The 288,358-nt window shown below is 35.4% G+C and overlaps 2 protein-coding genes across 2 annotated transcripts; one reads left to right on the plus strand and one right to left on the minus strand.

Annotated features, from left to right (window-relative positions):
• Positions 1-1,970: 1,970 nt before the first annotated feature.
• PHF14 (PHD finger protein 14) lies at positions 1,971-152,475 on the minus strand (the record flags this gene model as incomplete). The annotated part of the gene is given in 20 exon segments (XM_015853571.3): positions 1,971-2,152; positions 35,363-35,476; positions 54,620-54,737; positions 91,740-91,861; positions 92,035-92,085; positions 104,476-104,644; positions 110,339-110,470; positions 111,622-111,725; positions 113,256-113,351; positions 114,479-114,585; positions 115,164-115,434; positions 119,242-119,388; positions 121,179-121,316; positions 123,396-123,507; positions 129,660-129,819; positions 137,615-137,759; positions 142,284-142,930; positions 151,622-151,732; positions 152,185-152,209; positions 152,212-152,475. Coding segments are annotated over 20 exon segments (3,108 nt in total), but the record flags the coding sequence as incomplete, so codon positions are not given.
• Positions 152,476-170,982: 18,507 nt separating this feature from the next.
• On the plus strand, positions 170,983-174,188 carry COXFA4 (cytochrome c oxidase associated subunit FA4). Its single transcript, XM_015853651.2, has 4 exons — positions 170,983-171,116; positions 171,525-171,613; positions 171,953-172,013; positions 173,968-174,188. Exons 1-4 carry the CDS (start codon positions 171,075-171,077, stop codon positions 174,022-174,024), a joined length of 249 nt encoding a protein of 82 aa, XP_015709137.1. The 5' UTR covers positions 170,983-171,074; the 3' UTR covers positions 174,025-174,188.
• The last annotated feature ends 114,170 nt before the right edge of the window (positions 174,189-288,358 follow it).

Raw genomic sequence — 288,358 nt, forward strand, 5'->3', positions numbered from 1 at the left:
ACAAGATAAGACTGCTTTTGGTGTCCAAGTTGGCTTCTGAATGCAGCATGGACATGCCTTTAATAAAAGGCACAATATTCTGTACTAGCTTTTCAACTTTGTTCTCCTGGGGCACAACGCTGAATGTCATCATGTTGTAACTGTGTAGGCTAGCTGCAACTATTTACACAGTGCTTTGTGCGCAAAACACTTTAAGATAATGAGTAAAAAAATGCATGATGAAATTCATACCATTAGACTAAAAAATGCAAGAATATACAAAAAATACAAAGCTCTTTAGAGAAATTGGCTATAGACAAGTCAGCAAATCTCAGTTTTTCTAGAAGGGACAAATTTAGGTCTGCATTTTGACTCAGTCATTTGTTTTGCTTAATCTCAAATCCACCTGATTATGATAACATAATATTGATAATTATTATTATTTTGCAGTTGAATGGCTTTTTGAATTAAATAACTTAACCTAGGGACAGGTTTCTATTTTTCAGCCCAGAATGTAGACTTTGGGTGACATACACTGGATGTTTGTAGAAGTATGATTTATGGGATTGCACTTTCATGTGAAATTTTTAAGAGTGTAGGAAAGATACAGTAATACTTCTCTTAAGATCTTCAGCATTATACAACAAATAGAACTTTTTTTAACATCTGTACTGCCTTTCTCATGCAAGTGTTTGAAGATCAACAATGCATTTTCAAAATAATATTGAAAAGCAAATATCTACCTTTTTCATCTCAGGCTACTATATAGTCTAGAGAAAGTAGCCATCATGAAGTGAACGAAAATAGACCATTTTGCAAGACTGAGAATATATTTGCTGATTTTGTATGACAATTTGTGTGGATAAACCCAAATTCGAACTTTGTTAAAGAAACATGCGTAATTGAAGCTCATGAATCAGAAAGGAATTTATAAAAGATATTGCTTGAGCATAGGTATGTTCCTTTTAACTATAAAACTATAATTTATATAGATGTGAGAAAACTTAAGATTGATACTATTTACAATCTGATTTACCAGTCAATATACAGAAATAGCAGTAATAATTTGGAAGACTGAGAAAAAGACATAAAGATCTTCAGTGGAAGGAAGATACAACCCTCCTAGAGCAAGGGACATGGGCAAATGTGGCTTCAATTCTGAAACAGAATAATATTCTTATTTTCTTCACTATATCAAGTGAAAGTATTAAGCTATAAACCTATATCTGAGTTTCTTGTGCTCATGTTCCCACAGATTTATAAATAGAAGTAAATAAAAAAAGATTTTTTTTAGGAAGTTTTTTTTTTTTGTTTTTTTTTTTTTTTTAATTTTAGATTTTCAGTATTCACTTCAGATCTGATGATGTAGAAAGAAATTATTTTATGCTGTTTAAATGCAAAGATTGCTACAAAGAAATTAGAACTGGGTGGGATGGCCCAATCAAGACAAAAATGTGGCATTCATTAAAAAACTAAGATTGTGTGAAGACGGAAAAATTTTACAAGGAGGAAAATGATGATACCATATGAAATAACTTAGAAGTCACAGACGGCAAAAGCACGTAAAACTAATTATATATGAAAACATATTGTATAAACCACAAAATCATTGCCTTCATCCAATCCCCAGCCATGCTTATTTTAACCACTGTTCAGAAGAAATTTCAGAACTTCAGCACATAACATAGATCTGACTTATCAGTATCAAAGCTTTTGCTCAGAAATACCAAAATGTGTCTCACTTATAACTATCCAGTAATAATAATATTACATGGTGTAATTAAAAAAAAAAAAAAAAAGTAAAATAATAATGTACTGTTTGCTCACTACGTGTTTTTAGTGATGTTTTCAGTGATCCATCAGCTTTCTTTACCATGTTCAAAAAGCTTTTAGAATTCATTGGTATGGTGCTCAGTTCTGATAATTCAGCTTTTAATATAATCACAAACATCACCAGGAGCTACGTAATTAATTTCCCAGTGTAAAATGAATTTAAATTTCAGTGACTTTATTGAGAACTTTATTGTTAATTTTACAATGAGAAACTATAATCACTGTTACACAACTTGCAAATATTTAAAACAAGAACAGCAATCCCCTATTTTTTTGATTTTTTCTGTTCCAAATTCAGTTCCTGAGATGGATTTTCAGCCTCAGCTTCATTTTCATCTTCCTGTAAAAGAAAATGAAAACCCAAACATTAATCAATTTACTGAAGCACACTTTTAATACTTATGCATATGCATAGGGTTCTGTACATACTTCTGCCATCCTTCTCTTCACCAACAAGTATAAAAATAAGCAAATAACATCATGTATTCAATCATTTGTTTCTGCTCAATAGCTGAAATAAAAACACTCAAAATATAAATAAGACTAATCATCTACATTCACAGTAGAAGAATAATTTAAGAAGTAAAAGTCTCAGTTATAGCCATGACCAATCTGCAGGTTGGTTACACAAAGAAATTACTAAAACCCACACAGTTTGCAGCAGACAGTACTTCACACCTTTCCTTTGTTCTTGACAAGAGGTTTCCACTAAATTATTTTCAAATGCAAGAACTTTCATCATTGTTCTAAAAATTACTTTTGAAAAGCATCTGCCATTGAAAAATGTTTCATTTTTTTGAGACCAGATACGTTTAGTTCACCCTTTGATAAAAGACAGTAAATTTCACTTCAGCGACACTTTATGTGCTGCAGCATCGTATTTTTGTCCCATCTAGCATATTTTCTTGACAGGTCTGCCAATTTTCCAATTACTTGTACCACCATATGTTATCTGAAGATCAGTCAGGTCTAAAATAGGAAACATGAGCATGTCAGGCAGCAGCATGCTTACAATATTCTACAGCTTCAACTCCAAGAGTTGGGCTCATAATTCATGATGGGTTTAGCTGGATCATGCTGAAAAAATGAAGTGACATCATAAAGACCATTTCCATAGGAACTCGTATTATTTTGTGTCCAGTACAAAACTGTGACTTCCAAAATATAAATTAAAGAAGTCTGAGAAAATTATTTCATAGGGCAACTTGCAAGCCATCATCACATCAAAAACAGCCATTGTCATACATTCAAAGTATGGCCAGTTTTCCTGCCTCTATTTAATTCACAATAACATACAGAGAACTTTTCTCACTTTGGAAACTTTAAAAAAAAGCAAACAAACAGATGTTTGGGAGTGAAAAAATATTCTGATTGCTGTAACACCAGTCTTCAATAGTCAATATTTGAGAAAGAGATATGTCAGGGATGTTGGATGGGACCCAGGATCCAAGGGTGTAGTTTCCTGCATTAAATCAGCAACTTCATTCTTCTATGCAAATCTTGAATCCTAGTGTTCCTTTCATTACATCAAAGAGTGTTTTGTAAGGATAATTATAATAAAGATTCAGAGATACAAAACATAGAGGAAGATCACATGAACTTCACAAAATAGAATAGGACCAGAAAATCTTATTAAAAAACATTGTGTCATAATATGTTACACAACATTAGAGTAAAATTGAATAGCTCATTGTTCTATTAAAGAAAGGTATGCCCCTAATCATTTTAGTTTGGTAAGGTATTGCAACAGGCTGCCCAGAGAGCTTGTGGATGCCCCATCCCTGGAAGTGTTCAAGGCTAGGTTGGATGGGGCCCTGGGTAGCCTGGTCCAGCATTAAATATGGAGGTTGGTGTCTCTGCCTGTGGCAGGGGGGTTGGAGACTCAAGATCCTTGAGGTTCCTTGCAACCCAGGCCATTCTGTGATTCTGTGATAGTTCCAAATCTTTTTCCCTTCCAGAATAGAGTAGGCACCGAGAAACATTTTCACAACTGACTACTTAAGGCTAAACGCTTTCTTCTTAACGTCCTGGATTGACATATCTTCAATTATCTTTAAAACACTTAGTGACCTCTGTTTTTCTAGTTTGGGTGTGAAAACATCTATACACACGTGTGAAACCTAAGTTTATTGATTTGTAGAAATTACAAATGTAGCATATATTTAAAAGAGTGTGATGTACAGTGCACCCATAGAAACAACCAAGGAGCAATGTGTAGCTAAGCTCAGATGCCTGCTTATAGAAAATAAAGAATACAGCAAATGTTGAATAAAAAAGCAGAAAAAAAAAACAGCAACAAAAAAGCAGCAAGGTTCCTTCAGGTCAGGCTTGTTAACAAAGGAACAGCAAGTCGGTATGTTTCTGAAGGTCATTACCTATAGAAGTTGTATTTCTGCTGACCTCAATGCCAACCAATTCACCTCTCTAGCACATAACCTGCTGTTATTGCAGTGTCTGTGTCCTCCTCCTTCATACAGGCAAGGTAAGCCCTACATGGTCAATCTTTCCCAGCACACTTGAGTTGGCGTTTAGGGGTTCCACTTGTAAAGGAAGCATGCAGAAATTTCAGACTACAGAGAAAAAGACCTGGGCCTTGTCTTCACTACAGGCGGGCAAAGGGATATAAAACTGACATTAGCTTCCTGGGCCTATTTTTTGGGACAAAAATGTTTTATCCATTGAAAAAGATTTTATAATAGAAAGTAGCTTTGTATAGACTTGAAACGTTTTAATTTTCTGCTCTAAGGTCATGCTTGCTATCTGGCAGATTTCCTAGTTTACAGTAGCAGCTGCAGTGCATCATTTTTTCTTAGAAGCAGAAACAATGGTTGGCTGGTTAAAGGAAGTCTAGGTTTTGCTCTGCACGAATTCTAAAGACAGAAGCATCTGCTTTGGGATATTTTGCAGAATCGGTGCCCTTTCTTTTGTTCATTTCCTGCTGCTTCAACCAGGTAAAATGTATTTAAACCAGTAAAATGTACATGAGTATAAATTGGATTTATGTGGGCAGACTAGTACATTCAAGTCATCAAGGGCCCTGGATGTTATCTTGTTTTTTTGTTATTTTGATGCTTTTTTGGAAAAAGAAAGCTACAAAAGCTTTCTGAACATGCTCTGCATCGGATATCTCAGCTTTTTGTAGAGGCACTTTTACCCCATCTCCATTTTCTAAGAACAGAAAGCATCACGTATTATTTTGAAATGGAAATCAGAGCTTAGAATCTCCAAAGATGGGTAATTTGTGCAAAATGAAAGATGGTTCATCTTTCTTACAGTATGCATTCACAAAGGGAGAAAATATTCTCTTTGTTACATGAATCTTCATCCAGATCAGTTCCCTGATCTGTACATTACCACATGAACAACAGTGTCAGGACAAAAGAGACTGGTGGGGGACACAGGAAAGTATGAGCTAACAATTCTGATTCCCATTCTGCTTTCTGCCAGGAAAAAAAAAAAAAAAAAAAAGTGATGGTGGTGGCCTGAAAACCAATTCGCTGATTACTGAAAATTATCGGAACATTTTCAGATATGATCTCATGATATATAAGAAAAGCAACATCACTGTCAGTAAGTAAACTTGGGAAGGACTTGTACTGGCAATATAGAGTGTATACACTGACCATATTTCAAGGTGAAAAGTCTTACTGTTCCTTCAGTTTAGTGACAATGCCAAGTTTCTAAGTAATTTTTATTCTTCTTAACTCAAGGAATCCCAATGATAGCATATACAATACTAAATTGGAGTTTCCAGTGTCACTAAAAATGTTTGAATTTTCAGCTAACTAGTCTATGTACCTAATTATAAAGAAATGGTGGCTGACTGAAGATTAAATATATATAATATATTTGTTTTACTGATTACCACTTACCATTATAAAGCTTTAAATTCTGAAGGAAAGAAAAGGAAAATCTTTTATTTTTGTTGTTAGTTAAAATAGTTGTTGATAGTGGTGTGTAAAGTTGCTATTACTGGTTTAAATATTAATGAATGTGTAGGTGAAACACTGAACTCCAGTTTCTGTTTGACAAAATTCAGTTCACATTTCTGTTAGTATCTCACATCTCTATTTTACATTATTATTTACTTTGCTTCTGGTCACCCTATGACTCTACTGACTAGTGCTTTCTGCCCTAAGAATCCTGAAACAGAACAGATCTTTTGTTGTTAAAATGTTAAACCATCAAAGTAGATTTTGCTAGCAGATGTCACAAGTCAAACTCCTCTTGATATCTTTTCTGACTACAGCCAACTGTCAGTTCAAACATTAAGTGGATTTTGAATACACTCACATAAAGTATGCACCAACACATCTGGAGATTTGTAACAGTAGTAAAGAGAAGTGAATCCCTCAAGATGTTATTACTATTGAGACTATCACTTGTCTCACTGAAAAAGTGAATTCAAGAACCCAAAGGATATTTTCATGTTGAAATGAATTAAGTTTACTAGTCTGGAATTGTTCTTTCAAATTTGCAAAAATAACAGTGACGAGGAGAAGAACTAATGGCTTTAAAAAGCACTGCTGCTGCACATCTCATGAGGGGAGACTTTCCAAACCAGCTGATTTCTAAGTGGTCTTTATGGAACTGGATAAGATCCTTTCGATGTCCTACAGATGATTTCAAATGCCCTGTGAGCATCTGTTGGTTCATGCTACTTAGTCTACATCTGTTAGCTGAGCATTAGTGGATCACAGTACCGGAACAGGACCAAGAATTTAAAACTCAGAGCCCACAGTCTGCCACCTAAATAAATGTTGTGAATTATGAGTGTACTGAGCATTTAGTACCTCTTCTAAAGATAAATGGAATATTTTGAAATTTAGATGTGTTTAGGTGGCAAAAAACTGGGGGGATGTGGCTGACTTTCATGTTCCAACTTCTGAAAATTTTGATTTGACACTTGAGAGAGTGTGATTTGGTCATATTACTTCATCCCCTTTGTAAGCATGTTGAAGGTCAACTACAAATTATGCTCAAAGCAGAGAACAAGAAGCCCCACGTGGAAAGTTATTTTTATAGTAGTTATTCCAGAATATTCCCTTGTAGACAAATCTTGACATAAAAACAAACAACTCCTCCCTCCGAGAAACAGAGTTTCTTTTTATTTCATTGGTTACTTACATGAATTCTGGAAGACAACAGTGAATGAGACAGTTCTTAACTCTACAGGGAATCTGACAGTATTCTGTACACAGAACATATCACGTAACTGTGCTAGGAAATGCACAGTTTCACAGATCTGTGCATTACATCACATCTGCAATTTCTAAAGTTCTACTACAAAAGGAATAATCAATAAAATGAAGTTATTGTTTTTGTCCTGTGTGAAGTTTAAGCTATGTTATAAATTTAATAAATGCGGTATGATGGAAACAAACATCTGAGTAAGTTAGAAAATGACCAACATAAAAGTATGCTACTACATCAAGACATGACTGAGGAGTTCTCCATGCTACTAAATAAATTAGAAATACCATCTCAAAAACACTCACAAACAAATTCAGACACTACCACTTTTCATATTAACTTAACCCCAAAGACCTGTAACACGACCTGTATAATAAGCTTCATTGAGGTTGTGCAGTTGGTCACAAGAAACATTAAGTACTTCAAACTCTAAAAATAAAGTCTTGAAACATTTGTCAGCAAATAATGACTAGAAAAATATTTTGTTGTATACTCAAGTATAATAAAAATAATTATCCTGTAGAATCCAGAAGAATAAAGAATGTTCCTCATTGAGAACACGGTCAGAAGACCTGGTCTCTATTATGGACCATGTCCTCCAAATTGCAGTCTGTACGCTTTCTTTGGTCGCATCACAAACCTCACGCAAGCTCCAAATTGCTTGAGTGCCTGAGACACCACCAGAAAGGTCTCTGCTGCTAGCATAAAGCAGAGACTAGACTCCTCTCAGGGCAGCAGTTTTCCACACTCAGGTAGGTGGAAAGCAATCACCCTAAATACTTGCTAACTATCATTCCTAATATTGGCTAATTCATAAATACAAGAAAAATCACTACTTACAATCAAAATGTGACAGTTCATAGATATTGCAGGTCGTATCTCATTGAGAAGATCTTTGCACACTAGCATTTTTAAACCCTCAGTCCAGACAAGAGGTATTTCATCACCTACCTCACAGATTCTAGCGAGCAAAACGCTAACTGGAAATAGGTAAAAATTATGAACTCTTTAAAAATACATCAGGGAAAAGGGACTTTAGAACCTACGACAGCTTTTCTTTGTGTAAGTTTAGTTCTTGCTTTCCTGTGCAATAGGCTGAATGTGGAGGAAAAAAAGAGTTTGCAGGACTATAAACTGAGTCTTAAGTCAGCCTCTGTGTTAAATCAGCAAAAGGTGAGCAACCAACACTAAATCAAAAGTTATTTTTCTTCCAAAGCCTGTGCTATGTGCTTCAAACGTATTGCTGACAAGCCTTACAAAGAGTGGTGCAAAAATACGGAGTACAACTGGAACACTTCTTTACAAAAGGATATTAGGAGCAAATATATATTTCTCATGGTGGATGACAGTTTTCTGTCAGTGCAGCCCTGCAGTGATAAGGCAGCTGTTTGTTTCCCAGGAAAAGGAGACCCTTGCTGCATGGATCATTTTCATACTGACAGCCTCGACAAGTTTGACATTTGCTTCATGAAGTATTCTGAAGCAGCCATCAAGAAAATGCACCCTCTGGGACCACTGGCAAGCTGACAGTCGTACCTTTTAATGTGCCATCTCCATTAATTCTTACTGCTAAACCCCACGAAGTTCCTACGACAAAGTCTCTGCTGATCTGCTAACATTAAAAAATGGAGGGTATCAACGAGCTAAGCATTATAATGTAAGTAAACATGACATCAATAAACTGGAAGCAGTTCCCCATCCCATTTTGTTGTAAATACTGCAACTGGAACTGCCGGGGGTGGGGGGTGGTCCTTTCACGAAGCAGTGCAAGGCTCTGCACTCTAGGTGGCAATGCAAGACCAGGAGAACCTCTGACACTCCAGCTTCCCTTCAGAAGATATAAGCAGCTGCGTGCTTATCACAGCCTCTTTCCTTTAACTTGTACAAGAACTTGAAGGCTTTTGGAAATGGTTGTCAGTGTTTTGTATTTTCTATCTCCTTGTTTCTAATTCTGATTATACAGAATTATTATACAGAAAAATGTAGCATCGCAAGAGTCCTTGCAGCAGAATTGCATTTAACGTTTAGCACAGAAGTGGAATTTTATGCCAGATTTCCAATCCTCCATCTGTTTCTCTCCTTTTTAGGAGGCAACCATTCCACTGAGTGGCCCTTTTGGCTGTCTGCCACTCCAGTTGGGATGCTCTTCAGGGCAGGTGGTGTTTGAAACCAAACCATTGTTTTACAAGTTCAGCTGGTTCTCCTTGAAGAAAAGTACAGGAAAACGTCTCCTTTTTAAACAAATTGAATCTTTAAAGATTTTGGTTTATGAACTTCACACTGTATCTATAAAAGCTAAATATTACAAGCCTGAAATATCAACAGTGAAATAGCTGGAAAGCTATTTCAAGGGGATTGATTGTACTGTGCCTGTACCTGAAAGGACAGGCTTCCTTAATCTCCACTCCTGTCGTAAGATGCATGCTCATCTCTTATTCCTGTCTTTTATATCTGACCTCATCATGATTAAGATCCTTTCTAAGGCAGATTTGTTGCTCAATTATACCACTTACATCTGTGCATAAATAAACATACAGATGCTAATCACAATAGCATTTTCATAATGTAATCATTATTTTCATGAATTATGAATTTAAAAGTTCCACTGTATATATACACTCACTACTACAGAAAACTCCATACCCTAGAAATGCCTATTCTTATCAAATCAAGATTATTTTCAATATCTACTGTTAAATTCCTGCCATATTTACTGTATTTGTTTACCAAATTATAGGAAGCAAAACTTTTTGATGTTAAGGATTAAAATAGCATTTTCTTACAGCAGCGACATGAGGACAAAAGGTTCTCAGCGGTGAGGAACGAGCAGTTCTTTTAAACATTTTTATTTCTATGTGCAGTGCAATAACAAGCAAAGAAATAAAAGGTTTTCTTATTGGTTTTTGTTTGTCTGTTTGTTTTGTTGCTTTTTTTTTTCTGCTGTTCAATTGTTAGGCTCTACACATGGATTACTGACTGATATTTGAAGATTTTTTTCCATGCTTTAACTATTTTTTTCACAAATAAGTTTGGGTGTACACAGTCTTTGATCAAGGGTTCCAAACATTATTTGTTCCCAAAGTGATCTAAAACATATAACAGAAACCCAGGCACAAACGACTTCCACAAAAATGCTTTTGCAAACTACAGCCTAGAGTCAAATATACCACACTAAATATCCATGATGTACATGATTTGAACAGAAAAAGAGAACTGTTGTGTGAAAGGAATACATTTATCTCAATAACAAAGAAAATTTCAACTTTAATGAAAATGTTTTAGGAAAGATGAGTGCATTGCATGCTTCTGATCAAAATTAATTAGAGTTTTAATGTTTTACATTTCCACCATAATTCTTTAAATGGTGCATTTATTTCATAGTAATAAACACTCGGTTCATTAAGTAAAGTTCAAAATCTGTGTTACTCGCTACATTTAACAACCGTTGGCCCTCTTTTTCAGTATTTCTTGATTCAGATTTCCAAAGCATTGAATAAGCAATTGAGGAACACAAATTTCATGACTCTGCATATTTAGGATTCCTATTTTATCTATGACAAAGGGCAATTAATCTACCATTCTATTCTGAATTCTAACCTTAGTGAGCCATGATAGATACTGAAATGAACTTATAGGAAATGCTTAATTAAATTACTGTAAAAAGCACAACAAAAGTTTTCTCCTTATGACTAAAGGAAATTTATTTTTAAAAGTCTGCTGCAGTATTATAAATTGGGAATTCATGAAAACATTTCTATAATGTGATAACTAACAATTCAGAAATCTGTCTCTTTTTTATTTTATATTTCAGCAGAGCACTTCACCTGAGTACAGCCATGAGATTTTGTTCAGGCTCAAGGCACAAAAGATGGATCTTTCAATGGAGTTAATACGATAACATGGCCAGCTGGACAACAGAGCAAATACCTGTATCTTACTCATCTATTTTACAAAAAGCACTATTAAAAAATGTTGTGAAAATGCCTTTGTATAATGTTATAAATGCCTTTGTTATAATGCCTACTTTTAATGACATTAAATTGCCAATAATACATTATAGAAATAGAATAAGCTCTGTATGTAGGCAGCAGGATTAGCTATGGCAACAAATAACACCTGTGCCACTGACAAAGAAATCAGACCTGGAAGAGGATTTTTACTTTTTAGTTTTTAAACACAATTGCTTTTCATAGGTCCCGCAAAAACAAAGGGACGTTCAAACCTCTAGTGACATGAATACATCCAGTTATGTTAATGACTTACAGTTTCATCAAACACTGCAATAGATTTCCAGTATTATGTTATTAATTTATTTAATGTGTATTATTTATACAACAGTCTTTACATTTATAATCAAATTACTTGACAGAATAAATTCTGCATGGCAAAAGCAGAAAATCTGCTTCTTTTTACCATTCTTTTGGCCCCCACACATGCGGTGTTTAGTAAAAAGGAAATGCATATTTTACCACAATATCAATAAAAGGATTAAATTTAGAATTTAACAATTATAATAAGCCAAATTTTACAGTGATTTCAACATCAATTAAATATAATCCCCAGAAGTGCGCTGTAGTCCAGGATCTGATCCACATCTTCACACTACCAGTAGAGGTAAGTCCCTCATGGAAGACCTATGCTTACCCTACAGTTATAATTAATTTAATCTGAATTGACATTGGCATTATGGACCTTCCTAAAAGTCAAAATTATTCCTTTATGAAACATATGTTCATTCTTTTAATTACACAGTAAGACTCAAACATTAATGCTATGGACCTCAGATCAAATGTGGCAAGAAGTCTATGGTACAGAAATTGGGATTCAGTTTGCTTGACAGAAAGGACAGATTTGTAAATTTGTTGTTATATTTTGACTTTATTTCTGTACTGAAGGTAGCATTTACTGTTCTGATTCTGTAATGATGCATGTACAGTCCTGTTTCATACAAAGGAGCACCTCAGCTGTATCTGAAGCATCAAAGGTATACACATAGATAATAAACACATAGCAAAAGTTGAATCAAAACTGTAACATAATAAACTCATGTTTCAGTATTTTCAAACGGATCAGTTTCTAAATATAAGATTAATATATTATGCTTAGCAGTAGAATGAATTCTCTTCAAGCTCCACTTTAAATTTCCAGCTGGAGTCTTTGCATTTCCAGGTGGGGTTTGACACTGGCTCCAGCTGTGATGGAACTGAATTTTCCCATAGCAGCCAATACAGTGCTCTGCTCTGCATGTGTATCGAAAGCAGCACTAATATTATGGCTGCTGGCAAGCAGTGCTGGCATGGCACCAAGGCTGGTTCCTCAACCTGAGCCATTGGGCTGGGGGTGAGCAAGAGCTGGGGATGTCACAGAGTGAGGGCAGCTGATCCAGACAGACCAGAGGGATATTCCTTGCTATATGGAGTCATGTTCAGAAATAAAAGCTGGGAAAGGGAAAAAGGGATGTGAATGAGAAAGCGGCGAGTTCTCAATAATGAAAGTATTGGTCTCCCCCAGCAATTCAAGTCCTGTTTCTCAAGAAGTGGCAAAACATTGTTTCCTGAAGGGAAGTAGAGAATAACTGTTTTCTTCTTTTGCTTCTGTGATAACTTTGTTGTTGTCATTACTGTTTTCTTTTCCTTTAATTCAACTGTCCTGTTTGCCTTTTTTCAGCACATTTTCTCCCCATTCTTCAAGGGGGGAGGAGTGGGAGGGCAGTGTGGTAAGGCTGAGTTGGCCATCAGTTGTTAAACCACTGGTGGTTCTAAAGCCAAATGATATTTAATTCAGTGGATACTCTGAGGGATTTTTGATTTGTCATGATATTAATGATGTTTCACTGAAGTTTTGTAAAACTATAATCTGATGAAACTCTTCCTACTGGATGTAATGCAAAGCCCAACCTTTTAAGGTAACACTATAATCAAAATGAACCTTGAAGAATCTGATCTGAGAGGACCTGCCTCGAAACATCCTCTGAAATCCTTCCAAAACCTTCATTCTACTGATATTTATTGGTTTGTAGTACATTTTCTTCTGTTAAATCTAGTATTGTTTCAGTTCAGTAAATCAAAACCCTCTTGATGACACTTGACAACAGTCTCTTCCTGCCCCCAGCACACCACATATAACTCTGTTAAAAGACTGGGAGAAAAAAGATTTTGTTGTGTTTCAATTACTGAAAAGTTATAACCTAAAAGATTCCCCAAACTAGGATAATTTGGCTAGAATAATTAGTGTTTTGCATATTTATGGTAAAAGTGCTCACGACAGAGCTCACATTACAAATCATTATTTATCTACATTTTCTTAACACATTGAAGCTACAATATAATTTGTTGAAATGGCTGAAGCATACTGAACTTCACTCCTCAGAAGACTATTCATTCAGGAGGTGTTTTTGTTGTTTTTTCTCCCCCCTCATTCTGCTATTATGTTGTATCTTAGAGCTTCCAAGACATAATACTCTTCTCAACCATTAAGAACCCCAACATGCAAACACATATACATGCATCATTACATTCAAGTCATCTGATCATTGAACTGAACAATACTGTTTAGTGGAGTTACGTATGAAATATATTGTAGAACACGGCGTCTACTAAGAATAGAATACTGAATTTAAATAGACAAAGCAAGGCAATTAAATTATGAGTATTTAAGAAGAAGAGGCTATTTTAAGATGACTATTTTATCCCAAAGTCCTAGTGCTTCCAGTCCACTGTTTCTGAAGGGTGTCTGCTCAGTGTTCAGTAGTTACTGCTCTGTTCTTTGTGCAACAGCTGCTGTCATAATAATGCTGCACCTACAGGTATTACCTATAGGATGAATGTAGAAAATACTAATATATTTGTTTGTTTTGCTTAGTTGCAACTGCAGAATAGGTAGTAGAAAATAAAGATCTGTGGTAAAAAACAGGCTCATGATCTCCTGTAGCAAATATTACTCAGCAATTGATATAATTCCTTTTTCAATTTCAATTCCTTTGCATGCTTTGTCTTAACTAGGCATACCCTAGGTAATGTATAATACTGAAACTTCAAAAGCTGGTAGCCCTGCCATTTAAATCAGCATTTAAATTTAGAAACAGATATCTAATTGTATTACTTCAAATATCAATGCAATTTAAAAATGATAATTAAGAATGTTAAGAAAATACAGTAAGTGCTGTCTATTTTGTCTATTTTTATAGACAATAAAATATGGATCATGCCCTTCCTCTGTTAATTGATATTTCCCTTTGTCAGAGCTTTCCTTAGTGTCAAGTGGTATTCATTGGAACTGGACTGAAGTATCTTTAATCATTTAATTTCAATAAAAGCTTTCAAGAGAGAGATTCTCTAAAAGGAAAACCTGAAAAGTGTTACCTGTTGCTTCCCTTGTCCTTTCAAAACAGTTAAACTGATTATAAATTCTCTGTTTGTTAGGTACTCTACCTCTTTCCAAGATTCTGCAGTTTATTTTAATGAAGTGTAATACATTGACATAATAATTAACTAATTAATCAATTAATTAAATAATTAGTAGTCACCAAAATGTGTGTGAGCTACTAGATAATTTTACATTTCTTTATAAAATAACTAACTGTACATAACAGACACACAAAATCTGTTAGTTCTTGCATGTGTTTTAAGGAAATAGTACTGGGACTTGAGGAGTAAGTCAGTGGAGCTGTTCTTTTGTGAAGAAAACCAAGTTCAGATCAAGCTGTGAAATCCTGATGTGAAGTTGAGAAGATGTCATTGGAGGGGGAGGAGGAAATGGGACAGAGCTAGCTTACAGGATGTATAATCTATAGGAGTGTCACTAACAGAAACTAAGATAAAGCATGTGTCTAGAGTAAAGCAAGGTCTGAGATTCAGACGAGGATATCTTTGGCTACAAGCTAAACTCTGATGTTTGTCCTCCTACTATATCATCTCTTTGGCCTGGGGAGAAAGGAGGAGGCATGGAAACTGAACATTAAAGAACCTACTGGTAAAATGTGAATAATAATGCTTCCAATGTCAGGATAGAATCTTATGCATGAAAAGATTTATGTAAGTGCTAAGTGCTGTCATTGTTATTACATTTTGAAAGTACAGGAAGCTTTAAAAGCATTAACTTTTCTACTGTAGATCATCATATGTTCTTTTTGAAACCAGTATAGAAGATGTAAAATGAGTGTACATATTGCAAGAAACAGTCTGGTTCTAAATTCTGATGCTTATTTTCTATCTCCAGGAAAAGTAAACAACCATTAATAGTGGGAATTTTATGGTACAAAACACTTCTGCTTGCATTTCAAACTTTGCTATTTTCACAATGGACAGCAGAAGTTTCACATGTAACAGTCCCTCCACTCAAGAGCAGCCATAATTCATTTCTCTATCAACACATCATTTTCAGCAATAGCGAGCATTGCTCACTATTATATATGGTACCAATTTAACAATTTTTTAACCTGTACATATATATATATATATATTTTTTTTCACTGAGAAAAATAGGATGAATAATTTTCTTTCATTTATTTAAAACTTTATAGAAAGAGAGTAACTGGTACTGCCTGAGAGGTTAAAACACTTGCTATGAACAGAGCTGTCACAGTATTTACATTTACAAAGTGATTTCTGCATGGATGGGATTGTTCCAGGCTAAAACAACATTTTTAATACCGTAAACAAACAAGAGATGAATGCACAAAATGAACTGTTTAACAGGGCTTTATGTACCCCTTGTGCATTGTATTTGAAAATGAAGTCCTTAAACTAAAAGGCGGAGGGATTCTCTGTGGATTAGAAGAGAGCCCTGCAGTCCTTTCAGTAGCATCTTTTTATACAAAATTTGGCACTGTTTGCTTCAGCAAATGACTTCACGCTTTGTCCTTTTAATCCAATTTCCACCTTAATATAGACTAAAAAATGTAGTGAAAATACTGAAAGAGGAAATGTTTTGTGTTGGAAATCTAACCCAGGCAGTAATCCAATCCCACAGTCAGTTCCTCATTAACAGAATTCTAACCTACACATACTCCATACAAACTGGCTTTCAAAACTAGCTATGAGTGCATACAATTATCACACAGATATGACTCAAAAGGGCAAGTAAGAGGTTACGTCTGACAAAAAGAAGAGACAGCTGAAAGTTACAATAATTGACTGTAATCCTTATCTCAACTGCTTGGCTTAGATTTCTATATTGTAACAGCCTTCAAGAGAATAAACCACCCTATTCAGCAATAGCTTCCTTATGAGCAGGTATCATCTCCTATTTTTTTTGTAGACTAAACTGTTTATACATATCTTAGATAGCACACTACAGCAGCCAGGAGCCCATTTAAGGAAAGTCATATACATACTTTACAGTTGCATAAAATACCGATTTCCCAGTAAATTAACATTGCTGTGTTTACTTTATTGTTCTTAGACTGCTTTACCACAGGCATGAATTTGGGTAACATTAGATAACTGTGGATTCCAGGGGCTTGCCAACTATAAATCTTGGCAAAAAAGGACAAGAAAAACAGCATCATAGTGTATCCCTTGCAGAAGTTCTGCAGATCCAGTGATGACTCAAAAAGCAACATCCCAACATCAGAACAGTAAGATTCACAAGAGGCTATTTAATTAAATATAAAAACACAACTATCTTCAAGCAACTTAAGTAAGATGAAAGTATAGTATGTACAACATTCAGTGCCCCATATCTTTTAATCCTAGACAAACTTTTATCTCATCATGCAGGTCCATGTCTTAGTCATGCCTTGGGCAAAATCGGGATACAGACCCAAACCAAATGCAGATTTAAATAAACTAATGGATTATAGTCTTGCAAATCAGAATCTTCAGTAAGCACAAAGTAAGTGAACTGACTGCCAGAGTTCACTGGCAGCTCATTACAACAACCGTCAGCACTAAACTGTGTCTCTCCAACTTGCCTTCACAGTGGGAAAACATGACAAATAAAAACCTAGAGCAGATAAATTAATTCTATTGGGGGGGCAGGGGGGATGCATGCTAAATTCTTAATTTAATATCACTGGCAAAAAGGAACCATGGAGTATTTTGTACCATTTGTGAAGTATTTCTATAATGTGGTTTATTTTGCATAGCCATAATTGTCAGTTTTACACTCCACCAAAAGCTGAATTGCTTCTTAATAAGTTCCACAATTTCTCACAAGATATAAAGGATTTTGCTTATATATACGTAGGTCACTCCAAAAGTAACACCTGCTATTTACTTCCATGGAAACTACAACACATACAAAGAACGCAGTAATACTATTTGACAGAGGAAAATCTGAGCTACAAAGCATTTTTCAGCACAGGTGTCACCAGTAGCTATGCATTTTCACTAGTAATGAACGGCCTGCATGCCACACTTGTGTAAATCTGAACCAGCAGAGGTGACCCACTGGTGCTCACAGCCACTGCTGAAACACACCACCCACCACCTCACTGTGCCACTGTTCGGTCTCCATAAATATTCAGCAAACACTGATGAATATCAGCGGGTGCCATTGTTTCCCACATGGAGGAATCTGGTGACACACCTTCACTTCATATGAACTCCAATAACAGACACCATTCTGTCAGAATGTCCCTCTTCTGCCATCTGCTTCATGGCAACAAAATGTAATGGAATATTGCCAGGAAGGTTCAACCCTTACTGTCGTATCACCAGCAGCTGCCACTGGTATCATGGGCCAACATAATAAAATAACAGGCGTTACTTCAGAGCTGCCCTTGTAGAACACTTCAAAGTTAAGCTGTAAGAAGATGAAGAAGACCCCAAAAATGGAAAATATAATTCTTGACTAGATTCCTTCCAAGTTTGAACTAGCTTGAACTGCACTTTTCCTGCATTGCTTTTCAGCAATAAGCTAGTAGGCTCACTTAATGGTAAGGATTCACATTGTTAGTCTATATAAGAATACAGGCTATCCTTGTGATTCTTTTTTTCTTGCTGTTTCTCTGAATGATTGAGGTCAGGACTTACGTTTTTATTTTGTCTTGGTGGTTTCATTAAGTGAAACACAGCTTGACTGTTTAGAACTGATAGCTTTAGACAAAAGTAGGTGCCCAAAACATGTCTGAAGGTTGCACTCTCTCCTACTTCCTTTTGCTGCCTTGGCAACACATACAAACCTTCACTCTCTGGCAAACACTTCACCATCTCTCGGCTTGTTTCCTTCCAGCTTTTACAGTCTACTTCACAAAATTCTCATCTCTCTAATGGGGAAAATTTCTGAAGATCCGTAGGATAACTGAAAATCTTGCTGTTCGTTCCTTTAGGACACAGTTCTTCTCTCTTTGTTTCTGCTCCATTTCCTTTTTTAAAAGAACATCTCTCTTACAAGGACAAGGTAGAACTAACAGCTTAACATTTATAGAAGCAGTCAAAGTGGGTGACTGAGGAGGTGTTCCTAGAAGGAAATATCTAACAGCAAGTTTGCTTTCTGACAAAAAGAACTTTTTTTTTTTTTTTTTCCTTTTAAATCTGACATTAAAAGTCTTGGAAAGCAAAACACCATTAAAGTTAAGGGGAAAAACAAAGAAGGCTCCAGTTTGTTACTCTAAAAGAGAGACTACTGTAATGTATTCTCCAACTTTGTGTTCAGTCTTTTTTGACTTCTGTTTGGTTATTTTTAAATGCTTGACCTGTCTATTCCGTAGCCTATAACAGCATTTGCTGGAATGCAGTTCTAATTCTCCCTTGGGTAAAAATTTATCCATGTCTAAATCACAAATCTTTGCTCACTAGTATCTAATCACTGCCCATCCCAGTTTTTTAATCCTTATTTTTATTTCTACATTAAAAATTAAACAACTTCCTGTCTTTTCTAGCTGAATGAATTGCCAAAAATTTTAGCGCAGTTGGGATGGATTGGAGCAGAGAACTCAAGTCTAGTTGTAGTGGACTAATTGCTGATAATTTGTTACATCTGCCACTGTCTTCAATCCCTTCTGGACACCAGTTTCATAACCCAAACTTTTAAATATTTTAGAACACCTGTCACATTCATATTTCATCAGTCTGAAAAAAAGACTCAGATACTAATAATGACAACAGAAGCCTTTGTCTCAGCTGATATTGAGAAATACAGTAGGTTGTGATCACACCTGTAGCAGCCAAGACAAATTTGTAACTAATTTCTATAGATTAGCTCACTCTGCTTTCATGTACGTATTCCCAGTAATCCAAAAATGTTAAATACATAATTGAATTTCCTTTTCTTAAGGCATATGATGTCATAACCCATGGTAGGAAAGAATAAGAGTCAACTGACAACAAAATATTATGCCTGTCCAAACATTTAAAATGCCGCATTTCTTCAATAGCTTGGCTTGCACATCATTCTGCTTTTTACATTAACGTTTATGTAACTAGTTGTCTATCAAGCTCTTCAAAATCAAAGAGTAGATATTTTGCAGCTAACAACCTTTTTCATGCTCTTAGAAAGGCACACTCAGACATATGCAGTCTAATAAAAATTAACACTTCAGAAAGTCCATTGTTCCATTGGGCTTCAAAAACACTTTACATGAGACTGGCTGGCTGACTTGCTGCAATTTCTAAGCCACAGGCTTACAGCTTTTTGGAACACATGAAAAAAGAGTAACATGATTGCATTTCTGATCAATGGTGGGCTTTCTTAATGGTTTATTATTATTATTTTTCTTTGTTGTTCTGGATGATGCATGGCAAGCTCCTCACAGAGCATTCTGAAGATATGTATGCTCATGAAGAAACCCAGAAGTCAACACCAGTCATCTAGAATCTACAAGACTATTATGATCCTGTAGTTTTCTTGCTTCAGAAGTGTCACAGCACACTTGAAAATTATGAAGGGAGCAGCATTCATGTGCGCCTGATCAGTCTGCCCTGGAGGCATCATAATGGTTCTACAAGCATCAGATATGCCCAGCACTTCAGGAAGGGATGAAGACAACCAAACATTTATTAGTACTTCAATTTCAAAGAAAAACAACCAATGAAAACCATTCATCTGGTGCACCTGTATTCTTGGAACAAAGGATACTGAGGCTCTGAAAAGATGCACTGTGGAAACTGAGATACTAGAATGCATCTTCATAGCCAAATGCATATAACAGTCTAAACTGGTGACATGCAAGAGCCTGACTTCCAGCAGCTATGAGTTCATGGTTCAGTGTAGACATATCCTCATATAGCATCTCTGTATGTTTCTGGTTTATTATTCAAAGAAAAAAACAACAAACTATGAATTCTAAGCTTTAGTTTGGATTTAATTCTGTGACCAAAAGCATACCTATATAGAAGCAGACAGATAATTTTTCAGTTTTATGATTCTGAATTTTTTTTTTTTTTTTTGTTCACCTAGTTAAGGTTTAGCTTCAACATCAGATGTCTTCCTTTGGACTAGAAAACAAGCAAACAAACAAACTGAGAAAAGATTTTACTCTAAAATTTAGTTTAAAGTCTCACTTAGAATAGTTGGAAAATAGACCAATTCAATTGACTACTTGACTATATTGCTATTAATTTATTAACATTCTTCATATGATAAAAGGATGCAGTGAATCTGCAAAACAAGGACAAATACAACTTGTTGTATCCTGTCCAGACCTCAAAAATGCCTCTATTGTTATGGTGTTTATAAATGAAACGTGTAGAATGCTTAGATACAAATGCTGTTGATGCCATTGATTTTCTCTTAAAAGCATTTAAATGTACCGGTTAAAGGAGGTTCTCAATCCACCTGTTGATAGCTGTTTAGGTTGAAGTACTGTGTTATCTAGGGGGACACATGAAGTGACTGACAAAAATTCAGTATATATGAATAACATAACCTTGAAATAGAAAAGCCTGAAGTCCTGAACAAAATGTGAAGAGCACAAACCAATTCATTCATCCGTTTGACACAGAAAAGCTGCCAATTTCATATGCCGTGACTTGGATTCCTCATTCTTGTGTCTGAGCTCTCCAAGTTGGATGATTTACTTATACAAATATACTCCATGGACAGTAGAGGGAATGTCCATCACCCTTATCCTGCACACTGATTTGAGGATGGGATGGTGCAACATAAAAGCCAATTGAGTCAGTCGTAACACTTTTTTTCTGCAAAGTGACCACTTCAAAGTAAATGCCACTCAGAGTGTTATTGATAATAAATTCATAGTTCATAGAAACAGAAAATATTTACAGGTTTTAAAATTGAAATTATAACTAACTTTCAAGCTACTGATCATGCACTATTAAACAAGCCTTACTGTTTTATCACAGTAATTAATTTTTTGTTTCTCATTAATGACATTCTTATCAATCCCATGATGCAAACAGAATTTAACAGCACCAAATGCTATAAGATTACTTAGTTTATTCATGTCACTAGAAAGCACAAATACATATCTTTACATTGTTGATCTTCCTAACATACTAATTAATTGCAGCATGAAGGACAGTTTCCACGTGTCTTAGTTATGACAATAAAGGATTCATCCTCAAATCGTCTTCTAATATCTGATTTTGTAAATAAAACAGTTATCAAATTTCTAGGCAGAATTCCAAACCTAAATCCTGAGTATATCCCATAAAATCACATTTCTATGTATGTTCCCTATGATACATTTGTACCTTACTACCACAGAGAATGTGTACCTTCAGACTGATACTAAATAAGCATCAAAATTTCTTGAGTGTTCTAGTAAAGTATCTGCAGAATTGGTATGAAGTTTGCTGCAAGCTTGTTTTAACTTTCACTTGACCTTTACTTTTTTTTCAAAAAGAGATTTTTGTATTCATATATCCATTCTTGTTGAAGATGGGGTTAAACTTGTCACAAGCATTTTAATAAAATACCAAAGACCTCCTTTAATTTATGGCAGATATATTTTCAAGAAGGAAAATGCTGATATTATCTTGGTTATAAGCTTGCTGCTGAAATGATTTAGATATTCTTTTCCTTTCACACAGTATCAGTATAAAGCCTTTCTTTGCAAGCAATGAATTATAGTTGACACTTCAAACCTATTCTATCAGTATCTCCTAGTTCAGAAAAATGAGAAAACATAAATATTTATTCTATATATATAGAAGAGACAAAGGACTCTGATAAAAATGATCCATTATGGAATGATGAATAATTGTTACATGTGTCACACTTGGAACAGCAAAGGGCAAAAAAATTTGCCACTTTTTAATATGAGGATTCCAGGTTATTGTGTAAACAAAAATACAGTCCTTTTATCGCACTGAGTTGATAAGTGTTCAAGCCCAGTGATTTCTGATGACATTCACTTCATGACTACATGGATGATGAGGCCGCTTGATGCAGACCCTTGGTCCGATTTGATAGAATTTATTAATGACGTGCTTTAAGAGTGGAAAAATATTTATGGAAGCAGCTTATCGTTTCCCCAGCTTCTAAGTGCAACACTTTCCCAGCTTAAATACAGCAGTTAATAAGGACAGGAATTCATTTGTTCAATTAAGTGATCTGTTCACCCTCTTTCATCTTGATCCCATTACTAATATATCTAAGTGATTCAATAATTTTTCCCGTTGGATAGCGACAGTAGGGTAAAAAAAGTAATATTTCCAATTATTTGAAACAGTATTATCAAATATTATCACTCTTATTATCAGTCGTTCCTTTTAAAAAGGGGGGGGGGAAAAAACACAAAAACAACTATGTGCAAGTCAAAAAGCAGCAAATATGGGTTCTTTTGTTATATTTTTAGCTAAAAAGTCTGTGCTTTTGTTTTTTAATTTATTGAATATTTTTAACCATATAGCCTAAACAAACTGATAATACAAATTCTGGGTTTCAAATTAAATCAAAATGACAAGCTCATGGGATAAGGTCACCACGAGAAGGGTATAATATATACATTTATTAAATACAAATTAAAATGTATATAGATTAAGTGAAAATAAACTAGCATTAACTCAGTAAACAATAATCTGAAAGTTCTAATACTCTGAAAAAAAAATAAACGGCTAAGCCAACTTGTACACTTCCTTAAATTAAAAAAGTGAACTGTACATATTGCAATTCGCTCATGCTGACTTGGCAATAAAAACAGAAATCATTCAACATATGCAACATTGCATTTGAAAAGTATTACTTTTTGACACTATTTTTGGCTTCATCTCTTCATCCATTGGTAGGTGAACTTTTGGAATAAGCAAGTAGAAAGCTGCAGTAGTAGCTATGAACTGCTTCCCACCTCCCCCAGTGGCCACAGTCAGATACCTAGGGAACACTGCAAGGTGAAGGCAGAAGCAAATCAAATATGTCCCTGCTAATTTCCCAAATTAAATGTTATTACTAACTACAGTACACTTTATCTAAATAATATTGAGATAAAGACATTTTATCCAAATTACTTAGTATTACAGAAGGAATTTAGAAAACTTAGAATGTATGAAAAATAACATTAACACTACAAATTTTCCTACTTTCCAACCATGGTTAAAATACTCATGCTTCAAATATAAGCCTATTTATTTATTTATTTATGTACTTAACATTCCTACACAACATCTTGAAGGAGGAGTGGAGGGAGAAGATTAATTATCTTCATGGTATACAGTATCTCAGAATTGTGGTAAAGAAAGATGCTCTCTCTGCTCAATCTTTCTGCTTTCTGGGGTTGGGTTTGTTTTGTTCTTATGCAATTCTGAGTACTTCCTTTTTTGAATAACTTAGTGCCTCTTTAGATATTGAAAGCTTTCTCAAATAATGTCATGAGTTCAAATTTTTTTTTTTTTTTTACTTCTGCTTCTCATCTCATCTGGCTAAAACATGAGCAATGGTGACTTCCGGATTATCTGTAAATTCAGAATGACAGTGCATCATTTTTGCTTCTATTCGCATTTCAAGTACTACTCTTTCAACCACAAAGACTTTACTACAACAAGCAACATTTTGCAGATACCGACATCTAAAATTCTTCACAGCACGCACACGCGCAAATTATATTCTATGGGTGACTCCATTTTTAAATGCTGAGTTACTGAGATCTTTCTGCACAGTTACCTATAAAAATAAAGACTGTCAAAGATGATATCAAAAGTAAGTATCTAAAATGCAGAAGTAAAAAAAAAAAACAAGTGCTCTTTTCATTATGCTTCCTACTTCTTCATACTCTGTCATTTCTTTGGAGCCTTATACCTCCCAGAATCAAAACTACGTGTGAATAAAAATACCCTTATTCTTGACTCAATGCGTAATTTTCTACATTTATCCAAGAAGATACTATCTAAAGGCCCATCTTAATCCTCCTAAGTTATGGATATTTATCTTTGTAATATCTTTGTAACTTGTGTGACTAATATTGGACTGAGTTTACCTATGGTGAGTGCCTACATGCTGAGAGCCTACTGAAAATGTCAAGAAAACTGCAGTCAAGTACAAGTGTAGGTTTAGAAAACATATGCCGAGGTGAAAGACTAGATCATACTCCATAAGTTATACTAGAAAAAGAAAATCCCAAACAAATCAATGTTTGAATTGCCTGACAAAGGTTTACAATAGATAGAGGTTGGACTCACATTACAAAGCAAACTAAGATTTATCACTGGAAGTCTTCAGCATGGAATCTTGGGTTCACTCTGTTTTGTTTGAAGTGTTTTTAATGAATATAAATACTAATTTATTTATTTTTTTCGAAAGCATGCTCAAAATTACAATGGTATATGCCACATAATAAATTAGAATGGTTAGTAATGATCACTCCTGGCTTTCTAATTTACGAAACATACACAACGAACACTGGCTACTGACTTATAAACTTGAAATTGTTAATATTTAATTCACTTATAAAACAACAACTACAAGATGATAGGGAACATTTCTAGCTTTATTCACATATACAGATTTAAGGCTGCTTTCTACTCTGGCTATTCAGTTTGGAATTTCTGCTGTAAATTAAAATGAATTATTAATCAGAACCTACTACTTAAGTTTACTCTGCTTTCAAAGAGAGAATGTTCAGGCTAGAGGCCTAGATTTGGCTCTGCTGCTACAGAACCACAGTGCATCTCCAGGCTCCCACATGAGACAGCATCAAAACATATCTTTCTATTTTAAGCCCCACTTGAGTTCTCTCAAATATCTTCTGCCAGCATCTTTCTCAATGGACAGTGGCATGCTTGACAGAGATTTAGACAAGTAATTTTAGCCATCTAAATCTTGCAGTAGGCATATCCGAAATTCTTTTCAGTATATGGACAGAATATTACCAAAGTAGTACCTTACAAGCAGACACTAAAATATCCTTGCAGGCAGAATTTGTGTGCTGATTTCTGTTGCTGGCTAAAACCAATTTAAACAATAATCTTAACAGATTAAAATAAACAAAACAAAACAGGGCTGAATATAGGAAATCTAATTTCTCAATGATGTTACTCATATACAAAATCTCTCTGAGTTAAACTGTACTTTCAGTAAAATTCTAAATGTTTTTATATAGAAGAAAGTTTGCAACTAGAGCACAGACCACACCCTTCTGGGTATCCTTTGTGATCCAGAGGATCAGGAAAACTACAACTGAGTATGCATTTAAAAAAAAAAAAAAAAAAGATTAACTGTAGGAAAACTGTTCAACTAAGAAGGATTTAGCAGGTCAGTGAAGGCTATGAAAAATAATGTCATTTGCTAATCTACTTTAGAGTCTTCAGAAAATAGCCATTTGGTATAAAATTAACATAAATTCACTTTTAATTTGCTGTTAATTAAGGAAGATGAAGTATGTATAGCTATGACAAAAATATAGATTTATAACAAAAAAAGTGAGTCTAATAAATAACACATCACCAATTCTACTGTGCTAAAATATTTCAGTAATATGAACTCCTCAGTGCCTGCTAAATATAAATAAAAATGAGAGTAATTTAAAGAAACAATACTTTGAAGAAGCAGAACTGCATCACTACTGGGATTGCACTGCAATTCAGAGATAACCCTGAAACAACTGGGTAGGGAAAAATCTATATAACCTACATTATTAATGACTTCTGAATGACCTCTGCTTATCTTCACTACCTTAAAGATGACATTGAAATTTCCAATGGTGCCCAAGATTCAACATCTGAAATCCAGACTTAAAGAATATTCTAATATTTTTAACCTGTCATAAAACAGAAATTTCTGAGATTATATATGATCTATAGAAATGATCAGTTTTCTTTACACAGTACAATGTGAGGTCTAATATTTACACTATATAAAAATGACTACATAACATATTCATTTGTTTTTTCATTCAATGCTACAGATAAGAGAACAAATCATTCAGAAAAGAAATAAATTAAAAATAAAAGACTGTTTACAACAGATACTCAAGAAAGGAGTTAAATTTACTTCCTCCCAGGAAAAAATTTCAATGGTACATCACACATGCCACTCAGCAAACGACAACAGTAACTTACACAGCCTGGAATCACAACATTGCACAAATCCTTCACAACACCTGCTGACAGCCAACCAAATAGCATATATGGGTACACTCAAGTCCATTGACATTAGTACAGATACCAAAATATGCAGCTATAGTAAAACAGACTTCAACTGTTCAATTTGCAGTTACTTTTTAATTAAAATATGTTTGTTAAGAACTAGTTGAAGTTTGCTTCATTTGATTTTTTCACTATGTTTCCCATTCCCTTTCTCCAGCTAAAACATTTTTTTTTTTTTCATGATTTCATTATGTAGTTTGAGCTGGAAAAATTTATTCTTTCTTCTTCTTTCCTTTTTTCTTAAAATACAACCAATTAATTAGCATGCTAAAGACACAAAATATAACATGCTAGCATCAAATTGAATTTACAAAAATTAAAACAAATAATTTTGGGGGAACACATATTAAAGAAAAATGATGTCTTATTAAATATACATCAGCTCTAATTTAATCATTTCTTCTGTTCTTATTAATTTTTATGATTATTTTAGATTAGTTTTTCAAATAACAATGAAGCTAGTAACATCTAAGAAAAGATTTTTCTTCTCTTTGAATGAATCTATTTCCAACTCATCTGTATTCAGAATATGAATACAAATCTGTACACAAGTAATTCTAAATGCCATTGGCTTCCTGCGTTCAATGCTGCTATTTTTCTAAAGAATGTATCCACAGATCAATGACCCATTCATAAGATCTGGAAATGCCAAAGAATAATACCCCAGGGAAAATACTGTTTTCACTTGACTTAAAATAATAATTTTTACAACAGAAAGAAAGCAATAAATCCCAAAATCACTGGCAATGCCATCCAGAGTATCTATATATCTGAAAGGGGAAAAAAAGTCATACAGAACCAATAATTTTTTGCACATTAAGTTCAAACTAAAGCCACGGTAGAATGAATGAATCTCATAGATGAATGTTCATGTGGCAGTGTAATACTGTCCAGCATTTTTTTCATGTTTCATCCCTTTTCTGTTACTTTTCATTACTCATTGCTACTCTGAGTTGATGACCTCCAACAGACTCATTGTGACATACCAAGAATGGTGAATGTGTCACAGACATTCAAGGCACGTGGAGGGGCTGCCCACAGAGAAGACTTCTGATGTAATCCTGAATGTTTTCCTGCAGTGATCTTACAAAAGAAATGGAACACACACAAGCTTCCCCTTCACCTTATCAACATCTGACCTTCTTATGATGACACACAAGTACACACTTTTTCCTGAGTAATACTTGCTGCCCAGTGATATTTTTCTATCCTTCCTTCTTTTTCCTTCCCAAAGGAGAGAATTATTGTAGATTATTTAATTTATCTAACTTGTACAGAGTGCTTTTCTCTACAGCCCATCTGTAGACTGTGGTGCCAGTTTCTGAATTCAGTTATTTGAGTACAGAAAACAAAGGTTATTTTCTACATTTCTAGCACAGATTTTTTATTTCTTTTAGAAATATAGCTGAATGTCAAGCAATAAAAGAGAATATTGCAAGGATTCTTAGCTTTTGACGTTTTTAATTGCCCCTGCTTTGGTTATTACACAATAGATAGTTTTGTCATCTAAATATAATGTATCTTTGTGAAATCCTTTAAAATATAATTTCAAACCAGTGAATGCCATTTTCTATTTGCCTTTAATTTTCTCTCAATAGTAAGTTCATCAGAGTGTAACAATTAATTAACTTAATTAAGCTAACTTAATTATGTTCTTTCATAGGTCAATATGTAGAGCTACTCAGATTAATAGCAGAGCTTGTAAAGTTAATCTTCTTGTATAATGCAAATGATGCCAAGTCATGTATTAAATACCTTCCTGAGTAACAGATGATATAAGACTAAATGTACTTTAAAGAAGGGCAGAGACTGTGAAAAGGTTAAATAAAGAAAAATGTCTTGGATTTGTGGAAATTTTAAACAGATCTAATTAATTTTTTACATTAATGATGTTCTTCCAAGAGAAAGCCTCATTCCATAAGGCCATTTCCAGCTTAAATATACATAAATAAATTTTAACTTCAAAAGCACAACTGCATGACAACAGTTTCCATCCATCTTGCAACCTTTATGTTTCATTATTAAGAAGATTACATAAAACGGTCATGTGAAGAGACTAGGCAGAAAATTTGAATTCTTAACTTCAGAGTATTTGCATGCTTACTCTATTTCCCAGTTTATTTTACAAAGGAATCACTTCAGTAGCCAAAGGTATTATGCTCTCTTCTCTGCTCATTATTAATTCACTTTTAACAGTTGGACTCTAAGGCTTTTTAGGCATATGGCTTAGCACTTTTGCTATGAAATATTAATGAAAACTACAGCATTCATAATAATTACTTGTAGAAGCATAAAAGGTAAAATCAAACAAATCTCCTGAGTGCCAAATGATCTGAATAGGTGACTGAACTCCTATGTTAAATAAATGAGTTTGATGGTTGGAATCTATACTCTGACATGAGGAATACAGGCCAAATAACCAAATTTCAGCCAAGTAACTAAATTTTGATCTTCTTTAGAAAGAGCGTGACTTAAGCCCACAAAATATTCTAAACTTATAGAGATTCCAGATCTGTAGCCTATTGCAAGTAACTAGTAAATCAGCATTTGCTCTTTTATTCAGAAATCAAGATTTTCCTTGGTACATACAGCACAGAAAATTGTGATAGCTTTTCTGAGCACTAAGTTAAAAGAAAAATTAGTGTTCAAGAATTAATCCGTATTCTAATTAATTCCGTTTGGATAACTTTTTTCTCATTTAACAGTATGTTGGGAAGAACAACATATTTATAGCAACAACAAGCAGTCTGCCACAGTTCTTCTATCACATGAGTTCAAACTTGCAGATACACAGAACAGAGGGAAGTACTGTTAAGCCTATGAAGTTTGGTAAGGAATGAACAGGTGTTGGTTTTTTTACAAGCATAACGTATTTGTATTTATATGTATGGATATACAAATACACATGTTTTCTCTAGTAAGACACCAAATCCTCATTCTGCTTCTTGCCAGTGTTTATTGTGGACAATGACTAAGATATTTTCTCAAAAGAAAAGTGAAAGCTGGAAATTCAGTTATTTAACAGCCTTCTACTAACAGTAAATGGAGAAAATATCACATGAGCAATATTACATGCTATGCCATAGAATTATTTTCTATTCTGTTCTTTCAAAGCATCTCACTTCACACTTTAAAGCAAATACCTTAGAGTAATAAAGCTGCAAATGAATGTATTGGACGCTCTGCTTATTAAGTTTATGATTTCTTGTTTTTGTTTTTTGGTTGTTGCTTTTTGTTTTTAATCTATTTAGTATTGTCAATGGAACTTGCTAGGGAAAAAAAAAAAAAAGTCTTACCTGGAGATCAAGGAAGAAAGATAACTCACAAATAAATAAATAAATGAATATTTAATCAGAGGCAAATTGTGTTCATAAAAATCAACAAATGCTTCCTTTGCCCAAAAATGAAGTAATGCAGATGTTTCCCAGACTTTCTGAGAATAATGTAAGGATTTAAAATTGCTCCAATCATATTTATGACTAAGATGTCTTAAGTATAGGACACATCTTTTCCTACAAAACAAAACCATGATATGGCTGTGCATTACTAATGGGAGAAAAAAATCTGTGCTCTTTTCAGATCTAGGGAAAGCACTAAATGCTAATAGCTCAGAAGGAGATTAATCTTTCTTTAGTTCATAATCCTGCAGCTTTTTTTGCACAACTTCTGTACTTTTAGAAAGCAACACAGATACATGGGCTATTCACATTCATGTGCTACAATGAGGTTATCAATATTTTACCTAAAATGCTCCTTATATACACACTTTTGAGGGGAAGAGAGGGGCCCCGCAGAAAATGGATTGATTGGTTATTCTTTGTTTTACTGAGCAGAGCTAAATGTCATAAACTGAGAGAGTGGCACAGCATTTCATCTGTATCTGTACTGCTCCAGCAATGCAGCCATGCAGAAAGACCAGCTCTGTTAGCCTCGAGGCTTACACGATTAAACATGATTAATTGATTTGCCACCAGATCAGCAAAGAAATTAATACACATAACTCATGCATTTCTGTTTTACTTCTAATTAAATAAGATAATACGCCTTTCCTGAGACTCAGGTTCAAGGGAACTGTCAAAACTTGTCTCTTCTTCCTTACATAGCTTGCACCCGATGCTGTCACTCCCAGGAGACTTGAGTGCTGCTTATGGGAAATGATATGAAAAATACAGAACGCCAATCAACTACTGCAACAATAAACTTTCACCTCACTTTCTCCATCATGTTTGTGCATGCAGCTATAAAAGAAATATATTTACTAAATACATTGGGACTTCCAACTACCAGATGAACAATGCAAGTGACTCCAGAAAACAGACTAAGGCGGCATGTCCAACCCATGGCCTGCAGGTCTCACAGTGCAGCCCGCCTGCTGGTGGCAGCACTTCCCTATTGAGTGGCCAGGTGTGCACCCATCACTCATAACCACCAAACAACAACGTGCTATCTGGCACTGCCTGGGCTGAATCCAGGCCACAGGGAAGGCGCAGTGCAGTGCTAATTCAAGTAATGGCAAATAAGAGCATGTATTCTGATACACTGGCTAAACACAGTCCTGTGAACAGTAAAGAATGCAAAGCCTTTCTTTCAGTTTTGGTACAGGAATTTGAGAATACATTTCAAGATTGCAGGAAAAAAAAAAAAATCAATTTATGCTTGTGACTCCATTTTCAGTTGATACATTACCTCCATATTTTCAAATGGAATGCAAAGAGTTGCAATCAGATATCCAACTCAAAAATTTGTTTATGTCTCTTTATCAGACTTCTAAAAGCTCTCTTAATGGAGAAAAAAATAGCCATTGCTTCACAGTCATATCATATTCATGTCATCGCTTTGGGCAGTATGCACATCTGTGAGCAACCATTGTCAAGGAAGAGTAAAGTTTCATTAAAAATCTTTGATGAGCACCTTAAGGACTCACTACAAATTGCAACCACTGCCATCAAGCTAGCCTGATGCACCAGTTTCAGAAACATGGGGTGAAATATCCCATTAGTTTTATGGTTTTGCTGCTCTATCTATGGTATGTATTTTATAAGGGTTGCTTTGAAAGTAATATCTGTTATGACTTCAGGGGTGGATGGCGGTGGTATAGTAGTAGAGGTTGAACCTTCCTGACAATATTCCATTACATTTTGTTGCCATGGCAGCAGAGGGGCAGTCTATCAGAATGGCATCTATCGTGGAGGTGTGTAAGAAGAAAAGGCGTGTCACTGAATTCCTCCATTTGTGCCCACTGACATTCATTGACGCTTGCTGAAGATCTATGGAGACCAAACTATGGATGTGAGCATGGTGGCACAGTGGTGACAACACCAGTGGGTCATTTCCACTGGTGCAAGTTTTGACAAGCATAACGTGCCAACTCCTGTTCACCAGTGGTGAAAATGTACAGCTAATGGGGGTGACTATGTTAAAAAACACTGTTTTGTAACTGAGAATTTGCTCTATGAAGTTACTGTGCTCATTGTATCTGTTATATCTCCAAGGAAATAAATAGCAGGCTACTTTTGGAGCTACCCACGTGGCCCAGGACAATTTTTCTTCACGTAGTGAGGCTCAGGAAAGCTAAAAGGTTGGATACTCATTGAGTAAGAGAAAGGAAATGTAACTTCTCAGCCTTCATAACTGCAGTGTTATTCAAGCAAGTGCATTTGTACTTTCAAGGCATTTTAAAAGCCCCAAAACTTGATTTATCTACATGTCCAGGGATTTTTCTTTCATTGGCTAATGGTAAAGAATGAGCGCTATCAGATACAATTGAATATACTGAGTCAGGACATCCTAACAATAGGTAGGTGTTGAATGTTGAAATGGTCGTAGTGACAAAATGTTTACATAATTTAAGATCTTAACGTAATTTTAAAGACTGTGTAAATTAGTATAACATTTTACTAAAAGCAGTTATTTCACACATTCCCAGTAAACTGCAAAGAAGGTCTAATTAGGTGGCACTGAAATTCAGATGGTAAATGTTAATTCCTTTTCATATGCAATGAGCTTTCCTTTCATTTTCACTGTTGCATGCTACTTATTAAAAATGACAATAAAAATAAGTAGCATTAACTTATCAGTCACACAGGTAACTGCTTTCTTACAGTATGGACACCATGCAAGCATTTAAACCTGTATAAATTATTTTTTCACAAGGGACTTCACAGTTTTTGAAAACATGGGCTAAAGTATATAACCCCAACTTCAAACACAGTTCGGTTACTTTACAGTCTCAAGTGTTTTGGAATCTGAAGTACACACACTTTCCTGCATCTTTGGCAGGCACAAAAATTTCACAGGTATAAAGGCTGAACTCTCATCATGCTGATTACTTATGCAGCAAGTTTTGCCATATGCCACATCGCTGGCCACTGTCCATGTCTCACACAGCTATGTCTGATTTCAGAGCATGAAAGAAGGATTGTAAGAAGGGGGTAGTACCAGGAGCAAATCCCCTGCTGCCCTCCCACTGAGAAAGGGCAGCCTCAGAGAAAGAGAACCCAGCACTCAGCCATCATCTTGACTAGCAGAACATCTGGACAAAAAGCCTCATCTAAGTGATCAAATGACATCACACAAAGCTATTGAGTGAGTCAGATGGGACTATCTAAGGGGAAAATAAATTATAAGCAGGAAAAAAAAACAAACCAACATGGATTATATAAACAACTATAGCAATTCATGGGATTTTCCTGACTTCCTCCTACTAAAAATTGTTGTCAAGTGTGCAAATTTGAGACACCTCTTTAATACTACCTTCCGTCTATTTCTTTGTCCCATCTATTCCATTTCCCGAAATCCTTAGTCTGATAGCTTTGTCCCCTTTACACTTCTTTTCTGTTTCCCCATATGTGGCTGCATTTGCTCATTTCATTAACAGCCACAACCTCTTCACCAGTACTCTTTTGGGTCGAATTCAGATGAGAATGCATTATAAAAGAAGGAGTGCATCAGTTAACAGCTGTAGTGAATTCTGAATATTAATTAATTGAGTGAATACTGAAAAAAATATATATATACATGAGAGTGATATACCAGGAGACTTCAAATAAAAGGAGAATTCAGAAAGGGATCTGTTGAAGTAAACACATCTGCAAACAGTTTTGTTGCTGCTAGAGACATGTTTTTTAATGTGTAATTCACAAACATTTGCTTACTGTGCTGACTTACCCACACGTAACTTAGATGGGTTGTTTCACAGTGAGTTCTGAATTTGGGAATTCAGCATACTGGCTCTCCCCTCTCAAGGTTTCCTGCAAATCCAACCACAAAACTCTTTCTGACTCACCTCTCTCTGTTTTGATATAAGCTGCATTAATTATGTTTTGAGAAGTCTCATTCTGTTATTAAACATATACAATACCTCATGGCCCCATGTTCAGCAAAACAGCTTCTCCATAAACTGAGATATTTACTCAAATTCAACAGGTATATTTCCATATTTCACTTCTTTCATGTTTCCTCAATTGTATTAGCCCCCACAGCAATGCTGTACTCTTCATGGGCAAAAACTGTATACATATCTTCTTCTTTGCTTTTACTAAACATGTTTCATCCTTCTTTCTGCATTATTTTATCTTGCTTTCTAATTATCACTTCTGCTATGCTTCTGAATTTCTCCAGAGAAGAAACTGAGATAAACTGGAAGAGCTGAGACCTAGGAGTCAGAATCCATGGCCCTCCATAGGCTAAGATCCCTTTGCTGCTCAAGAAAATAGACATAAATATTATTAAAAGTTTACATTCCTCTATCCACTGGACTGTTTAGATGAGATCTCCTGAGTACAAAGTAGCTCTACAGACTGAAGCCAGAAGACTATCTTAAGAATTCTCCCAGCCCTACATTGAGGACTTGCCTCTTCTTCAGACAAAGTGAGAAAATCATCGGAGAAAAAATCCATGAAGGTATTTGATAATTATCTATGATCTGCAAAGGAGAAATAGTGAATGACACTGCAACGGCTCTATTTCTTCCTGCTGATATTTCATAATCTCTTTTACAGGGAAGATGCAGAGAAAATCGGAGGAAAAAAACATCTTAACATTACCTTGTATGTGGCATATTTTTAACAACAATAAATGAACTGCTTGAGGAAGCCAAGATCAGGAGTATTAAGGTTACTCCAAAACAAAAGACTTATCTCATTAAATAGAATAACCTTTCCCTGAAAGAATGATTCTCATCATAAAATTAAGTTGTAAGTCTCAATTCAGTAGACAGCCCTCTCTCCAGCAATCATGTACTGAGACAACCATGCACTCCAGGGTCTGAAGAAGTCAGTCACAGGCTATGTTACCGAACTACCTTACAAGTCGGCACTTTTTCTTATAACAACAAGGAGTATGGCCTTATGTTCGCACTACATCATTAGCATCTAGCATCATGTTTTTGGAACACAAAGGTCACAATGAAAGGAACGATAATATGACCAAGGGTCTTTCCTTTGCGCAACCTAGCGGTTAGCCACGTTTAGGTTTAATGAAGGATGACAAATGCTTTACATCTACTTATGTAACTATATACACATTCTGCTTCTGTTTCTTTAGTCTTATAAAGCTTCATTTGTTCAAATCTAACAATTTCCTGATACGTCACAGGTGTGTGAAAGATAGGAATAATGAAAAAAGTATTATTTCCCAGTCACTGATAATAAGCAACAGTATTAAAATGCACCAGTTGGAGACTACTTGGCTTACATAACAAATGTCTGGAAATTTACCCTTGTCTTATGTGTCAGTGGTATGGGAGCATAAAATTCAGCTTTAGCTTTAAAAAAGTCTCTGCTACAAGTAAAACAACACTAGGCATGAAAAACAGGCAAACGAGTATTCCCCAACAGTTAACCTTGGAACAGAATAGACACAGAAGGTCCTACCTCTTCTGGATGTTTCTGTGCCACCGATATCAGCTCTTCAGAGCTACTTCTTGAGGTAGAGGGTACCACATTACCTGGGGCCTCTGAGACCACCTCATTTGACGGCTCGGAGTCCTGAGGGCAACAGAGACAAATAGACCCCTCAGCAGTGTGTTGGTGTGGTACCCCAAGAGGGAGAGACTTCTCAGAGGAAGCGTGCTCTAAGCACAGAAAAACAAAGAATACTTGAAGTCTAAAACCTTGTTTTAATCTGGGCCAACACCTTTACCCCAGAACAAAAACACCTGTCATTTACTTTCTTAAAATGCTAGTACTTTCTACACAAGAGCATTTTAAGGCTTAGAAAATAACTACATAGCATTTCAGAATTGTCAATTTCTGAATAAGAGCGCTTGTTTAGCCCATACCTACCCCTGTGTTTCATCCCCTTATTTATGATGGAGGTTTCTGCAAAACAGCTGGGTCTATGTTAGAACAACTCAACACAAATATATTTTATCAACTGCCGTAAACTGATAAAGCACATAAAAATATTAAGCTAGAAAAGGTTGTAGTTGATTGTCAATGTTAACACTACCATCAAATAAGTAAAATTAAAACAAGTAGGTAGTTTATATTGTATTTTCTGAATTACCTTCACAGTGAATTTGTGATGCAATGCTACTAAAATAGATCAGTCAAAACAAAAATCACTTTAGTACTCCACTGCTTCACACAGTGATTTTGATATCTGCATAGATTGAGATATTTTGCTGTGTAGAAAAAAAATCCATTAATCGGTACAATCTCCACTGTGCTTGTAATGCTCATTATAGAATAAGATATTTTAGATGTCATTGCTTAGCAAGCAGAATCTATGCTTTTGATGTACCATTTTCTCCCTATAGTCATTAATTGCAAGGAAATCAAGATTGCATTTTCGGAAACTGCAAGCTGCAAAGCTCATTATTAAGTTGTTTTTTTTTTGTCATAACAACTTCTCAATTGTAAACTGAAACTTCATACTAATAATATTCAGCATTTGCAGTTTAGCCCAATGAATGTGTTTGGACTGTTGGAAGAGGAAAACTGAATGCTGTACTCCAACACTCATTAGTGAAAACCACACTGAGAATCAGAGGACAAAATACATGGATGAGGTTGCTGGAGACTAGAAAGGGGGAAAATTTCTTTGGACCTGGAGAGTTATGTAATATCTCTATCTGATATAACTTTTCAGGTTAGTCCCTTTAATAATAAATATATATAAATATATATTAAATATATAATAATAATAATAATAATAATAATAATAATAATAATAATAATAATAATAATAAAGCTTTTAAACTTAACTTTTTGGTTGCGCTGCCTCTTCCTGACTCAGAACATTCTGCCACAACCTGTGGTCTATCACCTTAAGTTGAAAGCTGAATGCCAGGAGGACTTAAAAAGCAAAATCAGCTTTCAGTGGAGAATGAAGAATTCCATCAATTAAAATGTTAAAAACAAAGTCTTGCTGAACAGTTTTACAGGCATTAATAAATGCAAAATGAGACATTTTGGTAAAGCTACCATCCCAATTCTATGACTGGAACAGTAAAACACTATTTTGCTCAGTTATCTCAATTACTCACAAGAATATAAACATAAAGGCTAAATATGGTGAATTACAAAGAGAAATATCTCAAGCACTCCAACAGAAAATGTTGATTCTTCCCTATCCATCACATGAAAGCTCACTGCTATCTCTGCCATGCAAAACTTCCGCACTGTGCTCACACTCATAGTTCCTGCCTTTGCCTTAGAAGATCTGGACTCGCCCAGCCAAATGTCCCCTGGCTCAGTGGCCTTCTCATTTTGGTTCCTGGATAACAGTGACAACAAGACTACCTCTTCTCGCTGTTGGTCCAACTATCCATGATCTGATTCAGAGTACTGAACCATGCCATTTTGTTTTCTCCTTGAGGACTAGAAAGTTAAATCACTGCTACGCAATTTATTGGCTTGGTACGCTTCCAAGAGCTCTCCTGTGCTGCTTACAAATACAAAAGTAACAACCACATATGCTTGGAGAAAACGGTGTACTTGTCCAAATTCTTTGGTTCAGTGATTTCTCTCCTTGAATTCTGACTGTCTTTTGAGCGTAAGAAAAGTTGTGGTGGGCCAGACTTTGGTGGCAACACTTCTTTCTTATATTTTTTGAAAGTTAAAAAAAAATTGGTTTTAAAGCTCTTCATTATAGCAGTAATTTGATAAGTGTGTATTCCCATTTCATTCCTTTTTCCTCATCAGGACCATCATGTCACAGATGCTCTCCTCTGATCAAGTCTCAGTATCTTTTTCCCATTAGCCATGCTTCTCCTTAGTTGTCTAAAAAACAAGCTGGCCAACATAGTATTCCATTTTTAAGGTTATGGACAGAAATCAAATTTACTTTGTTATACAAAAAGCAATAAAAGAAAATGATTCTCCTTGTACAGTTACATCAGTTTTGCCATCTCTTTCTGTTGCCACGTCTTAGGAAAAATATTCAAAGCCTAAACATCTATATGAAAGGCAATCTATGTTGCTATGAAGTACTTAAGCAACATGGGTAATACAGGTTTTAGAAATAAACATTTTCAGTAAGTGAAGCGTGATCTATTTGTGTAAGGTAACGTGACAAAAATGCCACAAAGTGCAATTGAGAACCTTCACAAAGCTTCTTCTCATTGCATTATGAGTACACAGCCAAATAAGCAATACCTCTACTAACCACTTCTAGCACTCTGACTTACACTTGGATAAATAAAACCATCTGAGAAAGTATTAGCACTGTTTACTTTTCTGAGGGAAAGGAACATCATCTGTTTCACTGACACCAAACAATTATTTTACTGAAGAAGTATAAAATGAAAAATGTGCTTAAAAACTAAAATCAGTTTCTTGTCTTCTTCCTATTATTTATACCACAATATACAGATTGGCTGCAAAAATGCCACTTCTTTCTTTTCTCAAGGCTTTGTATCAACCACACCTCTCGTTTATTTGTAAGCTTCAAATATAGTCACAAATGACATGACTGTTCGAAGATGTAAAAACAGCACAAGTACCACACCAGACATTCTACTGTTTATACAAGAAAGGCAAATCTGCTTGGACCTGTGTCTGTTTTCATATAATCTAAATATTCATATACTTTAAGATACAATTTGGACCTTCAGCACTTTATTATTTTAATTCAGGTCAGTAGAGATCAAAGGTAGGAGGTGAAAAATCGAAGGTTTATCCAACTCTAATGAAATTTCCTCAGAATACTCCATTTTTATTTTTTTTTTCTCCTTTTCATCCTGTTTGGAGTGTATGCTATTTGCATCCACTGAAATGGAAGTAAACATCGTTATCTTAGTTTCTGTCCTTTGCTGTGCAGAATTAGCAGTGATATAATACACTGAAAAATCAATAGTGCATACAGAGCAGATGGGGATTTCATTTGTGAGCTACATAAAAGTGATAGATTTCAGAGGAAAATATTTACATTTTATGCTATACTGATGTTGTTGGGTTTTCTGTTTGTTTTTCAAGTTCTAATTTGAGGACTTTTTAAACTTTTTTCTTTAAAAGAACAGATATTAAATACACAATACATACATAATTACACATATGTATTGTATATGTATGTTCCATATATACACACACGTATTTACAGGCACGTACACTGCCAAGGCTGTATTCATTATAAATATTATGGAAACAAAATACTGTAACTGTTTACCCATTTATGTTAGAGACACAACAGATGTCAAAATGTATAAAACAGAAGGTCTATGCAGCCTCTGATTTTGAAGAGAATGATGAACTGATGTATAAAAAAACATGCTTAAAAGACTGCTCGAAAGCATGAGAAGTTGCATTCAAAAAGAGATGATGGAAAAACATCATCTTAAGATGGTATTTATACCAGCTGAGCTTCAGTTAGTCTGCTGTTGCTAATTTAAAACAAAACAAAAACAAAAAAAAGAATCCAAATGAACAAATGAGCACCCAAACCTGTTATAGATAATTTCAAGCTGTCAGGTTTGAATATATTAACTCTGCATCAGTTTTCATGTATCATCCTTTACCTTGGTCCAGTTGAAAATTACACAAGCCATAAATTAGCTTTAAACAAGCTTTGAATCAGCCTGGAACCAGTTTTCAAATTAAAGAACCGTCAGTATATTACATGGTACTGTCATTTTATTACCCCAATCAATTCTGTGTGGCCTGAGGTTGAAAGAAAATGGATGCTGTCTTCATTTGCAAAGGGTTTATCTCTTACACCAGGCTCTGAGAACATGACTGCAGTAATGAATTGAAGGCTAAAGTTACTAACAAAGACTTTTAACAGCAGCAAAGTAGAAATATTTGCCCCCTCTTTCCAAAACATGAAACCGGCTTCTTAAGGCTGAAGGACTATGGGAAGAGATGAGTTTATGTTTGTTCAAGTGCCATGGTGCTGTGAGGCTCGGGGAACACTGCATTCAGTGAGATGTGGGAAATGCCTGACTGGATCAGAGCAGGGTACCTGAGAAGCCCTGCAGGAGACGATCTCGGATGCTCCCATCATTCCCTGCTCCCTCTTACTCCCTACGTTCTCACTTTGAAGGTCTTTCTGATATCTCAGGTAGGATATGGCAAAATCTAGTGAATACAAGGTATCTGTAATTCTCCACAGTTCATGGGCAAAGTGAAGCCCCGGCAGGAACAGAGCTTATCTTAATCTCCTTACACACGCAAGATCAATCACTTTGTCATTGCCAGCATTCTACCCAGCAATGGTTAATGAGGTAAGAATACGGGCTTTAAAAACCCACGATCTGTATCTGTAAAATTTCCTCTTATTCCCCTTTTGACACTTTCCTCGTGCTGATTTTGTTTCACATCTGACCATTTCCTCTCTTCCTCTGCCCTCTTCAAAGACATGAAATTACAGCTGCAGCCTTTACACAGGCTGCTAGCCCCCGGTGCACTCCCGTGCTTGTTCTCAGCTGCTTCTTCCCTCTCTTGTGAAAGGATGATGACTCCTTTGTCTGCACACTGATAACACAAGGCTCTCAGCAGATGGCTCAGCAACTGCTTCAGTTCAGGTAACAAACCTCAATTTGGAACTGCTGCCCTCTTTAAAGGCAGAAACAAAAGAAATATCATTTATAATTCTCAGCTTTCCTAACATAAAACCTTCATTTCATACTTTAGCCTCACGCTATTTTTTATCAAAGTGTGCAATACAGAAGACCTAATGAAGTTACATTTGCAATAAATACCAATCTGCTTCCATTTATTATCCTTCTAACTTTCTATAAACTACAGCATTGACAAAAGCAAGCTTGCATCTTCAAAATGTGCCCACATTTCCAGCTGTCAAAGGGTGAATCCCCGTCACAGCTGTTTAAAATAAAGATGTTACTATCACTAGAATTTTATGAAAACTGTGTGAACAAATTATGACAGGAAACAGGGTCATATGTTTGCTCAGGATGTGTTCTTCAAATGTAGAAAAAAAAACAACAATCTACATATATTTAAAGATAGAAACAGCACTCTCAAAGTAATGTTTTTCATATTTATTCTTCCAGGTTTATCTTATGCAAATAGAAACAGCTACGGGTGGAACATTTAATCATCTGAAGGTATCACCACTCACCTCTGGAATCTGAATTCACATTCACTTTTTAATCAACACATTTTCCACATCTGCATTAAGTCAGCGTAGTAATCCCACTTCTCTGTGGAATGAATCCTTCCCTTTTAAAATCAAACTCTCCCACATTTTTATATTTCCCTTTTACTCTCCCATTAATGGAAAGCTGTCTTTCAACACCTGCTTTTTATGACCCCGGACCCTCCGAACAGTGTTAAAGAAATCAATTGCTAAAAGTGCTGTAATTTCTAAAAATACGTAAAAAATAGAATTAACCGCTGAAATGTAGGTTTGTGACACTAATCTTATATCTTGTACATAATGCAAAGGAGTACGCCTTTCTTGCTATTGTCATGGTCTAAAGACACTGATCACAGATATACTGTGGCTCAAGCTGCTGGCAAATGTAATGATATAAGCATCTTTTTGCATGATTGCAAAGTTTTAGAATTTCTTCAATAAAAGGAAAAAGGCAACATTTATCTTTCCTCTGCTATATCCCCTATGTCTCATCTCATACAATGTGGTAATTATCTGGTGTACCAGAGCAACAGATTTTACGTTAATACCTTTTTGCAGGCTATTAATGATACGGTCAGACTGATATACAACACTATTATTGTTGCATATAAGAATAACTCCGTACTTTGCCTTTCTTCTACACACCACTATCCTTCTATCCTGTTATGTAATTTTTTCTCACAATGATTCAGGATACAGGCTCGTACAAGTTATTAGGAACACAGTGCTGTTAGCTGTGCAGTAAGGTACAGCAGCAAACTTACTCCCACCCCTCAGGCCAAGCTACCCACTCACACGATTTGTGGCCTAAGCAGTTTGCTTTACCCCACTCCATCATTCAGAGGGAAAGCACACAGAAGTTTGCTCCTAATGCGTGGCTCACACTCTGCTCAAACCACAAGACTGAGCACTTGAGAAGATTTCTGCTCAAAAAAAAAACCCCAGCTGCTTTATTCGAACAAAAATAGAACGTAGCTCAGAAAAGACTTTCTTTCAAGCACACAATCTTCAAAACTGTGCATCAGCATGCAGAGTGTGTCTGTCAGATGTCGGAACAAAGCTTTAAATTGTACCATCTAACTTAATTCTCAAGATAGGGTCAGCACATTCACAGGGCTTTTTTTTTCCTTTGAGATGTCCTTAAAGTAATATTTATTTAGCTTCTTAAATCTTCATCAGCACTGATTCTTGCTTTTCAACTCCTTGAAGTCCAGATTTTCCCAACATAATGCAAAACAGAGCAATGTTAAAATGTGCGAGTGCCAAAAGCATTGCAAAATTGTCAAAGGCTACTTAACAAATCAGAATCAGTTTTCATATCTCCCCACTTTGAGATTATTTTTCCCCAGTAATAAGAGGAAATAAATAAAGAGACTGCATAGTACATCATTTTGCAGTCTGAGTTCACTACGTATGTTTTATAGCTCCCTGAACTTTCCTCATATGGCACCCACTTATCTGCCTGTGGTTCAGTGCTTCATAACTTCTCTATCCTGCTCTGGGGGAAGGCTCTATGAGCCCTCTTTACCACAGTCCAAGTTTTTAACATGTTCTGCTCTCCTCTGAGAGGCTTTTTGTGCATTCCTCCATGAGCTTCCATATTCCTAAGAATGTGTGCGTGCTCACATTTCCCCTTCTGTGTCAAGGGCTTCTCTTGCAGTCCCATTAATTTCCCCCATCCTGCTTCTGTCCCTCTCCCTTTCTGGACCCCATCCCAAAAAGTATCATCATTTACTTACAACTGGTAAGGCAGAGAACAAAAACATTTCTTCAAGGCTATGAAATATTTTAAAAGAAATTAATCCATCTCTGTTTGATCATGTATACAAAAATGTTTCTTATGTCCCCCTTTTAAGATCTCTATAAAATGTGCTAAGTTAAAAAAAAAAAAAAAAAAAAAAAGAAGACAAAAAAATCTCCCGGTATCCTTTTAACAAACTTCAAACAATTGTGTTATGAATCTCATTTTGCACATGCCCCTGAGTTATTCATTCATGCTGGTGAGCAAGTGCAGCAACTCAAGAATACTTCCAGGTAAGTTTAAGCTACTAATGAAAATACATACTCTTATTAATGTAAACATAGGGATGTTTTGTTCTGTCAGACTAAGCCACTCTGACAATGGGCTGTGTACTCAAATGGGAAGGAGCAGCCCAGTTTCAGAGGTGACATTAATCAGCCATCTTCTGCTGAGCCTGCAGGAATTGAAAGGTCAAACCCACTGCTGCTGCTTGAAGGCATCCTCAAAAAGGCCTGGAAATTCCTCATTCTTCTCTAATTAAGAACACCAAGAATGATATATGGAATGATGAGGCTAAATTAGCTCAAAATATAGATCTGACACCTTATTTTTAGGGGGCATATTTTCCTCTTTTTATCATTTTAAAACAGAAATCTTTTGTTTTGTTTCTAACCTGTATTAAAAAACACACACCAAGACCCTCTTCAATATACTTCCTTAAGTAACATTGAAGACCAGGTTGTTTTAGCTAAAAACATTATGCACACAGTGCTTACACAAACATGCAAATTATATAATGTAATAACTGAACAGAATATATGTGTATTAAATTTTAGACTTTCTACCTTGAGACTACTGATATGCAGTTCCACAAAATCTCTTATTAAAATGGGAATGGAATAGCTTTTGTAGTCAACGAAACTAAAACACAAATACCTTTGATACAGCAAATGTAAGAGTGATTTTAATAGTCATTTCATGCCTAAATTACTCTCTTTTGATGTTGCTTCTTCACATCTCCATGAAACGTATATATCAAACATAAAAGTATTTATCCTTCTACTCTGAGGATAAACATCAGCCAGATCCCAGGCTTTGTATGAGAGAGAATGTTCTAAAATGCAAACGTGCTTCCTAAGTGCTGACACAGCCCCTCCTGAATCAGCTAGGACTACAAGGGCAGCATCAGCACAACCCGGAGAAGGTGGCACACACCACCCTGATGAATACGAACAAGACTACAGAAAGCACATGATGGAACAAATTAAATATGCCTGACATACATTATTGTGGGCAGTGGAGCACAGAGGAAATTCTTGAGTAGGATTGCAGAACTGATGAATTCAAAACAAAGCTATGTTTCATGAAACAAATTTTGGGCTTTGATGTAGTCCACTTTCAACAACTAACGAAACGCAACACAACTATCAGAAATAATGAACAATAAGCCCCAACTAGATGAAAGAACAGGGCTTTCCAAATCCTCCTTTCCCAATAAGTAAGCAAGCTGAAAGCACAAAGAGGCACTAGAATATTCAAGTAATGCATTTTCAAACAACATTCTGAAGTTAATATATTTTGAAATTAAAGTATTGACAAGTCTCATCAAAAGAATCATAGAATCATAGAATCACAAGGTTGCGAAGGACCTACAAGGTCATCTAGTCCAACCATCCTCCCATTAACATTGCTACCACAATGATCAAAAGATCAAAAAAGGTTGAAGACAATTACACAAGCAAATCCCAATACAATACACATAGAGAGCCAAGATGCACCATCACTGGCAGCTATTGTGATGCAGAAGGAACAGTCCTTGTGCTGAGGATCAGCCAAACGTGTTGTACACGTTTCAGAACATCATTGCTTTGGCCTTACAGTCTGCATGTCCATCTCCAGTTTTAGCGTCCCCTGAAAAGAACCCAGTTTGCATGCTCTTCAGACTGCACTGTAATGCAAACCAGAGCATTGCAACTGGCGGCAACTGGATGATTTGCTTCAAAAATGCATTCCTGATTTTAACCAAAATGGTAAGATAAATGGAAACTAAGATACCTGTGATTAAGATGCTAAAATGAGCTCATCAGTATGCAGAACCACCAGAATCTACTAATAGCAAAAGTTCAGAAGAAAAGCCAATTTATCTTAAAAGCCATCTTTAATCTTGTTAACCCTGGAATATTAGGTTTCCTTCCTTCTCCTGAGATTCACTACACTGAAAGCTCTGTGCGGTCTAAACCCTTCTTTATTTTTTCCCAAGTAATAAAAAGAGACAGACACATTTATACCTTTAATAACTTAGTTGCAGAAAAGGCTTGATTGCTTCCCTAAATTCACTGGTCATTCATTCAATAATCACTGTGTGGACCCAAGATGACTTTCCTCTTCTGCTTGGCAGAGTTCAAAACCATATTTATCTAGAGATTATTTAATTCACTGTTCTTGAGCTGAGGCAGATTTCTTTGCATGGAAAAAACGGATTCACTAGGCAAAATGGCTCAAGGTATAACTATATTAACTATATTAACCGAGGAAAGAGACAACTTGTATTCTGAATACTGTTTTGTATCAAGGAGCTTCCCACAGGTTCTGCCTTTCCTGTACCCTGAAAGCACAAACAATAGGTCTGTAAGTCATTCCAGTGAGAGATTATGACAGATTAGTAAATCACATCTCCCATATCTCAAATGTTCTTTTTGTTTTGTTTTAATTTTCTCATAACTAGCTTTTAAATGTGGGTGATACTGATGATTTTTGTAAAAACCTTCAAAATGTTCCTTACCACAGGCAATAAGGAGAGCTATTTAGAATATCTTTTTGCTCTGAAGTTGCTCTGTTTTTTGCAAAAATTTCATCCTAAGCAAGCAGTGGAGACATTGATATTATGTACTTGCAGAAAACAAGAGGGCAAAATGAATATTCACTCGATACATAATATACCTGCAAACATTAATATCTGGTATGTATCCTTATTTATTGCACAGGACTGGTTACACATTTAACATCCATTATGTCAATTACTGTATCAATCTGCTGATGCCCTTCTAATTCCAAAAATAAACCTGCAGTGTGATTAACTCACTCTAAGCACACTTCTGAGCCTTCCATAAATACTGAGTTATCATGTTATTTCCTTTTTGACGCTTCTTTTCTGTGGCTATTTATACCACTTTTGGAATGATACCATCTGCCTGTCAGTCTTCAAGAGACTAGGAGCTAGAAGAAACCTTGATATCTACAGATTCCAAGGCTTTCCATTGGTATAAATATATTTTTTCCTCTGGTACAGTTCAATGCAGTTGAAATACACTTAAGACTTCTCAAACATGCTCAAAGGTGTTTCAAACCACTGAACCAGATAATAATTTTCAACTGTTACCAAAGACACATTTACAAAATCCAAGATAAACTTAATTGCTGCCAGAACTTATCAATGCAGTATGCATTTTAAAGGTTTTGTGAAAATCTTTTGAAAAGCTACCTTAAAATCCCACATAGTATTTGTGCACTTTCTTGGTAGAGCTAATTATAATGCTCTTGCGGTTATATTCCCACACAAGCTATTTGCTGAGCCAATTTTAAGAAGAAGGAACTTTTCTGCTACAGAATGCTAAAATTCAAGTGGTGAGGCACTCCTTAGCACAGAAAGAGGCTGACACAGCACAAATCAGAAATGCCCAGCTGTCTTCTGCAAAATGTGATTAAATGTGGCTGGCACTACAAGAATCTCTATTTGAGAATGGCAACAACCTCACAACCACTATCTAACACTACCACAAAAAGCAAATCTTGACTCTGCTAAAATTCATTACTTGCTTAGCACTTCATAAAATGGCATTTTTTTGGTAGTTTTTTTTTGTGTGTTTACCTCCCCCCCCCCCTTCACTCCCATCTCCTTTCTCTCTCCTGATTCAATATGACTGGATTTCGTACAGGCAGTATTAGTAATTTATACTGATGAGTGACATGTTACTTAAAGTGGCATACATGGCTGCACTTCTTTGAAAGCCTTTAAAATAAAATCAGTCTTGAGAGTAAACATGAGTAGGCAATTAGGAAACTACAATACAATGTTCAGATCCTATCCAGAGCCTAACAATTAAAGATCTAATTCTTCCTCTAACATACAGGATTTGATTACAGGTGCTAAGTTAATTTTCAGGGTAATAAAGTTGAAACTAGTTGTGAGGAATCAAGATACATAATTCTTCTCTAATTACATACTTTCTAATTCTGTGTAAGACATAAGGTAAGAAATATACATAAAAGGCTTTCAGCAGCAACAGAACTCTACTTGGCAAAATTAGAGTGGATGGGGATGTCATCGTAATTCAGGATTCCTTTTCTCTGTTTTGTAATTGTGAAGTACACACCCTTTGCTATTTTCTGTTGACAGTCTACAATTCTTGAATGAACATTCAAATTATAATATATTATGTACACTGTATATGCTTTTACTACAGCCCTCCTGGCATCTTGTCATCAAAGCCAAAAATTTAAGCAATCTTCAACTGGCTTGTTAACAGAATAGCAATGGTCAATTACAATTTATTGGTAAATCTGTTGATGACACCATTGTCAGTACAAAGCCCCTATAAATACTTTAAAGGCTCTGTCATTATTTTTTGAATACGACAGTAAGTTAACTTAAAATCTTTTGGCAGCTAAAATTTGATGACTTTCACAAGCTTCTATTTTCCTTCTCTTACTTCATTTAGAAAGGAATGTAAAACTGAGCAAACCTGGATTAAAACTGCTATCTCCACATTGTTTACATTTCTGTGTATTACCTTCAGTTACAATCACACAATCACAATGCTGCTCAACAGCTGTAGATATCTAGAGATTATTTTTCAAAAGCACAAACAATAAAATAACAAGAAGAATCCCTCCTGCCCTTCTCAGTCAGTACTCTTCCATCAGCCTTCTCATGTACTTTGAAAGCATGCACACCAGAGAGCAGTTGTAAAACCTTCTTATGCTGAGGTGCTGCTCAGTGTTGAAAATGTATTCTCATTTTTTTTTCTTTAATTCTCTTATGATGAGTTAGCATAAAACTAGGTTTAGTGGCTTTATAGACACAATGCTAGCTGCTTTCTGGATTTTACCAATTGCAGATAGGTCCCAGCTTAGACTCCTTGCCACTCAGTAGAGTGGTAGTAAGCGACTTAGGCTGTAAATTCATTTTGTCATGGCTTAGGAAGTGTAAGCCATAATTCAGTAGAAAAGCTATTTCCCAGATAAGCCATAATTGTAAGCAGATTTTGTTAGAAGCATAACCTAAAAAAGGTAAGGGGGAGCAGCGGTATTTCTAACAGCTGCCCAGTGACGAGATTTTCTTTCCTTAATCATTACTTTATGCTAGATAATATTTATTCTACCAAAACTAAACTGTATCTAAAGTAGAGTTTTAAATGCTTAAACAGTAGATTGTGTTTATTCAGATTAGAAGCATTAAAAGTGTATCATCACTATACTGCGTGGTTCAAGTTACTAAGCTTGGCACTTCACTAGTACCAGGAACCTCTTAAATTATACATGAAAAAGGCCTAGGTTGGAAGGGACCTAAAGGGCCATTTAGTGGCAACCACCCTGCTATGGGTAGAGCTGCCACCCACCAGTGAAGGCTGCCAAGGGCCCCATCCAACCTGGCCTTGAACACCTCCAGGGATGGAGCACCCACAGCTTATCTGAGGACCCTGTGCCTCACCACCCTCTGAGTGAAAAAGTAGAAATCTCTTTTGCATTTGAAAGAACCACACGTCATCAATCTCTGGCTGGTATTAGATCTACTGACCTCTGTGTAACCACTCAAAAGGAGGTTTGTTCAGAGAAGGTTAAGAAAAAGATAATGCTGTATGTAGCATATTGCCCATTTTTCACAAGACCTTTTGGTTACAGTTAAGCTGAACCCGGTAGGAAGCACAAGCACTGGAAGTCCAAGATGAGGCATTTAGTGGCATGGGGTGTTTGGAACTGGTTGAACTGATTTTGTTGTGGAGAAGAATTCAAATAAACATCCATTCCAAATGTATTTCACAGTGCTTTTTTTTTTTCCCTTCATTATAAAAACCTAAGCTTCCTACATAAACTTTAAGAATCTTCTGGCAACTGAGTGTATGATTATTTGGATTCATCTGTGGATTTAATACCAACTAACTCTATCCTGAGCTTATCCTCTCTATATAAATCGAGCTTCAGCTTAAGTTAATTTCAAGGTTGATTATTTTGGGAACATTTTATGGTATAAATTATTCAATAGATAAATCTTTTATATTTATTTGCCAAAAAATAACAGAGGTTGAGCCAATTCATTTTTCTAAATATGATACCCGGGGAGCGAATGCTAGAACACACTTGGCAGTATTAACAAGCCAGCTGATAAGAACTGCTCTACACTGCAATTTGACCTTTTTGTTGTTCCTTGGACTGTCTGGATGGTCAAAATTCTTCCTGTGACAAGGTTTGGCATTAGCAAACTTCATAGAACAGCACTACTAACGATTCACACAGTCTTAACATTTGGATACATTTTTCTTGTCTCATTTCATGACACTCATTCAGTGGTGTCCAAGGCTTTATGGCTCCTCACGAATCTATGAAAACAAGGACTTCAATGCCTTAGACACAATGTAACTGAGCATTTTCCAGCATATATATACATATAAATATATATGTTTGTATAGCTTTTATCATATGACAGTACATGTCTCAAGCTGATTTATGTAGCATAACTCAACTCTACTCAAAAAGTTTTAAAATATATGAACAAATACAAAAATGTTTGACTGTACCGCCCTTGATTGACTCACAAGAAAACAGGTCATAATATCCACACCCATTAGAAGTGAAAATAGATTCCACCTTTTCAAACGTGGTCACTTACAGCATGCAATTCACCCTTCTGTAATATTACTTAAGCCTGAAAATTGTTGCATAAAGCATAACAGAAAAATTCAATTTATGTTCGCCTTCTACCAGCTAGCAGATTTGTTAGCAATATTCATTTTCCAGGTGCAGTGATGTTTGCCGTGGTGGCTGAACATTTTCTTGTATGTAGTGTTCTCACAAGAAGGTGCACTGACTACATTAGGGTCACAGCTTCTTTACAATCACTGCAGTCACCCTTGTAAAAAAATGCAATTAAAAAAAAGTTTCAATTAACACAAAGGAACTTTAATAATAAATATTTTTATGTGTATTTTTTGAAATATATATTTTAAAGATAACTAATTTTGCACTGAGTGATTCCTGCAAAAGTACTATAAAACATATTTAAGACATGGAGCACAAATATAACATTACCAGTCTGCCAACCTCACCTTTTATCCTCAAATAGTGTTTTCTTGTATATATAAGGCTTTAAAAGCTTTTCCATTTTAAAAACATTTCCACTTTCTTAGAAATGTATAGTTCTGAATGTTTGTAAATGCCTGGATAAAGTCTGTCCTTGTAACGCTGATTCCATCATCTTCTATGAGTACTCAAGCAAACAGAATCCCACTCAGACTAATCCCTTTGCTAATCTAAATTGTTTAGCCCCTGTAGTTCATGGACAGGAAAAGGCAGTTCCAGAGAACCAGTCATCCCAATTTAAGGAAAATGTCTAAAATAAGGGCACAGTAATGGCATTTTACAACCGGGGAGTTAAGGCACAGGGATTAAATAATTAAAAATTCCAATAAATTTGTTACTCAGTTGCAATAATCCAGATCACATCATTCATTGTGATGACTTGGAAACCCAGATTACACCACCACCAACTGCCACTCTGAATTCAGCATTTTTGCACGTTAAGCCAAAGGATCCAAGTGAAGCAGCAGCAAATGAAGAGAGAAAAAAAAATACTAAACATCTAAAAATACTTATTTGGTCTAACATGCACAGGAGCTTGGGGTGAGAGAAGGGTAAAATCCAGTCTTCCAGTCACAGCTCAACTACTTCATACATAAGGGAAATCTTTCTCTTTTCTGTCCCTGAAATGGTCCTTTTTGTTTCTATGTCTTGCAGAACCTGAAGACAGTATTTTCTTCTAACATTCAACCCAAATAATTCTCTTTCAGTGACCCCCAAAAGCTAAATGGGATAAGGCAGAGGTCCTATAGAAAAAAATAACAATAGCAGTGTGAACTTACTAACGGCTATAAATTTATGCACAGCCAGAAGAAGAATGCAGTGCTGCATGCAACCTTAATTTGAGCATTTCCTACATTCTGAAAGCTTGACTTTTTATTTACATATTTTACTTTTATTTTTTTCTGATCAAATTAAGAGATTTGAAAGCCGGATATGCTGCTGCTTTGCTACTAAGTAAAAGTGTCTACAAATGCTTTCCAACAAGAAAGGTGTACAGAAAATACTACTTGCCAGGGCTTGGTATATCATGGATTTGTAGCTCCAGACAATATTTACTGAGGGTTTTAGATGAAAATTCTATGCACATACTCTCACAATTTATTTTCACTGAAAAAACGCAATACCGTAAGATGAAATAAAAGCAAACTGAACAGAAGTCTACAAGCAAGGCAGCTGATCTTGCAGCACTCAAATAATGACCTGACATGTACACTCTGCAGCTTTTTGCAAAATTGATTGTACACAAATATGAACAGATAGAAACCAAAGAAGTCAATGACTATGGTCATTGTAAATAGCATGATATATTTTTAAAGTTTTTTGCTGCCTTGGTACTTTGCAAAATTTGGAAATTGAAAGAGATACTTCAAACAGTATTTTTTAAAAGGAAGGCAATAGAAAGGATTCTTAAATTCCATATCTAGTAACAATGAGACCCCATAACGAGCCCTTAAATCACGTCATAAACACATGGGCAGGCCACATTAATTTCTACTGAATGTTACATCATAATAATAAAGAACTACATTTGTATTATTGGTTAGTATCAAATTAAACTTTAATGTTCTATTTTTATTTTGAATATCAGTATTTGAAACTATCATGCTATCTACGATTTAGAGTGCTGTCTGACAATACTTAAAACACTCCATAACACACCAGGCAGATGGATGATGTATTAGAAATGGAGAGCCTATAGGTTCACTTCAGCTTTCATGCGATGCAACAAAATCTACAAGGTCTTTGAGATGAGAGAGCTTGTCAGATTTTAGTAGTGAGCTTCACCCACTCTCTAAAGTGACAGTAAGTATTACCAGCAGAAAAGCCATTGCCCCCATGCCCTACACCCTTCTCCGCCTGTCTGTTGTTTGACAGGAAGGGTAATATGGGAATTCATCCTCCATGCTGGTGGAAGAACTGACACAACTGCTGTCCTGTGACTTGTATAAGCAAAATAGAAGGAGCACATCCATACTTGTGATAGATGGCAATGTAAAGTGCATGTTTATTATCACTACACTACATCTCTTACACCATGGACCATCAACAAGTGTTTAGTAAAAACTGAAAATAAAAATGCATTATTTGCATTTTTGCACTTCCCAAACACGTAAAATTAAAAATTGTAATTGTAAGTAAAAATCCATTAAACCACGACACGCTATGCGCTATTGCCTCTCTTCATTGAATTAGCGTAATTTACTTACCAGTTGTTTCCAAGGGCCAGGACTGCTGCAGAAGACATCACTGCAGAATTTTAAAACATACACTAACAGTGATTTAAATTGGATCACAACAGATGAAAAACACTGAAGAAATGAAAACTAAACAATAGTCTTCTTGGCAAAAGCTGGAAATTCAATCCTATTTTGCTGCTATAATCCGTACTAGAAACTACACTGTGACATACCAAAAATTGGATTTAGTAAGTGACTGAGAGATTGAAACTGCTGGGAGCTCAAGCTTGCAATTCATCCATAGGTCAGGCAGAGTGCAGCAAACAAGCAACCTTCTCTACAGCTTCTCTCTCCCTATCTCTAAGTACACAGCTGAGGACTACTCCCTCTAGTAAGGGGCAGGAAAAGCCTCATCAAATTGCGATAGGTAACAGAGTAGGAAAACAACATAGAAAACTGAATGCAAAAATGATGAAGCACATAAAGAAAGCCCTAACCTTCTAAAACGCTGTTTGCCTTAAGGAAGGTTTGCAACAAGTGTAACTCAACACTAAAGGGGTTGAATATGTAACACATTATAGAATAAAAAGACTTTAAAACGGGAGAGAAAAATGCAGCTTTTTCAGAGAATTTTTCTGTACAGCATTGTGAAAAAGCAATGTGAATGTGGCTACCGAAAACCACAAGGAGTCCTCATAAGACAATTTTTCATCACCTTTCAAATACATTTCCATTCAAATACCATTCGAATTGCTTAAATTTGAAAGTGCAAATGACTTTATTATTTAAATATACTCATTTAGAAGTCTATGGAATGAAAATCAGATACACTAACAAGCTTTTTTTGTTGTTGTTGTTGCTTTAATTTGTATCACTAACATAATACAAAATACATTGTCAATCTAACAATAACTTTGTTTACTCTTCAGAACACTGTGGATTTCAATTTAAAATTAACGCATGCCCTGCACTAAAATGATGTCAATCATACTTAATTTACACAATAAAGTATTTTATATTATCTGATACATAGCTTTCTAATCTCCTGAAGAAGAAAAAGCATTTAGAAGTTACAAACTCTGCTTTTTTTGAGTTTGTTTACTCAAAAGAAGTCAAGGAAATTGGAGACAGAAATTTTAATTAACATTACCAATGACCCATTTTAGTTTAAGCAGGTGACAAAACTTCAATAATTTCAAGTCACTCTTGGAAAGTCCATTCCATGTAAGTGGTATCCAAGAAAGACTGCTTGATGTCCAAAATGCAGTGGACAGCTAATTCCCGATGGCTGTCTTCATATTTCCTTACAGAAGAATTAAATTAACTCCCCCACCACGCAAAACTGAGAACCATTTCCTCCCAGTTGCAAGTCAAAAACTATATTTGTACATTTGGTATCTGCTTCTTTAGAGCAACATCCACATATGCCAACACATAACTTATGACAGAACCTCTGCATAACTGCATCCTTTTGGTTTGTACTCAAACCAACAAAACTTTGATGCACCAGATGAATTAGTAAACCCAGTTTTAAAAATTAAGTACATAGAGTCTCTTTGCAGGTTACAGTGATGACAGAAGAGAATGCCAGTACTATGGAAACTTCTGTACAGGAATGCAAAGATGTACATCTTTATTTTTTAGTAAGTTAGAAGAGTACTTTTTCCATCTATAATACTAAAGGGTACAATCTAAATCTATGTCAGAAATTTAATTCTGACTTTAAAATGTTATATTTGATAAAAGTGTACTCATCAATAGTTTACTATTTTACTGGTTTTCTTGTAAGCTTTATTATCAGTTTCTACTAGTTTACGATCACTAGTTTACTATTAAGAACTTTCACAATTTTTACCACTAGTGGAAGAAACAAACAAACAAAACCCACTAAAATCAACATATTTATTCAATTAAACCATCTTCATTAATTCTGACAAAGGTATATATTCTATCTCTGTTCTTAGAGGTTTTTGTACTATACTAATCCAAAAGTACTTTCACTTGCCTGTAATATTACCAATCTTGATACAGTTATACTTATTCAGCAATACTTATACTGATATAGTATACTTATTCACTCTTTTCTCAGAGAGAACACTGTAATATGAAGAGAAAACATGTAACTCAGATAATAAAATTCTCTTTATTGATTATTTTCATTTTTCATACATTCCGTTTTTTTTTAACCTGTTTTACAGAGAATCTGAAATCATTATTTTATGACCACCTGCTTTTCAAAGCAGATCAATTTAAAGCATTTCAATAAAAGGTGTGAGATGATTAAAACTCCAACTACTTCACAGGATGAATCAACTTACTTTGGAAGATGTAGAGTCACATTCCTGACAAATCCATCCGTAGCCAGTTTGCTTTGGAGACTTTTTCAAGGGAGGGTCTAGACAGCCAAAATGGTAACAGAGTCTGCATTCATCGCATCTGTGAAAGAAAATAAATATATCTATGTATATATATATTGTATCTTTGTATTATTTTACACTGAGCTTCCCTGCAATTCTCAATGCAAGATTCTTTGATCCATTATCGTGGTACAGAAAGTACATTTTCTACAAGCGTAATTTTCAAATGCCAAGTATGTTTTGCTAAATTTGGAATATTCCAATGCAGACACTCGTGCATCATCTTCATCACAATCTTATATAAAGGATATTATTCAAGAGAGTTGCTAATTAAAGAAAAGAATATAGCCAGTTCATTTTTGTCATTTATTCAGGTATTTTTTCTTAAACAAAGGCAATATTGATTTTTAATAGTCATTTCACTTATCTGTTTTTACAAGGCAAACAGTGAAACACTCACACATTCAATAATTCAAGTATAACTTACAGCTATAAATTAGGTATTTTAAACTGTAACTATGTAGTTCATAAATAAGGGCATAACACATTTTCTGATTCTCCTTCAATGTGCTGGAGAAGGATGACTATTTAAAATGGCTGTGATCTTCCACTGTGATCTTTCATTTATAAAACTGCCCTATGTATAAATAACACTTAAAAAAAAAAAAAAATCAATCTTTTTGTTACTGTTTTGTACCACGTTTAGTCCAGATGTGAAGCTCAAAACAAATATAAATATTGTCATTTCCTTGCTCAACTATTCATAATGTACCGAGACTTTGAATAAAAGACAAGGTAAATAATAAAAAAGTAAGAAATAAAGACTTCAGAATTAGAATCTCTAAGAATTCCCTTGCATTTTCTTTCTCTGCTTCCCTTGCAACCAATTTCTTCACTACAAAACATGGAAAATATCTGAAAACTGCAGTAAGAGTATGGCATGTCCACCATCAGATAGAAGACAAAGGTGTCATAATTATCAACAAAGATAAAAAGCACTGCATCACAGAAGGACTCAAATAATGGAACACCTTGCTGTATTAACAGAACAAAATACACAAGTGACTTTTATCCTGGAATTAGTCTCCGCATAAAAGAGAAGTAACTGTTTTATGATGACAATTACATTATCTAAGTAGTTACGTTTGTCCTTGTTGTCAAATCTGTTTTTGCTTGGGAAGCTATCTGTTTTCACACATCGTACATAAGTCATGAGCACTGGTGAAGGCCCTGTTTGTACTGCTTTTGCTAGAAGGAATTTGAAACAAACCTGTAGGCACTGTACAAGTTTGCAATGACACAGTTTATGTATTTTTAAAAATGGGAAATAACACAGTATGAAGTATATCCTTTGGATTATTTAGTAATAATGTAATTCTAATTTCAGGACAAAGATCACACTGAAAACTTAAGCAAGAAAATCATTCTGTTCAGTTCTAATCTAGAAGTAAACTATTTAAATATGTAAGTAGTTTTATTTCTTCTTAAAATGACAGAAGGGTTGAACTGGAGATAAGATTATACTCATTACCTTAACGGCATATGCAATCTTCAACTAAAGACAAAACTTCCTTTCATTCCCAATGTTCTTTCATTTATAAAGAAATACATTTTTCCTAACCTATTTAATTCTTATAATCCTGTCCAGTTAAGTACTTGCACTTGAGCAGTGCTCATCAAAGCTCTCAAGTTTCCCTTCTAGTTTGGGATCCTCTAAGTAACATAAAGACTCACACTATTTTTGATGAGCATGGAGTATTTCTGTTTAATCCTAAAGAACTACATCTGGCTACATCAAACACTAGCAATTTAGGTTGCATTTTTTCTAAGGCAATTGCCTATACAAAGAACTGTTACATATTATGTTCAACAGAAGCTGTTTCCCCCTCAGAATTACGCTTATAATTGAATGCCACCTTTCAATGTGAAAATAAAATATGGTACCTAGAAAGTGGTATTTCCTAACTTCACCTTCAGCCACATTTCAGAAGTATGCTGAGGAGACAGAAAAGGCTGGGCTGAAATAACGAGAATGTGGTGAAAGTAAATGCAAAAGCCCCATTAAAACTGAGTGTTTTTAATTTATATCGTTACTTTCATTACTTTTTGCATTTTCCGAGAATGAGTTAACAGCTATGAAAATGTACGGATACTAAGTAGCTTTCAGATACTAGATAGCTACTATCCACATTTGCACAGCTGAGAAAATGCAAACAACAAAGCATTCTCAAAATATAAAATGTTGCATGGCTAAAAATGAGACTATGTCAAATATTTTGAAACAGTTTCTTCATATTGCTTTTTATTGGAATATCAATTCTGTATTGATGAATACAATTTCACAGAACCTGAAGTTCCTAGAGCATGATGCTGGGAAGACTGGATGAATACAGGCTGTGCTGTGGTTATAGATGATGAGCTAGCTGCCTGTAGAGCCTGTTCACTGACACTGAGTTGGGACAAAAGGTGAAGCTTAAACACATCTTAGTACAGAGAACAAAACTGGTATTCATAACTCGTAATCCCAGAAGAAAACCTTAAGCCCATATTAAAAAACAGCAGTAGTAAACTAAGGCTACGCCTTGAAGAAAATACTACTGTGTTCTTTCATCTAGAAACATAAAACAACAGAAAATCCACTGTCAGATTCAGAAAATAAGAAACAGACACAAAATAAAGAGCACTTTCCAACTACATTAGAGCTTGAAATTGCTGGGTCACAAAAAGTGTCACACTGACAGCCTCACAGTCTTTCAGCAGATGTGCTCATAGATCAGTCACAACTTGGACACTTACAGAACAACGGAGCTACACCATGTTGCCATTTACAAATACCGTCCACTTCCATCCTGGTAACAGAGTCAGTTTTAAACTATCAGGGAAAAATGGCACAAAACAAAGAAACTCTTCAGCTTCTTCCACTTTAAAAAAATCAAGCTAAAATTGTTATATTTGAAGATTCAAGGTCACATTTCCAAAACTGCCCTTAAAATAGCAAATGTTACTTACGGATATTTTTTTTGGTCATTGTTAAGTCTATAATGTATAACTGCAATTAAATGCCCGGTCATTTTCAGTTGTCTGGCTAGCAAATGAATTTAAAACTTGAAAATGAAAATCAGAGCTCCACACAAATATAAGCTAAACTAATCTTTTAAATTATCTTTAACTGACAGATAATTGCTTACTATCAATGTTTTAACAAGCCTGAAATCACTTTATGCATCAAAATTAGAAATTGTTGTATTTCTCATTCCAGCAATTAATTAGGATAGATATATGCCCACTACATGACAAGAAAATGGAGTCTGGAGAAATGCAGTGCATTAAGTTAACAAATTAAATAATAATAAAGGAAAATATTTTTCACTTTTAAAATACAGAATGCAGGTCAGCTACATCTTCACAGCAAGAAAGCCTGATTAAGCATTTCTATACCTGAAATATGTCTGCTTTGTTCTTTAATAGAGTGATCTCCATCTGTTCATGCCCTTGGATTTTTTTATTATTTTAGGCAGTACAGCTGGCTGTGCTCAAGCCCAACATAACTCTGTTTTCCTGTTCATAATTAACTAATTATCCTCTAATCAATACTGTAGATACCGATTTTACAATGTAAATGAGATAAATGAGATAAATGAGATAATGGCTGGAGTCAATCTCATTTTATTTACAAAGCTCAACACACATATCCAATTTCATCACACTGCATCTACCTACACAGGAATGAGTCTTATCAGCTGGCCTGCAGAAATCTTCATGGGAGCACTGTGCTTTTACAGAGCAACAGCAAATGGAAAACCTGCCCATCACTGGCATGTGTCTAAGTCACTGGTTAATATATAACACCAAAAAGAGCTGACTCAGCTAGAGTGAATAAACTTATTTTGTATTCACAAGACAGCATCACCCATCTATAGTTGCAAAAGTAATTACCTGCATGTCCCTGAAACACAACATTAAGAAGCTAATCTCTAAATACAACTTCACAAATATGCTTCAGAGACTACAGAAAATCCTTCATATATGTGCACATCACTGAACACTGTCTGTAGTGTCCTGCCAAAAAGTACTATACTGATCAAAATACAAAACAGATGACAAACAAAACCTATTCATCACAACAGCTTAGAAAAATACATTATTGACAAATCACCATCAACATTAGAGAACTTGTCATTTAAGAGTTACTCCAGCAAAATGAGAAATAATTAGACCAAAATTAGGAGCGATCTCATCCAGAAATTTTAAACTCTCAGAACTACAGTGGGTTGGGCGTGCCCTAAACTCTCCAATAGTTGGGCAGATGCAACACAAAGGCTAATCCAGATACGGCTGCATTTGACATAATTACTGCTACATATCCTTCATATCCTTCCCTGTTGGCTTGTGCTTGACCTCATTTCTGACTGAAGGCTCTGAAGACCTGAGGAGCAGATGTTCCCTCTCAGGCACAGGTCTTCTGGTCCCTTTAACTCCTCAGTGCTCAAGTGTTGGGCCACTGAGATTGCAGACAGCTGGAGACAAATACAGAGTCCACTTCAGACTGTAGCACATTCTTGTGTTCAGACAAACATTTTAGATAAATCTATGACAGTTTAAGGCACTGTTTCTTTTTAGTGGTTTTATGACAAACATGATGGAAAGGAGGTCCCTTCCAACCTAAAACATTCTGTGATTCTGAATATGTAAGCATTACAAAAAAGATCAAAGTAAGCTCAAGTGAGTTCAAACCACCAAACCCAAGGTGAGGACTTCAGGTTGAAGCCGGTAAGCAGTGCTTCCATTATACCTTAACTGTAATGGGAACAACAGACAAATTCTGGGTGGCAGAAGTGAGTACTAACAAAGAGGTTATAACAGAAAATCCTATATGTGATGTCAAAGAAGTTTCCAGTGCCCTTATTTAAAGAATAAATTAATAAAAAATCTAATGGTAATGTACCTCTACAGCCGTACATTTATTGCAGCTATTAATACATCCTTCTACTTCTCCACTGAAGGAAGGCACTCAAAACATTTCTGTATTACGAAATATGTGCAAAGCATTCTTCCTTTTAGCTTTCTCTTCTGACACATCTTAAAACAAAGAGAAGCCATTTCAAGACTTCATATCTTACCCTGCCACTCTACTCCGAACTCCTCAATTCAGCTTCATGGATTATGACAGAAACTGCTTTCACTTTGCTGTGACACAATATAGATCAAACATGAAGGAAAAGAGACACTGTACTCTCATTAATACTCTTATTTCAAATACAAGGTCCAGATCCTTCACAACTCTTGCTTTCAGACTGAACAGGCAAGAGAAGTTTAAGAAAAACAAAACAAAAAAAAATCCCTCGCCTACCAATGGCATAAAAGCATAATATGGATGGTCAAGTCATTTTGCAGTTTCTGGTCTACAGTTATAAGAAATAATTAGCATCAGAGCAAGTTAGGACAGTCCTCTCACATAGACCAATAAAGCTCTAGGTGACTTTAGCATCCGCCATGTGGCAGATTCCAGCACTGAAATGATTGTACATGCACTGAATGCTGAACATAAAACAGGATGTAGCTCAGAGATACAGCCACATGCAACATATGAAATGGTTATTTTGAACAGTTGTCTGTCTCCAAAGATGCTGCAGATTCAACTGGATATAATTCTGAGGACTGACCTCAGTAGTCAGTCTTCCTTTGAGTGGGCAGTTAGGTCAGATGCCCTAAATTTATTTAGGATTCTATTTTCTATTTTTCTATTTTATATATGTTTTGACTTGAAGTAAACAAAATACTCTTTCTGGGAAAGGAAATGATTGTAATATTACACATGATAACTGAAAGCCACTATCAAATTTCTATTATATTAGGTACAATGCAGTTGTATTAAAACAAAAATTCTAAATTGCAGAGAATGTAACAGTAAATGGAATTCTCTTCAGCAGAATGTTACTCTCTTCTGTTACACCCCAAAGCGAGAGGGGGCATGGCTATTGCAGACAGGTGAGAGAATACACCTGAAGCAGGATGATTAGTACATTCTCCCTCTTACATATATATGTAAGAAACAGAATATATACATATGCCCCCTACTGAATACAGTTTTTGGACAAAATGTCTTCACAGAACAGGACATGTTTACAGACCCTCAGCTGATAGAAGTTTCAGGATAAAGTACCCCCAGATGATTTGGGTGTGGGAAACTGCATACTGATCTCTAGTTTACTTATATTTTTGTCCATACCCTCAAGGGCATTAATAAAATGTATTTTTTCTCCTTACCACACAATAATCTTGCAGCAAAACCCTCACACACTTAGAGGATCTGTGTTATACTTTTCAGTAACTCCTATATTACATGAGATTTTAAGCAAATCCTGTATTTATCACTAGTTATAATATATAACAGCATGAGTTTCTATGGCTCTGAAAGTCAGGAGAAAGTTCTACTTCAAAGCAAAAAGCTAAATGAAACATTCTACCTATGAATTCAGAAGGAAAAAATAGCACTTCATGTTGCTTCTACTCCCCTTCTGCTCGAGATGCTTATCATTAGGTAACCTAAGTATTGAATATTTCATTTTAACAGTACTGATGAAGTGTCATCAATAATAACTGAGTGAAAGAAAATAAGCATTATCTGGCACAGATTTCTGTAGCTAAATTTATGATACTAAACCCAGAAATGCCACCTTACCTACTTGCTTTTTAATATTAAAATGAACAGAAACAAACCAAACAAAACCAACATAAAATCCAAAAACAATTACTATTTATGGGTAAGGACAGACTCTGAACTAGCTGCATATAAGACACTTATTCTATGTAAATCTAGATGTTTTCTGAATTGTCAGCAATTCATTTATGTCATGAAGCTTAGTTCACAGACAGTCATTTACACGAATGCTATAAAGAAACTTTATTTACTATACCTGTAAGTGAACAGCTTCCTTTCAGCATGAAGTGTTCACTTCTCTTTCTCTCATAGTACTTCAATACTACAAAACACAAGGCTTCATTAAATTATTTTGCAAAATAACTAAGGGCCCACTTATATAAGAGGAAACACTACATAAAACACTACATATTAGGTGTGGTTTTATTTCTGTTAACATTGTACAACTACTATATAGAGCTTATATTGAAAGATTTTTATGTTCTAATTAAGTATTCCTGTGAAGACAGTTCCTTGGACACACATTAAGATAACGTTAGTCAAATTACTGCCCCCCCCAAATGTGCAAAATACTTTCTTCCTTGGAAAGAACATGAAATTCTGACAAGAATTACTTCCACTAACAAATAATATTGGACTGCAGCTGTGGTGCCATTCTCAAGGGTTCAGACTACACTTAGTTAAACTGAATGGTGCACTGTGAAATGCAACTGAAACCTCATTACAGATGTGAAGATTGCCAACACTTGTTTCAAAAGGTGAAATATTGAGTGCTAACATCTGGCTTTCCAGAAAAAGAGAGGCAAATGATGTGAAGAATCATAAGATGATAAAAAGAAAGATTAAAAACTAACCTAATGTCAGAAGAAAGTCCCAAAGAAAGCAAGCAATCCTATTACAGACACTCTACTGGAGGACAAACATATAAAATACAGCTGGAAATCCCCTCGGGGTTAACAAGCATGGCCAAGAGTAACAACAACATCAACATTTATAAAATACCTAAGCCTGGCCTTAAAAGCCTTCAACAGCAGAATTTATTTAACTTTCCTCACCCTGCAATTAGATGCAATCAATGCAAATTCTTTCTATCGCTTTTCTAAGTTGTCTTGCTAAAAAATCTAACCAGACTTGAAGGACAACTTTATTTTCCCCTTCTTTGCAGCAACTTCTGCTTTCATCTCTTTTATCTAGCATGGATCGCCCCATCCTTGCTAAATTAAAGAAATCCAAATATTTTAAGCTTTCCTCTTCACTTAGGTCTCTTGTAGTCTGCTCATCGTTCAGTCTGTTTTCCTTGGCCTTTCTTTACTTCTCTTGCTGAGGTAGACAGCACATACTAGCTGAGCCGTTTTCAAGGCTGCTATACCAATCTGAGCAATGGGGAGTACTTTCATATGTTAAGCATATTGAAACAACCCTCTTCACAGAATCAGATTGATTCAAAGAATTAGTTTGTGATCCAAAATTATCCATTCCTTCATTTTTGGAGGCCCACCCCCTAAATATTTATCTTTGTAAGATAACTGCACTAAATAGTGATTTGCCCATCTTTTCTCCATGGTATATTTTTCTAGATGGTTTCTTAAAACTTCATTTTAAATTCTAGCCTCATAGTTCCTCAAATCACCTTGGTGTCACTTGCAAACATAACCAAACTCTTTATTACAACACCTAACACATTAAAGCAAAACTTAATAAAAATATAGGAACACAATTCGGGAGAGGACTTAGTGAAATCCAGTGAATAGAACATGGCTCTAATTTGACAGCGAATCCACAGCTACTAGTCTGCTTTCCTGATAAGCCACATATTTCATTGTAGCTTAATTAACAGAATATTTCCCTTGCTTACTTACCAGATCACACAAAAAGCATTTTCAAAGTCTTACTAAAGCCAAGCTATGAGGCATTTATCATTCTCTCCTTCAACAATGCTTGTAGTTATATTACTTTAATAACAGGCCATAAGTCATACAATATACTTTAATATTGTTTTTTACACCTAAACACTAAATCAAACAGGTAAACACCCATATTCCTCCCCACCTTGTTAGCACAGTGTTGGGATGAGACTTTTTATTGTGCTTCAAAATTGTGGATGAGCAGTCCCTAAAAAAACCAATAAATCACATTTCCTGAATGAACCCCTATTTTCTACTTTCTTACTTTAAAGGTGTCTTTGTGTATCTTGCCAACACAAAGTGGTAAGCAAAGGTTCAACAAAAAGTCTGACTTGGATATCATCCCTCCCCTTTTAAAACAAAACAACATGTTAGACATCAGGTTAATTTTATTCAATATAATATTCAAACATGAAATGCCCTAGCAAGAGATGACTTGAAGTAAGTATACACAGGTTTATATATTTCTCCTATTACTTATTACAGCATTTCTTTCTTATGTTTAAAAAATATTTTCAGATGAAAATGTGCCTTCAGAGATGACAAAAATCACCATATCTCAAGAAATTCAAAGATATATGCCATCAAGTTACAGGTTTGATTGCCTTTCAGCAGAATTTTTCCAAGCAAGTACAAGATGAGATCGATGAGGCTGTCAATACATTGCTACAGTAGATTTTAGAACTGGACCGGTACCGTTTGAAGATGCAAATACTATATCTGCATCTAGCAGGATATATATGGACGAAGACGAAGATCTCAGCAGTCACACTGTGTGATCAGTTCTTCATTCCTTCCCCAACTTACACAACAATTTCAGATTTGGATTTTGATGAAATAAGCTTGTTCTGAACACAGTCAGGGAAGCGAGCCAAATAAAACAATATCTGCATTTCCTTAATATTTTCTCTTTCTTAAAAATGTTCCATAATGCAATATAGGTATAGTTCTATTCACTCAAGTATCTGAAGTCAGAAACGATTAGTCCATTTTTTCCGTGGCAAATCTATTCCTTAAGAATAGTAAGTCTCAAGTGTTTTACAGGTCTCATTATCACTGAACATTTTTTTTTTTCTTTTTAAAAGGAAAGAATCCTTTTTATAGTAGGGTCTATGTACAACATGATGTTCTATATAGAAATGTTCTCTTCAAACTGTATATAAGCAGAGCAGCAGGTTGATGGCGAACCTTGTTTCATTCAGTATTACCATAGAGGAACACACAGTATTTCAGTCCCACAGGCTTCTGTCACTCTTCAGTGAATTCAAGCATTGTATAACATCATTTACCAAGGAAGCACAGGGGAAAAAGACATTATTTAATAGGACAATTCTGACAAGACATTTATCCGTGATCTTTTAACAATGCACATAAGAAATGTTCCTGATTAGTGCTAAAAAAAAAGCAGGCAAATTAACTACCTTGTCAGTCCAAATAACAAACCAATCAATTACATTCTATCCAAGCCTGACAAGCAAACTCAACTTTTTGTCATAATAAGCTTATAGTAGAGACAAGGTAGCTGTTCTCCTTTACTTTAGGTACTCTATTGACTGCTTAATCCACATTTAAAAATCATATTTATAAAAGAGGTTTCCAGGATTGCCTCCGAGGATGAGTTGTGGCAGAGTTGTGTCTCATGAAGGGTATCTACACAGTAAAGTGATAAGAAAAAAATATTAACATTTGAAGATCATAGCAGCTCTGCTCTGTCTTATGAAACATTTTAACATCACACTAGATTCAAGCAATTTGTATGCTCAGATCCAAATAGTATAAGACTCTCATAGAAAACTACCGAGAGTTCGTAAGAGTCGGAACATTAAATTAAGTATAACATTGTTTTCATTTTTGCTCAATACAGCTCAAAGAATAAATGCAGTCCAATGCAAGACTGATTTTTTATTTTTTTTTTAATTACAATAGCAGCAAATTAATAGAAGTAGACCTCATTGTGTAAACTAGTGTTTTCCTCATATCTGAAAGCCATGCAAAAGTATGTTTGGGATTGACTACATGACAGCACAAACAGCACTGGTACTGTGTTAGAACTTAGGGTTTTAGTTAGAAACTTCAAAAGTTTTTAAAGTTAGAACTTTAAATAAATAAATAAGTTTATTACATAGAATAGCTTTTGAAAGAAAATAAAGCTAAAGATCTATGAAGTTTCAAAATTGAACTTACTAATCTGCTACACAGACTACTTTGATACTTTTATCATTTCTGAAACAACACTTTTGAGGTAATAATTTGCAAACGTTGAAAGCTTTTTTTCCTGCTTGTACTCCTTCTCTTTTGACATTCGCAACATATTTTTTAAGGATGCAGGGTTTTTCTGCTTAGTTTGTAATTTCAATTTTGGAGTGATATTTCACATTTAAGCTTCATAAAACTAGAAGTAACATGAGAAATTAAAATGACTGATAAAGATTTTCAGAAAACAACGTCAACATTGTCTTTGAGCTGTGCTGGCATATCAAATACATGAGTTTTCAATGATGTATATGAACTCTTCACCAATTTTATTTCCCTACCTTGAAAAAATATAGAATATAATTGTAAGTTAAAATAATTCTGAGATACTTTCATGCTGTTATGAAATAAAAAAGCAATGATCTAAAGAACAGCAGGTAGAGTTGCCACAAATCCCAACAATGATTCTTCATAAAATACATTTGAGTATAAGGATTTTCAGAGTAAGAATTAAAGGGATAGTAAGTAAGTAGTGTGTGTAAATCCATTTCTGTTCTTACTTCATTTTTTACTGGGGTCATGATCAGTTTTGTTGTTTTTGTTTGTTTGTTTGTTTTTTTAAAGTCAGGTGTACTGAACTGCATTGCTACGCATATTCCAATTTTGAACTTTTTAAAAGCTGAGCTGCAAAAAAAAAAAAAAACAAAAACAAAAAACAAAAAACCCATGTTTAAAATCATTTTTCTGCAATCCCGTTTCCTTAGCTAGGACAACCATCTTTGCTCCGAGTCATCTCAGAGTAAATAAGGTTGATGGGAATAGGCATACAAGGGCAGAAAAATGAACAGCAGCCTCAGTACACAATTCAAGGTAAGCATAAGGTGTTTGTATTTAGGAAGCGTAAACAGACTGTACCTACACCAGTAATTCCTATGTTATTTCTTTATGTTTCGTTTTTATTGAGAGCAACATAAAATCACAGAACTGACTGTTCAAGTTGGAAGGGCTAGATGACCTTTAAGGGTCCCAAGTCCCCTGCAGGTTACTCAGACCCCAATGTGCTGAGATATTTTAACGCATATTATAATATTAAAATGAGTATTCCTTTATAACTGGATGGATGATGTTACCATTTATATGCTTTTAAAATTAGACAACATCATTATCATGTATGATTTAGGATTATCTTAATCCCTCTCACTTCTGAGTATTACTTTAGTAGGTAAACAAAGCCAACTACATTTAACCAGATTTCAAGCCAGAAGCAGCTTAGGAAAAGAAAAAGGAATATAAATGAACAAATAGAACCATTTTCTTTAGCTTGTAATGCACAAGCTCATCTGCTAAAATTATTGATTTTGTAGAACTACTTACTAAAACATTTTCCTGCGACTTCTCACATTTCACTTCTGTCCCATTCTCATCTTTTGCTTTCTTCTTGTCCCTACGTTCCACTTTCTGACCTTCACAGATGCAAAGAACTTATCTTACTCCTACATTCTTAACAAATTGCCAGCACTCAGTCAGTTATGATTAAATGCACTGTAAAGGCTTTGCACTGAATTAAGCTTTTTACACATTTATTCTCACTTCTTCTGGTGGCAGCACCCAGAGATGCTCACATTTTCACACTTAGTTGAGAAAAGTATTTATGAACATAAAAATATGAAATGAAGACAGCATGCAAAACTGAACAGTTTTGCTATCTTTCTGAACAGTAGGCGTGAAAAATACCTGATAGATAAAAAGCATCCTGCACAACAGTAACAGCTGTTTTCAACAAGGAGATACTCAATTGTGTTGTCAGGTCTCCTCGAAAATTTATTCTTTACTGTAAAGCTGTCCTTTGCTTCAGGACAAATAGGACTACGGGACAACTTTTCATCAAGCTCTAGAGAGAGAAAACCACATCAGCAACTCTCATTTTCCTCCTGAACTACACATAGCCGGAGCCTCCTCCCTTTTCCTCAATTAAGCAAATATTATGTAGTAGGGAGTCCACGCATATGGGCAGATTTCCTTTTTAAAGGAATTTAAAGCACAAGAAACAGAAGGAATTATTTCAATACTTTTTAACAGAGTTGTCAAAGGCTGCTGTTTGTTTGTGTGAAAGTTACTGAAAAGGACATGTGGCAAACAAATGCTTACAGAAGTAAGATTTGATGATCTTTGTTGTTTGTTTGTTGGTTTTTGGTGGTTTTTCTTAGCCTTCTTCATCCTTGCTTTCATCAATTTAAATGCCTGTTCTGAGAACAGCATTTTTCACTGTTAAGTGGGCACAAGTATAACATATCTGCAACCACAATGCAGGTTCAGTCTACCTTCAGTTATTTTCAAAGATTTGAAGGCAAGGAACTGTTTCAGCATACCATACAAATTCTGAATCGTTAAGATGTTCACACCTTGAAATTCTATCAAGCCTAAGGAGGTATTTGGGACAGTAGTCCTGGTACGGATGAAAACTTTTCTCTAATGAAATACAATGGTAATGAAAGAGGTAGAAAAGTGAAGCTATTTATCCACAGGAAATGCTGACAAAGACTAATTTTAAAAAACAAGGAACCATGTCTGCAGTAAACATCAAAACATCTGAAGGTGATACAAGCAATATGCATTTTTAGAACTGGTCTGCTCAACATACATCTCTTGATCTCTGGTATTAATGTGAATCCACAGCTCTATTAAGTACATGGGTGTTACAGAGCTCTTTATTGAGTGGAATAGAAAATGAAGAGAAGGACTCCCATAAAATAATATGCAAAGTGTCTCCTAGTTAAAATTAATTACTTAAATTCTTCTCAGCATTGATCAAGTTATAAATACAAATGTTTCATTAATGTTTACACATTTCTACTTGTTCTAACACCCATTCATTTACCTACCAGAAAGTTATCTGCAGGGAAAAGCACCAAAGCATCTGGAACAGAAAAGCTTTGCTTCATTCTCATAACTGGCACACTGGAGTATAAATAGTGACATTTAGAAGTGGTCACTGTATAAATTTGTTGAGGTAAACAAGAGTAGCACTAGTCACTACCTCCACTTGAAAACAAGTGAAGCACACAACCTGAATTTATTTCAGAGCACAGCAGAAACCACATATCCTATCCAAAAGACTGAATATCAGTATCGCATATCTGAAAGTATTTCATTCAGTAGGAAAAGTGTCATTTTCCTTCATTCTTCAAAGCCTTTGTGAATACATGCTTCTGAAAATGCATGAAAAAAAATAATAAATAAATAAATTTTAAAAAAAGCAGTCAATACACTCAATACTCTACATGAAACCCAGCTTTCTCTTTTAAGAGACTGCTTTTACAGACCTTGTCACAACAAGGTCCTTGATGTTATCGAAGTAATTTTCAAGATACTTTAATCACTGGCAGAATTCAGTAACCTGACAAGAGAAATTTGGGCCAGGAAGATTTCAGTAACTTGAAAGGAAGGTTATTGACTGATGTAATTTCATTTGGATGTGACTGAATCCAATTGATTTGTTTTTCGCAATGCATATCTTCCCTCTGCAGCTGTCTCTATCTGATTTAGTGTGCAAGTGCAAGGAGTGGACTACCTCTTTCCACTTCAAGCAAAACATTTCCTTCCTCCTGCTATTATTTAGAATGAGCACGCAAGGAAAGCACTTTCAAGTCTAATCTCTGTACACCCACTGTACACATTCAAATATTCATTTGAATGCTAGGCCATGAATTTAACTGAGCCTTGTGAATGCCAGCATAAGCAAGTAGTTAGAAAAACAAACTTATGTTTTATTTACTGAAATACTTTGTTAGGGTTTGTAAAACATGAAGTCACATCACAGTACCACACTAATTCTCAGTACCAAATCTACAGTACCATGTAAGCTAAAAACTTTAGCAGACTGCATATTTTCAGTTCAGATGTCATTCAAAAAAAAAACTACTTTGTATGCAATGAGCGTAAATTTATAAACACCGATATTCATGAAATCAAATCTTACCACACAAGTTGATTTACAATATTTCTAATAAAAAAGAGGCATATTAGGAGAAACTTCACAAGTGAAGTCAGGTTTAAACAGCATAAACCTTAGGGGCAAAAAAAAAAAAAGTGGAGAAATGCGTGACTCACTATAAATCCTGTGTGTGCAGCACAGTGTGCTGAGAAACACCAGATACCTTGGTAAGGTTTTGTCAGAATTAAAGGGAAAAGGCTGTGACACTAATATGCACCTCAAACCCAGAATGGTTTGACTGTTTGCATATTCTGTTATGATGGCATTTTCTCTAAAATTCAGTTCAATTACTTCACTTTCTTTTTTTAATTAAGTTGAGTATATTCGCTTCCTTATGCACTATAATAATTCAAGAATGCTGGTAAGGAGAAAAGTATATCTAGAAGATAGAACACCGCTACTTTCAAACTGTACACAAATACTCATCTTAAAGCAATCTGAAAGAACCTGTGACTGAACTCCTCACATGCACTGCTTGTTTCCAAATATCCAATGAGTAAGGAGTAAGATAATGCCTCCATTGGAGTTTCCATAGTAATGATAAAATATTTAAAGGCTTGCATCATAATGTGTCCTTCCAATGTGCATCTATCCTGACAGTGAAGTTACACAGTATGTTCAATTATTTTAACTAAGTAGATAGATTAAAAATGCAAGAATGTCAAACCAACAAAAGAAAAGGCAAAGACAATATAAGCACACAAATTCAAAACACTATTTCATCTAAGAAGTACACACCAATTTGATTGAGAACAGAATGATTTAATTCTGAATGTATGAAAATTGCTCTTTTATATCAAAACTCTGTACATCTTAAATAATCAAAATGTCTTTTTCGAGTTAATTCCAACCCCCCACATAAGTGAACAAGTAAAACTTTGCCCTACAAGTAAGTTATTTCGTATTTCTTCTCACAGATTTGCTGCTCTTTTTCCCTTTGCTTTTGTTGCTATTTCAGGAAGATGGGATGAAATAAAACAAAAAATTAGGAAAGCATTTTCACTGAAGAATTAACTTGGCTTTTACTGACCAATTGCCTTATTTTCTTCAACTGCCTGTGCACATAAAACAAGGTCCACCAATTATACATGACTAGTTGGCTTAAGGACAAAATTTGTGAGCTTCCCTCTGATAATCTAACAATGGAAATGGAGCTAAAAATCAAGTTCTGACAGTCCTTCCATGCCGTTCCAATTTTTATGTCTTGGATAATAACATGAGTTCTGCTGCAATTTAGTTTTTACGCTTAATCTATATAGTTCAAAGTTCTAAGAGTTTACAGACTCTATAGCAACAGGAATATTCAGGCTGTCCTGAAGCAGCATGCTCCCAATGTATCTGTAGAAACATTTTCACAAAGAAGCAACAACACAACACTCAGTATCAACCACTTCGACTGCTTGATCCCAAAGTAGGCTAAACTGGGTTCAGTTTCTGCTGACAATAACCAAAGGGTATCTTCTAAACAAAATTATGTCTTGCATAAAAACTGTGAAATTAAGACTTCATTTATCAACAGAGGAAGTTAACATCATAGTCTAAAAATATTTACTATAAAGAATGTACAGAGGAGTCTTTTTATTTATTCAAAAATAGACAAAGAGAAAAAATGGTGAAAAGTATATTTTTTCCAATTCAGTACATTAAATGAAGTCTAAAGAATTTTTTTGTTTTAGTCTTGTTTAATTAGTCATATTTTTAATTATTTTAATAATTATTGTTATTTTTTAATTAACCTTTCATTTTTACTGCTTTCAATTATGAAATGATTGGCTACATGAATGAGGAAAGAGGAGTGGTGGTGACACAGTGAAACATGTACAGCTAAAGCATTTTAAGCTCCTGGGCATTTGCAATACTAAGTTAAGTACAAGACTGGATGCATAACCTGAAAGCCAGCTAGACTGCTGGGCCCAAAGAGCAGCAGACAACAGCTTGGGACAGTGTCCATTAACAGACAAAGAACCACAGATGTTGATTTGGAGGCTAATATAGATCACTGTCTTCATTAACACTGAATGGTAAAGCTTCAATCTAAAATCTGCTTGAGAAATTTGAGGAGTAGACCAGAAGAAAATTATGAAGCTCATCCAGAACTATGAAATTCTACATCAAATAAGATTTAACTCCACACATCATGCAGACTGAGAACCAACAGCCTATGAAGCAGCTCCACGAAAGGGAATAGGCAGTTAGAGTAAATATCAGACTCTGTATGATTCAACAGAAATGGTACCAGCAAATCTAGGGAGGCTATTATTTCTGTCTTCCCAGTGCTAATGAAAAATAACTTACAATGCCATAAGCAGTTTCAGGCAACACAATTCAAGAGAGATTATGAGAAAACAGAATTCATGTAACAATTGCCAAGATGGCATCAAAGGCTGCAGGATCTGGCCTTATTTGGTCCTGGAAAGAGGGTGCTATAGTGTGAGGCAGGGGGATCCAATTGCATCCCATAGTTACCTGAAGAACAGTTAGAATGACAGCTTAGCCAGACTTTTCCCATCACGACTGATGACATGACAGAAACAAGTATGGAAAGTTCAAAGTGGACATTAGGAAAAGTCTCTTCATTCTAAGTAATGCAGCACTGCGATAGCTTATGCAGTGAACTCAGGTGTTACTCAAGACTCAGCTTATCACAACCACAAACTACCTCTTCCAGTGGAGATAACACCCCCTTCTCTGAAAGAGAGACAAAGCTCTATGACCTCCTGAGGTTCTTTTCAAACAACTGTTATATGGCTACCTTTCTACTCTTGTGAAGTTAATTTCTGAATAACATAACAGTTTTTATAATCATTAGGCAATGTAGTTTAGTTTTCACGTACTCAGTTTGAGACATTAAGTCAACACTTTCATAGGAAATTCATCATCAGTCCCCTGAAATGACAAACTCAGGAGCTGTCCAGTACAGCACTGACCTTGGATTCACTGAAACATTAAGGGATGAGAAAAGAGCCTGCAGATCTACAAGCTACTCTATAGGAAGTAGTCCAGCAAGAAATTATGATAATTCGTGCTTGATATTCCAAGCACTTTCATTTCAGGTGTTAGCAGACTAATCTCTATATCAGTCATTACTTCCAACTATTGCTGATGCCTGTGAGATCAGGATGGAAAGCAGCTACTCTGAAAAAAAACCAAACAAACCTGTAATGCTCAGTATGTGGATTTCTCTCAGTCACAACAAATAGCATGAAATCTTCTTTTGCAGCCCTCTTGAGGAAAGCATCTGACTGTCCACATGCCAATAACTGATTTTTAAGAGTTGTCCAAGAGTGATATTTATAATCAGTCTCATTTTGCAAAAGTAGTAAAATGACATCTCAAAATGCAAAGGAAATTATAAAAAAAGGCCCTTCTCTTTGACTGAAAAGTAATTTTGTATTCTACCGAAAGCCAGAAATTATAAACATTTTGTCTGCTAAAAGCCAAAGACTGTGTGAGTAAAACTTGAAACATTTGTTTTATAACTATGACTGCACATAATGCATATTTGTAGCCATCCAAAAACAAACACTCCAAGGCTCAGAAAACTGGTATTCTCCACGAATATTTACAAATCTAGAATGAAACACTTTATCTTTGAAACAGCCTAAATAAAAAGTTCCTAAATGTATTTCTAGCTTACAGAGTCTACAGAGCAAGCTAGAAAAGTATGGAGAAAGCAGTGTATTCACTTTTACAACACACACACACACACTTATTGCTGGAACTTTTACTTTTCTTTCTTTCTCAAAAGGCCAGAATATTTTTTTGTCCTGCTCAGATTGATAAAGAATTGGCTTATCAACAGATATGGAAAGGCTGAGAAGTGTTTCAAAGCACATTTGCTTAACTTGCAATGCAAACATCCCATGTATTTCACGGTAATTTGTTAATTCATTTTGAGCCTTCAGTTTTACAGCTTTCTAAAAACTAGTGAAATACACAAAAATTAAACTCACAAAAGCCATAAGAATTACAGTTCTGTTTCAAACTATTTCTGAGCAGGCAATAATTACCGATAGTTTTTCAAATTAAGTCATAAGTTAACAAGTAAGTATACACATTTACATCAGAATACAGCTATATAAAAAAATCATAGATTTTTTTCCGAGATCAACTATTCAGAAAAGTATTTAGAACAGCAATTGTTAAAATACGTTATATAGTGCTCTTTGTTATGGTTAAGAGAGCATGGAAAAAAGACTGAGATGTCATCCATAAACCTTATAAGCAATGCAGACTATCCACATTGTAAAGAGAAATTTGTTAATTATCAGTATTTAAGATAATTAACGGAAGTGTACTAAGAAAATGCTCTATTAGTGCAATTGTATACAAGGTATTATATAATCATTTCTAAGAAAACTTGAAATCAGTAAAACAATACCATGATGTTCACTTTCAAACATTTACCACCTTTTTTTTTTTTTCCCTCAAACAATATAAAATGGGACCTTTAAAAAAAAAAACAAAAAAAAAAACACAACACAAATGTTATGAGAAACAAGAAAGAGATTTTTAGCACTGTTTTTTTCCAATGGAATATTACTTATAGTAAAAGTGCATCAAAAAAATAGCGTAGCTGAAGCATTAAGTGTGGTTTGTTTCAACTGAATTAAAATGAGGTAACTTCTTCAGAAAGAAAAACATATTTTAAATATACATTTTCATTGTATTACCTTTTGGCAGAAATGTTTGTAATGAAACAAATCTAAAGCACAACCAACCAGTAGAGTGAACTGATGGCTCACTGTATGCCATTCTGGGTGCAAACCAAGTCAAATTATTTTTCCATTTCATCAGTTCCCTAAGCTTTTGTTGCCTCTGTGGTTGGTCACCCTCAGCCAGATCTCTTTCACATTATATGTGAAAGAAATATGAAATATTTCTTTCTTTGAAATATGCAAAAAAATAAAAATAAAAAATCCCTCAATATTCACTTAAGGTAAAAATGAAATGTCTTTTTAAAGTAAGTAGTAACAGCCTCAAATGTCTTTATAAAGATACATTTATACAAAATTCTGTCTTCAAAGCATGAATATAAAGACAAAAGTATTAAATAAGAGAAGACTGGATGCCACTCTGCATCACGTCAGAACTACAAAGAAAAAATTTAGACTTTTTCCTTATTAATGGCCATCGTTACTCTGTAAAGCTTCTGTACCCCTCTCTTCCTTAACACTGGTTTTGTTTCTTCTCAAGAAGCGATCAACACATACATCAAATGATGCACTAAAATGGCACAAATACAAAAGGTTTGTTTGTTTTAAAAAAAAGGTGTGTGTGGGGGGGGGGGGGGAGGGAGGGGAAAGTGGTGTAAAGAATGTAAAGAATTTATCTCAAGAAAATTGCCAAGTGCTGGAATCTGTGAAATCTATGATTGAGATAAACTGATTTCTGAAATCTCTGCTGTAAGAGGAAAATGAAAACACTCCAAATGAGGCAAATACTATTTTCAAATTAGTTAGCCAAGATAGATGAAAGGCACCACATAACATCAAAGAAAATATGTAAAAACATGGGGACTAGAAGTTCATCCAAAAAGTTAATTTCTTACCTCCAAATATCTTCAGTATTTTAAAAATAAAGTACCAGTATAAAAGAGAAATTTTATAAGCATACTACATATCCTCTGCAACACATAAAGTAGCTGAAAATTTAATATGATGTAATTTTCTAGTCACTCAATGGAAAACACTGAGACTCGCGTCTCAGCTCTAGTGACTCTACCACAGAAACTTCTCTTTTCAGCACAGGTTCTTATCTACAACTCTGTCTCGCTGAGTCTTTAAAAAGTCTCAGTGTCTCTCTCTCTTCTAGCCATCATCCACAGTTTTCTTTCTCTAATCAGCCTGACTTCTCTCAAGTTCTGAAGCTTGAAAAAGTAGCATTTTGCTGCCTTTCCACAACTCTATCTCAATTCCATTTTTCCACACTTAGCATCCAAACTCAGATCTTTCTCCAGCCCACTAATCACATTTTCACCACGATATCTGTGTTTGGCAATGAGTACCAGTCTTTCTACCATATAACCACAGCTCAAGGATTCACCTGGAACTCAAAGCCATGTTTCATACAGCACATCTGCATGAGCTTGGCTTGGCTTCACTGAGCAAATAAGGTTAAGATGCAAGAATTCAAACTGCTTGCTAATTAAAGCATTTAATGGCAACTGTTGATTTTCAAATCAAAAATAGTTAAAGGTACCGACACAAGAAAAATAAATAAAAACAGCGATTCACTAAGATCAGGATCAGCTTGTTCCAAGGAGCAACAGGACTTGAAACATCTTCACCTTACTAACGACTGCTTGTATTCAAATATTTATCAGATGTCTGCATTGGCTCTGATATTCAAACCAAGGTTAGTCCAGCAACATGCTAATCTTCATCAGATGTCATCACCTACGTCATGTGTATCATGCTTGCAATGACAAAAATGGCCAAAATGATGCAGAAAATGGAGAGAGAGACACTGGTCAAGTTCACTGCCCCCTTTTATTCTTCTCATCTTGTGTACACATGTCCACTTTGCACCTGAATCAAACAGACTTCAACTATCAATCACTGACATCAGTGGTAAGCTATTTGTTCACACTTGTCATTTCTCTGTACGTCCTGTAGCAAACTGCATTGCAACTGCAGGGACAAGCATGTTGAGCTGGCCCACAGTACACTATAAGCATCGGTGACAACAGACCTAAAAACCAGCTATTAACAAGTCTCTTGTAGTTCCAAGGAATCTGTTCTGCTTACAATACTCTTATAGGTCTCCTTCTTTTCCACCCTCAGGAAAGAAAGGGAAGCCTCTGATCAGGTTTTTCAATTCACTTAAAAGCCTGTGTGCATATAAGATGACAGACTTGCCCACATCTCAGAAACAGATGAACAACTAGTAATTTTGCCTGAAAACAATCAGTGTAATGAAGGCATACTAGAGATACAATAAACTTTTAGTTTGATTATAGTATTATAAGTAGCATGGAACAGAAGGTAGGGTCCAGTACTTCCATTATCACCAGTGCTTATCATATCTGATTTTCGTCTCTTCCAGTGCCAGCTACAAACCTTCAAAGTTTTGATATGTTTCAGTCACAGACATTTCATTTGAGCATTTCACCATTTCCCTTTTCACTGCCTGTAAGCAAGCACTTTATAATTCAGTCACTGTATAGAAATATACTATACATTATTCATGACTCTGAAGAAACAGAGTGGTTAGCTTGCACAATTTCAGAAGCATAAACAGTAATATGAATTTGAAAGAAGTGAATTGAAACTAACATTCTAAAAGAACCACTGAAAACTTTAAATTAAAAATGTTTCAAAAAATTTTTCCAAAAAACATTCTGCAATGACTTCTCCAGTGAATCCCAGAAAACATTTTGTGACAGTAACAGAGACAAAAAGCCACAAATACAATGATCAAGGGAGGCTGAAGTACTATTTCCCCAAAGCTCTGGTGCCAAGCGCTGTTAGCTGTTTGAACAAAAATGTTATATACATCATAAGAAATGGCAAAAACAAAAATAGCATTCTAGAAACATTTGCACTTCTGGGGCTGACAGAGAACACTGAATACATGCAAGATGCTGGAAAAGGCAAAAGCAGAAATATTTAACCAGAAACACAAGTTTTCCTTTACTTCGTGTATCTTGTTAAATGTTATGTATTAAGTGCATTTTCAGTGGATACATTTTCCTTAAGTTGACAATAATAATGTTTTGAACAGTATCATTTTAACTTATACTGTCTATTATCTTCAAGTAAACAAGTTCATACATAGTAGACTGAGAACAAGTACTTCAAATAACTTCAATATTAATTAACCCACACTGAAAATATCATGTTGCTTAATTTCAGAATTTTATACATCTTCATTACTAAAAACAAAAGCATTTTGTACTCATGAGTTAATATTAAATTTAGGTGCAGAAATAATGAGAATGGGATTTTTTCTTAGGCATCTCATGAAACAGTAAAAATAACCTTGAATGAAACAGTAAGATATTATTTTCATAATTAAAACAAGACTAAGATATTTAAGTAGAACTAAGCAGAGAAGTTATTCATTCAAGCTTCAGAATTAAGGACTCCATTTTTTTTTAAGAAATTTAATCTTATGTGATTTCTACGCTAAGCAGGACCAACTGAAAAAAAAATGTTAGGTACCAAGGACTATAAACTTCACCCAAACTTCATTTCCCAGAAAGACACAAAACACTGCTATACAGCAATCAAGTGGGTCAACACAAGCAATGTGTCATGGTCTTTCAGAGGAGAACCCAGATGCAATGACAGCACACAGGAGCATGGGACAGGCCTCACAATTTGTAGTTGCCTTTGCTGACCGATACATGCATACACATACAATCCATACAAACCTACGTACATAAGCGCAGCTACATACAAGGTGAAAAAGAAGCCACAATAGTTTTGACTCAGAAAATAATAGCTAACTCAAAGAAGCTGTTCAGATCAAGTCTTCAAATAACTATGATCCTTATCAAGGTATTAGGACTCTTAAGACCTTCCACAGAAAGCCAGTTCATCTCACCTGTGTTTGCATGGGGTGGGGAGAGACATGCTTCCCGGTGGTGCTGAATGAAAGGGCAAGAAATCAAGGCACAAATTGAAACAGTGCACATATTAGCATAAGCAGCAGCACTTTTTTTTTTTTCTTTTTTCTTGCTATTTTTGTTTGTTTGTTTGTTTGCTCTACTGGGAGGAAGGTCAAACAGAACAAGAGGGTCTGCAGAAACCCCATCTACGGAGGTACTGGAAACCCAGCCAGCCCGTTTGAAATGAGTTACTCCATCTGACCTTGCTCTGAGCAAGGGGCTGGAGGCCAGCTCTAGAGGTCTCTTGCAATCACAGCTGCTCTGTGATTCAGCTCTTTACAAAAGCAAAAATGGTTTAGACAAGCCTTTCAGAACTGAAGAAAATTAAAGTCCTACAGTTTACTTATTGTTCTTTAATGTGAAAAACTAAGATTACCACTAGAGTTTTAAAAGCCCGCTGGTTTTCTTATCTCTTTTTCACAGCCAGTGTTATTAAAAGAACTGTCAGTAGGTACCAGCAGACGACAGGCTGTTTTTATGTAAATTTAAATAATTTTACTATGACTGGTTACAAAATAAAACTTTTTTTTTCCCATTTCATCTGCTTTGCATCTTAAGATATCAAACTGCTGCTTTTTATATACCAGAAATGGCATAAACTGTCCTAAATGCAAAAAATGTCAATTAAATACTAGACTGATGAACACTGCTCCGACTACTAAAACTGGCAATACTGATTTTACTCATGCAAAACCTAAAATCTCAACAGATGTAACTTTTCTTTTAAAATGGACATTAAGCATCTTTTCCTCAAACGCATTTCTTAACATTCCTCTACAGGCTCACATGCTTGGCAGTTACAATTAGTCTTCATCAAGCAAGAAAAATCTATAAATTGCTCTCTTTATCTGTCAATTACTATTTAACAGTCTTCAAAACTTATTAAATAAGGTCATCCTTGCCAAAATTTCTCATGCTGTTACTGAATGCAATTTGTTTCTCTTTTTGAATATCTTCAAAACTCATTTATTCCTTTTCAGTGCAGATTTTTAGGTTACACTGTGTACTACCCACAAACACCTTCATCCTTGGTTCTCCAAATCACTGAAATAATGAAAAAAAAAACAAAAAAAAAACCAAACAAAGAAAAAAACTTAGGAAGTCATGTCCAAAACAGTCTCTAGATTGGAAATGAAAAGTCCAGTGAATTTCTGAAACTGACAAGGTCATAAAGACAGAGTTTAAACTTTATTTTAATTGTCTTTTACCAAGCACAAACAACAAGCCTGCACTCCCTTGTGGTTATACTAATCAGCAGGCACTGCGTTAGATGGAAAAATGCACAAGAATCTCATCCATTCTCTTTTATGTTCTATTTGCCTTAATTGCTAAGAACAGACAGGGTATGAAATAAGTGGTCCTTATCACTAGATCCAAAGTGATGTCCATTTTGAGGCTGGAAAGGTACAATACCAACATACTACTGAAACAGAAGGTTTAACTCCCTTTCCCTTTATTTCCCTAGGTAACATCAGGACCAGGTATAATTTGTCACTGAATTTACATAACAACCACACTTTCACAAAGGTCTTCAAATTTTTGAGATTTTTAAATCCAAGGATAAAACTTAGCTGCAGTTCAGACTGAAGTATGCACTTTTATTCATACAGTATTTTCCTACTGAATTATAAGCAAATTTCTGCTATGCAATTTTAGTACTGCTATTGCTAGCTTTTATTGCTGTATGAAATTGCAAACAGCTAAAGGCTGCCAAAACAACCTCATCACACCTATTTCATTTTTAATTGCCTTTTCTAAGAATTAGATCTGGAATTATTGTTTAGATGTCAAATAAATGACAACACATTTTTATCAATTAGGTTACACACATATGTTTTTTTGCAGTTAATTGAGAAAATTCTATGAAATAATGTTCTAATGTATTCTAATGTGTTCTAAGTTAGCTACTAGTCCACTGGTATCACTGGATTATACTTGCATTTACCTCTATCAACTTCAGCTAAAACTGAGCAATGTTTCAAGCATCAACACCCACTTGGCTATCATTATCATTAAAATTCCCTCTGAAAAACACAAACACCTCATCAAACACATTTCACCACATGTAGGATGCTGAAGTTTTCATGAAGTCCTGAAAAAGCTCTCAGTTGCTACAGTTTTCATAACATAGGTTCCATCAGTAAAACACAACCATACATACTAGCTTCCAGGAAAAGCACAGGGTTAGTTGTGTCTGTTTGCTTTTAACTACAAATAGTTAAACTGAATAAATTATTTTTATTATAGATTTCAATTAAAGAACTAAGGCTCTCAAATCAGAAATGACTGAAGAATATTCTCTTTGTCAAACACAGCATACTGGTCCACAAATAATGGTGCAGCAAACATGCTCCAACACCTATGTTTTTTCTTGAAAGTCACTGGACAATTGCACCGCTAAAGATTATTTTTCAGTGCCCCCACAGGGAAACCTAATGACTTACAATGGCAGTAATAATTATCCAACACACTAACTGGATGGGAGAAAGGAAAAAAAAAAAAGAAAAAGAAAAAAAAAAAAAAACTGCCAGAAAAACTTTACACATCCTTACGAAAGCAAAAACCAAAACTGCGTTTTTAAAGGATGAAAGTGTATACTGTGCTAGGCAGCAGCATGATTTTTCATTAGTTCCAAAATCTGACAAAGGATGCAAAAAACACACTTCACACAAGTAATATTTCCTGTTCAAACCACGCTTACATTTATTAGCTTAGAAGACAAGCTCCTGTATGATATTGATGGGCAGAAGCTTTCTCACTCCATACGAACTTATCCATTTCCAAGTGACAATGCTGACCTTTCAGTGTACTACAGTTGCTCATACTTGGCTCTCTTCTCCAACAATTTATAATAATATATATAAAAAATGACATGCAGAAATAAGTGTACTGTGCTGTATAGCTCATGCATAAGGTCTCTGTGATTGCTAATTAGAAAGGATGCTTTCCTGAATTATCATACTTTGCATGCAATTACTGCAGAGCAACAACATAAATTAACTTTACAGAAAAAGGCGTTCAATATCATTGCTTGAGATACATACATTTCCCTTCCCCCATAATCAGTAAAATTCAATATGTGAAACAATGCACATAAAATGGTATTGTTTTTGTCTTTAAAAGAGAACAGTGATTTCTGTAATAGAATTCAAATGCTTGGCCACCCTTCTTCTACCTTCCTAACCTAACTTTTGTTTCCTTTTAATGAGAAAAGGGAAAGTCAGCAAAACAAAATGTCACCATTAAATCATTTCACAGCATTTTGTGTCAGAAATGTAATGGAAAATGCACACATCATGAGAAAGGTTACTGTTTTTCCAGAATATCTTTTCACTTGGTTCAGGGCGTATCTCTCTACATAACTGTGCAGGCACTACTGATAGTTCTCCCTAGGCTTAATTTGGCAGTTGAAGGATTGTGGCATTTTCAGGAAACCACTGTGCAGTGATTTTAGTGGTTATTCAGCTGAAAGTGATGGTATGATTTAGAATAATTACTCTGTTTACGTGCAATGGTAAAAGTCAGTTATGACATCAAATTCCAGTGTCAGCTTGTATTTTACTGTGTATTTCCCTAATATGGCAACATATCAGACTTCAAAGTCAGAATTACAGAAATTTATTGTTCATGTTCCTCAACAGCAAAATATATATGGAATACAGGAGCACTGTTATACTTAGTTTAAGTGATAATTTTAAGAAAAATAAAAATGAAAAGAGAAAAAGAGAAAAAGTTTTACCTAGTTAATCAGAGAACTGAAAATTAATTAGTGCCTGACCTTTATATTACAGTCATTGATATGAAGAAGGGAACAAAGTTATACTAGAAAGTTGTGGGTTTTTTTTCCCATTTCCTCTCTACAGTCTGTCTCCAAGTGAAGTTACCAGGCATTCTTCAATTTGAAGTCAAAGAAACACTTGAAAAGTTAGCAGCAACCTTATTCAAGACAGCTGGCAAAGCTTTCATGGCAAATAATTGTTTTGTTGTTGTTGTTTTTCAACAACAACATGACAACAACATCCAAAAAATATGTGTTCAAATAAGATAAAAAAGACATTTCATGACAATGATCAAGAATTAAAAAAAAAAAAAACCAAACAAAAAACAATTCAAAAGTTAAATGCATAGGAAAAACTTGAACAAGAAGCACGAAATTGTTATAAAGTTAATGTGCTAAACACAGAGATACTAAATCTTGTCTTATTACGGAAACAGATCTCTGGCTTTTTGAGTGGCAGATACAAATTAGTAGTTTTTGTTGATATGAGAATGCAAAGTCATCAGAAAACAATATAGGTTATGGTAACAATCTCACTTTCTCCAAAGAAGTCAGTTTTATTAACTGTAAAGCAAAACAAATTCTGAATCCAGCCCTGGATGCACATGATTAAAAAAGAAAAAAAAATCCAGTCTTAAAATGAATGTAAAAGGAAATAACCAAATGAATAATTGCTCTAGTCTAGATTATCTAACTGGCAATTTCAGTGGCAAGGACAGGGAACCAAAGCAAGATCATCCAAAATAGACAAAATTGTAGCAAATACTAACACACCAAAATACAGAAACAATAAACAAAACCAAGAACTCTATTTTTCAGAAAAAGATATTCTATAAAAAGATTGATATTAACTTGTAAATTTCTCAAACTTCCATTTATCAAATTTTATGTGTAAATCATTTCAGCTAGATTAATGTTTTACTTCAAAAAATGAATTTCTCTTCTAACGTAAGCTGCGAAACAGCCTTCTTTACACAGTACATCATGGTGCTAAAGAGGCACTGTAAAGGGTTTTTTTCTTGTTTCCTTGACTGTGGTTTTAAAAGTATGTTCTCCAGTACCAAGCTCTAAAATATCTCAGGTTACAGATTAAGCTAAAAAGGAACGATAATATTGCATATATAAGTAGTCTATCCACAGCTATCCAGAGATCATCATTTTCTACCACATAGAAAACTTTCAATTTGGTCCCAAATTAACAAGAAATTGCACACATTTTTACTCCATTAATTTATTAATGAATATCTGTGCTATGTGCCATTTTACTCGCATCAATAAAAACTGTGCTTGGTGCTTAGAAAAAAGACTAAAACGTGCTAAGCTCCCAGTACTCTTACCTCCTTTTCATGTATGTACTTCTTCAATAATGCAAAACATATCTTCTCTCTGATTTCACATCAAATGTTGAATACTGTAGATGATTTTTGCACTAATAACTCAGGCCTCCTACTATTAAAACCCCACACAGGTTATCTAACTATACAGATCAAAGAGAAGCAGTAGTAGTGGGCAGCAATAACAAATGAAAGAAACAATCAACCGCATACCAGGACAAATTATTATCTTTTTGTGTACTCAAATAATTCATAATTGACATTACACTTCTGTGGGCAGACAGTTACTCTAGAAAACTGACTCTACAGATGCTTGCTTGGTGCTAATTGTGCCAAGCCAAAATTAAGGCTGCAATACAGTGTTTAAAAGGTATTGCTTCCTGCTATCTACCATGCTCTTTTAATAATCTGAACACAAACATTCTCAGGCTACAAATTTCTTAAGTGTTTCAGTTTCATGGTTTCTGTAGCTATGGCTCAGTTTAACAATGTACAACAACTGAAATGATAAAGAATTTGACATTTGTTTTTTGAGCGCTCTGTTCTATGAAATGCTCTGATGTGATAACGTTGCTGCACTGAAAGCGACTGAAGCTGTATGGCCAGAACAACAGAATATCTCACATACACAAATGCCAACTGAATTGGATTATTTGATGCATGCTTAATGCTTTAAGAAAAAAAAAAAAAAAAAAAGAAAAACCTTAAGAATATCCATGAAAATAAATGCTACTGACCCTAGCAAGATAAATATTTAAATCTTTTGCAGCTATAATGTATTACTAGGAACCAGGCTGGGAAATACTTTGCTAGGTCATCAGCCTCTGCTGTTACAGATAATGTAATTCCACATTCTCTGCATCTTGTTTCGTTAATTTTAATCTTCTACAGAGGCACCTCACTCACGGGCATTTTTTTTCTAAAGAACTCACTACTTACAGCAAAGATAATCAACAGAGCCTGACTATTATGTTTTTTAATTCTTTTGAAACTTGGGAGTTAGAAAAAAAGGTATGGAGGCCTCTGATCCGTGTATTTCTTACGGCAAACAGAAAAATAAGAAATAAATCCTGAAATATCTAGCTGTTTTGGGAACAGATGACAACTGCCAAATACAGCATAGAGCTCTAAAGTACAAATCCATGATTGCATCACAGACTTAATCAAGCAGCTGCAGCCAGAGAAAAGGAAAACTATTTCTGAAAATTCACTGATCAAGAAAAGTAAAATACTATTAGCAGAACAGAAAGTAATTCTGCAGAAAGATCTGCCTGAATTTCTATTTACAAGCAATTACTTGAAAAATGTACTACTTCTAAAGTTCATGATACAAGTCCACAAACATTCGGGTTCAAAATACTAAACACCAATACCGAGATCTTCTGATAATTGAATGACTGAATAAACCTTGCATCTGAAGAATGCTGAACCTTCCAGTGCACAGTGGAAGATTAAAGCCCAATAAAAAGATAAAGCCCAGTATACAAGTAATTGGGAGTCACTGGCCTACAACTTTTAAATAGATAGGTAGGCAGACAGACAGATGTAGATAAAGGGATATATAAATCTTGCCCTAAACTAACTTTAAGGTGAGTTGATCACTAAACAGACTGGGAAGTAACTGGAAGAAAAACAAGCAGCTATGAAAAATTAATCCTTGATCAATTTCAGGAAAGAAAAGCAAAATAAACAACCTTGGGAAGTAAAAATTCACTTAGTAATGGGAATACTGAAAAATCTTGTCAAACATCACAATAATACTCCAGTAGGTCTTCAAAGCTTTCATAATAGCAAGAGACACAAGCATGCATTCTTCTTCTACCTTACATATTTAAAAAAACAAAACTTAATTTCTTCACAGTATTTTAATATGTATTTAAAATGTAAACACTGTTTAAAAACGAAATTCACAGAAATCATATTTTTTCCTGAAAAGGTCCAAGATTATTCTTTTCTGCACTTGATCACAGATGGGTAGAATAGTCACAAAATTCAATTTTGTGCTGTCTTACAAAAATGAGATTTAGTAGCATGATTTAGACAGAAATAACATTAGATGATTTTGTACATACTGCCTAACCTGGCTTTCCTGTTTCTAATAACAAAGAACTGAATGGAAACAAGTCTTTTAACCTAGACAGTATGTCTAAAGTTTCTGGTTTTTGCCAATACTGTGCAGGTTGTCTTTCAGATCAAGATCATATAGTGTCAACAATTAAAGTACAGCTAAAAAATAAAATCAGTTATCTGAAAATCTAAGTTCATATTTTTTAGTGGCTTGGATTTCCCTAAGATCTAACTGGTTAAACAACGTTAGAGCAGAGAAATAATCCAGGCTTCAATTCAGGCTTTGCTTTACCATTTTCAGAAAACAACAGACATGCATATTAAAGAAACCATTTAGGTACCAGAGTTAAATAGACTGGTTTCTAATTAATTCAACATTCAAGAATCTGCTATGGATTTCTTGCAGTAAAACTTCAAAAGTTCCAAGTATTTGCAGCTTTAGAGGACTGAGCAACTGAAATACAAGTGTATATGTATGTGTTCACTTGCTATCTATCATCAAAAGAAATTCCTGTGAGAAGGCAGTAAAATGAATGAGAGTGAAAAAAATACAGCAGGTAACTTATGCAATTAGAAAAGTTAACGTGCCGAATGAATCCAGATAAATTATGTAGCAGAAATAAACCACACTACTGAATATTTAGCTTCTCTTCATTCAAGTACTTCATTCCAGTAAGATGATGCATTTATAATCCTCTGTAAAACCTAAGACTGTTGCAAATTGTGGATGAATTAACTAATATTTCCTTATAATTAATCTCTACATTAACAGCCTTTAACTATTGTAAATCATACTATTTCAATTACTGTGATAGATTGTTAATTTTGTTGTAGTGCATTTAAAGTAATACATTATTAATGTGCTTGTTCTGAAAAACTTTAGCTTATGCAGAACTTCAAAACTGGTAGTTGAGCTAACAGCTACGGAACAAATCCTTAACATGAAGGCTGATAGGCACCTCACATGGAAAAGAAACAAATAATGTGAAGACATACTTATTTGTCTTACAAATGTCATACACATTTGTAGCACCCCTATTACAGATGTTGTATAGATTTTCAAGCTTTTCAGTTATTTTGTGACTTGGTTAATCCAGTATGAGAAACTTTATAGTTAAATGTATCGGATATGTTTTCAGCTTTAGTAAATATGTCCCTGTATGTTTTCATCTTTCTACTACTCACCTTTCCCTATAAGATCTGCCTTGATACAGTGACTGCACATGTAGAATATCATGTTTAACTTGAATCACATGAAAATGAATACTTTCAGATTTACTTACTCTCAAGCATGCATCTGCATTAAAAACAAATACTTTGTACATGCTTAAGAGCTCACTTGCCAGTTTTATACATTTTTGAATATAGTAATCAGTATTCAAATCTGTTCGCAAAAAAATCGGTTTAATGTTTTTTTCAAATAGAACCCTAGACTATATTATATTCTCTGTTACGCTATCAAAAGAAATGAGAAAATCCAATTTAACTGATGGGTAAGTGTAAAAAGTCAATACATAAGATTTCAGAAGTACACTTGCTCTAAGCTGTGATATAAAGAAATCCAGTGCTTTTTCAGCTACTTCTTTAAGTTGGTCAATGTAACTACAACTTGGTCTCATACATAAACTATATATTAATTTTGTTCTTCTTTTCACATATTAAGTATCTGAATGTGTGTTTTGTTTTGTTTTTTAATGTTGCTATATTCCTAAACACTTCCAAGCACACCACGAAGGCAAAAACTAAAAGTTATACATTTGATTGTTTGTTTCGAACAGTGGCAGTTCATCATAATTTTTTTTCTTTTACCAAAACAGAATAAACAATAACACTATGTTAAATGTACTTTAATGCATAAAGTGGCACGATCACTTTCTCATGGAGAGCGGAGCAAAATAGAAGGCAATCTTTACCTATTAGATACTAAGCCACGCTTTATCTTATACATGTTTCTACTAAATATTGTTAAATTATCAAGAGAGCTATTAGACAATATCATAAGAACTCTGAAAATATCTGCACTAATAATAGTGAGTTATTAGCTTAATTTTAAAAAGAAGATACTTAAGTAGCAAGCAACTGCTTTGTAAGTTCCATGATTCAATGGCTGCAATAAACCATCAAGGAAACCCATTAAACTTCTCCACTGCAGACAACTTACAAAGATTTGCAAAATGAAACAAAAGAAAAGCATCATTACATAAACACTTTCTAAAACAAACAGTAGTGGTCACATCTGAAAACAAAGATAGCTTTTTAGAGTGCTTTATGAATGTGTTAGAAATCAGTTTTTATGTTTAGTATCAATATTTAGATACTCTCTTATCTCAAAATGTGTCCTCCATTCCAAGCAAATCTTTTCAGTATTTGATACTCCTCTACCAAGTTCTTACTTCTGTGATAAAACGCATGCCTCACATCAAATCTATCTGCACTCTGTACTAAATATTGTAAAAACACTACATTTTACTGCTGTTCTTCCCAAAATTCAGTTCATTTGAATAAAAGGATATTCAAAATTCATAATTATTTGGTCAATGATATGGCTTCTTTATTTTCATTTATCACTGTTATGGAATGGCTTGGATTGGTAGGGACCTCAAGGATCATCAGCTCCCAACCCCTCCCAAACCACAGGCAGGGCTGTCAATTGCTAGATATATACTTGATCAGACTACCCTGGGCCCAATCCAAAATGGCCTTAAGCACCTCCATGGATGCAGAATCCACAGCCTCTCAGGGTAGCTTGTTCCAGCACCTCACCACTCTTAGTAAAAAACTTACCCCTTACATTTAAATTTACATCCCCTGTCCTTTAGTTTAAAACCATTTCCACTTGTCCTATCAATATCTACCCTTGTAAAAAGTTGATTTTGCTCATATTTATGATCTTCCTTTAAACACTGGAAGGCCACTATATCTCCCTCATTATTATGCTACATTACACCTACTTGACTGAATTGCTTTGATTAACTTTTTCTGTCCAACTCATCTTGTAAATAGTAATTGTTCCACTTATAACAGGCCAAAACTGCACAAGTATTTTATTCAATAAAATTAATATATAGAAAAATAAATATAATAAATTTATTTAAGAAAAAGGTGTTGCAAAAAGGATTTCAAGACTGATCCACCCATTTTGTGGACAAAGCCAGAAAACATGAATTTTTAATATAGTGCATATCCGTATTGGAAACATCTATATATGAAATCTGACAGCAGTGATTAAAAACACAGTCTTCTTATTTCTATAAATTATATGGCCACACACAGAAGTACTGACAAATTAATATGTGTCAATATGGTTTTAAAAAAGCTAATAAATATGGATATTCTAACTTTAATCAATTTTAGTACAAAACTGAAATCAATAAGGTAAACTTCAGCCAATTAATGATCTACTATGATTTATGCAAATGAAACCTGCCTTTTCAGGAATAGTTACAAATCACTTTACAGACAATTATTTAAAGATTTTGTATCCATATGAACGACAAGTTAAGTAAAGTCATAGATAATGAATAATCCTGCAGCCATTCCCTGCTGCAAATAAGCATCTAAAACTGAGATTAAAAAACCTGAATCTCCATTTGTCAAATAGTAATAGCTAGTTGAACAATTTAATACATTTTATTCCAGATTTAGTAATAAATATTCATCTTTGTTCAAGAAACACGTATTTTACAAAACTCATTCAACCATGGCTGAAAGACTGTGCTGGCAAATTAGCAGCCAATAAGCATTTAACTGCAGTTCAGAAGCCACTTAATTATAAGCAGTTTTCTGTTTAATGATGTCTTGGACTCAAAAACATTTGCCAAAGTGCAAGTGGTATACAAGCAAGGGGTCCGAGGTCTGAATTACCTCACAAACCTCCCCACAACAAAGAAAGAAATTTACATTTTGTGCGTGAGAGAGGGAGAGTGCAGCACTGCAATCTCTGAAATAAATAATTGCTTATCTTCCTCTAATCTCCTCTGAGCAGCCAAAAGTGAGACATCTATATAACTTCTAGAACATAACATTTCTGAAAAATAGATTGCTCATGAATCATGCAATTAACTCTGTCTCCGGTAACATCAGATAGAAAAGCTGGAAGGCCCCATCAAGATTATTTCTCAAGTCTGCAGTTTCAGCAGTTGTGTATTTTCATTTAACTTACTGATCATACTGCACATTCAAAAAAAAAAAATAAAATCTCTTCTATTACATCCTCCCTAATCTACCTTTTCTTCACAGGAGACAAGGCAAAAACAAAATCTAGTAATGACAAAATATTTGCTGAGTGAGAGACAGAGATGATGGAAAAAAAAATAACGGTTTTCTGAGAAACATTTGTCTGTAACAACAAACAGTGCTATGATATGTCCTTTTTTCAAAAATTGCTATCAACTTACATTTAAAGTAACACTAATTTTCTTCTAAAACTAATTGGGAAGATAGTTTACAACAGAACTTATTAGGTTTTGATACAGAGTATGTTTATTTTTGGTCAGTTTGAATTATTACTAAAATCTTACTATTTTGTAATACACAAGACATACCATTCAGTTCCTAATGTATTTTTAATTTTCAGCCTAAATATATGGTTCTGGAAAGCATTTCTTCACCTCCCTTATTTTCTCACTTCTGGTACTCACTTACAGAAAAAGCCTGATGGGGAAAATTCACTCACTGCCCTTTTCTTCAGTAAGGCATGGTATATCTTTCCAGGATTTCTTCCCACAACCAAACAGCTTTCTTTCACTGCTGAATTCTTGACAACTGTTATGAGAACAGGACTGAAGAAAGCCATATTCCTGTTGCTGAGACTTAAAAACAGTAGCACCAATTACCGTGTTCCTTTGTTAACAGATTTTGGGATACCCTGCTTCTGTATCAGTCTGGTCCAGGAAAGGAACTAGGAGGCCAACCAAGCTGTAGAATACCTTCACAACATATGAGTTATTTATGAGGTCACAGAAGTACTCCAATTCCAAAGAATACTATCCCCAAGAGAAATAACTGCATGCATCAGAACAGGTTAGGGCCATAAGAGCTGCAAAGGAGCTCTGCAGAGAAGCCTATGAGCCGGCAGTGTGCACTGGTGACCAAGAAGGCCAATGGTATCTTGGTGTGCACTAAAAAGAGTGGCTAGATGGCTATCAGAGGTTATTCCTCCCCCCCCCAACCTCCCTCCACCCCCGTGTCCAGTTCAGGGCTCTTCAGTTCAAGAAAGACAGAAAACTTGTGGAGGGAGTCCACAAAGACAGTAAAGGGCCTGGAACAGCTCTCTTTAAAGGAAAGGCTGAGAAACCTGGAACTGTTCAGCCTGGAGAAGACTGAGTAGGGATCATATCAATACTTACAGATTTCTAAAGGATTTGCATCAAGAGGATGTTGTCAGCCTCTTTTTGGTTGGGCCCAGTAAAAAGACAAGGGGAATGGGCACAAACTGGAATACAGGTAATTCCAATTTAGCAGGGGGTTGAACTTGATGATCTCAAGAGGCCCCCTTCCAAACCCCATAATTTTGTGAACCTGTTAAATTTCATCTTCTACAGTACAAGCTATGCTAAAATCATAATATAAAATAAGCTTATCTCAGCAGAAGACATCTGTATCTGGGATATATCCTAATTCTAAAGCTACATTTTGACTGCATTTATCACCAATTCTGTCTTTCACTGTAACCGATTCCTTGAATGAAATTAAAACATGCATTTTAGAATAAACCCTACAGTTAAAAATACCAATTATGTCTGTCCTGAAAGGGGAGACCTTTTCCATAAAAATCTAACTGAATCATAAAGGACCTAAGTATAACACTGTTTTTTATCTGAATTTATTATGAGATCATTTTAATGAAAGTTCAGTAGATTCAATTAGAATTTGTTTTCTGGTTGCTAAGCTCCATTATTATTCTTTCACAAATTATGAGCAGTTTCTACAGCTTCACAAAGAGGTCAGAAAGCCAGATATAAAGTTTAAATCAGTAAAAATTGTGGTCAATAGTAGCTGCCATTGAATAGCTATTCTACATTTTAATTAGATTTCTGCACCCACTAAAACACCATGAGGGTTTTTTTCCAGCTCTATTTCAGATAAGGAATATGATTATCAAACCCTTTTATGATCTGTATTAATGGAGGTAGCATTAATGCATTTTTAAATACACAAATTACTTATAATCCAAACTTTAACTCAAAAAAAAAATTGTTGATGATACTAATTTAATTAGCCTTAAGATAGTCCTGTTGATTTACTATCATTAAATTGCCTGTTTATCTTTCTGACCTGCTATAAAACATTGACAATTCACCCTAACAGAAAAAAATTAATTCCATTGTGTTAGAAAAACAGATTACCTTGGTTATTTACAACTTAATCCACAATGTAAACATGTTCGGCAGGTCAGTAAGTGAATCAAGTCAATGTTTCTAGACTAATGTTTCTCTTAAATATTTTTATAAGCACATTTTATTCAATAAAATCACGAAAACAAAGTGATGAAGGTGGAAGTTTAATCCCTCGTAAAGTCAGAACATCAAACCTACCTGACTAGATTTTCATTGTCTCCAGTCCCTTTGCATGTAGCACATTCAGTCCTTAAGTCTTCTGATTTGGGCTTCTTTTGCAGAACAGACTGCCGTTGTCTTCTTTCTCTGGGAATCCGTTCCTGTCATAACAGTAGACAAAAGAAAGGAATGGGGGGAAAGAAGGGGAAGAAAGTAATATTTTCAATTACAGTACTGAAAGTAACATTTCAACCCAAAGTTTAATTTATATTTTTTTGTGAAAGTCTTTAAAAACAAACAAACAAACAAATAAATCAAAACACTATATTCCAACCTCAGGTTTTTCTTCATCTGGCACAAAGCTTCGTTTTCGTCCTCTAGTTCTCTAGAAGAAAATATATTTAGATTTCAATATAAAGTAACACAGCACGTTTTTGTGATTTATTTATTACTCTAAACATCAACAAAAGTATACCTCATGAAATCATTTAAAGAATTAACTATAGAAGTACTGAAGGAAAACTACTGTATCAGATGCTAGAGAAATGTACAGCACTGTCCAAAAAGAAAATATAAATAATTTTGTTGAGTTGTGCATGTGGAACCTTATTCCAAAGAACATTATCTTCAGAATAGTATCATGAAGATGTTTCATAAACTAGCCAAATACAAAACGCATGAGTTTAAATTCAATATAAGCATTTTATTACAGTAAATTAATACCTGATGTTAGAGTACACAGAAATTCACCTTATCACAAGACTTCATATACCATAAGTTGTTTTGTTTTGTTTTGTTGTTGTTACAATGGAATGTTACATGTCAGTCTTAAATATATATATATATAAAATCACATATATTAAAAATTGGTGCTTTAAAACCATAATATATTATTAAATTGGACTTTTGTAATCTAATTTATATTTCAGTACAGGATATGCTTCTGTACAATGTTTTCAACACTAACTAGGACAATTAAATTCTGAAAAACATTTTACCAGCTTTAGTTTCATATATACTGAGGTACGTAGTAAGAGAGATGAAAATATCTATATGGCAGATCATTTTCCAATAATAGTCATTCTGTCATTCTCTACTAAGGGACATGGCTTATTGGGGAAATACTGTTGATAGATGGACAGTTGGATTAGATGATCTCAGAGGTCTTTTCCAGCTCTCCTATTCTATGATTCTATCAATCTACTGCATTAACTACATGCCAACTTAAAAATGGTACAACATAGATCAGATGAGTAATATGAGAGGCAGAACTAATTACAGTATTGCATTCGGCCAAAATAATTAAATGCCTACAATGCTAAGAAACTAGTTCTAAAAAGTAGAGTCTCCATAAACTATACCAACAATAAAAAGTTTAAAAAGAACTGTAAGTATCTACACGCAGCTCACAAGCAAGTCTAGTTTCGCTCAGTACTTATCTCTGAAACAGCAGCAATATGAACTGCCATTAAGTTGGTAACATCACACTTTCCCCTCATTTAATAAGGAAAGAAAATGAGAACAGATGCAGTAGGGAAACATCAGAGACAATTCTACTTATCAACGAGGTCTGATACTTCAAAATTAGTTTTAAAAAGGACTTCAAAATGCTTCTTTTTCTTAGAGAAAATAATCATCCAGGAAGTCATTTGTCATGTGATCAAAAACTGCACGCTACTTTTTCATTTCAGTTACTTATTTTTAACACAGCTACTTTTGATGTCAAAATGGAAAAAAAAATAGTGAACAAAACAATCTTAGAACAGTTAAGAAGCATCTGGATGGTAAAGCAAAACCCAACAAAGCCGATAATATAATGCTTTTCCTGTAATTGTCTTCATTGAAGGGGATTTTTTCTAGTTTCACAATTCAATATTTAAAATTATTATATACATTTAAACATAGGCACAGTGTAAATAAAACTGCCACTTCAGCAGATATATACAGATCTCTCTATAAAAGCAGATTTGGACCTGCTTACATTAGTTATGCAGTGTTTGCAAAGCTTGTTCTGCTTCTGAGTATGAGTTAACTCTGTAGTAAAAGGAACCGGAAATGAACAGACAACTGATTTTTTTTGTGTCTCCTTAGAAGACAGATTAACTACTATTAGGTTTTTCTTTCAACATTTCCCTAAGGACAACTGTTAAAAATGGTAGGACAGTTGAATCAAGGGGAGAGGGCAGAAAATGAGAATTTAAGGGAGAAAGGTATCAGTGAACAACCCTTGCAGTTGTCTCACAGCAGATACTTATCAGTCTAAATCTGAAAGAATCAATTCATTACAAGTATCTGAATTAATGTAGTATTAGAAATACTAATATAACACTGTATATAAAATCTATCACTGCAATAAAATACCTTAAATTTCTACCTTATACGTTTACCTGTGGCATACACATCACCTACATATAAATACTTAAAGTCACTGTAACTATAGTTAGGCCAAAAGTTTTCTTCCAACATCAGCAAATTAACCACCAGCTTTAAAACTTCCAGCCTCTGTCATTAGCTCTATGAACATTAATGAACTCTGATAATTTCAAGCCATGTAGGCCACACTGAATGTAGCTATGTAAAAAATAAAAAGTGCTAATAGTCCTATTTTCTGATGTTTAAGCAGGCAAGACAATAATGCATGATATATACAATAGAATAATGACATCTTGAAAACTAATACATAGTTTAGAAATACAGTAATGATGTCTTTTTTTTTTTTTTTTAACCAAGTGGAAAATACTAAAAGTTAATGTAAAAAATCAGATGAAAAAAAACTTTTACATAATATAAATTACATTCTTTATATGCTATCAAAGATAAGGGAAAAAAAAAATGGGCTTCTTTCAGCCATCATTGGGCTTTGCATCCATCTGTTGTACGCAGCAGCCTACTGTCATGGTTTAGAAACACATATCAGCTTAGGGAATTCAAAATATCAAGACATACTGCTGAAAAAGCAGAATACTGGCATATGGAATAAATAACGAAAAGTGAATAAACAAAATGATCCAACATGATGTGGATCAAATGTGCGAGTGGTTCAGAACTAGGGGTACATGTTAAGAAGGCATTAATATAGACAAGAAATAAGTAGATAATGCAGATTCCAACTCACAAAACCAAGTATGGTACTGAAAAAACTTCCTTACAAAATCAGATAGTTAATAAACCTGTCCAACAACAAATGTTCACAGGAAATTTGGCCAACAACAGGATCAGTTTGTTAACCAAAAAGTGGGAGAAACTTCCCTTAAGTCTTCAGCGAAGACTGATGTGGGATTCTCTATTCTCAAGTCAGGAAAGCTAGAATTTGGCTAAATTTCACATTCAAATAAGCTTCTTCATTTATAAGCACCTCAGTGACAACTTGACAACAATATGAAACAAAGAATATTAAGAAAGAAATTGACTGGACAATTTTGAAAATTCTCATTAAAAAATTGAAATTGATACATGAAAGAAATGAAAGACTTTTATACAGGTCTAGGATCCTTACAGGATCCCATACCTAGGGTCAGTTCCACACACTGAAAGGAAATAATCTGTTTGCAAAGCAGTAAAGAAAACAAAGCAGCAAAGCACAGCAGCAAAGGAAATAGATCGCCATCACTCACAGACACAGCAAGCTGGTATGTTAGTTTGCAAATGTGAAAGCAGAACGTTGAATGTGACAGAACTGGTGCATACATGACCCCAAACCACCATGGCTGTCAGCAAACCACATCATTATCCCTCACTCCTTTGTCTGCAAGATGCACACTTTAAACCTGCTCATCCAAAGACAGCAGCAGAAAGAAGAATGCTCTCTTGGAGCAGTTTTGTTCTCCTGTGAAGAAAAGGAAAATCTACAGGATTCAAAATTGTTCAAAAGGATATGGCAATCCCTAAATGTCACAAATACGTGCACTCCTGTTAAATACTAAGCATTTACTGAAATGTAACAGGAGAATAAAAATTTATAGTGTCACTTTTTCTCTATAAAGAAATACACAGGATTTGCCAGCATCATAAATAAATTGAAAATAAATTTATCATTGGGATCATCTGTGGTCAGAAGGTGTTGTGGGCAACAGTTCAAGTACACACAATGTGAAAGCAAAATAGTATAGTTCTGGCTTTGATCAACTCATTTTGTTATTTACTAAATCAATGGCAATTTCTAAATGACAATGCCAGAAAGTTGTTTGAGAAAATGTATTTAAACAGGAAGGGTGAGAGCACAATGACATTTAAAAGCACTTAAGAGGTTCCAAAGCAGAAAGGTCTGCTCCCAGTTTCACCTTTGCTTACTATGCTAATTGGTTAGAATTTCTCTTAATGTTTGCACATAAGCACTGCAAAGAGGCCCAGCACATCTGCTTATGTAGTTATATCTGTGCAAATTTTGAGGTTTCACAACATTTGCCTTTACTGCTTCTGCTAGTAGACAGGATTGGTGCTCTTTACAATGCAGGTGTGTCTGTACCTCACAGCTGACAAAAGAACTAACACCATCAACACCACACCATTCGTAGAGCTCCCTTTTGTCACGAGGCTGCTAATATCACACTGATGGTGATGACATCACAAAATAATACTTTTCTGTATAATGGTAAGCACAGGAAATTCATTCAGTACTTACTCCAAGTACTCTGGGTGTTTTGAGGAACACTGTATCACATAATGGTACCACTAAGAAGGTATGCATTTCTGTCTGAGAATTTCATATAAGTAATTCAAAACTAGTCACAGAGTTAGTATTAAGAAATAGATTACATTACTAAACACATACCTGCCTCTTAACACTATTGGTACAACGACAGTTTGTTGTGTAAAGTCTGGAGACATCCTATGTGGAAATCATATATATAAACATCCAAAGTCTACATAAAACAAATGTATCAAGTTATGAATAAAAGACTGCTAAACACAGAGTACCACTGACTGTGGATGAACCTTCAATAATGCTATCAAATACTCTTGTGTTACAGTAAGTAAAAAGGAATGCTGAGTTTTATAAAATATGAGTAGGTTTTCTGAACAAAGAACTGGGAAAAGGTCTAATGCTTTCAGAAGAAAAAAATGAGTAACTTAACGAAATAATGAGAATACACATAATGCAGACTACGGTTTTTCTAAAGCTTGAGAAAAAATAAATAAATTGAAACTGCACATTTTGCAAATATGGTAATTTTTAATCCATGTCGCCCAATCTTCATTAACAGTTCAATGTTGCCAATACCCTTTGCCAATGGAAAAGTTATAATCAAGACAGTCACAGAAAAACCCTTTTGAATTAGTTTTGGTTAATCAAGGAAAAAAAAAAAAAAAAAAAAAGCTACTGATGGAATCACACAGGCACAAAATTACTTTAAATAAAGGTAAGGACAGTTAATGTAGACACCAGATGGCACACTCGCTCAACACAGATCAAAGCGAATACCTTGAATGTTAAATTTTGGTATTCATCAAAACGTATCTCTGGAATAATTACTTAATTTTCTGTTAAGCTGGCAGTAATAAAAAGGGAACTGCCGGACAAAAAAAGAAACAGCAGCAAATCAATATATGATTAAAACAATAAATAAGTCAAGTGTGAAGCTCAATTACAGAGACTTCCAGTTTGCCCCCTCCCCCCCCACAGTTTCCTTTTAGTTTCTTTCTTGTAAGAACTTTTAATTTGTGGGAAATTTTTCCAGCATTCCTGTCCCTATGCTGTCAAGCTGTACTATCACTGGCAATTAATGACTGTTTCTAAGAAATAAGCATAAGAGTTTGAGAATCTGAAAGACTACTTCACATCCAAAAGGCAAAAAAGGCAAAAAAAAAAAAAAAACCAAAAAAAAACCAAAAAAAAACCAACAATGAACCAACAATAAACCAACAAAACCCAAACCAAAAAACATGAAAAAACAAGGCAGTTTGCTGATGTGACAGGAATTCTTTTCAAGAAAAGTTAACTTAAGTGCCTATTTTTGCATGGCCTTACTTGAAAACTGCCAGGTATCTATGGTTACATCATCCAAATATCATTTCGAATATGTCCATCTTTCTCTTTGGTGTAGTAAAAATAAGTTATCTATGATTTTTGTTTCTTAAAAATACAAATCAAAATATCAAAAACTATTTATCCTTCCCCAAGCCCAAGTAATGGACTATTATTATAATTTAGTCCATTTACTTCAAACTTCATTGAAGAGCTGCATTACTTTACTTTACTTTCTGCCTTTTAAGACCAAAAAAATAGTTCATAGCTATCTAAGTAACGTCAAGTATTCATGTATTTGGCAGGCTGACAGATCTAGTTTTTACACGTTTGAATTGATAGGTTATACATTGGTTTGAACTTTAATATTTGGTATTGAGGGGTAAAAAAGAAACGTAATTTACAACATTCTTTCTTATAAAAAACTTTCAGTTTCAGAAAACTGAGGAATTCCTGATTTAGTTTTTCCTCATGTTCAATTAGCAGCAATTTCCAAGGTGAGTATTGCAAAGACACAGCACCCTGATGATAATTTGCTTTATTTGGAATGGTTCTCGAACTTCAATGGGTTGACCAATCGCAGCCAATGTCAACTATCATGACAGGAAAAAGTTTAAATATTATTTGCTGTCTTTATGAAGCCCTGAACACTCAAATTGGAACTGTTTTTCTATTTTTGTTCTGTAGCCATCCCTTACTCAAAACTTGTACCTATGAAATCACATCATTAAATTATACAATAGATGTTTGGAAAGAACTTGCTTGAAATACTTCAGTTAAACACAAAATAACAATTGCTTATCTTTTAATATACAGGGTAAGAAAAATACTTACTTCTCTTTTGGTATTTCAAACAAAAGCAAGAAATATTAACTTATTTTAAATAATACTATTTATTTGTAAAACAAAAGCAAAGTACACAACAATTCCCTGAGCTGAATACGGTTTGTAGGTACTTTGTCAGTATTTTTCTTTTTTTTCAAACTAATCTACTTAAGAGCGTAGCCCCTCAGGCACAGATTTGCTTTCTTTCATGTTCCAAAGAACGAACAGCATACTGCTGGCAAATAAAATAATTTTTTTCCCCAAAACACTGTGTTTTTACTGCTAAACAGAAAAGCCCCTGTCTGCTCACTGGATTTTATACAGAGCGATTACAGAAAAAGTTATCAGATTTTCAGTTTTCAAGTAATGAAAATAAGAAAATCAGAAGATGGTATCATTCTTAAATCCCTCGAGAAACTATTTGATGCCCCTAAATCCTTTACAAAGAGACAACTTCTCTGTTTTAATAGTGGACAAATGTTCTCATTTAAAAGGAGCTAATAATAGTATCTATACACAAAAAAAATGCTAGTATGCTCATTAAAAGTACCCAAGAATTACAAGGAAAAGCATTCTTTACCACCTCTTACAGTACACAGCCAGCTCCAGCTGCAGTTTTGCTTTAGAAGATGTGTTTATGATCTTTCTTACAGAAACTCCTTTATACTGCCAGAAGACAGCATGTATACTAGATGGTCTGGCAACTTTCAAGTAAAGGAACTACTGAAATTATACTTAGAGATATTTTTTTTCAGGGGACAGAAACAGCATATTCACTTTGAAAAACGTACAATACCAGAATACCAAAATTATTTAACTGATGAGAACTTGGGTGAACAATCACCTATTTTCTTCTTCATTCGAGGATATCAAAGGAAGTTGCAACTTATAAAAAGCTGATTTGTATTAACAAGGATAATCCCATGAAGGCTCTCATCAACTGAACATATATAACTGTATAGAAGATCAGCATTCATCTCTCTGCTTACTACTCCAAAGCACTAGCTGTACCTCTTAGAAACATACATTAAACCGTGTTTTCTTTTAATCTTTGTTGAAAAAAAAAAAACATCCAACTTGAAAAAACTATAGGTTCTGAGAGCAAACATTAAAACACATCTTCAGCTTTTTAACTGGTATACCAAAAAAAACCCCAAAACAAAACAAAAAAAACCAACAATGTTTAGATAGCTCAGTTTATGCAAATTAAACATTGGTTCACTGAAATTCACTAGCAGCAACAATGATGATTTATGAAGCTTATACAAGTATGAAATTGGAATTACAAGGATTATGGATTTAAATAGAACTAGTTTGAAAAGTTATCTACTGGGAACCAGAAAATTGCTTAAACAATTACTAAGATTACTGAATAAGGCTTGAATCCAAAACACTGCAAATTCAGCTCTTATACAATAGACTAAAGACCTAACACCTAGTCTATTCATACTCAATAAACACTTGTTTAGACCCTGATTCAGAGAACTCTGAATTTTAAATTTACCTTTGAGCATTTACGTATAATCTTACATAACATGTTCAAAGCAAGAAATGTGTTATCATAAACTTTCTCTTTCACAAACAATATGCTAGGCACTCTCTTCAAAACAATATAGTCCGAAGGACTCCACATTCTCACTGTTGTCTCATTTACTTTGAAATGGTTGCTCTTGATACAAATATTCTAAACCATTTGAAACCTAGGAGACTGAAATATTAGAGTGCAAATACAGAGTAGTTTTAAAAAACATATATCGTATTAGGGTGCAAAATACTGTCCTGAAAAATTTAGAGAACTGCACAAGTGAGAATCACAGAATCACAGAATCACAGAATTACCCGGGTTGGAAGGGACCTCAAGGATCATGTAGTTCCAACCCCTCTGCCTAGCAGGGCCACCAAACATACACCTTTACTAGACCAGGTTGCCCAGGGCCCCGTCCAACCTGGCCTTGAACACCTCCAAGGACGGGGCATCCACAACCTCACTGGGCAGCCTGTTCCAGGACCTAACCACTCTTCTAGTAAAGAACTTTCCCCTAACATCCAACCTAAATCTTCCCTCCTTCAACTTAAAACCATTTCCCCTAGTCCTGCTATTATCAGCCCTTTCGAAGAGTTTACTCCCTTCCTGGGAGTAAGTTCCCTTCAGGTATTGAAAGGCTGCAATGAGGTCACCCCGCAACCTTCTCTTCTCCAGGCTGAAAGGAGAAGCGTGGTCCTGACTCTGAATAGCCTTCTCCAGTCATAGTCCTCTCTTACTTCCAAATTCTAGAGGGACACTGAGTCCTCAATGTAATATAGAAGCTCTGAATACCAGTGTATTCCCAACTGCCACAGATCTCTGGTCCTCTCAATTCAAATCTAAGATTAGGCTGAACAATGTAGTCCCAGTAAAAAACATAAATTTTCATTAGAGTATCCACCTCCCTCTCATCCAGTTGGAAAGTAAGTGTAACTCACAGCTCTTCCCAGCCCAACAATTAGTTATGAGCCAAGTTACTGCACAAGCGGTCATGAAGACAGAAAGAAACTGCACCACATTAAAAACAATACAGAGCATCCCATTCTAAAAGTCTGCTAAGAAGTATCTTGAGGCAGACCTAGGGCTAAGCAGTTAAGAGACTTAAAATGAAAGTGCCCTGAAAATACTTCTAAGTTCATACAGTACAAAGCAGAAGAGATGATATGGGTTACAGAAGTTAAACATACAGAATTAGTTAATCACTCATATTTTTAAAATGCATGTAAAATCGTTAGAGATATCAGCTAATACTACCCAATCCAATTTTATCTAAATAAATATAGTAGAGCTTTTTGTGTCAACAAAAAAAATGAAGAGTTAAATACAATAAATGGCTATAATTAAATCCAAACAGGTAAGATGCATTCTCTTTTCTTGGGTATGCTGTACCATCAAAACAAAACAAAAGCCTTCTCACAATTGAATCAACTGAAAATAAATTTATGCAAAACACATGGAAATTCCCTTTAGAGCAACAAACATACAATTCAACAGTCTTTAATTGCACTTGTTGATTATAACTGTAAACAACGATGATTGCACACTGCTAGGTAAGTGGGTTTGCCAATTTCTTGCAAAACAAAATTAAATTGAATAAAATGTTCAGAGATATTAAGATGAGAGAACTGTGAAGTAAACATATTTTCAAATTAGTCATTTTTTTCCCCTCTTTAAAATATTTACACCAAGTAAATATACAAAGGCATACAAAAAAGAGAGACCAAGTATCTGGTCAACACTGTTAAACCATACCACAGAGAAGTTCTCTCCATAATCAGATAAAATCTTTCATTTCTAACGAAGAAGGTAGCAGGGAATCCCATACAACTTGGAGGTATCTACTATATCTTCCAAGATCAGCACTTCTCATTTTGTTACACCACCTAAATGTATCAGTCCCAAGAAAGAATTTAACAGAGTTCAGAAAAAGAAACAAGCAAGGTATCAAGAGTGCAAACTTTCACAGTTAAGCAAAAGGCAATGCAAGTGAAACCAACAAAGAAAAACAAACCAAACAAAGCTTCAGGAAAGCTAAACAATCACAGCTAAAGAGTTTATCAGAGATAACTTTATAACAGGATATCATATCTTTCAAATTTGTGTTTTGTAGAAAACAACTGGAAAGAACTGAAATGCAACCTAAGCATTCAAATAGAGGAACAAAGCCTTCATCAGACAGGCAGCCATAATTGTTCCACAGTGTAATGTTGTACTTTGCCAATGTATTAGCCCACTCAAAGTAAATTTTATCTCTGTGTTGTATAATCCCCACGCAGCACCAGTGACACATCTTCACAGTGGAAGAACCCATTAAGAACAACTACGCAAACTTCTGTACACTTGGCACAGAAGAAACTATTACAGTATCACCAATAACACATAAGCAGAGTAGCAACGTGTCACAGTTCCAGCCTGGATTGGCCTAGTTCCATGACTAATATAATGAGAAAGAGTGTCCAAAACCAAAGGCCTTACCCTAATGCTACAGGCAAGACAGCTAGGGAGCACACACCACAGAGACAAGCAAAAAGAGAATAGTCTTGTGACTCCCACTCAGTTTAATCTTTCTCTCTGAACAGAAAATGAAAATGGAATAATGAACTCTTCTGGGAGCTGTAGTTCATTCTCTCTCTTCTGAGAGAAATGTGGAAATATCGGCAATCCATGGAACTACAGCATTAGCTCTAACTCCCGCTGCACTACATGATGTCATGTAGTGGGATTCTAATAAGAAAAATCATAAAATCACAACATAAAGGAAGATTGCTTTCCTACAGATACACAAATCCATACTATGCCTTACATCACCCTTTTATTATCAGTATGAATGTCTTTCCTGCAGAACTTTTAGTTCTATATTCCATAATCATGAATCTCAAACCTTAACCAAAATATTAGGTTTAGACATGGGAAAGAGAATGAAGAAAAATGGGAGATGTAAAGAGTTCAGTAAATAGGAAGACTAGATTCTCTCTTCTGCATGAACAACATGACCACAGTTAGTTCAACCCATCCAGAGAACTGTTAAGAACTTATTGATTCTCACACGTAAGAAAGAAGGAAATTTTCAGTCAATGAGAAGAAAAGGGACATAAAAAAAAAAAGTTTCTGCCCTGTAGGCACTCAGTTATTCATACAATTTAATTTTGCAAATAGTCCAAATAGTTACAGCTAAATTAATTGTTACGGTTTGAGACAAGAGTTGGACTCGATGGTCCTTATGGACCCTTTCCAATTCAGGTTATTCAATGACTTTACAATTCTATCCTTAAAACTCTTCTTAGTCACAGATTAGGAAAACTATTATGTATATCAAAGCTGCAACCCAAGCATTCCATATATATTGAAATTTATTTAAACCAAACATTTAGGAGGAAAATACCTACTTAATCCCATCAGGGTATACACAGAGGAGTGAAGTATGGTGTATTTACTAGCGCAAATATCAGAATTCAGAAAAATGCCTCTGAGGAAAATGAAGTTCTAACCAAGTAACCGACTGCATGTCAAAGAAGTGTATCTAACCCTAAATTGAGTGGGTTTTGGTATGTCCTAAGATTGGTAGTATTTCAGAAGAGCCGCAGTTTACATACAAATAACTACAAATGGCAAAAGGATCATATGAGCAAGAGTTACTCCCTGAACTGCACCATAATGTCCTTTGATAACATTTATGTGCATTTTGTAAGTGATGTGACACATTACACATGAAAAACCTTGCTTCAGGAGTAGGAGAATAAAACTTTAAGCACTAGAACATTAGAAAAACACAATGGAATGCAGAGATTAATGCTAAGTTCTACTTTCAAGTAAAAAAAAGTTAAATATTTCATGAGTCTAAAAAACAGCAGTTCTTCTAAAAAACTAGATAAAGAAAAGTAAAAACCAAAACAAACAAAAAACACCACCAAACAAAAATGAATGAAAAAAAACCCCATGCATCAGGAAAGTTAAGAGAAAGCACAGTGACAAGGAGGTGTCACACAGGCTCATGTCATAATCTATGCAGTCAGTTAGCAGGTTACTCACACATTAAAAAATATATTACTTTTCAATTGTAGCATATATCTTCCTGAGCATATAAGAACAAAGTGCCTGCACTATTAAGACAAAAAAAAAAAAAAAGAAAAACAAAAACTTGTAAAGGATAAGCTTAAATGCAATGAGAACCTTCTGTTTTTCTGCAATTAACAAGGGCCTCAGTGACCAAGATGACTGGAAAAGCTTGCACAACTCTTCAGTTCAGAATTCTGTATCACACATCATTATTTAGTTTAGCAAAACTGCATTTTTAACACGTTATAAAGCCTTATACAAGATAAGTAACAAAATTTACTACATCCATACTTTTTTTATATTTTAAAATATTGTATAACTTTCAAGATGCCCAAAAAATAAGTTATTTTAAACAAAATTATTATGAATATGAGCTGTATAACAATCACTCAGCTGTTATTTACCGTATTTCTGATTGGAATTTTCTTCGGTTCTGGTGGCACATCCTGAGGAACAAATTTCACTGGTTCCTTAATCTGCCTCCGTGATCTTTTGGTCCCATCTGGTAAGGTTTCCATGGCAATATCAGCTTCCATGTCACTGCTACCTGCCTGGTCACACTCTGAGCACTGCCTGCAAAGGGAAAGATTTTTTATTTAAAACTGCAGCCACAAAAGCACAAAAAGAAATGTTCTGAAGCAGAAAAAAAAAGTGTTTGGGTTAGAAAGAAGTAAATTAAAGTCAGTAAAGCCAATAGCAACTAGATGAATCTCTCAAATGCATGATAATGTAGTCATCTGGTGATAAAAATAGCAAGACTTACTCTGTTGTTGTGTTGTTTTTTTTCTGACAGTACTTGTATCTTGAAAACCAAGATTTCAGAAGTAGAATATAATCTTATGTCAGTGTTCATATTGTACCATATCCCTATTTTTAACTGTGTCCACTGATCCGTAATCTATTCATTACTGAAAATGCTGCTGTATTTTAATTTAATTTTAAATCTTAAAAAATTTATATATATATATATATATATATATATATATATATATATATATATATATAATAATTTTAAAAGTGTTGTATTAATAATCTTTGAACAATAAGTTGAAAAAACATGCCTGTTGAGTTTGAGGAAGTACCTAATCACAGTCTGAACTACCAAGTGTACATCATCTGAGGAAATGCTAATGACAAGCTCCAAGATAGGATTAACAAGACAGGAAGTAATTGAGTTTTGTTGTGATTTGCAGAAATGACTCATTTTATGTGAAGTTGTAAATGCAGATGGTAACTAAAAATATGCGAAATGAAAATTTAAAAATGATATCCACTGGTAAAGGATTTGCATTTTTTCCTCACATAACTTTTTCAATTCAGCAAACTATAAATCCTTCCAAGCAAATTCTAATTAATCGCTGTTTTCATAAATTCAAAATATTCCTTCAATTATATCAACTAAAAAATAAAAAGGTCCTGCTATTGATTGGCATTACAAGGGATATGAAGTTGCAAATTTGCTCTGCAAGGAGACTAACCAAAATGTACTTAGTTATTTGTAGTTAAATGTTAATAAACACTTGAGAGAAGGCATGTCCATCATTCAATAAACTGAAAGAACAAATATTGCATATGTACTGATTTCTTCATCTATGAATTTTCAACAGAAATAGCTTTGCTCCTGTAATATCAACTCATTTTATCTTAAAAAGCTATCAGTCTTGCCTTTATTTTGAAATGTCACTGCTGACAAATGGTATATTGCTTTTAGTCCAAATTCCAATTGCTGTTCAACTCAAAAGAAGAGTACCACAAATAAAACATACAATACACTTTTAAACTGCATTTTTAACAAAGGCTGCTTCTGATGCATGTTTCCATAACTTCTTTTACATAGCAACTGATAAAAAACAAAAAGTCCGTCCCACTGATGGTCTTACAGTCTATTCCAACAGGAATCAAATCTCCGTATTCATTTAAACATCTGGCTATACCTGCAGCTACAGGCAGTGGTCGCAGTCTGCTAGACAAGCCAGTGGCTGATTAGTTAAATTACAGAGGGTCTAATCCTGGACTATGTAGCCATTACCAGTGTGACCCTGGGGAAATCAGCACCTTTGTGCTTTAATTTTTCCATATCTAAAATTAAGATAATTGCTGCTACATTATAATGTTATGAAGATTAATCATTTCTTATCTTTAATGCACTTCAGACCACGAAAAATGGGACACATGATAGTATTACAAGGCAGATTGCAGCAAAGATACCACTGTAGATTTCATACGGTTGTCAAGACAGAAGAAAGTCAGCCCTTGGTTAACACTGCAGCATCGATCACATTTATATAGAAAGCACAACTAAAATTATTTGCTTACACTTATGTAAGTGCCATTTTGAGCAATTCTGACATACAAAAAAATATTGCCTATGTTATGGTAAAAGCCTGTACTGTATGTAAATTAAAAGAACAAACAAAAAATCTATAATTAAAACACTGCACTTTAAATGAAGTTACTGTAAGAGAAACAACAGTGATATGATCTTAAAAATATGTCTGGAGCTGGGAACCTCCTCTGCTGTATCTGACAATGAATCATTGACATTCCCATTGTTTAGCTGTGAACTGCTAAAAGGGAAAAACATTTTACTCCTCCATAAGCTCAGACAATTGCATAGAAAACAAACTATGCAGGCCTGTAAAGCACTCTAGTTTCACTAGAGCCCTATTTAAACACATAAATATGTTATTGTAATTTTGATGGATTTAACCAAAGAGCTATGATACTATTATCATCTAAGAGTTAAGATACTACCTGCAGGTTTTTGAAATTCTGTTTCTACGACCATGCTTACTCTGAAACAGGTGGTAAATGTCTCACAGCATCCAAAGAAAAGAGAAAGTTCTACAAAAAGAAAACTGCAAAACCACAGCCTGTTGAGAGGCAGGGGGTAAACACGCAGAACAAAACCTTACTAACACACCAAAGATGAAGAGAAAAAAAATAGAAGTTACAAACAAGAACTACCAAGGAAACTCTCCATTTACTGGAATAGCCTCTACTAACACAGGTAACTATATCTTATCAACCCTTTTATAAAGCAGTCAAGTTATAAAGTTGTTTTGTTGTTAGCTCCCACAGGATCCACAGAAAAGCTATTACAGATATACAGTCTTCTAAGTTGGAAACAATCTTCTTAACTTTCAGTTCCTATTATGGTTTATTTCAACATGGTTCTTGAATTTAAAGCACTCCTTTTTTCCATTCTGCTATTTAATTCCAATATATTCACAGAAAGCACAGAACTGCCATTCCTTTTCTGGCATTGCTAAAGTCATGTTCATTTTATTTTGTCTCTTCAAGGGCAATCAGTGAATTGAGAACCTATCACAACAGGTCATCTTTCCATCTGTTCAGACTATGTCTTAATTAGCAAGAATTGCCATGCAGCACAAGTAACTTAATAGGAAAAACAGTGCTGAAGATTCTATTTCTGTACATGGCTTTTGTTTTGCTTTTACTCTGGATTTGCTTAATCTAGCCTCAGGGAAAATCAGTGGTTGAATGTAATAATATTCTGGACTCATCTGAAAAGAATGCGGTAACCATGTTCCATGGTCCACAACGTGAACCACAAAGCAGCAATGTGATTTACTCCAAACTGCACATTAAAATGTTGAAACAGATTTGCCCCCTGTAGAAAACAGGAGACCATAACTGAACATAATGTTTTGGGCATACTATCCGTGTCTTACACCAAAGCACTGAAGCATGGCTTAACAGAAGTTTCCTATATTTCAGATGCCATTTTTGGTCTGTTTTTTTAAAACTTACTGTAAAAATTCCCGTAGCATGAGTAAGGTAAAAACCATTACATTACTGGACATCAATTAATTATGACAAGAGACTTGACATCCAAAAAAAAAACATTTTCAACAGAAAAATCTTCTCAACAGATGTATCACTTTACATTATCCTTAAATGATCACTAAGACATAATTCTGAGAGCTTTCGCATTGACCATAATGCTTCTTTCTTGCTTCCTTTTATGGGAAAACAACAAAAAGGTAGCCTAGTACATCTTTTCAAAGGCAAGAAGAAATGCCAAATTTAAACAAAAGTTAAATGAAGGCACTGCAAGATCTTAGTCTCATTAAAAATGGCATTATTCAAATCTTCAGACATCTGGTTATGTGTTGGTCATGCAAAAAACATTTCCCTTCATCAAGAAAAATAACACTACAATGGTATTATTACAACAGCCAAAACTACATGATGTCAATACAAGTTGTTGTTTTTCATACCACAAAACATTTTGAGCTTCATGCACAAAGATTTTACTTCAGGGTAAGCACCTTAAGACCAAAGAGTGCTGCCTTCTCACAAAGTTTTAGAAAATAAGACCATTAAAATATATTTTAACCTAGAAATAGATGAGAAGGAAAAACTTAAGGCCTATGTTAACAATAAAACAAGGAGGAGGGACACTTTAAATTGTTTTTGTGAAGTGGGGACGTCTAGAAATACTTTTAAAACTAATATAAATTTGGGCTTAACTTAATAAATATTTTAAATTAGTAATTATAAAGTAAATTATGACCAGTGATAATGGAATGGAAAACAATCATCATGAAAATTATTTTCTACTGTTTCCTGTTTTCAATGTCGATTAAAGTCAATACTTTTAATCACTTTAAATAAAATATTTCAACCTGACTAACATTTTAAGGAATTTCCCATAATAGCCATTTTCCTACTTAATCCTTTTGCTTAAATTCATATTATATTCTATAGAAATATCTGAAAAGTACATCAAAAAATCTGCATTTTTATTCACTGCTTAATCAAAAGATTAAAAATTTATTCACAACAGCAGGGGGGAAAGCCTGCTGAACTCCAACTTAGATTAAGGTTCCATTCAATATGCTCTCTACTGATCTGAAAGGATACATAAAGGCATGTAAATGATGAAAAGAATGTAATCAATACAGATCAATTTGTCTGCTATAATCTCACTGTCTAGAATAAGTCTTAGCTAATTAGAAGTAAAAGCAAACTTTGTGATCTGAGGTATAACTGAAGCATGAATTAACAACAAAGATAAGTCAAAACTTTGAAAAAACAGTTTGTGCTACCTGTCCTATTCTGTCTTTAACACCCATTGAGAATTATAGCTTTACATCTTTGACCAATGGCTGTTAGCAAGTCCTTTCAACTCAAGTTAAAAAGCCAGAAAAATTAAAATAAAATAAAATAAAATAAAATCAAGAATATTCTGAAAAAAAAAAAAAAAACTTCCATGGAACTGCTTCATAAATCAGACCAAAGATTAGAATTTCTTCAAAACAGCCAGAAGTCCAAAATCAGAGACTGTAACGAGTAATTTAAGGGAAATTATGTTCAGAAAAAATTTAGTGATTGAATCTTTCTAAGCTTTTCAGCTTTTAAAGTAAATCTCAAATTATTAAGTGAGTTTACTGGAATAAATGCAGGCTGTATCATATTCTGATAAAACAAAGAGAAAAAGAAAAAAAGAGACCTCCCGTTTCCAGTATAAGCCACCTTGATCTGCACACAATATATCATCAAAATAAGGCAAAAAAAGATTGTTTAGATGTTATGTGGAAGTCTGAAGAAAAATTTAAGTGACATTAAGAAAAACAGAATCAGAGTTTTCTTGATTATAATCACTGCGCCGTATCTTCAGAAGGAATTCTTATCATATACTCATGTGGTATCTTAACATTCAGACTAGGTGATGATAATTCACAGAGATGCTGTAAGCTAAATTCTTTCCAGATAAAACAGAGTAGCAAACTAATTTTATGATAATTAGAAATCAGCACCTCTACACTTTGGCAGTTCTCTATTGTAACACTTAGCTTTTGTTCTGCTCCACTCCCACAAAAATAATTTTAATTAACTGTAGTAAGTACAGTTATACATGTACTTTTGCCATTGCAGAAGACAAGTTTACGTTTAATTACTTACAAGTATTTTCTTAAAGATCTAAACAGAAGAGCTGCGTATCTGGGTCCTGAGACAAACAAAATCAAGTTGTTTATTTCCTGTGGTTTTCTACTGTTATTACATGTCATTGTCAATAATCACAGAACACAAAAGCAAAGTAAAGCTGTAACATATTTGTACAAGGACAGTAATGAGAAATCTTTGCCAAGTTACATTTTAGCTTCAGTCATCGCTGCTGAAAATAAAATAACCCATCTAAGACAGCAAAATTTAAAACAAAGAGAATGTGATATCTAGTTCATGTTCATGTCCTACTTTAAGTACAGGTGTAACATAAAGCACCAATTGCATTCTTACCAGTAACTGTTTTTGGTCTTCCTGGGCATCCTTGTAAGAGGTGGATCCAGACAACCAAGATGATAATGGAGTTTACAAGTGTCACACAGTAACAGCAGGTGCTGATCATGGTTCTTCTTGCAAATTCCACAACTTTTAATGTAGGTAGTAGAAAAACATTATAATTACATTTGAAATTACAAAGAACAATTATAATTACATTTGAAATTACAAAGCTGACAGCTTCAGCATCAGCATGTGGCAACTACTTTCATGTAAGTGTGTAACTATTTTTACAAAGCACCTATACAGTAAAACATAAAAGGCACCTAATCTAGTTAACAATAAAGAGATCTTGAATCTAATTGTTAAGGACTTTTAACTAGTAAGTAATTACTTGATGCTCAGACAAAACATACTAATGGCAAATGGAAAAGAATACTATCTTTGCCATCCAAATGCTTAAACAGAAAAATTATATGGCTAGTATCAGTCTTAGCAATCAGATTTATTTCAAAAATGCAAATACCTCAAAACAGGTCTGTGCTGCCAATACTCTAGGCAATATACCAGCTAGTAGGAAGCTACATTTTAATATTATTATTATTTTACCAGAATTAACATTTCCATTCAATTATTTCCAAAGGCTTGGATGTTTATTGATCTCCTTATAGGAGAAGCTGTATCAGTAGACTGTGAATGCAACAGAACTAGTAAAACGTAACTTCCATTGTTTGTCAGTATGTGTAAAATTGTCAAATACTCATCCCACTCACATGTTCTCAAGATTCCAGCCTCTTACAGTACTAGAATGAACTTTTATATCTTCTTTGTTCATTTTGCTAGCTGGGCATGATAATGTTTACATGCTATCCCAAAGCATTTGACATTTCATAAATAAAAAGTAAATATTCTTATGTAATAGGTGTATTTTGCACCCAGCCATTACAACTAAACAGTAGCAGCGCTGTTTGAAAAATCATCAGCGCAGATGATTACATTGAAAAACACAAGACAACCAGTGAAACAATTGTGTACTACACATTAAAAAAGACTATGTTAGTTGTAAAGTTACCTTTGTTCTTAAAGCATTGCTGTCATGTTAGCAAAGGAAAAGCTCACTGATGTATGTTAAGGGGAATAAATTATTATTTCCTCAACATAGCCTTTAGACGTAAAGCAATTAATAGAACTCTGAAGCATTTTGTTAATGAAAATCTAGACAAACTATTTTCTCTTAGTAATTTTTTGAAACTGCAACTTAATAAAAAATGTATCTGTTCTATCAAGACTTCATTACTTGCCTATAAAGTACAGCTGGAAGCGTAGATGCCTTTTGTGTTCCTCCTTCCTTTTTACTTGGCTTTCTTTCCTTAGGAGCACGTAAAATTGCAGGTATGTTCAATTTCTATTGGATTTGAACAAATGCAGTACAATGAGTCTTGGGACTTTTAAAGAACTTCATTCCAATCTCAATGCATGAAGAACAGGACTCAAACTCAATGGGAAATGGCTTAGCCATCTATTTTACAAACAGAAGCAACTACGGCTGTTTATATTACAAAATCATATTGGGGTAAAGTAATATTATACTCATTTTTCAATTCAATAAGCACAATGAACTACTAACATTTAAAAATTCATTTCAAGCTTTAAGACAGAAGGATGGACAAATGCTTCTAGGTCTACAAAGTGGCAATAAGGAAAGCAAAACTCACAAAACTGACAGAATAATGCTAAGACAGTTTGCTTTTCATCCAGCATCCCTACTACATTGGTGCTCGATAGGTTAATTAGAAAAATTATCTTATTGGACCAAGCCTTCCACAAAGCAGACAAGATTCTCTTCGGATTTCTAGTAATCTGCAGTACGCTGGCTTCCCAGACAGCAGCCATCTATCAAAGTCATTTCTCAGCAGCCCCGTGGGTCTGCATCTGTTCAACCAACTGGAAAAAAAAGTCATGCAAGCTGTGCAAATGAATTCTACTTTTTCTTTTTTTTTTTTTGTTTTGTTAACATTTGCACCAGGAAATATATTTCTGAATACTTTTTTTCACAGCCATGTTAAGAAGGAGATAAAATATCCTTATGCAATAGATGCAATGTACTGTTTAAAGTATTTTTTCTTCAAGTAGGAACAATAGGCTGACAAAAAGAACAACCAATATTGTAAAGACTATAGCTCCATAAACAAAGGCTAAGTTCCATTTCCTGAACAGCACCACAAACCATGCAGTAGCAAAAGTCATCACAAAATTATGATCCACTTATATGTTTGCATTTTCACTACAATTTATTCAGTCTTATTTAAAATTGGAAGATGAAATCATTTCAACCTCTCTTTGAAAGCTAAAATTGCCCGCTGTCATTTAATACTTTTGATATCAAACATATAAACACTGTAAGAATCTACATTTCTCTCTTTTTAGCATATATAACAAAGTGAACTAAAAGATAACTATTGGCAACAGGAAGTAACCAAATCTTCTGCTCTCCTACATTTTATATTCATTTGACTAAACACTCTACACTATCCACCTTGAAAAACATCACATACATAATGCATCCTATAAAAGCCATCAAGTTCCTATACCATTTGAAGCCTGCAGTAAGTAACGACAACACTGAGACAAAAGTGGGAGGATTAACTTGTGCTTCATGTGCAGTTTCTCACAGATGATAAGTCAATCAGTTCTAACAAACGCAAGAATTTTGCAAACAAGATCACTATTACAACAACACAATTTAACTACAGATTTCCATTAGGTGGTTTGCAGAAGTCTGTACATTTCAATCAGGAAACATTATTCCCAGAGTGAAGCCTAGGTCTGATCAAATCAATTTATTTGGCCACAGAAGTGACAAAAAGAACCCCAAAAGCTCATTTTTTGAAAACTGTATCTGCCTATAAACTAAAAAAAACAAAATAAAACCAACCTGTCCAATGATTCTACCCAGCAGAGCCCAAATGCCTTGCCCCTCATTTCGTAGTTTTCCATTCATATTTTGTAGTTCTTCCAAAGATTCACAAAGCTGAGCAGTTAAAGGAAGAAACAAAAGGAAAGAAAAATCATTTAGGTACATTCAATAAAATTTAACTCTTACCCATTAAAGGTGCATTACTTTATTGGAACATTAAAAAAATGGACTGCATGTCAAAATAGCTGAGATCACTGCAATCATTTGGCAATTTAAAATGAAAATGCAGGCAGCCACCTGCTTTAAGACGACAATCTGAAGCATTTTAGCATAAAAAGAAGGTTTCATAGATACAATTAGTAAGTAAAGTTCAAAATACATCAGTGTCTCATATGTGTTGTCTCTACCACTTAAGCAGCAAAAAATATAAGTGACCAGCAAAATGAATAAAAGCTCTATATTACCATACTTTCACTCATTCTACTGGAGAAATAATCTAAATTAAAAGGATGCAAGGAGAAGAAAAGTTACCACACAGCATATACAACCTATTAATGTGGATAAAAGCATCCCTCTTTCACTCTCCCTTTGCCTTTGTCTTCAAACTCAGCAATTCATACAAGGCTGTTTCTCCATTTATGTATGTTCTCATGTAAAACACGAACCTAACAGTTTAATAGCAACACTATCCTTTGATACCAGTAATTATCAGCAGGATACTGAACTGAGCAAGAATTGTAACATCAACTAGTACAAAAGGAATCCTATGATACATTCAAAATATTTATATGTTACAGAAATAATTATTGAGTAAAACATGTAATTAAAACCTTTTTTTTTTTTTTAATGCACAATTGATATGTTAGAAATTTGGGGGTAAACGACTATAAACCTGTTGCCTCAAAGTCTCAAATGAAATGCATATGAAGAACAAAAACAAAAATAGCCTTAAGACTGCTCTGTCAGGAGAGGGCTCTGCCTGCAATTTGTTATGGGAACAATCTATGGGGACAACTAAAGAATCACTGCAAAGGCAACATTGACTCTGCTGGTATATTGAGGTGGGGGACCAATAACCACAGAAAAATTTAAAAAGAATATTTTAAAATAGTACTTTTCTTTAAAGACTGAATATTATCTATTTTTCTTTCTAAGTCATCTTGTTTGGAAAGAGAAATGCTATCAAAGTTAATAGTAGCAGCATTAAACAGAACAATGGCTTATTATTCTTTTTACTTCACCTTATTATACTCCACATGAAGCTTTTCTTGCTCGTTTTCTAATTTGTCCTTGATATTCCTCTGCTCAGCCATATTCTCCTGGATTTGAATCATGCGCATATTTCTCTCTATTTAAAAGAAAAATTCATTATTTTCTAGCCTTGGCTATATTTTCAAGTTCTACACACTGAAAAAAGTGAGGCAACAAAAAGCATAAAACCATTGTTTTGTTTTTTGGGTTTTTTTTAAAGCATACAATTATAGGTTTATTACACAGCCTCAGCAAAATGAACATCTTAACACTGACTTTTTGCTGCATACAATAACCTAGTACAGTTATTTAAAGGGTTATCTCTGATCAGCTAATCTTCTGCGCAGTCAATGTTAAAAACATGCCATTCCACATGTAAGGAAAACATAAAAGAGATACTAAAGGCACCTAAACTTCCAATCCCTTCTTAGAAAAGATACTACTGCCTGTTTGTATTTGAAAGATGTTTTTCTTTTCCCAAAATTGTTAAAAAAGAAAAGTCATCAACATTCTGTATATTGGGCAATAAGGTTTCTGACCAAAAATGAAAAAAAAAAAATAAAATATAATAATAATTCCTATTTGCCTATTAACAAAGAAATACGAGAAAAGAAAGTAGAAATACATCAAAACAATTATTTTTCTCTGAGAAGAATATGTACTTTCAATCCTTACCAAGGTAGTAATTGACAAAATCAGCAGTGAGGGCTGGTTGTTTATGCTTTCTTCTTCCATCAACACTGGAACTAGTATCTGAAGTATCAACTGGAAAAATGTCTGTACTAATTCCCATTAATTCAGCTTTGCGCATAAGCTTGCGAATGGCTGAAGCACTGCTAGTGAGTGGCCGTGGTAGCTTCTCCCTGGGAACCCAAGCCTGTGGCCTGGTGGTACGAGCCAGCTCTGCCTTGGCACGATACTGCTGTAGTCTGGCATTGATTCGAGCCTACAACAAAAACTTCCATGAATTAAGAACATAAGGGAACAATTCAAAATCAACATTTCTGAAAGAGACTGTGTCTTATTTTCAGTTTAAAAGCTGAAGAATCTAACAAATACTTTTTTAATTAAAACAATTTGATTCAAGAAATACACTAACAGACATGTGAAGTAAAATCAAAAAGCATACTTCAATAGCATTACCCTTCCAATAGGTTTCAGAGGATTTCACAGATTCCTTGATGAGGCTACTCTATTAACGTGAATTATTGCTGGCTTTCAGACAGTCCTTCCCAAAAATGATAATATGATGGAACCATGAAATTTCATTGGGAAAAATCTTTGCTGACCTACCAAAAATACATTAAGCATGGCCAACATGTCATGGAAGCTGATCTTTCCCCTCTACTCTGCTGTAGTGAAACCACATATGAAGACTTGTGTACATTTCTGGGATCCTCAGTTCAAGAAAGACAGTAAACTTCTAGAGAGCTCAACAGAGGATGAGAAGGATGATTAGGGGCATGGAGCATCTCCCTTCTGAGGAAAGGCTGAGAGACGTCCTGCTGTTCAGTCTGGATAAGTATCTTAAAATGATATGTATCTTATCAATACTTACAAATATCTACAGGATGGGTGCCAAGAGGATGGAGCCAGCCTCTTTTCAGCAGTGCCCAGGAACAGAACAAAAGGCAACGGGCACAAACTGGAACACAGGAAGTTCCATATGAACATAAGAAAGAACTTATGTACTTTTAGAGTGATGGAGCAATAGAACAAGTTGCCCAGAGAGACTGTGGACTCTCCATGTCTTAAAGCATTCAAAAACCACCCAGATGCATTCCTGTGCAACCTACTGTATGGAACCTGCCTTAGCAGGTTAGTTAGACTTGATAATCTCCAGAGGCCCCTTCCAAACTCTATGATTCTGAAGTTTATGTGAGCAGTAAAATTTGGTGAACAGTATTTTTGCCATATATGACATTCTTTTGTATGAACACCTTTTTCAATGCCCTCTCACTTCACAATGTTAAACTAGTTTATTTTAATCTGCCAAAATCTTAACCCAAAGGGAACTGAAATCAGCAGAAGCTCACAATACTTGTTGTTGATGACATCTGTATATTTGTGACCATCTGGGAGATCAGACCCAGATCAATCAAGTTGTTGCTGACAGTTGGAAAAAATTGTCTTGTGGGAACTCTATGCAGCAGTAAGTCTGGCAGAAAATGACATCAATATACAAGCCTTCTGAGGCAAAACTTCAGCTGACTATGACTTAGAAGTTGCTCATTTGCCAACATAAAGAAGCAGCTAACCCAATCTGACTACCCTACCGTATGGTACGAAATACTCCTGAGACAAAAGCAAAAAAGTTTGCATTTATAAATATACACCACGCATAAGGAACATCTTTGATTCCAAACAGCATTGCTGAAACTACTGTTAAAGATGCAGTTTAATACATTACCTTACTAGGTCACAAACATTAATGACCAAGAAACACAAGAAATATGCCTTGTGGAACAGTTTTAAGCCCAAGGGCTTTTATCTTGAACATAAAGCAGCAAGCAAGAGATCCACCTGCAATCATCACCTTGCTTTATTCTTCACCAGAATGAACAAGGATGGTTTATATCTTCCTTGTTCTTGATTCTTCTTTACTTGATGATGTACTCAGTTTGAACATCTTGAGGTCATTTAATGTCATACAACTGTATTCTCAGAGCCCAATTCCAGAAATAGCTGACGAATCAGACTGACTAGTTTAAATGAAATTCTCAACTGTAAGAATGGATTTAAGTAAATTCGAATTACATACTTTACTCAAGTAATGTACATTTCCTTTATTCATATAAAGGAAGTATTTCAACATATACTGTTTTCCAGTAATCAATAGTAGTGCCAGACGGTTATATAACTTAGATTCTTTCTAAAGATTTTTCTTATTCTGGGACACAGGACTTGCCAAACTGCTAGCTCAGCTACTCCTGTCAGGGTTAGAAAGCACCAAGCACCACCTTTTTCTCCTTTTGAAATGTGTCTCAAAAATACACTTTCACAGCAACACACATTTTATTTCTACAACTACATACTCATTTATCAATATCTGGAAACCTTACTTAAGCTTTAAAACTCCCATGGAAGTAAGTTTTCATTTTGTGTATATGTGCATGTGTATTCAAGTGCAAGATATGACTTTATATACACTTTGTGTCAACTCCCGGGTCGAACATTTCTGGTATGTATTAAGAAACCTCTGCAGTTCTAAAAATGCATAGGAGTCACTCAATTATCAAAGAATCACAGAATCATCAAGGCTGGAAAAGACCTACAGGATCCAGTCCACCCATCCACTGATCACCAATAGTTCTCATTTTTTTTTATTTCAGAAAAAATTCCATACTCATGGAGTCTTGATTTGAAGGAAAGAGCAGGAAGAAAGGAAAATGCAGAGAACTTACTAGCACTAGCAGCACCACATAACAAATGAAGAGTTCTAACCAAAGGTCTAAAAATAGAGCAAGTGCGAACCCTGTTGGACTCACACTGATTTTTCACAACCAATACTTACCACAATGATGTAAATACTATCCAGCATAATGATGCCTCCACTACAGAGTCAATACTTCACATATTGAGACCAGAGAGTACTACACAGTTATGTAACATGCTTTCAATCATGTCCCACCAAGGCTCAATGCCTCACAGGAATATTTTATTCAAAATTCTTCTGTGACACTGTTTGCTCATTCATTCTCAAATGCATGGGTTATTTCATATTTAAATTTTCTTTGCCTATTTAAATATCCTTGAAGAACTAGAAGTATATATATACATATATATATATTTATTTATTTATTTTTTAATAAATATTTTTATAATATAAAAATTTATTTTCTGGTTATTATACTGAAGTTCTACTTTCAGAAAATGTTTTGTTTTTTTTTTTTCCTCTCCATTATTTCACTCTTCCATTTTATACAAAGCATCTGCCAAGGCTAACAATAAATTAGGCACAATTCCTTCCAATGACAAGCTGCTTTTCTATATAGCTACTATTTGTCCATAGAATTCAGTACAGCCTCAGTAGTGAAAGTTAAGTAGGCGACAAATTTCTCAAATCAAATAAACAATTAACTACACATATTTAAACACATTGAAGTACACAGATTCCCTTGGAAGTACTGAAATTTTTATGTCAACATATATCAGCTGAGCTTATGGAGTAACAGTAGACAGGGATACAGATGAAAGAGATGCCTTTCAGGTATCTCCTACTCAGTAGTACAGATGAAATACTTATTACATACAAAAACAAAACAAAACACCTGCATGTAAAATTCAAGGAAGCCCTAAAATAAGTGAAAAATGTGATCTAGCAAGGAAAATTTCTAGGCTTGCTAACTCTTCAGCTTATTTCAAAATATTATGACAGAAAAAAAAAAAAAGAAAAAAAAAGTAGATTGTCACAGAATAATGATACAGAAATATATCTTTTTCTTGTCTAGCTCTAGAAAAAAGCATTAAAAAAAAATCTATGAATCACAATGAAAATGTAATTACCATCTTTGGGCAAACAAATAAGATTTTTCAATTCAGTTAAAGATAGATTCCTAGCTGACAATAAGTTGATTGAGAAGAGTTCTCAGAAGCCCAAACCTGCATATAATTCACTGATATGTGAACTATGTGCCATCAATACATTTCACATTTAATTCCCTACAACAATAGCAATTACCCATCCTCTTCCTTTCTTCCTTGTTTAGCATGGATGATTAATGCAGATACATTTGTGTAAGAAATATAATACCTGAGCTTCTGGCGAGAGCTGTTTTTCTCTCTCCTGCAAGGACATTTTACAATAAGACTGTAATGCCAAGTAGTTTTTCCGTTTCCATTTTCGGTCTAACCTGTCCGCATGCTGTTTACAATAAGCAAAAAAAGGGTCAGCTATATCCTGTTTCAGAGAAAACAAAGAAGAAGAAACAAAAGTTAAGACACATGATGTCAAAAAGGCTCTAAAAAGCACAGATATTACGCCAGCAGATCACACGTTCAAATAGACTTGTTTTTGTTCTTTTGTTTTTTAAAGTATGTACGTTTCTAAATCAATTTTGTCATGTTGATACAATTTACAACGTAAGGGGACTTTCCATCTTTTTCACTGCATGATCCCGACATTTTTAAATGCATTAAGTTAAGCAGTTACCTCAGTGCTGCTTCATATCTGCACTATTTTCTCATCCCAGAAAAAAAAACAAAAACACATTCAAATGTATTTCACATATAGCATTTATAGCAAACTTGTCACTGCTTCACTGTGTCATCTTTTGCATAAAATCCTGCAAGGGACTGACAACTGGATAATATGAACATCAATATATTTAATTTCCTCAAACGGTCTTTCAGTGACTTTTGTCTGATTAGCAATCAAACAAATATTTTTTGTTCCTATTTCTACTTCTTAGTTCCATCAGATTTGTGCATTATCATGGCTCAGAGTTTATAGCAACATTTAGCATATGCAAACACTGCAAGTAGTTTACAAATATCTAAGCCAAGAGGAGATTCACTCCGAGAAGTACATTTCATTGCCAGCATACTTTCAAAACTGGAGAAACATAATAAATACACAGATTAAGAAAAACTTGAAGCAGTCTTCCTACATTAAATAATAAAAATCTTATAAAATAATTAGTCTATCAAACTTTCCTTCACTTCACCTACAATGTGCACAATAATAAAGTCTGTACAGGTTTTCCTTACAAATATTTATTTTGATTTAGATTCTAAGAGGGAGTAACAACTTACTCTAAAAAAATTAGCAGCTCCCTCAAATGAGATTTTTTTTTTTGAGGTCTTGATTAAAAATATTTCAGTTACAGAAAATGTGTAAAAAAGAATTTACAATGAAAAGACAAGAAAATACATATGCCTAGACAAAATTCACATAGTTTTTGAAGAATCAGAGTTTCATATATTTTTTTAGGGAAAGGAACACTGAGGTATCTGCAGTCTTCCTATTTACCAACCTCACAGATGGGCACAATTTTGTGATCCCTTTAAATGTCACCATTAGGTGGTCTGTTCTTTCATACACAAAATCCTTATTGTCAATAGTGCAGGTACTGCTTATAAGTGCCCCACATTTCATACTTTTTAAGACAATAAGAAGTTAAATTAAAAAAATGTGAATATGACAGGCTCAATCAAAATGATAAAAACCAGAGTGAAGTCTGGCAATCAGGATTGCCTTAATTATATTAAAAAGTGGACGACTGGTTAAGAGCATGGATTAAAAATTTATCAGTAAGTTATAAATGTTTGCAATGGATTTCAGTTCCTCAGAGTAATGTTTGTACAAGGAAAGACATACACTGGAAGAAATGCTCAGAAAACAGCAATGCAGTTAAATTTCCTGACACTTCATACAGTCATACAGTCTGTGATACTGTGAAGTGTCAATCCAGGTAAAGTTCAATAAATAGATTTAGAATTCGTTTCTCATTTATCTACAGAATATTAAGCTAATTTTTGTATAACATCCTCTATTCCTTTTTCCATGCCATTTCAAAAGATGCTCAGAGTTGGAGAATTTCACAAAGAGCCCTCTCTGGACAGTCCTTTTCCTTGGTCTACCACTTTACTCTGAAATAGTGAATAAAAAGGGCAGTATTACAGGTCTTCCTCACAGGCTTTTCATGCAACACTTTGATTGTATCTTTTCCATAGGTACATCAGAACTACCTCTTCTGCTGCTGCTTCTGAAAGGAGACCTTCCTTCTGAGCACAGGTCACATGGAAATAAGCTCTGCACATCCCAGCATCGCAACTGATGCATACTCCAGTTCTGGCAAAACGAGGATCTTCACAAAAACTACATTCCTGAATAAGGGTAGAAAATTTAAGTATTGCAGGTGCATTTTGCTTAATATTTCTTAATTCACTTCTTATATAGAAATACCAAACAGGTTATGAGTTTACTCCAGTGCCACACAGGAACCAAGTGGATTGCTAAAATATGACAATATTAAAAGCTTCACCAATACCAAACCCCAACAACTGACATCATTTTCAACAAGCAATGGAAAAATGACTAAACAATCTGAAGAACATATGAGATGAATTTATATCCTCTGGATGACTGAAAGCCATAGATAACTATATAACTTTATTTTGATAAGCTTTGAATGAGGAGCCAGTGCATGACAATGGAAGAAAAAAAAAAAACAAAAAACATCAAAAACACAGAAATGTAAATATCAATAAATAAGTTTACAATTCACATAAACACAGTATTAAGGCTTTGGTTACATGCATTCCAAAAGTAGCTGTTTTGAACACAGAAAATGGTTATCCATAAAAATATAAACTTATTTCTTAGCCAGATTAGTTCCTTGGTCTTATTCACCTCAAATTCATATCGAACAGCTGTTCAAGCAAACTAAAGCAATGAATGCCAAAGCAGGAATAAGCAAATGGAAGCAGCGCTAGTATCCAGTGAGTAAAGATGACCAAAGATTACACATGCATTTCTTCATCTCAGACACGTTGAGTATGAATCAAAGCTGTGTATCACCTACAGAAATTATCTCCATGCAGACAGTTAAAAAATAACAGAGAGGAACTGCAAATGCAATTCAGTCACTGAAGAATCTCAAGACACTGCACATACTTCCTAAAAAGGCACTATTTATCTGTGCAACAATAGCTCATAACAGAAAAGAAAGCAATAGAATCATAGATTATTATTTTAAACTGATACTCCAGGGGGAAATTTAGCTAAGTAAGCTGTAACTTCCACACTTGATATAGCAAACAGGGAGAGTTTACAGCTCTGTGAGAGTAATGAATCCTCATGCACACAGTTCACTTGTCTTACTCACAGTAAGCCTTCCTCTTATAATGTCAATAGAAAGAAAATGTATGATTCGTTGCAACAATAAGGCTGCAAGACTTTGCAAGAAAAAAAATAATAATAATAAAGGTGACAAACAAGCTACCAAACATTTCTAAGCAATGTTAAATACCCCAGTGGACTCATGTTGTCTGTGCTAATACAAAGAAGTACAACACAGGCAGGATAACCAAAGTGTTTTAATTTATCTTTTAAAGTTTCTATATTTTTAAAAAGTTATTACATATTCTAACTTAGTATTCAGCTTGACAACCTGACACCCTAGGAAAATTACAATGCATAAATTAAGCATTAGAGAAGCAGTAGCACAGTTATTTTCCCTTACATTAGCCCAGCAGATAAAGATTCTCCACAATGTCTCCAGGGCTATAGCAAATTATATAAGCAAATTAGTTTGTCCTTCGCAGTGATTTTCTGTATGTTTTGTGCATGACCACCTTTGACCAGGACTGAGAATATTTACATGTAAATAAGTATTTACGTATAAAAAAAGTAAATACTGGAGACATTTTTCTGATCAGGTTTAGAGTCCCATACTCTTTTGTTGTTTTGGTGCTGGTAGTGGAATGAGGTTAATATTGCTTTCCAGTAACCCTATGTATTCTAGTTTATGATTACAAAGAACCTAAGTAGTTCTCACTGAATATACATCTGTATACTTCTTAATCCTCAAATCCTCCAACTCAATTTCCTTTCCTTCATTTCACATCCCATAAATCCCCTTCTCTCTCCATCCACATTTTGGCAATCTGCCACTAACTGATTTTAAAAGAAGGTAACTGACACCTGTATAAAAAAATAAGGGAAGTGGAGAGACAGCGACAGAAATTACACAGAATAGCATTGAGGAAAAAGAACAGGTATTAGGAAAAAAAAAAAAAAAAAAAAGGAGGAAGAGCAAAGTTACAACAAACATGAACTTTATCACATTTTCCTTCCTAAATTTCACTGCAATAAACACAAAATGAGATTGGAAAGACACATTATTTTTAAGTAAAAATGTGAAATAAAGCTACTGGTAGGCAGCATATATCTTCTAAACTTACCTTGGCACCATACTTTGAATAATTCATTTCTGTAAGCGTTACTGGCCGCAATTTGTCAATATCTCCAAATGCCACTCCTGGAACATAGAGGGCACAAACAATATGGACCCACCTAAAACAGCAAATAAATTTAGATTACTATTATCAATACTTTGTTCTCACATTACGCTCATCATTTGCAGATATTTAAGTACCATGTAAATTAAACAGATGCTAGAAAAAGAATATCTAAATAAAAATACATCATAAGCAGGAGGGGAATTTAAAACCTAACAATGAATAGCAGCAGTTTTTTGGTACAACTCTGATTGCTTGTCTGGATCAACAGCAAAGTTACCATCACATTCTGTTCTGATGGTTCTTAAGTAGTATTTCACATCACTGTTTATGCTGCAGGAGAAATATATTAAGATTTTGACATTACCTACAAAGCGGAGACAGACTAATGGGGAGAGATGGTGGAGGTGAAGTTTGAGGTACAAACTTATACAGGTAGCAACAGGTTAAAAGAAAAATCCCTGTAACAGTAAAAACTACCTACAAGTTATTAATCCACTTCATTCTAAGGAGCTGGTTAGTAAATCTAATCAAAGCCCTAGTGCCAATCCATTTACTATGTTGTATTCCACAAGACTCTTTTCATGTGCATATTTGAAAGCCGTTTTTATACTATTGTTAATCACATGGGTTTGAGATGCTAGACGATAAAATCACTGCGCAACATTAAAAAAAACAAAAAACAGAAAAATATATAAACGGAATATAAATTTAGATGCAGTAGCTGCATTACTTTGTCTTCATGGATTTCGCTAGAGCCATCTGCACCCACAGTAAAACACTGCAACTAGTGGAAGACTCAATAAAAGCTAAAGATGAATTACAACCTTGTCTTTGAATAATATGATCCAAAGCTGACAGTAGACTAGCTGTAAAAGAACAAGCTGAGATACTAAACTTACTGCTGTATAGACGGAGGAAAGATCATGATGCCACCTTCTGTGGCAACAACTTGAGGCAATTTCCTCTAGTCCTACCTATTTACATGGGAGAAGAGGCTGAACCCCACTCTGCCACAACCTCCTTTCAGGTAGTTGTAAAAAGCAGTAAGTTCTTAATGGAGTCTTTTCTTCAGATTAAACATTCTCAGTTCTCTCAGCTACTCCCCGTAAGACTTATACTCCAAACCCTTCACAGCTTTTTTGCCCTTTTCTGGACTCACTCCAGCACCCCCAGGTCCACCTCTTCCACACAGTCTTTCAACCACTCTCCCCCAAGCCTGTAGCACTGCCTGGGGTTGTTGTGGTTAAGGTACAGAAGCCAGCACTTAGTCTTGTTGAAGCTCACCCCACTGACCTCAGCCCAACAATCCAGCATGCCTTTGTAATCCTAGGCAGATCAACACTCCCAACTTGGTGTTATCTGCAAACTCATACCCCTTGTCCAAGTCATCAATAAAGATATTAAACAGGACAAGCCCCAGTACCAGCCCCCAGAAAACACCACTTATGACCAATCTCCAGTCAGACTTTATCCCATACATCACCATTTCTGGGCTCAGTCCTCCAGCCAGTTCTTTATCCAGCAGAGCGTACCCATCCAAGACAAAGGCTGTCAGCTTCTCCACTATACTGTGAGAGACAGCATCAAAGGCTTTACTGAAGTCTAGGTAGAGACTACATCTATGGTCATTCCCTCATCCACCAGGGGAGTCACTCAATTGTAAAATGCAAATAGGTTAGTTGAGCAGGACCTGCCTTTCATGAACCCGTGCTGGACTTGACCTCTTCCACTGTCCTGCACATGCCAAGCGATGTCACTAAAGACAGTCTGTTCCATCACCATCCCTGGCACTGACATCAGGTTGACAGACCTGTAGTTCTCTAGACCCTCCTTATGACACTTCCTGTACAAGGGAGTAACAATGGCAAGCCTCTAATACTATGGACCTCTCCAGTTGACCAGAACCACTGATAAATGGTGAAAAGTGTCTTATAAGTCACCTCTGTCAGCTCCTTCAACACCCTTGAGTGGATCCCATCTGGAAAGGAATGGAGCACCTGGCACCACCTGGCAGTCAAAAGGACCAGCCACAGCCTTGTGTACATCAGGCCCAGATCTGCCAGCCAGTAAAGAGAAGGGATTGTACCAGTCTGCCCTGAGCAGCCACAGCTTGAGTACTGCGTCCACGTTTGGGTGCCACAAGGACAGAAATTATAGAGTATCCAAACAAGAGGTACAAAGATGGTGAAGGGTCTACAGAGGAAGACCCATGAAGAGCAGCTGAGGTGACTCAGTTTGTTCATCCTAGAGAAGACTGAGGGGGAAAACTCACAGCACCCTGCAACTTCCACACAAGGAGAGCAGAGGTACAGGTACTGGTCTCTTCTCTTTAAAGACAGGACCCAAAAAAATAGCATGGAGCTGCATCAGGGAAGCATGAGCTTGGGTATTAGGACGGCAGGGCCCTGGAAACAGGATGCCCGGAGCAGTGGTCATGGCCCCAAGCCTACTGCAGTTCAAGAAGTATAGACTACGATGCTCACTCTGCCTTTACTTATCCAGAACTGGATATAGCTTGGCCTAAACCACTACAGTAATTTGATATACTTCACAAAAAGGGTGCACACACATGATTTTGTATTTAAATAAATATTACTAAAAGAAATATCGTCATGAATACACAACTTATTCTCTTCACAAAGAAATCAAGATGCTACTATTTAATTTTGCCCCTCGAAAAATGCCACATGCAGAATAAGTTCTGTAACCCCGAAATACAGAGATTGCTCAGATGTTAATAAATGTCTTGTATATTCTGTGAGGCTTCTTTTCTACATACTTTCGTTGATTTAAGATTCTTTTAATTAATTTGTATAAAAGGAAGTCACACATACTCACAATTATTATTCTTAAAAAAACAAACAAGGCTCTGGTTGAAGATTTTCACATTAAGTTTAGGATACTGGTTGCCTTAAAACTTACCCTCCAAAGTTCAATATAAAGATACACATCTTCTACAAGCATCTGCTTCTCAATTTAATTTGCACAGTTTTTTCATGCTCCAGTGGTGTACACAGTAGGAGTTTATCTATGGTAAACCCAACAGCTGGCTGCTTACTTCATATTGACCTTCTTGAAATGTTTTAGTACATGTCACCCAAGTATTACAGTACTACAGATGTAAACTGCCATTTTAGTGTGACTGGCACACAAGTGCCTCATTTCTTTAGGCACCTTTGTGTGAACTCAGACCTGAACCTTTACTAAAAAACATAAAGAAATCAGTCAAGTTCCCAGCTGAAGTGATTTCAGCTGCTTTTAATACCAGTTCTAAATATTTTCCTGCTCATTTGTTTAGCTGCACATGTTTTAGAAGACTGTAATTAAGACAAATTGGGTAATCAAAGAAGAATAATCTTCCTTGTTACTTCACCATCCATTTTGCTTGGAGCAATGATGACAGATGTTGATTAGGGAAGAAAAACTCTACACCATAACAAGGACAGAATTCATATTCTTGGTTAATAGCATTCTGAGAAATAAAATTTCATAAATTCACATTTATGCTCATGAAACTGAGAAGTTAATGTGAAAAGGCTTCTGTTGAGAAATTAAGCACCTAATTATTCTAATGATTCATGTAGGAAGAAAAAATTATTCTAACTTGATTATGAAGGGAAACTGAATAGGTTTGGTTGCACTTTACTGCAATTTCCATCCACTGATGCATATAAAGAAACACAGCAATGGACACAGCATACATCCATAGCGTGCACTGTCTCATTCCCTAAAGATTTCAGATTTATTAATAAGCAATAGAAGAAAGAGAACAGTATTATGTACATTGGCTAGTGCTGTTTTTTTCTAGTACATGAACCTACCCACATGGGAGACTAAACCTCTACTTAATCATGAGAACTGTATCATGTAATCCAAATGCACAATAATACAATAGGAGGGATAACAAACTGACATGTTACTGTCCACAGTCAACCAAGTAGGCATGTGCTTTTGAACAAAGCATCAGAATAACAGATAAAACACTTCTACATCAATCAAAAACATGCTGCCATTTTATAAGAAATTTCAAGCAATGTAGTGTAATTTATATTACAATCATATGAGAAATTACATAGATAGCACTTAACCTACATTAAATAATGCAGAAGACTGAAACATATGCTGCCAAGTGACATTAATTCTAGTACTACCTAATTGTCAGACAGTTGATTTCAGTCTCTAGTAACTGAATTCAGTCCACACAGCAACATTATTAAAGAACAGAGAAGTAAAATTTGATTAAAAGTTGTAAGTTACACCAGAGCTACTCCAAAAGTAATACCTCCTATTTGATTATGTTGGTCCACAACATCAGTGGTGGATGTTGGCAGTAGGACAGTAGAACCTGAACCTTCTGGTAACTACTTTGTTACATTTTTTGTTGTGCAACAGATGGCAGTAGAGAGTCAGTCTGACATGCATTGGAGTTTAAGGTGCATCGCTGAATTTCTCCATGCAGAAGAAACAGCACCCATTCCACATCAACACCTGCTTAACGTTTGTGGACCATACAATGGATACTAGCACAGTGAGGTGGTGGGTGGTGTCTCAGCAGTGGTGCCAGTGGGCCTCCTCCACTCATACGGATTTTTACAAGTGCAGTGTGCAGACTGGTCTTCATTGCTGGACGAAATGAATAGCTAAAAGTGGTGTCTATACTAAGCGTGTGTATGTATATATATGTATATATATATATGTATGTATATACACACACATATACACACAGTTTTGGAGCTAAGAATTTTCTCTACAGTGTTACTGTGTTCTTCGTTATCTGTTGTAATTTCCATGAAAATCAATAGGAGACATTACTTCTGGAGCAACCTACATACAAGAAAGATGGACTAATCAAAAATTGAGAACTGGAGCCCCAGAAATAATTTAAAACAAGCACAACTTCAAATAACATTGTCAAAATTATTCACTGCAAATCTTGACTCATTTATACAAACTTCCCCCGCTAACAGTACATTATTTTCTTGTACTTTTAGTACTCCCCCTCAGAAGATGCATATAGAAGACATGGATTGAGGAAAAGATTTAACAAGTATATCTGAAAAACACAGCTACAAATTCAGAAGCTGAGCTCAGTGTATATCCAATGCAGGAAGGTAGTTACTCTCCAAAGACGACGTCAAACAAAGCTTTCCAAAATATCATCCAGAGCTCTGCTCATCTTTTAATTTAACGAGGAGAGGATTTGTTCATTACAGTATCAGCAATAGTACAAGTTTGCGTAACACATGAATGAGAAAAAGAAATGTTTTGGCTTACAATACAAGACAGTTCATCTAAACATGACTCCTTGTATTTAAGTACAAAAAACTGTAAACTGTGAAGGCTATTACAAGCCAGTAGATGGAAAAAAGACCAAGGATACGGTTATATTTTGCTATTTGCTAATACTAAATATGATGTACTGTAATATATAGCTTCATGTAAATGGTAATGCATCTATCAATTCACAATGAATAACATGAAAGATCTGAATTTTAAAACATCTGTACTAATACTGAATAACTGAATTCTTTCCAGTTCATCCACAATCATCAGTAAGATGTCTGCAGACTTTTACAATCCTACATATCAAATGCCTGAAAGTTTTATATGTCATTGCAAACCCACGATTACATAATTGTAAAATGTATGGAAAAATAACTGTTGTGATCTAAATAATAATATATTCATTAACATTAGCAAAAAAAAGCAGACATAGCTGACAAGTCTGCTCTCCTCTTTATTGCAGAAAATAAGTTACCATTAACATCCATGCATTAATTTATTTTTTAAATATAAAGAAATGGAAGATATTGCATGAGAAAGACCTTCTATTATATCCTGTAAGACATCTCTATGCATACAATACATGGTGATTTCATGTTGGATAACAGGTATTATTGGTTCCTGAAGTGGTGATTCATTGCTTCACTTAGAAACATCTGTTGCTCATAGCTAATAAACCATCATGCTCAAATTCAGGGTAAGACAAAATTTTCCCCAATTGGTGTGAAAAGTATTAGGTGTGCAAAAAAGAGATTGGGCGACTGCCTATTCAGTTAGCACCCAACTCAAAAATAAGCTGAGGAAAAAGGATATTAACAGCTTAATTTATGACCCCATTGCCTACAGGAACAGACTAGGGCAAAATCCCATCTTTTAAATTTAATCTGATATCCAATTTAAAATGACACTTTTAAGCCTTACCTGCCTGCATCTGTCTCCTTGAAGATCCCATCTTGGTTAGGACATAGTTCACAACTAGGTGTGACACCACATTTGCATGCATCGCAAAACCAGGGTTCAGTGGAATTTTCTGAAGCCGAGCTCATGATAGAATCACTCTCTCCATCAACACCATAGCAACCTTCACACATAAAAAATGGAAGACAATATAAGAAAAGACAAGTAGGCATACAGTTCTTAGGAAATATACACACTCAATGACAACTAAAATTCCAAGAAAGCTTCCAATATTTTTGCAAGAGTCATTTTTAGAACAAAACTTTTTACACAGGCTTTAATTCTGAAATGTGATATATGATCTGGGAATGTCTTAGATTGCAATCAAAAAACAAAAAACAAAACACTACTTCGTTTTTTTAGCCTATTCATCATGAAATAAAAAAAGACTTAAAGCAACTCGCAGAGATTAAGCAAGAAATAAAGCATTTTTAAATTAAATACAACATATTTCAAGTTAAACATAACGTCTAAGGAAAAAATTAAGAAATTCTACAAAATACTGAAACATGCTTATTCTTAGCGTCTTTAAACATTAATTATCCTGTAAAATCTTTTACACATCTTTCTTCCACTGTGGCAGTTCTAGAGCTCTGCTGATCTACATGCCTTCTTGTGCAGCCTGGAAAATCAGCTTTCAGTTGAATTAACAGTCTTACCAAATTCTAACATGGTTTCTTAAATTCTGAAGTACTAGCAGCATGTGATGGATCATCGGTCAGTTTCAAGGTTTGAGAGCATGTATGGGTTCAAGACATTCCTATTATTCTCCCTCAACCCACCTTGAACCTCTAAACTAACTTGATCATGCCAGCAGTATGCAGTCAACAAATATCTATCCCACATTATCACTTCACATTCAATATCCAATTCATCAAGAGAACACGTGCATAAGAAGAACCAAATGTATTCTTACAACCGCTGAATAATAAGTCTAAAAGACCTTTTGTTTCTTCAACATCAAAGTATTATTTGACAAGCATAGCTTGACTTTTGACAGACCACTTCGTTATTTTATTTTTTTTTAATATATTTATCAATCATTATTATCATTTTAGCTGGTTTTAAGTTATGATTAAATTCATTGTGTCTCAATTCTTCTTTTGGTATACTTAGTGTATTTTCGTGTTTTTTAAGGAGTCACTGCATGCTTAATCACCATAAGCTTAGGAAAATTGTCCTTCAGAATCATTCAGAAGCTTCTTACTTCAATTTTGGACAAGAGTAAGAGCGGTATTATTACTGCTGTAAATGACATAGAAAAGGAACCTCATAAAGCTTATCACCAAAAAACCTATACTTCTGTATATGCCACACTGAATATTTATCTGCAGCTCAGTGCAAAAAGAAAAAAAAGGAGAAAAAAAAAGAAAAAGAAAGAATGTCACTGTCAGCATCGAAGCAGAAACCTTACAAAAAGATTAAATTCAGTTGTTTGCCAGATAAGAGTGATCAAGTATCAATTTTGCTTGTAAAGCAGTTAAATCCTTTAATCTTATATTTAAATAGCAATGTAGTTTATTACTTTGGTTCTCTACTGACTGTATTAAAACAGCAATAGTGCTCTAACCCTCTTTATGACAGCAACAGAAATAACAGTTTGAAACTACAGTCAGGAAGTAATCAGAAACCACTATAGGTACCATTTAAAAAAATACAGTCCTCCATTACAGCATGAGGTTCATCAACAAGTATTAAACTAAGAAAAAAGTATTAATGATTATGATCTCTAGAGGTCCCTTCCAACCCCTGCAATTCTGTGATTCTGTGAAATAATGCTCAGACGTGTATCCACACACCAGATGCATTAGGTATATAAAAAACTGTCCAGCTCATTTATAAACTGATTCAAATTTCCTTAGTGTCCTGGTAGCTTTAAGGAGCACAGCAGATAGCCATTTCTTTTTAAAGTTGCAATGCCACAATGCGGAATAGCTGCCAGCAAAACTCCTTTTAAACAATTACATTAATGTACAAAGACATAGCCCACTGATATCATACAGCTGATGAAAAATTTAGACTTTTTAAGAGAAGTACATAGGTCTTAAAAAAAAAAAGAACAACAACAAAAACAAAACATTTCCTTAAATACATTAAAAATTACATAAAATTACAGGAGGAGAAATACTGTCATCAGTCAATACAGCAAAATAAGATTAATTTCTTCCAAACACTGACTATCCTACAATCAACTATAATTAGATTTGCTTTTCTAAACTAAGCATCATCAGTCTACTAAAATTACAATGGTGTCACATCATAAGGATTTGCCTGGACACCCTTATCATTCATTTATAGCTAATATTTTCCTCCTTTTTCCCAGAAAACTTCTACATGTATTAGCTGTAATTATTTCCACTCTTATCATGTATGTTGATGTCAAAATTGTTTTTCCTGTAACACTGCAAATCTAGGTCATCTCCTCATGAGAATTTATAACTCAAGTATTTTTTCCTAATTCATTCAACTGTCTTAGTGACAGTTTTAAAGACTTCAAGATCTCTAATAGACAAGGAGACATTTACACTTTTCCCCATCATTTGTCAAAACCTCAATATCATACAGTTACAGGCAGCAAAAGGGATGGTCATTAGCCAGAGAAAATACACTACATTTCTGCCAAGGGCTGATGTTCTTGTTTCAGCTGGGCCAGAGTTCATTTTCTCTGGTATAGTGCTGTATTTTGGATGTAGGATAAGAACAACGTTGATACTACACCCATGTTTCAGTTGCTACAGAGCAGTGCTTACACATAGCCAAGGACCACTCATGCTATCCTACCAGGAAGAAGATGGGGGTGCACAAGGAGTTGGGAGGGGACAGACTCAGTACTGCTGATCCAGACTGACCAAAAGGATAAAGGGATTGTTCTATACCACATAACATCATGCTCAGCAATAAAACTCGGGGAGGGGATGGCCAGGGTGGACTGCTGCTGATGCTGGGCATCGATCAGTTGGTTGCAAGGAACTGCACTGTGCATCATTCTTTTAATATCTTCTTTTATCACTATTATTTTACTTTCTTTTCTATCCTACTAAACCATCTTTATCACAACCCACATCTTTTACCTTTTTATTTATTTATTTTCTAATTCTCTCAATCATTCCTTTAGGAAAGAGAGGTAGAGTAAGCAAACGGCTGTGTGGTCCTAAGCTGCCTGATTTAAACCACAACAAGCACTAAACATACCAAAACAATCTTGTCCACAAGAGCTGGAGGAAAGGAAATCCAGCTGGTAAGAATGCTACTGGCTGGTAAATAAAGCTGGGGATGCAAAAATACTATCCAAAACAGCAATTATGTTACTTGACATTTTGATGTCAAATGTAGAGGAAGAGCTGTAACAATTTTATTTTATTTTTAAAAAAGAAACAGCAAAAATCCCCTCCATTGTACTTCAATTAACATATGGAGACAAAAGTACAAATCCCTACTGTAGAAATGTATGGATTGGGCAAAAACTCTCGATTTCAGCCCAAATAAAAGCTGCAAACCATCAAAGGTAAAGAAAGCTGCTGAGTAGCATCAAAATTTAGAAAAAACATTTCTCAAATTTTCTCAATATACTGCGCTCATATTTTCCTCTTGATATCATTAGCTGCAATAGTAACTGTGAAGAGAAAGCCTAAATTGATCAGGTTAACATTACTTTTTCAAAACTGTTAATGGAATGTTACATAAACACACACAAACTGTGTACCATTTACCAAGTACATACAAATAAGCGAATATACTAAATAGGATTCATCAATTAACACTCAAGTAAAAGATGGATTTGCAGTCCTAAACTAAACCACACTTTTAATGGCAGCCAATTAATTTTAAATAACAGTTTAACAACCATCCAAAAAGACACATGTCATTTTTTAAGTTGAAAAATAAGTGTTTTTACTGCAGAGCTATAACACAGTTTGTGCATTGAATCAGACAGTACAGTATTTGATTTGAAAAAAAAAACAACACCCAAATGCAGTTTCTTCCAAGGCAATCTGAAAAGTTACAATACAGAGACCATAAGTTCAGTCTTTAAAAACAATGTATTTCCTTATTTTACCAAAGTACTATTCTTCTACCTCAGACAATTCTTTAATTATTTCATTTAACATTCTTAAAGCTTTGAGGTGTATGGTGGTTCAACTTGCTATCATGTACCTTCCTCTGCAGTGCCTGAAAAAAAACTTGTCTTTTTAAACTAAGATTTTCTGCACTAATTTTATGTCTCTTTAAAATGCATGGGCACACAGATACAAAACAGCTTCTGGACAATCTTTCCAATCTTTTTTTAAACAATTACAAAATAAGCATGATAAGGATGTTCTAGCTGACCCTCCTGTACTAATTGTTGGGAATTGTGGTTTTTGAAACTGAAAGCAATGTAACAGCTCACTACCGTAAACATTAAGAGGTAATATTCCAGGTTTTCTCAAGGCAGCACAGTTGTTTAGCTGGTGTGAAGGTCTTAAGATTGAAAGGATAACAAGAAAAAGATAATTCTTGTAATGGAAATGGTAGGTTTCAGTTATTGGAGTTACTGCACCTGGGATCTAGTCAGCATTAAGTGCTCCATCTACCCCTTTCACCTGAAATTATGTAATTAAAAAACCGAACACTAACATTTTAAACACTTAGCTGGAAATGCATGCTGTATTTTCCTTAATGTTCATAGAATTCTGAATTTTGGATCTTTGTACAATGAGAGCCTTTTCCCAAATGGTGCTCAGGAAGTGCCCGCATTTATGTATTCCTTATTATTCTTTCACTCTGTCTGCTACTCCCTTGAATGCTTCTTGCACTAAGCAATAAAACGATATGAGAATAAATCCCATGAATTTAAATATATGAAAGTCAAGAAGTTGAAATTCTCTTAACATTTACTCTTCCACAAACTGCATCTACATATTATTGACTGCAGTTATCTACTGAATGTAATTTCATACAGAAAGCTAACTTTATTTCCTGAATTTAAGTCCACTGTATACTGCCATTAGCTTATTTTTATGCATTATCATTAAAATGAAATTACAAACACTTTAAAGTGCTAGCATTAGAACAAGTACTCTGAAATGTATGCCACTGAGGGAAAAGAGAAGAGAGAACTAATTGTCTCCAAGGATAATATTTTGCTAGTCAAACTGAATGTCTGCATATGCTAACAACAGCCACATATATTTCAAATCCTGATCTAATTATAAAGCTCATGAAAGCATGAACTTAGGCAAACTGTAGGTTTTCAAAAATAAATGCTGTGAGATAACAGTATTTCAAATACATTACATTGGATACTTAACTGGATCAGGAGTTTAGAATAAAGACATTAACCATGCACAATAAATCTAGAAGACTATTTTTATTTAGTTAAGGGAGAGTACTAGAGTACATAATATGACAAAAATGAATGTTCACACCAGACATAAGCAGACCAAGGTAAGCATCAAAATTAAAGCACATGAAGACTACACTACTGCTTTTAGCAAGTTAAAGCTTTATTTCGCACCAAATCCAGCATAAGAAAGTTAAAACAAACAGAGGGGATGGAAAAATAACAGCTAGAAAAAAGTGGAGCTGCTCTTCCTTATTTAATTCCCAGCAAATAACACAAGGGCAGTAGCTGGCAAGCATACTACCTACAGTTATGTCATATCCTATGATATGCACCAGACATTCTCTTCAGACACACTGCAATCAATATGTCAAGACAACTGACATCACAGTTGGGGGCGTCCTGCTATTACAAGATCTTACCACAAAAGCATTTATCCAAAATGACAGATTATCGCCTGAAGATGATTTTTTTTTTCTTTTTTTTTGTAAAAAGAAATTAGAATTATTTGTATGCTGAAGTAAATACACAAACAACTGTATAACTACAAATTCACAATATTTTTTTTTCCTAGCAATATAAGCTGCTATTTTTTTTTTTCCCCTTTAAGAAAAAAGGATTGATATGTGAAATGAGAACAAATATAGTTCATGAACATGATAACTTACGGACTGAACTGAAATCTTAGACATAAAAATGCTAAGTATAAGACTGGGTATTAGTATATACACGTATGCTGCTTGCATAGGTTATGGAGTAGTTACCGACCCCTGAAATGCTCTTCAGAGGTTACAGAGTTTTTGCCTGGTGTCTGCACCAGAAAGGCAGTTTTAGGATAAGTCATGCAGGCCACGTATATGATATGAACACCACACAAAGGGTTACCCTGAAAGGAAATTTCTAGCAATATCAGCATTTGTCAGTAAGGCAAACAAAGAGCTCATTGAGCACCCACAATTTTATGTCCGAACTAGAATCTTCCTATACATTTTGGCCAAATAATAATGCTTCTCAAGAGCTCTGACAAAGTTTCTCCCAGATGAGTTATCACACCTTCTTCCTTTGGAGGACATCATGCAATTAACTCAAGGAAGGAAATCAAAAGGAACACAAATCATTACTGAGCAGGCAAATACTGTACTGTGTGTTTAAGGTACTTGTACCAAATACTCAGGTGCACATGTAATGAGTAGTATGCACAGAGGGAAGCTAGCTGTGATAGAAAAGCCAAAGTATATGGAGCAAGAGTAAAGGGAGATCTGGACTGTGACAGCAGTTCAGGAGTTACAGTACATCTCAGTACCGAACAGGAGGCATCTGAAAAAAAAGGTGGAATTCTACCCACTGTTTCCTAGTTGGCATTAAGCAAATGAGTGCATGAAAAATATTGCTTTGAAACCATTTTTAGTGTGTGAAAACAGAAGTGGAGCAGCAGATAAGGAAAAGCATTTCCTTCATGAAAAGTCACGCACCAATGAACAAATCCAACCATTTTTATAACGCCATAAATCACACAGATTATACAAATATCATTCATGCTTTAAGGAATGAAGGTCTACCTTCTTTTAACTTCAACTTAACTTCTTTAAACTTTAACTTAAGCTGGCCTCCCTTACTTAAAATAGTACAGAATAGCAGAAATAAGAAGTTTTAAGAAGAAAACTAAGATATCAAGAACATAGAATTTAAATTTCAACAAAATATGTATGCCTATCTGTATTTCTATCTACTTTATCTTCCATCCTCAAGAGAAAGAGCAAAAACATAATACACACACATCTTTCTTGTAAAGGCCCTTATAATTCCACATGCTCGTCTTATGATCACCTAGGAAGAGCTCCTTTAAAAAAATAAATTAATTAAATAAGTGAAAACTTGACTATAGGAACCTGTTCTCCTCGTCTTTTGAGATCCCCTTTTAACTTAGCAGTATATCAATAAATCACACAAAATTGTAACCAAGTTAACACTTCAGAACTATATTCACAGAAAATGTCAGATGATTTCTCTTGAATCCTCCCGCTATACACAGCAGGAAAGAGCAACTACACTTAATATAAACATCTACTAGATGTCAAAGTAATTGGCAAATGAACAATTTAAGCATGTTTTAACTTCAAAATTACCATTAAAAATTATGAGGCCAAGGCTAGCTGTTAAGTGCTACCTTCAATTCTTTTCTCATCTCTCTGCCTTTTTAGTACAGCAAAAACACATGCAAAAGTCCCTTTCTCCTGTGAATTCTCCTATTCCCACTATCTTCTATGCCATCATGCAAGCAAATTTGCATACTGAAATAGACAAAATTTCATCTGATATTAAGTCCTAAAGTCTTGAGAATACAATCTGTAGTCAGGAACATCTGCAAAATGTCATCAATTCCACAGGTATATGCAGACCATGACCTATCCTGTACTTGCTTGTATTAGCTTTCCTAAAATAGATGAATGCAATACTACAAAGAATCCATGCGGCACTATAAAAAATTACTCACCAGAGTTCAAAGGCTTAATTTTTTTTCTGAAGCAAGTAAAAATGTTAATAAAAGTAAAGCTTATGCTTTCCTCATGCATTAACAATGAAGGAATTGTATTACCTTCATGCACTGTTATTCCACAGTTGTCACACTGGATTATTTCATCAGCATCTTCACTGTTATCTCCAAGACAAACGCAACAAATCAAAATATGGTCCATTTTCTGGGAACTCCAATTTTGGGACTTCTCAAGGATCAAGGAGTCCTAATATCAAAAAAGGAATGCACGCGAATTACAAGAGGAACTTCAATTTTATTTAAAAGATCTGTTATTTGTTCAAATTTTGTGGAAAAAAACATCAACAAATAAAGTCTCATATATGTCTTTGTTGTCAAAATATTCAAACTCTTCATTCATAAAATTAAAAGCTGGATATGGATACAATCTGATTTTGTTAAATTTGTAGTTCTGTTAATACTAAAATCATATGTTTGACTATAAAAAGGGACACACACAGAAAGCCATCTAAAAAGGAAAAGAGGACCACCAAAATAAAAAAAGTGACCTTCAATATCCTAATATTTAGAAAGGAAGATTCCCTTTGTTGGAAACAAACAAACAATAACAGATTAAAAGAACAAGAAACTTCTTGTATTTTTGTATTAAAACCTGAAAATAAAGAGTCAAAAAAAGCCTGCCAAGTCTTCACATAAATAAAATATAACCATTTATTGACTCAATTGTTTTATTTTGTTACATGCAAATGGATTTGCCTCTATGCAAAATTCAATGACATATTAAAAGAACTTATTTTCTTCCTCTAGGATATTCACAATAAGTCAAATGCTCCTTTTAGTAACCTTCAATGTGCATTAAAAAACTCAAACAATTCCCTTTTAAAAAGGAATTTCTTTAAGGAAACAAAGCAGCATCTCACAAACCAAAAAAAGTTGCAAATTTCCATATTTTCCAGAAGCACCATCTCAGCTACTTGTTATTTCAAGCGTGAGGTATACCAACTGTCTCTTACACAAAAGCCTCATGGCTTATACAAATTTTCTTCTTTCCTATACTAAAAATAAACAGAGTTTGGACTGCCTTCACTGGTGATATGAAGGCTTGCAGGGGCTAGACTCACTGCTGAAAGAAAAAAAAAATAGAAAAAAAAAGAAGAAAGTAAGACTTTTAGAGCAGAGGCTGATAGTTCAGTGCTAAAGGCATCCATTCAACACACTAGAGGTGTGAGAATATTACAAGAGTGCTGCAGTGTATCAAATAGGGAAAAAAAAAATAAGTTGGAAAGTTTCCTTTCAAACTTCTCTTTCTACTCCATTCCCCCCATTCATAAATTAAAAAACACAACAGTACCAACACAGCACTTTCATATCCAAAGCAGATAAAGATTATGAATGGTAAGTGAAGCAGATAGTCTTTCTCGAAGATCTTAAATTCTTTCACCAATCTATGCAATTATTATTCTATGGTAGTCTGTCAATCCTATACTGTATGCCTCTGCTCTCCTCAAAGTTTTCAATGAATCACTGATAGAGCCTTTTAGTACTTCAGGTTTATCCAGTACAGGCATTTAGAGGGTAGGGGAGAGATACCATTGCTTTTTGTAGCTGATCTCGACTGGTTTATTCCAAATAGAACTGCCTTGTTATAAAGTATATATTGAAGTAGGAATGTGCAAAGATACTCCTGGTTTTGAAATCTTCCCATCTATTTTTGCTAAAGGAAAAAAAAAAAAATGATGACCTACAAAATACAAACCAAAAAACTCCACCCCATCTAGAGTTAAAAATAAATAAAAATGAAAGACAACATAGTTGTTCATAAAATCATGCTCTTCCCCTAAAGAGTATAAGATTACTAAGCATTTCTTCCATCTTCCTTTACTTTGAGTCAACCAAGAAACTTGCACATATTTGTCAAAAATACTGCATCCCACCATTATTTATAATAAACACACAGTTCAGATAGGGAAACAGTAGTAGATACTCCATAACTTTGGCACATTTAACTGTTCAGTAGCATCTGCTTGTTGGAAGCATCTCACATGCCATGAGAAACCAGCTTCTTCTGACTATATACTTTCAACTTAAACTGTTACTTAGCTTCATTAATATAAGCTTAAAATAAAATTGTGATCTCTACTGTCACAGAAGTCCAAAGTCTGGTAACTAAAAAAAAAATAAAATACAGTAAATATATAGTACTGCATTGTTAAAAAACAAAAACAAAAACATATATGCAAACATGAACAAAACAAAAATTAAGTGATGGAAGGCCATCAGCTTTGAATCTAAGAGTTATGATTCACAGCCATATTGCTTTACATGAAGAAAATCAAGTGGTCAAATGCAGACCAGAACAACTTTGTCCTCCTTGCAGACAGGGAGGCAGACCTGGAGAAAAAGACAGGAACTGCTGCCACCTTCCTAACAACTCCCCTTCCATATCCAATGGAAGGATTTCATTCAAGCTATATGCCTCCCTATTTACAAACTTAATGAGATCTTAAAAAACAGTAATTATTACAATCACTAGGAATAGAAGAATCCCATTAAGTGGTAGTAATTTATAAAAACACAAAAGTATCGTTTCTCCAATGATGCTTGATCTTGCAAAAGAAAGCTATGTTTGCCTGCCTCTGCTCCATATAGTACATAAGTACATAGTATTTCATTACAGCACGGGTTAGAAGACTCACTATCCATGCCTCAAAATATTTTAAGTGTAGAAAAATGAAATAAAAACTGCAAGTTGATTAAAAAAAAAAAAAAAAAAAAAAGAAAAAAAGGAACTGGACAGCAAGGAAATGAAGAATACAAAGGACACTACTGCTTAATGTATGTTCAGAGTTAAGTACCTGAACATTCTTTCATGCAGTAATTATGCCTTAAGACATCTCTTTTTCTTAGAACTTGCAGAATCTCATTACACTGCAGAACCCAAGGCAGCACTTTTTTTTTTTCCCACAGTACTCGCTGTTAAGAATACAGTTGAATATTAATCTAAAAAATGAGTCTAGAATCCAGCGTACGGATACTGTTGCAAGACTCTTTGCTAGAATATCTGTTCACAAATGGCATTCAGCTTCACAGTTACAGAATTATAGCGTGAACTTCAAAATTTCAAATTCTGATTTTTATCTTTTGATAAATGTCTTAAATTCAAAGAGGAACGTATATATATATATTAAGCAGGTTCCCATAAGATCATTGTAAGACTACCCTGAGTTTCTGAATTAGGCTTCCTTTTCGAAGTCAGTGGAAATTTTGGACATACTGAAGAATATGTCCCTGACAATCTAGGATTACATTTCCATTCTGATAGGGGAAAAAATACTGGAAGGAAATGGCCCATCTCCCAACGATGACCTGGTTCTCATCACTGATACCAGTAAAGCTCTTTCAGCTCCTCAGCAAAGACAGTACAGGTAACGACACAAGAATTACAGAGCTTGATAATGAAAGATAAACACTAGCCTGATCGGGGTAGAAAGACTTTTATCCCTGACAAAATGAAACCATTTCACAGGCCAGCTTAGATGAGTAACAAAAGAGAAATGGTCTGCAGACTGCAAGTGGCGTACAAGTTTAAAAATAATAAAAGTACTTCATCCACATCCAAGCAGCATCTAGTATAGTAATAACATTTCAAAGCATCACCATTCTTTTATCAGTAAATATCTACAAAAAATTAAAAGAAAAAATATACAAAAAAAAAAACAAACAAAAAAACAAAATACCTAGAATTACGTATTTTTAAACAGTTATTTGATTATTTCTTGTCACTAAAACTGCACACCTGGCTTGCAATTGCACATATAAATATGAATACATACAGTAACACATGGAACAGAGAAGAGTGATTCCTCCAATCATTTTGCTTAGCCTTCATTACAATAAAGTCTAAATGAAGCAGCAAAACCTTAAACTGTTATACCCCTATCATTTAACAGATATCTCATTTATACTGCAATTGTTTCCTGAAAATAGAATGTAGATTTTACAATAACACTTTTTACTTTGTTTAGGATTTTGCTGCTGGAGGAGAAGTCAGCCATCCTGACAACCAACTATCTTTTTCCATGGCACAACCTCTAAGGCAACTGTAACTGTATGGGAAAAGAAAGTTTCATAATTTGACACTTACCATACTATTTTCAGATTCTACAAATAGAAAATAGTTACTCTAATGATTAAGTGCACAAATACTTCTTAGCACTGTAAGGAATTACTCCACTTATATGCATTATATGTAAAACCAACATAAATTGACATGATTGTCCTTAGATTTTAAACCCAACTGTGCATATTTATTTACTTAGTATTCTAGCATTCAGACTTCTATGCTTGTGACAAAGAACGGCTGGGATAAAGAATAACCTATTATTTAGCTATTATGAGAATGCGATGTTTCTGATTTTTGTAACATTATAGATGTGCTACATCTAACCTACAACTAACCTTAACATTCCACTATTATACGCTGATTTGCAGACCAGATCCTGTATTTGCTTCAGAATTAATCCAATCACCCTTCCCATTAAAGCCAAGAGAACTCTGCCTATTGACTTTAATGGCAATGGATTGGCCACAAAATGGTCCAAGCAAGTTTATTAAATAAGAAGCAAGTGCTTATTTAGCCCAATTTTGCCACTTTGTTTATTCCTCTAAACACAATGCCAGCCAATCAGTTAACTTTTCAAATCAACAGAACAGCACTGGGGAGTAGTTTCCATTTCTCAACAGACATATTATAGAAAGTTGGGTGCACTACCTCATTACTCTTGCTTTGTGAAAGAGCCAGGCTATCATTTGTCAGTTCCTCATCATCTGCATTATTTCTGTTAAGAACTTTACTCTTCTTTTTCTTGGATCCTCCGTCACTAGCTGTGCTGCTATTATCTTCTTCGTTACCTTCCTCATCATTGTCATCCTCATCACTTCCACTCCCATCATCTTCATCATCCTCATTATCTCCATCACTCCCTTCTTTTCGCAGCGCATTTTTTCCTTTTTTCTTCTCAGGAGTAGGCCGCCAGTCATTGTCATCTTCACTATCATAATCATCCATATCATTTAGCTCTTCCATTGACACAAAGTCCAATAACGGTCTGTTCCTTCGCAAATTCCATTTTTTTGGTTCACTTGCTTGTTCATCAGCCACAGGATCAGTTTCAGCTGCTTTCTCTTTTTCTTTCTTCTTTTTTGGCTTCTCTTCTTCATCTTCTTGCTCCTTCTTTTCAGTTTTAATTACGTCTTTGTCTGCTGTTGGCACTTCTTCAGTGGAGCTCTTTGGCTGTTGCTCTTCTGCCTTCTCTTCTGCTGGCTCCTCCTCCAAAATATTTTCTTCTGATTCAGTACAGGAACCTTCTCCACTGTCCTTTGATGCATCTTCACTTCCATGACCACTTCCTTCAGAATCTGTTGAGTATATGAAAATTTAAAAAGAAGTTCCGAAACAAATGTACCCCCAAAACCAAAATCTGTTGAAGCAAGTTGTTAAACAAAAGAATGAGGCATGTTCCTCCCTCATAAGGAAATCCATCTATTATTTTTTTTTTCCAATTGGTCTCCAAATACTTCTATTTCAAGTGCTATGTTGAGAATCTGTTAAAACACCAGTGCATTGTAAACTGGCAAAAAAAAGATGGTAAAACTTATTAAATGAACATTAAATGTTCATTTGAACTACAGCTCATATTAACAATAAGTGAAGTGTCATGTTAATGAAAGAGTATTCAGCTTTCAATTTTTGGAGATGTTTTCTAACTTAAAAATATCTATATTGTTAAAAAAGCAAAGAGTTTATATAGTACTAATAATGTGGCTGATCCTATAAATTCATTTCTTGTACAGGTTTATTTTTATGGTTTGGGGTTTCCTTCAATATTAGTTGTCAACCATGTATGAAATATGCTTCATTCAGCATCAAGTCTGCACAAACAGTGCTTAAATTCTAACTTTAGACCACCCATATGATACTTTTCTGGGTACGTTAATTAACACAAGCCAGTCTGTGCATGATCAAGGAACAAAAGAGGATTCATATGTAAAAAAAAAAAAGAAAGAAAAAAAAATCACAAAAATAAAGGCATCAGCAATACAAACTACACAAAAATTACTGAAAAAAGATGACAAGGGAACTTGTTAGCTTTTACAAAGATCATCCTCCTTTACTATCTTTCATCTAGTATCTTCCCACTGCTTTTCTCTTACAGTATTTGTTTTAATGAAGAAAAACCCAAGAGAAGATTCTTGAAAAGCTAAATATAGAAGTTGTTTGATCCAATGTATGGATCAACTGCACAACAGCTACATTTTTCAATTTGTTCAGAGCATTCAACAACTCCTCATCACACTGCCAGAGGTTATTAAATAGATGGAGAGAAGAAACATTTTGGTATGTAAATTCAAATAACAATAATAATAATATTTATTCACTTTACTTACCACACGCAAATATAACACTGATTTTGTCACCTTGCATACAAAGAGAGAATTTCTGTGCATAACCACCTCTTTATAAAGCCAAAGAAACAGTGGGGCCAACATACTTTCTAAGGCATGTACATTTTGAGAACATGCTGCACACTTCACAGATGCCATGTATTCCCACTGACAGAATATGACTGACCAGTAATTCAGCTGTTACATGAATATATTGGTCAATTTTGCTTTCATGGGTATACCCATATGTAGAAGCAGAAAGAATCTGATAAGGAGATCATATAATTATCAGCATTAGTACATCAGTGCTACCACTACTGATCAGAACACTACTGTAACAGGTAAACAACAGGCCCCTTACAAGCTGATAAAAAAAGGAAGTTTTATTAAAGTCTTTTACTCGAAGAGTAATTCAGTAATGCCCTACCCTTTCCAGCCAACGGTAACTGAAGTACAAGCATAACTAACTCAGACTTTGAAATAGTGGAATACTTTCTAGGAAAGAAAAGCAATATTAACAAATATGCAATATAGCAAATAATTCTTACATTACAGTAGCTTTCTCTGGATTCTCATTTGCCAGACCTCATGACCGTTCTAATGGTAAGTCAAAGTTAGACTATTCCACTAGGCATTTATGCTACAGATTAAATGCCAGATGTATGTTTGATAGCAAACTGTACTTTTGTATTACAGGCACCTACTGACAATGTGCCAAAGTAGCATGGAGCTTGCAATGTTACAATTATTTTCAGAAGTTTTTATTACCTTATAATAGATACATATATTGTATCAGTACTGTACCAAAAAAGTAATTTAAGATTTCTGGACACAAATGGTTGCATTTCTGAACACACATAGATCTCCTGTGAATTTAAGCTTCCACTTCATTTCTGGGTAGAATTTTGATCTAAGCATTATTTCCTTTGTAGCATCACCCAATTAACCAACAGTGAATTTTGTACATCCATACTGCTGCACTAAGAATACTCTCTAGCTGTTATATCCCATACAGACAGTATAAAGCAGATAGCAAATAAACCTAAGTTTCATTCACTTCTCACCTTCAAATTTTCTCTTCTGCCCACACATTACATTTTGTATTTTCTACCTGCATGCATGCACATACCAGAGATACCTATACTAAGGGATATCTCTATTTGAATGCATTCGCTGTGATAGGTATTTCTCTAGAAAGAGTTGTTCTGCGATAACAGCTATTTTTGCAGCTGTTCTTCTGTCAGATGCACTTTCAGTTAAGAAAGAGGCTGTAGTGTACAATTTTCCCCTTGAAAGAAATTCTTAAAGAATGGCTCTTTCAAATTGGCAACCATATTATGTCACTTCCTATGGAAGAGAGTGCAGCTACTCCCAGTAAAGACAGGGCCAGATACATTGTCAAATAGTGAAGAATACAGAGTTCTGCTGAGGATAAATATTAGAGATAACAGTTGGGAGAAAGGCATTAGTTACTTCCATACAAATTGTAGCTCTAACCACTGAGCAGAGGAGCAAGTGGCAATCACACCCAGAAGGGGTAACTGAGCAATTCTCCAGCATATAACATTATGCTCCAGAATTAACATCAGAAAAAGTGTAATGAAGGTAAACAAATGTAAACAAAAACAGCTCCATATCAGCAGTTTGCAAATGCATGCTGTGCACAAGACTTCAGAGGAAAGATACTACAGCAGTTTAATAATAAACACCAGGACTTTCGTAGGGCTGTTTTGCAGGCAACTAAATGCCACACATTCTAAGAAAATCCATACATACTGAGAGCGGGTGCTACACTACTGAAATAGATGGCTACTCACTCAGAGAAAACAGGTTGATTCTTCAGTGTAGCATGAAGTTTACCGAACAGCTCTGTAAAAAGCAGTTTGAAGGATAAGCTAGCTAGAAGACATCACAGACTCAAGTCTGGCTCTTACACTGGCAAAGCCTAAACGATTTCAGACAGTAGAAGCACCTGGATTATTTTTTTTTTCTTTTTTGTCATCTAGCACATGTAGCAGCATGCTTCATACCATCCTCTTTATGAGGAGAGCAACAACAAAAGGGCTACAGGAGAGGTTCATCCTTTAGGAAGAAAAAACAGCTGAATTACCATAGCTATGGTCAGTAGCTTCTTAAGGCTGCTTCTCCCATTCACAAGGTGAACAAGAAATCCTTTACATGACGTTGAGAAATTACCAAGATATCACTGGTAGAATCACACTTCACACAACACCTACAACCCCACAGTCAAGCTGCTCACATGCACTATAGCAAACATAGGTTAAAAAAAGCTGTGTTTCAAAAATATACAAGCTAGAAATTAATATTGAAGATTCCAAAATACCTTGAGGAAATGTTTAAACTAATGACAAAGCTCCGAAATTAAGAACTGGATGTAAGAAGTCAGGGAAAACCAGATCATATACAAAAATTTAAATGAACTTTTGAATTGCTGTAGGCGGTGTTATGTAACTGGTCAACTCTTGACCACAGCTTTCTGTTAGCATAAAGTCAGACAGCCTCACTACAATCAGACTGATAGCAGGAATGAAAGAGACTCAACACTTCATTTTGAACATGAGTTCAAATAAGAAAACCTTGGCTTAGGACACTGGCTTTTCTACACTGCTCTGCAAAAGACGAACGTAAAGTGACTTTAAATATTTAAACCCTAGTAGGCTATTGGCAATTCAGTATCGTAATGTTGGCAATTAAAAAACCTGGAACTGTCTGCATGAACACAGTTAACTTAAAGAACAAAAATCACAACCAGTTATGAAACTGCTGTTCTGTTCTGAGGTAGAAAGTTCATTTCTAAAACAAGAGATGAAGAAAATATAATCACACATGGAGGGTGGGAGACCAGGAAATGAAACCAATTCCTCACCCACTATTACAATTGTTTCAGAAGATGTATTTATTTAATAGGGAGGGGAAAAAAAAGAAAAAGAAAAAAAATAAAAAAGGAGGAACAAAGGTTTTTAATAAGCAGTTTTCTTACTTCTACACTAGCAGTAATATCACAGCATCTTCACAGATATCTACTCAAATCTTAAAAGCACTCAAAACTGTGATTTGCTAACTTTGTGTAGAGGTCATAAGCACTGCCTCAATTTAGGCTGCTGCAACACAGATGGAATCAGTTAAGCTACCTCTTGAATTCATCTGACATTCCCCAGTTTAAGGCACAGTCTTTCAACTGTCTTTTAAAGTCAAACTTTACTCATTTAGATGAAGTATTATATGCCCTGTGGTTTCCCCTCAGCAAATTTTCACTGCTAATATTCCATACAATTGGATTCCAATGCAAGGTTTTACACAGTGAACTAGAACTTGCATTTTTTTCCCAGAAACACCTAGGAGTTTCACTTCTTGCAAGAGGGACATGATAAATGGAGGCTTAAGTCTGTGAGGCACTGCAGCAGGTCCATGGCTGACAATTGAAACACAGCATCCTCCCTGAGAAGTGGGCACACTGCAAACAGGTCATCCCACTGATTTAATGAAGCTCAGAAGAACATCCTCCAGGCAGCACAAAATATGCAAGAGAAGGGCATACACACACAGAGAGAAAAAAAGGGGAGATGCAAGAGAAAGTAAAGTGTTAAGTAGCTCAGTAGGAGACCACAAGTTCAAGTTTGCATTCTGTCTTACTGAATATGTACAACACCATGAACCAGCAATGGTTTTGTAAGGGGCAGACTGCAAAGATGAGGCACAAAAATCACAGCAGAAGAAAACAAAAACAATGTTACTTCATCATAAAACGCCTGCCCAAGTTACCAGAATGAAAGCCTTGATGACTATCAGGACACACAAAGAAGAAGTCTCAGCACTTCTGAAGAAAATACCAGTTCAATACACTAGTCAGTCACTCCAAAATACCACTATGACTGGCAGATAGCTATACGGATAGCATATCTCACATGGGATAAAGATAACCCAAAAGAATGTAGCATCCATATTTTTCATCTTCTCTAATGAGAAAAAGCCCTTGGCAATTCCACTCAGAAGAACTACACACCAAGGCTGCAAAGTTAAAGTCCTCAAATTCAATTACAATAATTAATATTGTGCAATTACATGATAATTTACTAATGATTAGCTCTGCTGTATTATTTCTCTTGTCCTCACTGTCTGCTAAAACATCCTACAAGTCCATTCTCAGAAACAAAACTCTTTAGTTTCTTCATCAATATTTCATCCGTGTGTATAGCAGCTGCAATCTGATACTTTGCAAACCTTTTTATATGACAATATCCTGCACAGGAAGGAAACAGTGGAAAAGGAAACAAATAGAAAGACAGGGAAATCATAAGTTTCAAATACAAGCATTTCAGAACACCTAATAGATGCTTTTACATATATCATCACACAGTTTAAATGGAGCTCCTCCTGACCTCAATTAGAATAACAGTATATAGTACTTCTGCAAGCCAGACATCATGCTCAACACAAAAAAAAAAAAAATAATAATCCCAAACATTTACAAATGCCCCTAAAAATGAAGGTCCAGGAGACTTTTAGAAGAAGTAGCGACAGGATTCATGAAGGCTGAATTCAACTATACTCTTCTTAGTTATGCTGAGGAAGAGGTTCAGTCCTTAAATTCACATATCATGCTTGTTCAGGGACTAACTTTAGAAACAATTAATGAAAGAGCAGCTAGAAAAAAAATTACTTAGCATTAAAATACTACAAAGCCAAGAGGCCTGAAATTATTTCCATTAAAAAATTTGACAACAATATAACGGTTCTAAAATCAATTCCCTTGAACAGATGTAATAATTTTTCTTTAGAATAGAAAAGTCAATAATTGCCTGTTGCTGTAATCTAAACGCAAAAGAAAATAACACAGTAAATAAAGGGCAATATTTCCTACTGAAAATTTAGCAGTGAAAATGGATGATAAGCTATTAGAAACACTTCCTGTAATGAAAAAGTCACCGAGACATCAGGACTCTGAATACAAAAATTCAGCAATTATAATTCCTTTCCATAAATACTAAAACTCAATTTATCAAATCCTTACTGCATCACATATTCCCAGAAATCTGACAGAACATGCATAGAAATTTTAATGTTCAGGGTTCAGTCCTCCTAGACTTGTGCACTATCATATCTACTCCCGCATATCACTTAACATCCTTAAGCTCATACATATGGATGCAACAAAATCAGCAGGGAGTAAACAACTTCAGAACCTTTTTAATTCAGTGTTTAGATAGTCCTTGAACCTTTAGCTGTCAAATTCACTTCTCTTTTAATTTAAAAATTGCTACTTATAGCTGCATTTATGAATCAAATAAAACAGGCAACGCAGAGCGGTAGAATAATCATAGATAAGAAATTTTTCTGAGCCATAAGTAGACTTAATGGTCATTTTCAAGGTAGAAAGATCACCTATGCCCCTATTTATTTATTCCTCACTGTAAGCAAACTGTGCAATGAGAGTCTGAACTCAAAGAACCACTAAATACTACATTTATGCAGACCATGACTTGTAACAGGCATGGAGCCCACTGAAACAAGGAAAAGAGCAACAACCCTCTTCGTGTATGTTTGGTGGCCCTGCCAGGCAGGGGGGTTGGAACTACATGATCCTTGAGGTCCCTTCCAACCCGGGTCATTCTGTGATTCTGTGAACCCTGACTCTAAAGGAGATCTACATATTATGCTTTGAAGGCTAAATTCTGCAGAAAGAAAAAGGAATATCTATTGTCTATCAGTATCCTATCAACAACAATCCAGAATTTGTCAGGTAGGTGTGTTTATGTGCATACACCACTTTTTTCCCCCTAGACATATAGTACACATACATATACACAAACTTTGAAGTGACCAACTGTATTTACCTAAGTGCCTTTTTTTCCAGTACGTCTTCCATTTACTCCGAATGGATTAAGTACAAACAAATTGAAGGGTATTTTATACCAGTCTCTCTTAAACAGATGCCCTATTTCAAATATCCCACAGCTATCTAAATGAACTGTACGAGAACAACTTCTTGTTCAGTTTAAGAAGCTATACATTTAATAGCATCCTACATCCCAACTCCTCCAAGCCCTCACAAAGTTTTCCTTCCACGCTAAACACAAACATCTGAAAAGAAAAAACACCCAACGCTGTTGTTTCAATAACATTTTCACTTAATGCCATGTTTGATCAATCAAAAAAAAGCTATATGAGATATCCAAACACAAAAGAGTTACCCATTGGGTTTTTCCCATTATACAGTTGAGCCCATTCAGCATGGCTTCAAAAAAGATTCAACTTCCTCAAAATGCAACTGAAGTTGAACCACTCTCAGAGGTGGACACTGCTCCCCCATGTGCACGTACATACTCTAAAAGCTGAAGAGGGCATCAACTACAATACAGTCCTTTCCACTCATCCAAAGTTGAGACAGAAAGCTTTCTTGACTTTTAAGTAACAAATGATTGTTTTTTTATCAAATAATAGATTGTTTTGGATTACGTGTCTGTGTTCCACACTCTATTTCCACTTCTCTTTTTCCCTTAAGCGCAGCCTACATTACTAATGCAAAACAGAGAGGTTTTATTTGGGACGTAAAAGAGGGATAAAAGAAAAAATCCCAAAGCAGAATTATAGAAGCAAATGAAAAAAGTTTTCAAAACTTCACACAGAACTGGTTCTGGTGAAATGATCACTAAGCTTTTCTTCATTAATACAGAAGATCTTCAGAGATGATTAAAAATAAAAAGGAATCTTTACAAGGAGATGGGGAATATTTTTGCAGGATAAAGTCACAAGAAAACACAGACCAGCACCTCCAGTGCTGGAAGAAGAAAGTGGAGTTCTCTGACAAGGAGTCATATTGCTTCCCTTACAACTTATATACACTGCTTCTCTTAATCTGTTTCCCTGAGCATGACGTAAAACATCCAGCATGCAGCTTTTAACAAACACAGTCCTGCCCCTTTTCTCCCCCTCCTCTCCCTCCAGCAGAGCTCAATTTATTCAGCATCTTCTCTACTTTCAGTTTCTGTGGATGTTCATTCGATAGAGGAATGCACAGAGCACTGAATGAAAACATCCCAAAGCAAGGACTTCTGTTATGAAATGCTTACATCTTTCTGCACAACTATGACAGAGGACATCCCAAGTCTGCTGTAAAAAATGTTAACTACAATAATATAGAATAAAAACTTGAAGACATTATCCTTCTGTTTAAGACTTTCACTCAGAGTGGAATTACCCTTGAGAAGTCAGGCAGGTTCCTCAGTCCTCCAGAAATTACTATCCAGACTTATCCAAAACAAAAAGGCTTCACAGCAGTTACTCCAATACCAAAAGAAGCTAAAGTTTCCTAAGTTGCCTTTAGACTGAAGAAATTAAAAGCAACAGGCACAGCCACGACAGTCAGCGCAGAAGCTGCTGAAATGCTTCTGCCAAAACTTATTTGATAACTGAGTTTTCCACTGTGAAAAATGTATTTTCAACTGAAGCACCGTATGTTTTACTTGATCAGCTGTTTCCTATCTGCAGCATGGAATCTCCAGCTATTCAACTGAAGCACTTCCAGCAGCACCACATCCCAGCAGCTCACTAGTACCACTCTCATCTCCTGCATGACATTAAATGAGCAACCGTAAAACAAAAATGAGGTAATTCTCAACAGAGGCAACGAGGAAACATATTTACCTGAAGCATCTCCAACTTTAAAATCACTGTCATCAGAGCTATCATAATCTAAAGCTTCCAGCAGGGAAGCCGCCAGAGGCTTCACTTGTCTCCTCTTCGAGCTGCGGTCCACTGCAGAAAGAAGCACAGTACTCCTGTTAGACGGCACAATGAACACAGTACTCCTGTTAGACGGCACAATGAACACAGTACTCCTGTTAGACGGCACAATGAACACGCAGCGTGGTTAGACGTGCGGCGTTAACCCGACGGGGCAGCCCGCACACGAGCGCTGCCAGCACTGGCGGCGCCCTGCAAGGGACGTGGGGGATCGCTCACAACCCGGGCACGGCACCGCGGGCAGACGGAACCGGCACCTCCCCGGGCCCGGGTTATAGCGGAGGGAGCCGCTTCCCTGCGGCACCTCCAGGCGTTCCGCCATCCGGAGACACGGCACGGCAGAGAGAGGACGAGGACCCGAACCGCCCGGCACCCCGAAGAGATGCTGGGCTGCCCCCGTCCCGCCGAGCGCCTCCGCGCTCTCCCCGGGGAAGGGGCGGGAGGAGCCGCAGAGAAGCACTTACTAAAGGCTGCGCAGGTGAGCGGCGGCGAACGGGAAAGCGTCCAGGCGGCGGCAGCGCGGGGCCGCACAGCCCGTCGGGTGCAGAGCGCTGAGCCCCGGACCCCCTCCCCAGACAATGGGCACGGCGGCGACCCGGATGCAGACCCTCGCCCGCCCGTCGTCGGCCCAACGGCGCATGTGCCAAAGCGCTGCGCCTGCGTGTAGCGAGGTGAAGGCGAGGAGGGGGCGGATGCTGCCCGTAGTCCGCCCGGTTGCAGCGAGGAGCCTCTCCTGCCGTCTGGAGGGCGGGGGATCAGAGGGGCTGGGTGCCGGCCCAATACTCCGTTTGGAATGGTAGAATGGCAGGGTCTTGTGCACGTTCACGGCGTGCCTTTCAGAGTCATGTTGATGGGGAAGAACGCCTCAGCAAAAAGCACTGGGGTGTCCTCGGTTCCCCCGTGTGGAAGGTTGTTTTTATTAAACAGATTGTTTCTATTAAACACACGGAGAGCATTCATGGTTAGTCTTCCTTTTTTGAATACACCATTCCTGACTCCGGTTCTATCACGCCTACTCACATACACTCTCCACCCATGCAGTCTAGTGTTCCCTTCAAAATTGTGATCACCTTCCTGTTCCCATAGGGGTTCCATATGTCTCAGCTTTGCACTCCTGGAGTGTTGTTGCTTTTTTTCCTTTTTTTTTCTTCCTATTTTTTCCCCCGTTTACTGGTAAATTGGAATCCCCATCCCTCTTCACTTAAAATTTCAGCCCTAATAGGACCAGTAGAGGGGCTTGGCCCCCTTCATCTGTGGGCCCATACTGGTACGTGCAACCACAACTGGCAGGAGAACTCAGAAAGGTTACAGGGAAAGGTGGAGAAAGACCACTGCAGAGTGGTGGACAAACTTTTAATTCCTCTAAACATGAAAGTTGAAGTAGATGTACATCAGATTGTCCAGGCTTTGATTCAGCTTGCTGGGTTGGTCTGCTGTGCTAGGACTATTCCAGTTATTACCTGTGTGGGCCTGGCAAATCTAGGTGACCCAGAAGTAGCTGATGTGGCTGCCTGTCCTCTTCATCAGCCTCACTGTGCCCAGCTATGCCTTCCTCCCCTATTCATGCTCCTTCCTATGACTCTCAGCCTATGTGCTTTATCTCAGCACCTAACATCAATTACTCTTTAATTTCCCAGATCTCTTTCTCCTTTCTCCATTTTTCCTCCTCTAAAGGAATATTCACACTTATTTTTGTTTCTGAAAATGTCATGCACGTTCTTTGTTGTCTTCTGTAGTCAGCTTTCATGCTTCATCCTCGTTCATCAACAGAAAAAAAAAACCCACATCAATAAAAGTACAAGAAGTGTAAAGTACTTAATATTTATTCACTGTTTCCTCGAGCTTCTGAGCACTACAAAGATAAGACTTAGCAGCAAGTCCTTCTAATTCAATAATTCTAAGTATGTAAAACTTATAGCATAGAAAATAGCTTAAGAAAAAAATACAGTCTATGACATTATTCTGTGGAAGCTTCTGGCTATTAAAACAGCTACAGAATGGTAACAGAATGGTAAGTACCCCTTAGTAGATTTTAAACCCCTTTAGTTGATTCAGATTGTTTCAAGTTAAGGAAAAAAAAAAAAAAAAAAAAAAAATGCTCCAAAAGAAAGAAACCTTCAGAGGAAATGTCTGATCTTTGTATTCTTACAAGGCCTTTGTCAATCTCGGCAGATAGCCAAGTATATTAAAATGTGCAGCTGCCTTCCTGATTCAAGAAATAAGGTGTTAATGGCACACTGCTGGGAGCTGGGCACTGTACATGCCCATTAAATAGATGGTAAGCGTTGTCAGCTTAGCACCTTTGAATACTACTCTCATACACACACACACATAAATTATCTTAAAAGGTAATTTTTAGAGCAAAATTATAAAGAACTAAAATAGCACATCCAGTATGAAAATGTCATGGCAATTCCATCACTAGCACAACATCTAAGAAGTTTCTAGAAATACTTCAGTATATCAGGTCATGTCAAATACATCAGGTCTTTCAATTATCTCCACATTCCAATGGTTCTCTCCAGCTCTGTTCTTCAGTGCACAGCCGGCTGCCAAAGCAGGTGTCTGAATCTCCATTTCAGTGTCACTCTTCAACTACTAGAGAAGAAGAGAAAATAATATCTTCTAACTGTACTTTTGCCCTAAGAAAAAAAGAATCTTTGTCGTGATTCTGTAAAGGCAATTTTATAGAGAGTTATACAATACCAAATCAGCAGAGAATATGGTTATATTCACATAAACTGACTTTAAAATATCATCTTTAGTTTAATGAAAGTGTCATGTTTTCAAAGAAAGAAATACAATAATACAACATTTCCTCACCTAGAGAATAAACTGAAGAAAATGTATGTTTTTAACTCATCCATCAACTGTGAATGGAGAAATAATATTATGAGGAACTGTATCTATTTTTTTTCCTGTCAGTGAGCAGACAGTTAAAGCCGTGACCTACCTGTCTAAATCCAAACAGCAAACTCTTTTTTTATCCATCAAAACATCACCATCTGTAGTAGGGAGACTGACCTTTTCAAGTACCTTCCCAAAGCGAATTGTTCCAGCTTTCACTCTTTAACTGCACCATTACAGCAAGCACCTCTCTGTGATCTCTGCTCTTTTATCTCATATTTTATGGTGAAATATAAAAAGACTGAATCAGATATATTTACTATTTTAAATCACAAAGAGATGGAAATCAGCATCAATAGTCTATGAACAATAAGACTTTGAAGTAATAAACTACACATTTCTACAAGGTTTCCTGCAGTCATATACTGCCAGCAATGTTCCCTTCATGTATACCAACATTTCATTCACTCCTTAAGCCAGTCTCAGCCTCACTTGATTAATTATGGATTTTGCTGATTATATGGCACTCATGTTGTAAAAGATCTGAGAAAACTAAAATGGTCATACCTATCTGCAATAGAAAACTTTCTGAAATATAAATAAATAAGGTGTTAAGATTGCAAGGGTTAAGAAACATTAGAAATAGGGCTATTTATACCTTTGATTCTGTGGGAACTGTCACACAGAGTAATGTGTGTCTTCTTTCATTTTTTAGATAAAGCTTTGCCCCATTCCCCCTTTTTCTTGCTGGTATGGGATGCAGGTGTTAAACCTAAGGATAGGCAAAGATGGATTTGTCTATTTCTGCTGCATACAGGTCCCATGTACGTTGCCCATGCTCAAACAGAGGCTCACAGACAGTCAACTCATACTCTCTTTTCCCAGTGCTGAAACACAGACCTCAGCAAGCCCTTGTGTGGAGTTCTAGTCCTGCAGCTCCTCCACCAAATGGTTATTTTAACTTAATAAAAATGCCATTTTGTAAATCATAGTCATCTCAAGCTTGAAAAAGCTAAAGCAGAGACCTTTCTCCTTTCCCCTGCGTCACTTACCTCCTTTTGCAGTCACAGTGACACTACCCCTGTCATTCACGTGCACGCAGAGGACATTGTTCACAACTCTGACCTCACTGCAGATTCTGCCGCTAAAGGCATGTCTTAAAGATTCAGTGCAAAACACATCCAGTGTGCAGCTTTCCTATCTCCCTGTTTAGAAAAAAAAAATCATGCCTGGGCTCATCTCCCTTCTCATTTACATCAATATTCCTTAGTTTGGTTTTTGAAAATGCAATTCTGATGTTGTCATATCTATTGTAATGATTTTTTTCTCAGCTTCCACCATGTTCCTTTTCCATTTTATCCCTCCAGTGATTTCCCCTCTTCTGCTGCATCTGTCATAAATTACTTGGGTCTGATTTCAATACACTTCACAGATTACTCTTTCTTTTGTCTGCCATTTATTTACGGCAGATGACATTTGACATACATATTTGTTCTGCACAGTGTATTGCCTCCTGTTCTCTGTTACATTTTAAGACAGACACTTTTTTACAGGCATCATTCATACTCAGAATGTGTTCCATGTAAATACCTGCAAACTCAGTTTGTGTTTCCTTCAAAACACCCTTCTACCACCACGCTTCCCAAATATGTTGTAAGGTTCAATGGAACTGTCTCTCATACTGTCTCACATTTACTTTTACTGTTCTGTCATTGCCATCCCTTTCTCCTTTTTGTCCTGTGCTTACATTCCAAATCTGTTTGGAATAGTATTATTTTCTATTATTTATTTATTACTCTGTATTGCCATGTTTGCATTGTTTTTCTCTCTATGATTTATGTGATGTAGCAGAACTTGGAGTCAGGATTAAAGCTTGTATGTATAAAAGCTATAAAAGAAATAGTAAGAGTTTGTATTTAAAATTTTCATTTTAATATAAGTTTACATGATTTTCAAACAGCAAGCTCATCAGATAAGTGATATTTTCTTTGACTGTATAAAATTTGGCCATATAATGAAGAATAATAGTTAATAATAATACATAAATATTAAAGCATTAGACCATAGAAGTGTTGTACTGGTTCAGATTCTGAGAAAGCCAGTGAAAAGCAGGCACAGAACAAATATATATTATAGTTTCCACTGATTTCCCAACTTCCAACTATTTTCAGCTGTGAGACTTTCTTGATCCAGGTGTGCGTTGTCCATGTTGTGGTCTGTAATGAACCTTTCATATTATTCCGTAGAACTCTCTATGAGTCTACCATCCGGTGTATGGCAACAGTATCGTTTTGCATGTTTTGAATCTGGCTTTTATGATGTTCTGTTCCATCTGTCAGCTCCTCCATTTTCCAGGCTGAGCAATCCCAGCCCCCTCAGTCACTGCTGACAGGGAAGCTGTTTCATTTCTTTAGTAATTCTTGTTTTCCTTCCATGAGGTGTTTTTGTTGTTGTTGTTGGTTTTTTTTTGTTTGTTTGTTTTGTTTTGTTTTGTTTTGTTCCCAAACTTAATATTTAGGTTACTCCAAAAGTAATGCCTCTGATTTATTTCTGTGGAAACTAAAACAGATACAAAGAGCACAGTAACAGGGACAGAACAAAATATCAGCTACAAAACACTATGTTTCAACACAGGCACCATGCTTAGCTATACATTTTTGCCAGCCATGAACAAGTTCCTGCATGTTGTGGACCTAAAATCTATGCCAGTGGAGGTGACCCACTGTTTTGCAGTGTTTTACCCCCCACTGCCTCACTATGTTCATATCCACTGTTTGGTCTCCATTAGCATTCAGCAAGTGTTGCTGAATATCAATGGATGTGATTTTTTTCTGCACAGAGGAATTCAGTGACACACCTTTGCTTCATATGCACTTCCATGTCAGACACCACTCTGTCAGACTGCCCCTCTGCTGCCACCTGTCACATGGGAACAAAATGCAATGCAATATTGACAGGAAGGTTCTACCTCTACTGCCATACCACCAACATACTCAACTGATGTTGTGGGCCAACGTAGTGAAATAGAAGGCATTACTTTCAGATCAGCATTTGTACATCCCTACCTGTAAAGGAAGAACAGCAGTGAAATGCAGACAAACTGTGCATTTATTCACTTGTCTAAGAACATCTTCTGGTTTGTTCTCTATTCCTTTCCTACTAATCTTTAACCTTTGAGATATGGAGTGTGCACTGACTGCTACACGGCACTGAACTAACGCTTTCATGAAACAAATTCCAAGCTCCTGTTCTTCAAATGAGACCAGTTGGCTCAGTGTCTATCATTCCATTTGTGAAGTTAGGATTGCTTTTCCCCAGGATCATCAATTTCTTTACATTTATCTGCACTGCATTTCACTTCCTTTGCATTTATCTTGATTGAATATCATATGGCATTTTATTTACTACCCTGTCCTATAAGGGAGTATTTCAACTGCTCCATGCATGAGTTATTTCAGAATTCTTGCAGAAGTAGTGGTTTCTTAGTATCTTATCTCAGTATTTTATCTTTTTTCTTAATATTTTATTAGTAGCTGCTTCCACAGTAACTTCAAATTCAGTCTTTCTGCTGAGCTTTCTCCCACTAGAGAAGAGCATCTTTTTTTTCTTTTTTCCCTAAAAAAAAAATAATCTCTTTTTTTCCCCTTCATTTCCCTATCTAAGTACACACTTCCTACCAACCATCAGTTGTCCTGATGGATGCTGGCATGTTCCTTACTGCCTCTGAAACATTAGTTAGTAACAACTTGGATTATCTCATCTAATGGATCCTCAAATCATTTTTCCATTCCACCTAATAAATGATATATATTTTTTTCCATTTAATCTGCTAGACCTTATGATACTTTGCATTGTCTTGTTTAAAATACAGTTCCAGCCACATGAAGGATTTATTCCTTTTTGTAACAGTCTCCTTTACCTTGCTAGAGTGATTTCAGCTTCCTTTTACCTTCTCGCTGTCACTTCCATATCTATTAAGCAGTGATGCTGTGCTTCACGTATAGTATTCTCTATGCGTTTACATGCCTCTTTCCCTAAACTGTCCCACTCAGATGTGTCATCAATAAGCTTCCTCATATTATCTAAGATACTCACTGAGGTGGTTCATTCGTTCATTTCATTTGATTCTGATTTCTTGAAAATACACCGATATTTTGCACAATTCTATTTCATGTATATTTTTTGTCCTAATATTTCAGTGCTCCACTGATTGTCTTCTTCCCAAAAGTCTGTTATGCCATTTTGTTTTTGGTGTGTGTAAAGGAGAACATTCCTGTTCCATCTTATTTTTGACTCGTTTGGGATTTATATATGTGCCTGTTGCTCTTTCTTCAGGAAGTCATTTATGTAACACACATGTAATAATTACACCATTTAACTCATCCAGTACTGTAAAATACAGAGCTCAGAAGACTTCATTTTCAGCAGCAGCATTGTCATAGAACAATATGCTCTTGTGTATTTTTGTCACTTTCACTGTTTCTGTTTTAAACACTCAGTTATCTCTTTCTAGATATACAGTGCCAAACTAAACATCACACAGCATTCACCTTGCTAGTGCCTGCACGTACAGGCTCTTCCTGAAGGAATTCAGCCACTCATGCTCAAACCCAGCAGCAATGCAGTGCAGCCTTGCAACCTTGGATCAGACTCCAGAGAAAAGCTGTGAGAGACAGTTGGGAGAATACTTGCTGGAGAGAGAGCTCTTGGCTCTGAAGCAGCACTAAGCTCAGCTCTTAGTCATGGATCCTGCCTGAACAATGACTGCCTGCCTGTGCTTGGTCTTGTTCCTCTTTGGTCTTATTCCACTGAATCCCTGCCTGTCACTAATGTATTTGGCTGGAATCATCAGACATTTGGCTGACCCTGGTGACCATCATGTGTGCTTTTCTTCTGCTGGCACTGTGGCACTGTGTCATCCCTGCCTTGCTGTCACCATCAGCTCCTGGCTCACCTTCCCTTACATAGCAACTCCCTCTTGCAGCTTCCTAACATCTCATTCAGCTGAATTCCAGATAAAGTACTCCTTTCATCCTGAAGTTGTCCTCAATTCATAATGTACCTGTATTCTTCCTCCTTGCACTATCCAGTCAAGATAACAAAAATCTCTCTTTCTACCTCTTCCCATGGTGGCATGAGGGGCAAGGTATCATTTTACAGAATACTGTCATAGAAATCTTGGTCTTCAGTTTCCTTCTTATTTGCCTAAATGTTCTTCCCTTTGTCATTCTGGTGCACCACAGCCAGTTACCCTTTCCCAGCACTCCTTAGAAGCCTATTTACTAAGTGGATTTGCTGCCTGGTATTCACTATAGAAGCCTGAAAGCCTCTCGGGGTCACAGACCCAGACGTGTATGTGCAATGATAGATTATTCCACCAATACCCCTTTCTTTTGGGGAAAAAAAGTTACATGCAATGCAAATACAGAATGTCATTCCATTCTTTTTTAATAATCAAGATTCACTCCCTCTTAACGAGCTATGAAAATTGTCAGCATAAGCCAGCAATTCCCAGTAACTTCAGAAGGCTCTGGCTCAGACTTTAAATGACACTACCTGATACACTTTTTGCAGACCCAGTCTTTCATCTGCTATGTCACTGTGGTCTTGAAAAAATCTGGGATGTAAAGAACATCTGCTACAACAAACATAAAAAGCAAAGACCTGCTGTTGCTAATGGGAAATATTCTAAGGGCTCGGATTTAGAAAAAAAAGTTAATTAATTTTTGAAGAATAATTGCTTTGATTGCACGTGTCAATGACCCTTCTCACATAAAGCTCTTCCAATACAATCTTGTTTCAGTCTCACTGAGGACAAAAGATGCTTCAGCTGTACTGACAAAAATTCTTATGAATTGCTATAAATTCTCCTGACAGGGGTTCTGTAGCTTCCTTTTAAATTCTATTTAGTTATTATCTGTAAACAAAAGAAGCTGAGCTGGCCTGGTTTGGATTTATATGAAAAATTATAATGAAATAATAAAACCAGTAAGCAATAAAGAAAGGAAATAACTGCTTTTAATGTCCTCTGTTAAATGTAATCGTGACATTTAAGAATCCATTCGCTTCTTTCTCTAATATTAATTATTTCACTGATTAGCAGAATGTGAGGCAAAAATACAGAAAACATCTGTTATCATCACAGAATTTATAGGAACTAATCTATTTTTTTCAAATTATGGAGGTTTTTCTTGAAAAATATATTTTTGAGAATTTGAGCTGATTTAAGATCCAGTTTATTACAAAATAAAAGTCATTTAGTTATGCTAGAGTTTCACTTCATCATGGCATTTATACAGTTTTCTTTGTGCTTTGAAAAAGTTTCCAAGACATGTCTTTGTTAAGGTACTGCCAGCATGTGGCAAAAATACTGGCACTTTGCCTGGGAAGTTCAGCAAGAGCTGGAAGATCTCATCTCATTCTGTGGCGGTGGACAAAATAGTCCACAGTGAAGGCCAGTCATATGGCCAGTGACCATCAGCTGCTTGGCAAGAAGCACAGCTTCCTTGAAGCAGATGTGGGAAGGTGAACTGATTTTGCACATTTCTGAGAGATTTTTCCTTTCTATTCGATGGCAGAGCTCCCAAGAACAGCCCATTACAGCTGGGACTTCAGAAGTCTCTGTGTAATTGCTTGATATACTACTCTGAAATGAATATTTCAATGCAAAAACATTTGAGAAATTATAGCTGCTCATTTAATATTAATGGGTCAATTTCAAGTATGTTTTGAGGACTATGAAGTCCTGCACATGCAGTTCTACAGAAGAAGCAGATTTTCTACTGTAATGCTTTATCGTGGAGCCAGACATTTAGTGTTGACCTGTTGCATCTGGAACACACAGACTTTTTTTTTATTGTACATTATTTGAAACATAGCTTGGCATTAGGCAAATGCACAGCTTTGCTGGTTTTGGTGGTATTGAGTTGGAGATGAGTCCGTTAAGTAAATCCTCATTGATCCAGTTCCAAACATGAGCAAAGCTTCTCGTTAAAAGATTCCACTCCATTCTACAAAAAATAAATAAATAAATGCAGGCTAAATCATCCAACAGAGATGTTAATTTCTATTTTTACACAGAGTAAGTACACATTACACTGTGAGAATTACAGAATTACACGATGTCTAACCGTAATGATGTCTCCCTAGTCCCATTGATGGCAGTGTGCAGTTTCACATGAAACTGCCATCTTCTAGTCTCAATACCAGTACCAAACTTACAATTACCCAAATCACAGTGAGTCAGATTACTTCTTTATATGACAGAAAGCTACTCTATGAAGAAGTCCTGTGGCTCCAAGGCCAGTATATCCAATGCACATTACTGGCTCTGGAGCAGTTCACGTTAGATCAGGTGGAACAGATGCAGGTGAAACACACATTGAACTTCAGTCTTGCCACAGTGAGAAGGCAGAACCCCACTGCCTCTCTCCCATTTCCTTCTCCTGGATGATTTTAACATCCTTTACACCAGTAGTATTGTACATTGTGTACTATGAGCATTAGCAATGAGCTGGAACTGATCCAGATAAAACCTTTTAGTCTCTTTTGTACAGCCTAATGTAAACTGGTGCTGGCACATGCATATCCAAAGGATGGATGAAACTGTCTTTTTGAGTAGCTTACTGTGGATTAAAATGGCTGTGTAACCTTGGCTTTAGTGGTTCAGTATATCCTTTGCTGTTGCATGTAATAAGACCATACCTGTCTGAATTCTCACTATTTCTATTCTGTGACTTAAGGTGACCTTAAAGGAAAAAAGAAAAAAAAAATCTTGGAATGCACATTACACAGTCTTTTTTGCTGTCCCTCAAATGACCTTTATCTCTCTTCCAAATTCCAGTCATGAAACAGTACACCAGAAAGTAGATTTAAAAGACCTATCACTTTCAAAGTCATGCTTCTTCCCCTCTGATCCAGGGGAGAAGGAGAGACAGGAAACAAAAAGTCCTGCTGTCCTGATTTGTTTCTTTAAAAGATGCAGCTATGAGAGCTGCTCTTGTTCAGTGCTGGCAAAAATGGCTGTATTTATGTTGAAAAAATAGTAGCTGAGAATTTGCTCTATCAAATAGTGTTATGTTGTAGATTTCACAAAAATAAATGAGGCATTACTTTCAGAACAATCTACATAGGTAAACATTACTTCTTTCAAATTCATTGAACTGGAATTTTCTGAATTAAAATCACATGAATCATTTCAGTTTGGCCAAGTTTTAATTTAAGCTCATTTTAACCTAGAAACAAACAGAATGAATCCAAGTTTGAGAAGACTGGAAGTTCTCTTATAGACTTTTTTATTTTTCTTTTGCAAATAGTTAACCTCTAGACTGACTTACTTACATGATTTTTTATTATTATTACTATTATTTACTATGATTCTGCTCTGGAGAGGGCTGTGAAAAATGCATCTCATATAAGAGTTATCTTTTGTCAAAGGCATTGCTTTTCAGAGCATCATTCTTGCAGGGCATAGTGATATAAAAAATGTATTAACTTTATCCACATCTGTTTTGCATTCCATGAAGAAAAAGTAAGACTACTGGGTGTCTGAATCCACTAGTAATTGCTACATATGCTTGTTGGACAGCTCTTTCACATGTACTGGTGTTGTGATTATGTCTTAGAAATTAAGGACGGCAACCTGAAGGAGGAGTTTCTTAAAGGGCAAGTCCCAAAGAGAAAAAAACAGATGGGCAGAGCCAGCACTGGAGTAGCTTCACAAAGTATACAAGCTTGTAAGTTAGTCAGACATGTTAAGTTAGTGGAAGACAGGAGTAAACATTTTTAGACTAAGAAATTGAAAAAATAGAACACTCTATTGTCTTTAATCTGATTTCTTGCACAATATAAGATGAAAACAACTGTTCACGAAAAAAAGAGTATCCTATGAAACTTCTTTTTCATTAAATCTGTTCTTTATGTTCTGCCTGTTCTCTCTTTGTTGTCTTAATGTATCAAAATATTCTGTTGCTTTCCCTTCACATAATTTTCAGTTCAGACTAGACTGCTGTCCAAATAACATCAGAAATTCCTTCTCAGAAGTCTTATTACAGGTACACATCAATTTAAGAGATATACTGTATATATCCTTCAAAGAAGGATGATGGACTTAGTCATAAAAATATGTTATTATCCTTCTCTCATAAATATAGTAATATAATTCTCTACATATAAATGAAACTGTAGTTAGCGAAAAGATAATATGGGAATACTACCTCTTGAAAAGCAGTAATTCATAGTTTTTAACAGAGTGTGAGGTTCCTAAAAGTTCCCGAGTAAAACTCAAGAGTAGTCAAAGGAATGAATTTATTTTTTCATTAGTTATCTTTTATAATTCCTAGATAAATAATTATAAAGACAAAAATATAATTTCTCAAAATTTGTGGCAGATGTGTTAGCATAAAACACAGCACTCTAAACTGTGTCCAGACTAAAACACGTTCCATCCTCTTTCTCCCAATTGGAGTGAATACAGTACATTCCTTCAGTGTCCACATTCCAGAAAGGAGACAAGCTGGGACTGGATTTAACATTCTGTTATGTTAGAAATTATCTGCAGAAAGTACTAATGATTCAAGTGAATGTGATAATTGGAGAGAGTGTAAGTGTGAAAAAAGTAATGCCTTGGAGATGCACTACATGCCTTTTTACAAGAACCTGGCACTATGCCCCTCCGTAGAGATTCTGCTTATGTCTAAATTGTAGTTCAGCTAGCAAAGCCGGGAAAAGGGTTTAAACCACTGCCAAGATGTCCATAATTTATAAATGCAGCTGCCTGCAACATTAGGCTGCTTTCAAAAACAATTGCCTCTTGCAGGGTCTGAGATCATAGCCCTCGTAGGAGGAACCCAAGACTGATGTCTTTGCACAGTGTCAGGCTGGCCTTGTCTTACCAGGTTCACACCAGGATATTGCAGGTAGCCCGGTTTTGCTCTGAGGGGTAACAACAGTCTGAGTTTTAACCACTTTCTGAAATACAAGGGAAGTCTATCCCTGTGTACTAGCTTGCATCTTGAGTGATTTGCTAAAGGCTGTAGATGACATCCTAAAAGAACAATTTATTCTAGCTCTGTTTTAGATTACATCCAGCCTGTATCTTTCTACTAATTCCAGAGGATATACTCGCTTAAACTAAACCCTACATTTGGATGTCAAACATTTTGTGAAATACATTTCCCCCACAGTACTCTCATTCACTGAAACACGGCAAAACATGCTCCACTTTCATCCTTTTACTACTAAAGTAATCAATAATAATTCTGTCATTTAGTATTAGCAGCTGGATTAAAGTTTCCTTGTCGCAGTGTATAAAAATAATAAACAGTTTCAAAACAGTCTTGCAATTTGTACTCAGTAAACATTTCTACTTTGCAAACATAACTCTCCCCTAAAAACTACAGCAGAAAACATAGGCAAATAACATTTTCTCTGGAATTTACACAAATGACAGTTACCTCTGAAACAGCAGTATCTGCCCTCCTGATCATAAATACAAAAAATCCCTGTCTACCACTTCCATAAAGAAAACAAAAGCATATGACTCGTGTTAGTTGAAGACAGATGATATTTTTTCCAATCTACTTTTGTAGAAAATAGCTTGCTCAGAATGATTTCTAATCCTGTACTCTAAGGGTTCTATCACTGTCTTAAATGAGAACAAGCTTTAGCTTACTGAAACTGCTAGATTTGGGAGCCTTATTCTTTCTATAAATTGTATTTCTATTAAAATACTGACATCCTCCATTAAAGAAAAAAATACAGAAAAAATAAATTACAGTACAAAATCCATTTATACTGTTCTAACTGTGCAATCCTTTGTTGACACAGCTTGTGCAGTTATTGCCACAGCAGTAAGACTATACTTTGTAAACATGCTGCTTTCATGTTTCTTTGTTAACATTAAATTGTTCTCTTTAATGTTTGGAATACATAGTGAACATGGAATCTCACATATCATTTCCTACAGCTGTTGCACAGTCAATTATGCATTTTCTTTGCATTGTCACATGTTAGAAGCTGCTTGTAAGCTGCTTGTGCTGCTCCCAGACTGTCTGCTTAAGTCACTCCAGCTGCATCAGTTTCTGCTAAGCAGCAATATGTCCTGGAAAAGGCTGTCAATACCACATTATTTCTTTCCAGTGAAGAATAATACCTTTCTTTTCCAGAGGGGAAAATAAATAAATAAATAGATAAATAGATAAATAAGACTTTGACCAATTTTTTTTGTAAGTAGCAACAGCAGATGACATACAGTAGTTTTTGGTAGACTGAACCTGTCAGGCCAGACCTGAAAATGTGTTATCTCTGTTATCTCAGTCAGCGTGGATTCCCTGCATAAAAATCAGACTTGTGTAGAAGTGTAAGTAAACTAAAGCTTAACCGAAGGCTAGCTTGAACTTGGAACACCAGAGCAGAGGACTTGTAAGAACTATTTCTTCACAAGCACATCTAGAAGAAACAGCACAGAATGGTCCAAGAAACATTAATCCCCTTCACTTGACAGCAGAAATTAAGAAGAATCCCTTAACCCTCTGGATTAAGATGATGAACCAAAATTTTCAAGACATTTACAGGCACTAGAAACACTTTCAGTTTGTCTAAAATATTGTTAAATAGTTGATGTAGCAGCTAGTTAACAGTTTGAGGTACTACTAACATTTTTAGTAAAGATTTTTGCTTTAGGAATTGATATATTAAACTTTTATTTTTAGTGGTCTGATGGTTTTTGAAATCAAACAACAGCAGCTTAAAGGGCAATACTGCCTTTGGATGCAATTGTACAAATGAAATTGTCTATAAAAGAACAGCAAGTCAGCATCATTTTAGGAAGATATTCTGGGGCTTGACAGGCCCTGAATCAAAGCTGACTGATAGATGAACATCTCAACCTCACAGTGTATCTAATGTACTGTATTAATTGCAAATATAAGGTGTCATTTATCCACATTTTGCCATGTCAGCATGAGAATGTATATTCTGGTGTCCATCTACAGAAGCTCTGTTATGATGCTTATTATGCAGTATTAATAGTCAAATTGCATATTTATTGATCATAAGGGAACTCTGCTGTAATGTTTGTTACTCAATTAAGCATGATGCATGGGATTTGGGCAGACATTTGTCTGGTCAAAGAGACCTATGGTACACCAAAATAGATAGCATAATTTCCTTGGTTCCTCCTTGAACACTGGCCATGTTTTTTGGGGAAAACCAATAGGAGAAAGAGGAAACCGGATGCTCCACCTGACTAATACATAGATTTGGTTATTCAGCGTTATAAAGGCTGGACCTGTCTGCAGTGACTTTGGAGACCTCACCTACAGGGTGGACACACATCTTTAGGACTTCCCAATTGCTAGGACAGGTTCTCCAGATCCTTGCTGCATCCGGAGCTCACCAACAACTGTGGATCTGGATGATGGTAAAGTTATAAGGCAATTGGTGAGGACTTTCTCACCATGAGGTGAGAAAGGTTATTGCTAACCTCACATAGTAATGATTAGATGCATTACCTTGCTTATTTTCTTTACTGTTAAGCTTATCTTTTGACTATTGGTACTGCTTTATTTTCATATTATTTTGAAATAGGCAGTAAAATAAGCCTATCATTTTTTGTTGCCGTCTCTGCTCTTCTGACTCCATCAACTGGCAAAACATAAGGGAATTGTTCTAATGAATTCTTGGGGTTGCAGGTCAGATAGGGTGCAAGCTGTGTGAAATTTATGCTTCTTCATCCTAAGTTTCAGCAAGTTAAAGATCTACAGTACATTTGAAAGATCTGCTATTTCTGAGATTTGCTCTCTAGAGAGCGAGCAGAGACCAGGATTTATTTATTTTAGATGTTTGATTCTCAGCTGTTCTGCTGTTGCCATGTCATTCCTGTTCTTGCTTTGTGGTTTTTTTTCCTAACAGTCAGGGAATTTTATGTTTTAAACAACCATAAATACAAACCACGCATTTTATAAATGCTGGTATTTTAAACCTGAATATTTTCATCCATTCTGAAATGTCCCATTAGTCCCATATGTCTCTATTTCCATTTTCCTTTCATCTCGTAACCATGGAATTCTTTCAAGGGATTTTTTTCCCAATACACTGAGCATAACCCTCACTGGTGACAGGTGTTTTAACTCAGTTGCTCCCGTGGGATCTGTCACCTGAGGTGCTGCCTCAGCCCATGTTGCTCCATCTCTCTCTACAGAGAAGGAAATGACTTCCATTTATTATTGAATTGAGCCAGATTTGAATCTGTTTGCTGACAAGTAAAACAGCTCAATATTCCATCATGAACAACCTAGATAGCCCCACGGTTCCCTGTGAAATATACACTTTAATAGCTTTTCTATTCTAAGAAATATCCTTCTCACTGATTCTTTTTATATTTCACATGGATAAACAAAGAACTTCCCTTCAGGTTTTTAACGCAGTTTCACCAATACCTGTTTATGACAGCAAGGAAATGTGATTTTACACAAATTTTGTTCAAGGACAATTTCAGAATTTTAAATATTTGTATTCCTCATTAGAAAATGCTTAACTTCAAGAAAGGGAAAGAAAGGAAATCCTCACTTCATTTCATTGCTGATAATTTACTTTTACTAAGTAGCACATACTCTCCTATTCACTCTTTGTAGGAAAAATAACTGTATTTTCACTTTAAAATGTAAAATGTAAGAATGTATTTTCACTTTAAAATAAAATTCCTTATTTTAAAGAAAACATTTACTTGTTTTAAAGTAATTATAAGTGCATTAATGCTAAAGCAGTCTACATGGCTTCTTTTATTAAGTTTTCATTATTATTTAATAGCAGTATCAATGTGAAACCTCTGTAAATTAAGGTTAATAACTTTAAGTTTACAAATAGCACTGTGAAAATCCAGGAAACAGGTTGTATTTTTTTAAATATAATTTAAGGATTTTAAGTTATATACATAAATAAAATTGAACTAAAGAAATGCTTTCTGTTCTCTGTGTTAATATTATTCCTTGACTTACTGACCAGATTACAAAATCTTTAAAACTATTCTTCCCTTAGTAATTGAACGTACAAGCATTGTCATTGTTTTCTTTTCCAGATCTCCAGCATTCTATTTCACAGACATTTTACTTCTATGGTTGCTAGTAGGTGATACTGTGTAACATAAATTCCTTCCAACTTTTTACAAAGTACCAGGATTTCTGTGTGCTCTTAATGAATGTAGAGAGACAAGAAACATTATCGACTTGTACTGCTGACAGGCCTAAATGAAAGAAGAGGCAGAACATTTCTTTATCCCATATGTAGACTGCTCCAAAAGTAATGCCTCCTACTTATTTCCATGGAAACTACACAAGATGGTATTTGTTTTCTCTAAGAATTGTTTTCAAAAGGTTTTTACCTTTTTACCAGAACTGTTATCTCCTACAGAAAATCCTCAGCTTATTCATTGTTGTGATTAACAGAAAAACATCCTTGATGATATAGATTAATTCAAAATCAAGTGATCTGTGACTGAATGTAATAGTCTTTCCTTCATATTTTTCTCCAATTAAAATATGTACCTTCAAACAGGACTCTAATTGTCTTTGCTGATCTTTTTGCAACTGATTTTGTCAAACTTCAAGGGTTCAATTCTTCTGAAAGCCTTTGATTTTATTATGACTTCATATTCCTGTTCTTCAGGAGATCAGATGTGGCTATAACTGATCACTCTTAATGTAAAAACAGTAGAAACAATAAAGCCAGAATTCATAGAAGACAGCAGAAATCTGTGGAACATCTTATGAATCTGTTATGATTCATAATAACAGATAAAGTTTAAGAAAGGAACCCTTAGAAGCAGGAAGGCCAAAGAATAGAAATGGCCCCAGGCCCTTCACAGCTTCATTGCTCTTTGGATGCTCTTCAATGTCCTTCTTGTAGTGAGGAGACAAACCTGAACACAGTACTTGAAGTGTGGCCTCATCACTGCCAAGTGCAGAGAGACTTCCCTCATCCTACTGACTACACTACTTCTGACACAAATTATTCTGTCCCCACTACACAATGAAGGAGTTAGAAAAGTCTTGATGCACACTAATTATGGACCATCCTATGTTATCAGCACCAAGGAAAACAGTTAAACTGCATTGATAGCATGACTTGAGCTGTGATCAACAGTCACTCAGCGACTTGTCCAGTGTGTATGTATGAGGCACTGAATGTGTCCAATGGCAAGCATCTGTTCTTGTGCATGGTTATTTGTTAGCTAGATTGGTTTTAAGTTAAAAGAGGGAAGATTTAGGTTGGATGTTAGGGGGAAGTTCTTCACTAGGAGAGTGGTTAGGGCCTGGAACAGGCTGCCCAGGGAGGTTGTGGATGCCCCGGCCTTGGAGGTGTTCAAGACCAGGTTGGACGGGGCCCTGGGCAACCTGATCTAGTAAAGGTGTATGTTTGGTGGCCCTGCTAGGCAGGGGGGTTGGAACTACATGATCCTTGAGGTCCCTTCCAACCCGGGTCATTCTGTGATTCTGTGATAGATTAAATGGATTGACAAGCTGGGAAAAGCTGGATTATAGCATGATGGACGAGAAACACTAGCATTTATTAGAGTCTGTTGTGATTGGGATAATCCAAGATGATTCTTGGTAAGGTGCTAAGTGAGTAACTGGAACTAGTAAATGAAATAAAAGACACGTTTGCTTAAATATATTTGTTCTCTGCCATTTTATTCGTATTTAATTTCAGAGTTCTACTTTGGTACGCGTTCACACAAACCACTGGCAATCATCTCAAGTTACTCTGCTTACTCAGCCAATCTATGGGCCATTTCACTATAAACATCCCTGCCACATTGTATCATGTGTACGTTCAATGTTAAAAGGTCTCCATCAACGCTGTGTACGCAGCCGGTTTTCACCACAGCGGCTGCAGCAGAACCACGAACACGGCCGATTTATGGCATATTTCTCGTTTTCCTTCGAGGTGCAAAAACCCCGTTCTGTTCAATCTTAATTCTTAACTGGTGAGACACAAGCAAAACCGCGCAGCCTCCACAAACACCCTCTCCAGGCGGCCGCTTCCCCAGACGCCGCGGGAGGGTCAGCACGGCCAGGCGCAGGGCAGCCCCCAAGGGCCCGCAGCGGCGCCTCCCGCCATCCCTCAAGGCCGCGGCGCAGGCGCCGCTCACACCTCTCCCTGCAGCAGGGCGGAGCGGTGTTGGCGCCTGCTCGGCTCCCCTCAGCCGGTGGCTCCGCGGGGTGCCCCGGGAGGTGCCTGCTCGCCCGGTAAGCGCTGCCTGCTTGCCTGCCGGCCGGGGGCTGTATGAAAGCAGAGCACGAGGGGCGACGTTAGCGCGGGTGCTGCGGCGGGGTGCCGGCCGGGTTGGGCTTAGCGACAGGCGAACAGGCAACCGCCGGAGCTGCTACATCCGGGAAGCGGGCACCTGCCGCGCTGGGGGCCTCCCGTGACATTGGGCTTCGGCAGCAGAAGGGGCAGGACGGGCTCAAAAGCCGGGTAGCGAGGAGGGCCTTCGCCAGCTGCAGCTATGTTTCGTGTTATCGTCAGCCACGCCAAGAAGCACCCCAGTGTGAGTACCCGCGGTCGCTGAGGCGGCTCGGCGCCGCCCAGGCCGCTGCCCTCCGCGCCCTCTCCTTGCTGTGCCTCGGCCTCGGGGTGGGCACCTCCCGCTGACCGCCTTTTCCTGCTGTGTGTGGGCCTGTACCAGCGCGACGCGAGATACCTCTATCTTTCTTGGTTACATCTTTTCTCCCTAACAAATGTTTCTGAGAAACGTATTGCTAGAATGTGTTCAATGGAAACAGTTTTTCCATGTTAGTTTCTACCCAGAATGCAGAGCCCTATTGCAGGCTTTTAGAGAGCCATTTGTTACAACTCAGAACATGGGAATTGGCTGTTTGGTTTGTCAGTACTGTCATCAGAAATTCTCATCGTAATACCGTTTTGTTACATCTCATTGAAGTCTTTCTTGTTCTAGTTGATTCCTCTGTTTGTGATCATTGGATCAGGAGGCGTTGGCGCAGCTCTGTACGTCATGCGTTTGGCAGTGTTCAACCCTGATGTCAGGTATGTAAACAGTTACTTACGGTGCTCAGTCATCTTGCTGTTTATGTGAATGTAAACTTCAGCACGCTGGTCTTTGTTTCTGGAGGCCTTAGTAAATCTAGCTCCATATTACAGGCATGGGTTGCGAGATTATTTCCTTGCTTTGGAGGTTTGCTTGCAACTTCACCTTACAATATTTAGAGGTTACTGACAAAGAACTGCAGCTTCTTCTACAGAAACTTTATTTAGATAGATGACTGTGCATGGTTAATAACCATAGTATACAGATACATTTTATTGTTTTTGGAGATAATGTGAATTTTCTGAGTATGTTCTCATGTTCTGTATTTCTCTCAATAGCTGGGACAAGAAAAATAATCCAGAACCTTGGAATAAACTGGCTCCCAATGACCAGTACAAGGTAAAATGAAAACCACAGACTTGTAGGAAACATAGTACCAAAAATATAGCTTACTCCTTTAAGACATTTAAGTTTATTAGAAAGCAGCTACATGAGTGGTATGTTTCTTCTGCTGTGCAATTCACGGTTTGTCTTTTGAAGTCATAACAGATAGAGTTGTTTGAGCTTCATAACCTTGTCTTTGGTTGATAGTGTTGATAGTTGGTTGATAGTGGAGCAAACTAAGTCTTTGCACAGAAGCAGTCAGATGTCTGCTTCAGTGTAAGAAAGGGAAATTTCATACCTGTGGGAGAATAAACTAGTGGCATAATGCTCAGAGAAAAACATGACAGGAAGGAGGACAAAATCTCCTCCCAAAAGTTCTGAACTAAACCTTTTAGAGTTCTAAACTGTTGGCCTTTTATCATGGAAAGCAAAGTAGGATAATGTCAGTTTATAATATAAACTATAATTTTAAGATTAACTGCTAATAATAACTAATAATTTGAATGTAAACTAATTGGCATTTGTACAGTTTGAAAATAATTGTTTGAAAACTGTTAGTAATGGACACAATAAAATGCTTCTTTAAGTGATATTCAATCTATTTCAGGGAACTAATGAGGAAACACATTTGTAAAGCTTTTTATACTACACAGAAGTGGTACTCTTACTACATATTAAGGTCTTCTGTTAAAGACAGTTCTAAAATTATCCTCAGACTACTAAGAAAACAAACATACTGTGTTTTCTGTTAGTGTATGCTCAGCACTATATCTTAGTATGCCAGTCATTCAGATAAGTGAAAAAACACTCCAGAATAAAATAGGTTGTGGTTCCCTTTATTTTTATTATCGTTTCTGGAATGTTGCTTTTTCCTTTATATCTAAAAGGCAAATTCAATGCAGTGCACAGCATGAATTCCTTTAAGAAGTGCATGCCTTATGTAGCATTCCCATCTGCCTTAGCATACAAATGCAACCACAGAATTTACCATATTTGGGTTTGTGTATCATTGTGGATTTCTTTTTCCCAAGGCTGTACTGTGGGAAATGGGAAGGCAAAAGTTCAGTAAAAAGCACTGGTGAAACAGTGAGCTTTAGCTTTTGATGAAATTAGGTTTTTTTGTTTGTTTGTTTTTTAAACTTAAATTCTCTTTGGAAAGACCGAGAAAGTCAATATTAAAAAGGAAAGAGCTGAGAACTTAGTTATTACTGTGTAAGTTGCAGAGAAAGATTGTAATTTAAATGTTTTAAAAGAATCTTAATTTCTTTTTCAGTTCTGGGCTTTTTTTTTTTGTTTTCTTTACAGTCACATACTTGATGTTAGTTCAGAGATATGATTTAGCAGAGGGTTGTTAGAGTTAGGGTACGCTATGGTTAGGCTGTGGTTGGACATGATGGTCTTCAGGTCTTTTCCAACCTGGGTAATTCTATGATTCAGGCATGGAGTCCAAAATACAGTTAGTATGTAAATTCACTGTCTTCAGTAACTGTCTGGACTATTTTAAAAGGTTTGTAACAGGATCCAACTTTATTAATATAAAATGGGTCTTTATACCTGCTTTTACCTTCTTTCTTCTTTGCAATTTCTTTCGGATCTAGTTTACATTTAACTGAAGTACTTAAGTTTACTTAAACCAAACTAGGTTTTAGCATCACTGCTCTAAATATTCCCTTGTGATGCTGCTTTTTCACATTTACAATCCTTTATGCTACTTGGCAAGCTCAATGTTGCCTTCAGCAAATAGTAACACCGAAATCTGGGGAAAACAAGATAAACCCAGCAGTGCTGTCTGAACTTACTGTGCATGGACTTCTAATCTGGATATTAAATAAGACATTCTGTGGGGTTTTTCTTTGGTTGTTCTGACAAGCTCAGGTGATACATGTTTTTAATAAATGCCATGGAATATATCATATCATCAAGTTTCTCATTCTTGTCAATATTATTATTTTTTATCTCTCTTGCCTAGTTCTACTCAGTTAATGTAGACTACAGTAAGCTCAAAAAGGACCGTCCTGACTTCTAAAGAACATGCACATCATCACGAGCCGCACAGAAAGGTCTTCCGGAAGCTGTCCGCACAATTACCATGCTTAATCATCCAGGAAATACTCAAACATGCCTCACGCTGCACTTGGTCATGTGTTTGAAAGTGTTTTGATGGGGTTTAATAAATGTCTGAAACTTGAAGTGTCTTCAGTTTGCTTTAATTTCTCTAAATAAGAACATCCTGACATTAACAAACACCGATTCATATTTGCTTTACAGGAATTGAAAGTTGTCTTGATGGGCATAATACTCACTGTTGACTTAAAGTCAGAACTTGAGAACAAATGATTAAATGTGCGTGCATATATATTTTTAATTGCACTTAAATTTTTCTAGTTGCTGCTTTATATAGTGGACAAGTCATTGCCCAACAGGAAAGCAACAGATGTTTCCATATGTTCTGAAAATAAAAAAAAAAAGTTCTGTGGAACTGTGTTTTTGTTCTTTGTTTTTTAACTCATAGTTGGTTAATAAGAAGCCAATCTTAAATACCTAAAGAAGTAAAATTCTAGGAACATAATTAAAATTTCCAATGGATCCTACTTTTAAAGGTCATAAAGCATACAATCAGCAGAAAAAGGCACAGGGTTCAAGAAATAATTACAGCTTTTGTATTAAACAAAAAGAAGTTTCAGAAGTATTGTGTCCTTGTTTTGGTATTCAGCCGAACTTCATTACGGAGAGGCAGGAAGCAAATATATTTGCATGTCTGTAATTTATGCTCGGTTCTTTTCTGTAGAAAGTTGGTACTTCCCTGGTTCAGGGTTGTGAACTTAATACAGCTGTCCTTATTTTGTTGTGTATCTAGTTCTTTAACTAGATGGACTGCTGACAGTGGAGTTAGCCAGATAACCTTAGCTGTCAGTGTAAATATATAATAAGGGCAGACTCGACCTGGGCAGCAAGAACATTCACTGGAGAAGAAAAATTATTTAAGCAATTGCAAAACACCAAATATCTGAAAAAAATCCACATTTTATGCAGAAAATCTTGCAAGTTGGTTGGATGTGGTTTGTTTGGCAGTGCTTTAAAAAATTTTCCTTTTTGTTGATGTACCTTTTTGTTGGATTCAGTTGTGTTTTTTCATTTGCGGCCTTGTTTGCCCTTGACATGTATTAAAATTAAGAGAGATATTTAAGCTCTTTATAGCTTTAAACATGAATTGACTAGAAAACAAAAAGGCCATTAATTCAGTGCTCTTTCCTGTTTCTAAATGGCAGAATACTTGCTGCTGAAACTGAAAACATTATTCTGAAGGCCAGTAAAGGGGCATTTGCTCCTTTCTGGAGCATTTGGGGGCACGCTTCTGTCATACTTCAAATAGTATCAGGCAGTAGATTCCATTGACTGCCAAAATTAAAGCTAATAAACGTAAGATTTTTTTTCCCCTGCTCTAATGCTTCAACTACTTATTAATTGATAAGTATTAAGCAATTTTCAGAAAGAAAATAAAATGAACAATTGTGTGTACTTTGTGTGACTCAACCAGCTCAACCACTAATCCGTTATTGTCATACAAGCGTTCTGTGCTGTTTTTTAGCTGTATGGGGCTAAGTTTTGCAGATGTTTTAGAGCTGAACTCTCAGGCTTACATAAACTTGAGGCCATGCTACCAATTGTGAGTCTGTGTTCAATTTATTTTGTTGTTGTTGACAAAATAAGCACTTGCTTAAGTCTTCAGCTTTGGAACAAAGAAGCATTACAATCCCCAAACTGGATTTTCTTAGAGTGTGAAATCTTTGTTAAAGTTCCACATTATTTAATATTAATATTCATAAATGGATCAGTATTTCAATTCTATTAAATTACTATTCCACGTTTTATTTTAAATCATACAAACCTACTTTGTCATTCCCTTTTATTCTCATTTCGTGTGTATTGATTTTATTGTCAAATTTCATTCGTTCAAAGGCTTAAATGTGTGCATTCCTCTACCCACTGTGAGTTTCCCATGGGCACAGGTGAAATGCTTATTCCATATAAAGCCAGAGCACACACTTTCCCTTGGTTTGTTGCTGCTTGCTGGAGGCCTATCAGTAGCCAGTGCATTTCTTTGCATTTTGTTGGGAGAGAGCCATTTTTCACAGCTTGACGATACTCTTCATTACAATTTTGAACTATCCCCTTTAAATCTCTTTCCTCTTTGTAAAGGCAGAGATGGTATTCCCTGAAGACAGCACAAAGAAGCTGCAGTTTAGATTTCTGTACTCTATTATCTTTTAGGTTTCTAACTACTAGTGTTCATCTTTAGCTACTCACTTTTATGAGATGATCATTAGTAGGAAAACTGAGGTCTTTCACTAATGTCAAGGTATGTGATTTCACTTGGGCAGATAGATATCACGTTATATGAAAAAGACTGATATTCTGCTGTCAGACATTGCAGCTAAGATTGATACAGCTGCTGTTCTTCTCTTCGAGGTGAAGTTTTTTCAGAGTGATCACTGTAAACCCAGCCTGTGTGTCTTCTTGATGAGCCGCACACAGGAGTTTTGTCTACTAGTGTTAGAATCCAGCTGTCAGATTTCCGTGAATGCAGTAATTCTGCACTTCCTCATCAATGGTCCTGGTAAGAAACAAGATGATTAAATCTGAAATTATTTCTGCCCATCTAGGATAGAAAGAATGACCCATTTCCATATTTTTTGCAAGTGAGTGTGTATTCCATACAGCGTAATTTATTTCCTTTTATAGCATGTTTAGTATAGTCAGTAAATACAATTTATGTTGTTGTTCTTAGTGAGCTTAAGTTAACGAGTGGCTGTAAGAAATTAGAATAGTGTATGTGATATTAAAAGAATAATTTAAATTTTGCATAGGATTTCTACCCAAATGTCATGTGAGAAAACGTATTTCAGATCTGCTTTACCTTTAAAGGTAGTTTGGCGCATGGCTATTGAATGACCTTTAAAACTCAGCGAAGGTATGTTTGATTTTGACTGGACTGTAATACTGTGTGAGAAAGAAAGGCTGAAAACTTTTAAGAAGGTGTTTTGAAAGAAAAAGTTATTGGGAAAAAAAAAAATAAAAAAATCAGAGATATTTGAAAGTGCACACAGTTATTGTTTCTACTCACTGGTGGTAAGACCAGCCTTACCATGGCTGCAGCTGTATGAATTTGGAAGTCCTTCCTGCGGGACTAAGAAAAATGAAGTACAGAAGATATATGAGAACTCTAAAAATAAGACAAAACAAAGAAAAAAAGACAAGAACCACAAAGGTGTTCACTGTTATCTTTGCCACAGGTAATGGATTTTTTTTTTTTTTTTTACTGAGATAATTTCATAGAAAAGGTTACTCTTCCATTTCTTGAAATCCAGGAGCTGGTTGATTTCATGCTTTTACTTAGAAGTGGTCTTGGGACTGTGGTTTAGTCATACGAAGTTCCTGTGAAGTCTGAACAGTTTAATCACCTCGTCTGATCTCTAAGCTTCTTACGAGTTTGTTTCTCTGGATACAACTATTGCGGCATGCCTCCCAAACAAATATTAATTCTGTTGCTGTCTATTGCCATCCATCTTTGATGGACTTTAATTTTAATTTATTAACTTAAAATCTTTTTGGAATACCATTATCTGTGATTTGTGTTACTACTTTCTTAGGAAGTACAACATCAGCTGGTACAGTGGAGGAAAACAGCCTCAATTGCCATTCTTGAGAAACATTCTTTAGCATTTGGACTAACATTCCTATAAATCTCACATTTTTCTCAATAACATCTCTACACAGGCTTCTGCTTACATATCTGAGGATGAATGAATTCTATGTAAGAAAAAAAAAGAAATGATCTTTCTACTACAACAATATAAATAAAAAAAAAATCAAAATTCCAATAATCTATGCTATTATGTATAAATTAAAAGTTCAGAGTTTGAAGCAAGTTAGCAAGTTCTGAAGATGATTAGAGAATAGTTTATTAACACGTCACGCTGCACACATTAGAAAGAAAAATAAAAATTCCACTGGTAATGTTCATAGCAAATGCTTTGCAACTTAGACACCTCAAGTAATGTTTCTAGGGTCATTAATTTGAATTACTTTAGACAAAATAATGCACTGCACCATTCACAGTTCATCACTATAATGTAAAGACAACTTTTTAGTAGAACTGCATAGACATATCCCAGTATAAAAATTTATAGACTTGTGAGTTTTTTTCATATTGAAAGCAAACTAACTATGAACATGAAATGTTTTCTAATTTTAGCTTCCTTTCTGCAGGCAAATGAAACAAACTGCTGAGAAGGTAATGAAAACAGATCACTTAATGGTGAAAAATCTGTGTGCCATTCTTTCCCTACCAGTGGTGCCACTGCTGGAATTTAATGGGGTGACACCATTGTGTCTGAATGAAGATTTTTGTCCTAGCCATTTAAAAATGGGGTTACAATAGATCAAGATTTCCTCCATAGTCATATTTTTTTTCCATTTGTTTTGCCTTTCCTTTCTCCTTTTTCCTTTCTCCTTTTTTCCTTTCTTCTTTTCCCTTTCCTCTTTTCCCTTTTCCTTTCCCTTTCCCTTTCCCTTTCCTTTCCCTTTCCCTTTCCCTTTTCCCTTTCCCTTTCCCTTTCCCTTTCCCTTTCCCTTTTCCCTTTCCCTTCCCCTTTCCTTTTCCTTTTCTCTTTTCCTTTTCCTTTTTCTTTTCTCTTTTCCGTTTTCTCTTTCCCTACAGAACTCATTACTGGCAGGAAATAAACTGAATTTTGTCCCAATTCAAGCTTCTTACTCTATTACTACTTACCTCTCATGACAGTCCATGGGATTTTGATGGAGTCTTAAGGGGATAATTTTCTTCAGATGATGTTCTTATCTTTATAATGTGTCAGACATTTAACTAACTAGAATGTAGGCTTGTGGGAAGAAAATTAATCTCTGCAGTTGAGACATTGTGCTTAAAACAACTGGGAATCATTGTCAGATTTTTTTGTTTGTTCAAATCACACCTCTCCTTCCCTTTTGTAACAGTGATATTCATCTGTTTGGCTTATTAGAATGCAGTGAGAATTAGCTTGAGGAACAATAAAAACAAAAGCATTCCAGTGGGTTTCAAATAATATAAAATATATACATAAATGATGGGTCAGCTATGTGTATTTTAATTTGATATTATTTGTTTAAAATCTTAAGATATGATGCCTCACTCCGAATCACTGTACCTGAACACAAATAATCTGAAACCTTCAAACTGTGAAAGGATTTCAAAAAATCTTCAATCTTAGATCTCATTTTATTCTTGTCATGTACAAAAATTAGATGCCTGCATAACTGAAAGGGGTTAATGGTGAATTGTTATTTAGTACTGAGGAGGTAAACCTGTTTCTTCTGTAATGGAGCATAATGAAATAAACATCTCTCCAAAAATAAGGACCTAAATTTTTGAGAGCTGTTTCATGTTGATGGCACAGTGTAAAAATAGGAAAGTTCTTCTGGATGGATGGATGTGCCATGAGTGAGCTACAAATGGCCCTGGTTAAGTGGCTGTGTTTAAAGGTGATCTAGACTGCCTTGCTTGGGAGGTCAAAAAGATGACTCAAGTCTCACCCACTTCCTCCATCACATCAAATATTTCACAGCTGTCTTGGTAGACAGAGTAAAGAATGATCAAGTTTTTTAAAGTTCTACTGTTTAGTAACCTCAGTTTGAGCTGATAATGAATAGAAGAAAATGTAATTAAAATGTGATCCTCAAAATCAGACTATCTTGCAAAAGGAATATTTCCTTTGAGGAGTATAACATGCAAGGATCAGACAGGAAGATCTGATTTGTGGGGTACCCTATGTAGCAATAGACTTGCCCCAGCAGTCAAATGAATTATGCAGTTGCACTCACATACACATGGACCCTTAATGGTTGTACTTCAGAAGCAATAGAACCACCCTATATTAAGCTTAATATTCTTTTATCTACCTGTGAGCACATGCAATGCAAAATAAATAGTGCATCTGAAATTCTATTTGGATGTGTTCTGCAGCATTTCTCAGCCATTACAAAGAGCTTGGATGGGAGAGAAGAACTGGGTTTCTGAGACCCTGGAAAAAAAGATTTGTTACATCAGAAGCAAGGAGAATGGAGAGACAGAAACAAGTGGTGAGCTCAGTCAGGCATAGGAAAGTAGAGGATATAAAATATACAGAGGAAGCGTAATGAATTCCTCCATTACAATTTACTGTCACAGGAAAATGTTTTTGTACATGAATTTTGACATAGAAAATTGGATGGATTTTTGTTTGTTTGTATGATGCATTTATTGAAAATGAAAAAAGCTCAGTGACAGCAGTATATAAATGTGTACAGATATGTTGTGTATGGTCTTCATTTTTCTTGTCTTCAGTCTTTATTCTCTCATCCTTTCCACAGCTAGATAGCCAGGTTTCTGCTTACTAGCCTGAGAAATCCTCTTCCTTCATATATCTTCTGCCTGTCAGAAGCTTTCCTTCTGCTAGGCTCTGCTATTTCCTGACATGCTACAGTCATCAGCTACTTTTGTGTTCAAAAGAAATAGTGTCTTTTCCCATCAACATCTTGTTACAACTGCGACACCAGCTTTCTGAGTAAGCAGGATAGTTATGCTACTGAAGTAAAACTTTGTACATTTTACAATAGGAACTGTTATGCTTAAAAAATTCCTACCAACAGTCGGAAGCTTGATGTCTCTGGAAAACGAGTCATATCCATATCTAAAGGGGAGATGACAGATAGAAGAAAAGAAGGGGACATAAAGAAGGAGGTATTTTTTCTCTGTTTGTTTTTGTTTTTGTTATGTTTTGTTTTGCAGTAAGGATGGTGAAGCACTGGAACATGTTGTCCAGAGAGGTTGTGGATGCCCTGTACCTGAACACACTCAAGGTCAGGCTGGATGGGATTCTGAGCAACCTGATCTAGCTGTAGGTGTCCCTGTTCACTGCAGGGAGTTGGACTTGGTGGCCGTTAAGGGTCTCTTCCAACTCAAAACATTTTATCATCCTGTGTCACATCCTGGCCACTACAATAGTAAAAAGTAGGAATTCAATCTGCAGTAAATATAAAAAAGATGAGTTGTTTGAGTATTGAAAGATGAAAAATGTTTGAGTATATGATGTTCAAACAAAGAATGCTAGCACAGTACACAAAGACTATAGTAAAAACACATTTGACTTTAAAGCATGTCTATATGCTGAATCCAAAGTTGAATAAACATTGCTCTTTATAAGCAATCTTTGCTATATTCATTTTCTTAGCACTAATTAGTGCATGCAGCTTCCAACAGAGAACAAAAATTAATTTCTGATTTCTGAAGAGAGGGTGTGCTTGGATGTTCCAGCTCATGTCAGAACATACGGTTTGTTTTCAAGTATGTCCTCAGCCTTAAGAACAACCATTCAACACAATGCTGTGCTCTGCAGTAGTACAACTTAGGGTAAGCAGATCTATTTTTCACACCCAGCAGCATAGCCATGAGAACACAGTACAGTGCAGCTCCTGGGCCAGCAGTGACCGCATGCTGCCAGGATGGCTGTCTGTCCCTGGGATGGCTATTTCTGTGCAGCACTGCCCTCTGCCTCATCACTGCAGGAGGACTAGAAGACACTTAAATATTTTAAAGGAAAAGACTAAAGGATTTAGACTGTTTATACAGTAATTTTTGATTGGAAGAAAATAAAAGCCTGAGGATTTCTTTGTTGTGTTTGCACACTGTGAAATACAAAGAGGTGGAAGTATGGGCTTTATGAATAAGTAGTGATTTTTTGTACAGCTATACAAATGCTTTCCACCGAAGTATGCACACACAATGCATTCCCTATATGCAGGAATAGTATATACACATGAAATGCTTTTGAATATTTGCAATATTTGCAATTTGCAGGCGGTACATTATATATGAACATAGTGCAGTGTGAACAGCCACTGCAGAGTGCTCATCTCCAGTGACATTTAATGGCCTCTGCTCTTCTAGTAAGTGTGGTGTGTCCCACAGCTGAACCTGTACAGCTGTGGGTTCTGCAGGGAGAGGCCAGCATACCAGGCCCACAGCAAACAGGAAACTCAGGGCTGAGAGCTGTTCAAGAATAGTGTTTATTTTTCTAAGCAAAGGACTCTGTATCAACAGCCTTGTAGACACAACATCGCTAGCTTGTTGAAGCCTCTTTAATCTTGCACAAAATTTTGATGTGTGGTGATGTGATATTATAGATGGTACAGCTTAGTTAGGAAATATTAATTTCTCTTGGTTGATATTTACAATGAATGCAATGCAGCCATAAGCTTGGCGTAGTCTACCTATGAAAATGTTAAGAAAAATTTACTAAATAGTAAAAAAGCATCTGTTTGACTGTTCAGAAGCTTAAAAATTATAATAAAAACAGCCACACCATGTTCATTGTACTTGCATTGCTACTCTCTTTTGAAATTGAAAGGGTTTATGCTATGGCTAAAAATTAGAGGTAAAAACTTGGACATACTGAAAAAAATAAGAATTTCTTGTTGATTTAAATAGGGCCAAGATTTCTTACGGAGTCATTTAAAAATCATTAGGGGAAACTTCTGCAAACTGAACTGGTGTTTGCTTAATCCTTGTGTTTTCAGCAGAGAAAAATATTTATGAAACATGCATGAGATGTCTGCTTCTTGGCAGGAAACATCTTGGCTGCTTTTTGCTGCAAAGAATCTCAGTCTTGGCAAAATAAAAGAAACAAGCTTTAAACCGATTAATAGTTTATCTGATTCAGTGATCATCTTGCTTTAGGACAGAGTTAAAACCATCAGAATACTTCTCTTGATCTTATTCAGAAAGCATTCACTGCAAAGCAAGAAAGCTGTGTTTAGTGCAGATGTGCTATCACTGAAATTGATGTTTTTGGGTTTCTAATCTACTTTTGGACTGTTATTCTAAGATAGGTAGGCAGATTGACTATAGTATATATATGTATGTGTTCATATAATGTTCATGTGTTTCTCTATAGCTCTAGAATATGATAAAATAAGGGGAACTTCAAAATCCTGCATATTTGTATCATTATTTCTCTCTCTCTCCAAGTCTCTCTCTCTCTCTCTTTTTTTCCCCAGTTTTTATTTTTATTCAGCATTTTGGCCTGTTTAAGAAACAATAGCATATGCAGCCTAAAGGAGAATGATCACCTGTGAGAATCTCTATTTTTTACTTAGATTTTTGGTTTGATATTCTCTGAATACTCTTTCGGTCTTTGAGATCAAAGAGTTAGAGGATATATCCCTTTGTCAGCTGAGTTTCCCTCCCTATTATGTAGTATACTATTCAGTTTTAGAAATTCCACACTCCACCAGCAACTATAAATCTTTATCCCAATGTTTACTCTGATTATTCAAAGAGTTGATTTTAAACAGTTACAGTACAATAGCTCCAGAATTCAATATGTACTCCTATTACTAGGTTGCCCTTACCCAAGCAGTCCAAATAAATAAGATAGAAAGAAGGAGAAAGGATACGTGTTAATCTGTAAATGCAAAAATAAAAGTAACAATTCTGTACAGCAGAACATAACCATACTTTCATCAAATGGATTGCTTCACCTGCCATATGGCCACACTTTTTCTTCACAGCCAGTGATATTATCTGCTTTGCTGTACTCACGTCCTAGCCCTTGAGGCAGTTTATCCCTGAAAAAAAGAAGATCAAACTTGTAATCCACTGCAGCAATAGTCTTCCAGACTCAATCAGATTTCTCGTTAATCTCCTTGACAAGCATGAGTGTAGCTTCTTCTGCCCGAAGAAAAGCTTAGAGTTCACTGAATCTCTTGTCCCCAGCAGAGCTGGTTATAATTCTCACTTTTGAACTCTGGGAGCTGAAAACACCAAGTTTTTCCAATTTATTTTCAACTTTGGAACTGATAAATGCTTGTAAAATAGCCTTAACCCTAAAAGATGTGTTTGCATTATAGATGAAAAGAGTAGGAAAGCTACACTGAGATGGGTTATATACATAACAATTTGGCAAAGTGAAAAAGAAATAGAGAAGAAACTTGTATTTTGTTATTCTGAACTTGATTTTAAGCTGTTTCAGAATCAGCAGAAAACCAAAATCCAGCAAAATCGTGGACATTAAATAAGGTTTCTGGACTTGCGGAGGAATAAGAAGAGATTCTATTTAAGACACTTGGGACTGTGTAGAGCCCTTTGAGGTGAAGGTTAGCTGGAACACAAACCTTACCCAGAGTTAAGTGTTGACTGACACTTGTCACACTCTGTAATGTACACATACATCTCCATAAGACCCACTTGTCCTATGGCTTAGTCTCTAATACAAAGTGTGAACATGCTTAGAATAATCCTGATGTGACTCTTATTCCTGTATTTCTTCTGATTTTCAGAAAAATAGTTGATTTTCAGCCTAGAGTGACTTATTTTATTTCTTTATCAAGTTACTAACACTGAAAAAGTCAATTCCTCCAGAAATACTGGAGGCAACAGAAGAAAACAAAGGCATCTAACTCTGTGAGGATGTCACTGTCTTTCAAGCTTAACAGTGCAATTCAAGAGAAAGGTTTGTATGCAGTCTTATGCTTCATTAAGTGGAATTGACTGCTGACAGTGGTACTAATGAGGAAACCCAAAATTGAATAGTTTATAAAATAAATTAATTTAATAGACCTAGTAAAGGGAAGGTCAAATGAGAGCAAACATTTTTAACCAGATATATGAGCATACGGCCAAAATCCTGTACTAATAGACTTGTTTTTCCTCTTTTGCATTACTTCCCATCCATAATAAGTCCTTCTGTGAGGAAAATGAAAACAATTATATGTTGTCCAGCACAAAATGTTCAAGTACTAAAGTGAACTTTGTTTTCCTTCTAGGCCTCTTTACATTACAGAACAATGCAGTTATCAGTGCAGAAAAATTAGATAATATGGTTATTGAACATGAAGATTTGTGAAAGTCTTCCAGTTATGAAAAAAAAAATAAAAAAAATCTTGTAGCATCCATGCCATCTGCTCGGTATGAACTGGAGAAGTTACTAAAGGGAGGAAAAAGCTGAGAGTGATTTGTCAAGCATACAGTAGAAATAGGAAGTCGATTATCTCTCCATTATTAGCCTAAAGTACCTTACCCAAGGTGCACAAAACTAGAGTCACTACAAGGAATCCCCAAACATGCTAAATGCATGAGGATAGTCTTCACTCTTATCTGCTGCTAGAAGGAGAGAATCAAGAAGAAAACTGCAGAGTAAGAAATGTTATTGGGCATCCAACCAGGCTCAGGAGCTTTCTTCCATCTCCTGTGGCTACCAAGGTGCGGAAGGAAAAAACAGATAAATTGTACTTCAGTGACTCTTTTTTGTGAGAGAAATGGAAAAACTGAAAGCTGCTTGGTGAATTTTCACTCCTTTGAGTGATACCCCAAGGAATTTTACGCTGAATTTTAATTAAGAAATGCTTTTTGGTATACTTCTTCCTGATAAGAATGCTGGTTTAAAGGGAAGTAACATTAAAACTTTCAATAATTTATTTTGCTATTTTAAAGATTTTTTTTTTTTTTTTTTTTTTTTTTTAATCTCATACAGAAGACCAAGCAGGAACTATATTCCTAATATAATCTTAGCATGAAAGCTTACTAAACTGTCTGAAGCATGTTAAGTATTTTGAATGTGATTAAACTCAAAATAATTACATACTAAAGGTAACTGTATTTAAATGTTCTTTCTAAATAGCAGTTGGACTATAATAAAGTTGATCTCTATAAATCATTTTATTCAGAAATTTAACGATTTTTTTTCATTTTAGTTTTCAGCACTTTCTGATATTAATTGAGTATATGTGCATTCTGTGATCAGTACCTGCCTGGAGCAGGTTTTCCGTATATACATCAATTCAGCACATGCTTGTAGTTCTGTGTGGCTCAATAAAATATTTCTTAGTTTGTTATATTAAAACACACTGAACCACCAAATACCACCAAGGTCAGTGTAATCAGTAAAAGGAGTTAATATTATTAATATCGATTTTGTTATTAGAAATAGAATTTATGAAAATGGTAAGCGAATTCTGTTACCCTTCAATTTAAATTCTAACTGCCACTATAGGAACTATACAAGGTCATATTTCTATTACTGAATACAGTATTTAGGATCCTGGATGAGGAGAGGGAGTGAGGGTTCAGGTTGGTCTCAGTTCTACAAATGCACAAAGAAGCATGTTGCTTAAAAGGAGAGCATGTCTCTAAATTAAGTTACTGCCTATTTCATACAAAATGCTGTTTTTGTTCTCTAATTTAGGTATTTGGATTAACACTGGTGAATACAGAAGGCATGGAAGAACATATGGAAGAACAGGTCAAATGCACAATGCCTTTACAATGGAATGTTTCCTTCTTCCTATACACTGACACTTGCAGATCCATCGCTCTCCATTCTTGTGCATCTCAGCTCCTGTCTCAGTGCAGCTTACTTGGGATTCATGTACATGACAAAAGGGACTGTAATCTTTACCCTTTTTAAATTGCTTTGCTTGACTCAAATTAGCTAACATGAGCTGAAATACTGGGAGTTCTACTTGGAGGTCATAGCTTGCATTATAATCTATAGCAAAACCAGTTTTCTCTTCAGTTTCTAAACAAATTAAAGCATTGCTGCTTTGCTGTCAGTGTAATTTCACCATTGTTATTAGAATAGACTAGACTTGTTAGAATATTTTGAATAACTACCTAATCTGTCTAAGATTGCCCTTATTTGGACTTAGGGATTTTTATATACACATACTTTTTGTAAAATAAAGCATTTATCCTGCTGTGAGCTAAATGCTAAGAAATTGCTTTTAAAACTGACCAGGGCAGACTAGAAATAGAGTGAATTCATCTGCCTAGCAAGAAACAAAATGAGACATATTTTGCAGTTGTTAAACCCACTTTAACATAGAAAATAACATGTTTTCAGATTGTTACATTCAGAGGCATGCACTTCTTGCGCAATAACATATTTTACTGCATTTAGTATGTAAATTGAGCAAAAAAGAACTTGGTAGTGGTGCTTAACTACAAGGAAGGATGGAAAAAACAAGGTGATTTGGGAAGTAATTTAATCAGTGAGAAACAAAATGAGTACAAATGGAAATAAATGTCAGTGTAAAACTAACCAGAAAAGAAACAGTGTAATTGACATATAAACTCCTTTGTACTATAGTTTACATATAAACTCCTTTGTCTGCTTAGTGAATGCCATAGAGCTAAACTGTCAGTTTTGCAACCATCCATCTGCACCAATTAGAGCCTCCTCTTACCAAAGCTGCAGTTACAACTGCATCAGCATGTCTGTCAGAAGATTTTTGAGGAGCATTTAACTCATTAAAAAAAGAAAAATGTGTCTCAAGGAAAAAAAAAAAAAAAAAAGACAAAAAGACAGAAAAGTTCCATACAAAAGCAAAGCTCTTTGTTTGTTAGTTTACTTATTTAAAGGACAACTACTGAAAAAAAGAAGGGAAGTTTGAAACTTTAAAATCACAGAAACACTGAACTGTAGGCACTGGAAGGGACCTCCGGAGATCACTGAGTCCAATCCAAAATTAGGAACACCATGAATAAGAAAATCCGTTGCTGTTTTGTTTGTTTGTTTGTTTGTTTTTAAAGTCTTTTAAGGTGAAGCACCATGAATCCTATCAGTCACTCTGTAGATCCCAAATGAATCTCATCACAAGTATTTATAGAGGTTTGCTGTGAATTATAGGCTAAGAAAGCTGATCGTTTAGTATGGAAACTCGGAAATAGTGGAACTGAGTCTTACTACATAACCCAGATTATTTTTGCTGCCTACCATGGAGCACTGCAGAAGACATAGCCTGAAAGCACTTTGTTAGTGTAACATTCTATGGTTGTTTCAAAAGCTGATGCTAAGACGCCTTTTCAGGAAAGTTCAGAAAACAGAGGATTTAGGATTGGTTTAGGTGATAATCCAGTGTGTAAACTTTCCATTCTGTCAACCAGTTCCAAGTGTTTTGACAGCTCACACAGAAAATTTCCTAATTTCCTTTCTCTCTACTCTCTCCACTCTTTTACTTCACAGTTCCACTGGTCAGCAGCAGAAGAAGCTGTGCTTTCTCACATTTGCCTGAGACACTAGTACAGTCCTGGTGTGTGTGAAGCTTCCTGGAGGAGCAGCAATTTGGAGCTTTTGATACTTTCATCAGACAATGGAGACTTGAGCAAACACCAGCACAGCAGTCATGGTCTCCTTCCTTTTGCTTGGACTCCATTTACTGAAAACTACTTGATACCACGTGTTCTTCCACAACAGTAGATATCACAAGAGTCTTCCTGCTCTCTTCTGTGGAGCCCTCCAGCAGACAGCTGTAGTTTCTCTGGAAATATCCCAAGATGGGCTGTGGAAGAGAAACGTTAGGAGTTCTCTGCACAAGAAACCTCTGATTCCAAATGTTATCACTTAAGATCACTTAAGGTCTTTTCTTCTCTCAGCTATTGAAGTCTGTTGTTCATTATTTGTTGTATGTCAGAACTGTTGTTTTTTTTTTTTGTTTTGTTTTGTTTTGTTTTTTCTGTGTGTGTGATTTGTTCTTGTTATTATTTTTACTTTATTTTTTCTAGCTACACTAGTCATTACACTTTCTTATCCTCTTTTCCCATTCCCATTACTAAAATACACTGAAACATTAGGACTAATACTGTATTATCAGAACAAGTTTAACAGCTTTCATATTTCCTTTGCTTTTTGCTTTTATCTCCTCTGATTTCAAAATGTATGTATGCATATATGGATTATGTATGTATATGCTGAAACTGACTATAGTACCACAATGGCAAATAACTTGTAAGAGCTTGAAAAGCCCTGTAATTATCTATAAGCAAGAGAAAATAAAAAGCTGCTTACCCAGCCCTACAGCACAGATATGGTAAGCAGCACTACTGTGGGAATCATTTGTCACGGCTGACAGGAAACATCAAAAAGAAAGATTGGATGGAAGGACAAAAAAAAATAAAAAAAAAATCCTTGATGAGTTATTCTTTTTTTAATAAAAATCTATCATAAAATCCTTCTGAGGCATTATGGTGTTATTAGCTCAATTGTTTTAATTTATTTGAGTCAAACCATTATAGTCATCAAATTTTAACTGTTCCTCTAAAATTTTCAAAGCTTTGCATGCAGTAAAGTCTCACTAATCTTGTTAAAGTCAATGCAAGCAGTGTTTCTAAATCCCAAGTAACTCATTGGAAATTTAGTCATTATGTCAGAAATCCCCAGTTTTTATTAATGAAGATGATATTGTATTGGAACATGTTAGGAAGATGAGAGTAGCTCCATAAAAAATCTTAGCACTTGGAAAGAAGAAAGAGAACAAGCCAGAATCACAAAATACAGAAGAATTTCCAGTTTCAACACAAGAAAATAGACATTCTATATGTAGTGACATTAAAATCACATAAGAACTGATATCATCATTTGAAAAAAAAATAAAACCAAAACATTTGGTAAGCAAGACTAAATACTTTCCTTGTACTTCTCCAGCTATTTTCTTTCCCTAGATATTATTTTACTATTTATCCAGCTCCTCAATAACATGAAGAAGCCATAATGGTAATAACAGTAGTAGCAATAATACCCAAACTTACTAAAAAAACTCTTTTTTTTTTTTTCCTCTCAAATATATTATTTTTCCTTGAAGCTGTGAATGTCAAACAACAGGTTTAACCAGAGTATCTCTGTGTTAAGACTGCTGTAAGAATCCAGGGAGAAGGAGGTGTGGGAAAGGTTACAGTCAGAACCTCTGCAGTGAGACGAGGAGAAAAAGAATTAGTTTCTGGGAAAATAACACCTTTTTTTTTTTTTAATGCAATTCCCCACTCACTGTTAGAAATGACTTTTTCTGTGGTTCTGAAAGTACCCCATTAAAGCTCACTTATTCCAAGAGCAATTTGTTTGTGTGTTATATGATAGCAATAAAAGTTCATAGTTAAATGAATAACTCACTCTCATTTTTGCACTACCAAGTACATTTGTTTATTTTAATTCTCTGCATCTCTGTTTGCCCTGTGCCCACACTGCAAATGGAGGGTTTTTTTAATGTTCAGACAACTTCTTTATTCTTTTCTTTTTTGAAGGATCAACACAGTGTTAAAAATATCTATTGTGAAGTCTTGAAGGATAAAGAACTGCAAAATCTCATTCTCATGACAGCACAGAGCTTTTAATCCTCCAAACCTCCTTCTTTTCAAGAAATACTGAAAAGAAAATGGAAAAAGAAATGTAATTTAGATCTGTAGCATTTTAGATTTATCATATGGACTACATGAAACTTGCTTCCTAGCCACTAAATTAGGATTAGCTAAAATAAGGGTGACTTAAGTGATACACCTACTTTAGTTAGGCTCACAAAAAAGGGCATTGTGAACTCACTACACAGAATGAGAGGAAAATACTGTGGACTAAGGAAGCTGGGAAAAAGCAGGTCAAAGAACTTGATAAAGTTATATTCTGATAAAGTTATGTTCTGAACTGAGCTCTATTAATTAATTAGTTTTCACTGACCCATTTCTTTAGATTGTTCTTTTCTGCTTTCTAGATTTCTGCCAGTGTATAACAGCCTCTGCTGTCTTTGGCTTTTATTTCCTTAGTAGAACTGATCCTTTCTCTTCTATATAAAATAATATTGACAAAAACCAGCCAAAGATGAACAAAAAAACGAAGACATTTTCCTCATTTAATTATTATCTGACTAAAGCCTTGCATGGAGGGTGAGGAACTTTCAGATACAGGCTGTAAAGAAGCTTCGTTTGGTTGAGTTGCCCTAAGTTGCAAATGGCAAGCCTCAAGTAAAAGAGTAACCAAATCAGCCAAGGAATGCTAAAATTTGCTGTAGAAAGCAACATATGGCGTCATCCACACCACATTAAGTGTTCTGCTGTTCTTTCTAAAGTAAGTAAAAAGTGTAAGAGATACTTTTCTTAAAGTATCTTAAAATCTTCAGAGATTTTAAGAGCATAGCATGTATGGAAGCAAATATAAAAAGGAAGGCCTATTCCAAAATTCTCTGATCATTCCACTGATAAGTTTTGGATTGACAGAGGTGTAGAAGACCACTGAGATGTATTTATTAGACAGAAATCATGTCCTGGGTTGTCACATAGTATATAGGTTATTGCTAGTACTAATCCACTTCTTGTATTAAGTCTAATAGATTTGAACTACAGTCATTATGATATTCTCATTATAATAATGAGATAATACGCATTTTTGTATTAGATTAAATTTCCGTGATTTTTTAGAAAAGAATATAACCATTTTTATCTAGATCATCCTCTTTGTAAGGTACATGGGAAGATTTCCTTTTCCTGTACTGGGATTTGTCTTTGTACTGAGGGAGAAGATGGACTTATGCAGGGCACTGCACGTGCAGACCCAGATAGAGAAAAGCAGTTCCTCAGTATTAACCTCAGGGCCTTTTGGGGAATGATGAATGAACTCATTAATGAGCCTTTCTATTTACTTCTGTAAAGTCCTGTAGTGGATTGATTATAGTCAACAGTACAGCTTGCATAGATTTCCTCAGATATCTCTTCTTCATTACTTATAATAAGTTATTAGGTATAAATATATTTAATCATCTGAGTCTTTTATAAAATTACAAACTAAGGTTCAGAGAAACAACATAAATATGTGTAATAAAAATAAAGCTGAAAATGGACCTTGTGACTACATTTCTGTGCCGTTGCCAAGTTCACAAAGGGATAGCAGCTGGTGAGACCATTAATATATGAAGACTTATTAAGCAAAAAAAAAAAATAAATAAAAAAAAAAATCTGCTTGTTTAAGTGAGGCTGGAGGGAAAAAAAAGTATCAATTTCATCAAAAAGAATCTCATGTTTCTCCATTAGCTTTATTTATTTATTTATTTTTTCACGAAGCATAGTGCTTTGCAAAGACATCATGGTATCACAATCATATAGATTTAGCTTCCTAACCACACTCTTAGACTTAGTAATACTGGGTGAAATCCAAAGACAAATTGAAATCCAAATGGTGTATTTTCCAACACTGTGAGCTAGAACTTCAGCTACAATTAATCATCAAGGATCTGATAAATTCACCATGTGAAGTTCTTCCCCTTATTTTTTTCTGAACTTGGAGTGCAGGTCATCAATTTCCTTGTACTTCATTCTCTGGGGAAGTAAAGTTGCATTAACTATCCTTTGACACACCATACTCTTTTCTGTTTTTTGGAAAGCGAAGAGGTACTACCTGTGTAATACAGATGTGAATTCTACTTAAAAATAACTAACAGAGAAACACTTGTTTATACTGAAGTTTGGATGAGAAAAGTATTTTTTTATGGCTATATTAAATTAAAAGACTCAGACATTTTCAAGCGAGTGCCAAATTCACTAACAGCTGAATATCCTGAAATACTCAAGGCTATAATCTTCCTATATACAATTTTCAGCACAGAATCTGTCAGCTTACAGTGATAACTGTGTGTGCATGAGGCCTCCATACTAATCTATGCACCATCAGAAAAAGAGCAGCAGTCAGATTGTACTTAAAGCAGTGATGTGTAGACCACACCCATGGCACCATCTGCCCAGCTTTGATTCAAAACTATATAGCTCCAACAGTACTTATATTGCTGTTCATTGTTTTTCAGACTGAGACTGAGAAAGGGGTCTTGCCCAGAAGGTATATAATCTATATAAAATACATATAAAATTGTGGAATCATGGAATTATAGCATGTCTTAGATTGGAAATGACCTTAAATGTCATCTAGTTCCAAACCCCCAGCCATGGGCATTGTTGCCATCCACTAGGTTATGTTGCCAAAGGCCCTGTGCAACCTGGCCTTGAATGCCTCCAGGAAAGAGGGAAAAGAGATAACACTTAAAAAGGACATAAACTCATCCTATTACTTTTTTTTTTTTTTTTTAAAAAAAACACAGATTAAAAGAACACGACCTTCTACAAGAAATAGAAAGGTATTTCATAGACTTACAGGAATGTAAGGCAGTTATGGCACATTACCTTGGGGAATGTAAGCATTAAAGGCAGCAAAACTTCATGCAAAATAAAAACAAAGATGCAAGTAGAAATATGAAGTTCTTCACAAAGATAAAACTCCCACAGACCCTTTAGAGCATCAAATAATATGGATAGATGTATGAATAGTTTCCCATATTCTCAGCTCACCTAATATAGTGTTGCATATTTGGACTTATTAGAAAATAATGGCTTGAATCATAACCATGAGAAGTGATTCTGCCAGGGGCAAATCTTAGGGATTCATCCAGTCTGTGTTTTGAGTATCAAAGGTGTTAATATCTTCAGTTCATTCCCATGTTTATTTTTTCACTGAACCTTCATGCCCAAACACTACCCACAGGCTTCACCTGATATAACCCCATTTCTCTTGCAAGTTAGGTAGAACAACTTTATGTTTTTTTAAGACCCTTGAAGATCATGTGTGGTTGACTTAAATGAACCAATCAATAAAAGTCTTGAAAATGTTAAGGAATAAATGCTAAGTGGCAGTAGCATGGTACAAAATGTTTTATATTTTTCTGTTTGTAGGGGATGCTTTTTCTTCACCAACCTTTTATAGTAGGACAAATGCTTTAAGAGTATCAAGATAAGACTTGTATGGTCCAAGAAAAGAAAAGCCTTGGCCTTGCCTTTGACAGAAGGTGTAAATTTGACAAAATGGACCTAGACATATGGACAAAGCTATTATTTATTTCAAGTACATTTCATGAGCATTCTGTGGGGGACCACTGACTAAAGTTGTTCCTTTCTGGCAAAGTCTTTGAAACAGGGCAATACTGCAATTACTCTTTTAAAGGTAGTGTACGTTGTGTTCAGAATTAAGTTCACCGAGACTTGCAGTTGTGCTGACACAAACCCATTTTAACATTATGATTGAGTTTATTCTGCACCACTGAATACCATCACCATAAGTATGCTTTCAAAATCCTGTTTGTAGGCAAAACCATGGGTTATTTTCAGCTGAAAACCTCAGAGGGAAAGGAGATGCAGCATTCAAGTAAAGAAGAAAAAACACAAATAGGTATCTTGTTTATTCTTGTTAAAATTGCCCCCCTGTAGTGTTGCTAATAAAATAAATGACAGCTAGAAAGCAAGTGAAAAGAAAGAACATCCACTGCTTTCTTTGCAGGTGCTTTCAGGAGGCCTTAGGCTTGGATTATGAATTGTTGCTACTTAAGAAAAGTTTTCTTTTAAAAACCAAGCCTTCCTATAAGCTTTTATCTGATGTTCAGGCAGAAACATTATGTGCAACTTGTAAAGCAGAAAAAATTCATATAAGGCACTAATATGCTTGTAGACGGGTAGAAAAATTGACAAATATGTAAATAACCCATCACCTACGATATAGAGTGACTTACTTCTCTGTCATACTTCAGGGTTTCTGCTATATGACTAGACTTAGTAATTTATTCAACAAATCAGATAATAGGGCTAAGAGAAGAATTACTGTCCACTTGAGTAATACCACATGTGCTTTTCATCAAGGCTTTATAACATATATATGTATGTGTATAAATCATTTGAATAAAGCAACAAATAGAAAAATAGAAAAATTAGGTTGTGATTTTTGACTTTAGAGTCCTGAAAGAAGCAATAGAACAATTTGAAATCTTGGCTTGATTCTGATGTCTTAGAATTGCCACTCTTGGGAAAACAAAAAAGAAACAAACAAACAAAAAAAAGGTTTCATGCAAAGAGGGGTGTGTTTCAGAAAACTTACTACAAGATAAAGGAATTGTTTGGCAAAATGAAAAATGAGTTACCCAGACAATACATCCAGCAGACATTGACAAGTTTAATCTTTCTGATTACCTCTTCAATAAATCTTAATTTTAGAAGAAAACTGCCATTTCAGAGTCTTTTTTTTTTTTTAGCTAGCAGAAAAATAAAGAGCATGATGGAATTCCTGTTTCATAAATCACATTGCAGAATGTATTTTCAGCCCAAGAAAAATGTCTTGAGTAATATTTTTCCAATTCTGTATCAGACGGATGAGCTCTTTAAAGACATTTTTGGGTCCTGCAACAATCTAATGATTCACCTATTTGTTCAATAATTTGTATCAATAATAATATCTTTCAGGCTGGCCTTTTTTCACTTGAAGAAAGTCGTTTTTTACTTTTCCTGAAATAAAACAGTGCTCTCAGCAGTCTGCAAAATAACTGTAATTAATGTCCAGAAACCCATGGTAGACACCACCCCAGTGCCTAAAATGCTTTTGCTACTGCTTTCCTAAACTATCAGCTTAAAATTCAAGCCTGGTACATTTAGAATCATAGAATCTGTGCAGTTGGAAAAGGCCTCCATGATTATCCACTCCATCTATTACTAATATTTCCTCACTAATCCATGTCCTTTAGTACAACATCTAAATGCTTCTTGAACACATTACCCTAATTTTCAGGGCAGCTGCTAGTATTTTTCAGCTTTGTACAAACCTGAGTAATCTTATTGTTTCCTGTGTTGAAGATTACTAAAAACAAAAGAACATAAAAATTCATAGTATATTTAACATAAAATTATGAGAGGATTATGTTGGACTTGGAATTTTTCAGTGTGAACAGTTTCTGACAGTTTCCCCAGTTTCAGTTCTTACCCTAGCCACATCATGTATTTGCACATTAATAGACAGAGGGGCTGTAATATGAACTGACTTTTAGCAGGAACTGTTGTGACAAGACAAGGGGACATAGTTTCAGACTGAAAGAGAGGAGATTTAGTTTGAATATAAAGAGAAAGTTTTTTATGATAAGGTTAGTGAGGTACAGGAACAGATTGCCCAGAGAGATGGTGGGTGCCCCATTCCTGGAGATGTTCAAGGGCAGGCTGGACCAGACTCTGATCAGCCCAATCTATCTGTAGTGCCACTGTTCACTTCAGGAGAGTTGTACTGGATGGCCTTTAAGGGTCTCCCCCCACCTCAAACAATTCTATGGTGCTATTAAATTTTGAAAGAGCCATATCTTATGAGCAATTGGTGAACAAAAAGTGAAGAAAATAAAAATATATTCAAGTTGCTTAGCATCCCATTACCAGAGTTATTTACCCAAATGTCAGCCAATATACTGAATTTTCTTGCTTGTTTTCCCTGCAATTAGTTTTTCACTAACATTTTGTTCTTCATCATAATAGCTTACTGATAAACACTGTGTTTAAACTGAGATTTCTTATGGTCTCCTCTTTGTTTCAAAATGTCTAACAGACGTTAGCCTTAGATGGAATTACTGAATATATAGGGGAACTGACTCTTTGAAATGGGATTGATCAGGAAAAGGTATGATTGTAGCTGAACTCTGCTTTTAGATTATTCCTACAGTTGCCTGAACCTGCTATCAGCTCTTTCATAATAAGGTTTAAGACTAGCAAATAACATTTCTTAGCCACTAGCAGAAATGTGGATAACAGTCTTGGCTTGCATCTGATTTGATGGCTGAATAAATATAAAAATTTAAGCAACAACAACAAAAGAGAGTTCTTTTTGCAGTTAATTCTAAGTAATATAGCAACTTTTTCACTCTGGTTTTATATTATATTGGGTTATTTCGTGCTGTCATCTTTAAAGCACAGTGGCATATTATGTGATATTACGTCTGCAAAAAACTATAGTAGTCATGAGTCAGAGAGTTATTTAAGTATACAGTTCACTCCTGATAATAGCACACAATTTCAGTGTTACTATTTTGAGTGCAAAATTACTTTTGTCTATAAAATTAAGCGCATGTTTTTCATAATAAGTAAACACTAGAATAATTTAGGTTTAATTGTAAAATAAATGGATGAAGAAAGTTCTTTTTAATAAGCAATAGAATATCCCATACATCCCAGCAGTTGAGGTTTAAGGAAAGAAGCCATTAATGATGGAAATGAAAATAAATAGATGTCCATCTTGCCCTCATAGTTAATAAATCTCTTTGGGGCTGGACCTGATGGTCTCTAGAGGTCCCTTCCAACCCCTCCAATGCTGTGATTCTGTGATTCAATGCAAATGCATCTAACTCAGTACAAAGCTGTATTTTAGAGACCATTGAAAAAGTATATGCAACAGTTCATAGTACTTGTACTGCAAGAATGGAAATCAGAAGGATGTTTTTAAGTCTGTTCTGACAGTTTGATAGTTCTTCAATTTCTTTTAAATGTGCTTATCTGCATTTTCACATCAGAGTTTTCTGAATATTTTTACTCTGTAGCATTTGATTATGCGCTTTTTGCTTAATCTGTTTATTTGCTTTATAAACCTAGGAAAAGAAGACATGCTTTTCATCCCTTCTTTTTATCTTCTCTATTTCTCAACTCTGTATTTCTTTACAGTGTGCTACCTGGGCAATTCGCTTTTCTCTATATAAACAATTTGTGATTAATATAAACGAGCTCAGATTGATTCAGATACAAAAGGAGCTGAAGAGTGATGGCTGATGCAAACAGGGTGATTAGTATTGCTCTTGCTACATGATGAATTACACTACATCATGCATTAAAACAATGAATTGTCCTTCAGGATATGAAAGACATTAGAGAATAACATGATGGTAAATATATAGTCCTTTATCTGATGGAACAATCTTGAAATTCAGTAACAATTTGACGACTATTTTCTATGTTTCAGAGAGTATGAATGACAGGATACCCTACTGCCTGTAATAAAGTTGTCATTAAAATTCTTGCTCACACTATGCCCTTTGGGTTCAGTTCTAGTATTTTTATGACAAAAGCTTCCTTGAAGTTGTTTTTATTTCTTTGACTGAAAGAGGAGTCTATAACTGGATCCCCAGTTATACTTTGTGATCCAGTTTTGGGTCCCCAATAACCTTGTGCCATTTTGATGCATCATTTCATATAGACATGAAGTAATCTGGGATAAGCGACCCTGTGTCTGAATCTAAAATTCATGTGAAATTCATGAAATTCATATTCTATTGGAGCATACTTTCTAATAAATTTGCTGATGCCTGTTGAGATCTTCTTTCAGGGAAGTCATTGAACCACGGCAAGATTTCCCTCCAAACCTGAAGAGAGGTTTCTGTAAGTGTTCTTAAAAACAGTTCACTGATCTTCAGAATCTTCCTTAACTCTCTCATTTGCCATGATATACACAGACAAAGTTCTGGCTCTATATCTCAGTATATCACACTTAAATATTGCAAATTATATTTGTATTTATGGAAAGTTTTTTTGGATCTACCTAACTGGAAAAAGAAACCACCAATACAAACATGAAAAAAGAACAGAATAAACAAAATATTTATTCACTTTATACAGAGCTCAGGCACCCACATTTTTTATTTATACAGGCTATGATGAACCTGTATGCCACTAGGTGTTCAAAACTATGCCAGAAATTTAAGTTCATGTATGAAAAGAAGGAAGTAGATTTCAGATAATGAGAAATGTAAGATACAGCTAAATTACGAATGCATGATTTTCAATTTGCATAAAAATAATACCCAGCACCCAATAACAATTTTAAAGCTCTCTCCGTTATTCCATCTGAATACGTAATCTGCTTTGGTGTTAAGCTATTTTTTGCCCGGTAGAAACTAATCATCCTGATCAACTCTAATGACATAGTGTTTGAAATAGGATTATTTTACTTGATCTGCTGCAGAGCATTAAAAATTATATTTCATTTCCTTTCAGACCAGACTATGTTAGTTCTTGTTCACTTGCTTAACTTCAAGGGAAACTTTAAGGAAACCAGCACTTCTTCTCATTTAATTAGAATATCAATATTTTCAACTCAGAAGTACTTCAGCTTTCAACAGTAATTTTCAACTTTTCATAATGAATATTTTATGAGTAAGACAGATAATTTTTTTTTATTATTATCTTTTTTTAATCATTGCTTTGTAATTAACAGATGCTTTTTGTGGGGGGAAAAAAAAAAAGATTTCAGAAACATTAGAAATATCATTTGGCAGTACAGTTAAATCTTGTCACGAAAAGTCTTACAGATGCCAAAAAAACAAATAATGACAAAACTTAATGAATCTAAAAAAGCAATATCTACCCCAATAGCCTTCCAATACCTGCTAGATATAGAGATTTTTAAATCTTATGTTCAGTGTTTAAAGCCTTTCTTCGTTGCAAAAATTCTTAAAGACAGAGAAACCCAGGGTTGGACCTGACTTTCTCTGCTTTGGAGTCATTTACTTTTTATCTGCCTCTCCTGAGACAGCTGTTTCATTTTACTGATAGATGTTATGTCACCTTTCAGCTATCTCGGGCTCTTTCACTTTATGAGAACTGTTTTCCACTACACATTTTCATTTCAACTCTTGTCTTTTTATATAAATGATGCTCTCTTTAAAAATACACTGCTGTAATCTATTGGCACAGATCAAGGAATGTCTACAATCCACAAATGAAACTGGTGTGTGGGTTGTGGTTATCTCAACTCTATTCTATTCTAGACACCAGAATCATAAACTTTGATATTTCACAGAGGAAATGAAATGGTCTTATATTTTATCTGTCATAACTATTCCCTCATTTGTTTCAATTGCTTCAAATTACACTGACAATACATACTCTTAATAACAAGACCAGTTATATCAATGATAACAATAAAAATATGTTTGTTTCAAACTGAACTGAATTTTTAATTTGACTGCTTTCCAAAACAAAGCAGTAGCAGTAGAAGTATATTAATCTGCACAATTTAAGCTTTAACGGGCTAGGAAACACACTTTTACATTAGTATGATTTAAACCTGAAATACTGCAGTTCTGTTAAAAGTAAATCAACTTTTGCATGCATGTCTGAATACCCAAGGTTTTTGCAACTTGTATTGCTTCTTCTTCTTTTCTAAAAGAAAAGACCAAAAAGAGATTATATGGAGGCTGCAGACTGTTGAGAAAAATGAAAAACATACAGAAGAGATGAGGTGTAAACCTAGTGATCTGAGCATCTTAAAAATGTTGCAAGACACCTACACTAAACTATGAGATTCATCATATTTTTCGACCTATTGTTGTTGTTTAATGTGTACTTCAAGCAGAATCCAGGTTAGTGCTGTAGTCAGCACTCTGTGGCCATAGTCTGTGTACATTGACTTCTGTGGTGATTTTCTGCAAGCTCTGTGATGCACAGCATTACACTAAATGTATGTGCCATTTTCCTTACCCAAAATCCAGTATGAACCAGCCAATTTGTTCTGTCTGTTGTAGTTAGATAGTTTATATAGGAGGAAGAAAGCTTTTCCCAGGAATGTGGTAGAAAACAGGAGAATGAGGTCACATTGCCTGAGTTGCCAAGGCTTTTTGTGAGAGGAAAGGGAGTAAAGGTGAACAGCAGCAGGGACGAGAGCAGCTATGAATTTGGGCACTGGAGTCTCATTTTGGACATGTAAATTTCCATTATCTCTTTTTCTCTGATATGACTTTTGTGAAAACACAAATGACAAATGCAGCAAGCAGTGAAAAGCAGTGAAAATGATCAATCTGATGCAAAAAATTAAAAACGTGAACCAGTGAGATCAAAGAAATTTTAGCTTCCTTGAATAAAGACTTGAAAATGAAGGGTTCCAAGCTTATTTTAACACAGCACCTTTTGTTAACTACATGCATCAAAGAAATCAAAGAAACATGGAACTTCAGTGTATGAACATAGGTATACTCTTTTTTAACTTCACACATGGGAACTGGACCCATGATTTGTGCTGTAGCAGCTTGCTGATGGTCTTGGAGTAATAGTAAATTTTTGTCATCTTATTTAAAAGTTATTTTTCTACTCTAATATTAAGTAGTTTTATGTTATACTTTATTTATGAATATGCAGCTTATGTAAGAATATATATATATTATTAAACCAGTTGTTATTAAGTTTATAAATTATATTCAATCTTTTTACTTTGTATGTACTTTATAAAAGTTGCAGTTTTACAATATATTATTCCTTTTATGAATGTGTAGTACTTCTCTTACATTTTTGTAGTGTAATGAATATACCTTTAGTGTTGTAGGTGTTAACAAGGCAGAACCTTGTTGTGCTTGGGGAGGGTGAGATGCTGTAGGCGCTAACAAGGATTCGGGCTGTGACGTGGATAGTACCTCCCCTGTTCAGTCCCTTACCTTGTGATGTATCTTGGGAACGCATTTTAAACGTACACTCTAGGGGGCGTAGACGAAGCGATTAAAGTATATAAGGTGTTAATTACTCCCATTAAACACCATTTTGCCATCTTTCTCGCTGAGTCACAGTGGCTTTTTGGCCCTAGTGGGGGACAGTGCTAGAACCTGGGGCAAGGGGTGGTTGAACCATGGAAGAGCATGGCAACACTTTAGTGTGGCCTGACCTACATGTCAGTAAACTGAGTGAATATGACAAACTAAGTAGTAAGTATTTCATTACAAAGAAAAAAGAAAGGATGTTAAGACAACATTGCTGAGGTTATAAAGCCAATAATTTCAAAACGAAGGTATTCCAATAGAATTTAGCACCACTTCTGCTGATAATCATTTATTAAGTGATCAAGTAGTCCCCTTTTTCTAACACAATGTGACCTTCTGTGAGCAATGACATTGTGAGCTGTTGTTTGAGCAGTCTCTGGTACTAAAAATAATTAGTCATAAACCGAATATAGCTTTATTTGAGTCATGCCCTCTGTTAATACTGTTCTTTGATCACTCAGGTTATGGGATAGTGCATTTTCTCCTTAATTAGGAACACAGGAAGAAAGAAAATATACCCAAGTAGTAAATATAGTCATTCATAAAGCAAGTTCATTAATAGCATTTGAACATTTGAATGGAGAGCTGCAACTTTCAAGTCCACATAAGACTGGTTTTGGAAAGACAGTGTCCTGTGCAAGGGACCCCATGCTGGAGCAGAGGCAGAGTTGCCATGAAGGAGCAACATAGAGGAAACATTAGGGACTGACCTCTGCCACTCCTTCCCCAATTTCCCAAAACACTCAGGGGGAGATGGTAGAAAAGTGTGAATGAGGGAAAGGTGGTAGAAGTTCACTTTTAGTTTATAACTGCTCTAGTCTGTTGATAATAGGCAATAAATTACATTAATCTCCCTACACTGTATCTCCTTTCCTCTGACAGTAACTGATGAGTGATCTCCCTGTCCTTATCTCAACCCCTGAGCCCTTTTTCACATTATTTTCTCCCCTTCTCTGAAGGAAGAAGGAGAGCAAGATATTGGTCTGGTGGAGTTTTGCTGCCCATCAGGGTGAAACCACATCAAATACATGAATACACAGCCTTAGGTGCATGACAAGATAGGATTTCTGTGTTACCTTCTGGCTATTAAATGCTACGAGTATCCTGAGGAAATAAAAGCAGACATAAACCCAATTGTTTGGTCTTCAGAACAGCTGTGCTAAGCACTAGGGAAGAAGTCTAGCTGGGCATATTTCTGATTAAGTCACTTAATAGGAAAAGGCTTAAAGTTGTGCTTATTGTCCTTCAAGTCCTATTTCTTTACTCCTTGCCTGGATTACAGCAATACCATCCTGGAAGTATTGAGCCACCTTCTCTCTGCTATTTTTCTGATTTATTTTGCTTTTTTTATCTGACTTCTGTCTTCAGCTTAGAAACTCCTGTATCACAAAGACAGAGAAGATACAGTCTAATAACCAGTTTCCTCTTATTGGCTCTGTGATAAATACCATGACCAACTATTTTGACTATTATAATTAGGCTAATGTGGAGAGATAAGTGAGCAGAGATAGGAATTATGTAGGTAGAAATCTTACTCATGAAACCATTTTTTGTGTGTGTGTTTTAATAAATGTGAACACAGAAATTATAGACTGAGAGGCTTTCTAATGGAGCCTCATTAGTAGTATATTACACAGTCAAATTGAGGCTGCAATCCTACAGGAGACTGAACACTTTGACAGTAGTAATTATTCTGCATTTTCTCTGTCTTGGGCCAATTGTTTTCTTTGGCAGTAATTCATGAAAAGGAATCACGAGTTTCTGATATAACAATGACCAGGTATTCCACTTCAGAGTGTATCTGTGTAACACAGATACGTAAAAGCAGTTTGCTTTAACACAGAGGACCTAATATAAGAAAAGAGTTCCATGTTAGACTGTTCCTCTGGAGTGCTACTTACACTTAACATACTGTCAAATACTTATAATATATCATACTGACATCAATAAGTTTTGGATTAGGATTATTTGGTTAGCAGTTATTCACTTTGTCTAAGATTAGAACATGAATGGTTATTTAGTGTAGCACAGCAATCCATTTCCTTAAAAGCTCAGCATGCACTTAGCATTAGTCTTGTAGAATTTACATGGAAAAATTTTTCTGTTTGTGGCGGGATAATTTCCTGCAGCTTAGATTTCTTTGTCTCTATACTAACATGCTAATTCTGTCCAGTCAATTTTTGTCACTAAGCCCTGAAGCATTCACTGAAAGGAAATATTACAGAATTGAGAATTTGCTAACCTAAGATAAGGTAAAACAAATTAACATGTGCACAAGTACTTAGTTACATTAATGATGTAAATGTTTTGCAACATTATACTTTTGAAAACAAAATGATCTTGTTATTATAGAGAATTTGTGATTACTGCAATGTCAAGCAGCCTCAGAAGCTATGGGAAATGAGGCTCACTACCATGTTCTATGCCTAAAACAATGATTTATTTGAAATCCATTGAATCCCCCAAAAAGCATTAAAAGATCACTGTTTAATTTAACACAGTAGATTCTGTTAAAAAAAACAAACAAACAAACAACAACAACAACAATCTATTCTGATTTTGTTCTTGTTCTGTATGGATTACTTTAACTTACTTTAGTAAAATAGAACTGAAGCAGTCTTCTCCCTGCTAAGCTTCTGGGTGTTCTAAATCCCCAACAACTGAAAGTGTGTGTGAGTACAAAACTAATTTCGCACCTTCTACATTTAAACCTAGAATATGTATTGATACATTTTATTTGCAAAATATTTTAAAATATTTATTTGGCATTAAAAAAATAGAAGTAAATAGATTCTTAGGAAGTAAGGGGCCATTTCACATTTGCACCTCGTAGATGGCAGTCTGCATCTTGTACAATTGGTACTTACATGTCTAAAATACTGATATTATCATCAGTTTGTCTGAAACTGTTTGGTAAATTTCTTATCTTTGTATTTTTATGTTTGTATAATCATTTTCATCCAAATCACACATTTATTTCCACCACATTGCTTGAGCATCTCCATTTTTTTTTGTTGAATTCCATGGGAATCAAGGCTGAAAAAAAAGATAATAGATTTGCCTGTAAAATAAGTTTATTGCTTAAAATGTAAAGTATTCTTGTTTGATTAGCAAATGAAAGAGTCTGTACATAAGTCTTTATTTGTGACATTCGTAACCCATATAGTTTTTACCAGAGGCAGCCTTGCAAGAGCTGGCCTACCTGTCAGGGCACAATGAGGGCCAAGTGCTTCCCAAGGAACACTTTTATATTGTGGGAAATATAAGATTATGGAGGGAAATAAATAACATTATTTGGATGGCAAAGTTATGTTTGCAGAAAAACACTAGATTTGTGCTATTCTTTAGAAGTCTCATGCTATTTTTATACAATACTTTGGCTTTCTTCTGCACACACCAGTAATGGGAATCAGTTAAGCCAGGATAAGATTTTTACATAAAAAAATGAACACGCATATTTAGAATTTCTTAGACATTAAACTATGGTTTTGAAAACTAACTAACTCCCTTTTGTTTACAGGCCTTAAAGTGTTATTTCTTAGTTTTCTTAAAGGAAAGATTTAGAATAGAAATCCACTCTTTTGGCTGTGAGATTTAAACTTGCAACCCCTTTGTGCTAGGTTTCAGCATTTTCCCTGAAAAGGGAAAGTTGGAATTTTTCTGTATTTAGTAAATATAGCTAGAATCCTAATAGGACACTTTTAACTGTGATTTAAACACTTTAATAAATGAATAAATAAAACAAGTCAAACTTGAATGGAATTTCAAAGCCACTTCTTTTTGTCATGGATTTTCTTCCTATATCGACTTTTGTCTGTTATATCAAAAAAGCTAGAAGGCACAAAAAAGAGCATATAATATTTTATAAAGGAAAAAAAGAAAACATTAATCTGTACTCACCTTAAGTTTCCTTATATTATATATTGACACATCTACCTATCTATCTATCTATATACATGCATACATACACGCACACATACACACATCTGTGCAGTGCAAGATCCTCAGCAGACAGAAATAATAGTCGTTCTGGCTTATGCTAGCCTGATTTGTCACAGGATGAGTATCTGTCTGGTAAGGACATATACAATGTCGCATGTATAAAAAAATAAAAGTTAAAGAAAATTTTCCTGTTTTATTTTAAAAGTTGTACACAAATATACGCACATACATGCGTACACTGGCATATATAAATATACCTCTACACATATGCAAAAGACTTATTTGCAGCTGTCTGTCTACCCATTTATCTAATTTCAAACAATTTCTGTATAACCATGATGCTTTACTGCCACGAAACTCATTTCATATTCCATCAGTCCCTTTGAAAATGATGAAGTGAGATCATTTACCCTGTTCTTGTTAATGGGCTGGGCTTTTTATTCTTACTACAACAAAATGAGAGAATAGCTTGGAAAATTCATATCCATTACAACAACAGATGCACTGCAGTGATACTAGTCAGATCATGTTTAATATTTGTGCTAATAAAGAAAAATATTCTGTCATTTGACAAAGTCTGAAATGAGAAAAGTTTGTATATTCTTCTCCGTTCTTCAAAGGTTCACATTCTGCCTGACCTATAAATTTCACATCTTTTTATGAAAACCCCTGCAAAGTTCAGGAATGGTTAGGCGCATATGACTTTGTTTTGCACTTGTATAAGTCTGAAGGTATCTACTTTTAGCATGAGGTCGTAATTAATAATACTTTGCAGGCATCCAAATGTCTCTAAGCCTTCTGCAAGATTTAATTAATACTTATAACAACCTGGAGAGGTAGTCATGGGAGATAAAGAAATTCTTTCACATGAATTGAAATGCAGCTGTCCTTGGACCGGTGTGTAGCAGCTGTTTAACAGGAGGTAGAAGCACAATTTAAGACTAGAGATGAATGAAAAGCAAGAGGAAATTTTGGTAGTAGAAGTATAACTTCCAAGGTTGGTTGAAGGGTGAGTGTTATGGCTAATGCTCTGTTGATTACACCATGATCCCATATGCCTGGCTTATAATAGCTGTAATTTGTAGTAGATTGATTAGAGAAAAAGATACTTTACTAATGAAAGCCTTTATATACTTAGATGGATAGAAAATTAATTAGAGAAATCAGATGCAAATAAAATTAAATTTTTAAAATAAAATGACGGGACAAACAGAAAACCTTTGATTTCTCTAGTGTGAGAAAAGCATTATGTATTAGAGCAAATCTATCAGTTTTGAAACAGTTTCTGGAAGATACATGAAGGAACTGTCGTAATATTTATTTAAAATGAAGCTGTTGTTTTAGTTACAAAATGACAAGATGACAATATAAAAGTCAGATAAGGAAATTTTCTATTCTAAGATACTATAGATAATGACATCCTGAGGATTTTGGAATGCCTAACTGTAGTGATGACTGGAGGTTCTTGGGCTACTGAATGTTTTCATGAGCAGTTCTCCATCACATGCGTGGTGGCAGTGACACCATGTTGAGGTTTCAAGAGCAATTTCCAGAGTTTCTGGCACTGAGGCAACAAGATTTTGAAAAAAGAGGCTAGTCATTGTGAAAGGACAGATAACAGCCTCACTGTTAGAGACCAGAGAATCTATCCATACGGTGGGGGACTCTGTTCCAATAGCAATTGCTAAGAAATCTTTGGAGATTTGCAAATAGCCCAGGCTCACATCTTCAAATGATTCTGGCTATTGATGCAGCTTTATTAAAGCATCTATTGTAGTTTGCTTTCATTAGCACCATGCTAAAGGTTTAGAAGATAATACTACTCCCCATTTTCTGCTGCTGTAGTTCATACATTATTAATATATCAAATATCATTACTTTCAAATTACCTGTGATAAAAGGAATCAGAAGTATTCCCATGTCAGTTCCTTCTTTTAAAGAGACATGCTTCTACTGCAGAGCTATAGTGGCAATATTATTTTGACAAACAGCTATAAAACAAGAAAAAGTCCTACTTTCCAGTATTAATCCATCAGGAAGCTTTCAGGGATTCATCTTGTCTGAAATATTCATAGGCAGCAAAATGTCCTGAATGCCCTACAGAATTTGTGCAGAGTCAGGCAGATGATTGATAGTAAAGTTCTGTTCTGAGTCACTCACAGTATGTAATTCTATTTGTCTTGCCAAACACTAAAGAGCAAGCAACTCATAAAGTGTAAAGGTAAAGGGGCTCATATTTTCCCACATTTAAAAAAGATCTTAGTGTCTTCACTTCTCTGTCCATTGCTGAAAGAAAAAAATTCCATTAAATCAAAAGAGAAAAGGACAGGGTTCCTGGTGAAGCAGTTGGAAACTGTAATAGGTGAGTATCAATTACTGTATTATATATTTTTGTATATTATGACAGAAAAATTCCCCACAGTTTTACATCATAAACATCTGAGATAAATCAACAAATAGCTCTCACATCATTTATAATTACATTGAAAATGAATTAAAGATCTTATTGCTCACAACTTAAGTATGCCCCCTGGCAATCCCAATAACTCACTAAAATACCCTTCAGCCAGTAAATACTGTCTTAATTGTATAACTTAACTTGGTTATACTCTGATAAAGGAAGCAGTGAAGTAAACACCATCATGTTTGATTACCCACTTTTGCTAAATGCTGAATGTTCTTTTCCTCTACAAAATTCTGTTCTTATCTGCATGCCCCATCAGTAGATTATTGTTGTTGCTCTTGTATTCTTTAAGTTTCTACTGAAAGACACCCAGACTAGTACAAATGTATAAATTCAAGATGAAGGGGAAGCTTAAATTCTGCCTTTCACTGTTTGTCTCATTTTAATTCTGGCTATCAAAAGGTTAGATATTTCATAGAGCATTTATTTTTTGTTTTGGCTTGTGTCCATTTTGGTCACTTTCCCAGAAGACCTCAAGTGATAACATGGCAACCATAATTTTTTTCTCCTGAGTACCACTGCATCTCTATGATAACATGTTTTGACAATGCTCATACAATGTCCCACTGCCAGGATGCTGTTGGAAATAAAATTCAGCCATACCATTGGGTGATTTACAATATCTATAATTTTGTGTGAGTTGCACGTGCTTAAAACCCCACTGATAGGAAAGAAAATCTCAGCAAGTCTAGGAAAATCTCAGCATGGAGAGCATGCGGTGGGCCCTGTTAGGGGGAGCCATACATATCACTGCACTAAAAGCCCATCCCTTGTTTTCTGAACATGGATGAAATAGGACACAGGAAGGGAGAACTGCAGCTGGTATAAAGTGATGTCAGCAGGGCTCTACTGCTTTAATACACTAAGTGAAGATTATCTGGCATATTAAGGCCATGTTGCATCCTTGGTTCCAGAATATAATTACCTACAAGTGCAGAGGAAGAACAGGAAAGTGTTTTTCTTAATAGCTCTCTGAGCATAGGAGAGGCTTATTGTCTGTGATTAGTGCTTTGCAGTGCACTCTAGTTAAACAGAAGAATAGTTGTAAAAGGTATAGTTGGCAAAAAAATAACCCAGCTGGTTTAAAATGCTTAAAATATGAAAATAGGACCAAAGTTCACACTTGGGGTTGCCTGTATCCTCTATCTTGTGATTAAAACCTTGCAACTTCTAATCTCTGATCAGGCTTATTGTTGAAAGTGGTTAATTCCATGGTGGATGTTACCACTGTACTGTAGGGTCAAAGACTCGGGCTGTGATTTCTGTGCTCTGGGCATGTGTAAAGGAATATAGAGTAAGTGCCTTCTGAAGCAGTTTTTGTAGGCAAAACTGAATGGTAAAAAGGTTAATTATTTACACTGTCTGCCAGCAGTGTAAGAACAGCATGTGTTCGGAACAGGAGTCAGGCTCCTGCTGAGGAATATGATCAAGATAAAACAAATGCCAGGAGACTGATAAAGCAATGCAAATGACAATACTTGCATAACTTGGTAGAGCAGATGGAACAGGATAGAAATACTAATAAGGTGAGGTCACTCAACAAGGGTGTCAACGTATGGAGGCAGGAATGTTTTCAACAACAAAGCCAGATAAAGGAGAGAAATAGAAATACCACATGGACAGAATATGTACTGACACAGAATGCAATTAGGGATAGATGATGAGATATCTTAATTAATGCTTTAATAAATGGCTCAGTAAAAATAACTAACCATTTTTTGAGTGTGTGGTTGGAGAACCAAAGCATGACTAGTTCTAGGAAGGTGAGAATGTTCAAACAATAGTTTCTAGCATCAGCACACTGATTCCACTGAAGTGGGAAGCACTCAGGGAGCAATCTAGACATAAATTTAATTTGTTTGGAAGTTTGAAAATAAGTCACAGGACTTTTTTAAAATGAGGTGGCCATACCCACAGTTTTGTATGAAATGTAATAAAATGAAAGAAGCATGAAGGCATCTTCTAAATATTTATGCCTGATAATAGCCCATTTCTGAAGTCTTCTTACTTTGATTAGTTCATCCTAAAAAGGAAAAACAGGTTAAATAATGGAAAAAAAATCAATATGAATTACAGCAGATGTTCAAACTAGCTACTATTTGAGAAAAGTCAGAAAATAAACAAGAATACGCACCTAATTTTACATCATTTTCAGAAACAGGTAATAAGGTCCCATGCAATTATTCGTGAGATACATAAAACTATTGCTTTCTTTTTTTTTTTTTTTTTTTTGTGTGTGTGTGTGTGTGTGTGTGTGTGTATCTCTGGTAAAAAAATATACAGGTCAAGTAGAAGCAAGAAATTTCTGTTTCATTTAACAAAGTTCTAATACAAAGTGACAAGAAGTCTTATACACAATCATAGTCAAAACAGCAGAACTTAGAACAGATGAAATACTGAAGAGACATTAGATCACTTAGGAAGGCTGTTGTGATGGTTTTTGATAATGTGTCCACTGGCAAGGTAGTAGCTAAGAGTAATGATTATCAATGACTGGCAATCCTGATATATTCCAGAAGAAGACATGGTCAGACAGTGAGACCGGTCTTTTCTACAAAGCCAGTCCCAAGACAGAAGTGAATTTCAGCACACCTTAGGAATGGTAAATCACAGAATCACAAAATCACAGAATTGTAGGGGTTGGAAGGGACTTCTAGAGATCATCGAGTCCAACACTCCTGCCAAAGCAGGCTCCCTACACCACATCACACAGGTAGGTGACCAGGTGGGTCTTGAATATCTTCAGAGAAGGAGACTCCACCACCTCCCTGGGCAGCCTGCTCCAGTGCTCCGTCACCCTCACCATAAAGAAGTTCTTCTGCACATTCGTGCAGAACTTTCTATGCTGTAGTTTCATCTCATTACCCCTAGTCCTATCCCCACGCACTACTGAAAAGAGACTAGCCTCGCTACTATGGCTCCCACACCTCAGGTAATTATAAACCTGAATCAAGTCCCCTCTCAGCCTTCTTTTTTCAAGGCTAAACAGACCCAGTTCCTTAAGTCTCTCCTCACTGGGGAGATGCTCCAAGCCCTTCACCATCTTAGTGGCCCTCTGCTGGACTCTTTCCAAGAGATCCCTGTCTTTTTTGTACTGGGGAGCCCAGAACTGGACACAATATTCCAGATGAGGCCTCACCAGGGCAGAGTAGAGGGGGAGGATCTCCTCCCTCAACCTACTGGACACGCTCTTTTTAATGCACCCCAGTATGCCATTGGCTTTTTTGGCTACAAGGGCACACTGCTGGCTCATGGTCAGTCTGTCATCCACCAGGACGCCCAGGTCCCTCTCAGCAGAGCTTCTCGACAGCAGGTCATCCCCCAGCCTGTACTGGTGCATGCAATTATTTCTACCCAGGTGCAAGACTCTACACTTGCTTTTGTTAAACCTCATCCAGTTTCTTACTGCCCAGCTCTCCAGCCTGTCCAGGTCTCGCTGAATGGCAGCACAGCCTTCAGGCGTGTCAGCCAATCCTCCCAACTTCGTGTCATCAGCAAACTTGCTGAGGGTGGTCACTATCCCCTCATCAAGGTCGTTGATGAAGATGTTGAACAAGACTGGACCCAGTACAGACCCCTGGGGGACGCCACTAGTTACAGGCCTCCAGCCAGACACTGCACAGCCAACAACAACACTCTGCACTCTGCCAGTCAGCCAATTCTCGACCCACTTCACTGTCTACTCATCTATCCCATACTTCCTCAGCTTTGTTATAAGGATGTCATGGGGGACAGTATCAAAAGCCTTACTGAAATCAAGGTAGACTACATCTACCGCCCTCTCCCTGTCCACCCAGCTAGTGACATCTTCCAAAAAGGCCACCAGGTTGGTCGAGCACGACCTACCCTTGGTGAACCCATGCTGAGTACTCCTGATAACCTCCTTATCTCCCAGTTGTCTGGAGATGGCATCCAGCACAAGCTGTTCCATCACCTTCCCTGGGACAGAGGTGAGGCTGACTGGCCTATAATTACCCAGGTCTTCCTTCTTGCCCTTTTTGAAGACCGGAGTGACATTGACCATCCTCCATTCTTCAGGCATCTCCCCAGTTCTCCAAGACTTCTGAAAGATTACAGAGAGAGGCTCAGCAATGACCTCCGCCAACTCTCTCAGCACCCGTGGATGCACCCCATCAGGTCCCATGGATTTATGGACCTTAATGTTTCCTAGGCACTCACGGGCCACCTCTTCCCTGACTAAAGGGAAATCTCCCATTCCCCAGACTCTCTCATCAACCTCCAGGGTCTGGGATTCCTGAGGGAGAGCCCTTTCACTAAAGACAGAAGCAAAGAAGGTGTTCAGTATTTCCGCCTCCTCAGCATCCCCCGGTACCAGAACACCCCCCTCACTTAGTATGGGGCCCACATTCTCCCTAGCCTTCCTTTTGCTGTTAACGTACTTTAAAAAGCCTTTTTTTTTTTATGCTTTATCTCCTTAGCTAGATTCAACTCCAGGTGGTCTTTAGCCTTCCTGGTCTCATCTCTGCAGTCCCTGACTACATTCTTATATTGTTCCGAAGTGGTCAGATCCTTTTTCCACATACCATGTACTTTCTTCTTTCCGCAGAGCTTGCACATGAGCTCCTTACTCATCCACGCAGGTCTCCTTGCACCTTTTCCTGATTTCTTAGTCACAAGGACACACCGATCCTGAGCTTGGAAGAAGAGCCGTTTAAATGCTGACCAACTCTCACAGGCCCCCTTGCCTTCTAGCACCCTGGCCCACAGGATAGCCCCAAGTAGGTCCTGGAGGAGATCAAAGTTGGCTCTCCTAAAGTCCAGGGTAGCAATCCTACTTTTTGCTTTGCTTCCTCCACTCAGGATCTCAAACTCCACCATCTCATGATCGCTACAACCCAAGCTGCCCCTGACTTTTAATTCCTTAACAAGTCCTTCCTTGTTCGTGAGAATAAGGTCCAGCAACACCCCACCCTGTGTCGGTTTCTTGACTACCGGCATTAGGAAGTTATCTTCAATGCACTGCAAGAATTGTCTGGACCGCGCATGCCTGAGGCATGCAAATACACATTCTCTTTGCTTGTCTCTTATATTGGAGGAGCTGCAACAAGTGGCCCGAATCATATGAGAGGTTCCCTCATTTATATGGTGAGGAAACTTTACTAAAATAAGAAATAAGTATGAATGTAGTGGCTAAAAGCAGAAGAGCTAATAGTAGGAAAAATCTAGCCATTGGTTTAAATACTGGTATTTGCTAAGTGATATCTATGATTTTCTGTCCCCAGGTACTATTTGGATATATTTTTTATACTATCTAATTAACTGATGCTCATATGTGTATTCTTCTGTAATATTTCTGCCTTTGTTAAATTACTATAATCATCATCCCTCTTATTCAGCATATCTGCCATACTGCATTTTCAGTGTAAATCTGCATATCACAAATATTCTTTTGTAGAATTTATTATTCCTTATATTAAAAAAGAAAATGTAGCCTCTCACCTCTCTTTTTTTGAGAACAGCTGCTTTTCTGTTCTGACAATGGCTGATACAGAACAAAGATTCTCTTCTCACAGACTTTTTCTTTGCTTACTACATTATCCCTGTTTTTCACTTTCAATATTTTAAAAGGCAGAAACTGAACTGGGTTTGATGCATTTCACTTCATCTGAGAAATGAAAGAAATAAAGGGTTGAAAGCTTAGAAATGGACGAAAGGTTATTTGAATCTATGTCTCCACTTGCAGCTTTGTCTTCTCTACAGCTTTCCTGTTAATATTAAAAGGCAATCATTCGCTGTGAAGTATAGCATAAGAAATACTCAGAAATAACTTTAGGTATATTCAATAAATAAGATGCACCATTACATTATAAAGCTATGTGTAGGTATATTTTGACTACTTTGATGCATTAAGTTTGACAAATAGGTATGTTTACATTTCCCCATATACAGATGTGTTATAGAGTATACATTTACAAGAAAGAAATATGCTCACTTACCAGATACAGGTACTGAAACTTAAAAGTTTATCCATTTTTATGCGGCTTTTTATTTGAAATTGTAACAGGTAGAAATAAACCTTTTTCTGATCCTGATAACTTGCACTTTGCATTTGGTATCTGGCAGCCCCCTTAGTTTTTCTGAATGCTATTCTGCCTCCAAATACAAAAAATGTTACAGTTTTGGTCTGACTCACAAAAGTTTGGAAATGTGTTTTCAATCTCTTCCCAGAGGGCATTGTTATCCTTTAGCAATTCTATTGTCTGATGAAGCAGAAGGAAGATTACCACTTTGATATGGATTCCATTTAAAGCAGAGCAGAGTATCAAACTAGTGATCTGGAGTTACAGAGCCAAAAACAAACAGTGCAGATTCAGAGAGCATTCATGAATTCATCTTCAGGAAAAAAAAAAACAAAGCACCACACACACACACACACACACACACATATATATGTATATATATATACATATGTATGACTACTCCTCGCCAAAGAATAAAATAGCAACATCAAATATTGTATTTTGATGGGTCACTTTAAAATTCGTGATATGAGTGGCAGCAAAACCTGAGAGCATATTAACCTTGTAAATAAACTGTGTTTTACCTAGAAAAAAATATATAATTTTGTTAAAATTCACACAAATTATTTACCTCAGTTTAACTTTGAAAGAGAAAGATGACAAGTTAATGGGAGCTACAGTAACACTTTGCTTGAGACCCAGTTAGTGGGAGCCATTAGACCTTCCATTTTGCATGATATTAGTCCTTTTTTTTCACGTAAATTGTTTTAGCAAATCACATTTCACAATTTTCTGCTCATGTTTGGCAGCTGAATACAAGTTCTCTGTTGTTAAATTACTTTTGGTTGTTCTGAATTAATCTCACATGTGGATAGAAAGTTAAATTACACACAGTCACCACACACTTTGGCACAGTTGCCCATGGAACACTTGCACAGAAAGACTGGAGTTAGCATAGGTGCCAGCTAAGAATGAACTGAATTTTCTCCAGAATGATACATCCAGATGCTTTAATACTGTCTTGCATTGCTTGGACTCAGTAATATTGACAGATTTCTAGGGATGCATTGAGTATAGCCAGAAAGAAAACAAACAAACAAACAAAAACAACAACAACAACAACAAAAAACAACATCTTTCTATGCAGAGTAGAAACTGTCTTCTGAAAATCTTAGCTGGAAATATGATAATGTTAGTCATGAAAAAATGGATGGGTGGCTGGATCCAGAAGATTTTGATCAGCAGCATGAAGTCCATTTGGAGAACTCTCATTAGTGGTGTAGCTCAGGAGTTTAAACTGGGACTATCGGTGTCTGCCGTCCTCATTAATGACTTGGAAAACAAGAAAGGTCTTAGCAAATTCACAGATGACACAAAACTGGGAGGAGTGACTGATTCTTCAGAGGATTGTGCCTCCATTCAGAAGCACTGAGACAGGCTAGAGAGTTAGGCTGAGAGTTCATACTGGGATCATAATTAAAAAAAACAACAAAGTACATCAGGGTAGGAACGACCTCAGGTACCAATGCATACTTAAGCTGCCCAGTTGGAAAGCAATTTGATGACTTATTAAAAATTTTGCACCATTTGTTTAGTGCAATGAATCAGTGATAACAGTTGGCTTATAACTTAATCTTATCTCGCTGATACTTGTGGACTCCTTCCTCACCCTCACAGTTGACATGCTGTAGATCCTATTAGCCAGTTCAATGGAAATTATTGGTAGAGAGCCAAAGAAAAGAGGTCTTCTCTGTAGACAGAGAAGGAATCCTAAATATCTGAAACCTTGCCTCTTGCCAGGGACAGCAGACATAATTTCTCTAAATAAATGTACTTCAGAACTGATACAGTAATGGTATTTCTCTTTAGCTATGGGCATAAGTGTTGGGAACAAGCTGCAGATGTGACATTCCTGGCTGGAAAAGCAACAATTTAAATTCATGTTAGATATCATATTCTGTCTCTGGCTTAAAACCGTGCCCATCTGTCCTATGCCTGTTAAAAAAGTTATCTTTATTTTCAGGTCTTGTGATAAACTGGAGATGTGCTTAGGTGGAACTCATAAGTATGACACTAAAACACTGTTTCTACTGCAGGAGTCACTTGCTTGGATGATGATACCAAGACACTGATGCCTGCCCCTTCTTGTGATTTTACCAGTTGGCAAAAGGGCCAAAGACATGTTAGACAGAAAGTTAATGAGCACATGTAGATACTGGAACAGCATGTATTTTGTGGGCAGTATAAAAGGATATCTAATATTGCAAACCTGTAAAACATAGTGTTTGTGGTCCAGGTCTATGATAGATACTTTCCTCAGAAGCTGAATTAAAGAATATACTTTTGTATGGAAATTCAGGACACAATTCCAGCTACAAATGTTCCAGACTAATTCTCGGTGCCACTTTATGCAGCTAAGAAATTTAGCTGCAATGCAAAGAGTGGTATTGAGCTGGGTTTGTTAAAAATCTATTTTGATATTCAGCTTTCTTCTTCCCTCTTTATACACATAGATTCCAACCAGCTCATGAACTCTTTGCTCACTATCAATAATGTTGCAGAAGTGTGAATTGTCCCTTAACAGAATTTTTCTTTTGCTTCTTGGTATGTGCTCTGTGACACTGAGGAAATTATATTCCTAATATGTTTTACTAGAGATGAATTTAAAGTCTGGTAGGAGCTTAACTGCTTTGCTGAACTGAAACGTGTGAGTATAATATTCATAAGTTTCTTGTATTAATCTAAAAGTGCTAATTAGTAAATAATCTTCATTTTGGATGAGACTGCATTCATGTGTTAAGCTGAAATAAAATACCTCTTCACTTTGAGTGGCCCATGTAAAAAGGATGCCAGATCACAGCCTGAGTTCTGAGGGGAGCTGCAAGTCCACTGTTAATTGTTTCCAACAAGTAGATGTCACAAGCTGGGGGTAGAGCTGCCTAATGTTCCATTATGTGTTGGGTATTGAATAGCTGTGCTGATGCAGGGTAAAACAGTATTTAAACCAGCAGTAGCATAACTGTTGAACTTTACAGAGCTTTTTAGAAGCAGCTATCCTTATGCTCTATAAGACTGATGCAAGAGAATATGTAACTATTACTCTCTCGTGAAAATAGCTCCGCATATGTGGATCTGGAGGAAAAGTAAGAAGAAAATACCTGAGGTACTTCTGGTGGTTTGAATGGTTCTATACCAAAATCCTGAAAGTATAATGCTGACAGCAAGCTTTAACTATGGAAATAATTGCCATTCTTCAACTGGAAAATAAAAATACAAATAAATAAATAAATAAAAATGAATTTCTCATTTAGAAAAATGGGGATAATTCAACTTTGCCTTTGCGCAAATCAGGCACAGGAACTCTATGCATCTGCACTCTTTGAGCCCTTGCATTTCTAAGCCAGCATTATTGTGACAGACATCACTGCAAGGTCATGAACAACAGGGGTAAAGATCGTTTCATACGACAATGGTGACATGTAGAGCTGCAGCAGCAATGCAGTGTTTCAGCTGAGTAGTGGTTTTAATCCTCCTTCTTTGTTAACCCTTACCTCCTGGTCCCCTGTTTACATACATTCAAATGCTTGCAACTTCACCCTGTTTCATTAGATTTGGCAGATAGACTGCATATTGGAGAGGAGCTGCAGTACAGTAGTAAGGGCATAAGTATTGCCAAGATTGCAGCCAGAGTGACAGACAGGAGCTAATGAACAGGACAGCCCACCCCAGGAAAACTTTTTCTGTAGAATAAAATATTATGTTATTTTTCACTGGAATAGGAGGTGTCTGTCTGCTTGTCCATTTGTGTATGCATTGCTCTTGTATTACCCCAGTGAATGGCAAGAGGAATGCTTCCTAAGTTCAATTTGTGAATTCTTATGTCCATCCTCCTAATCTCTAATGCAGAAGTGCTTGTGTTCTCATTTTATAGGTAAGAAAGCTGAGCAGCAAGAAAAGCAGAAAGGATAACATGCAGCAAGAAATTTATTTTTAAACAAATTCCCTCTGCAGGTAGTGCAGAACATGATCTAAGTTGAGCAGTCCACTTAAATAAGTACTGATTTCCCAGAAATACTTGTAATGAAATGAGTGGAGAGAGAAATAGAATTTCTGTCTAAATTGTCTGTGATATTGTCACTCAAACTATTATTGAACTGTTCAACTTGAGACTTACCAAAAGATTTGACAGGAAATACTTGCCCTGAAATTTTATGAGATTTTCATTCTTCCTGCCAGAATCTGAATATTAAATACACAAATGTAAGCTCCAGCCTGAAGATTTAAACAACTTTCACATTTATTCTTTTTGTCTTTTATAACTCTTTGAGATGTAAATTAACTTCCTATGATCACTTTTTTTTACTAGATTTACTAAAATAAATCAAATTCTGCTGACCTTGACAACATATGTTTTATTAGAGACAACTGAGTGTAAAAAAACTAAGTAGGATTTGTCCCTTTGTGTTTGAGTGTGTGACATCTGAAACATTTGTATAAACAGCAAACCAAATCACTTGAAAAGAAAGAAATAGTGCGTCAAAAGTAATGAGGAAGGTGAAGAAAATACAATTTTAATTGTGCACAATGGTACAGCAATAGTTTAGCAATACATACATATTAATTGTGTGTATAATTTCTTTATCATGAAAAGAAAAGGATGATTTTTCACTTAGTGACTTATCAGCTCATCTTCCATTCAGTGTGCAATTTACTTCTTAGTGCTCTTAGAAGCTGGTTTTTAAAAGACTGTTGAATAGGAGACTAGGTGAGCCTTCAGCTGTTGTATATGTCAATCCAAAGGAAAAAAAAAGAAAAAATCAAACCACATTTCCAAAGGAATGCCAGAGAGCTGTCTTGGCAGTTGGCAGATACATGCAGGCATTATTTTGCAGATATTATTGTTGATAGGTTTGATATACAACATGGTTTGTTTGAGCCAATGGGATATTGTCTTCTTAACAAATCTCATCATGCCAGCAGTGTTGCTTCTATAGGATGCCTTATCAGCTCCAGCCAGAGTCTGCTACACTTGCACTTGCCTTCCTAGCCTGAGAGGAAAATAAATTGTTTCCAAGCAGTTAATAAGAAAGAATTATTGTGAGTGAGATGCATGACATTATGAGCAAGCATGGTGTTTTACTCACTAAATGTTTCTTTGCAACCAACCCCATCTTTGCTCTCTTGGCAACATTCCCTCTTTCACCCCTCCCCACACTCCCTAGGAAAAAATAAATAAATTAAAAAAATAAAAAAGGAAAACAGGCTCAGTGAAGATTTCATTTCTAGAACAGAGTCTCTTTAAACACTGTTACCAATGTGTTATTCTATTTCAAGAAATGCACTTATGACATTGCTCCTCTGCATTTTAATATAGATGTTGGAGAGGGCTGGAGAGCATCCCAATACTCTGTTCTTTTTTTTTATTGTTGTTGTTTTGTTTGTCATTTTGAGGGTTAGAGGAGCCACACATGGAAAATTAGGGAGTTATAGGACTAAAGGTATTCAGTTTGTGGGTCAAATGCTTTTCACCTTACATATGTAGGTATAACCTTCAAATGAATGAAGCCACTGGTATTAGCCACAAGCCACAATTGGTCTTTCAGTCAATTCTTGCCATCGCAAACTCATGTGATAGCTAACAAATACAAAGGAAAATGAAGGCATACTGTCATACAGCTGTACTGTTTTTTTATGGTGGTGTGGACATAAGCACTGATTAGATAAGCAGTTAAGATTTACACCTCTGGTCAAATCACATTTTGGGTAAGCAGAGATGTAAACTATTTTCTTATCTGTAATTTTTATCCAGACCAAATAGGAAAATCACATATCATATTTTTAATTGAATTTATAATGTTCTGATTATTCGTACTTCAGCCATACACCTATTTGTTATCGCAATATTGTCATGACAGGCAACCCAAAAAGAACTGTGAATTCTTATGCAAAAACCACATCTGAGGGAATTGTTCAGTATTTTATTGCTTTGAAATGAAAAGTGACTCTGAATATCAAAGTACAAGAGCAAAACTGATAAATACAACACTGTTACAGCCACTAAATGTTCTGGACTTCCTAAGCATCTGTAATCTGTGGATCGCAGAACATTTTAAAATACTTTTAAGACCTTATAATATGTTTGTAGGCATTGCTATTCAGATTTATAAAAAGGTAATGTTACAAGAAGAAATGATCACCTAGTCTGCCCGAGGCATTGTATGACACAGCTGCCTGTGCAAGCAGAGAGCTAATCAAGAAAACACTGTATAGTTTTGTGTGGTTTTGTGACCACACAGTCTAGAATACCTGGAAATTCAACTTGTAATGTTCTTCTTGCTATTATACTTCCTTTCTCAAGGCTTTTGTCATGGATAAAGCCAGAGTCTGTCAAAACTCTGATAGAAGTTTTGAAGATAATAAATCCAAACTGATTTGTTTCGGTGCAAATCTGCATAGAATTTCTTCTTTTCAATCAACATTGAGTTTGTTAAGCCAGCAGAAAAAATTGCTGTATCCTTCAGTCATACAGTAATTTTGGTACAGTGTTTTGGTAATCTCTAGGCAAGTTTTGACATTTCACTCAAATTCAGCTCAACCACAATGTTCACTGACACAAGTAAACAGTATAAGAAGTGTCAGGTTCCCTTTTTTAGTGAAGTAATTCAATATGTATAAGGATGATGGATGTTTATGCTTATTAGGGAATCATTGCGCCAAATATGTATAAGTTCACACACTTTTCTTTGGAATCCACTTGAGTCTTATCTATTCTCAATATATTTTAAAAAAAATAAATGATTAGATGTCTGAGACTTGCAGAAACTGTAATCACACAGTGCATCAAATCTGCATGTGTTTGCAAAAATACAGTCACAACAAAATGCATTATGCAGAACAACCAGCTGATTTGATTAATTCCTATTCAAACTAGAAAAAGAGTAGGAAGATTTATTTGTTTTATTATTCTGCTAAAACAACTAAGCTAAAACTAAAACAACTAAGGGGACTGGAGATAAATAGAACCCAAATAAAGAGAGACCCTAGAAAAGCAGCATTCAAAAATTAACATCCATGCATTTCTCCCAAAGGTTCACAACTAATTGCTTTGAATTTTTCTCTAGTTCTTATCTAGGCTATCCTCCATATACACCCACATAACCTGAGTTTTTTCATTTTGAATTGGTTCTTTGTATTTTCCACCCATCTACACTTAGCCTTTCTTATGACTAATATTTCAAATTCTGAAAACCCTAGGCTTCTCTTCTATGTGCTTTTAAAAATATTAAAAATGATCTTCATTAAAATACTGTCTAAATAAATTTGTGGTTAAAGTACATGCTCAATCATTTTACAGTAATTTGCAGTCTGAGTCAGTGTATATCAGCATATCTCTAATAAATTCTACTCCATGAGGATTCTTGAGTATTGCCATGTCCAGTCCAGAATTTTTTTTTAAATAAAATACAAAGAAAAGCTAAGAAGTCAGCAACCTCCTGCAATTATTTTCATGCAAAGAAACAGTTGGTGTCCTAAAACAGTCATGAGCTTAAAAGCAAGAAGAAGACAGTGTACACTTGTTAATCATGATGGGGTAGAAAGACATTTAAAAAAAGGTAGAAATGAATGTAGGAAGTTTTTGAATAAAAAATCAAAATTTCCTAAAATGGCTGAGAAGCAGCTAGCCACTCACAGGTACAGATTGCAGGTGCAAAAGGAGGAAGATGAGGAGAATTACAAAATTGGAAGAGGACTGCAGTTCCAGACAGTGACAGGTGGTGAGGAAAAGCTGTGGAGTAGCATGATCTCCCTCTTTTCGTGAATTCTTGTTGGTATTATGAAGTGTATGTGCACATCCATGAGAACATAGTCCCTATGTTTGCTGATCAAACAGTACTAGTTGTTCGTAAGTAAAATGGCATAAAAACTCCCAAAACACCAAACACAGCTGAATTTCTTAAAGCAAAGGAGTAAGCTAAATGACAGTGTCTTGTCCTGGAGAAATAACTGCCTTCACTATAGACCCTCCGAAATGTATAGCTAATAGAACTAGCAGTACAAATGGACAGTCTTTTTCTTTGAATCTGCATTGCAAGGCTGTACAGTTTTCCAGTAACATTCTGAACTACAAGATTTTTTTGAAACAGAAGAATGGATCTGACTTCCATTCCTTAGTAGAAAAGGGGATAGTGTGAGGGTAAGGTCTTAGAATTGAATCTGTCGCTTTAGGGATCACCAGTACCCATCAGTATGTGGTCCCATGCATTTAAGCATAAAAATAATTAGGCTTTTATTTTATTTTTTTTTTTGTTTTGTTTGACCTGGCAGTTTCACATGTATAGAATATATAGAATAGTTTATAGTATATAAAATAGTTTAACATGTACAGCTGCCTCCAGAAAAAAAAAAGTAAAAAAATTTTTTAAATTACCTGGATCTCAGCTGAATAATGGTGTTAACATAAGGGTTCAGATCTGCTGCATACTTAAAAGTACATAATTCAGAGTGTGGTAGTTGATATTTTCCATTAATGAGAAACAAAATATCTTGGTTAAGAACAAATTTGCACTATTATTTACAACTTCAAGTCTGAAAACAGGTTTTTTTTTTTTAAAAGAAGAATAAATCTAACTCTTAAACACACAGATTTTAAAACAAAAGCAACTTTATGGATATTTCAAAAATGTATGTAATATTATATTTTCCCATTAAAGCAGCATTAAAAAACAAGTATGTACTTACATAACTACTGTTTTTCTCTGTGCTTGTTCTACACCTTTAAATCTCAATGCACCATCTGACTTGCTGGGGTTAGGCCAAGGCTTAGCTGTTTTCATTCACTTTTTCTTCTTCTAACTGCACAGTTCTGGTTTGTGTGCAGGTAACTGACTACCTTATGTGCTGAGTAATACTTAAATCCCATGGGAAACTTAATGTTTCCTATGGTTTCCCAGCTCTTTCCTACCTCTAAACTAAATAGAAAAATGAAGCTGACTTTGTTAAATACTATACTTCAGCATTATTGTCACAGAAAAACTTGAGTAGAGATCTGTCAAATTTATTACTTAAATCATTATTGGGTGGCTTATCAAGGATCTCTTGCTGTGTTCCAAATACTCTCTTCGATTGTACATGAATTTTTTTAATCATCTATTCTTCCCATTCCTGTAGCTACCCAAAGTGCTTATTGCTTAGTAGGTCATTGTTCCAAGTTTTCTTTCCAGTAATTTTCTTCTAATCTGCTTAACTTTATTAAGTGTAAAAATATGTGACTAATGTGCCACTTACAAGTGGTAACTATCAAACTCTGAACCCAAGTAAAAGAGAGAAAGCTTATTGTTCATTTCCTTATTTATTCTTCGATTGATACAAAATACCATAGATGCTGTTTTTCAGACTTAGGCACATACAGGTTTTCTGCATACCTTAGTCTGCTAGATGTCCTCCACCTGAGGAAGGCACTGACACTAATTAGTCTAAGGCTTACACCCAGAACATGTAGGGAGTGAATTAACAAAGAAACTTAACCTTGGCATTCCTTGATTCCTGAATTTGCTGTGTGAATATCCTTTTATCTTTATTTTAACTTCTTTTTGAAAAATATCCTTCCATATGAATGGACTAATCTACTGCAGCTGTTGCATCTGTTAGTTGCTTTTGATAACAATACCTGGTTCCCAGGTGCATATTTGCATAAAGAGTGATTTGATATCACTTTACTGATGCCAATTTACACCAGCTGGGAGTCTGGCCCACTACTGCTAATTAGTAATGGACAAATTTATTTGCTCTGGCCTTCCTTTGCTTAATAGTACCCCTGGTTCATCATTCTAATGTAACATCTTAAAACCTGCTGAAACAGAATAGTTTAATCAAAAACACTTTTGCTCATATTCCTCTACTACTTGCTTGCAACACATATCTGTAACCTCCTCCACAGGAAGCTCAGTGTGATACTTATAATACCTGAATACAATTTTTTAAAACTGTTTTATGTAGAAAATGATCATGTTCCATATTTGCTTAGAAACTTCACTTAGGGGTTGCTAATTAAATCAGTAAAAGCAGTAAAACAGTCGAGGACAAAGAAAATAATAAGATGATTGAGAAACAAAATGAACAGTCAAGAAAAGGACTTGGAAGAGACTGGTCATATTAAGAAGAAAGTGAAAATAAAGACAAAAATAAGAATAATGAAGAAAATAGTAATTATTTATTGTGCTATTGGGTTTCTTGCATGAAGGAACAGTACTTAAACTCAAGAATGGATGTGTTTTAGAGATTATGAAATTAACGTCAGAATGGAGATTTATGTATTTATTATAGTGTTATTCTATCCTGGGAGCTCAAAACGTGGAATGATTATTAGCTAGGTTACTGTTTTTGTTGAGCAGGTATCTCTTCTGTTATTACTCCGTTAAATTACATGATCATATTTCTCTGCACAATTTAGATCTGATGTATGCTAGTGCCTCCATTTTGAACAGACCATATGGAGAGCTCCATGAGTGCCCAGGGAACCAGAAATATGCAATGATCAACCATGTTTTCTGTTATTTGTTGAGCAGATGAAAGGAGCTGTAAAATAAAAGGCATTTTGTGATGGTTTCTATGTCCTTTACTGTCCTTTGTTTAGTTGCACTGCTCTAAGGGGGGAAAAAAGTCTGGTTTTAATATAGCAAAGAAAATTGCATAACCACTTGTAAGATCCAAAGTAAACGAAGGCATCAGAATAGAAGACACTACTTCATATAATAGTTTATAATAGTGTAATAGTATAGTAGTGTGTATAATAGTATAATAGTGATTATGAACTAGATGAGAAAAAATATTGATATATGCATGTACATACTTGCTTATAGATATTAGATTATGAATAAACGGATAGAGGAACAAGAAAAGACAGTAGTTATTATTTCTCGCTAAAGAATTCTTCATTTCCTTCCAACCCAGTGTCACTGACTTACTCAATTCTTCCTTTCCTCCTATCCTTTTTCCGGAAAAGACATTCAATTGCTGTGTTCCTTTCTCTCTATACACACATGGAAAAATAAATGGTGGTCTCTCCATTTACTAAACTGAAATAAAAATGAAAAATCCCAACTCTGCAAGAACAATCCAACACAAAAACACCCTTCTTCCAACTCTGGCCTTTTGAAGAGTTGTAGATGCTTGCAAAAGAAAACTTTTAGACAAGTACAGTAGCAGAACCACATCCCATAAGGAACATTCTAGTCTATCAGTTTGCTTGGTGAGTTTTGTGGGCCATCTGAGATATAAAGGCATTGAACAAACATTTTAGAAATAACTTTGAGATGTGGAGCAAGCATTTTAATTTGTGGTCTTTTTTTCAAGATCAGTATTTTAACCAGTTATTAAAATTTTATCCAGCATCTCTGCTGCTTTACTCCTTATTAGCTTGATTGTTTGCCTTTAGATATTTAAGCACAGTGATGAAATGGAAGGAAACTGCAAGAAGACAAAGACTTTATGTTTGACTGCTATATTAGGTTATTTGGCTTAGTGTCTGTGGAAATGTTTTTGATTGCTCTTCCTTTCTCTATGTGAAATTACTGCACATCATGTTCTGGTAGGCTTAAATATAAAAAATCATATCAAAAAGATCAGAAAATGACTTTCTCAGAAACTGGTTACAGTTTTTAACGATTTTAACTGAATCCAAGAGAAGAGAAGAGAAAAGAGATCCGTTAATGTTAACATAGGAACAATGCATCCAATGCAACTGATATGACATAAACTCCAGCCTTAATTTGTCAGACCTATTAAAGAAATATTTATTTATTTCCTCCACAAGCCCAACACCTGCATTCTCTAAAGACAAAACTACATTGATATTCTGACAACTGCTCAATGGTCCATTATGAGAATCTTGTTGTTTAATAGACTTTGTGGTAAGAGTTATATGTTTAAAAGTTAATGTGTCAGTGAAGTGATGTAATACTATTTCATCTTGTGGTTATCATTTGTGGATTAGTGTTCAGATGGAAATAAAATTTATTTTACATCCTAAATATTTTCAACTGCCTTAAGCAAAAATGATGCAAGCATGTCTACGGTACCTAGGAATAAGAATTTTGTGGTACTGATATTATCTGTCATCTAACACAAAATTTCATACTAATGTATTATGTAGATTATTATGATTAGTTCTTCTATTATTTTTATTTAATTTTTTAGATGTCTGCTTTAGAATGCCCTTTAAAAGTCTACATTTGGTGGGACAAACCCAGTCTACAACAACTATGGAGATGCTATAAAAATCAGTTAGCTAAAAGACAATAAAACTTGTAGTTAATTCATCTAAGAATAGATCATTTTTTCACAGCTGAGACCACCCAGTACAGATATTTATACTTGCATTTTAAGAAAGCTTACTTTTCCATAAATTCACATATTAGGATGACAGAGTGAAGAATTATGTTCTCTATGTATTCCAAAAAGCATCAATGCTGGAGGTACACAATTAAAGCAAGCTTCATTTTCCTACCTCCTTGTGTGGAAAAAAGAAAAAAAGAAAAAAAAAAAAAAAAGGAAAAATAAAGTATTTTTAAACCGTAACAAAGCATTTTAAGAAGACCTTTTAAAATATTTTCTTACAGTGACTCTCATGTCTTCATTCTTCAAGTGTTGCTGCAGAAGCAGAAACTCTTGCTTCAAGGAGAGAGAAAACATAAAAGTCAGACAGTGTGCTCTACAATGCATGCACCACAAAGCATCCATAAAGCTTATGAAAGACTATTTGGATGGCATGTTTACAATATCTTTGTCTAAATTCAAGCCATGCAATAATTTTGAAAGTTAAAATTGTAACTATAAAGTGAGTCATTTCTGCAAGAGAGACCAGGGCAAGAATACTACTGTGAATTCAGGGGTAGGTCATCAACTCAAGCACCTGAAGTGCTGGTTCTGAAAATATCTCACAAAGCAGGTTACTCCTGTCAAGCCTCTGTGTGAGTCTTGCTTCTTCAATATTATGTACTCAAGAATACTACAGAGAGCTGCTTACATTTTCTCTGAACTCAGATTCACCTTTTATCATATTTTTGTATTCTCTCCTTTACTCTCATTAGCCATCAGTCTTTTCTGAATTTGATTCATTTAAACTCTACAGAAAACAGGAAAAACACTTTCAACAAGACAGTGATGAGGAATAAAAATACAAACAACAAACCAACAACATAATTTCAAGATATAGAAATAAAATCCTACTAAAAAGTGATATTAACAGCAAGGATTGTGGTTGGTTTGTTTGTTTTCCAAAAATGTTACCAAGATTTTTATATTAAGGACATTTTAAAGCCCTCCTATACTTGCAGGTGCTATAGTCTTTGCCTCTTGAACTTTTGAAAAGAGGATACATGGAGACTTGTCAGCTGACTGTACTTAGCAGAGACAAAATATGTTACAAGCTGGAATCTGAGACTCTCCATTCCATGGAGCATCCCATAGATACTGGAATATAAGGTCACACTAGCATATTTTCTTCCTGAAAGTCCTTAATGAAAGAAGCACACAGCTCTTTTAAAACTTCATTTTCCATTCTTGTGTATGAAGCATTTGATGTTGTTCCTTTGTTCAAATATTATGATAATGTTTCTACCTTTGGGAGGCAAAATTGTAATAGCTGAAGGGAAATACAGCCTCTCAAAGGAACTGATCAAAAATCAGTTCTAGTGTAAATAGATGCAAACAGTTATTTTCAATAGAGTTGTATCATTTTTGAACTAAATTAGGTCTATGATTGACCCAACTCTATAGTCTCCAGCCAAAATTCATATTATTATAATCAAAGTTTGTAGAATGTAAGTAAAAAAAAGATTAAAAAAAAAAAAAAAAAAGAGCCACATGCCCCATTTGGCTTTCAAAGGCAAATTGGGAGTGCTTTTCTCTTTGATCAGAAGGTCAAAAAGTATTTCTATCACTTGACACAATGTGAGAATAGAAACAATAAGCCAAATATCTAACTGATGTAAGGACAAGTTTGATTATACTACCTTTGAGTTTAGCCTCCTATTCCTTGGAGTTATTACTGATAAAATATACGTTTTTTTTGGTGGGTTTTTTTTGTTTGTTTGTTTTTTCCCAAAGGCACTGATGTGCCAAGAAAACATACAAAACAAGATAAAAGGTCCCGCTAGGTAAAACTTCAGGATATTACATTTCATTACTGTTGTTAATTCTAATGATTTTATTCAATATTTCATGTATTTTCTCATTATTTTTCTTCTGAAAGCTCCAGCTTCATAAACATCACAATTTTTCCATACTTCAAATGTTACCACCCCCTTGTATCTTTCCATTTATAGAAAAAAAAACAAATATTGAGGGCATAGATATTAATTTATAGAATAATTAAATGTTACTTTTAACAATTGAAATTTTCCAAATTTGTCAAAGAAAATAATTTGGCTTTAAATCTTATTCTGCTGTTGACTTTTGGTCTGCCTTTCAAGTCACATTTTCAAACTTTTACTTTTGGCTGCAAAGCTAAAAACTTAACTGTAAAAAACATTAAAGATTTGGGAAAAAGAAGCCAAAAACAAAATGAGAGCACTCTGGTCAAGAGTGGTTCACATCCTTCAAAACAAAACAACCCCATGCATATCTAAAGTCAAATAAAACTGAGCAAATGCTTTATGCATGCAGTTTTTAATACATGGAAATTATATAAAAGTAACTATATGACAACTGCTTGTGCAGACATTGTCTCTTAAGGGAATGAAAGTGGGGCAAGGCAGAGGCCACAGGTTCATAGAAACAACCAAGCATTTTGTGCTTATGATACTGTTTTAAAGCCAGTAGTATTAATGGTCTGTACACCTAATCCATAAATGTTAAGTAGATATCAGCTCACTCACTTGATAGCGACTAACTTAAGTTTTACTCTTATGCACAGCTGATGTAAAAGATTGGTGATAGCTGTTGGGATCCTGCAAGTGACATACTCCTCAGGCAGTACTAAGGGTAAACCTGATCTGGTTGTTTAAAGCAAGCTAGACTGAATTACACATGGGCAATAAAAAATAATCTTCCCAGCAGGTTTCAAATAGTTTCATAAAGAAAAATAACCCTCTCATCCTTTAAACATGCAGGGATGATTAACTTTTAGATTAATCTAATATGAATAAATATGAATAAGGTTAATCTTAATCTAATATGAATAAATGTTCCAAATATTGAGAATAGTTATTTTTGCAAATTAATTCAAATGGACTATGCACAGAAAGAAAAGTATTTTGTATTCTTCTACAAAATAAGTATGTTCAGGATTTTTGGTACCGTGGTTGTGGATTTGCCTTTGAGAAACCAGGCATGCTGACACTGGATGGGACACAGCCAACCAAGAGGAGCTAGAATACAGTGGGCAACAAGTTGTCTGGGGTAATCACCAGAGCTTTAAGCTAGATGCTGTGGGGAAAGGAGATGTACTGCTGAGTGACAGAGGGCCAGGAAATACTTTCACTTTGGAAAGCAGCAGAGGAAAATCTCAAATTTGTCCCAGAGAATTTTGAGAGGTATCTCTCAAGAAGGTAGAGGGCTGATAGCCCAGCTGATGCGCTTCTGTACCTGTAGCACAGGAAATAAGCAGAAGGAGGTAAAAACAATAATGCAATTAGAAAACTATGACCTGATTTCTATTACAGAAACATGGTGGAACAAATTGTACAACTGGAATGCTATGATTGAGTGTGCAAGCCTTTCATAAGGGAGTGGCAAGGTGGGAGGGATGGGTAAATTATTCTCAATGTTGAATGGATAGATTGTGAAGAAACAGCTTCTGAGAAACAGCCATAATCAGGTTGAGAGCTTGTAGGTCAAAATTAGGGACCAGTCCAACAAAGTACATCTAGTGTTTGGGTTTACAACAGGCCACCTGATCAAGGGAAGCCTATTGATGAGACCTTCTTACTTCAGGTATAAGACGCTTTGTGTTCATGGTGTCTCGTCCTGACTGAGTATTTCAGCAGTGGTGACAGCAATGTGAAAGACAAGCTACATTGAGCATGACCATGCACACTGTCATACCATGAAATGAAGAGTGTCTTGATCAGCTCATCTGTGCAAATTTGTTGATTACAACCAGGGAATTGTATATAGAGCTGAAAATCAACTTGAATACATTGTAAATGATGGTGACAACTTTGGAATATCACAAGATTTGTGCTAGGTGGGTGCCATGAATGCTCACACAGGAACAGGAAGAACACCATGTACAAGTTTGTCAGGACAAATTGAACTGATATGAGACCGAAGTTGACAGATTCGTGTAACACATCATTACATGATGAGACGTGGTGTCATGACTATGATCTTGACTCAAACATTCATTGGTGATATATGAATTCTACATCAAAGAAAATGTTGAAAACGCTGCCCTTGATGAATAAAGTGACATGAATGTCTTCTGGGATAGGAATGGAGCCCAGAGAAGACACTGACTAAACGGAAAGGCTCAAGCTTTCAGTCAGGCAGGATAAGAAGATAACCTTTCTCTTGCAACTTGTTAATGCCAACCCCATACCATTTTGATGATTACGGAACAGAACACGTTGTCAGTCTTGGCTGGACTGTCCTACCACATCCACCATGTTGTCCTGATTTGGCATCTTCTGACTTCCATCTGCTTAAGCTGATGAAAGATAATCATCAGCATTTTCCTAGCAAAAATGTCATCATAGCAGCTGCAAAACAGTGGGTCACCTCTGCTATTGCAGATATTTATATGGCATGCAGGCTCAGTTCAGTGCTGGTAAAAATATGTAGGTAATAGTTGTGACTATACTGAAAAATACTGTTTTGCAGTTGAGAATGTGCTCTGTCAAATAGTGTTACTGTGCTCTTTGTATTTGCTGCACTTTCCATGGAAATAAAAAAAGGAGTATTACTTTTGGAGCTATACACATTGCAATCTTACATTACAGATAGTCTCTAATACAAAATGTAGTCATTTTAGTAATAATGCTAATTGTTTTTAATAATTCTTAACTTTCATATTATGCTTTCAGACTGTGTTAATCTTGCTTAAATATATTCAGAACTTGTAATTTTAATTTATTATGACCAAAAGATGGCAGCACTCATGCAGTTTACATTTCCTTCCAGTTATTCCTGTTCACAGCTCTCTTAGCAAATTTTGTTTTATGATGCTGCACTTTATTATCCTAGGTAAACAATTATTATTTGGGAATCTTTCAAATGAGAGCATATATTTCCTGTTTTGGGGACAGTAATTAGGCTTCAGAAAGCTTAAAAATAAATTCCTTTTATTTTAGTTATTTTAGGATAGCTGTTCTAGAGGAGATGACCATCAGTAAGTGATAAACAAAACAATCTCCAGCTTGAAGTCTTTTTAGGGAAGCCCATCCTCCTCTTCTGGGGACTATTTCACCTGAGGATTTGCATCACATAGGTCTCCTGACTCTTTTCCCTTTTTGTTTGTTTGTTGTTGTTGTATGTTTGCTATTCTCCTCCTCTTCCCTATTCCACTGTTTCTTCTTTAATGCTCCCTGGTCTCCTGTTGGACAAATCTGAATGTTTGTGCCTGATATAAACTCCCTAATGGTAAACTTCCAATTCATTGATCACTGTTCCTCCTGCAGCCAGAATTACTCAGCATTATCTAATGCCTGAACACTGTTGTAACCACAGCAGTCCAAATGCATGTTCCTCTAGGTATTGAACACACAATGTGGTGGCTCTGAGCCAGTGTTAATAGAAATTGATGGGGGACAACAAACAGTGACTGTAGTAAAGCAGATTTTGCAGATAAATAATATAAAAAAGAGAACCACATGAAAAACGTTGACGTGAGAGACTTCAGTAAGCACAGAGCCACACTTATCCTTTTTACTTTTGTATGCTCTTTTGTTATCTACATTTTCTCATTGAGTCTATTTAGACTCAAATATAACTCTATTCTACTCCCAGATTTATCCATACCTGTGGTTTCTGATGATTTTCAGAACTGCATTACATTGTGTGTTGAGTTCTGTCAAATGTAATTCTTTCTCTCTCTCCTCTTCTCTGTGCTGAAGATCAGTGATTTGCAGGCCTTTCCACTATGAAGCTCGTTCCATTTAATAAGCTAACAAGCATTTTGACCTTAAAAACTGTTGCACATCTGACTTGGGAAAGAGAGAGCGAAAGAGGGCTAGCCACAAATATTCTGGAACCTTACTCTAATGTAATCAGTTTTTGAGTAGTTGTTTTGCTATCTGGAAAATGACATGTTTCATGATGTCTTTTTCCAGGATAGAGAGCCTCATAGACGTGATAAAAGTACCTGAAGGTATTTTTTCTTTTTATATTGAAATAAAAATCAATATAATTTAACAACATGGTTTTTTTTGTTTTTTTTTTTAATTACACTGAATAAATATGTTAACAATACAAAGTAGAAAAAATAAAGTGGTGAAATATTAATTTGTTTAGTAAGGGGATTTTGAAGATAGGAAATAAATTCCTCAACATGGAAGACAGTAGTGATACAAAAATCTAAGGCCCATGAAATCTCTGACTGGCACGAAATCAATTTATGTAACAAGGGAGTACAGGCAGTATTTCTGATGATAATATCTAACAGAAGTTTGGGAAAATGGGGACTAGGATAAATCTTGTGCCATTTTCAAGAAAATATATTTCTGCAGAGAAAAACAGGACATGATGCCCCTGGACTTTGATCTTTACATGTATCCTGGATAAAAATGTCAACTGAGTGTTTGACTGACGTAGACTGAATAGAACTATTGAAGAACATGAATGCAAGGGTAAGAAAAAAATCAGCTGGACTTTTGAGAAGTTTTCATCTAAGAAAATACACTGGTTATTTAACTCTGTAAGAATGTGATCTCAATTACCATTCTTTTTTTATTTACAACTTTCTGTATCTTGCTGTAATTGTGATTCTGAAATGCTGAGAAATGATACGAAAACAAAAAATTGGAGATTATTTTTTTTAACAATAAATGACATTATTTCAAATATTAGAGGTGAATTCATGTGAACTCCAAGAATTTTTCTGTGTACTGAGACCTAAGGCATTTCTATGCAATACAAAAATATTTCTTGTGTACATCTCTGTGAAATAAATGGAGTATGAAGTACTTTTATTATGTTTCTATACCATACAAAGATAGCACGTGAAATCATGATTGTCAAAGAGAGGAATATCAGAGTACCAAATGAATCAGAAAACTGTTCCAGTCATGCTCCATGTAATAGTGGACATTAGCTCTGGAAGCAATTAGCTCTTACAGTCCTTAATATTTACATTCTTAGAAAATGTCTGGCATTTAAGAATATCATCATTTGAAAAGAAACCAAAGACTGTGATGAGAGAAATAAAAAAGTTTCAGTTCAATTTACACAGTATTGCTCTACCATTATGTTGAATAAAGTGCAGTTTAATTTTTAATGAATTTTGAGTCCATTCTCTATTGTAACTCAGCACACGATAAATGAAACAACTATTGTATTGCAAAGTGGCCCTTTCTTGCAAAGACAGTTGTGCTGTAAATCCTGAAGTACATGCCATGTAAACCTACTTTTATTCTTGAATTCAGCCCTTTTAATACTTTCTGTATCTAATTTATCTTTTACCGACTCCCTCATAGTAGTAGTTGTAGTAGAAGTAGTAATCAGTAAACACAGTTTATTGTGAAGATATTTAGATAGAAGGCAGTAAAAAAGAATTTATCAAACATTCATTAGTGTAGAGTCTTTCATAACTTTTACATAATTTCTGCTAGATTATCCACATTGTGTTATATTTTATGTTGGTTTCCATTACAAAATAAATGTGTTATGATCTGATAATGGTTTTCTTCAATCTGAAATCACATTACATATGCATATATGAACAGTGCAGAACTGTCTTTCAAATCTTCAGGTTGTGAAATTCTCCCTTGTAGACATCAGGAGTAGAAATAAGATTTCAGATTATTTTTTCTCAAAGAAAATAAAATTTTGAACCATCTCATTACTTAAGATAGCAGGGCTGTCAATAGCCCTACCTTTGATAATTCATATAATAAAATGTTTACAACAAATGACAGGACAACCTGTTTGTAAACTGGCACACATAGTTTGTCCAATATTGTACTTGGCACATCTAAAAGCAACTACCACAGGAAAAATATGTTAGTAAAGTCTACTGGACCAAAACGGATACAGCCATATAGCCACATAGAGCCACTAAGGTCTGTAAGCCACTAAGCAAGCCCTAGATACATTTGTAATTCATTCCTTTTTGCTTATTTAGTAAAAAACACAACTAATTTTTGAAAATTAAAGAAAAAACCCACAGTACTGTTTTGAAAAAAGCTCTTCTCATGAGAAACTGTGCATCAGTTTTCAGTATTTTCCACAGTTGGCAAGTTTTTGACTTTGTTTCAGTTTTACTTAACCTTATAACAGTAATACATGCCCTTGTGATCAAAAGACAAGCTTGCTGTAATTCTCTAATAGCTTACGGAAGTTATTCTATTTCCTGGAGCTTCTTGGAATTCAGAAATGTGTTCGTTTATTTATATGAGTAACTCCTGTGCCATGACCGCCTACCTGCATTCACTATGTTGGCAGCTCATAAGAGCAGAATAAATTTAAGATCACACTGTTAGTTATTAAAGATTTAAAAAATATTGTTCTGAGACAGGTTCATTTGAGGATTCCTTCCTGAACAGCTTTTTAGGAATTTTTCTCACAGACATTTTTTAGTTCCTGATTGCATTTAAAGTCTCATGTGTCAGAATCACAGAATGGCTTAGTTTGAAAGGGACCATGAAGATCATTTAGTTTTAACCACCCTCTGCCATGGGCAGGATTGTCACCCACTAGGTGAGGCCATCCGTGTCCCCTTCCAACCTGCCTGAATGCCTCCAGTAATAGAGAACCCACATCTTTGGGAAATCTGTTCTAGTATCTCACCATCCCCTGAGTAAAAATATCATTCTAGATCTAATCAAAATCTCCCCTGTTTGGGTTCAAAACTATTTTCTCTTGTTTTATCACTACCTGCACATGCAAAAACTTGGTATCCATCCTGCTTATAAGCTTTTTTTAAGTACTGAAGCCTTCAATTATCAAGACTGAACAAGTCCAATTCCCTCAGTGTTTTGTCATAGGAGAGGTACTCCAGTCCTCTGATCATATTTGTGGTGCTCCTCTGGATCCACTCCAACATTTCTATATCTTCATTGATCTGAGGGGCCAAGGTCTGGACAAAATACCCCATGTCAATCATCCCAAGGGCAAAGTAGAAAGGAACAATCACCTCCCTGAGCCTTCTGCCACTGCTCTTTGGATGCAGCCCAGGATACAGTTGGCTTTCCAGGCTGAAAGGGCGCACTGATGGCTCATGCCCAGCTTAATGTCCACCAGAATCCCAACATTCTTCTTTTCAGGTCTGCTATCAATAAGTTTTCCCCTCACTTTTTACACATTGCTAAGATCACCCTGACTTGGCCTCGTCTTCCTTTCTTTCATTAGTAGTATTATTTTTTCCCTTCATAAAACATACTGACTATATTTCATAGAAACATAGAATGGCCTGGGAGTACTGAAAGGTCCAGCCTTTATCCCAGTACATGAATAGACAAGATAACTAGATCACTGACTTGTTGTTGAATTGAAGCTCCTGTTGCTGAGTGGCTAAACTAGAGATGCTGGAAAGAAAAACAAACACACTGGACAGGACAACACCAGATGGACAGAGAAAGGGGACAATTAAGTGTTTTTTAAACTCTGGTCCATTGAGGTTCAACCAAAATTTGCAGCATAGGTACATAGTACTGTAGATATCAGCAGAAGCTCTTCCAAAGTTGATTACTGTAACACACAGCGTGACACTGTGAAGAAATAGGTTTACAGGCAATTCATTTGCACTTGCTAATATTTCTTTAGGCATAATCACTTCCATCTCTGCTACAATAGGATTCTCATATTGTGCTCTGAGCTTAGTGCTCTGCTACATTTGTGGAATTTGATCACAGAACACAGATAATATTTCTGCCTAGTGTGATTTCCACATAAGAATATAGAAATATCTTCTTACTGCTGAGAACCTTCCCTAGATGATATTATGTATTCACGTATACTACATATTTATTACATGTATCTTATTAATATTTGTCAAAAAAGGTTTGATTTCTACATATCAAAAATTTAAGCCCATCTTCATTAATAATTGGCAGCCACCTGAGCATGTAAATATCTAAGCCATGGTCTCTGAAATGACATTCATCTGAAAGTCTAAAATATCCTTCATGCTACCCTCATAAGTGTCAGTTTCAACAACTGTTAACATCTGGGACATCACGTAATTTAATCCCCAGTTGAACCCAGCACTAGATGCAAAAGAACAACAGTGATATCTGTTATACCACTTTGCATCAATTGTTAATGATCCATTTTACTAAATGAAGAGCACATTTACTGCATCTACTTGTCTTGAAAATGGAAAATCTACTACTATATATAGGCCTAACAATTGATTTCAATCAGCAAGTATAAAATGAATGAAATGGACCATTTTTTTTCCCCTTCACTTGGCAGAAACCAGTGTTAGGAGAAGCAATATTTTCTGTATGTTATTGGTGTTCTTTCTTCTGCCCTCTCAAAACTGAAGATTTAGTCTCTAAGCTGCATTCAAGGTTAATGCTGCTGAAAAAATGGGGGGCTGAAACTTACAGCATGTTGTTTCATACTGTAATATCAAAATGAGAGTAAATAGAAGTACAAAGCACTTGAGAGCTAAAGATGGAATACAAGTGTCTTTATAAGGCTGTGAGGTTAACTATATACATTTTCCACTTCATGTACAGGAGCATATGGATTAAATATGTTTTCCCCTTTCAGATTTCAGGTCATTTGGAAAAATATATTGGACAAACTAGAGGAAGGTTTAAGAGACTGTGTAAGAAAGGAAGTCTGGATCTTTAAAATAACAGGGGAAAAATCTGGGGTGGAAGTGCTGGAAAGAATAAATATGAAAAAGTGAAAAGTCACATAGAAATATAGCTTTGCGAGGGAAGATGAAAGAGGCATGAGAGAAGGACTTGAATGTTGCAAATATGTTCAATCATGGAAAAAAAACATTTAAAAAAGTCACTCTGCAGACTCACCAGCATATTAAGATTTCAGGATTCAGTGAGGCTTAGAGACACATGCTACAGTTGTGACAAAGTGAAACTGGTTCAGCATACCTGCACTGGAGTACATTACAATTAATCTTGTGTTCTGGTGCTTACAAGTATATCAGAAGAAATTTATTGAATAAACAACTCTGAACCTCTTGCACCTTTATTTTGTGCTGCAATTAGTTCAACACTTATTGTAAACCTATATGATCTCAATTTTTGTTTACCCTTGTATTTTGTCTTTATGACATTTGTAATTACATGCTCTCCAGGTCTTTTTCTGCTTGTTTACTCTTCTATAAAACATATTAGCCCTTCAAAAATCCATTTGTTGCTACCAGCTAGGTTTGAGTCAGTTACTGGTCTTGCTGCAAATAACTAGCCTCTAATTAAAACATCCTTTAATTGTTCAGATTCTTGAAATGTGCTTAGACATCGATTTCACAGTCATTGGTCAGTGGCCCTGAGTGCAGGATTTGTGTGAGAAAATCACCATGCCCAAGTGACATAGAAATCTTACAAAGAATGAGTAGTCAGACGTTCCCACAGCTTCCAAATCATTCCCTCCATCTGCCAAATACAGACGATGCGAAACTGAGTGTGCTGCAGATATTTACAGTGTTAACAGAGGCCGTAGTGCCATGCCATGTTTGAAGTAATCAGAAAGCACTGTTCAGTAACAAGCACCCCAAGACCAAGAAGTCAGCTGGCTTATAAACAGGAATTACTCTAAAATGTGATGATTTTATATGAAGCAAATAATGTAAATAAAGACGCTTTTGGTAGGCTGAGCATGGTTTAGCTAGCACAAGTTTGCTAGAGTTTGTATTGTTGTTCAGCATTCCAACTGTACCATTTTTCTTTTAGCTTTTCCAGTTATACACTTTATAATATATACTAAAGATGGTTTACCTGTATTAAAATATCTTAGCATTTATGCTGCATACAATAGTACTAGATTTACAGCCTCTCTCTGTTGTTTGGCCTGGCTTTTTCTCACTTGCTATGGATCTCATGTTTGCTCTTCAATTACAGATTTCAGGGAATTAGGATTTATCTTTGAATTTGACTCAGCAATTCATGAATACATAACGTTGTCAGAACAGCTGGAGCGTATCTCTTACCTGCTCTGTGCGATGTGCTTTAGGCACTCTTCATAAAAACATAATTTTTTAAACTGTGATTCCAGTACAGTAAGAATTACTATAACGAACTGGCATTGGAAGTGGTATTTTTTCATAAACTGTTAAGTGGCTAAATCTATTTCTTTTTTCAGAAGGCACAAAAACATATTCACCTAAAGTTAACCAGAAATTTGTCTTAATTCTTTTTAGTTTTGTAACTCTTAACATAATACAAAGTTAAGAACAGCTGAAGAGAAAATTTCACACGGAAATGCTCTAAATTTTCATGAGTTGTTTTGACATTGTTTGACAGTATTTTTCCTTTCACCAGTGATATTTCAGCAGTTGACACAAAAAACTGCTTGTACTTACCAGCAGCTGAATCCCAAATCGCTATGGCTTAAAGCCAAGTTTGAACAGCCTCATGGCCATCTATTCCTTAGCTTGCTGCAATTAATGCCACACTGACGTGTGGAATCAGACTCTATAACCAGAATTAGGTTATAAAGCAGGTACATGTTTATTCAGCACTGGGCACATGGGGGATCACTCCTATCATGCGCATCAATGGACAGAAGGGTTAGAAAGTTATAGAGCAAGTGTATACATATTCAAATTTCCAAGAAATCATTAACATATTCATTGCTTTTCTGGGAACTCATTTACATGCTGTCCCTCCTACTGACGCATGCGCAGTCCATAGTGGGGGGTCTCGCTCTGGTGGTCATTGGGATGAAGTTAGAAGTCTTCCTCAGGTTACTCTGACCCAGCTCCTCTACTCAATCAGTCAAAACCAGTTCCTTTGGTTACCTTTTCCTTATGTATATACCCAGCTGTATTGTCTTAACTATAGATCCAGCTGTGTTATCTTAACTATAGACCCAGCTGTATTGTAACTATAGCAATGTCGGCATGTCCCACTGTTCCTTTTCTTCTGACATTCCCCAGAGCCAAGGATACTAAATCTTCATGAAAGGCCCCTATCTACCTGATTCTTACTTTCAACACTTCCCCATTTGTACAAGAGATTTAATGGTGCCACTGTCAACTATAAGCTCTATCTGTTATTAAAACTTTCCAAGCCATTTCTGTAACTTTAAGTATCAAAAATAATGAAGTTGTACCAAACTGTGAATCTCTTTCAGTCATTCTGAAATGAATACAGGCTTGAAGACTGGTGGGTAGAGAGCAGCCCTGTAGAGAAGGACCTGGGGGTACTGATGGAGGAAAATAAAGATGAGAAGCTGTTCGAGTGGGACCAGAGGACAGCTAAGAGAATGGTCAGAGGTCTGGAGCATCTCTCCTACAAAGAAAGGCTGATGGAGCTGGGCTCATTCAGAGATGGCTTCTGGGAGACCTCATTGTGGTCTTTCAGTAATTAAAAGGGTCCTACAGGAGAAATGTGAGAGCTTTATCAGATAATGTAGTGTCAGGACAAGGGGTGATAGTTTTAAACTAAAACATTTTCACTGAATTAGATTTAGTTTAGATATTAAGAAGAAATCCTGTACTGTGAGAGTGGTGGGGCACTGACTCAGCTTGCCAAGTGGAGCTGTGGATGTCCCATACGTGGAAGTATTGAAGGCCAGTTTGTATGGAGCCTGATCTGATGGGAGATGTCCCTGCCCATGGAAAGGGAATTGAAGCCCTTTAAGATCCTTTCTAACCTAAACCATTCTATGCTGTGACTTCATGATTCTCTTATGTCTACAATAAATGTTCCAAAGTGTGAATGAAAACAGGATCAAGAATTTACCAGTAGAACCTCTGTCCTGATGAAAACTAACATTTTGCCTCTTTTTTGCAGCTTTTCTCCTCTCTTCTGTGAGAAAACTGATTCTCACTGGAGATAGATACTACCCATGAATGCCACAGAAATTCTGTATGTATAGTATATTTCTTTAGCCAAGATAATTTACATATCAGCCACTGTCATCTCAATGAACAAAATAGCTTCTGCTTCCCATCACCACCATGATAACTGAGATAATCTGTAGTGGTATGGACATTATTACAGTAACTTTTCACAAGGTCAGGGTCAAATGTAAGTTTTTTCCTAATGAATTAATGAAAAATTGGACCAAGCTCTCCAGCTAAATGGAGGGAGACATATTCTTTTCCTGGGGCAGCCCTACTTGCCCATAATTCTGCTTTTGTGGATTCAGAGTTTGCATGCAAACCAAAATCAGCTTGCCTGGAAGTGGAGGGGAGGGTAAGACAAACTTGCAGTAAATAAATAATTTAGGGAACGCTGAACTAATTCCAAAAATAAAATAATGGGAAAAAAAGTTCCACTTAATATTCTACACATTTTTCCAGGTATAAGATTTATAGATCTCATTTGGTCTCATTTTTGATGTTCAACAAATAAATGATATGTTACTGATTTTTATTTTTTTTTTTTAATATTTCAGAATGGAAAACATGTTCTTTTATTAATACAGTCTTTTCTAGGGCAAAGGTTTAATTCTGACATCAGAATATATAAACATATTAATGTCTCTGATGCCACTTAAAAATATTTTATTGTAATTGCAAATTAGAATAAGAGAATTAAAGGGAATACTTAAGTCGAAATAGTCATAGGAAGCAATCAAAATGATATAAGAAATCAAAAGTAATTGTAAGGGAAAATAATCCAATTTATAAGCAAAATACTTAAAACTCTCCCTGGTGTGAAATTCCTTTCTAGTTGTAAGGATGCTTGTAAGTGCTCCTGTGGTAGTTTCTTATACTATCTATTCTCTACCATCAGATAAGATAAATGAAAATTCCTTTTGTTCGTTGACAGTATTGTCCTTTATGACTGAAATGTTATATTCATGCTTGAAATTTTAACCTAGCTGACATGCAATCATAGTTTTCTGTCACTATGTCAGTGACCTACATTAATGTTATAAAGGTAGTACCTGAGTTCTAGTTTTTGTAGAATAAACCTTTGTGGAAATCAGGCCAACAGGCTAAATTTAGCACAAACCTGACTTAATGCTATATCAAAAAACTGCTTCTCTTGAAAGCATACTATATGCTACAGACAAGTCATGAAATCTAGAAGGATTTGCTATTTTGGTGGCCCACTTCAAGTATAGCAGCATGATATAAAAGGATGCTTTGGAGAAATGTATTTACATTCACAAATAATATGTCTTAAAATTTTTAATTGACACTCTATAGAATTACACTTAGTGAAAATGACAGTTGTTCAGGGGCTCATATATATATGTCAGATTGTGAAGATGATTTTACTTCCTTTGATCCTATGTAGTAGATCTCGTACAAGTAAACATTTCAGCGAAGGACCGATTTGTTACTCAAATGACATGTGAGATCACAAAGATTTAATTTTATACTTTTATTCAACCACAGATTGTTAAAGTTCTTAATTTCTGTCTCCTGCTCCTCTCTGTCTTGTAGCAAACAATACCTTACTTTCTGCACACTGAATTGCACGCTCGTAGCAATTACCAATTAAATCCCTCATTAAGGGAGAGTTTATTATGTGTACCTTATTTTTGTACATATTCAAATTATACAGCTACATTATAGAAAATTGTGTTTAGTATAAGGTTTCCTCTTTTATGCTCTGTCAAAAAGTCCTCTCTACCACTAGAACAATTAGCTAGTTCCGATATTTGCAATTCTGGTGACATTCTTGCAGAAGTGCTGCATTTCTACAGCACCTGATTTATCTGTTTAACATTTTTTTGGTAGTAAAATTCTGACAAGTCAAGAATGAAATAAGTATGAAAAATGAATACCCTCTTTCTATAATACTCTCTGTTTGATTTCCTACTCAAACATAATGTTTCCTCATCATAACAGTCAGCAATAGGTGCATAAGGAATGAATCTACTGGCAACAGCAAATGTATTCACACTTGCAGCAAACTAGGAATGGCAAAATGATAACTACTTTATATATTTTGTGTTTTAAATTCTGAATTTTATTAGCCTCTGTCCTGAACTAAAATGACCCTCAGCTCCTACTGAATGAGAGACACTTAGTACTTTATCTGTGGATGCTGCTTATAGAGTCATACAGAAGCTGGAGGCTAGCCAGTGAGTTTTCCTATTAAAGCAAACCACACACATTCCTATTCAAATTTTCTGCACCACTTGTTATTCTATCAAAAGCAAATTTCAATATTTTGGATATTTTTTTTACTTAGGCTCTGCTAGTAACAAATTGTATTGTGTGTAGATGTCAAGGTTTTGGTACAGGGTAGCTGCAAGGGTGGTCTCTGTGAAGGCCAGGAGGCTTCCATATGCTGGAAACAATAGGTTCTAGCTGGCTTAAAAATGGACCCAGTGCTGGACATGACTGTGCCTATCATCAAAGCTGGTTGCACATTTATGAATATGTATTTAAGAAAGGACAAAACACCATGCAGCAGTGATGAGTAAGAAGAGATGAGAAATAGCTCTATGAGCACAGAGCTCAGAGGAGGGTGAGGAGAAGGAAGTGCCTCCATATTCCAGAGCAGTGATTGCCCCACAGATATCCACAGTGCAGACCACTGAGGAGCGTGCAGTGGAACATATATTTCCCTGCAGCTTGTGGAGACCATAGGAAATGTGTGATGGAAAGGAACAGCAGAGAAGAAATGTTATAGACTGACAATAACCTCTCGTTTCCCATCCCATCCTTCACCTACGAGGGACAGAACAAAAAGGAGTTGGGAGTGAAGGAATGAAATTCAGCATGGGAAAAGGAAAGGGGAGGAGGTGTTTTAATTTTTATCATTGTTTCTCACCACCCAAATCTATTTTAATCAGCAATAAATAAAATGAACTTTCCCCAGTTTGAGTCTTCCCCATGGTAGTAACTTGTTAGTGATCTCCCTCTCTTTATCCCGACATGTGAGCTTTTCCGTTTTACCATGTTCTTTTGAGGAGAGAGTGAAAGAACAGCTGAGTGGACATCTGGCAACCAGAAAAAATCAACCTGCAACATTAAATTTTCTCCTTTGCTTAATTCTTTAAAGGGCTGGATGTAATCATCTAAATAGCAGAAAAAAAATAGTAATGAGAATCTTAGTGGAAAGAAAGAGACCAATCTTTGGCTGGTGTGAATCCATAGAGTTCTGCTGTTGCTCATGGATACAATTATCAAGATAAAATAAATCGAACAGTCTTCTGCTTTAACCAGCTGAACATCTGGTCTGTGATTTTGTTTTGTGAGAGAAATGGCAGGCTAATTATGATTATTTTATTACTATTTGTGTTTACTTGTTTTTGGTTTTTTTTTCTCAGCATGTTCAATCTGAAGTAATCCTAATAGTTCTGCTTTTAAGACCCTTCTTAAAAGTCACTGTATACAGCTATGTAGAATTTGCATTATTACTAGTTAAATTACAAACAAAAAACAAAACAGGTAAAGAAACAAAAATGTTAGGTAATTCTAAGCAATCTAGATATGAAGTTTTGCAAATTAATTACTATAAATATGCAGGGTACAACAACCATGAGTGAGTTATCAGCATCCCTGTTGGATGTACAGACCTGACAAGAAAGGGCCTAGAGTCAGATGAGCAAAAGGGAACACAAATCGATAAAATGGGGATTGAGCAGAGGAACCTCTAGCAATGAAGTGCCTAAAGGACACTATCATGAAGTAAAATCACGCATTCCTCCTGGGAAATAAACACGCTGGGATGCCTCTCTGGAGTCTGTACAGTAACAAGAGGAACTAGAGACTTGTATGAAGTTGCAGGTCTATGATCTTGCTAGGAACATGGAGGTCTGGAAAGATGGCTCATTTAAATGCAGCATTACAATGGAGGAATACCAGCTCTTTAGGAGGGTTCAGCTGGGAGTTTGTGGAGAGGAGCTGCCCTTTATGCAGGAGAAGACCTGACAAGCATGGAACTCTAACTAAGGATGTCTGTATGCTAAGAATTAGAAAATAGTTCTAAAAAGGATAAATGCACTCATAATGTATAGCATCTAGAAAAAAAATGATCTGTTTGGTTATTGATGTGAGTTATCCTCCAAATGAAATAACAGGGAGAAATCCAGAAGGTAGAATGGCAGCTTGTTTGTGTATGTGTTTGACATACGGATAATCAAAGAAATAAATTGTTTGCTTTGATTCTCATCCCATTGTCCTGCAAAGAATTAACCTGAGCAGATGACAGTATTTACCTTATGAATATGGAAATCAAAGAAAAAAAATAAAATAAAAAAATAACAGTAGCACAATCACTATTTTCCCTGCAAAACTGAGCTAATAATTTATTTTCTCAGTGTAGGTTTCAAGGTTTAAAAAAATACCTACATACAGTTTGGTAGCTTTATTTGTCTCAGAACATAGATGAGATTTATCATGTAAAAATTATCTTTAAATTATACAAATTTCTCTTCCTAAGTGAAAGTAGTTCTGGAAACTCGACACTAAGAGCAACAAACAACTGTGTCCCACTTCTACAGAGTGGACCAACAAAGACAATTTGAACTCTTCTGCTAATCCATCCTAAAGCATCCTGTTTTCAGTATTCAAACTAGAACTATGCTGTTTCTTAGCTGCAAAACTCTGATATTCTGTGTGTATATGTGTATATATGTGCATGTCTGTATTCGTACATAAATACATAAGTAAACCACTGAAGAACTGTTACAATGATTAAATGGTCTAAAACTTCCTGTCAGTTAGCAGACCAGAATTTTGTGCTTATTTTATATATATATATGTACACACACATATATATATATTAAGATTTGAGGCATTTAAAAAAAAAACATTTGACTAAATGGAGTACATGAGCCCATTTCCAAGGGGTGTCAGAGAAGTGAGAAAATCTCTAGAACTTATTTTTCTACCAGTGAAACCTGAATGGCACTGAACTATCTATTCAGCCAGGAGGAAACTGGGGTCCTGGTCAGAGAATCTAGCAAGATTTTGATCAGAGACAGCTTTATAGTTGTCATGTATCCTGTTCTGTAAAGTATATTGGTTTTGTACTTTTCTAATCAAATATCTGAATTGTTTCCAACAGGGCAAAAGATGATTAAACCAGTATCTGCCAAGACATCATCTAATGAAATACTCAGTGAAAGTGTAGTAATAGGAGCTTTATCCAGTCTGAACTCCTGTCAGGATCCTGAAGGCACTATTAGGTCCCTACCAGCTTCACCTGGGGCTTCCAGACACTTTTACAGGCCCAAGAGGTCTGGAAATCCTCTGGCCCTTCAGTCCATGTCTGAGCTGTGTTAGAAGATTACTAGACTCCAATTCAGATACAGCTGTTCCTAAATCTGGTCATTATCCAGCACTAGTAATGATATTTGGGTCTCTGCTACTCACACAGATTGGATACAGTGGTACTTGGCCTTGGCCTGAAAGGCTTTTATGCTGCAGGTCTAGTTGTCCTCTCCACTATCTACCCCTTAGTGACCTGCCCTGTTCTTGCTGTAAATGATAATTTTTACTCTAGGAAAGATTCTTTTGATTATCAAAGCTATTGGATTCCAGTGGTTTACAGAGACATTTTCACATTAATGCTGAGGGGAGAAGATAAGGAGAAGAATGCCTGTTCAAAATAGAACAGTTAATGCAGTTTTTTATAACTTATTTGTTTCATCAGACACTGGATGTAAATGAATGCACAGGTATGTCCTCATATAGAGGACTCCTATGAATGCATAGGAGTCCTCTATTATAATGAACTTTAACCCTGTGTAAAGTGGTTTCAGAGCAAGAAGCTTATGCACAGTGCTGAATGATACACAGCAATTATCTTGCTCTGAAAAGGACTATGTTCTTGGCTCTCCAGCTCTACTGGAAGCTTTGGAGCCCCATTCTGATCACGTACTGAACCCTTGATGTACATAAGGCAGAAGTCCCCTAGAGCTCCTGGGTCTTCATGGGGGAGGGCTGGGTATCTATGTCCAGCAAGGCAGTGGCTTGGAACAGGTGCCGACCCATTTCCTCCCAGGAACCTTTTATGTTGAGTGAGTTTAATTTTGGCACCTAAAATGAGATGAACTACCACTAGTCCCACCCATGTGAGGTTTGTCCAAATATTGTCAAAACATAAGGTTCAGTTAGGGCTCAGTCACTAAGTTTATTTGAATCCTCCGTCTTTGGTATGAAGACATGCTGTAAGTAAGCCAGACAGGCAGGCAGGTCAGGACTTAAAAGAGTTTGGACCGACCCATATTTAGAGTACAGATATGAAAATCATCAACTTGTAGAAGACCTGTGGAGCAGGATGGTTTCCAATCAAGATGACTGTGACACGTAACCTGAACATTTTTATCTTCATCCAGATGTTGAACTGCTTTAGAATATAAATGGAGGGTTGCTCTTCCCTTCAATTACTGCAGAAGAACTAATCACTGCAAATTGACTTTCTTCAAAGGTCAAGAGTTTCCAAGAAGGGTTAGTTCCTGAAAATGTTCCTTGTGGTGTCCTTGGAGACACCTATGCCATTTCTATCTTAACTGTGTGCTTTCAACTGCTCGAGGCCTCTCACAAACTTAACACAAAATATATAGAAAAATGCCCTTCCATTAGATCAGCTTACATGTTTTACAGAAAAAAACACAGGATTGTTAAACAGCGCAGTTGTCTCTGAACTGACTCTCTATTTGTCAGAGGTGAAATGGCAACTTTTCAGTACCTCCACCTCCATTAATATGCTTCCAAGAGAAACAAAGCTTGAAAAATGTGTTAAACCTCTTTTGCTGCACCACAAAATGACTTAGCTCCCATTTAATTTTATCCATGATTATTTACAATAAAATGACTTTCATCTGCCTATAAATCCTTACCTGGTACATTCTTTTTCCAAATTGCTTTATTAATCCTTAGTTATTATTAATTAGAAATGGCACAAACAGCACAATCATTTTCTTAACTCTGTCCGACAGCTGGGCTTTAATAGACTACAAAGCATTACTTTGGTTTCTGGGATTTATTTTTCTCCTACATTAGATATGTCACATGGTGGAAGAAGGTGAAAAAAGGGGAGAAATAATTCCAAGTGTCCTTTTTAACTTGAGTGATGCAGACAGGCAAAGAAGCTAACTGCTTTTTATTCACAATTATTCAGTATTCTTTATTTTCCATAGCCCCTCCTTTATATATCAGCTTACTCATCTGTTACTAGTAATATTAGACCCTCTCTGTTGTGTCCATAGGACCTACAAATTATATCATGTGTAACACAAATCAAATTCTTTCCCTGCAGTGATGATTGATCAAGCAGAATATTCACATTTAACAGTGTAAGATCTTGGTAATTGCTTATCTCAGGAAGAGCGGGCTATTTCCCTGGACTGACACTTGTTTGTCATGCACTTGCTAACCATGTTTCTTTGATTTTAGCTATCTACTGGAAGTCCTACTGATGATGTAAAAGGCAGGTAAATAACTTATGAGCACCATGGATGGATTAGCTTTCAACTTCTACATCTAAACAGTAAGAATGGGAAAGTGCTGATAGCACTGAAAATATTTCATTTTTTTCAATCATTTATTTATTTATTTACTTACTTTTGCATTTTGCACACAACACCAAATGATTTTTTCTTCTAATCAACATTTTGGTATTGCTTTTAATGATCACCTACATAATGATTAGCCCATGGGGTAAAAGTGTGACTGTTTCTTCTCAGCTTATTTTACCGTACTCTCATATATTCTATTGATCCTACTTCAAAACACAGAGAATTAAAGAATTCCAGTCTTCTACATCCAAGGTTTCACATATGCTTCATTGGAAATTTGAGAACACTACCTATTTCTGAATTGAAGAAATGCTTTATAATTGGATATTGAATTTTTCTAATACAATCAGGACAAAGGATATAAAACTGTAGAAAATGGAATGCCTATGACAGAGAGAGCTATGAATTTACAATGCAAATGTAAGAAATATGGCCCAAGGACTATGCAAATGTTCAGATGAAAAAAAAAAATATAATGGAATATTTTATAAAGGGTTTTTTGTTATTAATATCTTCTTAAACATTTACATAAGTGTGTAAGAAAAGGAAAATGAAGAACTGCACATAGACCAGGCCATAATCTAATAGTAAAAGAGATCCAATGCATAGTGCTCAGGGAGGCTGAGAAAACATGGAGGAAAGATACAGTTGAAGACAACTCCGAAGAATGATCAAGACTTAGGGACTTGCTATTGAAACATATTTCTTTTAGATAAGGGACCTAATTTTTTGAAATAGTTTTTAAAATAACTTTCCTTTTATATACTTAAATAAGCTAACATGTTGTCTATTATTATTATTATTATTATTATTATTATTATTATTATTATTATTATTATTATTATTATTGTTGTTGTTGTTGTTGTTGTTGTTGTTGTTGTTGTTATTATGGTTGTTTTTTTTGTTTTTTTTTTCTTCCAGTATCTTATGTGACTTTAGAACAACTTGATCTTCTTTGAATTTAAAATCTTGATTCCTGGTGTGCACAGAGGCACTTCCGGATCGCAGTGATACAGTGAAAATTTTACTTGAAAGGTTATAATCAGGGAATACATATGTCGATACAATGTACTTAGTGGATGGATAAATAAATATTATATAGGGATTATTTCTAAAACTTGAAAGTTAATTTATGCAGTATTATTTTCCTTTTCACTCTTTGATGAGCTTTCTTTTTACAATCTTAGAAAAGTAATTTCTGTTAAAGAAACAGCTTCTTTCTACTTCCTGATAGTCCTTATGCAGTCTATTATGAACAGAAGTCATCCATGGTATAACTGGTGTCTCCAAATATTAAATGCTTCTGACACACACCATTCTATTTTTTTTAATGTTTTGAAATGTATTTTTATATGTTTTGAGATGTGTTCTGCAGACAAAGAGCTTCTAAGAACTAAGATTAAACCTGTAGTAAAATTCTCTCACTCTAAAGTTTACATGCTCGATATAATAGCATTTCATAATGACATAAAGCTGTGTGTTGTACTTTTTGGCTCTTTAAAATGTGTCTAAAATGTTTACTTAAAGCATGGGGGATTGGTAACACTTGAGGTTCTCAAGATTCAATTAGTTGTGGTAGTTTCTGTATCTGGAAAACACCAAGTGTTATAAGAGGAATGTGATACTAGAGGTACTACAGCTATATGTAAAGATCCTTCTCAGCAAATGCAATTCCAGTTTTTTTGCAGACTGGGAATGAGCTTGGCACTTTCAACAAATTACTTCATAGACAAGAAATCAGAAGTTTTTTCAGGTTTTATTAAATCAACTCAAACTTTATGGAGAAAAGTCTTCTTTCTATGCACACCATTATGCTGCGTACTGTAAACTGTCAGAAATGCTTAATTTCATCCTGAAAATGTCTCTCCCTTGATATTTATTTTTGTTAAAAAGAAAAAACAAAGTTGAAATTTACTTTTACACCACACACACATACACACCAGAAAAGAAAAGAAAATCTTTTCAATTATAAATACAGAATTCTGTGAAACAGCTGCAACACTTTTCTGCATTCTTTGTTTCTGACTGCTTTCCCTTCATGCCTTGAGCACCCAAAAGGATTAATTCTAGGTAGTTATTTAAATATAGTTACTTGCTAAAAATCCTCTGCCAAGATCAGAGAGAAGGGATTAGGATTAAACTGTTCTAATCAAAAGTATTTTTTTCTTTCCTCATAGCGGCTTTTTTTTTTTTTTTTTTCCTTCAAGAAACAAGCATTAACACTATAGTGACAAAACAATATTGTAGAGTGCATATTTCTTGGTGCCAATAAACATCTTCCTTACCAAATACAGAAAAAGGGTTTTCTTTTACCTTTGTCTACAAATGTCTCATGAATGACTAAGGATTATATTAATGTACCATGTATTAAATTAAAATGCTGTCTTAACAATGTGTGTTTTTGCTTTTGTCAGTTTGTAGAATGGCTTTCACTTCCACAACTTTTCATCAGAAGTCGGACACAGAAAGCTTATGCCTATGACTTCAGTTAAAAATTATTCTTGGACTTTCAATTATGGATTATTCTTGGACTGACTGTAGTTTTAATAATAACAAATGTAATGCTTTCCTATGAACTTGACTTCTCTGTAGCAGCTGAGATGCAATAAAAGATTATATACAAAATATGTCAACAAGCTGTAGGGAATATGGAAGTTTCACAGCTTCTGATCAGCTGAACTAATTGAATTGGTACAGAGTATTATGTATCTCCCATTCCTCAGCATCACAGAAATAGGGAACAAACTAGCAGTTCTGTGGGAAAAAAAAAAAAAAAGAAAAGAAAATTTATCACATGGCTACTAAGAGACACTGTCCATCTAGCACTTTCTGACAGCGGTTTTACTACATTTTTAATACTCTTTGGTCATTTTGATGGTATTGTGCTGGCAGAATAAGATTTTGAGTTGTTTGAGACAACACTTTGATACATGGAGAGGAGAAAAAAGACACTCTACCTGAGACCTGAGATTGTTTTTGATTATTTTATTGCCAATTTTTAATTACTAGTAGCTCAGTGAAAGAATGAGGAGTGTAGTTAGACAGGAGTTGCTAACTGAGCACAAGGGGTGAGGCAGATCCTAACTATTCTGGGAGTAGAATATAGTCACTGCTAATGTGGTTTAGGAAAGAAGTGCTTTGGTGTGAGAGACTGAGAGAAGGCAGAAGTGATGGAAGCTAACTGTGTGTATTTATGTCAAGAATTATGTACAGGAATGAGAGAAACTATCAAAAATATGCTTCTTTTGTTGTTTCTTAATTAATTGTGCAACTATGTCTGCTAATTAATTTATGAGTAATTTAACAATCTCTGTACATAAGTAAGTCTTCTACTAAATAAATCCTTCTCTTCAGAAAATGAGTGTAATTGCATTGATGGTAAGTAAGAAATAATGTCTATCACATTGCTAAAACATCTTGTATTGTATATGAAGGCTAGCTCAGCTGAGGTGGGATCATCATCGATTATGGGGATTGTTGAGTAAACAGAATGTGAATGCAGTTGGCAGGACATTTTCATAGTCTCATTCAGCAGGGAGCCCTCAGTAGATCAGAGATAACATAGACGTTAATCTCTTGGGAACTGGAACTCTCTCTTTCACAGTGTGTCTCTAAAATTCACAGCATAATCATGACTAGGCAGTATTAGCAGTAGTGCAAGTGTCAATAAGAATTTTGTTTAACTGTCCATTTGATCTTGCTATAATTTACTAAAGTTCAGAGGCTTAACAATTTCAGTTAGGTGAAGAGATTGATAGTGGAGTTTTTGAGACAGCCTTATTTACCTAGAGGAGAACACACAGCTTTTATTTCCCCGAAGCTCAAACAAGAAACTATTCACATTTTGTTCTACTCTTCCTCTATCGATTTTCTGTGTCTTTTCTTGCTAGCCTTTTTACTGTATTACATACGATCTGGTCTGTGATGACTGGGGAGCTGGCCTGGATCCATGAGGTGTCCCAGTACTGTCATAGTTTTTGGGAGGGCCTCTAGTTAATGTCATCGCAAAGGCCTTGTTTCTGAAAACTGGTGCACTGACCTCATATTGTCCGTTTCTCAGTTTAAAGGGAAAGAAATTCTAGCTTTGGTTTTTCCTGTATATGCTGCTGGATTCTTTTACTCTGGGATTGTTCAGTCTGGAGAAGAAGAGGCTCAGGGGACACCTTATCACTCTCTATACCTGAAAGGAGGTTGTAGCAAGGTGGAGGTAGGCCCTTCTCCCATGCAGCAGTAACAGCATGAGAGATAACACCTTTAAATTGTGCCAGGGGAGATTCAAGTTGGTTGTTAGGAAAAATTTCTTCTAAGCAAGAGCGTTGAGGCATTAGAGCAGGCTAGCCAGGGTGGTGGTAGAATCACAGAATCATGGAATGGCCTGGGTTGAAAAGGACCACAATGATAATCCAGTTTCAACCCCTTGCTATGTGCAGGGTTACCAACCATCAGACCAGGATACTCAGAGCCACATTCAGCCTGGCCTTGAATGCCTCCAGGGGTGGGGCATCCATAACCTTCTTGGGCAACCAGTTCCAGTATCACCAACCTCTGTGTGAAAGACATCCTCCTAATATGTAACCTAAGCCTCCCTTGTCTCAGTTTAAGACTATTCTCCCTTGTTTCAGGTTTTCAAAAATAGAGTAATTGTGGCAGAGGACATAGATACTGAGCATGCAGAAATGGGTTGACATTTGGACGAGGCAATGTTAGTGGTCTTTCCCAACTTTAATATTACTATGATTCTGTGATCCTGTAGAGTGAGTTAGTATAACTTTAGCAAGAATAATTTGACAGTTTTACTTGCCCCAGAATCAGCAGAGATGACAAAGATATATGTAACAATGCTGATACAAACATGAAAAGAATGTTTCAAAAACAGAACAAATTGAAAATATGTACTAGTTGGATATCGCTCCAGTTGTTTAACTTCTTGCTTAAAATCTCAGATTTGTAACAAAAAAACAAAAAAACAAAAAAAAACCACAAAAAAAACAACAACAAAAAAGCAATTGTTTATTTTATTTTATTTTTTAATTTTTTTAATTTTTTTTATTTTTATTTTTTTTTGCGGGGGAAGCCATGCGGTCTTTTTATTGGCTTCTTGTCAGTCTTACTAGGGTAATTGCTCCCAAACAGTATAAGAGATTTCTATTGTATTTCTCAGATGTAGTTAACTTATGTGTAAAGGCTTACTTGCTTTTTTTTTTTTTTTTTAAATATGTTCAGATTCTCAGAATCTTTAGAACAACACCAGCAAGTTATGTCATTTATATAATTGACTCCCTCTTTAGTATGTCTTGTCTGATGAAGGCATGAAGAGAAAATCTATATCTCCCAGTCTTTCCTGTGTGTCCATGTAATCAACATTATTTCAACATTATTTTATGCCTCATGTGAGATAATAGCTTCTTTTTGTTATCTGAAGCAATTAATTATAATCTAATCTAATGCTACCTCCAATCTTATTCTTCTTCCTCCTATGTAAAACTCATAACAAAATTAACTAGATATTGTGTTGAAACATTGGTAGGCAGGATGACAAAAGATGGTTTACACAGATCAACTCCTGCTGAGATCTGGCTTCCTGTATTGCTCTATGCTTTCCTTCTGTCAAAAGGCATTAAAAAAGGACTCCAGTATTTCTGCAAAGAAGTAAAGACAATGTGCCTTTTATAGACTCCCATTTGCGGAGTATTTGGGATGGTGCTCTACATGTGTCAACATTTTCCTTGTTACAATTGCCAGTTACAAAGTGTGGCCATCTTGAACTTTCTTTGACAAAATAACTGATTCTATAATTTGCAGAACATGATTTGTCAGCCTGATCTTTAATGGAAAAGAAGAAAAATCTCTTCTCAGAAACAGAGAGACCTACGAAAGACTTCTCCTTTGGTCCAGATGTAGGTTTATGTTATACATTTTTGTCATGAAGGTATGCAAATCTCTTTGATCTTCAGTTTATGTAAATATCTCACTGATTATTTTTAAGAAGCTAACATCTATTTTTATGCTTGTGTATTCTGGATACTAAGTAAAATATTTTGTTTTATTTTTATATATACAGTTGTTTGAGCCTTACTGTCTTTTTGCTTGGAGTAAAACAGAACCTACCACTAGCCCTATGGAGACTTGGCACCTGACTCCTCTAATATTGTCAAAACCATCAGCAGCTCAAGGCCCTTTGAGAGAACACACTGCTGCTTTTTCTAACTTTATGTTTGTTTGTTTTCTTTTTGTTGTATGTGTCTAAAAAAGAAGTCACTTCTATGAAATGAAAAAATGCAGGCACTTACTATCAGCTGTACCTGTGTGATTTTCAGATATTCAGTTGTGGGATACATCAGTGAACATTTATGGATTAGGCACTATAGTAAGCTTTCTCATGGTACAGTAACTGAATAGGTCCAATGTTGACTCTAATAACTCTTGAGAATGTTTACATCGGTCACCTCTGAAATTATTCTGTTCACTATAGGTCAGAATAACAGCTTATCTTTTTCATGACTCAGAAAGGATGTGGGATTTTAAAACAGCCCAAGTGCATAAAAATAGTTACTGGTCTAGCCAGTGCATTCATGTTTACTTTTCTGAAGAAGTATTAGAAGTGATGAGCTCTCAAGAATGTACTTTGTATGTTCAGAATTCACTGAAACTGAACAGATGCTTTCCAACTTTGTTGATGTTCTTATTATGGCATTTCAGACCTTTGGAAACTTTTACTCTATATTGTAGATGTTTTAAACTGCCCAGAAAGATATGCATGTTGAATGTTAAAGGGAACTTAATAGATTAAAGATCCACTTCATTATTCATCTGCAACTTGATGTTAAATGTTCTTTGGATAAATATGGCAGCACAGGCCAGGCTCAGAGGGACTGATCATTGTTGAGAGGAGTGAATCATGAGGTGCTCAATTTTCTGGAGAAAGTGGAAGTGCTCTGACAATGGGGAATCCTTTGAAGCTGAGAAATCTTGTTCTGAATTGACAGAATCAATATCCATGACATAGGTTTGAATGTTTTTCTATTATGCATTCAGACCTGCTTCCAAAGCACCAAGGGATCTTCTTAGTTAATCACTAGCATTACCCATGACAGGAATCTGTGAGGGCATAAATAGCTTACCCAAGTTATTTGTGTGGTAAATGCTGTCAGATGGAGTTTTTCTTTTAATGTATTATGCAGACTCAGAATATTCTTTATCAGAGCACAGGGATGCAGAGCAGAAACAGTCTGGGAAACCATTCTTACTACTGGCATAAATTTTAGCCCCTTTGCCAAATGCCCCTTTCAGCAGCATGGTAAAACAAAAATAAAAACACAACAAGCAAGCAAACAGACAAAACCAAAAACAGAAGGGTCTTCAGTGAGAACAGCCCAGACCTCTCTTGCATAGATTAAAGTATCATCATGCATTAAATTAGTATAGATTGTCTGACCTGAAGTGCAACCTGAAAACACTGCTGCCTCTCTGTCTCATTATACTGATTGCTCAGTGGAGCTCATCTGCACATACTTATAAGATTCAGTAGTAACTGCTATGGTTGAACTTACTATACCTGTACAAATTGTCTACTCCACTGTACATGTACAAATATGAAGTTCATACTAGACTCCAGCTTGTGCCTGAGGGCACATTGAGTTGCATAGGACCCATAGGCAGCATCAGGTAACCAAACCTATGCATAGAACTGGCCAGGTTCTCTGACAGGTGGACTGAATATGCGTACTAGGTGAGCAGTACTGGTGGATTGCACAAGCCATCATGCAGTATCTTTAGTATTTGACTGTTTGAAGAAGTGGACTAATTGCCTCTAAGTTCCTTGTCCAAATACAATTCTTTTTCTTTTTTCAAACTTCTCCTCAAAAAGCCATTGAGAGTCTTTTCATTGGTTAGGTTTTTTGTTTGTTTGCTTTTTTAATACTTTCAGTTGTGATATGTTTGTAAGGCTTGTGTTTTTCTTCTTGTGTAACAAAATCACTGCAGTAGTTGTTTTGTTTGTTTGTTTGTTTGTTTTTTTCAAGTACTTGCACAAACTCATGGGATTTACTTATTTCAGAAATATTCATTCCAATAGAGTTAATACTTCTATGCATTATGTATGTAATTCACATATTTAGCTGGATCTGAATGCAAAGGCCTAAATTTGCCATTCTATTTATACCTCTGGAGTCCATGTTTCACTCATGTTCAGGCCTGTAGTGTACATAATTATTCTGAGTTTTACCTTTGATTCACTTGAGATATTCTTGTCTGTTGGATTTTCCAAGTGCTGCTATCACAAAAGCACTTCTACTTTTGATTTCTGCTTCTGACTCTCTCTCCTTTGTGATGGTAATTTGGAGATACCTGAATGAATCCACTCATTCAAGTTTCTTAACTTTGATGTAAATTTCTTGTTGTGTTGGAGATTTTTCCATTGTTCTGGCTCTGTCCGTTTCTTCCTGTTTGATCAGCAGTCCACAGGTGGTAGCTTTGTTGTTAAGTCTGCTAGCTATAGTTGTTTTTCTTCCAGTCAAATTGGTATAATCTACAAAGCAAAGATTATAGATCTTTTTCCACTAGCTGATAACTTTGTCTTACTAGAATGTTCAAGCACTTCAAACTAATTTTCAAGAAAAATATGAATAGAGGTTCTTCTAGGAGAAATCACTGATCTCAGTGTCTTGAGGGAAGACATCTTGTGCATTTGTCTGTGTGACTGAAGGAACTGTCTTTCTACCTTATATACTGGTGCTCATGGCATACCATTTTTTAATTTTACCTTTGCTATTCCGTTTTTTGAGGACTTACTCAAATATTTAATGAATCTCAAATCACTTCAAGGAATCTAAAGATGCAGGGTATGCTAGGTGTCAGTGCTCCCTTCTGAAATGAATTTTTATTTTGTGGAATCTGTGTTGTCGATATATTAGGAGCGGATAACATGTTAATGAACAGTTAAAATGAATGCAGCTTCTGTGCCAAGAATATGTTGGTAACAAACCTACCTCACTTATCAAAGTTTTCACAGGAGAAACTCCAAGTGGGCACACTGGCACACAAAAATATTCGATTGTTCTTTGGTTAAGTCAAACATGATCATAGACAAGAGATGGATTTCTAGTCATAAAAAAAAAAAAAAAAATGAAAGAAAAAAGAAAAAAGATACAACAAGGGGAAATAGTGAATCCTCCAAGTCACAGACAACAGACAATAAGACAATAGCTCTAACTTGGAGCTATTTATTGCGAAAATTCACAGCTGTGATTCTTGGAATGTGATGGTCATCTAGCTTTATGCAGATGCTTAATATATGAAAAGTGTGTAAGTACACTGCATGCTGGATTTCAAATAAAGCTAGTAGGCAGAGTGATTCAGAGATATTTAAATTCTCAAAATGAGTTATTTTCTTTAATTTAGGACTGTATCCAAATTAATAAGCCTTGACCGTCAGCCAGCCAACTTGCCTAGGGAAGTGTACACTTGCCTTGCGTACTATTATTGCCTAGAATATGTTCCTTCACTGAATTTTCTTCACTGTTATAATTCCAAGCCAGAAACTGAGTGCCCTGCTGCCTAAATCCTAATGTTTGCAACGTCCTTTAAAGTCTGTACAGCAAAGGAAGGTATGTCCTAGTTTTAGAGACAATTTAAATGTATCTGAATTGATTAGTTAGTACTGGTCCAAGCCCCCAGATGCTCAGTTTGATGTAAGCTTCTTTCAGATTTCTTTAGATCTGCAGCATATACCCACATGGAACAACATACATTCATAATATCAGTCATGCTTAGTTCAGATTTCATAAGTTGCCTAATCATGCAGTGAAAAGTCCACTGCTTTTTAAATGATTTATTATTACTGAATAGCTGAGAATTCATGTGGCTGTGACTTGGAAAAAATAGAGAATTAACATTAAACAAGGAATTGTTAGTAAGCATCAAAAAATCAGTGAACTGAAATTCAGTGTGGTTCCCCAAACCCTATTGCACATCCTTAACCCAGTTCTCTTTCTCTGAAATACTTCTTTCAATGGTCTTACTGGCTGTTTAAAAATCACTGACTTCCTGAGTTTAGTTAGTGATCTGTTTGTTGAGATAACTGGAGGAGATGATGGGAAAAACAAAATGGATAGGATTCATCAGGGGAAGTGCTGGTGCCCTGGGCTCCACTCACAGCTAGTAGAGATCTAGTCAATACAGTGAATAGAGTCTAAAGTGCAATTCTTCTTCTTCTTAAGAAGCTGTCTAAAAGAAGTGAAATGAATTAAACCTTGGAAGTGCCCATTACTCTCCACTGACTTGAAAGGGAGCAGTGGGGGACTTATCTTCCATGCAAGCAGCTGGCCTTCAAACATTTAATTTGAATGCTGTCTAATGCAGTCAGTAGTACTTCACAAGTGTGAAAAAATACCTGTGAATTTGTAACACGTATGCCTATCATTTTTGAAGGCTGGGAACTTAGGAACTCAAGTTTAAACAAAAAAATGTTTGTTTCAGCTTACTTGGTATATATATTTGTACATATGTAAACTGTTCAGGCACTCAATGACATTCCTTTCTGCTCTAGATTCCAGATGGTCAGCAGCAATTTGGGGGTTAGAACTGGAGAAGAGTATGTGGTTGACAAGAAGTTAGTTATTCTGTGTAGTTGAAAATATCCGAGCTTTAGCTAGGAGTTTTCAGTGATTTACATCTAAGGTTTCTTAACTAAGATTAACATTATGGTTGCTGTGAATCTAGCGGTAGAATTCTTAGGCTTTTATTGTTTCTCCTACCAGTCAAAGATGTTTAAAGTCACGAAATTATGAATTTCTCTTTCTGGCTGCATGACTGAACCTTGGATATCTACTTCAAGTTCTTCATATTGAACTTTAAAACTTATAAAACATGATGCATGGAAAACATTTTTCTCACTTCATAAGCAGAAAGGAAAATAAAAAAGCTTAATGTAGAAATGCAATTTATATTAAAACCTTTGCCACTCATGGTTCATTCCTATGATCTCAAATGCACATCCATTACGTCCCTGTATTAAATGAGTGAAAAAGGGACAAAACAGAAGCTGCTTGATTTTATGAGGCAAAGAAATAATGACAGAAAAATGGGGATTTTTGTTTGTTCTTTGGTGTGAATTGGCACAGGCATTATGATGAAGTGAAAATGCAGAGGTTAATTGAAAAATGCGATAAACAAAGCCCCTTGAAGGTCTCAGAATAATTTTGCCTGGCAGCACTGACAGCCTTCTACCATCAGGCAATAAACCCATTCTGAATTGCTGGAGAAAAAAAAAGAAAAAAGAAAAAAAAGGAAAGAAAAGAACAGAAGAAAGAAAAAACCCTTAAAGTTAATAGCGTTTCTGTTCCTTCCACCTCATTTCAACCCAATTATAACTAGGAAAAGTCATTTTGTCTAATTTGCATTAATGCACCTCTATGGAAAAATAGCTTAGACAGAGAATTTGATCTTTTTTTCTTTTCTTTTTTTTCCTTCCTTCCTTCCTTCCTTCCTTCCTTCCTTCCTTCCTTCCTTCCTTCCTTCCTTCCTTCCTTCCTTCCTTCCTTCCTTCCTTCCTTCCTTCCTTCCTTCCTTCCTTCCTTCCTTCCTTCCTTCCTTCCTTCCTTCCTTCCTTCCTTCCTTCCTTCCTTCCTTCCTTCCTTCCTTCCTTCCTTCCTTCCTTCCTTCCTTCCTTCCTTCCTTCCTTCCTTCCTTCCTTCCTTCCTTCCTTCCTTCCTTCCTTCCTTCCTTCCTTCCTTCCTTCCTTCCTTCCTTCCTTCCTTCCTTCCTTCCTTCCTTCCTTCCTTCCTTCCTTCCTTCCTTCCTTCCTTCCTTCCTTCCTTCCTTCCTTCCTTCCTTCCTTCCTCCTGGCTTAAATTTTGGTGGTGATTGTTAATTTAATGGGAATGGGATAAAACAATCCCATGTAAAAAGAATTACACAATTTTAATTTAGGAATGAGGATTTTCATATTAACATAGAAAAGGGAAAGAAATTGTAGTAAAGTTCTAAATATGTTATGATGAAATCAGTTAAATACAGTTGTTGTTTTGTTTGTTTTTTATTTATTCTATGCACAGAAATACTACCTCTGTCTTTCCTCAAGTGTATGTCAATTGGCATGTTTCTGTGAAAAGAACTAAAGGTTTTGTGGAGAGTCAATAGTTATATAGAATCAGGACATACTTCATAGAAATACACATTTCTGTGACTAAACTGTAAAGGTAGTGTTTTGTTATATATATATATATACATATATGTATTTGAGATAATATATATTTCCCAAGTACAATTTTTAGAGAGCAAAGAAATAAAGATAGGCCTAAAATATATTTCCAGCTATATTAAACAGGCTATTTGCATAAATTTTAGCTGTGTGTGGAATCAAACCACACAGTGTGCTGAGTGCATTTTAAAATAGAACCAGTATGCATGTAAGAAAAAGAGAACATTTCCATTTCCATGCATATCTTGTGCAGAACTCAGTCACGGTTCCTGAGGACTGAAGTCACTGTTATGACAGTATCTACCCCAAAGGAAATTCACAGACAGGAAAAAGAAAACAAAAAAAGGGTAGAAAATCCTACTTGCAACCAATGTTGTTCTAAGCCGCAAGAAAAGCCTGCAGATTTCGCTAGAATTCTTCCTTATACTTCTGCAATAATTACTTAGTTTCAGATCTCCAGGTGGTGCAATGACTTACTTAGACCCTTTGCAATACAAAAAAAGCACTAGATTCTAATTCAGTATAAGAGTGTATTTAACTGAATGCCTGAAAAAGTGATATGTATCTTTATTTTCATGTAGCCAAAGATGCAAAGTTCTGTTAGTGCCTCGCATAAGAACAGAGGATTAAACAGGAATAGCAAGGCCAAAAAAACAGGTGTTCCACGCTGACACAGGTATATTCCCAGAATATGCAGCATGTGTATAATCAGAGAAGTGACTGCTCGTAGCCCATTCTGATGAAAGATAGAAAGAGATGCACAAGCAGGGAGGAGAGATGTCTGGAGTGAAGCTGAGCCTAAGAAAGGGGGAAGAAATATGCTTTCTGTAACTGTCATCTTTGTTTCCAAGCACTCAAATTACTATTTATATTATATTGCTAAGTGCACTCTCCACAAGTTTGTTGATGACGCCAATCTGAGAGGTGCAGTTGATACAACAGAAGGAAGAGATGCTGTCCAGAGGAATCTGGAAATTCTCGAAAAGTGGGTCCAGGTGTCGAGAATACACGCATCTGAATAATGTATGGAGTGCTGCCTGCATAATGTCATGAACAATTCTTGCTGGAACACTGAGAGATGTAAAGGTTTCTGTATCTGAATGTTGATGAAAGTTGGTGGTGACATCACATCTGAACAGTCCAGAGGACTACCAAACTCAGTCCAGGAACTGAAGCAATTTCTATTGCTATCAGCCAGGATGAGAGTTAGTTTGGTTATTTTAGATAAAATGCCAGAACAATTTTTCTATCCAGTTCTGCTGAAATGTTTAAATTCTGACAGATTTTCAATATATATTCTGGTGATTACATCAAAGGTTTGAGATTATTTTATAAATTTCCAATTGAAGTTATATCAATGGATAAATTAAAAAACAGCAACGTAGCTGCTCTGTGGAAACTATAATTTGGGAGAGACATCAAATCTTTAGTTTGTTCATTAATTTCATGTTGAAACTCTTGTAATCATCTTTTACCAGTAAATTTTTGTGCTCATTCTAATTTGCTTGTGTAGTCAATCGAGATCTCAGTTATTCTTAAAACAAATACATTAAACAGCTTGGAAGATAAGAGAGCCAGTCAGGTCATTAAATCAACATCAGGTTACAGAAAGGCATTATGTTTGTGATGACATTAATATGAGAAGGAAAGTAATAATCTAAACAATGACTGTGTAAACAATTCATATTGTATACACTGTACTTAGGAAACTAATACAATATTAATGCAGTTGGTGGTAAAAGTACATGGGAAAGCAAACACTAAAAAAAAACTCGGATCTACTTCAACAAAAATAGAAAAGGAATGTTGAAAATCATACAAGTGATCATGTGATCACTGAGACACTAGTGCCTTATTCAGTAAAGATTAGTATTCTTTTCCTTCAGCTGAGTCCTCTAGAATAGTTCTAGATGTTTGATGTAGTTGCCAGCAGTGTTGGCAGATTTATTCTTTATGGATTTTCTTTCTACTCAACAAGAAATTTGACAACTGTAGATGAATGATTAGAAAAGTGGCCCTGGGAGACAGAGTTTTTCAGTTTAATCTTTATCTGCTACTGGTTTCCTCTTCTGTGAGTAAATCATGACAGAATTTATCAGGAAAAACTTCTTTACAGAAGGAGTTGTTAAGCACTGGAATAGGCTCCCTGGGGAGGTTGTTGAGTCACCATCCGTGGATGTGTTTAAAAACCATTCGGATGTGGTGCTCAGGGACATGATTTAGAGGAAGGCTGTTAGAGTTAGGGAAATATAATTGGGTTGTGGTTGGACTCGATGATCTTTAAGATCTTTTCCAACCTAAGTGATTCTTTGATTGTATGATTCCATGAATCATAATCTGGAACATCAAGGTATTGAGTTTTTAAGTAGCATAGACTGTAAGTTCCTATTGATGTTATTGAGTACTGAGTTCTCAAATGTTTGGGCCTGAGTATGTATAGTAAAACACACTGTATTGGAAAAGGTATGTTTTAGAATATCGCTAGAAATATTAACGATATGCTGAATGGGGATGGATTGGAATGCAGTGTAGTTCTACAAGTTCTAGACAGTTCTGAAGATCAAATTGCCTGAGAACTTTATGTGCTTCTTATGCCAGTTTACTGGAAAGGATTTTTTTATTATTGTTATTTTTATTTTCTTCCATGTTAACCTTATAATTTAAGAGCAGTGTTCCCTTAGTAGGTATCTGTTATTCCTGTAGAATTTTTTTCTTCTTTCAAAAATTTTACATGTGTGTGTGTGTGTTTGTACATACTAAATATTACAGTTCAGGACTCCAGGTGAAATTCTTTCTCTTTTCATTGTTTAATAGTACACATAAAGTAGATGGCTATTCTGGTGGCCTGTATTAGGACAACAAGGTGGATACTCTGAGAATAGACCTCCAATAGAAGTTGAAGATAAAAGTAAATGTTGTTAAGTACTAATTTTGCAGCTAAAAGTCAGCTCATTCTATAGTCTTTCACATTAAGATGAAGTGCTGTTTTTTTTTTATTTGTTTATTTATTAACAAAATCAGAATATTAGGTGCACACCACTCAGAGCTCAAGGACTTGTCATTTGAAGTAGATTAGACTGATCTACCCAAAACAAGTACTTTTTTTTTTTTTTTTTTCCTGACAAAGTGCTAATAAACCCTTCTGGCAGCCGCACCGTTCTTTCAAGATCTTACTGTTTGTTTTATTTGAAGTGATGAAATTTACAGAGAACTGTTAAAAGGTTCTAATTGAATTTCACAGAAGGAGACCTGGTGTGACCCAAAATGGGGAAAAATAATCCTCAAAGCCTGTCTCTGTGGAAACACCGATTAAAAACGTTAAATGGGAAAGAAAGGTCCAAGCTAGAAATAATCAGTGTGAGACTTAATGAAGATTTTTGAGATAACTGAAGGTTGATAATGTCTACAAGATGTAAGGTGCATGAAAAGATTCACAACAACAGAAAAGTGTTTATTAAAACACCTTTTAAAAAACCTTGTGAAATAACAAAAGCTAACTTTAAAGGTTCCTATTAAAATAAAGCCTGGGTAAATTAGATAATTTCACCACCTACAGCTTTAACAGAACTTTTTACTTAGCTTTTATTTCCAGGTTTGGTTCACTTTGAAAAACTTTAACAATCATTGCCATGAGGCTTTTTATGAAGTTGGTGACTAAGAGCTACATAAATCATATTTTCAATAACTTTAAACAGACATGAAATGGGGTAACAAACTCTCCTAGTTGTGTCAAGGTAATTTGTGAATCTCAGTCTAACATTCCGATCATGCCAGATAAAAGACATGAAAGTTAACTTTGAAATATCTTAGGTTATATGCAGATTGACCCTGCTTTCAAGAGAGCTGTCATTTCTGTTCCTAGTTCATGATACAGCCCTTGGTATGCTCTGTATCCATACTGGAGTGAGATCTTAGCATAGAGTGACTTATTGCTCCCTCTCCTTTCTTGGGCAGATGAACAGACATTGCAGCTATGACTGTGCTATCTTGAACAGTAAGAGATAGATTGATGTGGCTTGTCACACCTGGTAAAGATTGTAACTTTCCTTTCTTCACTTTGATTAATGAGAAGGATACAACGTAAGATATTTGTTCTTAGCACTGACTGAAATATGAATCATTACAAAGAATTAGCTGCCTGTAGAATTATGTAATATGACTAATGTTGCCTTGGGAAGCATGTAAATAGCAAGGTGAGTCACTACCTACATTGGTTACTAGGTCACTTCTTGCAAAGCCAACAGGAGGTGAGCCAGCTTCAAGGCTGAGTGATAGGAACTACAGTAGGTACAATGCTCACAAATAAGCTTTGATATATTCCAAGTGCTAGCTGACTTCTGTCCTGTCAGTGCAGGACACAGCTAAAGATGGTATGTAACTGTGTGATGTATGTGTGAAGTATGCCTAACGGAGTAATTGCTAGTTAGTTATCATGCTATACTTCAACTATGTAAAACAATTATGTTAAACAGTTGTCAGCATAACCTTTCTCCCTGCCACTGGTCAAGGGGAGTCAAGGGCTAATTTTCAATGCAGGTTTTCCTACTGTTATTCAGCCCCTGACTTAAGGGTTCAGTAGCCAGAGTGCTCTGTTTTTAAGTCTGCCTCTTAAATTAGCTGGAAATTCATACGGGTATAGTGATGATGTCTTTCTCTCAAAGCTACAAAGGAGAGACATGTTCTCTTAAGTATGCAGTTTTTGTCTGTTGGTTTCTGACACTGGATTGAGGAATTCCCTTCAAATCTATAATGTTCTCAACTTGCTTGGGCCGTAAGACAGGGCTTGCTGGTTTGAAAACATATTTTGGATTTTGCTGTGAAGACTGGCAAAGGAAATAGCTTATGTATGCTAACCTATATGACAACCTGGAAAGCCTCTGCATTTGAGCTAATGCGTGAGAAAAAACAAGGTGAAGAGATGGCACAGGAATCGTTTTTCACTCTGGGAAAAGAAAGATTTGTGTATAAAAAAGTGGAAAATGTATGATTTTGAGTAGAGTTTGGCTGCTCATTTTCTTTTAATGCTTTTGTTGGGCTTCATTCTAATTATTTTGTCAAGGTCAGCTTGAGTCTAGGACCTTTATTTTAATGTTTGCTAGGCTGCTAGAAATAAAACAAGTAATGATTACTATTTTGTTCCTGTTGCTCAAAAAGCTAGTGGTATCTCAGGCTTCGACCTGTTTCTGTATTTTCGACTTAGTAGCCACTTTCTATCACTCCTTCCCATCTCATTTTGCAGTTTCCCTACTGAAGCCAGGTGACTGGTAGAGGCTGGAAGGGTGAGCCTTCTGCACTTTTAGCATCCCTCATTTTTGCTGTAATACTTTATGTAGTCCTTCCCTGCTCTTCTCCCAGCTGTGCAGCATCAGTGAAGCTAAATTTCTGATGCATCAAATATTATTTGTTAACTATTTGTTAACTCTTTCACTACACACTGTAGTAGTTTTTTAGAAATCCTATAGGGTTTTGTTTTATTTATTTCTTTCAAGACAATGCAGTATGCTGTGTGCGTGTGTGAATGTTTTAGGTGCCAGTAATACAAATCACAATTCAATACTGTTGAGCTGAGACAGATACATAAAAATTGTGGGTGTAGCTATGCTTCCATTACTCACATTGTGAAGCTAAAAGCCTTCTTTAGCCATTTGGTTGTCATATAAGAAAGCAAATCTGATTTGAATTCATTAAGGAAGGACTAAATTAATTTAAATACTTTCTGACATCAAGGAAGTATGGTAATTTATAGCTAATTTTCTCTATGTATCTTGTTTCATGTCAGTTAGATATTCACATTTCATTGCTAGTAATATATTAATTTTATATGCATTGTTGATGCAATTTTGGGGATATTATGATAGCAGCTAAATTTTCCTGTGAATGGATCAAATCATAAAAAGGAGCCTTGTAAATTCAGTTGATTTTTACTGTACAATAAAGGCCTGTTAACTGAATTGCAAATTAAATACTTATTTGCAACACATAATACAAAGCATTTAGTATCAAAAAATGGGCTACATTATAGACTCACAATGTGGAACTGAAAATAGGCAGCTTCAGAGCATGTTAAATATCCTTAGCAGACTGCTAAAATATGACATGGGAAAACAGTTTACACTCAAGCAATTATCTGATAAGAACCTGTACTCACAGTGAACCCATTGCAGTATGTCTACATAGATAGTGTATATATATACTTGAGCACATGTGAAGATCCACACAAGGGCACAATGTATGCCTATTTCTTTATGTACATAATAAAACAAAAGTTCACAATACTCAGTAAGAATATAAAAATACAGATGGCAAATAACAGAGGATGTTAATAAAATGTGTTTTAGTCTACTTTTATGGTGATGTATATTTTATGTAAAGTCAGGGGAAGTACACTGAAAAGCAACTGAAGTAATATAGTGGTGAATTAAGTTTTAAAGCACTGTTGAAGATTGAGATTCATTGTTTTTCACTCATTTAATACAAATGAAACAAATACAAGATAAACAACCTTTTTTCATTGGTACCATTTAGTCAGCTTGTTTAGCCTGTCTTTTAAAATAATATTTTTCGTACCTTCAGCACTTTGGGAAAGAGGATGTATGCTTTCCTTTTGAGATGTGCTAAAAATGAAGTGAAAAGTGTGTCTGCAGTGATTATTTGTCAGGTAGTAAAAGACTATACAGATGAGGGAGCTGAATAAAAGCTCTTCTATGTCCCCTCAGATTACATGACCTGCCATTTAAGGCATGTTTTCAGAGTAGACTGACATCTTTGATTACCCAGCCTTTTGAGCCAAGCCAAGTTCTCAGCTGGCACGAATCAGCATGTCCTTTCTGAAATGCTCAGTGCAGTGCTGACTTTCAACAGCTGCAGTTCTTCCCCTGGCAGATCCATAGGTTTCTTACCTATATTTATTTGTTCATTTTTCTTTCAGATGCTAAATTAAGAAAAAAACTCTGCACCTTTTGCTACCAAATAAATGAAAATCATATTTAGTAAGAGGCGGTGCTGCCTAGCATATTACAATATTTAGCATACTTCATTGAAATCATGGAAATGACAGACACTGACTATTTGTTAAGAAATAACTAGAGGAATTTGGAATGGATTACTATACTTTGGAGGAGATAACAGCCTTTTACAAAAAATTAGAGCAGCCATTAGGTGATCTGATTATGTTAGCTGCCAAAGGCCCTCAGGGAAGTCCTTGCACTCCATCTGTGCAGAAAAAGATGAGAATTGGCATGGGAGCTTTTACTCTAGCTCAACATCACTCCACATTGAGATAAACCTCTTGAGACTACTCAGGAAGATATCAGAGTAAGCTGGATGGGTTATATATATATATATATATATATACATACACACACATATACATATATAATAATTATAACTAGGAATATATAGGTTATATATTCCTAGTTATAATTCAAAGACTGAGAAATGTTGTCGCAACTGGGTGGGAATTTTTAAATCTAGATATGTCAAGCCATGAGTAAAATTGTAGGAATCTGGTCAACAAAGCTAAAGCAATAACACTAATTTATTTCTGTGTGAGTACAAACACTACTGACAGTAGTAAAGAATTTAACATCTTCCAATTTACACATCCCATAATAATTAAAAGTCCAAAAGCTTAAAAAATCAAAGCCAAACAAATAAATATTTCATCATTTCTGTTGAACTCTTTTTTTTTTTTTTTTTTTTCCCCTGCATTTAGTACTTAAATGTAGGAGTCTGAAACAGACAGGTTGCTGGCTTCTGACCAGGGATTTATTGCTATGTGTTTAGAGGTGGCTGAGTACATTGAATTCTCCAGATAAGGATTACAGCCGTTTTTATCTGTGATAATCTAGATACTTTATGTTTATTAAGGGCTGACATAATACAGAAAAGATGGTGTGTGGCAATTAAAATATACCGAGAATAATAATTCTTTTGCTTTCCAGAAAGAAAAGAAAACATATCCAGAAAATACGACTTTAAAATAGAAAACCTTTTAGTTTTCTTAACAACTCTCTAATGCATTATGTTGGTTTGAAATGATAGTCTGTACTCTATTTTTTTTGGAATGCATTAAGGAATTTGCACTGACTTTATCTTCTGACTCAAACAAACAAACAAACTGTCTGCAGGTTGAACGTGATCTCACAGATTGCATATGCCCTACCCACACTTTTGTTCTTTCCTGACCTATATGAAGTTTCCATTTCATTGTCTAGGAAAATTTGTGTAGAAGAGAACATTTAGTCTCCGTATTTTAGGCATAGAGATTTTCATTATTCTTTTGAATTCCCTTATGCAATGCCATACACTGTTTTCTGATTGAATGGTGCAATAATTCCATCTTTATTTGCATTTGTATAAACATCCTTTCACATTATGTTAAAATTATGAAGAAGGAAGTGAATAAGACAATATGCTTTCTTTGCCTTTCTTGATTGAAGGAAAAATACAGTTTTAATTCAAGGGGAATAAAAAGAAAGTGCATTTTGGGTATCAGTTGCAGGTTTAACAGTAGCTAACCTCACCCATGAGATTATCAGCTGCTGTGTTATCCCATTATTTCACCTTTGCTTCCACAACAGGCCTTGTGAAGCATACACTGTACCTAGCATTGCCTATGAGAATGAATGTTACACACAGCTGTCAAATTCATGCTAAAATAATATAGATCTGTTCAGGCAAGTTTATTTCCTTATTTCTGAGAAGGATTTATATTTATGTTTCAACACTGCAAACAACTAAGACCAGAAATGTCTTAATTTCTGAAGGTTGAACGTCATAGTCCTTGCTCATGGGAGTGATCCAAAATCATAGAAATCACAGAGTCACGGAATCACCAAGGTCGGAAAAGACCTACAAGATCAACCATCCACCTATCACCAATAGTTCTCACTAAACCATGTCCCTCAACACAGTGTCCAAATATTCTGTGAACACCACCAGGGTTGGTGACTCCACCACCTCCCTGGGTGGCCCATTCCACTGCCTGACCACTCTTTCAGAGAAGCTGTATGTCCTAATTTCCAGCCTAAATCTCCCCTGGCACAGCTTGAATCCATTCCCTCTAGTCCTATCACCAGTTAAATGGGAGAAGAATCTGACCCCCAGCTCACTACAACCTCCCTTCAGGTAGTTTTAGAGAGCAATAAGGTCTCCCCTGAGCCTCCTCCAGACTGAATAATCCCAACTCCTACAGTCGCTACAGACCCCTCACCAGCTTTGTTGCCCTTTGAACACTCTCCAGGGCCTCAATGTCTTTCTTGCAATGAGGGCCCCAAAACTGGCCACAGTACTTGATGTGTAGCCTTACCAGAGCTGAGTACAGGGCGACAATCACTTCCCTATTCCTGCCGGCCACGCTGTTTCAGATATAAGCCAGGATGCCTTTGGCCTTCTTGGCCACCCATGCACACTGCTGGCTCACATTCAGATGAGCATAAATCAGTACCCCCAGGTCCATTTCCTCTACACAGTCCTCCAGCCACTCTGCTCCAAGCCTGCAGTGCTACCTGGGGTTCCTGTGGCCAATGTGCAGGATGTGGCATTTGGTCTTTCTGAACCTCATCCCATCGGCTTCTGCCCATCTATCCAGCCTGTCCAGATCCCTCTGTAGGGCCTTGCTATCCCCATGTAGATTGACACTTGGTCTCATCTGCAAACTTACTGAGGATGCATTCAATGCCCTCATCTAGGCCATCAATAAAGATATTGAAGAAAACAGGCCCCAGCACTGACACCTGGGGAACAGCACTCATGACCGGTTGCCAGTTGGATTTTACCACCTCTCTCTGTCCCAGCCCTCCAGCCAGTTCCTTACCCAGCCAAGGGTGTACTTGTCCAAGCCACGGGCTGCCAGAATCTGCAAGAGAATACTGTGGGAGGCAGTGTCAAAGGCTTTGCTGAAGTCTAGGCACGCTACAGCAACAGCCTTTCTCTTATCCACCAGACAGGTCACAAGATCATAGAAGATCAGGTTGGTCAAGCAGGAACTGCTCTTGGTGAACCCATGCTGGCTTGGCCTGATCCCCTTGACCCACACATTCCTTAGAACCCTTCTCGTAGTTAGGAGTTACATTGGCAAGCCTCCAGTCTTCTGGGACCTTACCACTCAGCAAGAAGTGCTGATAGATGATGGAAAGACACTCAGCTATCACCTTTGCCACTTCCCTCAGCACTCTCGGGTGAATCTCATCTGTCCCCATGGACTTGTGGTAGTCCAGTTGGACCAGTAGGTCTCTGACTGCTTCCTCCTGAATCATCAGGGGTTTAGTCTGCTCCCCAGCCAAGACTCCCAGGTCAGAGAGTGGAGTACCCTGAAGATAACTGGTCTGACCTATAAAGGCAGACATAAAGGAGGCATTCATCCATACTCAAATACTTCAACAGCTTCACTCTGAGTACAGTTACTCGAATTAAAGGAGACTTAGTCCTTTAACAGAGTAATAAGTAACTGAAACACATTCAAGCTTTAAAATTTGAATAAATTTTGTTCAGAGTTGAAATTTTCAGAAACTGGAAAAGTAGAGCTTAGAAACCTATCTGTAAAGCTTAGATCTATTTAAAAAATACCCATTGCAAGAGGATTTATGTAGCTAGCTAAAATATGTTTTTATGTGCCCAGACCTTGCTTTGCATAAGTGGAAAATGCCACAAGTATATGTGAACGCTATGCATTTGATTTCAGCTTTGCCCCATTGAAGCCAAGGAATAATCAGAGCTCTTATTCCTAAAAAGCTGAATGAGTGCAGTACTGCCAGGGTACTTCTATGAAAAGGGTAAGTAAGGGTGCAGTTCTATCACAGTGAAAGCCTAGAACAGGAATGTGCCCCTTGTAAACCAAATAAATTATATATATATATATGTTATATATGTTATATATATACATAACAATAATATCAAACTAAATCACTTTCTTGTTTCTGTATTTGTTATTAATTTGGTTTCAAAATTGTATCTGTACAGGTCATGTTTGCTTAAAAAAAATTAAAATGTATCGTTACATTTTTGAAAAGTAACTGAAAGTTTTAGCTCTGCTAAATGACAACTATGGAAAAAATACAAAGTAATGTTAAATTTTTAATTTTGAGGTTTTTTCTTTTTAATTTTCATTCATTTATTTATTTATTTTCCCCCTCAAAATGGAATTTTCAGGAACAGTTCACTTAAACACAAAAGATACCTTGAATCCTTTGCTTTGATTTTTTTTTTTCTTAATTCAAACAAAGTTATTTAAATAAACAACACATAAACTGCATTTGAAATGAAAAATATAGTTAAATCCCCAAGCTATTACAATTTGAGAGTGCTGACTGTCAGAAGGCTTTATTCCAATCCTTGTGGAGACAGAAAGTTGTTCTCATGAATGTATTTATTTCACCAGATTCTCCCACCACAAAACAGAACCAAACTAAGCAAATAAACTCAATTCAACCCAAGCCCATCTTTTTTAAGGTACATGAGTTTATATTAACCTGAAGGAAAAAAAAACCAAAATGTGGTATAAATCAAAGCAGTCCAGAAATGTGGTGCTTCTAAAAGTCATCTTGGTTGTAACATTTCAGTTGATTGTGGTGGTAGGCTTAAAAGGTAAGTTTAAAAGATAAGTTTGTATAAGTGTTTAGAGCTGTTGAATAAAAGAGAAAAGAAAACTACCCAGTATAACTACTGAAACTGCAAAGCAGTATGACCTTGCCCATGTTGTCAAAAAATAACTTCATTGGATCTCATCTTCTACGTAAGTTTGTTTCACCAAGAGAGATAATTTTTCAGCTCCTGTGTTTCTGGAACATTTACTTCTCTGACAACTAAAGAAAATGAATGTATTGACTGAAAATCCCTATGCTCAGAAACAGTCACATCTCATTTCACTTTTCTTTACTCGCTTTTCATTTACAGACGTAGACAAACATTTCTTTCTATTTTGTTGTTCAGGATGCCTACTTTTCCATTTTAGGAATTAAAGGATTGTTTGTTTTACCTTGTGCTAGGAAAATTCTTTATTTCTTTATATTTTTTTTACTTTTTTATTATTTTATTTATTTATTTATTTTTCTGAGAGAAAAAATAAATCATTGTCTTTCCCAATTGATACCCCTTTAACCTTTCTATTTTCTCTATGTTAAGACACTAATGCTCATATATGACTGCCTTTATACAACTAAAGGGAATCTGAAATGTATTATAGTGTTTGGCTTGTTATAACTAATTACTAATAACACAGTGAATTTCTATGGAGTCTGCATTGGAAATAGTAATTAAGAAAGCTAAGGTTTCCAGTTAGACAGTCAAGAATTTAAATATACCAGATTTAAGTTAACTTTTACAGATAAAGCTTTTTAATGTAGGTTGTTGGTTGTTTTTCTTTCTCGGTTTTCACAAGTTTTGTCCACCAAATTTCTGGATTTCATTCCATATGTAGACTAATTCTCACCTGGGGAAAGGCCCATTATTGCCCTTTACAGATACATGTAGCACTGCGTGCAGTCAGTAGATGTATTAGTTCACAGCAGTCTTTAAGTCTGTATACTACGAGCCATCAAAAACTTTTCTACACCTTGAAAAAAACTCCAAGTTCAGTTTGATTGGCAGAAAGAAGCTCTCAGATTTACTTTGGACTGCTTGTGCATATAGCAAGATATTTGTAAGCCAATTTTTTTCTCCCTTACTCCATGACCTATGTATTCGATGACATTATGCATAATACACCTGCAAACCCCAGCCCTATCTCACACTCTCTATGGTACTACATATTCTGCTACCTCACACAGCCCAAATTTCTTCTGCCACCTTTTTACATTTTACCTCTTTTCCCTACCCCAACAAGATATTGTGTCCTTTCAATGTATAGGAGAACTGAGGCTCACAGAAAAGATAGCTGTATAGGTTGCTCCAAAAGTAATGCCTCTTACCTATGGGCATTGAAACTAAAACAGATGCAAAGAGTGCAATAATACAATTCTATTGATTCCCAGTTTGAGATGACTGGTTTTAATTAGAATACATCCACATAATTCATCTGTGGCAGGAATATGGGGGGAGGAAATGAGAATGTGGGACTCAAACCAGGCATCTCACCAGGAAGTGGTACCAAGGTGGTACGAATAGAGCTCAGAACAGAATTTCTACTGCAAAGCTATCATGCTACCCTTCATGTTACCTTGTGATGCAGCATTATTAGATGGTAAAATCAAATGTTGATTGTAGTTATAGTACCAAGCAAATGCTTAGTGCTTCATTTCCTACACATTATCTGCACTGATTATAATATAGAGGGGACAGTAAGGAGGTTAACAGCTGTCTCCTATGACTTTTGGAACAGGAAAGTACATTGTGTGATAAATATTTATGCAGAATATTGTTTGTAGATATGATATACCTACTAAACATCACCATCATAAGTTAGAGCCTAAAAATACTTAGTATGAAAGACTGAGCTGCAAGAAATTGAGGAAAGGAAATTCTGAATCTATTATATTAACTTGAAATATTGCCTTATTGAACTGTTTAACTCTCCTATTATGTTAAATTCTTATCCTATCATCAAATGCGCTACTTGCTTTGGTCCTTCAGTCTTCATTGACTAATTGTTAAGCACTGAATGTGAAGACATGCTTTTGCTGAGGACAAAGTTATGGGTTTTGTTATTTTGTTTTGTTTTTCACTTATGGAATTAAGTAAAAAACAACAACACACAACAAAAGTATTCTGGAAGTGTTCTGTGTTAAATATGTCATTATCTTCACCAGATTTATGTGAACTTGAGTGAACTATTGCACTGATAATTTATTTTGAGTTCACAACTGTCAATAAATTTTAATATTGCTAAACTATTCCTAAAATCCACAACTGGCTTGTATGTCTTACATATGAGAGGAAGTATTGCTAATACAGAAATATGGTACTTTGGGGGCTGGTCTGGAATGATCTGGTACGGGAGTCACTATAGAATGCTCACATTATTACCTAATCGTGCTTTCTTTCCTTCCTAACATTTTACTCCTTTTTTAGTAATATGTTTTCATTTGTGTAGTGTCTTCTAGACAAAATAATATACAGTGTTGAAATAAATATATGAGAAATACATGCAAGTTGACAAAAAATAATTAATAAATACAAGTCTATGATGTATCTGGAAGCCTTAAAAAGTGTGAAAAAAATAAGGAGTTGTGAGCAGATATTTTTTTCCAGATTCACAAGAATTTCTGTTTTGTGACATAATAGAAGCCAGGAGTGCCATAAAATGGGCAATAAATTGTGAGAAATAACATATTTTGTGACAGTAAACTTGCTTAAGTAGGTTTCCATTACTGAGCTTGCTGTCATCTGCTTCCATCTAATGAAAAAGTTATTACTTGGTGTAGAATTCTGACATGTTTTTTGTACAGACTATAAATTCACTTTTATTTACTTTTAACTGTGAGACAGTGATAAATTACCGTACAATTATCACTTCCAAGATGGCAAGCTGACACAATGACAAGTCTTTTTAGATATTTTGTTCCACTTCCACTAATAAGTGAATGTGCAGTGGTTCAAAATACTGCTTCATTTTGTCACCATCACAATACTATTTGCTCCTCAGGTCTCTTTCTACTTTTTGGACACTTTCCTCACTCCTTTTGCCCATAAACTGGAATTTTAAAATTCTTTCATGTTCGTTCTTTGTCTGCGCTTCCCTACTTTAGGTCTACACTGACCTAAATTAATTCAAGCAGATTAAGGCCTTCTGCAGGCTCATTCAGAAAGTTTTATACCATTTAACTTGTTGCTGAATAAAATCATTTCAAATTTCTTTCTTTAGTTCTGTAGCTGTGCTGAGTGTCTTCAAGTTCCAAGTGCTTTGACTGGGCCTTCAGCTGAAGTACGTTGCATTTTATTGTATGAAAGAGCTACACTTCTCTAACCATACGGCCCAGGATCTAGGTGTAAGTGGACAAAAGAAAAGCTTAAAAAAGCTTGAATATAGAGCTTTCAAGTTGTACAGCTTCCTGAGGTGAGGATATCTATAACCTAATAGTGCTGTAGGAAGACTTATTTCTTTCTGTTCCATTCTAAGCTCCTGCTGCCTCTTTCATGCCTTCACCTAACTGAGAACTGTATTTAGGAATTCAAAAAAAGGTTAAAAACAGGTAAAAATATTCCTGAATGGAATGTGCTTAATTTATACTAACATCAGGCTGTTTACAATATAGATGGGCTCTTTCAAAATATATTTGTTCTGTGAGGCCATAGTCAATGTGCTTTCCTCTTCCCCACTTTAAAAAAGCATGACTAGTCCTTAAATTTGTCTGTGCAAAAACTAGTAAACAAACTCCAGAACCTATGTGGTTGATATCATGAGTCCTAAGCTCACGACAATCTCTGAAATGAGCTACCGGTAAATCTTCATTATTTTTGTGCTACTAGTATATAACACACCATTAATGCTGGAGAGAGTAAGGACTGTAATTCTACAGTCTGAGGATTCAGTAGGGAATAAGCACCCCAATGTATCATTACAGAACTCTTCTTTCACATTGTGATTATTACTACAACACATATAAAAAGAACAACAACAACAACAAAAAACAAACAAACAAAAAACCCTAGATGTTTTCTACCTTTTAATCATATTTAATTTCTTCATTTTTAGAATTAGACTTTTCCCAACAGTTGACTGCTTACACTAACAGTGCTACTTTAAAATGATTCACAGTTCTTTCAGCTTATTCTGCAGACACCTTTTCAGACAAGTCTTATCTTGCTTAAAATCTCAAAATACACATTAAATATACAATTATCAAAATCTTATTAATTATAACTCCTGTTCTGAATCCAGCATGTTTCTCTAAAACAGAAACAAAGGGCAAAGCATAACATTAACAGTTCCCTGCCAAGTCATGGGAAGTTTTGATCTTGTAGGTGCTAAGCCCTTGCTACAAGTACTCAATGCATCCTAAGAGAAAAATTAATGGGAAAACTCCCATTAATGACAACCAATTTTTGTTGTAGATCTCAAAATTCAATTGGTGGGGCAAGTCATCTGCACTTGGAAAGTATCCAGTAAGATTAAACCTGTAGTATAACCAACAGGACATGAAATAGTAGACACCATTTAGACACAGTAAGTCTATATGTTACTGAAAAAAATAACAACATTTATAGTTCTTAATACATCACAAAAAACATATTTCTGTTATTGGAGTTCTGACTGCCTTCAGAAAATGAGAAACACCTGCTCATGATGACAATCTAAGGATAAGAAAAGATTGCTATGCTTATGGAAGATGAGATAAACTTTCCTGAACAGTTTTCCTCTCCCACAGGAAGTGTCATAAAATCCTTAATATAGTCTAAGGAAATCATCAGCCTCTCAGTTTCACATTCAAGGTTATGCCCCATTTACTCTGCAATGTGAAAGGCTATTAAATTATTTTTATGCTGATAGCACTCACTGTGTATTATAATACTTCTTATATTAAGAATATTCTCTTTAAATATTTAGAATAACTGAAGTGATGTTAAAGTATATGCATATATATTTAAATGAAAGCACTCATGATTTGTGTAAGACTTTCTAGACATGATGGATGCTTACTTAAAAAACTTGCATTCAAATACTGGAGAAACATAAGCTGCTCTTTGTATCAATTAACTGCTCAGCAAAACAGTTGATTAATCAAGAGTTTTTCATCGGTCAAAGAGAAAAGAACATTGCAAATCTTTTGATACTCCTAAGAAGTAACTGTTGAAACGTGTTGGTTTTTTTTTTGGTTTCTCATTTTAATATCAAACCAAAAACTAAACTGATTTAATTAATTTAATTTTTTGTTGAAAATAGAAAGGTAATAATTAATGTAACCACCATCTCATGTCTAGTGAAAGCCTGGGAATATTTTTACTCTCCTATTTGCTCTGTCTGGGAAATTTTACAAAACCCAATGGAGTTACACTAGCATAGAATCAGTATGAGAAGAATGTCAGAACTCTTTAGTTCAGAACAAATTTAAATCAGCATCAAGCACTAGTTCTGTAACCTATGGAATGTTTAGGATCAGGATTTATAACATATAGAATTCTGAATGAATAATCTTATTAAATCACTAACTAAATAGAGAAAAACCATTCATTGATTTCATTTTATAGATGCCTAAAAATGAATGCTTCAGATTTTTCAGAAGTGAAAATATAATCCTAAGAAAGGATAACAGCTGGATGAAGCACAGTGATGATATAGTTGCCTCCAGCTATTATCACTTAGACATCTGTTTTGGAAGGTGAAATATCGTGAAGTTACAATAAACTTTCTATTAATGAATAACTTTAATGAGAAAATGAATGAAAATTAATGACAGTAAGCACTTGGGAAGAAGATAACAACCCAAAATAGAAATTAAAAAGAGCAAACGAGGAAAATTTTGGAATGAGTCCTTGGATATTTCATGAATCTGAAAACAGCATGAATGATTAACTGTGAAAACTAAACCTTAACACTACAGTGAGTAGGGTATCTCTCCTATAAATTATCTGTCTCAAACTCAGAAGTCTAGTACAGAACTGCTTGCCCTAGGGTCTCTTTATAGTCAATAGAGAAATCTAGGCATCTCTGGAGGGTGATTCATCTCTGACTAGAAACGGCATCTGAGATAGGTCAAATAAATTGCCCTCTAGAGGTGCCTGCTTCTCTCCAGTTCAGACTTAGACATCTAACTTTTACTTGTCTAAAGATAGGTGACATGAATCCCACTTCAGATCATCTTGATCTCACATTGTTCCTCCACTGAACAATTGAACAGACATTAGTAACAAAAAATCCCTAAGGCTTGTCACATTATAGACACCCTATACTGACCAAGAACTGAAAAATTCTATTGACTGTTCAACTACCATTTTTAACTGATGTTTTAGTGTAGAACTTGACCAAATCTCCATGGCTTGTAAAGCTTTTTATGTATAATTCACAAGCATGTTCCAGTATTGATGCTGATTAAAACAATGTGTGCTTACTATGTTTGCTCAGAAAATAATTTCTGTACTAAATACAGTCTAATACTGTGGGCACAATAATAAGGACTGTGGGCACGACTCTGGAGTTCCAGGTTTGGTGGAAGTCTTTACTGTAACGCAAACCGTGCTTCATATGTTTTAAGATTACATTTCCAAGACATAAAAAACATTATTATCATTTTACCCACATAAATACCCTTAATCTGATTAATTGGTTATTTCTTTAACTTTACTTATGTGTTTTTTGTTGTTGTTTGGTTTTGTTTTTATTTTTTCCTAACAGACTGATTGCCTTGGAATTCCCTTTAATTATTCACAGTTTTACATGTGGTTAATAAAATAGAAAAACAGCCTTTTTCCCTTTGGTTTCACAGAGTATAGAACCAAAGATCTTAATGAGACTGCAATACATAATGAACAAAGAGAATGCTTCCAATTGTTTTTACAGCATCCCGATAATTAATTTTGATGGCCACAACATGACTAATTTTAACCCTAAGTCAAAGTCCATAGGGGTATTTTACAGTTTTCCTCTTCTGCGTTTTATTTTATTTTTTCTTAGAAATGACATCAGATTTACTTAGATTTTCTGGAAAATTCAGCATAGTGAATGAAAGGAAAAATTAGCTAAGAAAAAATAATGGTAGGACAGTTTCATGGAAGAAAAATGTTTTTCATATTTTTTAGTAAGATCATCAGAATTTTGTTCAGAAGCAACTATGCTCACTATTTTGAATGTGCATATAAAATTAAATATCATTATATACTATACATAAATTAATTATACATTTGGGAAATCAAATTTAGTGATGGATCACTGGCTCTAAACTACAGCATTCTACCTAGGGCTAAATTAAAAGCTAGCCACTTGGTGTTTTGACATCTCATTAGCAAAACTGCCTTTATCACATGCTAGTCTATCTGAATGATAGAAAAGGGTGCTCATGAATAGTATGCGTAAAGGATTTGTTGGAAATAGAATAGAACTAATCTGAAAGAAAAGCATTAGTGGAAATGATTGTTGGATTTGTAGTGGTGTTTTCAAGCTATAATTTTGAACTTTCCAATGATATTCCAAGTTGTGTTTGTAGGTACTTACGCGTACAATTTTATACTTCATATCCTTTGTCAGACATTTATAAATACAGTGCTAATGGTTCTAAACTAACACATATTGTCTATCACAACTGCTGGATCTGCTTTTTGTAGTGGCTTGCACTCTATGGCATTATTATGCCACTTCATGTTGAGAAGTCACTAGAATATAGTAGCATGATTTTTGAAGACTTCAGTTATAAATGCCCATTATCATTTGTGATTACACCAGACTGGATATGTATTCAAATTACTTTGTGGAATTCTTTCATCTGAGATTCAGTTTGCTGAGGAACGTTCCAAGAAGTTCAGTGGTTTCTGTCTAGAATTTTCCTTGTCTAAAGGAAAAATACGTAACCACTCAGGTATCAATGCATAATAAATTACAGAGAGTATTTAGGTCATCATTCAAGCTGCCTAATTTCAGTTGATTATCAGATAAATTAATACCTTAGCATCTTCCGAGAGATTTTTTCTTAGAAGTGAAAGAGAAGATGAATCATATCAAAAAGCTAATTTAAGATATCATGTATTACTGGAGATGCTCCTTTTTTTCTATTGACTACTGCATAAATCTACGTGTAACTTGGGAAATTCCTAGCATTGATGAACTCAGTTGTATGCATAATAGTTAGGAACATAAACATCATATCAAGACTATTCTGTATATGTAAAATCGTAGAAATGTCTACGTAAAGGAAACATAAGCAAATTAGTTTAGGATATGGAAATTTGAGTCGACTCTTATTTTAATTTCTACGTAAAGCTGGACAAACCTAACTAGTAAATCTATCCTTAATAGTCACTTGACCAAGTAATGGAAACTGTTTTACAGAGTCTGACTTCTCTTTACACAGGGAAGGAGTATAATTTTACTGAATGCCATCAATGTTATTTTGTTATTGATTTCTTCAAGCATGCATGATGCACTGCATTCTACTGGAAGTTAATAGCAATAATTTCATTGTAGCTGAACCACCTTCTTTCATCTGTCAGCCTCTTTTTATTTTATTTTTTTTATTTGTTCCAAAATCAGACAAGTTAGGACATTTGATTATCAGTATCTCTGTGAGCATTTGGTAAGGGCTTGAGCAAAAATCTCCAGATCAAGGTCTTTCCATTTCTTGCAGCTTGACCTTGTTAATTTGCCCTGAATAAAGTATCTATACATTCAAGAGATACACTGGCTCACACTGTACAAAACTTCAGAGAGAAAGAATACTTTTATTCAGAAATGAAAGCAATTTAAACTGTGCCTCTTTCTCTTTTTATTTGTTTTACTTTTTTATTTTTCTTCATATTTACTGAAACATAAAGGATAAACTTTTAAATTTGAACATCTTTTCTACTTCCTAAAAAACCTGATTTTAACAAGATAATTATGTGTCACCTTTATGTTTTTGATATGCTGTATATTTCTTTTAATACAGGCTCTACTGGGCATGAGTTGGACTTTCCTACATGAATCATTAGTAAGCACATCACTAAATTTTTGCTGTGTTAAAAAATAAATAGCAATAAGAATAAAATAATAATGATGTTGATGATTGCAATAATAAAAGGACATTTTTTTATTATAGAATGGTTATGTTGACATTTATATTTACATGTAATCTTACTATTGCTTCAAAGGCAAAAATCAGCATCAACTAAGTGGCAGCTACTCATTAACTTGACACTAATGTAAAATTATAGTGACATAATGAAAGAATAAAAGATATCTTAGGGCATACTGATGTTAGATGAGAAGAAGGGGGGTGCTAAATTACCTTATGTTTCCTTGATTGTAAATAGCCCTTGGTTGTTAAAACCTGGCAAAATTCAGAGCAAGAATAAGGGTTCACTGTCATGCAATTTTCTACACTGTGTTAGAATATTCAGAATTATGTACATTAAGATGTATATATCCTTTTGAAAGCTAGCTTTATTTTCAAAGGCTAATCAAAACTGAGTGGCAACTGAGCATGTATTTAAAAGATTTTCATCATTAACATACTGCTGAACATCAAAAGAGTTGATGGGTTTTAACTACAGGTTAGATTAATTTAGTATGAATTTGCCTGTCTTAAATTTAGGCATCTTGTCAGTGAAGAAAGGAGCCTGTGAAATGACCTAAAAGGTACTAATTACATTTCTGTGATTCCATTTTAATAATCATGCTTAGAATGGAGTGAATGGTTCTAATGGAGATACCTACCTCCCTGCAAGTAGAAAAAAAGAAAGAGGAATTATTATTTTTTTTTTCCAAATAATCTTTGACATATTTTTGAGTGGCCAGTTTTGGATAATTCATAGTGTTGTTTAGAACAAATGTAACAAATGTTGTTGTCTAGAAACCACCCGATCTTTTCAAATCACTTGAAGTACAGAAAAAAATGTATGGGTCATACTTTTAGGTTTTCCTACTGTCATTATTGTCTGGCCAAAAAAGGAACATACTGTGAACTCATTGATGCCGTTAGATAAAATAAAAAGCAGTTGACAAAATAGATTGCAAAATATTAAGCAGCCAATAACGCTTCTTATATTATATATTATTCCTGAATATTTTAAGGTGGATTTACCAAAGTTTATTATTTAAGTCTTTCACCCATGAACTGGTGAAGCTGGTGAAATATACGATAAACTTTTAATTGTGCTGAGTAGGAACAATCAATAGTGGTATATCAAGGAAAATTCTAAATCGGTGGTAATTCAAATGACAGGCAGGACTTTGCTCCAACACTTCATTAAACTTCTATTTTTATGGGGATTTCTTCATTTCCACTGGAATGAACAAGTCAGTATGCATGACTTATTCTGCAATGAACTTTGATGAATTTTTCTAAGTACATTAAAATGAGCTCCATCTTCTGTTAATCCAAAGACCCCTCCATTCCCTCCTCTCCCCACCCCCCATACATATGGTGATAAACTCTCTGATGCACATACGAGAAGGCAGGATAATGGGCATGAAGGACAATCATATGTATGTACGTATATAAATATATATTTTTGCTTGTCAGTAATAACACTGAACTGCCTACAGCATTCATAGTGCCTCTTAAAACGCAGGTATTGTGTTGAATTTAAAATTCTCTTATGCTGAGCAGGGAAGAGAAAAAAAAATCAAACACTTTCTGAATTGGGCCCAAATATCCAAGGTTAATTTTCTGAGAAAGCTGCAGCAGCTAGATAAGGCCATACCCTGCAAATTAGTTTTGCCTGCCTGGATTACAGCTAAATTTATGCAGCTTGCCTTATCCTTTCAGAAGCGCCTCTGAAGTGTCGTAATTAACTGGCACACATAAAGTGAGCAAATTTTCTGCTTGGTGGCAGCCATTCCTCATTTCATCTCAGTTCCAGCCCAAATGGAAAGGTAGTTTCTTATTTTTACCGTCAAAAAAAAACCTACAGCCCTCCAATATTTTACAGGAAGTCTTTGAAAACAAACACAAAATGTCTTCAGAATAGAGTTTGGGTATTAAAGAGCAAAAATACTGCTAAGGAAGCAAGGTGGCAATTTTGCATAATATTAATTTAGAAACAAAAGATGGAGATTATGTATAAATTACATATATATGTGCATATATACACACACGTTAACCTTCTAAAATCTGACTGTTCACTAGACAATTTTTGTTTTTTTTCTTTCTGTTCACATCCACATTCAACCTATAGGTTAGGAAGGAGTAAATGCATGTTTCTGTCATAACATAATAAGTGCTATTCCCTACTATCAAATGTACATTTAATATTTGAATATAATTTTTATTCCTGCTGATAAAAATATTTTAATATTTAAAAAAAAAACAACCACAAAAAATCTAAATAAACTGTCACACTCCACATGTGAAGTAAAACTGGCAGATGTAATCTTGTTGGTAATAATGTAGATTCTGGAGTAAATTTCATCTTGTTTTCTTTCCTCTTGTGTTTCAAGTTTTCACAAATGTTGGTGCTGTTGTCATCATGAAGATTTTTATTGTTCTAACAGTATTTCATGTTATCTTGCTTTATTCTTATGTATGTTTTCCATCTGTTCCATTCTTTACTCTTTCACAAAGCCTGTCAAATATTTTGGCAACTTTGAATACATATTTGTAATCAAATATTAAGGAATTACTTTCTCCTCTCATCTCCTTCAAGCTCCTCCAATTTTTGTGCTATGAAAACTTATGGAAGTCAGTCAGAGTGACTGTTTGCTCTGAATTCTGATGACAAATTGAAACTTCTTTGCTGCTGTGCTGTGCCAACAGTAGTTGGATTTTTTTTCCCTGTTATCCCATTTAGCAAAAGTAATTTCTAGGTTTGCTATCAAATCTTCATGTTATCCATACAGAATGGATAGGGAAGTGATTCACTATATTACAAACCATTGTGAGCTAAACTACCTCCATTTCAACTAGTCTAGCTTAGTAAAAATCTGTACTTTTGCTTCTTGAAAATTGATACTAGAGCTCAGCTCGGAATTTTCTACCATCTATTTTTTCTTAGAACTTTCAGTTGTGCCAAATATTATACTCTTACTCTGCTGGTAAGTAGATCAACAAGTATGCTGCAGTGTGTTAGTTGTACAAAGCATACCCTGTATAGTAAATCTCCCAACAATTGAGTAATGGCAGCAGGAATCAAAGGGCCAAATTCTTCAGTGGATTTACTTGGGATTTAAGTTAGTTTAACTGTTAAGCAGAATGTGTCCCTTCCTACTTCAATTCTAGCAGCTACTTATAGCTGGAATTCCTGGGCAGTGAAATGATTTGCAGAGGAAGAGAACATGATATGAGTTCATGGAATTTTTATTTGCTTAATCTTCAAGTGAAAAAGATGAGTATTATTACTGTCCTGACCATATTAAAGTATCCTGTCTGTGAGGGCACATGCATGTGAAGAAGGAGAAGCTAAAGAAATGCTAAAAACATATGCAGTTGGAAATCTCTTTAAGACCTGAACAAATCTGGAGGCAGCTGGTTTTGAATAGAATCTAAGAGTTTGACAGCAAGTGTGAATAGGATCTTAATTATTCACACAAATTTTACAGAGTTTAGTTGATCTTAAGCCAGGTAGTCCACCAGAAAACAATAAAAAATATTTTTTCTGTACTTCAAGATTAGATATAATGAACTGAAAAACGAGATTAAATGAAAGTGGAAAGTCTAAGTTTCAGCAGTACTAGCATTTATCCCACATTCTTGATATCCCAATAAATCAGCTCTCCAGATGATTTCTCATTGTTATGAAAATGCATTGCAATGCTTTTGAGTCGCAGGCGGTATAAGCCTAAATCTTTGTGCAAAGATGAAACTTAAAGGAAGATATTGACTGTAGTAGTCAAACAACTTAACTTCTCTTCCCAGCAGTGTGTTTACAGTAGCTATGTCTAATGGTTAGCAGACAGTAGTTTAGACCTCTATTAGTCCTGTTTCCTCAGCTAAGATTACTGGGAAGCATTTTACTCACTGAATGCAATGATGATGATTGAACTTTAAAAGCTATGCAGCTGTCAAATGGCAACCGGGCTCATTTATACATCACACCAATAACTACTGTCTATATACTTACTAAATTATTGGATTTTGAGAAGAAAGTAGACATTCTGTCTACATTTTTTTTTCTAAACTTTTTTTGTATATATATTTTTCCTCTTACTGTCTCTAACTTTATTTAAATTCTCTTCCCATATTTTATCTCTCCCATCTTTACTCTTGACACCTTATGCCAACCTTTTATTTTATTTCCCAAATCTTTATTTTTTTTTCTTTTCTTAACTTTTGTGTAACTGCTTATATTTTGCTGTTGCCAGCATTGCTATTGTCACTGCCATGAAGCTTATTTTGATCACGTATAGATATATAAAATAGTTAATTCAGTGCCAGTTTTACTGGAAAGAGAATACTTCATTGTACTGTTTCATTTCAGGAATATGAAAGTGGGAATGTTTGGACAATTTTTGTTAATGATAATACATATTTCTTGCTAATGCATGCTTTCCTATCTAACAAACAAACAAACAAAGAAAAAAAACAACAACAAAACCAGACCAAAAACCACAGAGAGGTACAATAAAAATATGAGTGTGACATTTATGCTTTCATAGCACTTTTTATTTTTTAGTATCACTGTTATAAATACAGTGAAGACAAAGTGAAAAGCCTTTTAAAATAATTCCAAGGTACTGTTGCATTATTTGCGGGCTTTATAGAAATGCGTGGCCACAATTTGTGGTTCATTGTCCTATATCTCTAATAGCAATACCTCTGTTGTAGAAAATTAACTGATGCTTTGTGAATGGTCACTTATTCATTGTCGTAATTACTCTTTTACGCTTCTGTAGTAGATAAGCCGTCTTACTTCATATTTTGTAAAACTATAGAAATAGTTAATGGCAAAAAAAAAATAATTAAAAAATCCTTACCTTTTAATGTAAAAGTGCACTTGACTTGATATTTGTATATTTCTTTTCTCAGATATGTAAGTATGTAAGTCTTGGTTAAAATTAAATTAAAGTGCTCTTTAATTTCTTTCCATTTTGATCATATAAAATACCCTAATCCATAGGAAGTTTTTTTAGAAACATATGCTGTATTTTATATAGTATATGATTACATATGTACATAAAACCAACCAGATTTAATAACAAACATTATTTAAAATTCCAAAGTGAAGAAACTGATGTGCTTTGCCAAGGTTTTTCATTTCTTCTTCTTCCCCCCCCCCGCCCTTAATTTTAATAAATCTCAGCCATCCAGTTTCCTATATTGAATTCAAATTAAACATTAAATGAACAAGTGATACATGTATAAAACTAATGAATAAAAATCCTGTTTACCAATTAGTTAAATCCAATTAAAGCTTAAGCTGATAATTGTATAAACCTCTGGTATGAAAAAAGAAAATATGTGCTCAGAGCTGTTGTCTACAGAAAGTGTAGGAAGATACTGGGAAATTGTTACTGTACTGAGACATTGAATAAAATGCTAATTTCACTGTTGTAAATCTGTGATATTGAACTTGGGACAAGCAATTGCCTGTTGTTAGAGTGTTTTCCAACAGAAGAACATCCGCAAATCTAAGGGGAGAACTGGTGCTCAAGTATCAACGTGACTACATCTGCTGCTCACTAAAAGGCAAGAGAGCATGATTTTCAGAAACTGCAGATGCATTTAGAATTTATATCTCTAGAAAGAGAGATCATATCTGAATTGTTTATTGTATAAAGTCCATATTTGTTTATGACCCTTATTTCAGAAGTGTTAACTTACAGATGCAAAATATAAACTCTGACTAGCTGTACTTTTGTCTGATATTGAATTCTTTTTTCTTCTGAATTATACAAAATTTATTCACAAGGGCATACCATATTGCTGTTTCTCTACAGTGTCTTTCACTAAACACTAAATTGTCTCTATATTTGAGTTTCAGGAGACTGTTTATTTTATTTTTAAAATCCTAGTACTGGAATTATTTCAGGGACACTAAGATAAACTTAGAAGCAACGTAAGAAGTACAACTATTCCTTATCTGCTCCATCCTCTGTAAATTGAAAAGTGATTGAGACTAAAGTGAAATGCATCTTGCGGCAACTACACAATAATTACAGAGCTTTTTATTTAATTTAAATATTTAATGAAATAACTGTCTGAGAAACTTCACTTAAGATTATTGTTATTCCTCTGTAACACAGTTTACACAGTAGTGACTTTAGTAGAGAGCTGGAGTGGTGTTACCGAACTGAATGCATAATATTAATACTAATAAGAAGAAAACCTAAGGGGATGAATGTACCCGACTCTTTCCATTAGGTATTTTTCCTCTCTGTGTATTCTCACTTTCATGACCAAGACTTTTGAACTGGGCTTCGGGTCCACAAATGAGGTGCTATAAGGAATTTTTTTTCTCAATTTGACCAACAGCAGCATGCTGGTCCATAATGCAGTTGTGAAGAAGACGACAGCTCTTTGAATTAATGTAGGGAAAGAAGACTCCATTAATCATATAAAGACTTTTCCTTCCTTCACTCTATCACGGAATGAAAGATTTGCTTCATCCTACTACTTTTCTAGTTAAGAGATAATTTGAAGCAGGAATTGTTGGAAGTTGGTGGCCTAGAGTAGCTAAATTTGGTGTATAGCAAAGTAGAAAAGCAGTCCTTCTGAGGTGATCAGTGGAGGAGTTCTTGCTCAATAAGCTGTAGTGTTGATCAGGCAGAATGTCTGACATTCTGCTAGGTCAGACCTTCTGCCTGACTGGGCCAGATGTGTCAACAGTATAACAGTTCCTTATTTTATTTTTCCTTTGGTCTCATTCTTTCAGTTTTTTCCTTACCTTTCTCTGATCTTTTTTGTCTTTTCAGCATGTATGGTTTTTTTTGGTTTTTTTTTTTTTCATGATAGATCCTTTCTGGAGCTGTGCTTATAAACCCAAGTGTTGTTCAATTTCTGTACTTTCATGTCTCCTGTTATGATCTTGCTCTTTATTTTTTGGGCCCCTTTTTCTAAGGGAAGCCAAGGGAAATGGATGAAAGCATGGCTGCCTAAAAAGAATTTGTTATTAGTGAAATTCTGTATCCCCAGTCATGCTCAGGACTGTCTGCATGAGGTCTCACTTTCTTATTTAGGAATTGTAATTTGGAGGAAAATTTGACTATTAAAAAATAAGGACAGTTGTCAAATAGTAACTATCACTTTTGCAAGTTTTAAGTCTGTGATCTAATCCATTTTGTAATCAAGTATCATCTAAATGTATATTTTATTGTGACTTTTTATGAACAAAAACTGAAATGGCATAGTAGAACTTGGGAGGTTTATGCTTAGTTCCCCAGGCAAGTAATTTAAAACTCAGATATGTCTCAGTTACTTGTTTATATATGTCCTTCACTTATTTATGTGTATTTAATGTTAAATTCCAAGCTTTTTGATATAGTAATTTTCTTAAAATATACTACCAGTAGGAGACCCGATGTAGACAGTCTGTTGTTTCACTAATATATGTGACACATCAAAGTGAATCTTCCTCTAAACTCATTATATTTGAACAAATGTTTCTGAGATGCTTTTCTTAAATAAGAAACTGGTATATATCCCTCACACATAATGACAGAAAATATTATCAGAGATTGAAATTGGAAATAAATAGTTATATTACTTCTGTTTCTTATCATAATTGGTAAACTACAAAACAAAACATAACAACAACAACAACAAACAAACACTGTTAACAAGACTTCCCTGCATATTTGAAAAAGATGAAGATACTTGGTAGGCTATTGAAATGAAGACACAATAAACAAAATGTTATTCCCATAGTTATCAATGACAAAACACTCATTTATCTCCTGGACTCAGGATTTTACTTGTCATTTGTTAATACTTGAAAATAGTAGAGACTAAGAAACTTTATTTGGTGATACATTTTTTGAAATTAAAATGAGAGGTTTGGCAATTCAGAGAAGCCTTATCAATACTCTGATAAATAACTTCAGACAGCAATGCTAATATAGATAATTCTGATTATGCAATTTTATTTTGATATTAAATATTAAAATGCTTGATCATAGGATAGAAATATTTAACAAAGCAAAAAGCTTAAGTATATTCTATTTGAGTATTTGAGTATGACACCTGAATGTATTTTATCAGCAACAAATAAACACATAACCGGAGTGATTGCTGTACAGATTTACTAATTATTCTACCCAATTTTCTAAGAACACAGCTTTTTTTTTTTTTTTTTTGTCAGTACATTAGTAAGTACAAAAGTTTATGTCATTCTTAGGTTGCTCCATATA

This window comes from Coturnix japonica, chromosome 2 (assembly GCF_054131305.1).
Source record: "Coturnix japonica strain WE chromosome 2, WE-NBRP24, whole genome shotgun sequence".
Classification (NCBI taxonomy): domain Eukaryota; kingdom Metazoa; phylum Chordata; class Aves; order Galliformes; family Phasianidae; genus Coturnix; species Coturnix japonica.

Excerpts from the sequence above, each read along its gene's own strand:
- COXFA4 (XM_015853651.2), top strand. The coding sequence starts at position 171,075 with ATGTTTCGTGTTATCGTCAGCCACGCCAAGAAGCACCCCAGT. Across the intron at positions 171,117-171,524 it reads ACGCCAAGAAGCACCCCAGT|TTGATTCCTCTGTTTGTGAT; the intron begins GTGAGTACCCGC and ends TTCTTGTTCTAG. Across the intron at positions 171,614-171,952 it reads GTGTTCAACCCTGATGTCAG|CTGGGACAAGAAAAATAATC; the intron begins GTATGTAAACAG and ends TTCTCTCAATAG.